Source organism: Sitophilus oryzae, unplaced genomic scaffold (assembly GCF_002938485.1).
Source record: "Sitophilus oryzae breed Bouriz unplaced genomic scaffold, Soryzae_2.0 scaffold_186_pilon_pilon, whole genome shotgun sequence".
In the NCBI taxonomy this organism is placed as follows: domain Eukaryota; kingdom Metazoa; phylum Arthropoda; class Insecta; order Coleoptera; family Curculionidae; genus Sitophilus; species Sitophilus oryzae.
This window is the reverse complement of record NW_022146579.1, coordinates 494,008-740,067: the sequence shown is the minus strand read 5'-3', so window position 1 is coordinate 740,067 and position 246,060 is coordinate 494,008. Positions and strand designations below refer to the sequence as shown.

The following is a 246,060-nucleotide window of genomic DNA, read 5'->3' as shown; positions in this document are numbered from 1 at the left end:
CAAACTCTATAAGCTTGTTTTTAAATTTGTAAATAAGGATGTAGCTTTGGTAATTTTATTAAAAAAAACACGATAATTATAAAATTCATAAGTCATATTTCATCGTGCGTTATCATCTTTCTTCATATTTTATAAATAAAGAAAAATAAACATCTGGTTATCTGTATGACACTTTTAAACATATACAAACATAATATTTTTGGACTGAATATCTATATCTGTCTACGTACTAACCTACCTTAATATAACATACAGTATTTATTATCTACTTGTCTGGATTATTCAATTCAATTGATTATCATTTTATTCGCAATCTAAAAAAATGTTTAAATTTATGAATCACAATTATTATTAGGGTTTTCTAAGCAAAAATCTTTTTTTTTTTAATTTTTTTTTAGAAATTATAAATTTTAAGGTCGCTGTAAAAGACTACTAGAGCTATAATTTAAATAAATTATTTTTAAAATGTATAGACACAAATGATGAGTACTCTCATTGTACTAAATGATGATGTTTTTAGTCCCACGTTTATGAAAAAAAAATCTTATAAATAATAATAATGTTGGAGCTGTGTTCCATCTAAGCAAATAATAAGTTATAGTATGAAAACGGTGTAAGTATTAAATAAATTCCTGTGACAAAAAAGAATTGAAATAACATTAGAACATGATTCCTACAATACAAGCCTAATATAAGATAAAAATGTTTTTCTTTAATGAAAAAGAAACATTAATGTTATATTTAATTAAAAAAAAACTTAAGATACTATAAATTTACTTTAGGACAACAAAATGCATAGATCGTAACTACTCTGATTCAGGAGAATCACTGCTGGCAGAATCTTCAAATTTATAGTATAAATCACAGGTAGATGAAGTATCCTCACATATAAGATATTTCTGTACATCATTTTCTAATATGTTACTTTTTCGCGTTGTTACTGTTCATTTTGTCGGTATGAGGGGTTCGGATGTTAATAGTTACCTCTTTAATAGACCATATGCATATATTATTTTTTCCTTTTCTTGGGTATGAGATTTTATAATAAACTGAAGATGGACACTTTTTTTATGCGACGTTTCGCTCCAACATAGTGGACTTTTTCAGGCACAAGTGGTGTCTCATTTGACTAGAAGGTTCATCAATATCTAATAAGCACATATTTTGTGAAATACAAATAATTTTGAGTTCTTGTCCTTATGATCAAGCCAAGTATTAGCCAGATCGGTATTGCTTATCAATTTTACTCCATCTGAAAAGTATTATAAAATAAAGTTCGTCGCAAGCAGACGCAGGTGAACTATACAAAAATTAAAAGTGTATGAATATGACAACAAAAATATTCAATAAATACGATATGTTTTGATATGTTTTTTTTAAATGCTTTTTTGAAGGTTGAAAACGTCAAATTTTTATACCCATTTAAGAATCATCTTAAAAAATAAATAAAAACTAAACAATCACGAACTTGTTTAGAAATAAATTTAAAGTACATACCTTGTTTAACAATATCCATAGTGGCTTTCAATTAAGTACGTACCCGTTTAACTCCATAATATACAGAACTACTATATGAATGTTATTCGTTTCACTGATGAGATAATGATCGCAAAATTTATTTTTAGTGAAAATATTTGCTAACAAAAACGCTGTTTATGAAAAATAATATACAGGATGGTTGAACATTGCTATAAGTATAAAATTATATATTCAGATATTAGTAAATTTTAACTTATTTTTTGATTTTTGTCCATGGGACGAAGCACTGTGCACCGCCGTCATGTTGATCGCATTAAAATTAAAATGAAATCGTGGTTTTGTCATAATATTTTTTGTCATAGTCATAGTATTTTAGTTTTTTGCTAGTGCAGTTATTGAGACTATAAAACAGTCAGGTACGAAGTTTGTGTGATGTAACGTTGTTTCGGGAAGTAAAAAATAAGTAAAAAAGAATTTGAACTATGCGTCGTGTTGTGTTATGATAATTTCAAATGTTAATAAAATTGCCGAAAAAATGCTAATGCGTAAAGGAGAGCGTAATTAGGTTGTAAGGTGTAGGTTGCAATAACATTCAATAACTCAACTCTCCCAGATATTCAACTCTTTCGAAACAACATTTTATAGGTTCATAGTTTCTCACACCGATTTGATCAACAGCAAAAATAAATTCAAGATTCAAGTAGTTCGACGAAACAAGTGAGTAAACAAAGTGCTCGTTACATAATCAAAAAATTAAATAGACATATACTATAAGAGGATAAAATATAATTTGCAATATGGTATACTTTTTTTAATCGACTAGATTAAATATTTTATGAACATCTTCTAAAATTATAATTATGTAGGTACTTTTAAAAAATTTCGTTATAACCAAAATAGCCCCAATTATACCCCACTAGCAAAACCGGTGATTAAAACTATGATCGGCACCGTAGTTGAACTCGTCTAAAAAGTGTTTTTAACTGGAATAATAAATTATAATACAAGTTAGACCTTCTGCAGATATCAAAACATTTACTTTTTTATTTTTTAAAAGAATAGGACTAGAGATCAGAAGAAGGCCACAATAAATCTGAAAAGGTCGTAGTGGAACAGGCCGATATCCACCTCAAGAAATCTAATCTAAGTTTCAAAAAATTCAATGCAAAAAGAAGATATATTTATGTTAATGTCAGAGACATTTATGTTAATATCAAAATTTAATAAAAAAATTAACATATACAGGGTTGTTCACCACATACGACACGGAGTATTGTAGCTAAACGATAAGACTTTTACAAATTGTAAGTTTTGGGTTCGATGAAGGACTATTAGAGGTACAATTTAAAAATAATTTTACAAGATACAGAGTGTCCCAAATAAGTAAAAAATATCAAAGTTGTATTTTTTTAAATGGAACACCCTGTATATTATTACATTTTAGTTTCTACGATTAAAATAAAGGTAAATTTGATTAAGGTTTATTATACTTAAACCTTACCGTTTTTGAAATATTTTCAATTTTGTGAAATTGCAGTAAAAATTTTAAGGCTTCATTTCTCCAAGGGTATCAAAGTTTTAAATACTAAATATTTACTGAAGTTTATTTACTGATCAGTTATTGTGTTGCAATAATAAAAATAATACTATAGTCTGTCCAACGAGAAGATCCTTGACAGTGATAGATGTGTCTGTCATTTTAATTTCAAAGTAGTTCATTTCATTTTATAAAGAAATAAGTTGGTACAACTGGAACGCATAGCAGGAAATATTTAAAATTTGATTGACAAGATGACAAGTGATTACTTCAAAATATTGTGAATAAAACTGAAAAAATGTAATTTGAGTTATTTTATTTAATAAAAACGGTATGTGTTAATACAAAACAAACAAGAACAAGACACTACATACCAAAAATATAAAAAAGAACTATTATTTACTTTCAAGCTTTGTAAATTACCCGCATTTATGATTATATTTATCAATATTACTTATGTACAAATACAAATTTGTAATATTCCACAGGAATAAATAAAACAACATAGGTAAATAAAACAAACTATTTTATTAATAATAACTCCTACCAAATTTTATACCTTAAAGGTTGATTAATTAACTTTAATCTTAATTTTTTTAAACCAGTACCTTTTGACATTATTTTCTGCTTGTAACTAAAATCCATTATTTACCTATCGTGTGATGTTGATATTTTACTATTTAGTTTGATCCTTCTACCATATACGAGATGCACTTATCTACGACGAAATGGTATACAGACTTTATCGATGGCAACTTCATTTGGTGTATAAGACTTTCTGCCTGGGCAGCGAGTATTAACCATAAACTGTGCTCTGGGTCTACAGTTAATTTTCCTCTGATTTTCCCTCCACTTAACTTCAAAAGACACAAAACACACGTAATAATTCGCATCAAATCTTCCAAAACGCAGGGTATTTAACAAAGTTGACACAAAATTATAACCTATAATTTGGCAAGACTTTGACAAGCGTCAAAAATGACAAAAATCTAAAGGTGAGTTCATACGCATCGGCGTCCATTGTTTGTCGCTAATCGTTCCCGTCAAACCAATAAAATTGAAATACGATCTGTCATTTTAAATAAACCAATAAAACTGGTTAAAAACAACAAGACACGACACATGACGGTTTATTATACCTAAACCTTACCGTTTTGAAATATTTTCAATTTTGTGAAATTGCAGTAAAAATTTTAAGGCTTCATTTCTCCAAGGATATCAAAGTTTTAATACTAAATATTTACTGGAGTTTGTTTACTGATCAGTTATTGTGTTGCAATAATAAAATACTACTACCTTATACAGAGTGTCTAAAAATTTATTTTAAATAATTATTAGCTTCAAACGGCAATAACTTGTTTAATTTAAATGGAACACCCTGTATATTTTACGATAATCAGATGCACAATTTAATTGTCTATCAAATTATATTATACCATTTTTTACCTATCTCTTTAAGTTTCCGTAGAAAATGCATTTTCTTGTAATTTAGAACTTATTTATCAATATACCCATGGACTATTGACATTTCAGATTATTTTTAAAGATGTACCAAATTTTTAAAGAGTACAGATACTAATATTGTCGATATAATTCGTTTATTTCATTAAAAAATAAAAAAAACTGTTTAAATATTTGTTAAAGAGGATCAATTAATATGATTCCAGCTGTGATTCCAGTATTCAAACTACATTAACTGACTGTTTGCGTTGATTAATAATAATTGCTCCAAATACTAAAAAACTGGATTTTGTATGGGCATTAGACAGTGTGATAAAAAGTAACACCTTAAAAATGATATTTCATTTTTTAATAAATGCTTATTTATAACAACAGAGACTTTAATTTGATAAGTTATTATTATATTGATTTCTGACTCAAATCCACATTTATTTATAATAATTTATTAACGAACACAATTAAGTATGTAATTAATTAGTATATGGGCGGAAATAATGGTGTTATATTTAATTAATGGTATACTCTTTTATAAAGATTTAAATAGTTTTCTTTTTGCATACAAATGGGCTAGTAATATTATCGTTTTGCTAAAACGATAATATTACTAGTCTATACATTGTACATTTGTTGCTTTAAAACAATCTAAAATGTCAATATTCCATGGATATATTGATAAATGAGGTCTAAATTATAAGAAAATGCATTTTCTACGAAAACTTGAAGGGAAGGAAATTTAAAATGGGGAAACTTGGGGATAGAAATTTAATTGTGCATCTGATTCTCCTAAAATATACAGGGCATTCCATTTAAATTAAAGAAGTTATTGCCGTTTGACGATAATAATTATTTAAAATAATTTTTTAGACACTCTGTATAAGGTAGTATTATTTTTATTATTGCAACACAATAACTGATCAATAAATAAACTTCATTAAATATTTAGTATTAAAAACATTGATACTCTTGGAGAAATGAAGCTTTAAAATTTTTACTGCAATTTCACAAAATTGAAAGTATTTCAAAAACGGTAAGGTTTAAGTATAATAAACCTTAATCAAATTTACCTTTATTTTAATCGTAGAATCTAAAAATGTAATAATATACAGGGTGTTCCATTTAAAAAAATACAACTTTGATATTTTTTATTTATTTGGGACACTCTGTATCTTGTAAAAATATTTTTAAATTATAGCTCTAATAGTCCTTCAACGAACCCCAAACTTACAATTTGTAAAAATCTCATCGTTTAGCTACAATACTCCGTGTCGTATGTGGTGAACAACCCTGTATAGTCTGGAGATGCTGAAAGACAACAAAATATTTTATTTTTGAACTCGTTTATTAAGGAAAATATTGACCAAGTACATAATAGTATCAAATATTTTATTTTCTTATCAACTTATAATCTAAAAACTGCTTTAGCCACTTTTCCCAATTTAAGGGCCTCCAATGCTTTCGGATAGTCCTTCAAATCGAAGACTTCAATTCCCAATCTCCCGTAATCCAAATATCTGGATCCCAAGGATGTAAGGAATCCAATTGATTTGACGAAGCTGAAGGGATTCACTTTTACCGCAAATATGGTAATTTCTTTATCGTATAAGTCGAATGGGGCCACACTGGAAGAAATAGAAATATTAGTTTAGGATATATTATGTAATAACGTTAAATATAAATATTATTAAGTATTCAGAAAGTAGTGATAAGCGGGACTTGACTCGGTCTTGAGGTCTTGACCAACCCTTCGTTGGGAATCCTCCAACGGTCTAAGACACTAGAACAAGTTTTTCAGGACCGAGAAAAATCAAAGACTTTCCTAGATTTAAGTATAAGGACAATCTTCGGAGTGTCGCAACCTCAGTAGTTTGAAACTAAGAAACAACGGCGAATGCAGATTCTGTGGGAAAATACATTTTGATACGACTGATTTCGGAGATGGAGAAGTAACCACTGTAAAACCGTCTCAGATACTGGTTTTTGTCAAAGTCCTGAGAGAGTATGATGAGTTCTAACTCAAGAACGAAGAACACTAAAAGAGTTTGGGACTTCCATTGTATTTATTTATTTTGCTTATACTATACAATAAAGACAATGGAAGTCCGAAGCTCTTTTAGTTTTAATACTGAATCATTGTCTACCACATTCAAAGTAACGTAAGAAGAACACAATAGATCTATAAGGTCGCGGTGATTAACTTCCTCCCTGGCATATAATTTCCGTCTAACCTGTAGTGCAGTAAAACTCTGGATCAAAGGAAAAGCAGAATATCCACTGGCCAAAAGACCTTCATCCAAGGACCTAGAAGCACAATAGCAGAAATAAAGTGCAGATTACAACAGATCTCTTAATAGGGCATATGGCTGTAAAGTGCCACCCGAACAAGCTCAACCTGTATCAAGCAAGTCCTTGGTGCAGACTCTGCAATAGAGATCCTGAAACATCAGAGCACATAATATATCACTGCGAGGCTCTGAATCGCAAGCGACCTTTTCCATTTGGGAAAGCAAGGCTAGAACCGGACGAACTATGTCCCAATCCTATCAAGGAGCTGCATCAGTTGTTGCAGGATACAGAGATAGGAAAGGGGAGAACTCAATAGGCCTCGAATGTTTCCGGCAAATGAATCATAAAACCTTATAGGATCATTATTAAAAGGATTCTGACATAATACATTTCTATAAACGATTTGAATTGTTTAATATGTCTTCAGAAATATTCTGTATCAGTTCTTCATTTATAGTCAGATATTTACCTAATCTTGGCACCAGGTGGTGGTACACCAAAACAACAAAGCTTACCACCCTTGTCCAATAAACCTAGTCCTTGTTCTATGGCGGGACAGTAACCACTGCAATCAACAACGATGTCAAATTTATAATTAGGGTCTTCACTACTTTTAGTTAGGGTGTTCGGTGTCACCAGATCATATCCAGTATCTGAAAAAGTCATCAATAATTAGAGTGTGCAAGTGTAAGAAAAATTGAGTTCCATGTCAAAGAAGATGAATTAATTAATATCATAAAAGTACCATTTAAAATAACGCCAAAGAATTTCTGCACCAATTTTTTCATCACAGTTTATTTATATATCATGGTATGACTTTGCATATAAGCATTTTAGGTTAAAAAAGAAAATATACATATAATATACAGGGTGCTACAAATTCGAGGTACGAGCATTGGTATCTAGGAAACCGTAAGAGATACGAAGATGGTTAAATTGGGGCAAAGTTGCGCTTTAGGATGTTCACCAAGATGCCATCAAAAAAGTTTTAAAAATTTCAAGGATTGCTGAGTTTTTTGGAAAAAACGGATTTTTTTGAAAATCAATTTTATTTTTTCCTGGCGTTACTTTTTAGAAAATCAAAAAATTAATTATACGTTCTCATGGCTAGTTTATTAGGGCTACCTGATGGTATTTTTAGATTTTAAAATTAGCTGATAATTTGTGAGATACAGAGGACAACTTAATTTTTTTTAAATACGGACCTGCATTTTTTATTTGAAGTTTTGAAAGAACTTGGTCTCCTCAGTACAATGATGTGCCACACTTGATACTTTTTTTTGTTTTGGTTACCTTAACAATAGCAAAACTATTTAATTATTATTTAAAATAATTTCAAGTCCCACTCTGGTTTTTTAAATTATTTAATCTGATTATATTCATCGCAACAATATGGATCAGCGCTAATTAACATTGAATCGAGCCAATTGAAAGATTCAAACAAATAATACCCAGGTCAGCAATTTAAAAATATTATTTATAACTTTTTTTATTGTGATTTTAAAATCTCAGTGTACGATCTAATAATATGCAGAATATTAATTGTAGTTATTATAAATAAATCAACTTCTACAAACTAGTTTTTCTAAAACTAGTAATGCTCTACATGTTCGAAAGGGTTACCACCGTCCCTAATGCACAAATTAATGTATTTTTCGTTTAATCTTATTTATAGCTCTTTGAACATATCTTCTTTTTATACTTCCAAATGCATTCTGTACTCTTTATTGTAATGTTGAAATGTATTCTCACTTTTAAAAATGACGTCAAGTAATGCCTAAGATCTAAGAGTAATGCCCAATAATTTTATATTATTTTTTATTATTTACAGTACATCTGCTGGATTTGTGTCTATGAAAGGAATGCGGGCAAAAAACATTTAAATAAACAGCAATATATTTTATACGTCGATTTGACGAGTGCGTCACCGCAAATCGCTCCGCCCACTCACTTTATTGGCTACTTGCAAATTTGTCGAATTTTTATTGATGGGACGCGTCGTCTAATTTTTTACGAAAAACATCGAGAAAATATCGTTTCCCCTCTCACGGATACCCCGGAGCTACAGAACGGACAGACGTACAGTAATTGCATTTGATTATCCGTATTCAATATTTTACTCCACGTCATTGTTAAATTTGAAAGCTTACCAATATTGTAACGATGAATAGATTAAATATTTAAAAAAACAGAGCCGGGCTTAACATTAGTTTAATCAAATGTTCGAAACAAAAAAAAATGTTAAGTGTGGCATATCATTGTACTCAGGAGACCGAGTTCTTTCAAAATCTGAAATAAAAAATGCAGGTCCGTATTTAGAAAAATTTAAAAAATGCAGGTCCGTATTTAGAAAAATTAAGTTGTCCTCTGTATCTCACAAATTAATCAGCTAATTTGAAAATCTAAAAATACTATTAGATAGCCCTAATAAAGTAGCCATGAGAATGTGCAATTAGTTTTTTGATTTTCTAAAAAGTAACGCCAGGAAAAATTAAAATTGATTTTCAAAAAAATCCGTTTTTTCCAAAAAACTCAGCAATCCTTGAAATTTTCAAAACTTTTTTGATGGTATCTTGGTGAACATCCTAAAGCGCAACTTTGCCCCAATTTAACCATCTTCGTATCTCTTACGGTTTCCGAGATACCAATGCTCGTACCTCGAATTTGTAGCACCCTGTATAGAAAAATGTCATTTTTCTATATTTTTGTCATAACTTAAAAATGCATGATTCACTTTTCTAACTTTATATTATAAGGGCCGATTTGTAATATTGTAGTAGTTGGCAATACATTGTTAGAGCATTTTAGAATTAGTTATTGGTATTGATAGTTAAAACAAATTATCGATATAAACATTTTAGTACATTTTAGTAAATTATGTCAATTCATTGACGTACATTTTTTTACTTTTCTTTTTGTTGGTGTTATATTCTATAGTATTCAACATGGAAAAGAAATACTTAAAAACTCTGCTGATGATACTAATATGGTTAGAGAAACGCGCGTCCAGTGTTAAAACTAAAGCGTTTTGGTGTATTGTTAGTCCAAGAAAATAGGTCTTCCAATACGAAGTTTTGGTAGAAACATTTAGAGATTTTGGTATAAATAATTTAGAATTTTTGATATAAGTTACTTTGAAAGATTTAAAAATGAATTGTGAATGGGTTTTTTAAATTCACCCCCGAGTAGGGGTGAAATAAATAAAATGATTTTTTTTTTAAATTTCGGAGACACGATAAGGACTAGAAAAAAAATTTCAAATAAAAGTTGTGGAGCGTCCAATTTTACATAAAAATGGTGTCTATGCTTTTTTGGTCAAATCAAAATTAACCGAGATAGGGTGGATAGAAGCTAGGGGACAGCTTTTATTGAAGACTCAAAATCCTTACCGTTTCTCTGAAATTTGGAAAAAAACATTTTATTTATATTTTTCATCCCTTCTGAAGGTGAAAAATAATCTTAATTGAAATTTATAATTTTCCAAACGAATCGAATAAAAATGTTAAATATATGAATTTTTCAGCAACTAATTTTTTTTAAATTTCTTCTATCATCCCTTAGCTTCTAGCCACCCTATCTCGGTTAATTTTGATCTCTGCAAAAAAAATAGAGATCATTTCTTTGTAAAATTTGACACTCCACAACTTTTATTTGAACTTTTTTTTCTAGTTCTTACCGATCCTCAGAAACGTTGAAAAAATAATTTTATTTATTTATTTCACCCCTTCTCTGGGGTGAATTTAAAAAATCTTTCACAATTCGTTTTTAGATCTTTCAAAGTAACTTATACCAAAAATTCAAGTTTTTACGAAAACTTATTATTTAAAGGTCTATTTTCTTGGACTATGTGTTGAATCTAGAGCATTGAATTCCGGGATCCCGGACATTTTTTCAGTCCCGAAATCCCGGGATTGTCTTTTATTTAATCCCTGGATTTTCGGAATTCATCATTACATTTTTTCTTAATTTAAATCGTACACAAGTCTTTCATGATAGTCCAATATGCGCTTATAAACCTTTTCTAGGCAGTAGAAAAGTGTTTCAGCAATTGAAAAGGACCTTTTCTATTGCTGGAATGTTGTGCAGGAAAATCAGATCTAGTTTGAGTGATAATACTCTTGATCAGCTTGTTTTTTAAGATTTTTTTTGAAAAAACAAGTTTAGATTTTAGATCCTCATCTTTGTTACTGCATAAGTGGTTATTTTAGTATCTTAGTATTTTTAGTATCTTACATAATCCTGTGTTATGCTGTGTTTGTTCGTTTGGTTATGCAAATTAAATAAAAAATGTTTATTTTAGTTCCTTTTAATGTTTTTTTTTGTTTAATAAACTTGTATGTTTTGTTGTTTTGTAATGGGGATGACGTTTAATTTATGTTAATGTTTTTTTTGTTCAATAAAATTTTGTTAAGAAAGAAAATATAATATAATTTCAACGTAATTAATTTTTTCTTGAATCCCGGGACCAATCCCGGGATCGAAAAATTATAATCCCGAAATCCCGGGATTGAAGATTTCTTTCGGGATTGAATGCCCTAGTTGAATGTTGAATTAGTATTTTACTTTACTCTATTAAGTTGAATTAATATAAAGATTATACCTAATTTCTTTAAAATGTTTAATCTATTTGTATTCGGTTCTGAAACAGTAACTCTTCTATGTCCCTGCAAATGTAGTATACAAGCCCACAGACTACCGATGATTCCTGCTCCTATTACTAAAATTCTGGAACCGACTGGAACAGGAGATAATAGATCCCAACCGTGTGAAAGACATGAAATTGGTTCTGCCAAAGCACCTAAATATATATAAAAGAAAAATTATAATAATCCTAATATAATAAAAACAGAAATCCTCTCTTAATATTTGCAATGTTTGAAGAAAAAGACTGAAGTCACGACATCCAGATGATTATAGACGGTACGAACTTAGCCTGGTTAGCTAGAATCTAAATAAATGTTAAGTTAACGTAAGAACATACCTTGTTCTAGGGATATATTTTCTGGCAATTTTTGTACTAAATTAGTTGGTACTAAGGCATAAGTACCCCAACCTCCATTTCTGTGAACACCTAGGTTAGTCTGTCCTCCTATTTTACAAAAATGAGGGTTACCTGAGTGGCAGAAATCGCAACATCTACATCCACTAAAAAACAGTAAGAAAACAAGTTTTAAAATATGATGAAGATTATAAAATTATAATTATTTACTCATTTGGATCTACAACTACTCTGTCTCCTTTTTTAACATTCTGTACTGCAGATCCCACTTCAACAACAGTTCCAGAAAACTCATGTCCTAAGGTAAATGTGTCTTGGGAGCATGGAAAGTCACCCTAATTAATTATAATAATAATTAGTATTGCGTATCGCTACAGTTTAACATATTTAGTAGTTTTTCTCATATGTATTCATGGTACTTCAAATTTGGCTTTCACTATTTTCTAATAGTGAGGAAGATCCTCTCGGACAGGGTACAGATACAGTGTTTTTTAAATTGGGCACTGATAATCTGTTTAATAATTGAATTAATCTTTGTTGTTTCCAAGATACCAATGGTGAGAGCCAAAATTAAAACTGTACAACAGATTTAAAACACAATGTAATGAATATATTATGGTATTTTTTAAAGAAAATTTCATGGAAAATCCTATCTAATAAAAATATGTGTTAAAGCAATAATAATATAAGAATAATAAAATAAATAAGTTAAAATGTTAGAAGAAGAGCCAGGGACAGGAGAAGAGCAAGAGGTTTGGATATCTATTAAGAACGCCGGAAGATTGATGGCCAAAACGTCTGTTTCAGTGGAGTCCTCTACAAAAAAGAAAGCGAGGTAGAACCGAGAAGGTCGTGGAACAACACAATCAGGCAAGCGATGGCATCCAGAGTCCAGAGAGCTGGAAGAACTGGCTGCATTTGATAGAGAGATTTGTCGAAGGCGAACTGGAAAGCAGCTGTAGCTGTATTCTTGATTAACAGACAATCAATTTCTAATCAAATCCTCCCAGTATATATACAGGGCGAGTCTTAAATAAGTGCAAATATTTTCAGGGCTGGTAGGTCTCAGCTAAAGAAACATATTTTCTCTTGAAAATTTAAAAAAATTATGAATTTTCGCTGAAATTTTGAGAACCACTCTGTTTTTTGGCTTTTCTTTCTTGTAAATTTAATCTGTTATCTATGTTGCCATATTATGGAGATATGTTTTTAAGTAAAAATTAAAAAAAAATCCAATTTTTTTGGCGAAAAAACCTCATAAATGTGTTTCTGGGGTCGAAATATACCACCCCTAAAAATATTTGCGCTTATTTAAGATTCACACTGTATATATTTAAATTGTTCTCTATAATCGTACCAGAATTTTGTACAAAAAACAAAGTTAATCTTGAATGCAACTTAATACATACATATAATGGAGAATTATTTGAACAGCGGATCATCGTGTAATGGATGTAATAATATGAATACGAAAATTTTGTTATTTTCATGATAAGATAATTTTTGTTTACTTGATTTTAATTACTGGTTATATAAACTACATTTTAAAATAATAATAAAACAAGTAGAGAAATAGAATAATACTTACGATTACAAAACGGCTTTATGTTATAATTGTTTTACAGAAAATTATAATTGCTTGAGTAAAAAAATGATTTGAGTGTAGGGTTGTGAACATTGCAAAACAAAACATCGATACATTAAATACAAATATTGATTATATAGAAAACATGTTTTTCGTGGTTTAATAAACAGGTTTTAGCTACTTCGGTTGGTGGAAATCGGCAGATTATGTCATTGCCGTGATTCTTGAATGATTTCCTTCAAAATATATAAAAAAAGGACTTGAGCTCCCTTACCATATATATCGTTTCGAACTTTCCTCGAAGTGGACAGAGAACTTAAAAGGGATAAACATAAAATATATTGCTCTACTTTTTTGCAAACATCGTCGATAGAAAAATATCAATGATATCGATGTTTTCCAATAGTAGAACATCGATATTTCGTAAACATCAATGTATCGTTTGCATCCCTACTGCTTGAATGTGACAACTTCCCATGAACTTCCGAACTCCCTCTACTTCATATAATTTAAATTCATGTGGAACAACATAATAAAAATCTAGTAAATGGTTTAAATCTTTTTCAAATAAATACATTTATTAAGTTCTTCTTTTTTTAACACAATACAAATTAATTCTTAACATACACGATTGACACGTAATACTGTTAGTATATTTAAACAGACTTACGCTAATGATATGCAGATCTGTGCCACACACTCCAGAAAATGCCACTTTTATCAAAACCTGGTTGGGTTCGCTGATTTTGGGTACCGGTATTTGAACGTATTCCAGTTTTTTGGTACTCCCTGTAAACCGTAGCGCTTCCATGCTATCTCGTAAATTCCACAATATTGACTGAGAGCAACTGAGAGCAAAGACAGAGCAAAAACGCTACGCTAAAATGAATATGCGTAGAGGGAAAAATAAAATATATTATGTATTTGCAATGATTGTTTATCATTATATTATTATTATTAGACAACTGATAATACATAAACGTTCGTCATGTTATATAATGTTTTACCTAAGACGAATGAAAAACGTTTGTTCTATAAATAGATTCAATCGATGGTGTATACGAGGGGTGTTCTACAGTATGTCCCTGGATTGTGGATTGTGTTTACCAGAAAAAAAACCTTTTTATTATTGACATTTTCAAAAAAATGCATTCTTCATAAAAATTTTTGCTTATTCTAAAATGTTTAATCCCGTTTATACTTTTTCAAATTTCCATACCGTTTTAGAGAAAATTAAAAGAAAAACATGAAGACATGATTGAATTTAAGTTGAAGATCTAAAAATCAAAAGGCGTTTCTATTATGAAATAATTTAAGAAAAAATACAACTATAGTTTAATTTTTTTTTCAATTTTCTCTAAGACGGTAAACATTTTTATAAAGAATGCATTTTTCTCAAAATGTTAATAACAAAAAATATTTTCTCGTGTTCTAACAAACATGAACAATGAAACATATGAAAATAGGAGATCTGTGATAGGAGGATTATTTTCTTTGCCTAATTTGTTCATCTTCACTAGATATTCTTTGACCAACTTCGAATTGATGGTTGCTGAGTTTACCGCTCTTGGGCAGGGTATCGGATAATATTGCTATTTCTTGTTTCCGATAATTCCTATTTAAGATAAGTTGTACCCTGTACTACTATACCGGGTGCGTCTCAAATGTAGTTTACCTCTATAACTTTTTTATTTTTTCAGATAAAAAATGGAGATTTGGTATGTTAGTAATATGACATAAATTCGGATCGGTTGACGTATTCAATTGTTTTCGCTCACTTCCTACTGTCTCACAAGAAATGTCTACATCTTTTGATTTTTAAATGGTACTTTATTCGATAGAAAATGACACTCTGAATAGAATGACATATCATATGTCAACTTTTGACATTTTCGAATAAGTGATATATGAAATAATTTTAACATGCGATTCATAACGACAATTTGACTCGAAATACCAAGTATTTGGTACCAAATTATTCGTAAAGAAATACTTTTTCTAAATATGCTAATGAGCCACCCTCATTCCATTTGAAAAAATTGAGATATATGTAATTAAAAATAGGATTTGAGCATCTTTTATCCAGTCAGGACAAGACACTAAAAATATATTAGACGATCAAATCTATTTTTCCAAGGCTCCGTGATTAAAAATTAGTGTTTTTAACACAGCCATGGCACTCTAGACTGAAATTTAAAATACAATTTTGATTTAAGCGAAAATGTAAAAAATTGACATATATGATGTATCATTCTTTTCAGAGTGTCATTTTCTATCGAATAAAGTAAAAACATACCGAGGGTTCCATTTAAAAATCGAAAGTTGTAGTCATTTCTGTTGCAACAAGAAGGTGGTCGAAAAAAATTGAATAGGTCAATCAATCCTAATTTATGTCATATATTGACATACCAAATCTCGTTTTCTTATCAAAAAAATAAAATAAAAAAGTTATAGAGGTGAGCCACTTTTGAGACGCACCCGGTATACTGATGTATACGTTGTATCTTTCGAAAGTGTAGATTTCTTCCTGAAGGATGCTGGGATAGGGTAATTAATAAAGAATATTAATTAAAAGTTAATTTAGAGAACCCTGAAAATTTTCCTTTTGTGATAATAATAAAATTGTTGATTTTACACAGTATTATTTTTAATTTTCACTTCTTTCTCGTATGTATATTTTTGTTTTATTTTCTAATCACGTCCTCTGCTGAATTATTCCTATTTCCACCGTCTGGTAACCTTTTCGCCCCTATGCTATTAGGGGTCGACGCAAATGAAAGGCAGCACAGCCCAGACAGAATGCGTTCGCATTGTTAAAAAGCGAATCCCCTTGAAATCCGATTTTTAATATTCGTCGCAATGGCGTAGAGACAGACGCAGTGTTGTAAAATGGTCGCGAGAAAAATGAAAATTTTAGGAACATTTAAAAAAAGAAGAAAAAAATTGATGAAAAAGTAAAGTATTTTAAGTTAACATCTGCTGCTAAGGCAACTTCGAACATATTTTCCTCGGTATACTGAATCAGTAGTGTTTAGGCGTCGGTTGTATTCGAATTTATATTTAAATTTGTCCGTACAAATTTTAGGAAAACAAGTATCTGATTAATAATAAATATAATAAAAAATCCTCGCAGTGTTGTAAAATGGTCGCGAGAAAAATGATTTTAGGAACATTTAAAACAAAAAGAAGAAAAAAATTGATGAAAAAGTAAAGTATTTTAAGTTAACATCCCCTTTCTGCTGCTAAGGCAACTTCGAACATATTTTCCTCGGTATACTGAATCAGTAGTGTTTAGGCGTCAGTTGTATTCGAATTTATAAATTTATATTTAAATTTGTCCGTACAAATTTTAGGAAAACAAGTATCTGATTAATAATAAATATAATAAAAAATCCTCTATGGGTATTTCGCCACTGCAAGAAAATCTACAAACTAAAATAGTTATTTTTTGTAAACACTTCTGCGTTAATCCCAAACGGAAATTACTTGTCAGAAGTTAGGTTTACAGTTATACAAATTTGCCTAACGAACGAAAAAATCCTTAACGTTTCGGAAAGTTTATCTCTTTCCGTCGTCAGAAGCAAAAAAATACAAAGAATAAAGAAAAAAACTATTTAAAATATTTAAATTCAACTATTCAAGAACACTTTAGTTTTTAAAAAAATAAAATATTTGAGTTTAAATTATCTATATGCTCTATTGTAATACGGCACGATATTTTAACTAAAATTAATGTTAGCAAAATAAAACACTAAATCACCACCATACACCAAAAAACTTTTACTTTTACACTGGACGCGCGTTTCGTTAACCATATTAGCATCATCAGCATATGATCAAGATTGAAGTTGAATATAGAGTCTTGATCATCTGCTGATAATGCTAACATGGTTAGCGAAACGCGCGTCCAGTGTAAAATTAAAAGTGTTTTGGTGTATTGTGGTGATTTAGTGTTTTATTATGCTGTGTAACACCAAAGGTTTCAACCCCCAACTGTAAAATTAATGTTTTAGCAAAATTCTTCAGTCATTAAAACTTGACATAAAATCTTCATTAGATGCACTCAATAATATTATTTCAAAACCACACGTTCTGATGAACATTTTCAATTTTTTTAAACGAATCGAGGGAGATAGCTACAAATGACATTCAAGAAGCATTCCCCAGCTTATCTACCCAGCGGATAAGAAGAAGAAAAAGCATTTTAAGTATGAAGGAACTGATGAACCCATATTTTCACCTGAATTGTCATTTAAAGTAAATTTTTACTTTAAAATTGTGGATACTGCCTATAATGGATAATGGCAAATGAAAGACGGTTCCAATTACTACAATAACACAGTTATTTTCAATGTAATATATAGGATAAATAAATAATTAAAAACGATGACGGAACTAAAATCAATTGTAAGAAAAACCATCAAGCCTTTAGAGACACAAACAGCTCGGAGAGTGAAATCAGTCAAACCTTCGAGGAAATTAAAGTTATTCAACTATATTTTAACATAGAAAAATATCCTAGTGATATACTAGGCTACTAGTATATGTACGAAAATAATCTACATTCAACATTTCCAAATTTAACCCTAATTATACCTATATTCCTAACACTACCGGTTGCTGTAGGACCTGTAGGTACGGGTGCTATCGCTCACCTGTACCGTACCGTTCTCAAGACTTAAAATTATTCAAAACTATTTATTATCTTCGATGACGCAAGGAAGACTTTCTGCTTTAGCTTCGTTATCTATCAAACATGAGGTATGTATGTGCGACATTGGATATTAAAGATATCGTCAAAAAAATTCGGAAACGAAAGCCCGAAAAGTTCGATTTTAATAACTTTTTATTTTGTTTAGTTATAAGTGTTTTATTTTACTCGACATCTATTTTTTTTAATTTGGAGACAAGACTTGACTCTGCGGGATTATAACTTTAATTATTTGAGTAAGTACTTTAAGTACGGGTATTAATTATACCATACATGTCTCGGGGAGTATAGACATAATATTATATATAGGTATGTCAAAAAAATCTATGCAATTTTATACATTTTGTTTAATATAAGGGGGCGGCAAATATTGAGTTGCACACGGGCGGCTAACACCTTAGCGGCGGCCCTGCCCTGTGGCATTTCCATAAAATCTTTAGGGAAAATAGGAGAACTATAATATGAACCTTTTTTTCGAACATACAAAGATATAGACAAACTGATACTAAAAGGTTTTATAAACAAAAGTACTTTGGATGATGACAATGAGCGATTTAATGGTAAATTACATTAGAATTATTAAGATCTATTTAGACATGTCAGTTACGACTTTAGGTCGTTTAATTTAAAAATAATGATACAGAAAGTTTGGGGCTTTTTGGTTTTACCATATTAAGTAATTGTAATTGTTATCAGGTAGTAATTGTTAATTTTGAAGTTTAACTCATAGATAAATGAAACAAGTTTAGATTGGAAAGTGCCCATAAGGACAATGTAAACACTATTTGGCGCTATTCTTGCAACGGTCGCGACCCAAAACTTTTGAAAATTTCGGAGCGGTTCGGCTTTTTCCGGAATTATATCGCCAAATATTGTTTATTCAAATTTATTGTTATTTTCGTTTAATTTTATAAATAAAATACAGTGTGTTGCATACAAGAAACTTTATTTTATATAAGGACGCATGTATGAAATACCTATGAAACATTGAAAACCGACGTTATGCCACGATCCACGATGGTTTTTGCAGTTCACAGTTCACAGCACAGCGTTTTAAGTTTGTAATGCCACTTTTTCACAATTATCACCGGTTGGAGTAAATAAAATTTGAATTAAACTCACAAGATAGCAATAATTACTTTGAAAATGGACGCTATAAACACTTTCAAACAATTTCTTTAATGAGAGCGGTTTAGTTGGTTTAGATTTTGAAAGATTATTATGATTTTTGAAGATTCTGACTTTGACAAGAGAAAATTATTTCTGTTTTTGTTTGTCGTTGTTCTTAGCGACCGCTATAGCAGCGCCAGATCGCGTATAACGGTCGCGACCCAAAATAATTTCGCGATCCAAAATTTTTACGGGCTTTCCAATCTAAACTTGTTGCATTTATCTATGGTTTAACTTGATATAATGTCATTTTAACAGAACGTCAACGGTTTCTTGTAGACGTATCTGTTTTAAAAAAGTAAAGTGTTTTCGAATAGTGGAATTTAAATATTTTAAATAGTTTTTTTTTCTTTATTCTTTGTATTTTTTTTGCTTCCGACGACGGAAAGAGATAAACTTTCCGAAACGTTAAGCATTTTTTTCTTTGTTAGGCACATTTGTATAACTGTAAACATAACTTCTGACAAGCAGTGTCCGTTTAGGTTTAACGCAGAAGTGTTTACAAAAAATAACAATTTTATGTTGTAGATTTTTTTGCAGTGCAGTGGCGAAATACCCATAAAGGATTTTTTTGTTTTACATCGTTTGTCGAACCGTCTCAGTCTCATTCAGTCAACATCTGTGACTATATCACTCTTTTTGTAGAAAAATCTTTAGAGGAAAAATAGAGATGAACATTGAATTATACCAATTTATTTTAATTAATAACAACAATAATAAATAAAACAATTTGATCGTTATTTTATTACGTTTATTAAGGCCATTGCAATATGTTAAAATAATGACATAAAACTTCCAACTTATCTATTGGAATTCGCATGACTTACATCGGAAATAAATTACAAAATCAGTAAAAAAGACTACAAGCTATAACGAAATGACATTTTGTTGACAAACCAAATCAATGTGATTTTACTTAGGCTTATATTTTAATATAAAAATACTACATTTCGATTTTTTGTACTATATATGATCAAACGAAAACATGATTTTCAAATCAGTCTCTATACTGGTGAAGAAATACTATGATAAAAATTATACCATGAGAAATTATGTTCAGATGTATTGTTAAAGAAATTAAAATTAAATATATATTGACCTGAAATGCGAATATACCTGTATTATTAAAAAAAATGAGGAATACCAACAAAATTTTTGACTTTTGACAAACACTCACAATGGTTTTAACAAATGGAACATTTCATAGATGATATATAGAGACATTAATGTAGCTATCGTATACAAAACATACTGAATTTTAGGTCCTCTATAACTTAGCTTAAAAATAAATTATATTATAATTAGTCTAGCCTATACAAGGATAAATAAGATCAGTCATTTTTTAAATTAAAATTAAAATGTTAACGACGGTTCTAAAATATAAACTTTTATATCTTACAAAACTGCATTTTGGATGAATTAAGGTAAGGTTTATTGATACTCAGTTAGTTTTTAACTATCAGTTAAATATTTCTAAAAATATTTTTTTAATTTAAATTTAACCGTTAGCCAAAATTAATTGGAGTAATAAAAAACCTTGTTTGATATAAAAAATATTGACATTGGTAGTTTTTTGTTACAATCACAATTAACTGTTCAGATAAATAGATATAAATAAATATTTTTCAGGTATAAGGTCATAATTTGACTTTGGCACGATAAAATTCCACTTATACTATATTATTTGGTTTGGTAATAACATTGGCTCCCTTGTTGATTTTACAGCAAAATTGCAAAGAGATTTTTTTAAATGTCTGCATATGCTGAACACTCATGCCAAGTTTGAACAATTTTACGCAAGCCAATTTTAACTAATTTAAGAAAAACTGCATCTATTTTTAAATTGAAACTGAACAGACAACAATGCAAAACCAGTCAAATTCCAACATACATACCTTAAGTTTTCAACCTATGATTTTGTTAAATAAAATTTTGTGAATAAATAGTATTTTCTATATGGTAAGCTTTTGTCTAATTCCAACAAGTTTTTAGTTACAAAATGTATTTCGGGGATACTAAGCGTAGGTACCACAGCCCGACTCTACTTAACAAGCCGTGAACAAGGAAATCTGACAACCTTGGTTTCAGATCGATCGATACACGTTTAGCCATGATTGACGTTCATTAACCTGTTGCTCTGTTATGTTTTTGTAAATAAATCCGTTTTTTTGAAAGAAAATATTGTTTAGTTAAAGACTAAAGTTGTGAAAAGTCTTACTGTGTGAGATTTGTAAATTACCGGGACAATTTTTTTCCGTAGACATTGCGTAAAAACAAATATCGGTGGGTAAAAAATTCGCCGGGTTATAAGCGAGGTTAAGTGCTTTCTTCAAAGAATATCGGCAAATTCGGTGGCGATTGAACAGTTTGTGGTGCTTTTTAAAACAATTTATTGAAAGTTAGTTGTTGCTGTAATCAAAAATTACCATGCCAAGTCCTTGTTGTGTGTAGGGTTCCCAACTTGAGCATCGGCGACTCAAAAGGAGACATTAAATATTAGAAAATAAAATATATTATGTGTGTAGTACACATTTTTTTAGTTTCGAGGTCCCGGCCAAGGCAAAACTTTCGCCGGGACAAACTTTCTGATTCCTGGTTAATCCCGGCCAAACCGGGATGGTTGGGAACCCTAGTTGTGTGCATGGGTGCAAATCCAATTATAAAACTTGTCTTGATGCAGGAGAACCAACGGTATCTGTTTCTACCTTTCCAAAGAATGAAAACCTTAAAGCCCAATGGCTTAGGAATATTCCTAGGGAGGCATGGTCACCCTCAAACTATTCTGTGGTTTGTGCTAAGCATTTTGTAGAAAATTACATTGTTAGGGAGGAGGATTATCGCTTGCCAGATGGATCAATGCAAAAGGTACCTACTAAAACTAGACTAAAGTTTAATACAGTACCTATTAGTATTTTTCCAAATTTGCCACATTACTTGTCAAAAACGGTCCCTGCGTTCCCCGAAAAAGTCCTGCTGAAAGAAACAAAGAAATGCAAGATCGAAGTGAGCAATTAATAGAGATTTTGAACGTTCTGATCTAATTATAAACTTTGACGATTTGACTTGAAATTTAATTATTTGAATAAATAATTATTTTAAGACATCCTTAATCGCGCCTTAAATTAATTTAAAAATACGCGCCTCGAGAGCTGGTAAAATGGCTCGTCGCGCATTCGCGCTCGCTAGAAACCGATCTGAATCTCTTGCCGGTTGCGGCGTTGCCAAATGGTTGTTCACAGCTTGTTAAGTAGAGTCGGGTTGTGGTAGGTACTATAACGTAGTAGTAGTGTAGAGAGCACAACAAATTCTTGTCAAAACAAAACTTAAAAGGAATGTTGTAATTTGCCTGATTTTGCATTGTTATCTGTTCAGTTTTAATTTAAAAATAGATGCAGTTTTTCTTAAATTAGTCAAAATCGGCTTGTCCAAAATTGTTCAAATTTGGCACGTGTATTCGCAGACCATTAATAAGCCTATTTACGACTTCGCTGTAAAATTAATAGGAGAGCCAATAATATTTGGATAGTTCAAAATTTGCATGGGATTTCCTGTTTCTAACGACAATGCACCACCCGGTATATACTTGAATTATACCTATCTTGGTTAGAAAATATCACTATAACCAGAGAAAAAAACTAAAACAGCTAATAAGTAGAGTAGCCGATTTATATGTTCTATAAAATGGAAAAGCTTGGAAATGAACATAGATGACATTCTCCATATAATTTTACATATAAAATGACAGCGATCTCCATTGCCATCGCTGACGCAGTTTTTTTTATGGTACCTTCAATCCAATACAGATTCTCTCGAATAAAAATAAATAAATGTCAATAATTGTCAATGCAGTTTGCGTATTTTCTTAATCTACAGCCTAGCGTTAACAAAATATTTGAAGAGTATCACAAAACAATTTGTAGGATCTAACTAAAATTCCAAAAATTGGATTTTTATTTATCACAATTCATTCTAGAGATGTTTTTTTTGGAACTGTTATTTTAGTTTAATGGAACTTGTAACCATATAAGTAACAATCCTATTCCACATCCGTAGCGTAATTTTCTGCGTTACCCCAAGTAGCATTTTTAGACACAAAATCCAAACAAAATCTCTACTAAAAAAATACGACGTTAATTAAAATTCTACCAACAACATCTACTCGTATCAAAGAATGAAAACGAAATTATATTACCATAGAAACACGTTTTAATTTTTAAGACTTTAACCATATTTTCATGTTTTTTTTCTAATTTTCTCTAAAACTCTATGGAAATTTGGAAAAATATAAATGGGATTAACCGTTTTAGAACAAGCAAAATTTTTTATGGATGATGCATTTTTCTCAAAATGTCAATAATAAAAAAACTTTTCCTCTTGTAAAGACAATCCGGGGACATACTGTATAGAAAGAGCATTAAAAATATGAAAGTACATTATTAAATTAAGCAACGAATTTGCTTTTGTCAAACATTTTTTGGACGAGAAAACCTAAAAACACATATTGTTTGTCGACATCGCTGATGTGGTTGTTTTCATTTTAAAATCCACACACAGACATATACTATTTTAGTATGGTATTTTGTTTCTTAACATTTAGAAACAGTGGCTGCTGAAAACGGGAACATCTTGGACACAAATTGCAGAAAATGTTTCGAAACATTTCCTTTAAAAGTTTTGATTCCACATCGAAACATTTCAAGAAATGGCTGAGTTGTGTCACCACATTGGAAACACATGTAATAAAGCTATGTAAAATATATAGGTTTCGAAATTTCCATTTTCTGTCAAAAACAGAGACGAGTTTTAGAAACATTACCTAAAATGTGTCCAAAAATGCTCCTTGGGACGTATAAATTTTGAGCCGTACTCAACTGTACATAACAGTTACAGTAACAGTTACGTAAAAATAACAGTTCTCCCCACCTCTAACTCATTCTACTCGTCGTTCGAGACTTGGGTGCTGGCACTCGAAAACGAGCCCCTAGCATCGCTCAGACAACTATCGGGCACTGTTATAAAGTTACATTTCTTGTAACTCGTCCAGGTCGACCCTACCCGCTTCAAAATACTCTTCCTCTCATTTTCAGGCTTATTAGTTACTACTACTTCCGGTATGGTGATGCCACCGTCCTCCAGCAGAGGCTCCACGTTCTCGTTCATTGTTTCGTGAATACCCTCGAAACTCCTGTTTCTGGATAGATTATTTTGCGGCTTATAACTGTTATCGATAAAAGAGAAATTTTGAGAAGACGGAACTAAGCCTAGCATGTTTCCTATTTCCCTCTTTACTCGTTTGTTCCTGTAACCGAACAAAAACGGTGACATAACGTTGGAAATAACTAATAATACTAACGAAAGATAGTTGAAAATTTGACCAGGATTGATCCGGATACATCCGGAAGTTAATACTAAAGTTAAACCGTACGGTACATAACAGATCAGTACCATAAAGATGACCAGGACGCTTATTTTAGCTGCTCGGGTCTCCTCCCTGTACCTGAACAACGAAGCGTTTGATATCTTGTGTTTTAAATTAGTTATAAAATTATTTCTATCACTAATTGTTCGCTTTACGCGAGGAATTTTAACTTCCTCGATCGCTAGGTGCACTCTACCGTTTTCTAGAGACGAAAAATTCGGTGCTGAATGTACTTTCGGTAAAGTACGTTCACCTCTGTCTCTCGGACGATCAGCTGACTCCGCTTGGTTCGAGTCTAAAGGTGATGAAGCGGACGTGCTTTTGCGCATACGTTCGCTGTTCTGATGCGCCGCAGTATAAATGCAAACGTATATGATGCAAATTGCTACGAACGGTGCTAAAATCACCACCAAAAAGTATCCGAAAGCGTAAGTAGTATTTATCGCTTTCTCTGTATTATTTTGGCTGTACTTCCTTGAACAAAAATGCCAAAGACTACTGTCCGAGTACGTTACAGTACTCAAAACCGCGCAGACAAAAGCCGCCAGCCAACTGCTCAATATAAAAATCGACGCTCTGAATTTGTTGATATAAAAATGGTATCTCAGCGAGTGAATTACTCCGAAGTACTGATTGATTCCGATGATAAGTATACTGAAAATCGACGCTGTGCAGACGAAGCTGGTGCTGGCCTGAGCAAAGTAGCAGAGAGTCTCTTGGTGGTTTGGAGTTGCTGCGTTTTCCAGGATTTTTTCTTGGAGGAATTTCTGGCTGGTTTCGATGATTTTGACGTTGTGGTTAGAGCTGATGATTTCTTCTTTGATGAGGACGCCTTCCTCGATACGTTCGATGGTTCGGTTGTGGTCCGTGATGATGTTTTGGGATGAGGGGAAGGCATCTTGGTCCACCAGGAGTAGAGGGATGAGAAGAAGGCTGGAGAGAAGGTTGGTTACTAGCAGGTTTATTACAAATCTGAAATAAAAACAAAACATCAATTAACCCACTGAAATTTAACAAAAAAAAAATTATTACATTTTTTTTTCTTTATTATTGATGTTTAAAACATCTTTAAACTCAAATATCTTGAAAACGCTTTGCACTTTTGTTACGTAAAAATGTCCTAGCTTTTTATGTCATTTGTCGAAATTATTGCATATACACGAATGTATACCGGGTGTTTCTCAAAAGTGGCGAGATTTGGTACCTTAGTATCTACATATATGACATAAATCAGGATTGATTGACGATTGATGTTTTCGGCCACTTTCTGTTTTACCGGAAATGACTACAACTTTTGATTTTTAAATGACACCCTCGGTATTTTTTAATTTATTTGATAGAAAATAACACTCTGAATAGAATGACATATCAGATGTCAACTTTTGACATTTTTACATATGGTTTATTTGAAATTGTTACATGCGGTTCATAACAACAATTTGACACGAAATACCAAGTCTGTGGAACAAAATTATTCGTAAGAAAATGCTTTTTTCAAATATGCTAATGAACCACCCTCGTTCCATTTGAAAAAAAATGAGATATGATTTAAAATACGATTTGGGCATCTTTTAACTTTTAACTGGCCAGGACAAGACACGAAAAACATTAGACGATCAAATCTATTTTCCAAGGATTATAAATGAGTGTTTTTAAATCAGCCACGGCACTCTAGATTGAAATTTAAAATGCGTTTTTTTTAGGCAAAAATTTTAAAAGTTGACATATGATATCTCATTCTATTCAGAGTGCCATTTTCTATCCAATAAAGTAAAAAAAAAATACCGAAAATGTCATTTTAAAAACAAAAGTTGTACCTAGTAATTTCCAGTGAGACAGGAAGTGACCGAAAACAATTGAAGTAGTCATTAGACCACTTGAGTTAGACAGCCACTTCCGGTCCAGATACTGATGGAGTGTGATGTAAATCAGGTAAGAACAGTTAAAATACTCTAATAAATAAGAATAAACAGGTTTAAACCGCTTTTGAACTGCTTTAAACCGCTTTTTAGCTTAAAACAACAGACCTGTTCATTTTCATGCTTACTTCCGTCTATCCGTCTGTCCAAATCCTTAGTCCCACCCTGATGAAGATGTAAACCAAATGCCGTATCCAACTTTGTAGGGTGGGGTTAGGTTAGGTTATATAAGACCTGTTCATTTTTTGTTTAAACTTGTTTATTTCTATTTTAAAGCGGTTCAAAGTGGTTTAAACCTGTTTATCCTTGTTTATTAGCGTATTTTAACCGTTCTTACCTGATTTACATCACACTCCATCAGTATCTGGACCGGAAGTGGCTGTCTAGCTCAAGTGGCCTAATGACTACTAATTGAATACGTCAATCAATCCTAATTTATGTCATATGCTAGCATACCCAATCTCGTTTTTTATCTGAAAAAATATAAAGTCATACGGGTGAGCCACTTTTGAGAAAGACTCGGTATATAATAATATACATCCATGATCTATAAGGGTAAAAAAATATCACTAGTAGTACCCTCTACTCTAATGGAAAGTAATATTTTGAGACACTATCGCCATTCGCTTTGGCATTAAAATGTGTGTAAGAGTACCAAATTTCAAGAAAAACAGTTTACAAATGTTTTTAAAAATAAACAAAATATAACCTATTATTTTTAATTACCCTTTGGAGGGCTCTATCTGCCTTGGGAAGCCCATTTAAGGGAATATGTTCATAAGAATTTCTTGTTCTATTTGAGTGTGAAATTACCCACCAAAGTTGTTAGATAAACTAGTGTTCTGACATTCTGTACATATATACAGAGTGTTTCAAAACAAATGCGAAAAACTTCAGGGGGTGATTCCTTGTTCAAAATAAAGGGTAGTTTGCTTTATAAACGTTGGGTCAAAAGTCAACCATTAGGGAGATATCGCGGTACAAAGATGGCGGAAAAATAATGTTTTTATTTTTTATCTTGAAAACGAAAAACGATAGACTAATGAAATTTTATGGAAACATTACTGTTATGAAAACATACTTTCTGGTAATTTTCTCACTTTTTTAAAATGAGTGGAAGGGGTTGAAATAAACTACCTTTATAATTCTTGTTAACGAAATTTAAAAAAAATCTTATCAAACACATGCACAAAAATTAATTTGGATAGCTTGGTTTATTTAGAAACTTTTTTATCTCTTGTGTTCTTTGATAAAACTCGCCGATTTGAAATTAAAAAATAAAATGTAAAGCATTACATGTCAGGATAAAAACATTTTTAGATAAAGAATCTAGTGATAATAGCGATAATAATAAGAATCTAGATAATAATGTATTGCAGTAGAGTAATGTCAATAAAATAATATTAGAAACATCCTAAAAAGTGACAGCGGCCGACTAGATTTTTTCTTAAAAAAATTAGAGCAGCCCACTAGATTCTTTATCTAAAAATGTCTTTTGTCCTGACATGTAATGCTTTACATTTTATTTTTTAATTTCAAATCGGTGAGTTTTATCAAAAAAACACGGGAGATAAAAAAGTTTCTAAACAAACCAAGCTATCCAAATTAATTTTTTTTGCATGTGTTTGATAAGATTTTTCTTTAAATTTCGTTAACAAGAATGATAGGGGTAGTTTATTTCAACCCCTTCCACTCATTTTAAAAAAGTGAAAAAATTACTAGAAAGTGTGTTTTCATAACAGAAATGCTCCCATAAAATTCCATTAGTCTATCTCTTTTCGTTTTCAAGGTAAAAAATAAAAACATTATTTTTCCGCCATCTTTGTACCGCGATATCTCCCTAATGGTTGACTTTTGACCCAACGTTTATGAAGCAAACTACCCTTTATTTTGAACAAGAAATCGCCTGCTGAAGTTTTTCGCATTTGTTTTGAAACACCCGGTATAATTTTTTAGATAGCATAGACGCTAAAACATATCTATTGACATTAATTGAAGTATTAACAGAATTAAAATATAAAGTACGCTATTAAATACAATGTAATTCGAAATAATTATGGTAATTAGTTTCTTCATAAATCGTAATTAATGGGTAATTTGTACGAATAAATCTAGAGTTTTTCTTGAAACGAGTATTTTAACGCGACATCAATTAGATTGTCCAATGATAATGAATTTTGCAAATAAAAAAAGGCGTGAAATAGCTTAGATAGTTAAAATTCAATTTCGATGTTAGTTTTCTGAAAAGTGGGCGTTAATTAATTGGATTTTAAGAAAACAGGCATTGTGAAATCTTTACTTTGCTCTTAGGAATGTTGTCGTTTGTGGTTTCATTTAAATGACTTAAATAAACATATAAATTAGTAAAATAACACAGTGATGAGCGAGACTAGTCTTGGTCTTGCATAAAAACAAGATCAAGACAAAGAATAGTGTTTGATTTGCAAGACCAAGATCAGGCGTGCAAGACTCTTGTGGTTTCGAATTTTTTTCACCGAATTTGTATATGTGATACAAGAAATTAATTATTAATTCCAAATTATTGTTTTCATTTATTACAAATAGTGATTTTCCGACTATTGCAAGGAATTTTAAAGAAAGACATGCTAATACAGTATAATACAGGTTTGTCCGAAATGTATTCCGGAAACTTCGGCAGTATATTCCGCAGATAAAAATAAGTGAAAAAGTTCGTATAAATGTATGTCCTAAAATGGCTTAGTTTCAGAGATACAGGGCGTAAAAGTTTCATTTTTATTTGGTTTTTTTCCAAATAATTTATGAAGTAACGTTAATATTTGGATGAAAATTGGAGTCTGGGAGTTTTTTGACATAAAAAATTTGATTTTGAAGTCAATGACTCCTACTTGTAGAGAGTGCAACCTACGTATTTTTAACTGGTTTAAAGAGTAATAACTTTTCGTACCTACCTGTATAAAACTACTAAGTAAAAAATATACATTTACGGCTTTTTTTACGTAAAAAAGGTTTCTTGGAAAAATTCCTACGAGTAATGGTTCTCGAGATATTTGAGATCAAATTTATCAATACCTGTCATCATTGACATAAATTATTAAACATGTTGACTGAATAGTTATTAGATTGAAATCATAAATTTGAAATGTTTTTGTGCCAAAAGTTCAACAGAAACTGTTTTATCATAATTTTTTCGCAGAAAAATTAATGATTAACTATTAAAAAAATATATGTCTAATATTCTTCAAATGTATTAATTCAGTCAACTATTTTTTTGTCAATAATGACATGTACTGACTATTTCAAAATCAAATCAAAACCATTCTAAGTATCTTGAGAACGGTTGCTCGTAGCAATTTTTACCAAGTTTACGTAAAAAGTCAGGGAAACGTATATTTTTTCACTCAGTAGTTTTATACAGGTACGGATGAAAAGTTAGTACTCTTCAAAATAGTTAAAGCACATGTCCCCCCTACAAGTAGCAGTTATATTGACATCAAAATCAAATTTCTAATGTCAAAAAACTTCCAGACACGAATTTTCATCCAAATATTGACGTTCCTTCGTAAATTATTTGGGAAAAATCGAAATAAAAATGAAACTTCCACATTGATGTGTATCTCCAAAACTAAGCATTTTAGAACATACATTTATACTTACTTTTTTACTTATTTTTATCTGCAGAATATCCTGCCGAAGTTTCCGGAATACAGTTCGAACCACCGTGTATATTGAACAATAAAAATTTTCGTCAGACAATACGTCTAAATATCTTTTTTTAAAGTTTTATTTGCATTAAATTACTGAAAATACTATTTATAAAGCCAAGGCTAAGCTTTTCTATGTAGAAAGTACCTCTAGTAAAAATCTAGTAAAAAATACAAGACTTGCAAGTCTTGCACTAAGACCAAGACTGGGTCTTACAAGACCAAGACTACTTATTAACTGGAAGACTTTGTATTTGCCCATCATAGTAAAAATACACAGGTAGTACAGAATATTAAACTCAAATGACATAGTTTCTATTTACCTATTAGGTACCGTACGTAAGCTGCGTCTTCTTGCGAAGACGAGTAGAAGGAATGCGTTAGCTGTGACAGCTATGACAGATGACGTGACGAGTCCGACTGTAACTAGCCAGTGATAGTGCGACTCCATTTACGTCCTGAAACAAAACAAAAATGTCAAATAATATAAATTTGAATAATATTGCATACACATATTATCCACGGAGGTTATAGGATACAAAATAAAATTAATATGTGGTGAACTGGTGAATGTTATCGATAGTCATTTCCAAGCCAACATGACGTTGTTTTTTATTCGACCAGACCTATTTAAATTATTCTGTTTGGTATATTTTCTTTTTATGAAAATAGTATAGTACTAGCTGACCAGGACTAAATTCGTAGCGCTTAACAGTGAAGTGAAATTATGTTTCAAGACTATTTTGTCAATCTTGGTGGTACGAATGACTGACTGACAGAATGATCTGGAATGATTGATATAAATCGATTTGACGGTTGACAGTTATTGACATTTGCTCTCTACCTTTTTGTTATTATTTCTATTCAATCATTTTCTGGGGAAATGACGATCGATGACATATATACATTTACTAATAAAATGACAGCGATCTTCATTTCATAGCCATTGGTGACACCGTTTTTTTTCGATCGCTTTTTGTTAAATTTCTATTCTATAATGTCTAGTATGTGAGTGATTTGCAGTGGACATCAATTACTACAAATAAGCGTACGTGATGTGAGCTGTCAGTTGTGTAAGATGGCGGAGTTTCAAACCCAATTTATTAAAAAAAAATATTTTTTGTAGGTATATTTTTTTTCCGTGAATTTTTTCGATGTTTTAATAGTATTTATATTACATATTAACGCCTTATTATTAATTCGCCGAATTCACTGTTTTGTTTTATTGATCTAATTTTCAGTTACCACTACCTTTACTTAACTTACACAATTCTAAAATTAGGTGACTATTGACAATTCGTAGTAAGTTTAACGATATTTACTTTACACACATTACACATTTATAGCAAAACTGGAGCAATAATCTATTTTTTCTCCATTTATGTAGAATAATTAAATTAAGTTATATTTCATTGAACAGTCTAATCGGGTACAAATAGATATTTAATAGGCACTCTAAAATGGACTATATACTAGGTTAACAAGTTCTGAATATAGGTATTTAGCTATGATAAACGTATTAAAAAAAATTGTGTGTGCACTATGTGCGCATTTTTGAAGTGAACTTCCATCTATCTGTCTGTCCGTCTCAGCACTCCATTCGGGCACCTCTATCTACGTGCCGAGTTTGGTTCCAATCGACCCATATTTAAGAAAAATCCTGATGATTTCGTCCATTTAGAGGCATCGGTTCGAAACGTCGAGGGCGTCATTCTGTACTCCGTCTCCAATTATCACTATTCTGTAGCCCGTCCAAATCAAATCCTTAGTCCCACCCTGATGAAGATGTAAACGAAATGCCGTATTCAACTTAACAGGATGTGGCCATGTGCTCTGTCGTCGCTTACACAGCCTACCCGCCAAATTTGGTTAAGTTAGTTGATTCAACTAACTGTCACAGTGACCAGCCCCGGATCTACAATTTTTTTGAACCGGGGCAAAAAATCGATAGTAGCGCCCCCTCTCTCCAGCGTTTGCAATAAATTAATTTAAAAAAAAAACTTACAAATATCTAGATATAAGTAGGCATTTTTCGTAAACGGGACAGAATGAGCCCTTAAGCTTCATTCAGAATCTCCGAATTAGTGGAATAAATTAATGGTTTCAATTAGCGTAGAAGTTTGTTCCTTTAATTTCATTGTAAGCATTCAGTAGGTACGTCTAAATTAGTGGTAGTCATTTTCAAGCTTCATTCAGACCATCGCAATTAGTGAAATAAATTAGTGGTTTCAATTACACTTTATACTTTTTAGTTTACGATCATTCACAATTAAAATTAATAAAATATCCTAGCAACAGCTAGCGGTAGTCTGTTGTATCCGAGGTTGTATCCATAGAGAAAGCATAATATTTAGATTATAAAACAATAAACTTTTGATTTCTAACCAAAATTTTTCTTGACAGATGATAATCAAAGGCCTAAATGACATTCCTTGCAAATTTTGAAGTATAATTATTGGAAAAGTCAAAAGTTTGTTAACTTTTTCGACTAATTGAAAATTACTACCACTAATTATGACGTTCTGAATGCTTACATTACAAATAGGTGAACAAACTTCTACGCTAATTGAAACAACTAATTTATTCCACTAATTGCGAGGTTCTGAATGAAGCTTTAGGTAATTAGTAGAAAAAGTAAACAAAGTTTTGACTTTTCCACTAATTATACTTCAAATTTTGCAGAAAATGTCATTTTGTCCATTGATTAGCATCTGTCAAGAGAAATCGTGGTTAGAAATCAAAAGTTTATTGTTTTATAAGCTAAATATTTGGCTTTCTTTATGGATACAACTGACTACCGCAAGCTGTTGCTAGGATATTTTATTAATTTTAATTGTGTTTTTTAAACATTGTGAATGATCGTAAACTAAAAAGTGTAATTAATTGAAACCGCTAATTTATTCCACTAATTGCGAGGTTCTGAATGAAACTTTAGAATGTGTTCAAAAACTAACTGGGCGTTTTAAAATAAAATGAATACTTGATAGAAGAGCGTAAGGTGCATATACTAGGCGCTTTGTGGAGCAATTTTTTGATTTTCAACCATATTATATTATGATTTTGGCGCCCCCTGACACTGGCGCTCGGGGCAGGTGCCCCGGTTTGCCCCTCCCCCCCATTTAGATCCGGGGCTGACAGTGACACATGTCGTCGTACACGGTCAAATTGGCCGTGCTCCAATCTATCGACATACCAAATTTCATTTAAATCGGACGATTTTTTCGCCATTGATGATGGGGTTTCATAGGGCACGAAACGTTGCCAAAATATCATGAAAAGATGTCTCTTCGAGCCTACATTCTGAATTTCAGCCCGCTAGCTCACATAGGGCCTGAGTTACGACTCACCAAAAACCTCAACTTCCTCATTGGCTTACCACTTTTTCGACCGTTACCACTTGTCGTGAAGCTAGCTCTTGTGTCATGGCCTTGAATTTTTGCTCCCGTTTCACTTCAATAAGAACATCTACTCCTTCACCTTCGCTCTGATTTAGCTACTCTAAGACGTTGTTACTTGGATATACGAGTAGAAGTTTGGTAGCGCGTCTGGTGAAATTTAAACTGCGAGAAATAATTTTGCAACCAATAAGAAATTGGGAACCACATTTTCCATATATCTATACTAAATCTATTCATGTCCTTTATTATACAGAAGAATTGTATCAGATTTCGACATATTTTAGTCTAGAAACATGTTCTGCTTTAAATTAATCTTATTTTCTCACATTTTACACTATTTTTTGCCCGAAATTACGTAATATTTGTGGAAACCCCATCTCCCCCCCACGTGAGATTCCGTTCGACCCCTTCACCCCTTGATTCCCTGACGTAATTTAAAGTATAACAGAATAATAATTTTAAACAGCGGGGCGGGGGTTAAAATATCGACGTTGCGCCACTGATGCATGGATAAATCATCAGACGATAAATTAATTACCATGTTAATGAGCTTATACAAAAACTATATCGCACGACGACGCGTTAATTGCCAAAGGTCTAAAGATTAGGTCAGCGGCTTGCGAAAGTTAATTTTAATTTGATGCCCAGACATTTTTCTAATGGCGAATACGTGACAGTTGATTCAACAGAAGCGATTTTATTTATAAAATACGTTAATTTGGACATGTTACTTGATATAACCAATCGATTGATCGAAGAGCTCATATTCACAATGATGTATGCATTAACAATTAAAAAAAGAAGTAGCAAATAAAGCACTAAAACCAAGACGTTATAATAACTAAATTTACTGAGACTATGTTAGATATTTTTAAGTCTGTGTGACGGATCAAGGTCACAGTAATGCAACTGACTTGAGAGCATATTTCGTGCTTTCGTGACATTTGATGTCAAAAAGCTTTTCTGCTAGTTGCTTCCAAGTGGTGGCACTGTGAAAGGCTGTACTTGAAACTGCAAAAATGTTAGCAATGAAATTGAAAGTTTATTGCTTAAAGAACTGGAAGCGTTGATTGAAAGTTCTTTCAGTCAACGCTAGAAGATAAAAAATATGGCCCAGAAAAAGAGGTAGCCGCAGAAGAACTTATAGTGCTTCTAATAATTTAGAGAAGCTGAATAAATTAGGCAATAAAAAGAAAATAAAGTCCTTCTACTCTGGTTGCCATCCCATCAAGGGATAGAAGGCAATAAAAAAACAAACGATTCAGCTAAAAAAGGAGTGAACACTCCATTAACTGGATCAGAACCGTTCTGCTTCCCAAGTGAAAGCCAAGGACTTGGATGATTCCTGATGCTGATGAGAAGTTGAATAAATTAGGTAAAGAAAATAAAGTCCTCCTACCTTACTAACTTATATTTTACTTTATTACTAACTCATCAAGAGATAGAAGGTAATGAAAAAGCAAACGATCTAACTAGAAAAGAAGCGAATACTCCATTAACTGGATCAGAACTGTTCTGCTTCCCAAGTGGAAACCAAGGACTTGGATGATTTCATCCGTCACCTGGAATGGCAATCCTCCAACGGTCTAAGACCGCCGAAAGAATTTCTCAGAACTTACGACCGAGAAAATCAAAGATTTTCCTTGATTTAAGTAAGGACAATCTTCAGATTGTCACGGGGTTTTAACAAGAAAGTGTTTCCACAATAAACACCTCAGTAGACTGAAGCTTAAAAACAACGACAATTGCAGAATCTGCGGAGAATATGGGCTGTGATATGGGGAACCACCAGAACATCTCATCACTGAGTGCGTCGAGAGGACTATTCGTGCCATAAACTTTGATACGACTGATATTGAAGATGTAGAACTAACCTCTGTAAACCGTCTCAAATATTGGTAGAGGTGGGTTGTGAAATCGCAGTCCGCTACTTTGTCACAGCTCCACCAACGTCGCAGTATGTGACTGCTCCAGTTCCAAGAAAATCGCAGTGACATTTCGGAGCAGTTTACAAGTTTAGGACATCTGCGCTCGTGAGTAGCAATAGGAGCAATAGCAGGCAATAGTGTAAATTCTGTACAGGGTGGGTCAAATTCGACGCTTTTAAATGGAAACACCCTTTTCTATAGGAGATAGACAAAAACTAATATCGGTGTCTGGAGCTCAATTTTTGTCAAAAATATGATGGTGAAAACCGCATATCGATATCTGTTACCGTTTCGGAGTTACGGGGTGTTCTTCAAAAATGTGCATTTTAAACAAATCGCTGTAACTTTTTTGCTATGGAAAATTTTGTATTTTTATGAAAACATTTCCGAAACATCCTTTTACGTAGAGTTTAATGGTTTAAGTATAATTTTTTTAAAATTAATAATTTAAGAATTATCAACAGAAAATTTTATTTTTTATATGGGACACCCTGTATATTTTTAATTTATTGAAAAGAATTTAAAATTACCTTTCCAAAAATAAAATACACTTCATATTTTGCTCGATTCCTCTTCGAGATATAGAGTATATAAAAATTCGCCCGCTTTAAATAAGTAGGCTTTGAACGGCACCGGCTGTAATGCAAAAAAATCCTGTGAGCATCAATTAAAACGAAAATAATATTTGCTATGAGAGATGCAGAATTTTATAACAATTTAAAATATATTTAACCAACATCAACACATTTAAACTATATCTAATAACAATAAAAATAAATAGCAAACCAAGACATGAGATTTTGCTACAGGTGTTCGATTTGGTTTGGTTTCGACCGTCTTCTGTTATGGACAGACGGGGCAGTTTTTGAACATTTCTCGCGGAATTCATTAACTCAGTGGGGGTGAAAGATAACCTCACATAACTGCTAAGTATTTTTTAATTCTTGTCTAGATTATACGGAAGAATAAAGAATCTTTATTCTTCCGCAAATATATCCATAGGATTAGATCCATGGGCACTAAGTCAGGCGGCCTCGACGGCCAACGGCTGGGATCTTGGTTAGCTATCCAATTATTCTTGAAATTGGCTGCAAAAATTTGCTCATAACTTCAGCGTTCAGAGGCGGTGCGTCGTCTTGCTGGAAAAATATGTTTTCGAGTTCCATTAAGGGCATATCATCAATAAGGGTCTCCTCAATCTAAGCCTACTAGTTAAAAGTGGCGAACTTTTAAAAATTCAGTATTTCGAAGGGCATTATTACAAAATATCAAGTGTGCTATATTTTCGGAAAGGTAATTTTAAATCCTTTTTAGTTAATTAAAAATATAGGGGGTGTCCCAAATAAAAAATCAATTTTTCTGTTGATAACTCTTAAATTATTAATTTTAAAAAAATTATAGTTAAACTATTAAATTCTACGTAAAAGGTGCTTTGGAAATGTTTTCATAGAAATACAACATTTTCCATAGTAAAAAAGTTACAGCGATTTGTTAAAAATGCACATTTTTTAAAAACACCCGGTAACTCCGAAACGGTAACAGATATTGATGTGCGGTTTTCACCATCATGTTTTTGATGAAAATTGAGCTCCAGACACCGATATTAGTTTTCGTCTATCTCCTATAGAAAAGGGTGTTTCCATTTAAAAGCATCGAATTTGACCCACCCTGTACTTATAATATATAAACTGTATAATGTCTGTCCATCATTCATAAGGTTAAAAAAAAACTTGGCAGTTTCGTCACTGGGAAAGAATGCTTTTTACGTTGGTTTCCAGGAAAATATACGATTTTCAAAAATATAACTTTATAAACAGAACGAGCTTGTCCATCACGATTTCATTTCCATTTTATCTAATTGTAACGTACTAAATATATGAGGTGATATACTATTTTCAACAAAATTCGGATATCATGCCAATATGTCTGTCCAATATTCTAGATTCTTATTAAAATATATTTTTAATACACTTATATTAGCAATAAAAAATAAAATTATTTTCTTTTTCAAACGTCATAAAAGTATTAATTTTTGCGACGTAGTTGACAATATAAAAAAGTCATTTTAACGCTTAGGTACTTTGCTTAGGTATAAAAGTAAGCACAGTAAGCAGTTTTATGCCTAAGCATAAAAGTACGAAAATATATTATTAAACTGACATAAAGTGTCAAATTCTACGAGCCCGTAATCATAGTTTCTCGATATATAATTACTTAACAAAAAATCAAAACAAATGCAGTTAATATATTTCACAATTTTCAATTAAATTGTGATTCTGTGTCAAGTTCATCGCAATCTTCTCATAAAATGGAATTAAGATTTGTCGTTTTATCTTAAATAAACATACAGAGATTTATATACAAAATGCGGTAAGTCTGGAATTGGCGATGGTGTTAACTATGCTGATGTTAATTATACAGCGGATAAATTATTAATTATCCATGTACTTGTGAAAGTGTCATCAGTTTTTCACAAGTATACCTATATTTTATCTATGTATCCGAGCACCAATTCTATTTAATGTAGACCAGTTCTCTCCTATAGCAATTTGACTGATTCAATAAGATTCACTGAAGCAGTTTGGCTGATTTAACAAAACTGAACGACCAATGAATTTCAGTACGCGCTGTCAGTGAAACCGATCAGTATCTAAATACTTTCAGCGAAACAGAAAGGTAGTTCTCCTTTTGTCCATTTTGACTGAACAAATGAGGCATCAAGTTGCAAAACCCGTCTTATCCCAAAAACGTTGTTTCGAGAAAATACGCAAATACTGTTTTAACAAATAATATTATAATATTTGAAGCGTTATTTTACAAACAACGTGTCTATTGAGTGGAATCATTGTTATGGTATCTCGTTTTTCTAGAAATAAAAATTAATATTTAAATTTTAAAGAGAAATAACACAAAAATAATTCGGATAAGGCCGGTTTTGTTGCAGTATGATGTTTACTGTGGGTTTTGTTACAGCAAGATATTTGCATCCTAACTTGGGATTTATTAGATATCCTATTTTATTAAAATTAGGTAAGGATTTGAAGTGGATAAGACGGCAGTAGTAATATTACATTTGTGCAAAAAGCCTATGAAAAATGCGGGATTTGCAACAATAATGACAATAAAAAGCAAATATAAGTGTATAAGACGGATTTTGCTGCAGTTTGGGACTATGTTTATGTATATATTTTAGGGTTTAATTGATTAAAAATGGATAAGGCGGGTCAGGGGCGGATACAGAAATTTATTTTAGGGGGGGGCCCAAATAAAAAATAATGCCAAATATGCCTTTTATGCACGCCATTTTTAACCCAAAAGCCTAATATTTAACCCAATTTACAGATTTTAGGGGGGGCCCGGGCCCCATGGGCCCCCCTCTATATCCGCCACTGAGGCGGGTTTTGCAACTTGACGCCTCGAATTAGGGTTTCCGGAACCGGAGACGTTTGTTGGAACCGGGAATTTTGGTACCACGCCTCTAAGGAACCGGGATTTCCCGTTTTTTTCGGTACCTACTTCCGGTACTGGCTAATTTTTTGTTAAATGATGGCACATTTCGTCAATCAGCAAGCAAGGGATGGTTTTCAAAAATAAAATCGATAGAAATATGTGTTTTTAATGAAGATAATTATTAAACAATCAGTCAAAAAAATGCAAATTCTTAATTAATAAAAACAATAGCAAATAATTAATAAAAACAACATAAAATATAATTAATATATTGAACAACGCTATTTATTTAGAAGAGTTTGATTTCGACCGCTAGAAAGTATCAATGGACTTTCGCATGTAACAAAAATTAATTTTAAGCCGACCATACCGACAGGCTATTAAGATCGGCAAAAAAAAGTTTTTTTAATTTCACTCAAAATGAGTTATTTGGGTCATAAATGACCTAAATACAAAATATTTTCATGGTGTCTGTCTGTCTGTATGTCTGTCCGTCTGTCTGCCCGTCTGTAACAGGATAACTCAAAAACCGCTAAACCGATTTTAACCAAATTTGTCAAAAAAATACTGTGGCACCAGAAAATCTGGCCATTAGTTTTTGGTGGTGGTGGGAGGTTGGTAAGGGGGTATGAGAGGGGGTTAAAAATTTAAAAAAATCGTAACTCCAAAATTACAGAAGCTAGCGAAACGCGGTTTTCAATTTAAGATTAGGAATAATATTTGCAACAAAATTTGTAATAACATCAAAATCAGTCAGTCTCAGTTTTTGAGATAAAAAAAATATCAAGTATTATCTGACAAACGAATCTAAAACAGAGGAAGGAATTCGGGCAAAAAATGTCGATGTTGTCACGTTTAATTATAGAAAAGCAAAGTTGCTCGATATTACCTATAAATTGAATATATTTTAGTTCATTTCAGCATACATAATTATATATATGCTAATATGTTGACGTTGTTCTTATTGTATTAATGTGTATTTATTTAATTAACTGATCTCCCTCATTCTGCCTATTATAAAAGGTAAAGTATTTCCTAAAAATAACGTCCGCTTAGGGAAAGCTGGCAACGCTGACAAAATTCATCATGGCATCGCGGATTCAACCAGTCTGATTGGTCGAGATTCTCGCACGTCTTGTCGCCATTACCTCCAACTTTATGCCCCTCTCTAGGAATAGTAGAAACAGTCACTACTATTGAAAAATCCAGTGGCGGTGTTATTGTATTGTGTTTCATATCTTTAACTTGATTTGTGTTTATTGTAATTAGTACACGCGTTTTAACAAATATTACTATATTTGGTAAATGACTAAACAAAATGTAGGTACATTTAAAGTAAAATAATATTATAAATTCTACTGGAAAATATTATAAAAATTCCTGATATATTTTTATGAAACACCGCACGCTCGTGGATATTTTATGAATGAAATCGGTCATGATTTTAGAAAATTGCGATCCCCTTGCCGTTGCCCCGTTTTTTCAGATCCGTTTGTCAGACTGTATGGGCGGCTATACGTGCCTCCCGGCGCCAATTATTAACTAGTAAAAAAAATTCGGTACCGAAAGTACTGAAAGAACCGGGATTTTATTTTTAGTCCCAGTTCTTTGATGTCTCAAAAGAATTCCCGGTACTTTCGGTATTTCCCGGTTCTGAACCCTACCTCGAATAATCTAAACTGAAGTGTGAGAATGTTTTTTTTGCCTCAGTTTTTCAATTTTTAAAGAAATATTGACAGAATTGACTTCCAAAACTGATTTTTTCATTACAAAAGTGGTTGTAATTTTCTAGACAGTTTATGTATACGAAATTAACGAAAGATGTCTAGACACAAGCGCTATTCTCCATCTCTCAGTTACATTGAATCAGTCATCATAGCTTCAGTGAAACTGACAGCTTTATAATACCCGCCTATCAATACTCTTCCTTAATAATTCAGGAGTCTCGTCCACTATTTCCATTTCTTACTTTTATCAGCTCCCTAAAATTCATAAAGTTATCATAAAAATGTGCTGACAAATATTACGTTGAGAGTGAGCTTATATTATAATTAAATAAGTAAATAATATCATCAGGTAATAGCAAATTTATTATAAACTTTGGAACATCAGCGATAAACAAACTGTTGTTATTGAATTTTAAGCGGTTAATATGCCTTGGAAAACTACCACGTTTCGACACGGTTAAAAACATAAATTTTGAAAAGGTAACAGTGTAACAGTTCAGTTGTGAAAGCTTCCGTCATTACAGAACCAGAAACGTTATATTTTACATAGTATCTAATAAAGAATTGTTACATAAAAATAATTATACAGAGGGTTCCCAATATATTATTTAGAAAATACTATGAAAAATCTGTTAATATACAGAAATACAATATTATAGGTTTTTCAGAATTTTTATTATTGATAAAAGTGTTTGTTATTTATATACCTTATGAGGAAAAAAACGGCGTTAAAAAGGGCTGGAAAATGACGATCGATGATAATTTTTGCGAGGTCAATCTCTAGACATCGTTTACTAAAAATTGACATAAAACTTGTCAAAAAATAACACTTATTATAGAAAAATTAAAAAAGGCTTTCAGAAAGGACGTTGCCAGACACACAAATTTATTTAAAAAAAAGTGGTTAGGTTAGGTAGTTTAACTGGCAGTAAGTGTCATTAAAAAATAAAGAGGAGTACAAGCCAAGGAATAGCGTCTAAGGTCACTGAATGCCATCAAACTCTAAATAAACTAGTCATCTTCTAAGTTACAGTATGATGAAAACCTTTTATGATTAAGCTTTAAACGATGGCAGATATATAAATTTTTCTTATGGGAATTTTTATTATAGATTGAAAGATTTTTAACTGTCAAAGTATAAAAGCCCACTTAAAACTCTTTGATCGTAAGATTTTATTTAAAATATTATAAACAAAACTTAGACGAGTTGCTTCAATTCCATCAAACTGTATATCACACACCAGAATTTATAAATAAATATATTTTACACAAAGAATGTTGTTAATGCTCCTTATTGATTTTTCATTCCTTTAAAATATTTTAACAATGTCGCTTTTTTCAAGCCCTAACAGTATATTAATTCTTCATCTAAATCTAGAATGTTTTTCTTTAATACAAAAACAAAATAACAAAGAAATGTGTTTTCCGACTACGTCAAAAATTTTGAAACAAATAAGTATTTTAAATGAAAAAATTAATTTGAATATTTTTTACCACAAACCCTGGATATTTTTCGCATAAATCCATTAATATGAATTATGCTAATTAAAAATTTTCAAAATAATATTAAAAAACAGTCAAAATAAAAAATATATATACAGTATGTCCCCGGATTGTTTTTACAAGAGGAACAACTTCTTCATTATTAAAATTTCGCTAAAATTCTTGCTTCTTCTAAATTTGTTAATCCCGTTTATATTTTTCCAAATTTCCATACCGTTTTAGAGAAAAATAAAATCAATATGAAAATAGGGTTGAATTTCTTCTAATTCTTAAAAATCAAAACGCCTTTCTGTGGTAATATATTTCGATAGATGGTTATTATTAATTTTGATTAACATCATATTTTTTGCTGTGTTAAAATGTTGAAGAAGCACAAAAGTTATTTAGTTCAATGCTACGGTTATTGTAATACTTTAACAACAGCAAAAAGTAAGACGTTAATTAAAATTAATAAGAACCATTTATCACTGAATGAAAACTAAATGATTATTTTTCTCTAACATTGAAACTTAAAAAGGTAAAAACGGAATTAGCCATTTTAGAACAAGCAAATTATTTTCATAAAAAATTATTTTTCTCTCAAAATGTCAATAATAAACCATAAAGTTTATCCTTATGTAAAGACGATTCGGGGGCATACTGTATAATTCAGATAAAAAGAGACTAAAGGTATTTAGAATAGCCGTCATTATTAAGTTAATGTCTAATAAAAATCTGAGAAAACTTACAAATGCTAAGTACTTCACAGGAATCCTTAAAACGTTCCTACGAACTAGGACACAGAATATATCTGTATGAAAATACAGAACCATTTTCATCTCAACGCACTTGTTATAAGAACACACACATTTTTCTATGATGTTTTTGTTAATATTTATTAACAATAATAAGGGGTAATCACGAGAATAAAAACAGAGTTATCAAAAAAACTTATTAGATCCACTCAGAGATATCACAAAACTAATAACCAACTGTTATGAAAATATAGAAAAAAACAAGTTTTATGAAATAATAATAATAGATTTCAGAACAAAATATCTGTTGTCTGTTGCCAAAGTATATCTAAACTTCTAAATAGTTTCGCTGCTAAAAAAATCATCGTGCTACATGTTTCCAAGTGTGTCAAATTACGACACAATTTCAAATAAATTAAGCGGGTCACATAAATTCTAACCTAATACTTCGGTTCGACCTAAGTGAAATGAATATATCAGTGGTGTATTGGGAAATAAATTGTTATGTATATATTGAAAAGCAAGGTTTCGTTTGAATTTAGACAATGAATGTGTGCCATCGATATTGGTCGAATGTTATACCCGATCTAGAGTTTCTAGGGTTTCCAAACCGGGATCTTGGAATTCCGGTAGGGTGGCCAACCGTCCTCTATTCCAGGACAGTCCTCTGTTTGATCTCACTGTCCTCTTTTCTCGCACGTATTGAAAAAGTTCTCTTTTTTACATGCCAAACTCAAAATCTAAGAAAGATTCGTCTATCGCCACAATGCTTTAAAAAATTGTTATTTTGTGTCTTTCGCTACTCCCACTCGTTTGTACAGAAAAGAAAATTAAATATTTATATACAAGAAATATTTGTGGAAGCGACACACACGGGGCACTATTTAAGTTTTCAGTCAAACCATTCTGAAGCAACTAAGAAAGGACTAGTTAAAACATTATGTCATCGAGAAAGACCATATTTGCTGCTTAATTAAGACTTATTTTTAAGACTTATAAGAATATTAAAACGGATTTGCTTCAGAATGGCGAAAAAAAAATGAAAATTTAGAATTTTTCGGAAAGAAATTGATTTTTTTTTAATTTTTAGTTAAAAAACATAATATCTTGATAATATTCCAACATATAGGTAGTATATTAAATTTACAAGAAAAAAAAACAAAAAGTGGTTCTCAAAATTTAACCAAAAATCATATTTTTTAAAATTTTCAAAGTAACTCGGTTATTTTGGAGTTATTTCAAAAACGGTAAAGAGAAAATATGTTTCTTTTATCAAGACCTACCAGCCCTGAAAATATTTGCACTTACTTAAGACTCACCCTGTATAGCTAAGTTATGAATTATGTTATTATGCATCTGTATTACTTTCAATGTGGTAGACAATAATTTAGTATTAAAACTAAAAGAATTTCGGATTCCGTTGTCTTAATTTATTCAGTGATACTGAATATACATATGGAATGGATCAATACCAATGCCATTAGTACTGCAATCGTCAAATCCAAAATCTGGCTTCGATATGTTGATGATACCTCTATAATCTGGAATGGAACCGATAGACAGTTGGATTCCTTTCTCAATCATCTTAATTCACGAAGTAACTCAATCAGATTCACGATTGAGAAAGAGAAAAACTTCTGTCTACCGTTTCTGGATGTTCTTGTCAGTAGATGCAATGGATCCATGAACCATTGAACCTCTCTCTCTCTATCTCTTGACGATTCCATATGTGAAAGGTACATCGGAGAAGACCAGGCGAATAGCTAAGGCCAGTATAAAATTAAAACTGTTTTTAAGTCTAGGATCACTCTAAGAAGTGTCCTAACAAAAACAAAACCGGAATCATCAAATCAAGAAAAAGAGTGCATCTACCAGGTACCTTGCGAGTGCGGTGAGTCGTATATTGGAGAGACAAAACGTCTACATGTACGACTTGACGAACACAGAAAACATACGCAAAGAGGCGAAACAATGGTCAGGTGAATGGATCAGGCATTGCAGATCATGTGTGGTCCAAGCACCACAACATGAAATGGTAGGAAACCCGGGTTGTCCATAAAGAATCCCACTGGAAAAAGCGCAAATTTAAAGAGGCCGTATTTAAAATTTCCACGAAATAGTAAAAATGTTTTGAAAACCTGTACACGCTCCGTCCATCATTAAAAGAGCACATCATATAACCTCTTTTTCATTTTAGCATCTAATTTTCACAATAAAATTGGTTACTTGACGCTCGAGCAGATCCCCATTTAGCCATCATGGGCTCCCCTACTATTGCTATGTCTTAAACATCGTAATGTTTACGATAGCTCGTCGAAATCGAAAGTCCTCCGATACTCTCGTAACCCAATTGTGGCCGTTTAAAAGTTGGCAAGTGCACCGACTGGCACACTTTTCACCGAATCAAGATTCCTCGGCTGATGCACTTAGGCATCTCGTAATCGACGATAAACCATAGTTATTAAGGTTAGAGGATGATTCGAGATCGTTTACATTGAAATCTAACCTAATTCCTTAATAGATTCGTTACTTTTACTCCGAACACTTATCTATTTTATTTGGTTAGGTTTTGTAACGTGTATATAGAAAATTGATTCATTTATATTGATTCGTTTTGAAACTAAAAGAATTTCGGACTTCTAAAACTAATGAGCTTTTATACTGTGCTGAGTGAAGTCAACCGTGAGGTTGACCACTTAGAATGCCTGCATTCGTGCGTTTTATCAGTGGTTGCCATAACGTAGATATTTCCGTACTAGGATTGTGCTAAAAATGTTATTATTGTTTGCAATAAAAACGGCTTCTTTAAATTTACGCTTTTCCCAATGAGGTTCCCTGTGGACAACCAGTGCTTCTGATCACTTTATATTGTGCTGTTTTGACCAAACATGGCCCGTAATATCTGGCTTCATAGTTTCATCTTTTTGTACATGTTTTTTGTGCTCGCTAAGTCTCCAATATATGACTCACCGCATTCACAAGATACCTGCTAGATGCACTTTTTCTCTTGTTTCAATGACTCCGGTCTTGTTTTTGTTAGAACGCTTCTTAGAGTCGATCCAGATTTGAAGACAGTTTTAATTTTATAATTTTTGGCTGTTCGCCTGATCTTTTCTGATGTTCCTTTTACATATTATAGAATAGTCAAGAGAGAGAGAACATCCTCCTTAGGTCGATAAACCAATGAGTCAGTTTTACAATTTGATATAATTTTGTCTACCATTACTGCTAATGGATCTATCGCTTCTACTGACAAGAACATCTAGAAACGGTAGACAGAAGTTTTTCTCTTTCTCAATTGTGCATCTGATTGAGTTACTTCGTGAATTGAGATGATTGAGAGAGGAATCCAACTGTCTATCGGTTCCGTGGTTCCATTCAAGATTATAAAGGTATCATCAACATATCGAAGCCAGATTTTGGGTTTGACGACTGCGGTACTAATGGCATTGGTCTTGAATCTTGAACCATTTAATACAGGGTGTCCCAGAAATAAGTGCAAGTATTTTAAGGGGTGGTAGATCTCGATAAAAGAAACATATTTTTTCTTTGACGTCTTTAAAATAAGTCCAAAATAACGGAGTTATTTTACTTTGAACATTTCCAAAAAAATATATTTTTTGCTACAATTTTGAGAACCACTGGATCTCTTCTGGATTTTCTTTCTTATAAAATCTAATACCTATGTTGTCATATTATCAAGAAATTATGGTTTTTAACTAAAAACCAAAAAAAAATCCTAAATTTTTTCAAAAAATTTCGAATTTTCAAAATTTTTTTTTCGCGAAAAAAACCTCATAGGCGTATTTCTGGGGTTGAACTATACTACCAGTTAAAATACTTGCACTTATTTCTGGGACACACTGTATATATTCACTATCACTGAATAAAGACAATGAAAGACCGAATTTTTTTTAGTTTTAATACTGAATCATTGTTTATCACATTGAAAGTAAGTAAATATAGATTCATAAAAACATAATTCATAACTTAGCTATACAGGGTGAGTCTTAAATAAGTGCAAATATTTTCAGGGCTGGTAGATCTTGATAAAAGAAACATATTTTCTCTTTACCGTTTTTGAAATAACTCCAAAATAACCGAGTTACCTACATTGAAAATTTTAAAAATATGATTTTTGGTTAAATTTTGAGAACCACTTGATCTTTTCTGGGTTTTCTTTCTTGTAAATTTAATCTACTACCTATGTTGCCATATTATCAAGATATTATGTTTTTTAACTGAAAATTTAAAAAAAATTAATTTTTTTCCCAAAAATTCCATATATTCAATTTTTTTTCGCGAAAAAAACCTTATTACGTTAGATTTCGGCTAAATTGTTGTCAAATTGAATTTAAAATTCAATTTGACAACATAGAATAAATGTATCCTGTTGTCTTAATAACTACATATGAATTTTGTATTTGACATCAACCTTAATTGGAAATATTCCTTTCAAAATCTCTATACTCGTAGTATATTTTTTCTATCAACTTATTCACAATATTTTCCTTCTCAGAACATGTTTACCAATAGCGAATGAAACAAATATGTATTTATTTCGAGATCCTCGATTTGAAGGAACACAATCTTTCAAGAGTTCACCACAAATTGGTTTGTTTGATCTTTTTTCCTTTGATATTATAGAATGCAATAGATATTCAAATCATTATTTTCAGTAACATGAAACCCTTATTATACAAAATAGCAAAATAATATTGATACTTTCTTTACACTATTGAAAGTGCGTATATAGCATACAGGGAGTTGAAAATTATGAAAAAAAAACAAGTTATATTTTCCAAAATTTGACATACGAGCCCTAACAACTAAATGTTCGGACAAACAAAAATTTATTAAAAACCTTTATTTTCATAAACTGAATTTTTTACATTTAAGAAATACATTAAAAATATATTAAAATCTAACATTTCTAATGAGTATTTAAATAGTTTAGTTTCTATAAACATTAAAATAAACTGTAGGCCAAGAAATAAACAAAAATATTGCACAATATCATGACAACTAAATGTTCGGACACTTTAAAAAATAACTGTTCTAATATGGCTTTACATCGGCATGAACTTTTGCAACCACTGCATGCCTGTTTGGCATTGTTTTTATTAATGATTGACATACGCCAGAGTAAAAATTTTGCCATAATTCACTTAATATCATCGTCAAATGGGCAACGGTTTCTTGGGGCTCGTGGCACAATTTTTGTTTTGTTTTATGCCACGTCTCGATAACATTAAGGTCCGGACTGTGCGAAAGCCATGAGGGGACCTTGATGTTCATGTCCCTAAACCATTTTTTAGTAGTTTTAGCCATATGGCATGTCCTCCATCCTGTTGAAATATAAAATTCATATCCTGGTAAAGGTCTCTCGCACTTGGCACAAAACTGTTTTTCAAAATTTCTTGATATTTTGACACATTAGTTGTGCCTTTCTACCACCTCATACCTTCCTAGACCCATTGCGGGCATAAACTCTAAAAGCATAATGTCTTTAAGAAATTACACTGTCCATCTTTCATAAAGATCATGCATGCGTGCAGATGTAATCCTTGAACTTGCAGTTTGCGATTAGAATTAACAGCGTCGGATTGGAACTTCTGATGTCAGAAACTACAAAAATGACATTAAGGTAAAAAATTTAATTATTTCCCAATCCGACGCTAATAATTCCAATCGCAAATGGCAACTGTACGGATTACATGTGCACATGAGCCACCTTAATATCGATATAATAAATATAATCGAACACCGCTAGAGTGTCTATTTGATAAAGATTGCCTCAAAAGGACAGTGAAATTTCCTAAAGGCATTATGATTTGAAGGTGTATGACCAAAATAGGCCCAGAAAAGTATGCGGTGGTAGAAGGCATAATTGATGCGTCAAAAAATCAAAAAATTTTGAAAAATATTCTTGTGTCAAGTGGGAAGGACAAAGGTCCTTGTAACCAATTGTTCTGGTAAAGACCAGGACAATAATTTTATAATTCAACAAGATGGCGGGGCATGCCAGACAGCTAAAACTACTAAAAATGGTTTAGGGACATAAACATCAAGGTTCCCTCATGGCTTTCGCACAGTCCGGATCTTAATGTTATCGAGACATGTGGCATAAAACAAAACAAAAATTGTGCTACGATCCTCAAGAAACCGTTGCCCATTTGACGATGATATTAAGTGAATTATGGCAAAATTTTTATTCTGGCGTATGTCAATCATTAATAAAAACAATGCCAAACAGGCTTGCAGTGGTTGCAAAAGTTCATGTCGATGTAACGCCATATCAGAACAGTTATTTTTTAAAGTGTCCGAACATTTAGTTGTCACGATTTTGTGCAATCTTTTTGTTTATTTATTGGCCTACAGTTTATTTTAATGTTTATAGAAACTAAACTATTTAAATACTCATTAGAAATGTTAGATTTTAATATATTTAAAAAGTATTTCTTAAATGTAAATAATTCAGTTAATGAAAATAAAAATTTTTAATAAACTTTTGTTTGTCCGGACATTTAGTTGTTAGGGCTCGTAAAATGGACAAAAGATGACGCATACCATACTTTAATTGGGCATAATAATTCAAAATCCAAAAAAAAAACAATCTATGTATTATAGACTATAGAAAATCAACCCGGCATATACTTTTAAGTAAGTATTTCGATTATATTTTTAACTTTGTATTTAAAAAATGCCATGTCACTCTAAAAATACCCTACTAGTTTACATACAATTACACTTGAGTTTTTATTTAATTTTGTTTCACCTGTGGCTCTGTGTATAGGTAAATTTTCCTTTACGCAAGTCATCGTATTGTACAAATATTTTCTTATGCCACTGAACATCGAAGAATACTGGAAATAGAAAATATAATTGTTTCTCGGAAATATCTGTTTACTTCGAATACATTTTTCAAAGTTATGTCAATTTGTGTCTTTCCTGCACTACTGGCAACTGACTATGTCTCCACCACTAAATACAACAGTATCCAAAACATACAGAAGCGGATTAAAAAATTCTGTTATTTAAAAACATAAGTTTTATTCAAACAGTATGAAATCAAACACTACGTTATTCGTCCGCAATTAATTTTGATAGTATCATGTATTGACTATTATAGAACATCCAAAATAATGTCAGTTCAAGAAGATATATAATTTTATGTCAAATTATGGTTTAATATCAGCTAATAACTAACTAATTTGCACAAAAATACTATTTATGCCATTGTTTTTTGGAAGCAAAATTTACAGAAATGTTTTTTTAATTCGTATTCTTATTCTAATTAATAATAATTTATAGGTCATTGCTTTTATTACAATTGTTTTTATTAATTTTGATTATACAGGGTGACTAAAAATAACGGAGAAAAACTTTAAGGGAATTCGCTCGAGTACTCGATTATTGAAATAACCGACATCGTTCGATTATGAACGAGCGATGCAAGTGACGAGTTATGAGCGACAAACGCAAGCGAAATAAATTGAAATCCAATTTTAATGTGACAAACTTGATAAAAAGCGTACATATATTGCAGATAGCCTTTGAATAAGAAGACTACAGAAGGAGCATAATGCTATCCATGTATTCATGCATGGTGGGCGGAAAAGCCACCATAAAAGCTCTCTAGGGTGGGGATCCTTGACAGTTCTGTTTGACGATTCATTTGACACATTTGAATTTGATTTGAAATTTTTTGGATTTGTCAGTCTTTACGGAGCTTATTTTATGTTATTTATTATTTATTCTACTACTGATAGTTGTATAAAGGTAGTAAATCTAGTTGAAATTGTGGCAGAACTTAAATTAACAGTGACACTATCGCGATTTATCGAAAAAAGACTCTAAAATAGTTGGTTGTGTAGCGTGCGGTAGATCTCGGCAAAAATTGAGTGAAATAATGGAACAACTTTTCGCTAGTAAGTGACTATATAATATACATACGTGTAGTAAACCGATCATTTATGAAATTCACTTAAATTAACTAAATTATATATTTTTCTTGCATTTTAGCTTTTATTTATTACTTGTCAAAGATTAGATGTCAAAGAATTTAGATACGTTAATTTGACTTACCTGCTTCAGTAGCGTATCGGATGTTTGTGTTAATAAATACTTATTATAACTTATCTATTTTTATTAGAATTATATATTTTATAACAATTTTAATAACTACCAACATTTATTCACAACGTAAAATAAAACAACAAATTATTGAGTCTACCCCACGTCTACCCTACATCATAGTTTTACATTTTTTAAATAAAATTAGAACGACACTGATAAACCGGAATTTAAGTCGGCCATATTTGAGGCCCATCGCGGTGTACCTAAGATTTTTGATATGCTCCTTCCTTAGTCTTCTTATTCAAAGCAGATAGCCAATTTATACGACGTTATCCGTTGCGTATCTGAGTGACAAAATTTTACGACCTACATCGACAATGCTTTAAAATAAACTACTAAATCCTAAATCAAGCGACCAAGCGAGTCTCTCGTCGCTTGCTATACTTACCATTCATCACCGAAAGAATATGTGCTCTGCGTACGCAGCTTACTGCTTGGAGTTACGAGTACAAGCGACGCGCGACGGGCGAAAAACCGTATTTTTAAATACGAGCGATCTCTCGATTATTGAAATCGCTTAAAACTCGAGTACTCGATTATTGAAATTAATCGGTTTTTCCCATCACTAGTAAAAATAAAGGGTAGTTTGTTATACAGGGTCGCTGATATGTATGGGAACGGTCGATTATTAGGTAAAATATACGAGGTACCGCAAAAAAGTTAAATATAAAAGTTATATAGGGTTTTTAAATGTCTATTGGCCAGTAATAAATTTAAGTATACAGGGTCGGTCATGAAGTCGTGGCACATCAAAGTTTCATTTTTTTAAATGGAACCCCCTATATTATTGCATATTTCAATCCTTCCTTCAATTCTAAGCAAAAATCGAACCATTCTACGAAACCTGTTATACAAAATTATAATATTCTTTGGTGATACTTAATAATATTTGACATTAGTTTTCAAGTTAGCATTTATAGACGTATAAAATGAGATTAAATCAAGTCTGGAAATTACAAAATTTTCGTTTAACATTCAAAATCGAAACATCATAATTCGGAAATGGTTGAATTTAGGTACATTATGTGTATTATGATTATGGCTTAAAATTGAAAGAGGAATTGAAATAGGCAATAATGCAATAATATACAGGGGGTTGCATTTTAAAAAAATAAATTTTGATCTCTCCAAAAAAATTCATTATAGGTATTTCGCCACTGCACTGCAAGAAAAATCTACAAAATAAAATAGTAATTTTTTGTAAACACTTCTGCGTTAAACCTAAACGGACGCTGCTTGTCAGAAGTTATGTTTACAGTTATAAAAATAGTAGGCTTTGGACCCCTTATTGATGATATGCCCTTTAATGGAACTCGAAAACATATTTATCCAGCAAGACGACGCACCGTCTCTGGACGCTGAAGTGGTCAGCAAATTTTTGCCGCCAATTTCAAGCATAATTGGATGGCTAACCAAGAGCACAGCCGTTGGCCGTCGAGGCCGCCTGACTTAGTGCCCATGGATCTAATCCTATGGATATATTTGCGGAAGAATAAAGGGTTCCTTATTCTTCCTTATAATCTAGACAAGAATTAAAAATACTTAGCAGTATTGAGAGGGTATCTTTCACCGCCACTGAGTTAATGAATTCCGCGAGAAATGTTCAAAAATTGCCCCGTCTGTCCATAACAGAAGACGGTCGATATGTCGAACACCTGTAGCAAAATCTCATGTCTTGGTTTGCTATTTATTTTTATTGTTATTAGATATAGTTTAAATGCGTTAATGTTGGTTAAATATATTTTAAATTGTTATAAAATTCTGCATTTCTCATAGCAAATATTATTTTCGTTTTAATTGATGCTCACAGCTAGAATTTTTTTGCATTACAGCCGGTGCCGTTCAAAGCCTACTTATTTAAAGCGGGCGAATTTTTATATACTCTATATCTCGAAGAGAAATCGAGCAAAATATCAAGTGTGTTATATTTTTGGAAAGGCAATTTTAAATTCTTTTCAATACATTAAATATATACAGGGTATCCCATAAAAAAATCAAGTTTTCTGTTGATAACTCTTAAATTAATAATTTTTAAAAAATTATACTTAAACCATTAAATTCTACGTAAAAAGGTGCTTAAGGCAATAATGCAATAATATACAGGGGGTTGCATTTAAAAAAAATAAATTTTGATCTCTCCAAAAAAAAATCATTATAGGTATTTCGCCACTGCACTGCAAAAAAAATCTACAAAATAAAATAGTAATTTTTTGTAAACACTTCTGCGTTAAACCTAAACGGACGCCGCTTGTCAGAAGTTATGTTTACAGTTATAAAAATTTGCCTAACAAAGAAAAAAATGCTTAACGTTTCGGAAAGTTTATCTCTTTCCGTCGTCGGAAGCACAAAAATACAAAGAATAAAGAAAAAAACTATTTAAAATATTTAAATTGAACTATTCGAGAACACTTGACTTTTTAAAACAGATACGTCTGCAAGAAACCGTTGACGTTCTGTTAAAATGACATTATATTTAATTAATATTTTTTTTGTCATAAATTTTGATGTGCCACAACCTTATGACCGACCTTGTATACTTAAATTTACTACCGGCTAATAGAAATTTAAAAACAAGATAACTTTTGTATTTAACTTTTTGCTGTACTTTGTATATTTTATCTAATAATCGACCGTTTATATATTAAAATGGCAGAAATATAAAATGTTTCTATTTTTTTATCATAAAAAAAGTATTTGAATAATGAAATTTTATATGTACTGTGAAAACGCACTACGTATATATTTTTTGACTTTTTGAAGATAAGCGGAAGGAGTATTTCAACCTCTTCCGCTATAATTACCCCTTCTTAGTAACCAAATTGGAAGAAAAACTAACCCAACGGCTTAAAAACATATTTGGATAGCCTGGTCTATTTCTAAAGTTATCTTTTCAATAAAGTTACCAACAAAATTAAGAAATAAGATGTAAATCATCACGTACTAATGTAAAAAAAGAACTATTTATACATCCAAAATATAATCAATTTGATATTATAAGAATTAGACGTATTATTATTATTTTAAAACATTTCAGAAAGGAAATAGGCATACATGCATCATTTGCGTTATATGCATCATTGCATGGTCTTAAAAATACTATAAAAATATCCCTTTCCTGATCATTTATCCTTTTGCTTACTTCTATTTTTAAGCCTTGAAAAACTTTTGATTTGTTTGCCATCGTTGGGCAAAACTCTATGATAATAAATACGCCCATAAAAATAAAAATTACATATACAAAATGTATGCCTATTTATGGTTTTAGTGTGTCAGACTTTAGGTAAACGATGTCATTGCTTTAAAATCTAGGTGCAACATCTAGGAAAGATAATTAATCTAAACAGTTTAGGTGTGAGACATAGATTATAAGTAATTTCTAATTGTGTAAGATCTATCTCATTTGTGTATCAGAAAAGTGATACGTTTTATATTAGTAGAGACTAGAATATATTATGGCAGTGTTATTCAGGGTAAGCGTTCTGTTTAGATATCTTTAAAAAATTACTTATGGTAAAATTCTGAAAATGTCGTTGTTTATCTAATAAGCGAATATGAGCTTATAAAACAACCAAAAAATGTTACTATTTTGGCGAAAATTTGAAATACACTGTGGAATTGGGTTATTAACAAAGTAAATAACTGTCATTGAATAAAGTCATATTCCAAAGCCTTTCTCAAAAGCAAATATCTCAAAAAAAACTATTGAGATGATTCAAAAAACAAACTATTGAGAACAGATGCACCTTCATGATAAAGTGGTTTTTAAATTATTTACTTTGTTAAACGATTACACAGGGTGTTTCAAACTCTCGCTAAAATAGGAAAATTTTGTATTTCCTTGTATTATATACAGATGACTTTAATTGTTGCTTAAAAAAATCGGGCCACTAGAACAATATATTGGGTGAGTCTTAAATAAGTGCAAATATTTTCAGGGCTGGTAGATCTCGATAAAAGAAACATTTTTTTTCGAGTAAAAAATCTCATAATCGTGTTTCTAGGGTCGAAATATACTACCCCTAAAAATATTTGCACTTATTTAAGACTCACCCTATATAAATGTGAGCTTTAGCTCTATGTCATACAGAGAATGACCCTAGATATTTGGCCTAGAATCTAGTCAATTGAGAATGTCGGGTCGCTCTTATATAATCCTGAGTACTACGAAGAAATAGAGGAGTTATCCAGTATTTTAATTGGAAAATATGTAATATGTTCTGACATCAGAAGTGGGATAAACCTACTAAAAGTACCAGAAAAGTTTTAAAAAGTACCAATATGCCATGTTGTGTGTGAATTTATTGAATCAAGGGCTGAAAAATAAGATAAAACCATAAAACCAGCAGTGGTAGTGAATAAAAATGATGATTGTACCTACAGGAAACTATGAAATTGGCTATTAGGTAAAATTTCTTTGGAAAAATAACACACTCACTTCAAAAATGGTACAGGATTGTTACGATGTGCAAGCTGCAAACTACAAGTCATATTTGCTAAGATCGGTCTTTTGACCATGTTGATCTAAAAACCAAAGCAGTGAGCAAGTAAAACTTCGGAGGCTATATCTGAATAAGATAAATACTCACATATCAATTAAGTTACGAATATCAAAGTTTTAAAATTTAAAGAAGGCGGTATTGATTTTAAAGGCATAATTATAATAATATTCCAGTAAATCTACATATTTAATGTAAAAAAATCAAATAGAAATAAAAGGCTCATCATTTTTTTTTCTTCGATTATCAATGATATCATTATTGGACAGCCTGTTTAATGATAAAAAAGGTTAAACTAAATTTAAATACAAGGATCTTTTGCATAATACCCTGCTAAATTTCATTCAAATTCTCAAAGTCTAAATTATCTAAGTGAATTATAATATAGAACTAAATCACACATATATATTTAAGTTTCTTTCACATTAAGAATAGACAAATCTGACTTGCCATACTAATGCGCCAGTTTAAAGAATTATATAATTGTATAATTCTTTAAACTATGCTAATGTGAAAAAAATTATCGAATCTAAATTTAACCATTGATTTTTGCTGACTTGTTCACAACTATCAAGCGCCAACTAAATATGCATAATTGTCGTTATTGCATTCCCTTTTATTATGTCTGTAGATATTCAAGTTTGATAGGCATTTGCAGTTTTGTAATAATAAAATAATTTCCATTAATATTCGATGAATCAGAGCAAACAATCGTTCGAAAAGAATTTTTGTAATTAATTTTTGAAATTATGAAAAAAACCGGGAGATTAATATCCTACCGTTATTAGAAATACGTGGGCGCATGCACTATTAATCTATACTAATATACAGGGTGAGTTTCCTACGATGTTCTCTATGGGTATCTCGGAAACTACTGGAGATAGAGAGTCGGTTAAATGGGGAAAGAATTGCAGTTTTGTGGGGTCATAAATATGCGCCTTTCAGATTTTTGAAAAAGTTCAGGGCTTACTAGATATTTCGAAAAAAACAAATTTCGGCTATTTTAAAAACTGTCCCTAACTCCATTATAAGCTATTTTAAACAAAAAATTTTCAAATAAAAGTTGTAGATAATTACATCCTTTATGAGACTGTGCCCTCCGTTTTCTTCTAAAGCCTGTAATTTTCGACATATGACACAAACATATGTTTTTTTTAAATGGAAACCATAGTTATGTTTTATATGACTTCATAAAAAGCGCTATTTTTAAAGCTTTTCAGCGATATAAGCTATAATATGTTTTCTTCGAAAAATTACAGAGTTATAGCCAATTCTTTTCATTTTTAAACAATTTCACTTAGTTAGCCATGGAAACAAGTTTAATCGTCTTTGCTCTCGGAAATGTGAAGCTGTCACATTCCAAATTTTGTAAATTAAAATAAACAAAAATTGTAAATATGAATTTTTCAAATGAAGAAAAGCGTGTAGATACTCCGCTTTTGATCAATAGAGTGGTTCCAACATGACTTTTATTACGACTCCCCCCCTCATAATGAAAGAAATGTTAAAAATTATTTACATCATAATTATGCAAACTCAGGAATAGAAAGAGGTGGACCAATTGCATGGGCCTTCTCGATCACCTGACCTATCCATTTTAGATTTTTTTTTAAAGAATTTATCAAGCGCCAACTAGATATGCATAATTGTCGCTATTGTATTCCCTTTTTGTTATGTCTGTAGATATTCAAGTTTGATAGGCATTTGCAGTTTTGTAATAATAATAAAATAATTTCCATTAATATTCGATGAATCAGAGCAAACAATCGTTCGAAAAGAATTTTTGTAATTAATTTTTGAAATTATGAAAAAAAACGGAGATTAATATTCTACCGTTATTAGAAATACGTGGGCGCATGCACTATTAATCTATACTAATATACAGGGTGAGTTTCCTACGATGTTCTCTATGGGTATCTCGGAAACTACTGGAGATAGAGAGTCGGTTAAATGGGGAAAGAATTGCAGTTTTGTGGGGTCATAAATATGCGCCTTTCAGATTTTGAAAAAGTTCAGGGCTTACTAGATATTTCGAAAAAAACAAATTTTCGGCTATTTTAAAAACTGTCCCTAACTCCATTATAAGCTATTTTAAACAAAAAGTTTTCATTTAAAAGTTGTAGATAATCACATCCCCTAATGAGACACTGCCCTCCGTTTTCTTCTAAAGCCTGTCATTTTTGACATATGACACAACTGATTAATCACGATCCTGCTCAAACCACTCAACGTAAGAAGCTCAGTTTTGGCATACAGGTTGATTCTAGGGTGTAGAGGTTCGATAAGAAGGGATTTTTCGAAATTCCAGTTCCAAGAGGGTGAAACCATTCCTTATATATTACAATATTTTTTAATTTAAAAACGGTCAAGTCTCCGAACAAACGCTTAAACATTAAACACGTATATTTTATTTTGTTTTTTTACATATTTTAAGATTTTTTAAAAATGTATACAGGGTGTTTCGAAAAATCTGGTCATTGATTAATCACGATCCTTCTTAAAGCGCTTGACGTAAAAAGCTGATTTTTGGAAAACAGATTGACTTTAGGGTGTAGAGGTTCGATAAGAAGGGATTTTTCGAAACTCGAATTCTAAGGGGGTGAAACTATCCCTCAAATATTAAAATCTTTTTTATTTAAAAACCGGTGAGTTTTTCGGAAAAACTCTTAAACACGTATATTTTATTTTGTTGTTTTACATATTTTAAGATTTTTTATAAATTTATACAGGGTGTTTCATAAAATATGACCATTGTGTAATCACGATTCTGCTTAAACTGCTTGACGTTTAAAGCTGATTTTTGGTAAACGGATTGACTGTGGGGTGTAGAGGTTCGATACGGAGGGATTTCTCAAATATTACAATATTTGTTATTTAAAAAACGGTTAGTCTTTCGGGAAAACGCTTGGACAAGCATAATTTATTTGCTTTTTTTACATATTTTGAAATTTTAAAAAAAAATCATACAGGGTGTTGGGTAATTGATTAACTGCCAAAATATAATAATATTGCCATATTGTTTTTTCTCATGCTGACATAAACGTGAGAAATTTTTTTCCAGTTTGTATGTTAATGGAAATTCTTGCTTTGCTTCATCATCACCATTACAAATGATTAATTCAACGCGAACGAAGTCGTGGGTACACGCTAGTTTACTATAATTAACTTCTCTAGATCAGGATTATTAAGAATATTACAAGCGAAGCCATAAATGTTCTCAAAATATGCAGAAGACCTAACATTTTGCGCTGGATGTATACCATGATAGTAAAATCCATGATTACCTATAGAGCAGCTGCTTGGCACACAAAACTAGAGCAACGTTCAGCAAGGCAAAACTTGTGCAGAGATGCTTAGTACAGAGATGCCTAGTACAAGAATGCGTAGAAAAGCTAAAAAAAATAGTCACAGAAAATGAAGTCCTCCTACTCTGGGTCTCTAGGGGTGGGATCCAGCATCTTCGGCTCCCCTACTAAAATGCTTGTAAGGTAAAAATAAAATAAATAACTAATAAAACAAATAAATGTAAAGAAAGAAATATGTAAAATTTGTCGCATGGCTTTTTCTGACGTCTATTTTTTTGTTTAATCACAAGCAATTTGTTACGAGTTATTTTTTTTATTCCAAACAAGATACAGGTACGTGTTTTCTAATATAGACAGCTAAAAATGTGTGCAATGCATTTATCACTGGCGGTGGTGGTTTATTTTCCGCAATGCTTCGGAAAAATCTATACAGCGACCGGCCATGACAACAACGACTTCCTTAATGCTATTGAAATGATGCCAACGTTTAATGTGTTCATATACGTTTCCGCCAGTTTCGAATAGATAATCGTTCAAACTTTGGTCGATTCATCGAAGTAAGAAGTCATGCAAAGGTGGCATGTTTACATAAAGTTTCCGCTAAATCGGGTAATAGATAGTCTAAATATGGTTTAATTTTTAAAGAAATACTCTTTTAATACAACAAAGATTAACGGAATAATTACGGTCAGGTTTTTTTGTTAAATAGTAACCCTAATATATTATCTAATAAATCAACATTGTATCCCATATAGATGCAACAGATATCAAAGCCACCGAATATTAAGTATAGCTTTAACAAGAAATTTAACAAGACCCATCAATGCCATCCATAGACCTAGAACTCTTCTGTTATGCTGCAAAAGCAACAGAAAGGCCACAAAACACTGGATGGCCAACAAATTTCTAGAATGGTGAAGAAAATCACCCAGGCAGAGACAAAAAGTACCTAGTAAACATTTGCCAAAATTTACTGTTTCTATAAACAAAGAAAGAAAATCTGCCAAAGCTGTAGTGGGTATACTAACTGCTGGGCATTCTAAGCCGAATAATATCATCATCATCATCATCATCATTTTCAGCTTATTCAACCATTTCTAATTATGGTGTAGCCACCCTCATATACTCTATTTGTAGTTGAGTTCATTGTTGTCTATTGGTGGCTATGCGGACCCAAGTTATCCCTGCTAATTTCCTAATATCATGGTCCCATCTCAGAGTCTAGGTCTTCCCCTAGGTCTCTTAATTCCTCGTGGGTACCATGCGGTAATTTTTGTGGTCCATCTGTTGTCTGTTCTTGCCAGGTGTCCTGCCCATTGGTATTTGAGGGATTTGACTCTGTGGATGACATCTATTACCTGCGTCTTTTGTCGTATCCACTCTACTCTTTTACGGTCTTTCTTAGTCATTCCCAGCATATTTCGTCCAGCCCAGCATATATATTTGTGTATACAGGTTGTTAACTCGACAGTTACTTATAGGGGAACAGAATGGCAACACTGCCTATTGAGAACGCGTGCATTTATAGGGTTTTCTGCAGATTCGTCCTGTCGCGTCGTCTATCGACGAGCGGGTCGAGGTTGCCATATTTCAACCATAAACAAATTAACAACCTGTATAATGGCTACATGTATATTTTGGGTTCTGTGCTAATAGGCACCTAAAGTTGATGGGATTGACGGACGCAGCCGTGTGCAAATTTTGTCAATCTGAACTAAAGAAGAAACGACATTTTAAATCAGTGCGACAGCCTGGCAAATATGGGATCCTTTGTATTAGGCAATGATAGCTCATCGATAAACAGCTATAATATGGAGGGTTCACTTTTCAAGTTATTAGAATTTACTTTTTAGAAAGGGTAGAACTGGATAATGTAATGTTACGTTTTTCGTCGGTTCCGTGTGGATAGAAAGTCACAATTTATTTAAACACTATTTATTTAACACTAATGAACAAAAATAATAACGATAAAAGACTTATAGAACTATTTACAAACGATTTATAACTAAGAATTTATTTTGAATTTTAGCGCGTCAACTGTATATTTATAACTGCAAATAAACTTTTAGTCACGTGATTAAGCTTGACCGGCACAGTGTGGCCCACTTAAAGAAGAAACGACAGAACACATTTTAAATCAGTGCGACAGCCTGGCAAATGTGGGATCCAAAGATCGTTAGGCGCATAGAGAAGGTTTTCGAATGTTCTCGTATGTACTAGTCCATTCTAGTGGGTCTCGATTCTTCTCGAACGAATGAATCATTGCGGTGTCTATGCGATGTTAAGGTCATCCGAGGGCGGGCCATATTGTGAGGTTAGGTCGAGTCCACACCGGCTCGCAACAGTAACTTACTGGAATGGACCACAATAGGTCTGAAAAGGTCGCAGTGTCTCTGATCTGAAAAGGTTGCTCGTCATACTAGAATGTATACATATAATGAAAAAATGTAGAAGAGATACAAATACAAATACAACAATACATGTAGATCATACCTAATAAACTTTAAGTCACGTGATTAAGCTTGACCGGCACAGCGTGGCCCACTTTTACATATTTACTTCTAATCAAAATATTTTAGGAAACAAACATAAATTAATTAGAAATATATAAACAGTTATTATTCGGATCAAGAAAATTTACCTGCTTAACAGCACTTTAGGGACATAAAGTGCCACTACTGCCGCTTTCCCGTTCAAAATATTCTAATAAGGTGCGATGAGTTTTATTCAACGGCTATTAAGCTATCTGCTTGTACACTTCGCACTAAAAGAGGTTCTCTATTCTAAAAAGAATAATGTTCGACTGCAAGGTCTGGGGTCAATTCATTTAAACCAAAAACTCCTAATACAAAACTAAAGTGTCAAAACGAATGACAATGTCAGGAAATAAATAAATAAATGTGGCAACTTGACATTTTTTAGAGCAGAGCTACCACCTGAATTCCCAGCGGGAAAGTTAAATTCGAATTAGTCAGCCCGGCGCCGAATATTTCCATGGATGGCAACAATGAATTTAAAAATCGCGCCCTTGATTACGTAACTGAAAGTTTAATTGGTATTGAATATATTTCACATTCCCAACACTACTTTTTTGCTTTTCAAATTGATTTTTAATCTAACGTTTCGTTTCTTAGCAACCATCATCAACTTAATTTTTTTTAATAAAGATCTGAATTTTCTTTTAAAACCTGATGAAATAGTATAATATAAAAAAATCCAGGCCCGTATTTAAAAAATAACATTGTTGACAGATTGAAAATGTAATAACATCAACTTATGCAGCAGAAAATGTAGTAATAGGAACGTGGAGTTTGTATTGTCATATTTTTTCAGTGAGAGCCAGAAAAAAAATAAATGCAAAATCGGCAACATTCCGTTTTTCTGAAAAATTTTTCACTTCTTCGGAATAATCTATTTTTTCTAAGTTAGGTTTTAACCAGGTGCAACTTTTTTCTAATATTCTTTTTTAAATAAAAAGTTTTTATTGAAAACAAATGCGCATCAAACGTATCAATCGAAATGTCTTTTCTTTACTTTAAACTGATAATTAAAATTCCAAGTAACGTTCTGTAGGAAGACAGTTTATAACAAACGTTTTTCAAGAACAAACTTATTCAATTATCAATCATCAATAGGTCGTTAAAATCTAATTGGATATTAAAAAAAGAACGTGAACTCAATCGAATGGAAAAATATTTCTTTTATAAACACATGCGATTTTCTAAAAATATTCTTGGACATAAAAGACCAAGATTGAGATCAAAACTCATAATAGAAAGGGACTATTTTTAGTGGATATTCTTGGAAGTGTTTTTATTAGATTAAGATTTAGTCAGACGACATCCAAAATCCAAAGAATAGCGGAAAATACAATGTCTCTGTGAATTATAATGACAGAACTGTTACTGTCATATATATCTCTGTTGGTTATGTCATTATAATTCACAGGTAAATTGTATCTCTCTAATTTCTTTTCTGATTCGTTGTACAAACTTTACATTATTATCTACATTCATAATTGCTATACTATATCTATATTCATCTTATATTAGGTATTTTGTAATTTTTGAAATAAAATCGTTAAAAGCGTGAATTATTTTCTTAACTACGGCTACTAATGTGAGGTTTTTTCATAGAAAAATATCAATTTATGTTCTAGTTTTAAGCCTTATTAACTATTAATTTTAGAAAGGTATCTTTATGGTAGATTCGTCATTTTTTGGTTTTTCCAAAAACCAACGTATATTTCTTTACCATTTGAAATTAAAAGATTTTTTTAAACAGAGTATAACGTTTATTTATAAAGCGTAATGTATTCACACTTCTTAAAATAAATTCAAAGATCTCTATCGAGTTTTAGTCCTAGTAAAATAATTGCCTTTAGACTATGTAAATAATTGAAGGATCTAGGGGAAAAAACTTGATAAGCGCCAATTTCTTAATTTTAGGATTTTACAATATTATAGTAGGTCTAACTGGTAAATGGTCTCTACAAAATGTATAAACTCTGCAGGGCACTAAGTTAATAAGGGCTATGATATAGAGGGTGTCCCAGGCTGAGCGTGCATTAAGTTTCTAGAGAACTACGAACAATATCTAGATCGGAGATTTTTTGTAAATCATTGTTTCACGAGATCTATCGATTAAAAATATTTTCAATATGGCGGCACTTCCGAAAATACCGAATATTTTAAATTTGTGCCCCCATTTTTTATTGCATAATTAAATTCTCTGTAAAATTTTATGAATTTTGACTCTATACCTAACATTAACCATTTTTGAGAAAAAAATATTTAAAATGTTTGGATGAAAAAACTGCCTGTCAAAAATATGTGTATAGCCTAAACGTCAAATTTAGTTATTACCACAGCCACTGTTCACTGTGCCATAAAGAGAGGACATGTGGCTATCTACTTCAAAAATGAAATTGTTCGAATGTCATATAATAATGATAGCAGCTGTCATGGAATTGAGCCATTAAAAAATTATCATAAATAATTTTTTTTAAATGGATACCCACTTTTTTATTTCACTAATGAAAAGGCTTTCCAATTCGTTACTTTTTGACTATACATGTTCCTATACCTAAAATGAATTGTTTTTGAGTTATTTAAGATTTAGTTTTAAAGCGTATATTTTTCTTGATTTTAACCAGTAGCCTATGGCTTTAAACGTCAACTGGTGTAAAACAATAGTTCTGGCTATGTCATATTGTGACACCTTGTTCAAAATGCAGTATGTTATCGATCATCATATCCAGGCCAACTTTGCGCTGTTTTTTTTTCGGGCATACGGTTTATTATTAATAATATTAACAATTAGATATCACTAAAGAGCAAAAATACGAGATATATTTTTATAAATACACTTTTTAAACTCTTAAAAAGACAGTATTTATCATATACGAAATTCAAATAATTTGTTTTAATAATAGTCGTTTCTGAGAGATGGAAATAAATTGTCTGACTGTTAATAAATTGTCTGACTGTGACACTTAATATTAAAGGAAGCTAGACAAAACGAAGAAAAATATACGTTTTCAAACTAAATCTTAAATAACTTATTTATTTTAGGTATAGGAACACGTATACAAAAAGTAACGAATTGGAAAACCTTTTCACTAGTGAAATAAAAAAAAATTGGGTTTCCATTTGAAAAAAAGTATTTATGATAATTTTTTAATCGCTCAATTCCATGACAGCTACCGTCATTATTATATGACATTTGAACAATTTAATTTTTGAAACAGATAGCCACATGTCTTCTCTTTATGTAACAGTGGCTGTGGTAATCACTAAATTTGACTTTTAGACTATATACATTTTTATGACAGGTAGTTTATTTCGTCCAAAAATTTTTAATATTTTGTAGACAAAAATGTTTAAAGATGCTTCATGAAAATGAACAGACTTTATAAAAATAATGGTTTGGAAATGAATTTATTAACATTATACGTTGATGATACGTTTGACGATATTTATTACCAAGATAAAGCCTGACGTAATTTTATTTATGGTTAAGATATGTTTCACATGCCTAACTTCAGATGGTAGTGGTACGACTTCGGCAACAGGTTTCCTTAACCGTACCATTTGCAAGACTTTCAAAAAATTGATAGTTCTGTTGAAATAATATTAATAATTAACATTTTATATAATTCATGTGGTACATAGATAATAATTTTATTTCTTAATAAATTTAGTATATTTGGTCCCATTCTACAACGACACCTTTAACGACACAAATGTTGCATTTATTAATCTTCCGGTATATTTGTATTTACGCTCCTGGTAGGAACTTTGTTTGTTGTCAGACTATACTATTGTATTAAATGACCTGTTTATAAGTTGATGGTTGCTGTCAATCGAGTTCAGTTTTTTGTTAAAAAACGTCTTTCGTAGGAATTCGGCACACGTTCGAGTACGTTTCCATTAAAATGGAGGAAATATTAAAAAAAAAAGCTAAAGAAGCACGACAAGCGTTACTTCCACTTAAAAGTGAATCCATTTACCAAAAGGAATATAAAAAATAGCTTCGGTGGCTGGGAAGAAAAATATTATAGCAGGGGGATGTCGATGAAACTGTTCTCTTGTAAATTTATTATATGTGACATTAATGATGTAAATAAATTATTAGAGTAGTTAGATGAGTGTCGAGTGTCCATTTTTATTTTATATTATTACTCAAAATATCTATTGCATTTGATGGTTGTTACCCATAAAATGTGGAGAGAATTATGGCATTTTACTTTCCGTTAATAATGTCTCAATGGAGTTATGACTCTGTTTAATGGTTAGCGTAACCAAGACGATATAAGCTTATATTAATTCAGTAAGAAATTAATAAAACACCAAATTGGCTAAACACTATACTGGGTGAGTCTTAAATAAGTCCAAATATTTTCAGGGTATAAAAGAAACATATTTTCTCTTTACCATTTTTCAAATAAATTCAAAATAACCGAGTTATTTTACTTATTTTGCTAAAATTTTGAGAACCACTGAATCTTTTCTGGATTTTCTTCTTGTAAATTTAATCTACTACCTATGTTGATATATTATTAACAAATTATGTTTTTTAACTAAAAACTAAAAAAATTCCCAGAATTTTTTTTAAAAAAATCCAAATTTTCAAAAGAAAGTTTTCACGAAAAAAAACTCATTTTAAATATACTACCACTAAAAATATTTGCACTTATTTAAAACTCACCCTGTACGTACAGGCAGTTGAAATTTATTTTGATAGTTGAAATGTAATACCGTAAATTCGTTCTCCGAAAACTTTTGCAAGGAGGATCATCCTCGCAATTTTTACTTTCATGTCGATTTCAAATGCTGAAAAGATTCAGAATAAAAGCTTTGATTTTACATCAGTGAGTCGACTCTAAAAAAAGAATTCTAATGGTATTAAATGGACAGATCCATTCATGGACAACTAAAAGGGCTTTTATAAAATACCCTGAACAAAATCCTCGGTTTTATTTTTACGCTGCACGGAATTTCAGCGACACGGAACATTTTCGAGACCCCACAACCCCTATTTAACTCTATTAAATACAGCGAAATACAAAACTAGAAACACCCAAATCTATTTTTAGCGTTTGGATTCATTCTGGTTTGCGAGCGATAAGTAATTGGAGAATAAATCCGGGAAATATATATTGGAAAATCTAAAAATACACAATAATAAACAAAAAGCAAAACAGAACAAAAATCGATTACATTAAAACTTATGACATGTTTGTGATATTTCACCGACAACTTGAGTTTTCAGTTTACTAACTTTTTTTTCTTCCGATTTCAAACATATATTGTTTATATTATACCGGGTGGTTTGGTTTGGTTATGTATGGTCGCAATTGTAATTGAGAAATATTTTGCAGATAAAAATAACTAAAAAAGTTCGTATAAATTTATGTCCTAAAATACTTCGTTTCGCATATACAGGGTGTAGAAGTTGATTTCTATTTTTTTTCCAAATAATTTCTGAACTAACATCGATATTTTGATGAGAATTGGTGTCTGGGTGTTTTATGACATGATAAATTCGATAATTTGACCAGAAATACTAAGTGTGTGGTACCAAATTATTCGTAAAAAATGCTTTTTCCAAATATGCTAATGAGCCACTCTTGCTTCATTTGAAAAAATTGAGATATGATTAAAAATACGATATAGGCATCTTTTAACCCACCAGGACAAGACACGAAAAACATTAGACGATCAAGTCTATTTTTTCAAAGGCTCCTTGATTAAAAATTACTGTTGTAAGGTTCTCTCCCTTTTTAACTTAATTTAATTTAACAATCGTAACACTAATGAAGTCATTACAATAATATTTTGATAATTAACAATCATTAATAAAATATATTAACAGTCATTATAGAAGAAAAAAAAATAAAGTCGCTTTATTCTTCTATAATATTAATTAACTCAATATACATGATATCCCAGGAATAAGTGCAGAAATTTTTATGAGCTTAATTACACTGTTTTTAATATAGCCATGGCACTCTAGATTGAAATTTAAAATACGATTATTTTTTAAGAGAAAGTGTGAAAAGTTTACATATGATATGTCATTCTATTCAAAGTGTCATTTTTCTATCGAATAAAGTAGAAATATACCGAAGGTCTCATTTAAAAATCGAAAGTTGTAGTCATTTCCGGTGAAATAGGAACTGACCAAAAACGTGAATACGTCAATCAATCCTAATTTATGACATATACTAACATACCAAATCTTGTTGTTTTATTTGAAAAAAATAAAAAACTTATAGGGGTGAGCCAATGGGCACCTACCCCAGTATCCTTCAGGCAGAAATTTACGCTATCGAAAGATGCGTACAATTCATCTTAGATAGGAACTATCGAAAACAGGAAATTGCCATTCTATCCGATAGTCAAGAGCACTTAACGCGATCAACTCAGTAACCATCAATTCAAAGTTGGTCAAAGAATGCCTAGAGAAGCTCAACAAATTAGGCAAAGAAAATAAAGTCCTGCTACTCTGGGTATCTGCTCACCAAGGGATAGAAGGCAATGAAAAAGCAAATGATCTAGCTAGAAAAGGAGCGAACACTCCACTAACTGGACCAGAACCGTTCTGTTTTCCAAACGGGAACCAACTGAAAGCGGAACTGAAGAATCTGGAAGACTCCATCCGTAACTTGGAATGGGTGTCCTCTAACGGTCTAAGACACTCGAAAAAGTTCCTCAGAACTTACGACCGAGAAAAATCAAAGGTTTTCCTTGATTTAAGTAAAAACAATCTTCGGATTGTCACGGGGTTTCTAACAGGACACTGTCTCCTCAACGAACACCTCAGTAGGCTGAAACTGAGAAACAACGGCGAATGCAGATTTTGTGGGGAAAATGGGGAAACACCTTATCACTGAGTGCGCCGAGACGACGACCATTCGTGCCATGAACTTTGGTACGTCTGATGTCGAGGATGGAGAGCTGGCATCTGTGGAGCCGTCTCAGATACAGGCTTTTGTTAAAGACCTGAGACTGTATGATGAGTTATAACTCGTTATAACTCAAGAAAGGGGAACACACAATAGATCTGTAAGGTCGCGGTGATTAAGTCCCCTCCTAAACATTCTACATAGGGGTGAGCCACTTTTGAGACGCACCCGGTATATCATCATCATCACCAATTTTATCTTATTCAACCATTTCCTATTATGGTGTAGCCTCTCTCACATATTTAGATACTCTCTTTGTTGCCCAACCCATTGTTGTCTATTGTTTGCTATGCGGGCCTAAGTTATCCCTGCTAATTTCCTTATATCTTAGTCCCATCTCAAGTTCGGTCTTCTTCTAGGTCTCTTAATTCCTCGTGGGTACTATCCTGTAATTTTTGAGGTCTATCTGTGGTCCGTCCTTCTTGCCAGAAGTCCTACAGTTTGCCACTTGAGGGATTTGACTTAGTTGATGACATCTATTACCTGGGTCTTTTGTCGTATGCACTAAGTGTCGCTGGACACCCTGTACATTTCTAATTTGTAAAATTATCTGCGACACTTTACAAAAGTAAGCTGTAAAGATACATTAAGTTATGACCCATTTCCTTCTGTAACTGGTCGTAAATTCCCATGTTTCTAGGATAATGATCTTTATATATATTTCCGGGATTTCAGAACATTATTTCGACACTTTAAATTTATATTTTTTTACAGGTTGGTACATCAAAAGTGTAATTTACGTAATTTATTGTTATAATTATTTTAAATCGCTAAAAATTAAAAAAAATATATTCAAATATTACGATATAGTTTGAGAATATAATATGTTACCTAGTTTAAAATAATAGGCTTGGAATAGCTACAAATTTAGAAAAAAAGATCACACGTGCATGTAATTTCTTGGCAATTTTGTACTGTTTTAAAATATTTATGAATTAAATGACGTGTGTAAGTATATTTTAAGCAGGTTACAATACTATTTATTTTGAGAAAAAAAAACGGACAAGTGCAAAAACATGAAGACTATATTTTTATACTTTTTATGATTTAATTACAAATATATAATTTTCAGATTTTCAGATACTTGCCAAATTCCATAGTTCCCGGTCAACGGAAAATACCCTATAAATTTTGATCTTTTTTTATCTTAACTTAGAAGTTTGATTTTTTCACAGCTAGATCTGAGTTCATGGTATTGATTTCAACTTCGTCGATAAAGCTATCCAGGCGTGTAGTCGCTACCGGTAACTACCTAAAAATTGAAATGTTTTGTTCATCAAAATTTTGAAAAAAATCTACTTTTCTGTGTTTTTTAAATGCCTAATTCCTGGCATTTATGATCGACCCTGTAGGCTATTTTAAAATACAAATACACTAAAATATTTAGGATTTCACTTAATGCGTATCTGTTAATGTTCTAAGTTATGATGTCGGAATGTTCAATTCTATTTTAAAACATATGTAAATATGTTAATACAAGTCGTATTTTAATCCAAAATGCCAGAAATATTATAACAGTTGTATTTATGACATCTTTAGTAGATGTAAAATTATTTTAATACGCAAAACTAGGACAAAATCGTAAGAAAAGTAGACAATAATCTCACTGTCAAATCCTGACGCAATGTTATCCCCGATTTACGCACCATTGCATAAAACTAAATTATAAAATAAACAAAGGAAATTGCTTAAAATACATATAGATAAAAAACATAAATGGCGTATTATATATACATGAAACTTGCAAAAAATTAAATTTGGGACTAACTGTCAATAGACATATAATAAATAAATCATTGAACTAGTTGGCAATACATTCCATTAGATTAAAACAAATGAAAAAAATCCAAATATCATTTTTTTTTTTGGTTTTATTAACTTTAAAATAAGTTTAACCACTGTTAATTGTGAAATCGACATATATGTATATTAAAACTTACTATTTTTCAATATAGCTATAGTGTTCAACATGGAAAAGGAATAATGACCCCTTTACCATGTTGAACATGTTATTATTGTCCAGGCATTCAAACCAAGGTTATAAATTGAACGTAATCGGCGAAGTAACTTTTAGTCAATACAGAGTCGCATTTTTGGACGCAGTTTAATTATTTATTAAATATCAAAAATGTACCTAGTACCTACAATTGGATGATTTCGAAATAGTTTTAACTGATGGAAAAATAGTGTTAAGTAGTGGACAGGGGCGCATGTACGGGAGAGGTAATGGGGGTAATTACCCTTCTGAGGCAGAAATTTATGAATAAGATAAAATGTGTTAGAAGTTAATAATACCAATCAACATAGAAAATCCAAATCAATCAAAGTATATTTCTTTCCAAAGTCACAATAATTTTCAGCAAAAATATAATTTAAATTTAGTCTTTTATTTAAATATTGCCACTATCTCTCCCATCAGACCCACTCTCTAGATGCGCCACTTGTAGTGGTAATAAATTTGGTAGTGGCTTTTAAATTTATCCAAATACTATGTAGAAATTTTTACTACTAATTCTAAATGTATTATATTGTATACCGGGTGCGTCGCAAAAGTGGCTCACCCCCTATAACTTTTTTATTTTTTCAGATAAATAAACGAGATTTGGTATGTTAGTATATGACTTAAATTAGGATTGATTGGTATATCCAATTGTTTTTGGTCACTTCCTGTTTAACCGGAAATGACTACAACTTTTGATTTTTAAATGGCACCATCGGTATTTTTTTACTTTAGACGATAGAAAATGACATTCTGAATAGAACGACATATCATGTGTCAACTTTTGACATTCTCACTTAATAAAAAATTGTATTTTAAAATTCAATCTAGAGTGCCATGGCTATGTTAAAAACGCCAATTCTTCATCAAAGAGCCTTGGAAAAATAGATTTGATCGTCTAATGTTTTTAGTGTCTTGTCCTGGCCTGCAGCCACCCTAAATCGTATTTTTAAGAACATCTCAATTTTTTCAAATGGAACGAGGGTGGCTTACTAGCATATTTGGAAAAAGCATTTTTTTACGAATAATTTGATACCACACACTTGGTATTTCAAGTCAAATTTTCGTTACGAACCGCAAGTTATAATTTCAAATTTCAATCACATATGATATGTCATTCTATTCAGAGTGACATTCTCTATCGAATAAAGTAAAAAAATACCGGGGTGCCATTTAAAAATAAAAAATTGTAGTCATTTCCGGTGAAACCGGAAGTGACCGAAAACAATTGAATCATCAATCAATCCTAATTTATGTTATATACTAACATACCAAATCTCGTTTTTTAACTAAAAAAATAAAAAAGTTATAGGGGTGAGCCACTTTTGAGACGCACCCGGTATAGCATCTAACCTAACTTATATTTATTATTTATTTTGTTATTTAATAATTAAATTAGAAAATCTTAAGATTAAAATCCATTTATTTCTCGTCTAAATTTTATTAGTCTCATTATTATGGAAAACTAATTTAGATAGATACCACACAAAGTATATATATATATATATAATCAATCAAATACATATTTACTTTTTAGTTTGTTTTGACGCTAGTAAATAGCTAATAAATATTAGAATAATTTCATTGCTAACCAAATGAGAAAAATCAGTATAAGAAACAAATTTCATCATTTTGAATAATTTTGTACGTTTTTCATTGTTTTCACATCAACAGATTTTACACCTAAAAGTCTAAAAATATAAATAAACTTAAACACATTTAATTCATGCTTGCTTCATCTACGTTACCGTAGATGGAGCTGAAGGCTTTTCATTTAATACATTTATGAATACTCTCTCAGAGACTACAAAATAAACTAGCCTAACGCACTCATTCTAGAGCAGTAGCATTCATATAATTTAGGCAAAAAGGCCTAAGCCCAGACAAAAGCATAATTTTTTTATATCATTACATTTTAACTCATTGCTAATCCAACAAATATTCGCAATAAGCATATTTTATCTTTATCTCTCTATACTAGTATCTAATACTACTATACTAATAATTCCATATAATATTTCCGATAAAAGCGTTCTATATTATTTACGTGACTTTATATTGTATCTAATGGGATATTTGTACATAGCTATTCGGTCAAATGGTACCACCATGTTTCACACGTAACGGTCCTTGAAAAAGCGGACAACTACTGAAAAGGATATTTTCCATGAAGACTTAAAGAGGATAAGCATACATAATTAGTAGGAGGAAACAGCGTACAATAAAACGCAATGGAGAAGAATTGTAAACTCAGTAACAACGACAACCAACAAGAGAAGAGGCAACAAAGTAATGAGATTTTTGAATGTCCGGAGTGCGGAAGAGAGTGCGTATTGGGCTTCTGAGTCACAGAAAAGCCAAGAAAGAAAACGCCTTGCGTAACCATCTCCTGATGCGTGTCAAATACCCGTCGGCGTACTCGTCATTACTATGTATTTTTTGTGTTTTTGTGTTTTTATGTATATCAATTAAAAATAAAGAAAGAATTAAATTTTTTTATTTTTTTAAACTTCCCGCCATACGTGACAATCTAGTCCGTAGTTCCTACAAGCGATATTGGGGGCGCTAGTAGCAGTAGACTTGTCAACAATGTCAAATTTAATTTAATTTAAACGTCAATTTCACTTTCCAATATTTAGCAAGGCGTTAGCACTTCTTCTTGTGCGTATGTGTTTTGTGATGGCAGTAGCAGAGTAAGTAGACCGCCGAGTAGCGACAGAAACCGTCGGCTCTTTTGATGTGGTGGGACCAAATTTTCTTTCTGTCTCTTTTTAACGTGTTTGACAGCTCAACTTATGAAGTGGTCCTATAAACATGGTGATCATAATTTGAAGTGGAATTAATTATAAAGTTTTATACATATTTTTTTTGTTTTGTTTTATCCTTATTTTTAGATTTGAATGTATAAAATATCTTACAGCTAATAAATAATTAAAAAAATGATTCGTTGCACGAGGCATACTTGAAATAAAGTATATAGAGATATTTGATAAATGGCAACAGTGGCAACTTCTCTTCTTCATATGACAGATAGACTATTTATTTCGTGCAGCCGGCCGCAAAGAAAATTGAAAACATGACTGTCGCTACTCATCGGTTTACTTACTCTGGCAGTAGCACAGGGCAGTAGTAAGTAGCTGTGCCCGAGTTTTAATTTCGTCTACAGCCTGTCCTGCACAGTGATGCCAAATATGAACATTTTCCCCCCAATTTAGAGTATTCTATTAGAGTATTATTTAGAGTATCCTATTCTTATTTCATTATTGTGCCAATTTTTGTCTACCCTGCTTTGATTTGAACTGTACGCCGCTGTTCTAGAGTCACCATTTCAAAATTAGACCGTCCAGTTAAGTATGGCAACTACAAAGGAATTATATATAGAATTCTGATATAGCATATATATATACGTATATACACACGGGCTTACTGCTTGTCTCGGTTTATTCAATACACTTTGCGCTAACACAATAAACAATACATGCCACTAAATCAATTCTCGTCAGTTACTGATAATGTATTCCACCTATATTATGTTGATTTAATAAAGCAGAACGTGTACCATCATATAAGGAATTTCTTGTTCAAATATTTATTACTAATAGAAATCACATTCCTCTTATGTAGAGAATAAGATGTATCCCATCAAAAACATAGAATGTATAAAAATACCAAGTCTCGTAACGCAATTCTTCACTACAAATAGCTATGAGATCTCATGTAACACCGAGTCAATTATTTTATTTAGTTTCTACCCAAGTAGCATTTTTATACACAAAATCGAAAGAAAATCTCTGCTGAGAAACTTTGCGAAACAATTTCGACACATTTTTGATACCTACATATTTGTTTCGTAACATAAATCCCTTTTTGTTTGGAAACATTTTACCAAAATATGGTTATGGCTACATAAGCTATATAACAATATAGATCTTAGTGTCACAAATTTTTCGAAACTTTTAAAAAACAGATGTGGCTCACATTTACAAAGATTTCGTATCCGTTTTGTGCCGGAAGAGTTTTCATAATTTAGTTGATATTCTGTGTCCAATATAAGAAATTCCGTGTCCAATATGAAAAATTCTGTGTCCAATATGAGAACCTAACCTTACTTTATTGTTTGGATATTGTTCTGCAGTTTTTGCATTTTAGTATTCTTCAAGTTTTTATAGTACTATCGTTGATTGAAGGAAATACAGTTCTTTCAATCAACGGTACTATAATTAATAATATAAAGTAGCCGGCCGTAGCTCCAGCGGTAGTGTGTCGATCTGCGGAGCGGAAGGAACTGGGTTCGATCCCCAGCCAGTACGGTCGCTTTGGTCGCTTTGTTTATTTAAATAAAAATAATTATTTATCTAAATAGAGCGACCAACGAGCCGCCACCTCAAGGAAGGCAATGGCAAACCACCTTGAGTATATTTGCCTCGTACACCTCTCAAATAGTGCCGTTCGAATTCGGCGATAAACTGTAGGTCCCGTGTACTTGTGAAACACTGATGACACACATCACAAGTACACGCGAGAGGTAGCCGACGCTCTACCTATATAGAGTATGGCACTGTAAGAAGAAGAGCTGTTTATTGCAAACCACCGATTGTAAATCGTTACTTCAAAATTTTGAAAAGCTCTTTTTAAAAGAGAAAAGAAAAGCAGAAAAGTACTTTGCCAGAATGGCAGCCTAGGCAACGCAACTCTCTCCTGAAAAGGAGAGTTTGAGAAGAAAGAAGAAGAAGATCAAAATGGTTAAAAATAAAGCCTAAACTATCATTTGACATTAAACGGGGAGTTCTAAATAATGTTGCCTATTCTAAACAATAGTATATTGTTTTATTAGGAGTAAAAATGTTTAAAACATTACAGGTGAGGCACAAAAAGTAATTTTTACTCCTACTTAAAATATTTTTTATAAACAATTTCAAACTTTACAAATAATATAAAAAGATTTAAAAGTAATACCCTGTAAGTAATTATATATCGAGAAATTATGGTTCCACTCTTTGAATTTGACACTTTATGTCAGTTTAATAATATAATAAAAGGACAATTTGTTATAAAAAAGGACTGTCCTTTTCAAAAAAGGATAAGTGGCAACCGTAGTACAAATATAGATATTTTTTCTTATGAGATTTTATAATAATTTATATTATATGCCTTACAGAGATGATTTGTTTGAGGAATAAATGTAATAACTAGTGATGGGAAAAAAAGATTAATTTCAATAATCGAGTACTCGAGTTTCAAGCGATTGCAATAACCGAGTGATCGCTCGAGCGAAATATCACTCGTATTTAAAAATACGTATATATAATATGTACATAGTTTTAAATGGGAGCGCGCTCACTTGGCGGAAGCGCAGCGGTCGGCAGCGAAACTATTTAAAACTATGTATTATAAAAACTCCTTTTCGCCGCGCGACTGAGCGCAAGGCAGCGCGGCGAAAAGGAATTTTTATAATACATAGTCACCATAGTTTTAAATGGGAGCGCGCTCACTTGGCGGAAACGCAGCGGTCGGCAGCGAAACGATTTAAAACTATGTATTATAAAAATTCCTTTTCGCCGCGCGACGGAGCGCAAGGCAGCGCGGCGAAAAGGAATTTTTATAATACATAGTCACCATAGTTTTAAATGGGAGCGCGCTCACTTGGCGGAAACGCAGCGGTCGGCAGCGAAACTATTTAAAACTATGTATTATAAAAACTCCTTTTCGCCGCGCGACGGAGCGCAAGGCAGCGCGGCGAAAAGGAATTTTTATAATACATAGTCACCATAGTTTTAAATGGGAGCGCGCTCACTTGGCGGAAACGCAGCGGTCGGCAGCGAAACGATTTAAAACTATGTATTATAAAAATTCCTTTTCGCCGCGCTACCGTGCGCTCCGGCGCGCTTACGGCTAGTGAGCGTCAGCCTTTAAGGTAATATTTTATAAGTTACATAGTACAATTTAACAAGTATAGCAAGAGACGTGAGAAATATAAAATAACACGCGACCGGTGCTATCCCCAAGTCTCTTCCTATATTTGTTCAACTGTACTAATATATTGGATAATAATTAATCTAATAAAGGCGACTTTATAAAAGTGCATTTATCTTTATCACCATTGCAATTTCGTCGTATCTATTAATCAATTAACTATTCTAATTGCGTGTCATTTCAAGGGAATTAATTGTAAAATCCTTTATACTATTGCGAAACTACTCCTCAAAACGAAACCTCAATTTCCAAATGGGAAACGGAAAGTTTTTTGTCGCTTTGAAAAAAAGTCACACGCGTAATTCGTTTTGGCAGACATGAATGGTTTAAAAAGTTCCATTCAATAGAGTGACGGCACAATAATTGAGCCGTTTTTTTCATCCAGTAATTGATGAGCAAGTATTACGGGGGACATATTTAAAATGAAAAATAACAAACTAAAAAGAAAAATTGTAATTGATCTGAATTTTTTATTTTAATTGGGGATTGATTATCGGTTATTAATTGTCCCATTTTTAAGTTTTTTGATCGAATATTTGTTAGGAAATGTTTTTCAATAATACAATTAGCAGGTACAGCATCATATTTCGTTAAAAAACAACAAAATAAATCAATTACAATTTAATTACCAAATTCGGTGTATTTGTGTAATTTTCATACTAGTGTACATGTAATGTTATGGAAAAACAATAGAAATAGAAAAATATAACTATGACATGATAATTACTCTATTAAGTATAATTTAATATAATTCCATACTACTAAAAATGTTTTAAGAACTTGTAAAATACGATTTAATCATGTAAATGGAACAAAAATAAATAAATTAATATAATATACAAAATTGCAAATATATAGGTACGTCATATTCTTATTATTCCTACTATATTAAGTGACAATAACAGAATATGAATAATTATGGTAAAAACAGATTTTAAATTTAAAAATAAAAAAATTATTTATGAATTTTCATGTTACTATAAATATACATACATATGTACCTATATTGTAATGGCAAAACATTTTCCGATGCACGTTATCAATCATATCGACATTGACACTAAAGTCAATAAACCTGACTAAATCAAATTTTGGCAAAAATGTTTAAATTTGTTGTATGTATAATTTAAGATACCGAGCAGCTCATCGTTTTACTTTATAGAGTAAATGATTGTAACAGATATTTTATTTAGATTAAAGCTGCAAAAATTAGTTTAAACCGAATTTTATTATCGCTATGTTAGTCACATTGCGCCTTTTTTAGCAAGGTTGTCGTTCATTATTTGACAATTATCCCAATGTCAGTCATTATTTTGTATAATATCGTGTTGTTGTTGAATCTTTGTGAGTAATTCTCGTTTTTTTTGTCTATTTTCATAGTCTTTTTTAAAAATTGTACTTTTAAACACAAACAGTTCTTTTAAGAACTAAATTTTCGAGTATTGCATTTCTTGAATTTGTGTGTTGAAAATATGCCGAAGCATTTAAACACTCGAAGCAAAGAGCTTGTAGCTTCCCTGATAAACTATTTTGAACGAGAACGTGACAATAAAGGTCCTTTATTACCCTTAACTGCAGTTAGAGAAGTAAGTTTGTTTGATAAGCACATTAGACCACTTTCAAAGTTATTTCTACGTTAGATTTTATTAAATTTTGTGATTATTTGTTTGTGCATTAATAGCATCCTCTTACTTGTTATTACCACTTATGGCGTTGTAAAATGTACATCAATAAATAAATAACCCATAATAACGCTTAGAATCATCTACATAATGGACTAGTTTTTGCCAATATGTAATAAGTAAAATAATCTATAAAACAAATACATCAATTAATTACTAAAATATTAATTATTAACTTAAAAAAAACGTAAAGATCTTTAAAAAATTATATAATTTATTGTTTGTCAATTTTAAATTAAGATTCATCTCATAAATCCATCACAATCTGGCAGCGCTGTCGCCATCGCTTGTCACTCAAAGTTGATCACGTGCATCGGAAATTGTTTTGCGATTACCATATTTTAACCAATTTTATAGATTTTAGAATTTTGTTATTAATTTTTTATAAAAAATATAATTCTACTTACAAACTCTTTTGTCTTCTGACAGCAACATTAGAAATATTTTTTAGTGCAAACATGTCACACTAGTCCACTTCAGGTTTCCTGTCAGCAATATGGCAGGTGTTTTCATGATATGACAACAGATCAGTTGGATTGATCTAGAACAAACAAAGTAAGAATGTCAAAAACACAATCTATGAACATAATTATAGAAAGAAAAAAAATTAAATATGAGTTCATTTCTTATATATAGTTTAAAAGGGAAATTACAAAACACGATATCTACTAAATAATTTTATGTATAAAATTTTATATCATGTGATCGAAAAAAAACGGCGTTAAGGACGGCTGGGGAATGACAATATGTGATAATTTTTTACTTATATTTTAATTGCGCTTATTGCCAGTTGGCCTTAAGGAGGTCGAAATTATTTTTATTTTGAGTAAAAATTATTTTTAAATGGTGTAGTATATATATATATATAGGCTTATATATATATATATATATATATATATATATATATATATATATATATATATATATATATATATATATATATATATATATATATATATATATAAAATACCAGAAAAAAATAATTTTATAGATTATGAATTTTTTGCCATCTTTGTCCGTCTTTGAAGCCGTTTTTTAGATCATACTGTAGTAAAACTATACTCTGGCATTAAGAATTATTTTTATTAGATTTGCTTTGTTTTAAGTCATTCGTTCGAAAAATATTATAGTATAAAAGTCTAAATATAATATATATAAATCTAGTAATGTATAAAGACCTTCTATTCTAAGATAAGACTAAAGAGAAGTTTAAAAATAGACGCTTTTCAAAATAGATCGGTAAATATTTTAGGTTATCTAAATAATCCTGAAATAATAAAAAATATTTCAGGGTAACAGATGAGTGTGTTAATATAATGACAGTCCCAATCATAAACTTAAAAATGGTTAAATTCTATGGTTCCAATATAATATTGGTCATTTGTTGATCAGTTTTCTACAATGTTAAACAAAATTTCTCGTTAATTGTTATAATATTTGGTATTACACAGAAAAATTAATTGCAATAAACCCCACAATTGTAGAAAACACTGCTGCATTTTACGTTCAAAATGGTTACAGTTGGGGGGTTGGAACCTTTGATGCTACAACAGCAAATTAAAACACTAAATCACCACAATTCACATGTTTACTTCTACACTGGACGCGCGTTTCGCTAACCATGCATCAGCAGATGATTAAAACTAAACTAATATCTACAAAATAGAGCGTTTGTATACTCGCTCAGTTGGCTCTGAGTGGGCGTGGCAAGATTTATCCGGTCTACCAATTTTATCTGAGCTATATGTTCTTTAAATCTAGTTAATATTGATCTTCTAGTTTGCCCAACAAGATTGTAATCAGAAATATGTTGAGTTGGTGTGTGGGTAACTCCCACAATTTTGTGTCAGAGAATATTTAGATTATGTTTAAATTTAAATGAAAATCATTATTATGAATTGCAGCACTACTAACTATATTATTTTGACACAATTTACTGTTACTTGGGATTGTTGTAAACTGAGTTAGTGAAGAATAATAACTTAGCTAATAAGAGTACAACAATAATTGTGTAGCATATGTTTATAAAATCACTCACAATCAAAGTACAATGTAGTTTTTTATTTTTGTATTTTATTGATGAACCGCAACTAAATGAATAATGTCTACTGGCTTATGGCTTATTTTAATATCTCACAAGGGATATTAATCTTGTCAAAATATAGTTTTATCAATTTTTTTCAGAATATTTTAATATAAATCACATTAAATTTTAAGATATAATGTATAAATCAAAATGACGCATCTTAACAATAAAACTTTCTATATTCGAAAGTATGGATTTTGATTTATGAAGTTGTATTTATCATGTTATTGACCCAAATAAAAAAACAACCAAATGCTTTATATCCTCGGATGTAGGTATTATATCCTCGGCTGTCAAATGTATGCGAAAAAAATCTTACTAGACTTACGACACTGGACAACAATACAAAATCTGTCATATATCTTCCTACGGTATTGCCATTATGGCAAAAGAAATACAAGCTGCGTTCCCAATTTTTGTGATTTAGTAAGAAATTTGTAGAAATATGAATATCATCAGAGATACATACCGGGTGTTGCATCGTCGTTGGGAACATAGGAAATCCCATGCAAAATTTGAACTGTCCAGATATTGGCTCCCCTATGGATTTTATAGCGAAGTCGTAAATAGACTTTTTAAAGGTCTACATTTGGTAAACACACATGCCAAATTTGAACAATTTTGGACAAGCCGATTTTAGGTAATTTGAGAAAAACTTAATCGATTTTTATATTAAAACCGAACAGCTAACAATCAAACACCAGTCAAAAACTGACATACCTTAGGTTTACAAACTATGATTTTGTCATTGTCAAAAGTAATTTTAGTAAAATTTTAATATTTAGGGAAAATTAACCGAAACATGTCAGATACACTGTCTAATCTATTTCCCGCGTATTTTATCATGTTCACTTTTCTTTATGTGTATAACAATAAATTATTACTAGTACTGAATATTACAATTTTATTAAAATTAAGTTACGTTTGAAAATGACGCTGACAACTTAAGGAATGTCGGTTTTTGACTGGTGTTTGATTGTTACCTATTCAGGTTTAATTTAAAAATCGATTAAGTTTTTCTCAAATTACCTAAAATTGGCTTGTCCAAAATTGTTCAAATTTGGCATGTGTGTTTACCAAATGTAGACCTTTAAAAAGTCTATTTACGACTTCGCTATAAAATCGATAGGGGAGCCAATATCTGAACAGTTCAAATTTTGCATGGGATTTCCTATGTTCCCAACGACGATGCAACACCCGGTATGGTTATAACGCTGTATAACAATTGTTTGCAAATTATATATTTATCGAGAATAGCGATGCGAGACTGGTCTTGGTTTTGCACAAAAAGCAAGACTAAGCATGCAAGACTCAGAAACTATCGGAAACAAGAAATAGCCATTTTATCCGATAGTCAAGCAGCCTTAAGAGCGATCAACTCAGTAACCATCAATTTGAAGTTGGTCAAAGAGTGCCTAGAGAAGCCGAACAAATTAAGCAAAGAAACTAAAGTCCTCCTACTCTGGATAGGAGGTAATAAAAAAGCAAACGATTTGGCTAGAAAAACGCACCAACAAGTAGAAACCAACTTAAACCGGAACTCAAGAACCTGGAACACTCCTTCCGTAACCTTGAATGGGAATCGCCCAACGGTATAAGAAACTCGAAGAAATTTCTCAGGGCTTGAGACCGAGAAAAAGATTTTCCTTGATTTATTGTAATAACAATATTCAGATTGTTACGGGGTTTTTAACAGGAGGATCTCCTCAATGAACACCTCAGTAGATTGAAGCTAAGAAACAACGGTGAATGCAGATTCAGTGGAGAAAATGGGGAAACACCAGAACACCTTATCACTGAGTGCTCCGAGACAACGACCGTTCGTGCCATGAACTTTTGTACGGCTGATGTCGAGGATGGAGAGCCGGCCTTTGTGGAGCCGTTTCAGATACTGGCTCTTGTTAAAGCCCTGAGACTGTATGATGCGTTATAATTCGTTATAACTGAAGAAAGGGTAGCACACAATAGATATGAAAGGTCGCGGTGATCAACCCTCCTCCTAAACATTCTGCATACATACATACTGCACTATTAATATCTCAAACGCCCATGTATTTGAGATAACATATCCTGACATTCTACAACCTCTATAAAACCATCTCAGATACTAGCTTTTGTCAAAACCCCGAGACTGTATGATGAGTTATAACTCAAGAAAGGGGAACAGAATAGATTTATACAATCTACAATCCACCAGACTAAAATCTTCGGGAACTCTGATATAATTGGACGTAGCCATGACATGGTAGTTTTTCAAATTATGGAAAGCGCGATATTATACGGCGGCTTTTTTCGAAATTAACATCAATAAATATAAGTTTTTCCGTCACATTAGCCGGTAAATTATTACGCGTGCCGTATTTAAACGCGTGAATTTCCCAAACCAGTTTCACATGAGTCACCTAGGTCGAACAACTCTGTATTATGTCTGTGTGTGAGTGTTTTGTCTTTTTGCATCGCCGATTTTGTTTAATGTTATTTAACATAGTATGTACATTGTTTTACTCCGACTGAAAAAAAAACGATTCTATTTTTGTTCCATTGTTTTCAGCAAAGAATAACAAAAAAAAATCACTACAATAGAGTTTTTTTTTAAGTTTATAAACCGACTGATTTATCGGAGTACTTAAAAATATTGCGTAATCGAAAAAAAAAACGACGTCATAGTAGGCAGAGAAATACTTTTTGATCGAGCTTTAGAAGGTTTATAGTTGAAGGCAGGGTGCAAAGATTTAAATCAACTTGATTGAAATCATGATCTAAATCGTGATTTAAATCAAAGGATTTCTTTTTCTATTTTAATGATGGATTTAAATAAAAAAAATCAACTTGTTTAAAAACTTATAATCAACTGGAAAATAACTGTAAAAGTAACTACTTAAATCATTTATTAAAATGTTGGACCGATTTTTGAAGTAATGTCGTGTGATTCTAATAGACTTCTAAACTGCAGAGATATGTTTTGAAATAATGGAGTGACAGAAATCCGGTTAGGGTTAAAAAATCTGGTAGGTTATTCTTTCCAAATTTCTACCGCATAATTTCTACCGACATTTTAATCTGCAGTAAGTATTTTGCAGTTTGAATATTAGATGGTGCAAATTTCATTCTCGGCTTAAGAAAGTCATGACCATTTCTAAACCAAATCCCTTTGATCTAAACGGGCGACTTTTTTACGGAAATAGCGGTATCGGGAAAGTAAACAAAAAAAAAACACTAAAAAGGCATTTAGACATTCATCTACATTTTACAGAAAGAGATCGAGGCTTTTGCAAAATAATAGTAGTAGTGATATCTTGCCTTCACCCACGAATGTTTTTTATTCGGAAGAGATGCTGTATTACACTGGTGCATCTTAATTTCATTTTTAAGCTTAGGAAACCAGCAGACTCCATCCTCCTCCCACATGTGAGGTACTGGTTCCAATTCTTTTAAATTTTGTATATATACTATCTTAAAAATGTGGCTGTCCATTTTTTAAGGAGAAAACAAAAACTAAAATATAGTTGCACAAATCCACAAATCACTGATACGCAAAGTGAGGTTACGTGGCGTACGTTGGAATTATATACGTCATCAGTGTTGGGAAAATTCGAATTAAACAATACGACTAATTCGATAGTAAATTAAAACTAACTAATTCGAATTATCTTTTTCGATATATCGAGATAAAAATTAGTAGTATTTTATATTATATCTGTGGTAAGCGAATTACAAATGAACATAAAACATAACCTCTTATGGACAAATACGAATATTAGTAATTAGTATAGTACTATTAGTAGTATTCTTTCGTTCTGAACGAACTGAAAATTTTCACTTAAACTGATTTATAAAGGGAATCGGCAAAGAAAGGAACGATCCGATATAGAAAAATCCAGAAATCATTGTTATTTCCTATACCACGTAGGAATAAATCAGTTTAAGTGAAAATTTTCATTTCGTTCAGAACGAAAGAATACTACTATTATTTGGTTCATTTCCATCTCACCCAAATTTCACCGAACACTAAAATTAATTTTCTTCTTTTATATAAATAATTATTGATTGCAACTGATAACATAAAAAGAAATACGAACCGCACGTAAACAAGGACATACTTATATCGTTTTAGAAGAAGCTTTTATTTTAGATATGAGCTTTTCAATAGGAATTGAAACAATCATAAACTCGGCACTTTTAAATTTAAAACTTTAAATTATGGTTTAATTTATTAAACGGCTTCGGCACAGTTAATAGAATACATTGAATAAACAATATTTTTTTTTAATTTTTTATTCAGTGATAGAATATAGGTATGGCAATGGTTCAGAATTTGTTTAAAATAGCCCCTAGACGAGCACTAGCTGGGACGAATTTATTTTTAGTTTAAATTTATAATACTACTAAATAATTCGAATTATTAATTCGATTGTGAAATATGAATTATTACTAATTATTCGATGGTGAAAATAATTCGATTATTCCCATCACTATACGTCATAATACGATTGCCACGATTGCCGGTAGTCTGGTTTGATGACTTCGGTCGTGTGAGACGACTTATGTTGGAGACCCGGTCGGAATTGGTATATTGGTAGTTCATATTAAGTCGGACACAGAAATCCGCCATTCTTAACAAGTATCCGATTGTCAGCCATTTTAAAATCGTTTTTTGTTTTTAAAATTTATATTCACATTCCGATTTCTAGTAGAATAATATTGATAAGGTTGATTTTGGGGGGAACCACAGTACAATTTTATGATTAAACCAGCTAGAAAAAAAAATATTTTGCGAGTTACTTTTTTATAGAAATATTTTTATTTCATAAATCTACCTAATTTTGAAGGCGCTCGTTGTTTTCCGGAGTATTTTAATCAGATATATCAAAAAAGTGACTTCCGTTGACAAAAATGATGTCTGGATTAATGATTCAGAATTATTATAATATGAAATTAGGTAGGCACTTATTATAGTAGCACTTAGTTATATTCGAGAAGTTATTATGAATCCATTTGTAATTAGGTAGTTTGGTTAGGTTTTTATGTATTCTTGGTAGCGAATATGAAACCAAAAGTAACGTAAGTGCTTAGCGACGAATTTTAAGTGACTAAAATCTAACGTAATATGACGTTGGTAATTGGTAGAATTACATTCCCTATTAGGTCAGATACCGACGTCGAGGCGACCCGAATCTGTATTCCCCATTTAGGTGCAAATACGGGTCGTCAGGCGGTCGAACCGACGTTGGTACCCGACGCCGGGTTTATTGAACGCGACGTATACCCGACGTTAGATAACGTCCAAATGCTACTTGGGTATTTTCTATGTAATTTGACAAATAAATAAAGCTGTCTCTGTGGTTGTCAGTTTTGAGTCAATACTTTTTAATTCTCTTTCTTGTCGATTGCTGATTGAATTGGGGCCAGAAATGGCTCAAAACGAAATAAGTAAATTACCAAGAGATATTCAGGCTGAGACGACAAACGCCATATCCAAACTACTTCCATTTAAATCCCGAATAACTTATGAAAAGGAATAGATACAAAAATTTTCAAAAATGGAAGCAATTAAAAAACGTGCGAGAAGAAATAAAGTTTTTAACCTATCCTCGCTGTTAAAGTATCATTTAATCTACCCTTGCGGTTAAAGTACTATTTTATCTACTATTTTTGATAGATATAAGGCAATTTTAACAGTTGCTATGGAAAAATACCATTCTTTTCTCGAAGCAACTCACGGCACTTTACCTCCCTGTAACTTCGTTGTGGATATTGTGGATAAAGCAAGAATCTCAATCTTTTGTGATCAAGTTAACACATGTAAGGGATCTCTCAAGATCTCTTTGTTTTATGACTCAGATTCCGTTGAAAATAAGTAGTGTATCGGTCACGCAAAAAAAAATTATACATGGAAACTAAAAGCACCTCGAAAAGCACATACCACCATTCAAAGAAAATTATACATGTCTCAGGATATAATAATATGCAAAACAACTAAATTAATGGAAATTATATTTAAAAAATAAATATTTTACAATCCCAAATCATCATAAATTCAAAGCAAACCGAGAAACCTGTCATGTCGGGTGACAACGGGTGTCAATCAAACGCTTTGTGTGGGCTACGTTAACGTGTCTCATATTGCTTCATGTTTCTGTGGTTGACAGCATCAATTTCAAAAATAATTTTTCCCAAAATATTCTAAGATTCAGAATATTTCCTACACCAAGTGAATCATTTGTATCTAAGCAACATAAGAGAAAAGTAAGTATTTTTATTTATGTAAGTATAATAAATTATATGAAATAATGTCTATTAATACTTTTGGGATACTGCCTGAAAGACAACACAACTCAGATATATTTTATCTACCAGGTGACAAATAATATGACAATATACTTAATATACCGGATTATGCATCGGCTCGGAACATAAAATAGGGAATCCCATGTAAATTTTAAGGGTGTCGTTTATTGGCATTGGCGTAACTACAGGGGGTGCCGAAAAAAAAAATCTTAAACATTAACTCTTTGAATAAGAAGACTAAGGAAGGAGCATATCAAAAATCTTAGGTCCACCGCGATAGGACTCAAATATGGCCGACTTAAATTCCGGTTTATCAGTGCCGTTCTAATTTTATTTAAAAAATGTAAAACTATGATGACTATGTAGACGTGGGGTAGACTCAATATTTTTTTTTTATTTTACGTTGTGAATAAATGTTGGTAGTTATTAAAATTGTTATAAAAACATATTATTATAATAAAAATAGATAAGTTTTAATAATTATTTATTAACACAAACATCCGATACGCTACTGAAGCAGGTAAGTCAAATTGACGTATCTAAATTCTTTGACATTTAATCTTTGACAAGTAGTAAATAAAAGCAAAAATGCAAGAAAAAATATATAATTAGTTAATTTAAGTGAATTTCATAAATGATCGGTGTACTACACGTATGTATATTATACAGACCGGACCACCGTAGTAGTAACATAGGCAGAACCGGACGAATTAGCGTATACCCGTCCGCCGGACAAAAATCAGGCCAAAAAATGCGATAAAATAAAAATAGGTAGATATGTGATAAGAATGTTTCAGAATTTGTATTTAATCGTGTTTATTAAAATTTATTTTTTAAGTAAAATAATGGATGTATACGAAGTTCGTAAAATGGTATTTCCAAAATATTTTTAATTATTCCACAAACTTTTGTAAACTGGCCAATTCCATCTTTACCTACTATATCAAGAGTTATTAATAATTTTGAAGCACATGGGTACGTGTCCCCACAAAAAGCCTGATGTGTTGATTAATGAAGAACAAGAGTTAAAGCAAGTGTTCATTTGTGCTACCGCGGATCAAAATCCCACGTTTTCAAGTAATCAAATTGCTGAGGTGATTGCCCTGCCCACAATGCCCGTATTGTTCAAGAATATTTGAACAATACTTTTCTCAACCGTTTAATTAGTGGATATGGAACTATTTTGTGGCCCGCTAGATCACCAGATCTTTCTCCCAATGATTTCTTTTTGTGGGGTTATGTAAAGTCCAAAGTATATGGTCCATAATAGGGCTAATAATCTGGATGAGCTTCAAGTAAAAATACGAGAGGCTTTCCAAACTATTAGCCCTAAGATGTTAGCCAATGTCAGACGGGGATTTTACAACCGCCTAGGCTTCTGTCTAGCACAAGAAGGTGGTCTTTTTGGACACTTGTTATAACTTTTTTTTTATTTAGAGTAATATTTTATTTTTTTTTGGGTTTAGAGAATTTATTTATTTTTAGTTTTTGGCTTGTAAACACATTCAAATAATACATATTTAAGTATTTTTATTTTAAATGTTACCTTAAGTGAAGGTAAACACTTAAAATGAAAATAATAAATACTCGGCACTCCTCGCGTCGTATTCCTAGTCTGTCACGACCGACCCGTCCAAGCACAACTGCAACTGCGTACTGCGTACTGCCTGACCAGCCGACTAGCCGGCAGTGAATCTCGAGTACGAACGCAAATCGGGTAAATGTAAATTCGTCCGGCAACTTGCTATGTTACTAGTAGCCTGGTCTTCTCTGTATAGTCACTTACTAGCGAAAAGTTGTTCCATTATTTCACTAGATTTTTGCCGAGATCTACCGCACGCGACCGCACGCTACACAACCAACTGTTTTAGAGTCATTTTCGATAAATCGCGATAGTGTCACTGTTAATTTAAGTTCTGCCACACAATTTCCATCTAGATTTACTACCTTTATACAACTATCAGTAGTAGAATAAATAATAAATAACATGAAATAAGCTCCGTAAAGACTGACAATTCCACAAAATTTCAAATCAAATTCAAATGTGTCAAATGAATCGTCAAACAGAACTGTCAAGGATCCCCACCCTAGAGTCCTTTTTCCGCCCACCATGCATGAATACATGGATAGCATTATGCTCCTTCGTTAGTCTTCTTATTCAAAGCATTGACTAAATTATGACTCTTGACTAGATATTAATTTTTATTTGCTTGTGGTGTAGTAAAAATTACTTTTTCTAGTTTTATTTAGTTAATATTATTTTCTTTTGTTCAAAAAATGTTTGTTAGTTTTAATTTTTTTATAAAATTTATAGGTACTATTAAGTAAAGTGCGGCAAGTGGGGTTGGTAACCAAGTCTGTCAAATTTATTAATAGAGAAATTCGTGTAAACATTTTATTCAATAAATGTGTTTATTTTTTAATATTATTATTCTTCATTTTTTTAGGGACTTTATTTTGCAAATTATTTAAAATCGGCCTAGCGAAAGGATCTTAAAGTTGATAGGTAGACTGATCTAATCGAGTACTTTAAAAAATTCCCTTGAAAGTTTCTTCTAAAATCAATAAAGGAGCCCTGAAGAAATTTACTTGGGATTTCCTATATGTCTTGAGCCGATGCATAACCCGGGATGTATGGTTCAAACATATTATAAATTAATTGAAAGATCATGTGAAAAACCTGTTTTATGTGTGTGGGTAATACAGAGGTTAAGTAATGATTTGGATCAATTAAAATTTTGGGTGTGAGGACAGCCAGTATTAGCAGACTGTCTAAAAATATTTTTTTTCTTTATAACGGTCGTATTCGTTGATCAAATTTACTCTACGCACCTAACGATCTATGGACAATTCTAGAGTTCTTTACCTGCCGGTATAAAAGCCGGCGGCCGTGGCCTACAGGGGGCAGTTATAAATATACAGTTGACGCGCTAAAATTCAAAATAAATTCTTAGTTATAAATCGTTTGTAAATAGTTCTATAAGTCTTTTATCGTTATTATAATTGTTAATTAGTGTTAAATAAATAGTGTTTAAATAAATTGTGACTTTCTATCCACACGGAACCGACGAAAAACGTAACAATATGTTATCTGTGGTAGAATGACATATCATATGTCAACTCTTGACATTTTCGCTTAAAAAATCGTATTTTAAATTTCAATCTAGAGAGCAATGACTGTGTTAAAAAAACATTAATGTTTAATCAAGGAGCCATGGAAAAATAGATTTGATCATCAGGCACGAATGTTTTTCGTGCCTTGTCCTGGTCGGTTAAAAGATGCCCATATCGTATTTTTAATAATATCTCTAATTTTTTCAAATGGAACGAGGGTGGCTCATTAGCATATTTGGAAAATGCATTTTTTATGATTAATTTGGGACCACACACTTGGTATTTAGGGTCAATTTCTATCGAATAGAGTAAAAAACTACCAAAGGTGTCATTTAAATATCAAAAGTTGTAGTAATTTCCGGTGAAAGAGGAAGTGACCGAAAACAAAATTAAATACATAATATATAAGTGGATATAAAACAATTGAATACAATCCTAATTTATGTCATATACTAACGTACCACGTACCAAATCTCGCTTTTTATGTGAAAAAAATAAAAAAGTTATAGGGGTGACCCGCTTTTGAGAAACATCTGGTAAGTAATATAATAATTACTAGGTGTTCTATTTAAAATACACCTTTAATTACTAAGTTTATTATACGTAATGAATAAAATAATAGACTTTAACATTTTTAAATTGTTAAACACATTTTTCCGCCGGCTGTCAAGGTAATTACATAAAATGAGTGTAAACGCTGAGAAATCATATAGTTCCTAGTTTACTTAAACGGGCATTTTTTTATATATCTATACATTTTCCATATACTTTCTTTCCATCGATTTCAAATGCGGTGAGAAACTGAGGTATACGACCTATCAATTTTATAAACTAACAACTTTCATTCGACTTAAAAGGTAGTTTTCATCGCCAGTTTCATTCAACCACATTTGTAAAGTATCTATCAAATACACGAAATAGAAAAAATAAATAAAAAAAACTTTGAACTATTTTTTTTTGGTACTAAATGTGAACAAAAAATTAAAATGAGGCAACGACAATGACTGGAAATAGTTGGCAATACTGTAAATACTGTGTTAGAGGATTTTAGGATTAGTGATTGGTGTACTGATGCGAAAATATTTTAGCAAATTATGTCAATTCATTGACGTCATTATTTTTGGCTTTTCTATCTTCTTGAAGATTTACAAGCTTTGACTTCATTATTTGTAAAAACGATATATTTTTTAATGTCATCATTATCGTCATTATTTTCAGCCATTCGACCATTTCCAGTTCTCTTTTTTCCAAACACTCTTTGTAGTTGGGCCCATTGTTGTCTATTGTTGGCTATTCGGGTCCAAATTATACCTGTTTTTTGCCACTTAGAAGAAAACATTCGACCAATGTGTACTACCAGTCATGACCTATGCATGCGAAACCTGGACACTTAAAACGGACATTATAAGGAAACTGTATCTCGCACAACTCTCAATGAAATGAAATATGCTGGAAATAACCAAGTAAGACTGTAAAAGAATAGAGTGGATACGACAAAAGACCCAGGTAATAGATGTCATCCACAGAATCAAATCACAATTTAATAATAATATAATCTCATCTCTCAAGTGGCAAAGGGCAGGACACGTGAAGATAAAACCTGAGATGGGATCATAATATTAGGAAATTAGCAGGGATAACTTGGGCCCGCATAGCCAACATTAGACACCACAATGGGCCCAACTACTACATCTAAATATGTGAGGGAGGCTACACCATAATTGGAAATGGTTGAATAAGCGGAAAATGATGATGATATATTTTACCTTAAAAAAGACACTTCCTGTATAATCTAATTTTCTATTTTGATATAGCAAGCTCGAAATAATTAAAGCAAATAAGATTAAAATGCCGCAAATGAACAAACGCAAAATATTTATAACGTTTATATACCTAATTATTTTAGTAGTAAAAATACGCATTGTTATTGTTATTCATTCTATACATATACCTACAGTTAATAGTTAATCTTTGTTTGACCGAATTTGAGACACAAAAGTTCATTTAAGTAAAATAGTAAATATTTATTAAACCTGAATTATACAAATTAAACAATGCGGAAGTTAGACTTCAGACAGAACATGCTTCGTCTAAAATAGGTCGGGAACCTGAATATTTATATAAATATTTGACATTTATTTTAGATCCAATAACAGCTGTTTAAATCACAAAATGGTTCAAATGGTATAGACCATAGATTTTTATAAAATCTAGAAAATATGTTTCACAAACCTTATTGTTAATCCAAAAAAGTGAAAAGAGAATTTTCAAGGACCTTATAATTATGTGTAGTTCCTATTTTACCATATTAATTATTAAAAAATTCAAATTTTATTTGTTACGTACCCGTATCAAAAAATAATGTATGTCCATAAATCTACATTTTCCACAATTGCAGAAGGTTACGCGAGTATATTGGGGCTTGATAAAAAATAAATTAACTAAATTAACTGAATTAGAACATTTTTAAGGTAATTTTGTCCTTTGTTTCTATACAACCACACAATGTTAAGATGTTTTAATGTAACAAAAAAAAACAAATACTTAATGCTCGAAATTATATAACATTATTATTGTATCGTTAACCTTTAATGTGACCATAAAAAACGAATTATTATATTAATTCAAGGGCGTGGTTTAAATAATTCATATTCATGTAGGAGAGTTACAGATGGGAACTTTTTTTGTTGAATATTTTAAGATATTTATTTGCATTTATTTAATATAGAATACCAAGAAAGACCATAAAAGAATAGGGAGGGGATACGACAAAAGACCCAGGTAATGGATGTCATCCACAGACTCAAATCCCATAAGTGATAATGGGCAGGACACCTGGCAAGGAGGACGGACAACAGATGGACCACAAAAATTACAGCATGGCACCTACTTTGGAGTACACCTGTTCGGTGTTGAGATTTGAACACCGGTGTTAGGTGTTGATGACAACCGGTGTTTCAGTCGGTGTACCGGTGTCAACACCAACACCGGTGTTTATCGCAACACCGATGTTCATTTCAACACCGGTGTTTATCTTGACACCGGTGTTTATCACAACACCGGTGTTTACCTCGACATCGGTGTTTATCTCAACACCGGTATCACGATGAACACCGGTGTCGATCGTCGATGTTGATGGTACCGTTTGTTTGTTTTTTTAGTTTTTTAATGTAGTATTTTTTAGTTTATTTTACAGCTACGAATTTTTGTTTATGTTTTGTTTTGTTTTCTATTTGTTTTTGATTAAACAATTTTTTACTTTATAGTTGTTTATCTGACGCTTCTACTTTATTTTAGTGATTAGTCTGACAGAAAAATTATATTTAAATTTGAAAGCTTTAAGTTAAAGTCGGTGCTCCTTAATAAACTATAAAAATAAGCACCGATACGACATTATTATTATCAGGTTTATTTTGAACTTATTAATTATCATTATTTCTTGTTTAACCCGTTTACAAAACACCGGTGTCAATATCAAAACCGGTATCAAGATGAACACCGGTGTTGTAGATGAACACCGGTATCGAAATGAACACCGGTGTCGGTGTCAACACCGGTGTCGGTGTCAACACCGGTGTCGGTGCCAACACCGGTGTCGGTGTCGACACCGGAACACCGGATAGTCTATATTTGGCCACCGGTGTCAGCCCAACACCGGTGTTAAAAGGGTGTTCCGATGTTTGGAACAGGCCTACTTTGGAGGAATTAAGAGACCTAGAGAAAGACCAAACCTGAGATGAGACCATGATATTAGGAAATTAACAGGGATAACTTGGGCCCGCATAGCCAACAATAGACAAAAATGGGCCCAACTACAAAGAGAGTATCTAAACATGTGAGGGAGGCTACACCATAATTGGAAATAGTTGAATAAGCTGTGAAAGATGATGATAATTTATGGAATTGGAATCCTCCAACGGTCTAAGGCACCCGAAGAAAATTTTCAGAACTTACGCGACAGAGAAAAACCAAAGATTTTCCTTGAATTAAGTAAGAACAATCTTCAGATTGTCACGGGGTTTTTAACAATACACTGTCTCCTCAAAGAAGACCTCGGTAGATTTAGGCTAAGAAACAACGGATAATGCAGATTCTGTGGAGAAAATGGAGAAACATCAGAACACCTCATCACTGAGTGTGTCGAGAAGACAACTATTCGTACCATAAACATTGGTACGACTGATATCGGAGACGGAGAATAGAAAGACAGAAATCCAGTCCAATATTCAACACAATATTGGGTCGCGTTTTAACTATTTTTAACATTAACAAACTTAGCATAACTACATCATTAAAAAGATATAGAAACTGAATCCAAGTCTACGAAAAAACTAAAATTGAATTTTTAAATAACATCGTAATCTTCACTCACAGCTGTCGATATTGAAGGTCGTTGATATTTTCATTCATAAGTTATTTCTGTAGCGGTACATCAACGTACAGAAACATGAAATAGTAAATAACGTAATAGATACACATCTGCTTAATTATTCGCAATGGCTGTTAGATTAGTGGTTAATAAATTCAGCAAGGCGCGTAATCCAACCTACAGCACCGCGAAATAACAGGATGTTGTGCAAAAAATGTCAGAATAGCATTGATTTTCACATCGAGGAAGACAAGATGACGTGATATTTATTATCTGATACTCTTTTTACTTTAATTGATAGATTTATGCTGTGAATTCCTACAAAAAATCATAATGAGTTTCCAAAAAATCAAATTAATAAAAAATATTACTTTATTACTACTCAATACAAGTAGTGACTTAACACATCTATTACTATGCTGAGTAGTACTGTACTAGTACTGAGTAGTCATTTAAACATTAATAACATACTTTTGGAACAAGTACATACACCATATACCTAGATCGGTATTAGAAGGGATAATCAGACACACGAAATTTTACGAAGAAGGTTTGTCGTGTGCGGCATTCGGTCAACTAGTGTTGGGGCTGGTCAATTGACTGTCAATTGACCACTTCTTATTTGACCAGTCAAATTCGGTCAAAATGTCTTAAATAACATCTTACAATAATTGTAGAATGTTATCTATCATTATTTAATAATAATATGGCATTTTATAATTATTATGGGTTTGTGATGTCCAATTTACTTAGCGATTCGGAGAATCTCAATAAAAATATCGAAAAAAATAACAACTGCATCAGTAACAAGAAGAATTGGTATGGTCTATACCGACACGCACAATGCAGCATGTTCGTTCGATCCTAGATATAAAGGAGAAAATCTAGCTCCAGAAGACCACTAACGCGCGACTACGTTGATCGTACAACTTGGTATCAATGAATCTGAAATTGAAATACTTGGAGAGATATAAAATTTTAGAACAGCATAAAATGCATTCAATAATCGAATAATATGAACAGCCGTAAAAAGTATCAAATCAGTATGTAAAACATCGTTAGATATAGATAAATCGGTATTTCACAATGTTTCAACAAAATTGCTAAGAATGCTCAGCTCCTCAGCTTCTTGTGAACGAAACTTGTCAACTTGGGGAGAATTGTTTATAATAAATTAAGAAACAGGTTGACCACTACAAGATTTGGTAAACTTGTTTATGTTAAACATAATTTAAATATAATAGGCTAGGATAACAGATGGACGGTGGACAAAGAGACTTGTGGAATGGAGACCAAGACACGAGGCCTATAGAAACATAGGACGACCTTCTAGTTGATGGACAGACGATATTAAGAGAGTTGCTGGATACTGGATTTAAGTGGCACAAAATCGAAAGAAATTGCTAGAGTTAAGGAAGGCTTCAGCAATGGACGGAATAAGCTAAATGACGATGATGGTTATTTTTACTTTATTTACAACACACTTGTAAAAAGAATAATTACATGCAGTAGCGAATTATCGCTACTCAAAACAAGGAGTTAAAACCCTTTAAAGTCGACCGAGATGGAATATTGGAGAACGGCTGTAGGGAAGTCAAAAATGGAAAGGATCTCCAACGATAGATCCGGAAAATCATGGGAGTGACACATAAACTAACTCATATAAAACCAGCAAAGATGATTTGGACATCTACAAAGAATACTGGACATAAGACTCCCAAAGGAAGTATGGAAATGGATACCACCAATAGGTTAGTTTTTACATGGAATTATCAAAATTAAATGCAAAAAACAAAAAAGATATTGTTATTATTTATATATTACTGTAGTATGCCAATATAATTATGTAGTAACTTTTTACAATATCCCTGCCAAATAACAAGTCAAAGAAATTTATATTTCAGTTCCTGGAAATGTAAAAGCGAGCTTTGATATTCCGCCAAACATTTAGTGTGTTAAACTACGTGTTTAGACTTTTGATATGCATGCACATTCATTTATTCACTATAAATACAATCGAAAAATTTTCGTCTGCCAACCAACCAAACCAAACTAAACCATTCTGTTCGGTATACTATTCTATAAATTTTCATTTTTTATCGAATGATATAATTACAGAAATCAGTTTACGACATCGTGGTTGTTTTCAATATATAGCACTGAAATTTTTGTAAAGGCCGCAAAAAGTCAGAAAGCGTTTCTTTTGATTTAGACATTTTCTTGCTTAATTTAGATGTAATAAATCGAACTAATCATGAGAATCGCACGGTTTAAGTTAATTTTGTTATAAACATTTTAACGTCAGCCAATAATAGTCACCTTTAAATTTAAATTTTTAGTTTAAAAACAACGCTACCTGTATAAGCTAGGTAGTTATTTTCGAAAAACTGTAAACTCAAACTCATCAAGAGACAAACACCAAGACCAAGGGAGTCTTGGCATTTGATTATGACTAATTGGATCAAATGAGATTTAATGTTAAAAATAAATATTCGGCAGACTTTCTATAATGCGTATTTAATAATAATAATTATTATAGTTAACGTTAATTACCTGAATAATATAAATAAAAATTATTGTTATTTATACTATGCATACAACGGTTAATCTATGTTTGACCGAATTTGAGACACAAAAGCTCGGTTAAGTAAAAAAGTAAAACATTTGTTTAAACCTGAATTATACTATAATTTAAACAATACCAAAGATGATACGGAAGTTATACTTCAGACAGACGCATGGTTGATTAGAAGTAGATCAGTAGTAGTGTCTAAGCAAATATTTATTTATATAAATATCTGGTATTTATTTTAGTCACAAGAATAGTTGTTTAATGCATTATTATTATATGTTAACTTTGTTAATGTTAAAAATAGTTACACATATTATATTACATACAATATTAAACACATATTGTAGTTGAATATTGAATTGAATTAAGTATTATTGAAATAGTCGTGTGTCCAACGAGTCAAGGAAGATTTCGACAGACAACATCCAAAAATGAAAAAAAAATATATAATTATTTACCTGTCAGTTGACAGCAAATATCACTGTCATTGGTATTCTCTCGTTGACCAGACTGTATAGATTAATTATAAATTATAAAGATGCAGAATTTAAAGAGATATGAATAATAGCAATTAAAATATTCTTATTATACATTTTGAGTTTGAAATTATATGTGTATCTACATAGGTACCTGTACATAGGTATAGGAGATTATGAACGCTTTCACCGTGAATATGTAACGTGTGTTTTAACTTCCTGTCATTATAATAATACTATATGATTTGGGAAAATCTAATTACTATATTCTTCTTAGTAAAAATGCAAAGAAACTTCAAATACTTCTTGATTATTATCATCTTGAATATTATGTCTAGCTCTTAATATGTGATTCTGTAGTTACTTATCATTTTCTTTATCTTTCTTTATACTTAAACCTTGAAAAAAATATTTACTTGGGTACCTACTTTGAAATAAAATTAAGATAATTAATAGTATTTTTAAAGATAATTCCTCCACAAAAAAAATCAAAAAATGACTTTGAACCAGCAAAAAGCAAGAAAGTTTATAATATAGCACATAATATTAAATATCTTTATAAATTTTAATTTTTGAAATGTAAAATTACTGTCCAGTAATGATTAATAAAACAAGCGGTTTTATAAAAATAGTGGGTACTATTTACAATTGCCAAAAAATGGAAATAAATTAATGGTTTCCTGTTCTCCGAGAATACCAACTTCCTTTCCAAAAAATGGATAATTTAGAAAAAATTGTTGTTCGTGTTCGACATATTGCACTTAAATATCATTATTTTTCCGAAAAAAATGCCGACAAATTTTATAGTAAAATTACACATACCAACCACAATACACCCATGCATTTATTTAAGTCCTAGGCACATATTTTGCTAACCAGGTTAGCATCATCAGTAGGTAATTTTTAACTATACTTTTTCTACCAAAGCGATCAATTTATACCGGGTGTTTCTCAAAAGTGGCTCACCCCTATAACTTTTTTTATTTATTCTGATAAAAACAACGTTATTTGGTTAGTATATGACATAAATTAGGATTGATTGAGAGGTATCAATTATTTTCGGCCACTTTCTGTTTCACCGGAAATGACTACAAATTTTGATTTTTAAATGACTCCCTCGGTATCTTTTACCCCATTTGATAGAAAATAACATTTTGAATAAAATGACATATCATATGTCAACTTTTGACATTTTCAATTAAAAACATAGGATTTTAAATTCCAATTTAGAGTGCTATGATTGAATTCGAAATACCAAGTGTGTGTACCAAATTATTCGTAGTTTTTTTTTTGAAATATCATAATGAGCCATCCTCGTTCCATTTGAAAAAAATCAGTTATGATTAAAAATACGATTTGGGCATTTTTTAACCGACCAGGACCAGATACATTACACAATCAGATCTATTTTTCCGAGGCTTCTAGATTAAAAATTACTATTTTTAACACAGTCATGGTACTCAGATTGATATTTAAAATACAAAGCGGGAATGTCAAAGTTGACGTATGATAGGGGAGATTAACCTAAGATGGGACGATTTTCTTAAAAAATTAATATCTTAATAGATAATCAAAATAAAACAAGTTTTTGTAAATGAAGGAAACTTATACTCCATAGCCAACAAACTTTGGTCAAAAAATTACGTAAAGAAAAAACAAAATACATGTAATTCCCTTATTTATAAAAAGAGTTTTTGTCTCATCTTAGGAAGCTTGTCTCCTAAGACTGGTCAGGAGGTTGCCTAAGAAGGGATATTATTTTTCACAATGGGCACATGTGAAATACAAATCATCCATGATTCCGCAAGACTTATGAGCCCACTGTGAACATTTATGGTGATTATACCAGACTTCTCCACTCTCCATATAATTATCTCCACAGACGGTACATGCTGTGTCATCTTCATCAGTAACATTCTTTACGTTGCAGTCAATTTTATTCTGTCTGTAGCTCTGTTTTCTTAGACCTTGGGCACGTAGATCTTCGTTGAAAAGTATATTTTTAACACTGTTTATTCTTTTATTTACTGTTGGCGTCTGCTGGGCTTCCAATTGGTTTTTGTGGAGACTCTGTCAAAATAGTAGACTTCGATGATCTCCTAGCTGTTTGTTTTTTGGTATTGGTAAAGGACTGTAATAATTGCTATTGGTAAAGGACTGTCAATAATTTTTACTTATAAATACGATTTGTCGGAGGTATCTGAAATGAAAAAAAAACGTTGGAAGAACAGATTTTTATCTAAAAATAGACAGTTTCCCAAGTTGGGACATCCCAACTTAAGGAATTTGAAGTGTCCTATCTTGAGAAATATGCTCTGATTCATAAACAATATAACCTATTTTATAAACACCAACCTGTTGCAAAAGTTTATATCTGAAAATATTATTACAGTAAACCACACTCACTATACTTAAAAGGCTATACTTTATACCGTCAAGTCAGTATACGAAGTTGTCTTACTAGCAAAAATTTTTAAAAATCGTCCAAATATTAAAAACCGGCTGTCCACTCTACACAAGTCTACACAAGTATGACTAGACAAGCAATCTTTTATCTGAAAGATGGTCGTACTATTAACTTTCCACTAACACAAATAGATGCCGCCGCAAGTGTACTATGTCTTAAAAAAATTACTGTCTCTGCTTAGGAGACCGTCCCATCTTAGGTAACTCTCCCCTATGTCATTCTATTCAGAATGTCATGTTTTATCAAATAAAGTAAAAAAATACCGAGGGTGTCATTTAAAAAACAAAAGTTGTAATCATTTCTGGTCAAACAGGAAAAAATAAAAACGTTATAGTGGTGAGCCACTTTTGAAAAGAACCCGGTATATTACAGATAGATAACCAAATGAATAACCAAAGCTTTATTCTATTTTCTATTCCAGATAAATAAAATAATTGTATTAAATAACCCTGCTAGATTTTTCCCTTTTCAAGTTTATTCATTATCCTGAGACTCAATTTTGTAATATGAGTTAAAACAAATTTATGTTTTATTCAGATCTTGTACTCGGGCGCTATATTTAACTAGGCTAAATATAAAATGAGTTCAACAGAACACGACAGACTGAAGTTTAGGCCTATAGGCCGATGAGGATTTTAATATGTTTTTTTCTTCTGGAGCTCTTGTTTGTTTGCCAGTCTGTAATAAAAAATGTCAAAAAAAGTAATGAAATTCACATTGAAGAAGAGAAATACTAAAAATAAAATCACTCCAGACCAACACAATTTTGATAGAAATGTGGTAAAAAACCCACTGACAGAAATAACTCATTTAGAATCGCTCCAAAAAAATAAAAAAGTTTGTTTTGGTTTTGTAAATATTCATTCAGAACCTCGAAATTAATGGAATAAATTAGTGATTTCAATTTACGTAGAAGTTTGTTCCTCTAATTTCGATGGTCATCATTCAGAACGTCAAAATTAGTGGTAGTAATTTTCAGTTAGTAGAAAAAGTTAAGCTTCACAACCTCGCAATTAATCGAATAAATTAGTGGTTTCAATACATTTATACTCTTTATTTTAGGATCATTCACAATGTCTAAAAATACAAATAAAATTAATAGAATATCCTAGCAACAGCTCCCGGTAATCAGTTGTATCCATAGAGAAAGAGTTAAGCTTCATTCAGAACCCGCAATTGGTGGAATAAATTAGTGGTTTGAATTACACTCTATACTTTTAAGTTTGCGATCATTCACAATGTTTAAAAAACACAATTAAAATTAATAGAAGATCCTAGCAACAGCTTACTTTAGTCAGTTATATCCTAAATATAGTATTTAGCTTATAAAGCAATCAACTTTTGATTTTTAACCACAATTTCTCTTGGCGGAAGATAACGAGAGGCCAAATTGACATTTGTCGCAAATTTAGAAGTTTAATTAGTGGAAAAGTTAAAAGTTTGATAACTTTTTCTACTAACTGAAAATGTCTACCACTAATTCTCACGTTCTGAATGCTTACATTGAAATTAAAGGAACAAACATCTACGCTAATTGAAACCACTAATTTATTCCACTAATTGCAAGGCTCTGAATGAATCTTAACAAACTTAACTTTTTCCACTAATTATGCTTCAAAATTTGCGAGTAGTGTCTCCTATGTTGGCCTTTGAATTATCATCAGTCAAAAGAAATTGTGGTCAGAAATAAAAAGTTTATATACAGGGTGTCCCAGAAATAAGTGCAAGTATTTAACGGGTAGTATAGTTCAACCCCAGAAACACGCCTATGAGGTTTTTTTCGCGAAAAAAAAAATAAAGATTCGAAATTTTTTGAATTTTTTTTTTAAAAAACATAATTTCTTTATAATATGGCAACATAGATATTATATTAAATTTACAAGAAAGAAAATCCAGAAAAGATCCAGTGGTTCTTAAAATTTTAGCAAAAAATCATTTTTTGGAAATTTTCAAAGTAAAATAACTCCGTTATTTTGGACTTATTTGAAAAACGATAAGGAGAAAATATGTTTCTTTTATCGAGATCTACCACCCCTTAAAATACTTGGACTTATTTCTGGGACACCCTCTATATGCATATAATTAGATATATACCGGGTGCGTCTCAAAAGTGGCTCGCCCCTATAATTTTTTTATTTTTTCAGATAAAAAAACGAGATTTGGCATGTTAGTATAAGACATAAATTAGGATTGATTTTTTTACGAATAATTTGATACCACACACTTGGTATTTCGAGTAAAATTTTCGCTGCGAACCGGAAGTTATAATTTCAAATAAACCATATACGAAAATATCAAAAGTTGACATATGATATGTCATTCTATTCAGAGTGTTATTTTCTATCGAATAAAGTAAAAAAATACCAAGGGTGTCATTTAAAAACCAAAAGTTGTAGTCATTTCCGGTGGAAACAGGAAGTGGCCACAAACAATTGAATATGTCAATCAATCCTAATTTATGTCATATACTAACATACCAAATCTCGTTTTTTTTAACTGAAAAAATAAAAAAGTTATAGGGGTGAGCCACTTTTGAGACGCACCCGGTATAATTTGAGACTTGTTTAATTAATTTTAAATTATTAGCATCAACAATAATCTTTGTGTACAATATGTTGAACAACATTGTGAATGAGCGTAAAATTAAAAGTATAAAATGTAATTGAAACTACTAATTTGGAGGTTCCGAATGAGACTTCCAAATATGTACAGGGTGGGTTAAATTCGACGCTTTTAAATGGAAACACCCTTTTCTATAGGAGATAGACGAAAACTAATATCGGTGTCTGGAGCTCAATTTTCATCAAAAACATGATGGTGAAAACCGCACATCGATATCTGTTACCGTTTCGGAGTTACGGGGTGTTTTTCAAAAATGTGCATTATTAACAAATCGCTGTAACTTTTTTGTTATGGAAAATTTTGTATTTCTATGAAAACATTTCCAAAGCACCTTTTTACGTAGAATTTAATGGTTTAAGTATAATTTGTTTAACATTAATGATTTAAGAGTTATCAACAAAAAAATTGATTTTTTATTTGGGACACCCTCTATATTTTTAATTAACTGAAAAGAATTTAAAATTACCTTTCCAAAAATATAACACACTTGATATTTTGTTATAATCTCCTTCGAAATACAGAATTCTTAAAAGTTCGCCACTTTTAATTAGTAGGCTTTGGACCCCTTATTGATGATATGCCCTTAATGGAACTCGAAAACATATTTTTCCAGCAAGACGCACCACCTCTAAACGCTAAAGTTATTAGCAAATTTTTGCAGCCAATTTCAAGAATAATTGGATAGCTAACCAAGATCCCAGCCGTTGGCCGTCGAGGCCGCCTGACTTAGAGCCCATGGATCTAATCCTATGGATATATTTGCGAATAAAGGTTCCTTATTCTTCCGTATAATCTAGACAAGAATTAAAAATACTTAGCAGTTATGAAAGGGTATCTTTCACCCCCACTGAGTTAATGAATTCCGCGAGAAATGTTCAAAAACTGCCCCGTCTGTCCATAACAGATATAAGGTCGATTTGTCGAACACCTGTAGCAAAATCTCATGTCTTGGTTTGCTATTTATTTTTATTGTTATTAGATATAGTTTAAATGTGTTGATGTTGGTTATATATATATATTTTAAATTGTTATAAAATTCTGCATCTCCCATAGCAAATATTATTTTCACTTATAATATCACAAGAGCTTAAATTATTTTCTGAAATTTTTTTGAGGGCACGAATATTTTGAAAATTATCCCGAGTCGAAGACGAGGGATAATTTTCCTAAAATATTCGTGCCCAAAAGAAAATTTCCAGGAATAATTTAAGCTTGCGTGGTATTCGGTAAGAAAATTTCACACCTAAATTTGAAAAAAAAATATTAATCCAACATGACATTTTAAAATAATTTCAATTTGTTAAGTTGGCCAAGGTATTGATGTTTTTGACATATTATGTATTTTGTCATTTTTGTTTGCGATTCTGTCATTAAGCTATTACTAGTTTTAAAACGTCTGTACGTAGAGTAAGAAGTGTATAGCGAAATGTCGCGATTTGGAAAAGTAAACCAACAAGTCATTAAAGAAGAAATTGAAAATATAAAACCAGATAACACCCGAAAAATACCAGCTTTAGTTAAATAAAGGCGGCAGAACTATATTTTTTAGAACATGGCAATTTCGAAGAAATTCATATGTAGGTATATCTAACATATTTCCTTAAATAAAAAAATTTACCAACCTTAGTTACATCAAATGCTAAAACTCAAATGGGTAATATTTCAATATATAGACATTGTAGTTCATTCACATTATGATTGTAGATCTTATGTTTACCTTTTCAACTGTCAAAAAATTTCCACTAAAGTTTCGTGGCGCCTCGAAAAAATTTCCGGAAATTTTTTCAGTTGCCATGGTAACTAGTCAACATTAAAGCATGTTATTGGTTGAAAAGTAGAGGTGTGAAATTTTCGTTTTAATTGATGCTCACAGCTAGAATTTTTTTGCATTACAACCGGTGCCGTTCAAAGTCTACTTATTTAAAGCTGGCGAATTTTTATATACTCTATATTTCGAAGAGGAATCGAGCAAAATATGAAGTGTAATATATTTTTGGAAAGGTAATTTTAAATCCTTTTCAATAAATTAAAAATATACAGGGTGTCCCATATAAAAAATAAAATTTTCTGTTGATAATTCTTAAATTATTAATTTTAAAAAAATTATACTTAAACCATTAAATTCTACCTAAAAAGGTGCTTTGGAAATGTTTTCATAAAAATACAAAATTTTCCATAGCAAAAAAGTTACAGTGATTTGTTAAAAATGCATTTTTTGAAAAACGTAAGTAACTCCGAAACGGTAACAGATATCGGTTTCATATTAATGTAGTATGCGATTTTCACCACCATGTTTTTGACAAAAATTGAGCTCCAGACACCGATATTAGTATTCGTCTATCTCCTATAGAAAAGGGTGTTTCCATTTAAAAGCGTCGAATTTGGCCCACCCTGTACGTAGGCCTTAAAATAAAAATATATTTTAAAATTTAATTTTTTATGTGTTATTACTAACAAAAATCATTGTTCTTGATAAGATGTGACAAATTTTCGCCTAACTACCAAAATATACTCGTATACCTTTTTTGTAATAGTTTACAAATAAACATTTGCTGTTCATTTTCATATTTTGCTCATATCTATTCCCAGGAAAAAATAAAAATGGCTAAAAATATATTGTTAAAGACCTTATTACAGATAAATCGCTATTTATACAGGATGTTTAACTAGTGGTTTTTGATATATTTTCGATTTTATGTCAATAACAATATTTGAAGTGTATGTTAACTGTGAACTTTTAGCTTAATACATTATGCCATTATTCTATTCTGCTATGATAATTTTTAAAGTGGAACAGTACATGCATTGGATTTGAATGATTATAGTCTGCAATCAACAATGCTCCGTTACAAAAAAGAAAATAATTTTTTGTTTATAATTTATTTTCTTTAACTAAAAACACTTCTTGCTCAAAAAATTGCCAAAAATCCTAATTTTGGATAAAAAACTTCATGAATTCTCTTTCATGTCTATTATTTTATAAATTTTTTTTGTGAAAAATCTGTTTGGCCTGGTTTTGTGAAAAAAAACTGTATAAAGGGTTGGTTTGGTTATGGCACAAACAACAGGGAGTGAATTATGTATTAACGCCACAGTTAAAATAAATGTACTGTACAACACTAAATTTTCATAATAAAATACCATACGATCGAAAAAATCGGCGTCATAGACCGTTGATAATGTATTAAATTTTTATATTGAGTAAAACTAATTTTTAAATGGTGTAGTTTAGATTTTGAGAAAAAATATTTTTTCTAAATAAATTTGTGTGTCAGGAAACGTTCTATCCTTTCTAAATCTTTCTATAATTAGCGTTAATTTTTGTCAAGTTTTATGTCAATTTTTAGTAAATGACGTCTCCAAAATTATCGTCGATTCTCGTTTCTCGTTTTTTAAAGTACCTAAACCCAGTTCAGTCATACTGTATATTTATCTTTTAATATTTAACAAACAGACACACATTCTATCGATTAGATTTTTGGTATTCGACAGATGTCACGCTCTGGAATTTTGTTATAACAATTTGTTTATTAACTTAACGCTAAAATAGGGACGTGGGAAATTTTGATCAAATAACGTTTTATCACTTACAGGAATCGGTGCCATAATACATGATGTTAAAAATAAATCTTATGATAATAATAATACTATATAAAGTTTCTTATATGTATAAAATTTCTGGTTGGAAGTCTTAAGCATGGTCTACACAAAACATTTCATCTGTCAGGTATGACGGATTAAAAACTAACATAGAGATTGTAGGTTGTATGGGGAAAGTTAATCACCGCGATCTTATAGATCTATTGTGCCCACCTTTGTTCAGTTATAACTCATCATTCAGTCTCAGGAATTTGACGAAAATCAGTATCTGAGACGGTTTTAAGTTTATAGCACGAAGGGTGTCGTCTCGGCGCACTAAGTGATGAAGTGTTCTGGTGTTTCCCCATTTTTCCCACAGAATCTGTATTCGCCGTTGATTTTTAGCTTCAATCTACTGAGGTGTTTCTCATTGTGGAGAGTGTCTTGTTAAAAATCCCTTGACGATCCGAAGATTATTCTTACTTAATTCAAGGAAACTTCGTAATCTCCTTCGTAAGTCCTGAGAAATTTCTTCGAGTGTCTTTCACTGTTGGAGGATTCCCATTCCAGGTTACCGATGGAATATTCCAGGTTCTTTCCACCTAGGAATCAGAACGGTTCTGATCCAGTTAGTGGAGTGTTCTATCCTTTTCTATCCCTTGGTGTGCTGGCATCCAGTTTAGAAGGATTTAATTTTCTTTGCCTAAAATCTAGCGTATACATTGGAAGTTTTATTTGCGGATTTATCAAATTACTAGCGTGTACCCGCGACTTCGTTTGTGTCGAATTAATCATTTGTAATGGTGATGATAAAGCAAAGCAAGAATTTCCATTAACATACAAACTGGATAAAATTTTTTCACATTTATGTCAGCATGAGAACAAACAATATGGCGATATTATTATATAACTTTGTAATATTTGAGGGGTAGTTTCATCTCGTTGGAATTTGACTTTCGAAAAATCCGTTGGCCAAAAATAAGGTTTTTACGTCAAGCAGTTTAAGCAGAATTGTGGTTCGAACACCCTGTAGGATTTTTTAAAAAATTTCAAAATATGTAAAAAAACAAAGTAAATTATGCGTGTCTAAGCGTTTTCCCGAAAGACAAACCGTTTTTTAAATAACAAATATTGTAATATTTCAGGGGCGTTTTCACCCTCTTGGAATTTGAGATTCGAGAATCCCCTCCTTATCAGTCAATCCGTTTGCCAAAAATCAGCTTTTAACGTCAAACTGTTTAAGCAGAATCGTGCCTCAATGGTCATATTTTATGAAACACCCTGTATATATTTTTAAAAAATCTTAAAATATGTAAAACAACAAAATAAAATATACGTTTTTAAGAGTTTTCCCGAAAAACTCACCGGTTTTTAAATAAAAAATATTCTAATATTTGAGGGGTGGTTTCACCCCCTTAGAATTCGAGTTTCGAAAAATCCGTTCTTATCGAATCTCTACACCATAAAGTCAATCCGTCTTCCAAAAATCAGCTTTTTACGTCAAGCGCTTTAAGCAGGATCGTGATTAATCAATGACCAGATTTTTCGAAACACCCTGTATACATTTTTAAAAAATCTTAAAATATGTAAAAAAACGAAATAAAATATACGTGTTTAAGCGTTTTTTCGGAAACTTGACCGTTTTTTAAATAAAAAATATTGTAATATTTTAGGGGTGGTTTCACCCCTTTGGAACTGAAAAATCCCTTCTTATCGAATTGTGATTAATCAGTGAGTCAGTCACTTTAGGATTTTATATATTAGTATAGATAACATTATGTTTAAATGAAGTTGGAAAAAAAAAACATGAAATTTTACTACAAAATTGCATATTTTGGTTTAAATTTCATTTGTAAGTACAAGGTGGTACAAGGCTAATAGAAGGCTGATAGTGAATATCGTATATCGTATTGTGTCATCCTATTTTTTTGTATACCCCTGTAGGTATACACGTTTAGTTTTATTGAATATATTTATATCTCAATTCAATAATAAAATAATTTTTAATAGTTTGCTAACTGTTTAAAATGCTAATATTCAATCATTCGTATTTGATTAGACTTATTCGAGATGAGATGACTAATTTAATAGTGAAAATTTTCCATACAACTAATGTTTGTTTTGTTTATTGAAGATAATGTTGCAAATAATGGAACTAGCTCTTGTAATAATAAAACATCTTGCACGAGGTAATTTTTTTCTTTGGCAGAAAATATACAGAAGATTTAACTGTTTTTTAATAGGTGTAAATTAAACAAAATTATATTTTATGTGTAAATAGGTTAATAGCTATAGGGCTACAGGTAATAAGGTATCCTCAGTAGTTTACTTGATGATTATATATGTTGTAAAATAGTAATAATAATATAACCACAGAAGAAGAAAACTAAAAAAATTATATCAGTGACAGTTCATGAGTTTTACATCAAAAGTAAGACAGACTTAAATGCCCCACTCAAAAACAATGATATAATATTAAACAACCCCAGAAATCCCAGCTGGCGAAGGAGTACGACAGGGAGAACACTAGAAGAAATCTTCCGTCAACTCGACTAGACCAACAAAGGATTCAAAATAGATGGAGAATATTTTAACCGTCTAAGATTCGCTGACGACTTAGTCCTAATTACCAATAGTCCTAAAGAACTACAGGCACACATCAACGAACTAAATACAACCAGCAACAAAGTAGGTCTCAAAATGAATTTAGTAAAAACTAAAGCAATTAACTAGTAGACAGAAAAGATATTCTAATAAATAACACAACACTGGAAATAGTAGAAGAACAGATATATAGTTCATACCAAATAAGCTTTTAGTCACGTGAGTGAGCTTAATCGGCACAGCGGTGCCCACTTTTACAATTTTCTTTTAATCAAAATATTTTAGAAAACAAAAATAAATTCAACAAAACACACTACCGCTTTACCGTTCAGTATACTACCGCTTTACCGTTCAATATATTTTAATAAAGTTGCGATGAGTTTTTTACGGCTATTAATCTATCTATAATATTTATATATTATATGATATTGGATTCACGGCAACCAACAAAAAGCAGGAATGGATGACGCAGGAAACACTAGACCTCATGGATGACAGACGGAAGCACAGTGCAAACCCGATAGAATACAAACGTTTAAATGGGATCATTAGGAAAAAGTGAAAGAAAGTGAAGAGAAATAGATCTGGATGTCAACAAAATGTCAAGAAATAGAGCAACTACAAGCAAAGTATGACACCTTCAATGTTCATAAAAAAGTGAAAGAATTTACAAACAGACAAAGAAAACACCAAGAAACAATCCTAAGAGACGATAACAACGAGATAATTCTAGGAGTAAAGGCTAAGCTTGCGAGATGGAAAGAATATATCGAAACACTTTTTAATGATGACAGACCTTGTTCCCCATCACCGATAGATCACATACTAAATGAAAAGGCTCCAGCAATAACCAAAGACGAAGTTGTTCATGCAATAAAAGCGCAGAAAAGCGGAAAAGCTACCGGCCCCGATAAAATAAACGTTGAAATACCATATGATCGAGAAAAAACGGCGTCAGCGATGGCTATGAAATGAAGATCGCTGTCATTTTATATGTAAATTTATATGAGAAATATCATCGATTGTCATTTCCCAGCCAACTGGACGCCGTTTATTTTCGATCATAAGGTACTTAAACTCATTGCAGATAACGAAAGCAGAAGTCTAGATTTGCTAACAGCATTATTTAACAAATTATATAGCTCAAGCAAAATACAGTCAGATTGGCTTAAATCAACATTCGTAACCCTGCCAAAGAAACCCAACGCCTCACAATGTGATGACTATCGGATGATAAGCCTTATGTCCCATGTCATCAAAACCTTTCTTAGAATCATCCACACGCGAATCTACAAGAAGTGCGAAAATCAGATGGACAACACCCAGTTTAGCTTCAGAAACGGACTCGGAACGCGTGAAGCACTCTTCTCCCTAAATGTAATGACACAGTGGTGTAGAGACATGAATGTGAATGTATTTGCATGCTTCATAGACTATCGTAAGGCGTTCGACTGTGTTAATCATCAGAAGATGATCAAAATTCTAAGAATATCCGGAGTTGACGAACAAGACCTACGTTTCATATCAGAACTTTATTGGCATCAAACGGCTGTAGTTGAGATGAAGCAGTCAACATATATACAATAGACTAGAATAGGAAGATATAGAAATCAGACGGGGTGTTCGACAGGGTTGCGTCTTGTCTCCGCTCCTGTTTAACCTGTACTGGGAGACTATATTTAGAGAAGCACTGGATCGAATCCAGGGCGGAATCAAGTTCAATGGAATCCCAATAAACTATCTCAAATATGCCGATAATACGGTTATAATAGCCAACGACATATAAGAACTGCAAAGCATTATAGATTCCGTAGTCCACTGTAGTGAGATGTTTGGATTGCATCTCAATGTCTCCAAGACCAAACTATTGGTCTTTTCTAAGACTCCAATAAATGCACACCTGCGTGTCAAGAGACAAACAATCGAACAAGTGACCTCAATAAAGTATTTAGGAGCTAACATCAATAGTCAGTGCGACCCGAAAAGAGAAATATTTTCAAGAATTGAGCAAGCGAGAAAAATGTTCGTGAGAATGAAATCATTGTTTACAAGAGGAGACCTCAGTGCGGAACTCACAACTCGAATGGCCAGATGCTACGTCTTCTCTGTGTTACTCTATGGATGTGAGAGCTGGACACTCGGTTCACAGACCGAAAAGAGAATAAAAGCCTTCGAAATGTATGTATACAGACGGATGCTGCGAATCTCATGGGTACAAAGGATCACCAACGAAGAAGTACTCCAGCGCATGCAGAAAAAAAAGAGATACTGAACACCATCAAGGAAAGAAAAACGCAATACCTGGGTCATGTGATGAGAGGTGGTAGATACGAAATACTGCGCCTCATAATAGAGGACAAAGTGCAAGGAAAAAGATCAGTAGGAAGACGCCAGAACTCATGGCTAAAAGATTTGAGGAGATGGTTTGAACGCTTGTCTGCGGAAATCTTCCAGGCTGCAGTTTCCAGAGCCACAATTGCCATTTGAATCGCTAACCTTCGGCAGGAGAGGGCGTGATAAGAAGAATTAATCTATCTTGTACACTTCGCACTAAAAGAGGTTCTAAAATGAACAATGCTCGACTGCAAGGTCTGCTAGTAAAAATTTATAAGTTTAAAGTATCACAACACTATTTATTTAAACCAAAAACTCGCAATGCAAAACTAAATTGGCAAAACGAATGACAATGTCAGAAAATAAATAAATAAATATGGCAAGTTGACATTTTTTACCGCAGAGCTACCACCTGAATCTCCAGCGAGAAATTTAAATTCCCGTTAGTCAGATCGGCGCCGAATATGTCCATGGTTTGCAACAATGAAATGGCGTCGTCGATTACGTAACTAAAAGTTTAATTGGTATCAAATATATATTTAAATTTAAGTTATATTTATATTGTTGTTCAAGTTCATTGACAAAAACAAGTTCATTGATGTCTAAACTAAAATAAAATTGGCAATAATTCTAGATAAGATTGTACAAAAATATAATTTAAGTTTACAACAACGTTAAGATAAAGGTAGGTAGGTTTCAAATCCGCTTTGTTTAAGACTAACTTAATGGTATCATAAAGATACCATTAAGATAAAATAAAATTGTTATTGAATGTCGGTATTTTGAAGATATCCGGATGTTTCTCATAGTCCAAAGATCATTTTTTTGGTGTAATTTATATTATATGTTAATTTCTGGTTACGGGGGTTTATACTATCAGATAAAAATCAATTCGAGACGTACTACAACCGACTGACTACGAAACTGGATTCATATCAACCAATAGACCAAGCAAACGTATCAACAGAAAGAATATAATTATTCATCTAATATAATTTTCTATATTACATGAATTAAATACTTTAATATCAAACCATGAATTTAATTAAAATATACCATAAATTCTTTTATCACTATAGTATATTTATCTCGTGATAATTAATTAATTCTCTTATATCAAAAATAAAATGGTTTATTTTTCTTAAAATGTGAACTGATTAACCAAACATTTAGACGTTTGAACTGATGGGAGTCAAAAAATTTATCATCAATATTTCCCGGAGTTCAAGTGTGACTTTGACCCCCACGACTTACCAGACATTTTCCATAACATTTATTTTATTAGAGAGCATTAGAGATGTTCATTTTGAGAAATAATCGATATAATAAGCAAAACTATATACATAGTTTGTTTTTTTATTTCTTACTGAATTATTATAAACTTATATAATGGTTTTGAGAGTCTTTTTTCTTTCTAATTTAATGTGTAGAAATTGAATTACAACTTTCTGAGATTTGTTTTCATGGATTTAATTCTTTATAGTTGTTTTTAAATAAAATCAAACGGTCTTTTTGTTACTAACTATAAACTCTCCTTTAGCCAAGCGTTTTTTTTATAAGACAAACATGTGGTAATACTACAAAGACCGTTTTACGAATAAAAATCTGTCGTCTCTGAAGTTGCAAAAGATTTCTGTTAGAATTTATGTAGAGATGAGGGTAGTTTTCACCCTTCTCGTACCCTTTTTATTTTTTGTGAAGGCAAATGTTAAAGCATATTTTAGCAAAACATAGGCACCCTTTTCATTCAAATCGGAATAACGGTCTTAAAGTAAACATTTAAAGTAAAAGTATCTTAAAATATGTGTTTATTAAACGAAGCATTTTTGTATAGGTGTAACTTCTGTTCAATTTGCTTATTTTGATTCGAAAAATATGCAGCAGTTCTATGTTTACAGAAATATCCTGTATATTTTTAATTATCAAAAGGTAAGATATACATACTTCAGCTTATCGATATATCGAAAATAAAAAAATACAGGCGATGTGTATCGACATTTTCTACATTATCGATATTTTTGAGCGTCTCTAGCGAGGACTCGTGCGAAAATCTGACCCCAGCCAAATATTATTGTATTGTTTTTATTTTTCTGAAAATTCATTTCCTACACATGTTCGGTTTTTTTTCTTATAGAAGCGTTTAATGATTACAGTTGTTGTGTTAAAATTTACATTTACAAATATATTTTTAAATGTTATCATCCGTATATTATTAAGATTTCTACGGCGTATCTTTTAGTATTTTTTTTAATTTTTCTGAAAATTCATTTCCTACACATGTTCGGTTTTTTTCTTATAGAAGCGTTTAATGATTACAGTTGTGTTAAAATTTACATTTACAAATATATTTTTAAATGTTATCATCCGTATATTATTAAGATTTCTACGGCGTATCTTTTAGTTTAATTAGGTATTCATGTCAAAGAATTTTGTTTCTGTAAAACCTTTTACCTGTAAGGTAAGATAGATAAAAGACTAGAGAATGCGTGCATACACCATACACTAGAAGTTTTACCTGCGATCTCGTCATTTTTAGATCAGTTTTTTGTAATTACCATGGAGGAAGTACTGTTGTTAATGTGGAAATAATATTCGTTTGGAAATAATGAATAAATATCTCTAAACAATTTTATAAAATTATATTATTTTGTAAAACTATGTGAAAATATTAGGTTTTTAAAAGTCTCTTATTAAGGATGCTATACTATATCCTTATTATTTTTTTTGTAGCTGTAGTGTGCAGTGTAGGCAAAACGACAGTTTTATTGTAAAACTGAATGATTTCTTCAATTGTAGACGGTCCTTCGTCTTAATAAGTTAAAACGGATCGTGTTGTTCGCCCACACACGATTTTACTTGATACGTTTTGACTGAACAGGCAAGACTGACAGGTAAAACGTTATGTGTATACAGGGCTTTACAGCTAAAAATACAAAAATGACATATGCATAGTTAAGTCAGCGATTGATTAGCTATAGTCATCCATTACGATTAAGTGTGACTGAGAAAGATAATTTTTATATATTTTTTGTCTAGTTTTTATTATCTCTGATAACCTGGACCCCCGTGAAACGTGATAATATATTTTTTGTGGTATCTATGTATTAGGAAATTAATATTTATATAAGTATTAGTATATTAATCCCTTAATCCCAATGACAAGTGGCAATAGACATCTCCTATCTAAATGAAAAATGGATCACAATACCGTTTGATCGAAAAAAAACGGCGTCAAATAGGGCTAAAAAATGAAAATCGATAATAATTTTAGCGAGGTCAATTTCTAGACGTCATTTACTATAAATTGACATAAAACTTGTCAAAAAGCAACATTAGTTATAGAAATATTAAAAAAGATAGAACCCCCCACCCCGTTTGCAGATGTACAAATCTATTTCTAAAAAATTATTTTTTCTCGAATTAGTACGCCATTTAAAACTGAGTTTTACTCGATATAAAAATAAGACGAAGAATACGGGCTAAGTAAATGACGTCTAGGGCTTGACCTCGCCAAAATTGCCACCGATTGTCATACCCCAGCTGTTTTTGACACCGTTTTTGTTTTTCGATCATAATGGTATAAGTAATCAAATAAATTTACACAATCAGAATAGAGTGGTTTCCATACCATTTGGGCTGATTTTTTCCTTAAAAATCTGCGTTTAATGCCTATATCTCATTTGTTTTTCAGAAAAGAACTAACAATAAAGGAGAAAAAACTCTAACCCAAATTCAATACATAGTTAGCAGCAATAAAAATAATAAGAAAGAAAATGTTCCTGGTAAATGATTCGACTTCTTCTAGTCCCTCTCATTTGAAGAAATTTTCCACATATTAAAATAAAATTTAAGCCTTAAATATCTCATAAATGACTATCATTTAAAAAACGACAACAAACTTAATTAGAACAATCATGATTAAAAAAAGCTCGAGCTTCAATCAGCTACCTAAAGAGCTTTTTTTATTTTGTATATTAATTATCAAAAAAAGTTATTTTTACAATATATTTTTGAACGTTCTATTTCGAAAATGGTTTACATAATTAACGAATTTGAATTCTTTAAGTTTTACTACTTGTTAAAAGGACAATTTTACAAATATACAGGGTATACAAAAAAAGTGCGGCCAAAATTCCGGATGTGATTCCTCATCAAAAAATATGAAAAAAATGGTCCTATAAACATATGTCCGGAAATACATAATTTTAAATATACAGTTTGGTTAAAATATTTAAAAAAGACTTTTTTGCAATTTTCGTAAATAACATAATTTTTTTTAATATGCTCTAGGTAGCAGGGTAGCACTAAATATCAATGTTATAAAATATCATTTATTAAAAAATTTGATATTTTATGTTTTTTTTGGGGGTTTGGGTTCGTTTCTAGTAGCACTTTTGTTTTTCTTCCTATTAAACTATAATAATTATTATTATATTATACAGGGTTAGGCAATAGTGCGCCGGCTATCTGTAGCTCCTGGAATAAAAAACTTGTGAATTTTGTTTAAGTCCAAACCTGTACGAGGATGTATTTCACGAAAATATTTTAAGTTCTATAGGGTGGCTCAAAAAAGTGTGAGTGGATCGGGATGATTTTTTTAAATGGAACACCCTGTGTATTACTGCATTTTTGTCTTCCTTTCTGATCACTTTACATAATCCTAAGATATGAGTAAATATATTTTGATAGTTTTAGAGATATTAATAAATAAATAAAAAATATACATTTTTAAACCTTCCTTAAAAAAATATGATAAATATAAGAACTGCCCTGAAATCAAAACTATATTAGGTATTGATATTAGATGGTCTGTACTTACTTTGCTGTAAATATCGTAATCTTAAATCATACCGGGTGTTCAAAATTCTACGCGCTAACTTATATAAAATATAAAATAATTTTTCTTCGTTTTATTTAATGGAATATTAATTTACACGCAGTATTGTTTCATATGGCTCTTTCAACGGTAATATACGAGAAAAAACCATTGGGTGACTTTGATAAAAATTTACTGTAGAGAATGCTATGTGAAATATAAAACCGCGAATATCTGCGAAACTGTTAAAAATTATGAAATAATAAAAAATCTAAATACAAAAAATGTTCATTTTTTAATTCCCCATCTATTGGAAAAATAATATATTAAAAAACAAAGAAAAATTATTTTATATTTTAGAAAGTTTGGCGTAGAATTTTGAACATCCTGTATGATTTACAATTGCCATATTTATAGCAAAGTAAGTATAGACCATCTAAAGTAAATACCTAATATAGTTTTCATTTCAGGGCAGTTCTTGTATTTTTAATATTTTTTTTAAGAAAGGCTGAAAAAGTAATTTTTTTTTAATATCTCTGAAACTATCGAAATATATTTACTCATACCTTAGGATTATGTAAAGTGATCTGAAGGGAAGCCAAAAATGCAATAATATAGAGTGTTTCATTTAAAAAACGGTCCTTTTTGAAAACCCTTCCTTGTAAATTTAACCTAGAGAGATATTATATTAAAAAAATCCAAAAAGCCAAAAAACACGTCTATGAGGTTTTTTCAGGGGTCGAAATATACCACCCTTAAAAATATTTGCACTTATATAAAACTCACCCTGCATAAATAAACATTATAACAAAGTTACCTAAAATTTTATAAAATTCAATGGGTGTTTTAATTCGCGACATGATTTTTTAAAATTCACTAAATCCATCAAGTTTCAGCTTTAGAAACACAAAATTTTACTTATAATTAAAAAAATCCTACCTTTTTCAATTCAAGACATAATTTTCCATAATCCTAATAAATTCTTTGAAAACTCCAGGAATCACCATTCAAAACCACACATATTCCGCAAAAACAAACAAAAAAATCGCCCAAAAATGATCGGAGAAAAGCACACCGCGATCAATCCGCTTCAGCCAGCTTCACAGAGCTGCTATCGCAACGACTGGCGCGTCAAAACTGCCGCTTGCCACAGATCACCGCCAGCCTGCCAAACGAACGACAGGACAGACGCCGACTGCGATAGAGAAAGACTTCGTAACAACCGCAGCAGGAGCAGCAGCAGCAAGCCGCGGCCTGCCTAGACCGTCTGCTGGGATCGTGCCAGGTCGATGGTAAAGCGATTTATCTAATTGATGGGTCGGTTCGGTGACTAACGGTCGGCATCATCACTGGGACCGATGGAAACTGAATAGGACGCAAACTGGTTTAGAAGATGAAGGTCTACGGCCTCAAAAGCCTATATAGGAGGGTAGAATGTTATAAGATAATAATATATAAGGGGGTACCACAATATACCGCAACCAAACAAGCTATTAACGTATTTTATTTGTTCTAATACTAACCTGTAGAGATGAGCAAAACTGTGATTCTCCAGTCGCCATGGAAACTGCGATTGCGATTGTTAAGTAGCGGCGACTATACCTGCAATTGCGACTGTAATATTTACCAAACCAAATTATTCTTAAAAAATGCTTTTTCTAAATATGCCAATGAGCCATCCTCGTTCCATTTGAAAAATTTGAGATATGATTAAAAATACGATTTGGGCATCTTTAACCGACCAGGACAAAACACGAAAAACAATAGACGATCAAATCTATTTTTCCAAGGTATATTGATTAAAAATTAGTGTTTTTAACACGGCCATGATATTCTAGATTGAAATTTAAAAAACGATTTTTTTTAGCGAAAATGCCAAAAGTTGCCATATGATATGCCATTCTATTCAGAGTGTCATTTTCTATCGAATAAGATAAAAAAATATCGAGGGGGCCGTTTAAAAATCGAAAGTTGTAGTCATTTCCGGTGAAACAGGAAGTAGCCAAAAAGAATTGAATACGTCAATCAATCCTAATTTATGTCATATACTAAGATACCAAAAGTATTTTTATCAGAAGAAATAAAAAAGTTATAGAGGTGAACCACTCTTGTGAAACACCCGGTATATTATTGATTGTTGCCCTAGAAAATCAACCAAACCAATACCTTCTCTATAAATAATATCACAGAGAAAATTCAATCGCAGTTTACTATAAAATGCTTCAATAGACCACAAAATTACATTTGCAACAATATCGCAAATCGCAACTCTTAAAAATTCAAACTCGCAAATAGAAATCACAGTCCCGGTTTAAAAAAATCACAGTCGCAGCAAAATCGCCAATCGCAGTAAAATCACAAATCGCAACAAAGTCGCAAATCGCAGCTATAGTAATACTGGCTGCCTAAATTGAAACTCGCAAGTAGGAGAAATCGCAATCGCAGTTTCCTATGAGAGCCAATCGCAGGTTACAATTGCAATTTTAAAATCGCTGCGATTGAATCGCAGTTTGCGATTTTTTGCTACCATCTTTTTGGAAACACTTCGAGAATGGATGACTTTCGTCAGTTATGGATTATCTCGGAACATCCGCACAGCCGACTGACACTAACAATACTGTGTATATTTTTTTGTTTCCTGCGTTAAACCGATGTAAAGTTTTTTGACACCACTGCTTTGACTCTTACTGCTTTCTGTCCTTCCGTCAACAGGTGCGGTCTCTAACGAGAATAGTATATTACCGAGGAGGGAAATGTTTCATTATACTGTCGAGAGATTGATATTGTTGAAACTAAATCTCGAGACAATAATGAAAACTTTCCTCCGAGGTTTGTATACTATTTTATTTACAACCTGTTCGAATTCAATTCAAACGCATTTGTTTTTTTACTATTTTGATGAACACCTAGTATTAGTTTTGTAAATATGTTAAAATTATCCTACTACCTAATGTATACAAAATAGAAAGTTGATCACGAAGGGATGCTTTCACACGCTTCGCTAAATTGACCTGCAAAACACTTAAAATACAACCCTTGACGGCCATGTGTTTTTTTGTCTTGTTCGAATGGCAGATCTTAACTTTCTATTTTGTCACGAGGAGACGCCCGTGAACCCTCTCAGGCAGCATCACGCCTATTAATTTAGTCTCTGAATTGTACATTTTTCGCTAATTCTCGCAATATTACTCTCGCCTCAGTTAGATAATGTTATTTCTCTCTCTCACCTATTTATTGTAGGTATTTTATATATCAAGTTTACCTTTAAGTTAATGGGAAGCTGCAGTGAATTTGTTTAATTTCAGTTTGATTTACCGTTTTTAAAGTTTTATCATTTGCCAATATACGTGTTGTTGTTGACCCTAGTAGTTTTTTTTGCGACGTGTACTGGATCCACTTTGAAATTAATTACACATTCGAGAGTAATTTGAATATTACTCTCAATTTTGGATTTGGTGCTCTCAAGCAGTAGTACCGATACACAACCATTAATTAAAAAATTGGGACAGTATTTTATTTTGACAAAAAATAAATATGCGAAAATTTGTCATTTTCTGTTTAGGCATTTCCGTATCTATAGTTACCGGTACCAGTGGTTGTTATGGCGCAAACCTTCAAAAGCAAAACAAACAACTAAGTGGCAGTTTTGAATTTCTCGATCGCTTTTTCGAATTTATATAACATAGAAAGCCAGAATGTTGTCGGAAAGTTCTGATAATGGAGACTACTTTAATATTGGTACTCCAACTTACAGAAGCTGCAAAAAGAGCCGAAGTCAGTTTACTTCCAGAGAAAAGTAGGGGGCGATATAAAATAGCATTGAAAGTATACGAAAAATGGTGTGACGAAAGAAATTCTAAGAATATTGCTTAGGAGACACTCTTGATGACATATTTTAGCGACATGGCAAGGCAGAATGCTTGGCCATCTGCTCTTTGGGCTACGTACAGCATGATACGGACAATGCTAGAATTAAGGGAAAAGACTGACATATCAAAATATCACAAACTCGTCGCTTTTTTAAAACGCCAGAATGTAGGTTTTAAGCCAAAGAAGTCTAGCATTTTTACCTTCAACAAATAAATGTATTAAAATCTTCATTTATTATTGTTAATCTTCTGGTTTATTTTTGTTAATGTTAGATAACTATTTAATAAAGATATTACAAGAATATTTTGCTTAATTAAATGAGGCGAGAAATAACAAAAATCGATTGAGGGAAATAGGTAAGGGAAATGGATGAGGGAAACGGGTGAGGGAAACGGGTGAGGGAAACGGGTGAGGGAAACGGGTGAGGGAAACGGGTGAGGAAAATGGAAAAGGGAAGAAATGTAGATAATTTGACACTTTCAAATTTTTTAAGTCAGTAATGTCGTAAATAAAATATTTTTTTACAGATAATTTTTCATTTAAATTTATTTTTTTAATTGAGGTCTTTGAAATGCCCAATGATGCTTTAATTTCACGATATGTGACACGTCGACTTTCTTGGATGAGCTTAAGATTCTCCATACTAACGAGAAATTGTCGACTGATGCTTCATATGCTTTTTGAGCCTAATTATAAAAGATCTTCTATCTGGCCAGCATGTTTCTGATCCCATAATCTTTACATATTTCATAGACCTATATTTCCAGTGGAGATATTTTAACTTTAGTATTGCGAATAGTTGTTGTAATTCATCTATTATAACTGTACCACACACAATTATAATCAGGAAACTAGAATGCTCCAAATGTAAACAAAACAGAAATCGCTTGCGTTCTTTTGGTAAATATTTCTGTGGCTTGCACCCACCTGATTATAGTGTTGCCAAATTGAATTCTTAAAATAAAAAAAACTGACGAACATGATTTTTATAAATAGTTTTCTGATTATTAGTTTATGAGAGTGTTCGGTATATTTGAACATACAGGGTGGCGCAGCTCATTCGCCTCGGTTGATTATACGAAAACGGAAAGATGTAGAAACAAAATATTTTATGGGTACATGTGGGAAGGCAATGTGCATAATTTAAAATTATTTTGAAATATACAGGGTGTGTCAGAACTGAGATCCATACCAAAGTTATGTTTTTTCTTATGGAACGCCCAGTATTTTATTTCATTTTTGGATTCTTGGACATAAAATAAGGCATTTATTATAAGGGTTTAATATGTTTAAAAGCTTTGATTTTTGAGCTATTTAAAGATATTTAATTATGCATGCTATAATAAAAAAGTTTGTCAGCACCTCGTACATTAATTTTCAGAATTAATTCTTGTGCTGTCTTTCAAGCCAGAGAAATAAACTTTACTAAAAAACTTGATTGCTTCCTTAAATGTATACAGGGGTATTAAAAATTGCTGGTCTATTTTAAATATTTATTTTACATAAAAACTTCGATATTTCAAATACAACACCCTGTATTTTTTTAAATAAGTCAAAGCAGATTAAAATGCTCCTTCAAACTATATTAGGGTCCTATACCTATTTGGCTCAGATTTTGAATAAAAAGCGATTTTTCAATAAATGGCAATTTTCTAGTGACACTTAGTAGCTATTTTCAAAATCGACATTAGTTTATGGACTTTATTTTAATTTATAACAGGCTATTTTTATTTAATTTATCTACAATAAGGTTAATAAGTAAGTATTTATTATTTTATCAAGAAAAGTAAAGCAGTATCTGCCGAAGGAATGGATATGTTACTAGTGGTTTTATTTTGTGAGGACAATTGCTTGGGGGTTAGCCTGAAGAGTTTATGCTCAAAGATATCCAAATATGAATTTTCTTATCAAGCGTTCCTTTGAAAAACTTTTCCTATTTCGCAGAACTGATAGTGTGGTATATGAAAAACCTATTAGGCAGAAACCTGTCGTTGGAAGTGAAGAAAATGAATTTGCCTTAATTGGTTCTTTTCTAGAAAATCCAATATTTCTACAAGTCATCGTAATATAAAAAAACTACTTCTTTGTTTTTCTTGATAATAATAAATACTTACTTATTAAACTATTGTAGGTAAATTAAATAAAAGTAAACTGTTATAAATTTAAATAAAGTCATAAACTAATGTGGATTTTGAAAACATCTACTGTCACTAGCAAATTGCCATGGCGACACTAGCCATCTTGATTGCCATTCTATTGAAAAATCGATTTTTAATCAAAATCTGAGCTAGATAGGTATAGGAAACCCCAATACAGTTTGAAAGAGCATTTAAATCTGCTTCGATTTATTTAAAAAAATACAGGGTGTTATATTTGAAATAACAAACTTCGTTATTTCAAATAAATATTTAAAATAGACCAGCAATTTTTGATACCCCTGTATCCCCTGTATACATTTACGGAAGCAATAAATTTTTTTAGTAAATTTTATTTCCCTGGCTTCAAAGTCAGCACTACAATTAACTCTGAAAAGTAATGTACAGGGTGTTGATAAACTTTTTTATTATAGCATGCATAATTTAATATCTTTAAATATCTCAAAAACCAAAGCATTTAAACATATTAAACCCTTATAATAAATGCCTTATTTTATGCCAAAGAATCCAAAAATTAAATAAAATACCGGGTGTTCCATAAGAAAAAATATAAGTTTGGTATAGATCTTAGTTCTGCCACACCCTGTACATTTGAAAATAATTTTAAATTATGTACATTGCCTTTCTACATATACCCATAAAAATTATGTTTCTACTATCTTTCCGTTTTCGTATAATCAACCGAGGCGAATGAGGTGCGCCACCCTGTATACACATGAAAAAATATATTTCAGATTTCTAGGTATACTCTTAATAAAAAGTAACACAATCTAAAATTACATTTTGCTGGCATAATTCTATTGATATCACTTTATGCACTGATGTGTAGTCGTATATCAATTACAATTCTCAATACGTTTGACTGAATCCGTAATTGCTAAACAAGCTATAAAGCTACATGGCATGGCTGTGCTTTATCTGCAAATAATAAAGCTCTGGCAAAATGCGTAGGGGTAAACAAACAGAGAAAGCATTAGGGTGGCATTAGATAATTTTTTTTGTAGGGGTGAAATACACACACAGGATTTGTTTGGAGAGATGAATCCGCGACATAGGTATAGACATTTTTTATAAAAAATGTATTCGAACGTAAAATTTGCAGTCGGCAAATTAAATTACACAGTCTGCATGAACTTTGTAGAAAGAAATATATTTTTAAAAGCTACAGGATGTGCTATTATTTCAAAAAAGTTCTATATAAAGGTTTATCTTTGAAAGGCGTAGCTATACAGAATACATATTGTCTTAATATTGCGTGGACATAGACTACCTACTGCGTATTTTTAGAATCAAAATAAGTTTATTGGACACAATTTACCTCTCTATAAAAGTACTTCGTTTATCCGTTAGAGGGAATCAAACTTTTAAAAAAATAACTACATTTTTTGAGATATTTTAAGAACTGTTATTCCGATTTGAATAAGATTTGGAGTGCCTATGTTTTGCTAAGTACCATAACATTTGACTTTCACAAAAATCATGAAAAAGTACGAGAAGGGTAAAAAAACTACCAACACCCCTACATAAATTTTAGTATTTATATAAATATTTTCCACCATATAAAACTCCACCGACGCCCGATTTTTTTTTCTTAAAATGATCTATGTAAATTATACCATATAATTATGAATAAAAACGGCGTCAGCGATGGCTATGAAATGACGATCGATGACACATTTCCTATATAATTTAACATATAAAATGACAGCGATCTTCATTTCATAACCATCGCTGACGCCATTTTTATTCGCTCATACGGTATATTGTCTTTTGTTTAAAAGCGCCACCGACTTTTTGAGGAAAGAAAATATTTGCCCGAATCTGACCCATCAAGCTAAGTAGGCGCATAAAATCTATTGTGCGCTAATAATCTAGTTATATAGGAAAATATGAAATTTTATGTTAGTATCACAAATGGTATTTGAAAATAAGCTTCATAAATTTTTAATTAACTAACGTTTGGGTTTATTTTTTATTGATGCCCTCTGACGGACAAACGAAGCACTTTTGTATAGAGATAAATTGTGTCCAATGAATTTATTTTGATCTCAAAAATACGCAGTAGTTCTATGTCCACGGAATATTGGGACACTCTGTATAGTACTACTATCTACAAGACATGTACAGGGTGTCCCATTAAGAATAGCTCTCGGCTGTATCTCGGAAAGTATTAGCCGTAGCGGCTGCGGAAAAAAAGATTTATAACTAAAGATGCTATGGGAAATTGCTGGAAATTATTTTCAAGTTTGTAGAATGACCGCTAGGGGGCGCAACTGCAACAAAAAATAAGAAAATGGAGTTTTTAGACAATTTTTCCTAGATAAGGTGTACTATAAGTAACAGCTTCATAATCTTCAGTAAATTTTGAATATTTTTTGTTAGAGCCATTTTCCCCTATTTACCAAAATAAAGTGGTGGGGGAAGGTCAGATCTGCTTTTATTTGAATATTAATAACTCTGGACTGGATGATCGGAATTCAACAAGCGAGGGCTCGTTTAAAAGAGTGTTTCTTACTCTATATTGTACCGTATAAACAATAATAATAAGCTTTTGAACGTAGACGCTAGGGGGCGTTGTCTTACAATTTAACAAACATTGCGCGTTTTTTCAAAAAAATTAAATGCAATAGTATATGTAATTTTAGCTGATAGTAAAGAGTAGTAAAAGCTTAAAAAGTCAGCGAAAACCGCATCTTGATATCTTCTTTCAAACCGAAGATATTAGCAAAATTATAATATATACCAAAAAATAAGCCCTTAATTATCTTATTTTTACAACACGGTATTAGTAGCCCTCTTGATTATGCCCATTCTAACCTAAAAATAAGATAGAAACAGTTAGTTTATTTTAAAATCGACGAAATACCAGAATACCATAATACCAGATGTATTAATAGATATATAATAATTAAGATAAAAAGTGAACAAGAAACGATGATTCAGTGAAGTCATGGTAGGCTTTGGAAAAAAGTTGCTTTTGACGTAGTAGTATAAACGTGAAATTGTTATTAGATAAACATTCTGATAGTCTTAGCAGCGTTTTTTTTTATCTTTTGATTGCTTTTTCAAAACGCCAACAACTTCAACTACTTCAAATAATAAAGGCATTTTGAAAAAGCATTTAAAAGATAAAAAAAAACGCTGCCAAGACTATCAAAATGTTGATCTAATAACAATTTAACGTTTATACTATTACGCCAAAAACAACTTTTTTCCAAAGCATACCATGACTTCACTGAATCATCGTTTCTTGTTCACTATTATTAATATCTTAATTATAAATATTAACACATCTGGTATTATGGTATTCTGGTATTTCGTCGATTTTAAAATAAACTAACTGTTTCTATTTTATTTTTTTGTTAGAATGGGCCTAATCAAGAGGGCTACTGATACTGTATAGCAAAAATAAAGTAATAATTAAGTATTTATTATAATTTTGCTAATATCTTCGGTTTGAAAGAAGATATCAAGATGCAGTTTTCGCTGACTTTTTAAGCTTTTACTACTCTTTACTATCAGCTGAAATAACACATACTATCGTATTTATTTTTTTTTGAAAAAACGCGCTATGTTTGTTAAATTGTAAGAAAGCGCCCCCTAGTGTCTACGCTCAAAACCTTATTATTATTATTTTTATGGTGTAATATAGAGTAAAGAAACGTTCTTTTAAACGAGTCCTCGTTTGTTGGATTGTGATCATCCAATCGGGAGTTATTAACATTTAAATAAAGATAGATCTAACCTTCCCCCACCACTTTATTTTAGCAGATAGGGGAAAATGGTTCTAACAAAAAAATCCAAAATTTACTGAAGATTATGAAGCTATTATTTATAGTACCCATTATCTAGACAAAATTCTGTAAAAATCTATTTTCTTATTTTCCATACCAGTTGCGCCACCTAGCGGCCGTTTTACAAACTTGAAAATAATTTCCAGTAATTTCTCATAGCCCCTTTAGTTATAAATATTTTTTTCCGTAAGCCCTACGGCTAATACTTTCCGAAATACAGCCTAGAGCTATTCTTAGTGGGACACCCGGTATATAGTTTTAAAAAATATATATTTAAATTATGAATGTGAACCTTAAATTTAGCTGTGCAGAATTTAGAACATCCTGTATGAAGTAGTCGAAGTCTGTTGAAACAAATACAGTACATACACTGAGATAATGGTATAAGCCTAGTATGTAAATTATGCACAAATAAAGAAATAAACTTAAATAACAACGGAGTGTATATGGAAATATTGACAGTTAAAAGTTTGTAAAAGGAAAGTCAAGGATTAGGTGCAACGCCACTGACCATAAAATTTTAATAAGGATGCAGTGGAAAAATCCGCTTTAGACAATGCTGAATACCAAATGCTTTAAACTAGCAATATGGAAACAAAATATCAAATTGTTGTAGATTGTATGTGAGGGGGGAAGTCCATCACCGAGACCTTATAGGTCGATTTTCCCCCCTTTTTTTTAGTTATAACTCATCATACAGTTTCAGGGCTTTGACAAAAGACAGAATCTGGGATGGTTTTACAAAAGTTAATGTCTCCATCTGCGGTATCAGTTGTACCAAAGTCTGTGGCACGAATGGTTGTCGTCTCGACGCACTGAATGATCAGGTGTTCTAGTGTTTCCCCACTGCTGCATTTGCCGTCGTTTAGCTTCAATCTACTGAGGTATTTATTGAAAACCGCGTTTCACTAGCTAATGTAATTTTGGAGTTAAGATTTTTTTAAATTTTTAACCCCCTCCCATACCCCCTTACCAACCCCCCACCCCCACCAAAAACTAATGGCCAGATTCTCGGGTGCCACAGTTTTTTATTGGCAAATTTGGTTAAAATCGGTTTAGCGGTTTTTGAGTTATCGTGTTACAGACGGACAGACAGACGGACAGACAGACGGACAGAGAGACGGACAGACAGACGGACAGACAGACGGACAGACAGACAGACGGACAGACAGACGGACAGACAGACAGACGGACAGACAGACGGACAGTCAGACGGACGGACAGACAGACGGACAGACAGGCGGACAGACAGGCGGACAGACAGACGGACAGACAGACGGAGAGACAGACGGACAGACAGACGGACAGGCAGACGGACAGACAGACGGACAGACAGGCGGACAGACAGACGGACAGACAGACAGATAAACACCATGAAAATATTTTGTATTTAGGTCATTTATGATCCAAATAACTCATTTTGAGTTAAATTAAAAAAAAACGTTTTTTGTCGATCTTAATAGCCTACCATACTACATAATAAAAGAAGTAATTTAAAATGTTCACTTATATAAAAAGGAAATCCTTTCTGATACATTCAACTAATATTAATTATAAAAATATTTTAGTAACTATTCGGTCCTGTTGGTATTTATCTTATATGAACGATCACGGTCATTTTGGCCATAAACGCTACACAGAAAATACATAAAGTATCAAAAAATATGGGAAATTCATTGAAATAACCTTAATATCGATTATACAAATTGAGATATGAAATAACCATTACGTCATATTAGGCGAATTAAGGCTACGTTCATTTGTTTCGCTGTCTGGTCTGAATTTATTATTTCTTTATTGAATAAATAATAAAATATAATAAAACACTCTTAGGATGAAAATAATTTAGTAATATACGAAAAACTGGTAAAGAGAAAAGACATTCTAATAAATAGCACAACGCTGGAAATATTAGAGGAATATGTTATTTGGGACAACTAATACACCAACTCTGGCTCTCTACTACCAGAAATCAACAGAAGTATTAAGTTACTATGGACAGTGGCGGATTTAGAGTAAAATACGTCGTGGGTAAAGACAAAATTTGGCGCCCCCACAATTCAAAAAATGTGTAGACCCCCCCCCTGCGAAGATCACGAAAATACCTGCTTACTACAAAATATTGCACGAAATTGCGCTTAAGATTTCACTTTTCTAGCCTTATAGAAGCCATTTCATCTATCACTTTATTAATGTTAATTATATTCCGCCTCGTCTTGTAATTAAGATAACATGTAGTACTCCCTCAGACGTACATACCACACGCTGCGCGGTTCCAAAAATCCAAAATCTTCAACCCTGGAACTACCCGCTGTTTGCCCTATATCCTCATTCTTTCGCAGTCTCTCCTGTGTTATAATTGAACTCCTAAAATCTTTAATTAATTTAAGTTTACTAAACGACCGCTCACATGACACAGAACTGACTGGCATGGTCAGAAATATTCGCAGCGCTGTCTGCAAGTTCGAATAATTCGGAATTAAGCAATATTTTTCTAGCATATTAAGAATATCTAAACCAAGTTTCCAAGTTTGGAAGCAACAAGTTTGCGTGATTCTTGAAATTTTCCAGTTCAAGATACAGCTCTGTTGCATCCAAGTCGTTAGCATATTTAATTGCTAAATCTGCAGCATGTTTTTTTTATTTCTTCTAGTGGTAATGATACCAGTGACTTTACAGAAAGGAAATAAAAATCTTCGACAGCACCTTCCATAGATGGAAAGCGTTGGCCTCTGCAAAGCAGTGTTTATATTTTCGATGTTCCTTAAAAATGCCTGCCGCATGCTCTAGGTAGCGTTTTCTATCTAAATTTTACTATTTTATTGTATGATGTTTGCATGGTGATAAGAGTTTTTACTACTGGTTTCGGACATACTTATATTTTGCCGCCCCTGTGCAGAAATTTTACTTGTAGGTATGATGTTTGCAGAAACTACTAACATACCTTATGTGTGCATGCGGTGCGTGATTAGAGTTTTTACCTATTGATTTCGGACATATTTTGGCGTCTCTGCGGCTAGATCCGCCACTGCTATGGACATGGACTACATATGGAAAGAACTGAATCATATTCAAATCAAAAAAGTGCCACTTTATCTAAAGGAGAAAACATTCGATCAATGAATGAAGATAAAAACCTGGATAATTTATTTCAGATAGAAGAAAATAAGTATATTAATATAAGAAATATTGTAGAAAATGTAAAAAACATTATATTTAGTTTAGTTACAGGACTAAGAACTCTAAAGAAACATAAATATCGTACGTTTAAATATCAAAATTACCCTTAACGATATTTTAATATTTTTTTATCTTCCATTGATCTGTTACATTGTTGTACGATGTACGATTCAGTTAAAACTCAATGAGCGTATAATAATATGTATGCCATGTCATTAGGCATTCATTTATCATAGTCATTTGCTAAATTTAGATCCCATTCTATTCTCTGGCTGAAAACGCGTTTATTGATTTTGGCAGCCGTACTTTAGGAAGTAATTCCTATGTTTTCTTTTTCGGCAGAGTTTCTAGAAAATGACTGATAAATGAATTGTTCTCTGACAATTTTCGGATATACACGGGTGGGTCAAATATAACTTAAAAATCAGTAGGTATATAGGTTGTTAACTGGACAGTTACTTATAGGGGAACAGAATGGCAACATAGCCTATTGAGAACGCATGCACTTATAGGGTTTTCTGCCGACTCGTCCCGTCGCGTCGTCTATCGACGAGCGGGCCGAGGTTGCCATATTTCAACCATAAAGCTCTTGCCGCGAGTAATAAACAAATTAACAACCTGTATATCTTTTACTAAAGTGACCAGACAAAGCGACAGAAATAAGAAATAACCATCTTCTCGGATAGACAAGCAGCTTTAAGAGTGATCAACTTAGTAAATATCAATACAGAGTTGGTTTGGGTTATATAAAGTCTGGGTGCCTATGATACAGTGCCAATAATAAAGTTATGGGAAGTATTGCACCAACTGAATTGTATCCAAAATTAACGCAGCTGTGATAAAAGCTGTACAAAATCTTTACCATTGAGGAAAATCGCAAATAAAAACGGTCAACGGTCTCAGAGGAAGTTGCTACCACTAAAGGGCCCCGAGAGGGTTGCTGTAAATCCTCAATATTATTTAAAATTTATATTGCCAAGGCCTTACATCTATGGAAAAGAAAATGTAAACGAATTTATGGAAAAGAAAACCTAACGGAAACATGGCGACTCACTGAAAGGAATAAAAGGAAATTAGAGACAACAGAAATGGAGGCGATTAGAAGAGCAATGAGAATTTCACGCAAGGATAAAATCAGAAATGAAGACATTAGACGACAGACGGGAATAGAGGGAACAATAGTCAAAGATATAGATAAAAAATAATTAATATGGTACGGCCACGTTCAGAGAATGCACAATGAAAGAATTCCAAAACAAGTATTTCATTGGATACCACCTGGTTTAAGAAAAAGAAGACTTCCCTAGAAAACATGGATGGAAGGAATAAGAAGATCGATGGGAAAATCGCACAGGGTGGAAGTTAGGCATCGGACAACGTCGTAGCACGTTTTGACTCGAATTTATATACAGGGTGGTCCGAACTGTATTCCGGAAACTTTAGCAGCATATTCTGCAGGTAAAAATACGTAAAAAAGTTCGTATAAATGTATGCCCTAAAATGCTTAGTTTTATAGATACAGGGTGTTGAAGTTTCATTTTTATTTTGATTTTTTTCAAATAGTTTATGAAGTAACGTCAATATTTGCATGAAAATTGGTGTCTGGCAGTTTTTTGATATGAGAAATTTGATTTTGATATCAATATGTCTCCTACTTGTAGAGGACGCCACTAACTTTTCGTCCGTACCTGTATAAAACTAGTGAGTTAAAAAATATACATTTACGGCGTTTTTTACGTAAAAAAGGTCTCTTGGTAAAAATCGCTACGACTAATGGTTCTCGAGATATTTGGAATCGAAATTACCTATACCTGTCATCATTGACATAAATTAAACATGTTGACTAAATAGTTATTAGACTGAAATCATAAATTTGAAATGTTTTTGTGCCAAAAATTCGAAAGAAACTGTTTTATCATTATTTTTTAAAAGAAAAATTTATGATTAGCTTAAAAAAATAAAAAGTTCCCAAATTTCTCATTTCAGTCAAATATCTATCTGCTCAACATATGTTTATTTTTAGTCAATAATGACATGTATTGACTATTTCCATTCTAAATATCTTGAGAACGGTTGCTCGTAGCTATTTTTACCAAGAGACATTTTTTACGTAGAAAATCACGGAAATGTGTTTTTTTACTCAGTAGTTTTATACAGGTATGGACAAAAAAAGTTATTACTCTTCAAAACAGTTAAAACACACGTAAGTGGCGCCCCCCACAAATAGGAGTCATATTAACATCAAAATCCCAAAATCCCATATTGACGTCAAAAACTTCCAGACACCAATTTTCATCCAAATATTGACGTTACTTCAGAAATTATTTTGAAAAAATAAAAATAAAACTTCTACACCCTGTATCTCTGAAACTAAACATTTTAGGACCCAGCAGGTGAAGAAGAAAGGGAAAGTTTGGACTCATAAGATTAACAAAAAAAGAAAGAAGTTTTTGAAAGAAGTGGAGAATTTTACCATCTTTTTCCTGATTTAATAAAAGACAAGAGCATTTTTTTTCAGTATTATAAAATATAAAGGAAACATTTTACTAATTCCTCAATTGAGGGTTTTAGAAGCGAAACACCGGGTATCTCTACTCATCATATTTTTTCAGAAGAGACAAATTACTAATAATGCAATAATGAATCGCTTATAGCTGACGACTTTTAAAAATTCTTATTTATTCTGATGTGTATATTAGTTACCTATGTGATGAAAAAACCCTAATCTTTTTGTTTATATATTTAGGTAATTAGAATTTAAAAATTGGAGATTGTCACTTTTGTCAAAAAGTGGAGATTGCCGGTTTTGCTTCTACACCCCTCAATTATATTAAATCTTTGATAGAAAAACATTTCATCCATCTGTCTCTAGTAAGGAAAGACTGAATAAAATATCATATTTCTTTATGAAAATCTGTTTGCCTAATTTACCTTTAAAAAGACAATTCTACCATTGATACGTATCACTAGTTCCTAGTCAAAAATCCAACTGAAGAGACTCGAGATGCAAAATTATTTCCGTTGTGAGTACGCACACTGCCACGCGCCGAAAGGCGGGAGACGGAAAAAAGTTGCTAGGGAAGTCTTCCGACTTCTTGACGGAAATTCCGTGGCGCGCTTCGGCGCTGCGCGGTCTAATGTGCGTCAGTCCATTTAAATACATGGCAAGCAGACAAAAGACATTTCCACATGGCGCCGCGCCGCGTCGCGCCGCTGTCTAGTGGGCGACAACCTTAAGACACTGGAAGAAATTTCCCTTACGACAGAGAAAAATGAAAGATTTTCCTTGGATTAACTAAGAACAATTTTCAGATTGTCACGGGGTTTTAAACAGGACAATGAACACTTCAGTAGATTGAAGCTAAGAAACAACGGCAAATGCAGATTATGTGGGAAAAATGAGGAAACACAAGAACACCTCATCACTGAGTACGCCGAGACGACGAACCATTCGTGCCATAAATTTTGTACCTACGACTGCGACTAATATTAGAGATGGAGAACTAGCCTCTGTAAAACCGTCTTAGATACTGGCTTTTGTAAATGCTCTGGGACTGTATGATGTGTTATAATTCAAAAGGGGGACACAAGAGATCTATAAGGTCGCGGTGATTAAATTCCCCCATCCCATCTACAATCGATATTGTTAAATATACTAAAATGCGAGTTACGCCGATACGTGAGATAGGGGACTATATTTATGATACAGATACATTTGCTATTGCTGCAGCTGCATATTTAATATTCAACTAACAAATTATCAAAACTGTCTGTCATTATTATTAAAATTGACACTCTTTGGAGGCGTATTATTAATTAAAATGCACATAATTATGCCAAAACAAAATATTCACAATCGGAACAATGAAGCACGAGGCTCGATCGTGTTCAGGTCTAAATAAAATGTGGCGCCTATTTTTGTACTGGTGATGCCCCTACTTGAATTTCACCAACAACAATAGGCTTGATACAAAGTGGTACCATAAGCAAAACTCGATTAAAGATTAAAACAATGATAATGGTACGCGACACTGCAGTGCAATAGATTTTTATGCTTCAATTTATAGAGGGTGTAAAAAATTAAAAAATATTGTACGAAACTTAGTTACAGTAGTATCAAGATAGTATCAGATAAAAATAAAAAAAGTTCCTATAAACTTACACTGTGTAATATAGAAATTGCAACACGTAGAAAATGTAAATGTATTTTATTAATATTTTAGGAAGTAGTTGGCATAAATATGAATAATAATTGATAGCATATTTAAACAAGTTTAAGGAACTACAGCGATTCGGATGATCAGTGGCGGATGTAGGTATTGGGGGCTTAAGCCCCCCTTGAACAGAGTGTTCAGGTAAAATTGATCCATTCTGGTACCTCTATCCACGTGCTGAGTTTGGTCCCAATCGACCCATAATTAAGAAAAATCTTGATGATTTCGTCCATTTAGAGGGCATCGGTTCAAAACGTCGAGGGCGTCATCCTGTAGCCCGTCCCCAATTATGCCGAAATCGACCCACATTTTTCTTCAATATCAAATCGTTAGGCCCACTCTGATGAAGATGTAAACGAAACGTCGAGTCAAACTTTGCAGGGTGGGACCGTGTGCACCGTCGCACACATAGCCTATACCCATCAAATTTGGTCGCGATCGGACGACACCAACTTTTGACGTTTCTTACGTCAAAACTAACTGTCATAGCAGGGGTGGATGGGGAACTGGAAAACGGCCCGGGAATAACAAACAACCAGCCTAAATTCACAAAATCAAAATGACCATAACGAAGAAATATATTTTATTTATTAATATATAAGTAAGGGTGATTTTTGCTCGGGTAAAAAAAAACTCTTTTGCCTTCTTGTTTTTTAAAAAAATTGAAATTGTCTTGATCAAAATTTTATCAAAGATCAATATCAAAGGGCCGGTCATCTGAATTTTAACTACAAAATGGCTCAGTTTCACAGGGTTCTACTGTTTTATTTCCATTATCGATAACGGTAATTTGATCTTGAATAGGCTACGATTTTGATAAACTTTAAGACTTCCTGGTTCATTCAGTCCAGCTGGCCCAATCCTCTGTAAAATACATTATTTTTAGTTCTCAACGCGTAACTTTTTCTCGTTTCTACATTTGGCATCTTATGATAATACCATGACTCAAACGAAGAAAACCTAGGCAGTGGATATAAATATAAATGTGTTCTGAGGTAGATGCTATGTTATGGTCCGGCAATAAGCGTATTTGGATTTTCGAGACATATTAATATTTTATTATCTAATCTCGTTTAAATCTTATTTAGCTCTTCTCTCCTGTCTCAGTAATTTTTAGTAAATTTATTTTAGCATCATTTAAAACAACAATTTAGACTTGACTTTTAGTTCTCAGATTTGGCTTTTAGTCCGTCCCCAATTCAAACCAAGTCAACCGCAGAATTCGCGTCAAATTCGCCTATACCTTTTTACTCAAATGAACTCGAAAAGTATTGCACCGAGGCTCCCAATTGTCAAGCTACGCTACCGTATTCTTAGGGCGCAAACATAGTGAGGCATCTCGATGCGATGCTCGCCAAGATGCTGGCCGCGCTGCTCGCCAGGATGCTAGCCGCGATTCATCCTACGTGCACTGTTTTAAAACGGCGAGTAAGTGCGCGTAGGATGCATCGCGACTATCGTACAAACATAGTGCGGGGCATTTCATCTCGAAGCGATTCACATCCGGCGATGTTGAATCAAACATGGACAAATTTATGCGTCAAAACATACTGAAGCCTCGCACCTCGCCACGCACCTAGATGTTCAGAGCGATGCTTCCTAGGAAACAAAATTTTTGTTTTTTGCGAGAAGCGGACGCGGATGCCTGAAACTTTACATTTGATTGGTCGGTTTAGGATCACAATTCGTCGCTTCAGTATGCCTACGCGCACCTATTCGCCGTTTTAAAATAGTGCGTGTAGGATGCATCGCAGCTACCATCCTGGCGAGCAGCGCGGCCAGCATCTTGGCGAACATCGCATCGAGATGCCTCACTATGTTTGTGCCCTTAGATCGAGACTATTTAGGTTTACCTAATGATATTTACTCTTTTTTTTTGTTGTACGCCCGAGTTTATTAGTTATTAATAAAAGAATAGTGGTAAAACTATACAGGGTCAGTCTTAAAAAAGTGCAAATATTTTCAGGGGTGGTATATTTCGATCGCAGGAACACGTCTATGAAGTTTTTTGGCCAAAAAAGATGTTGAAAATCGTGCATTTTCTTTTAAATTTTCTTGTATTTTTTAGAAAACTTTTTAGAAGTTCTTGTTCACCGCAAATTTTCCCACGGTATAATTTCTTAATCTTTGATATTACGAGACTAAAAGAAATGCAAATACAAAAAAAATTCGGTAGCTCTCAATTTTTTTTTAAAATAAATCATTTTTTTTAAGTTTCCAAACTTAAATAACTCGGTTATTTTGGACTTTTTGAAACACAGTAAAGAAAATATATTATGTTTCTTTTATTCAGATCTACCAGCCCTGAAAATATTTGCACAAAGCAGCACAAAAATAAGGTGCACTTATAGACTCACCTTGTATAATAAAACAATTGAAACCGGACTACAAATAACAGATGTTTATTAAAATTATAAGTGTCTCAGAGAAAGACATGTAACAATAGTTATTTTACAAATTGGTGTTTATGTTTAAAAGCAACTGACAATACTGATGAAAATTGATTAGTTAGTTAGGCAGTCACTAAGCATCTAACATAACTTTAGTTAGAAGATTAGCCATGTAATTTTTTCTAAGCCAATCTTTTTTTCAGTTCTGATCGGGACCGGCCCATCTTGCCACCGACCCACCGGGAATTTTCCCGTTTTGCGATATGGCCCATCCACCCTTGTGTTACAGTAACACGTGTCGTACACGGTCAAGTTGGCTTTGGTCCAATCTATATTATATCGGACGATTTTTTGATTTTATTCATTGATGATTAAGTTTCGTAGCACACGAAACGTCGTCAAAATATAAAGAAAAGATTAGTGATGAGTGAAATATCGGTAACTGTGACTTTGTCACTGATATTCTATAATCACAGTCACGGTCTGTGACTGATTTGAAAATAAACGGTGACTTGCTAAAGCGTGACGATTACAGTTAATTGTGATTTCTCTGGTAACGAGAAAATACTTCACAGAGCGAAACGTCGCGCGTCGCAAACGCAGCTGCCGATGGCGCCGGTCGTGACTCAGTTCACAGTCACGAGTCACGACGTACGTCTCATAGGATAGATATCTGACAAAGTGATCTAGAGACAGCATATACGTATTATTTACAAATATACTCAGGGTTCCCTATTTAACCCCGTGTGCAATTTCTGTGCCGTAAGAAAAAGACAACATAACCCAGCTTCATATTAAAACTGCATAAGTCTATTTCACCCGGATATGGATTGAACTGCAATTGCGCCAAATTCCGATTGATTGTTGTTTTAGTTCTGTTTGGATTACTTTTTATTTGTGCGCGTAAAAGAGTGATTTTGTTTAGTTTATTGTTTCCAACTATTTTCTGATATTTTTCCAACTCCATGATAATGTGTTATAAATAATAAAAATATAAATAAAATTGAAGGTTAGGTGAAATGTCAGTCAACCACTTTCCTTTAAAAACATCGACCAATGAAAACTTCTTCAGGTGAGGCATGCGCAGTTAAATGAATATCCGGGTGAAATAGACTTATGCAGAATTCCATATTGTTCTTTCACTGTTTGGGCTTCACTTTTTGGAGATTAGGCTGAGTATATTTGTAAATAATATGTATATGAAAGACAGTGACTGTTAGAAGTGATTTAATTTTTTATGTATTTTATATTTTATTACTATTTTTTATCACTACGAATCGGTTTGGTTCCTTTTTAGTTTAGCAGGTTTTTTTAAAGCCAAACATCAAGTTTTACCTTTATACTGTTTATTTTTTTAGAAACTTCATTTTTATATATTTCGTTTATTTTAATACAAAGGAAAATATTTGTTGTTTAATGTATTACTTATCTCGTGTTGTTAAGTTTCGTTCGTTATGGTTATGAGCATATTGCATATTTTATTCTTTTCCCGTTGGTTTCTTTAAATAAAAAAATTGTTTTATTTTTATTTTTTAATATACCTTTTACCCACTGTTTAGTGTTTTCTATTTCAGCGGCCTTGGATAAAGGACAAATAAAAATTAGTATAACAGCAACAGAATCGTATCATTCGTATCGTATCTTATATTTTAGCCGTGATTGTGCTTTCGGATTCATAATCATAAAGTCGCAGTCACAGTTAAGAGTCACAGATAATACAAAGTCGCTGTCACAGGTAAGCCTGTGAACAGAAAATCACGGTTTGGTTCATCACTAGAAAAGATGGGACCCGAGTTACGACACTCGATTCTGCGATACCTGCGATCGTTACCACTTTTCTTGGCGCGTCTCGTGTGTCACGGCCTTGAACTTTTACTTCCATCGCGCGTAAAGAAGTTTTACTTCAATAATAATAAAATAAAGTTTTTTTGGATTTTGACATTAATTAAAGTTGTAAACAGACAGGGGATGAAAATGTTATCATTTACTACACTTCATACAGGAAATCAACAGACAAAACATTGTAAAAAAAATTGTATTTATTAAGAAAATCTGAAAAAAATTGCAATCTAACATAATTTAAGGGTAGATAAAAGACTAAAATTTAAAGAAGTTAGTAATGTGTCAACATTCTATAACGGCTGTAAATATAAATTAAATTATATTTAGAATGAGGTCGATAATGATCAATATTTATACTATAAACATACATCTTTTAACATTCAAACTCAATCTTCGAACGGTATTGATTACTCGATAAAATATACTATTCGTTATTTTAATGGTTTAATTAAGTTTTTCTAGAAGTAAAAATTGGCATAGTTTAAATTTTATAGTTTTATGACTCTAAGTCGGAAATTGATGTAGAACTCTATAATAAAATCTATTTTCTTTTGCTTTTTACACCTGATATTTTAATGAAGTTTATAAAATAATTTATATAATTTATTTAATTCAGTTCTTTTATTTATTGTTCAGATAGACTTTACGGTCATAATGAAACTTGTGGTTTGTCAAACTTTAATTATCGGAATTTCTCCAAAAAATTTAACAATTAATTATTGGAATTTGTACGATCATTGTGTATCAAATTCAAGAGTTTTAATTTAATCTTTATGAGAAAAACTGAATACAAAATAAATACTTTACAAAAAAGATGGATATATTTGGCTTTTGAAAAAGCCGATTGGAAAAAGTCGAATAAAGAAATAAAGATCTTAAATAACCAGAACTAGTAAAATAGTCATAATAATATGTAAATATGGTGTCATGTTTGTATTTTTCACAAGAAAATTCAGAATTAAATTGAAAAACAGGACAAGTTCGAGTCGGACTCGCCCACCATGAGAGAGTTAACTCAATTCAAAATTGGATAAAGATATAAAGCTTATTTTTTTTTGTTTTAATTAAAAATATGCGTCTTTCAGATTTTTCTCCACTCTACAAATTAGCAAGAGTTTAAAAAATCTACGAAAATATTTGGTCACCCATACAATCCCCGCGCATACCGTTGCTTAACCTCGATGATTGGTTACTTACTTAAAAACCAGTGGCGGACTAAGGAAGGGGGCCGGAAGGGGCGGTCCGCCCCGGGCCCCGTCTTTTAAGGGGCCTTCAAATCCCAATAAGTAATTTTTTATTCAACTGGCAAACAAGACCAATATGTGTTCAGTAGTTATGAAGCAATTTGTAGGTGGAGTATGCAAACCATACGTATACGCAAACTATAAACAGTATAAATAGAAGCAGATATTTACTTAATTATCAATTATCAGGCCCCAGTAATAATTATCAATGGTATTTTTTATTTAGGAGATTAAAGCAAGGGGTAATTTTCTTTGACTAAAATCTCAAATAATTATTATTTTTTATTATTTTAAAGATTACAATAATTAATTATGAATATAAACTTGAATTTATTTATTTTAGCTTTAAAGTGATATTTCAATGGTTTCATTATTTACTTTTATTGAATAAACATTTTAAATTACCATTGCATAGCATAACTTCTATTCTAGCTTTCTAACCGATCGATGGTGAGTACTGCCGTCTTTAGTATAACGGGAGCCACGAGTCTGGAACAGCGAAGGGGCCCCTCGAATCTTGGAGGACTTACAAAATCGCGATATTTCTCTGGAACGGTCGCGAAAGTAACGCGGCTCATTTGTGGAACCGGTATTTCCATCACTTTGTCATCATAAGTTGCCATTAAATACAAGCGAACATTCGGGGATTTCCCGATCTAATACTGCAGGGCCCGTGAATAGAAATATGTGGCTCGTTAGAAAAAATTATGTTCAATAATTTAATCCCTCTAATTTATTACAGTTGGGGTGGGAACCTTTGGTGTTACAACAGCAAAATGAAACACTAATTCACCACAATACACCAAAACACTTTATTTTTGCACTAGACGCGCCTTTCGCTAACCATGTTGATATCATCAGCAGATGATTAAATCTTTAGAGTTTTGTGTATTGAGGTGAATTATTATTTTAATTTTGCGACCTCTAATTTAGTTGACTATTACTTGTTTTATTACATCAATTGCGTTTTTCGATTTAAAAATATTATTATAAGCTTTAAAAAATTGATGTTATTGTTTTGGGGTTTTGAGTTATCATTGTTTTAAAACAAGATTTATCGATTAAAAATATTTACAATATGACGGCACTTCCGGAAGTACCGGAAGTTGACAGCAACTTTCTTATTTTAAATGGGTGCCCCCCATTTTTATTACATACTTATATTCTCTGTAAAATTCTATGGATATTGACTTTACACTCTGTACCTAACATTAACCATTTTTGAGAAAAAAAAATGTTTAAAAATTTTGGACGAAAAAAACTACCTGCAAAAAAAAATTGTATAGCCTAAAAGTCAAATTTAGCGATTATTGTGACATAAAGAAAAGACATGTGGCTATCTATTTCAAAAATTAAATTGTTCAAATGTCATATAATGTGATGGCGGTAGCTGAATTGCTAACATTACATAATTCATTTTTTTTTCGTTTTTAATCGATAGATCTCGTTGTGAAACAATGATGTGCAAAGAATCTCTGATCTAGATATTGTAGTTCTATATAAACTACTAATGCACGCTCAGCCTGGGACATTCTGTATAAATAGTACCTGAATTTTGTCAACCATTATACATACGTCATTCCATCTTTACAAAATGTGCATTAGAAGTATATCATTATCCGAACAGACCGGGGGCCACATTTGGCTTCGCCGCCCCGGGCCCCCGACATCAGGCTTAGTCCGCCACTGATAAAAACTATATTTTTTATGATTTAATTATTACAGATTTGTAGTTTTCAGATGTTTCCCTATACTTGTAGTACAAGACAGTATTACTTGCCAAATTTCATAGTTCTAGGTCAACGAAAAATATCCTATTAATTTTGATTCCCTTGAGAGTGTCGAAATATACGTTTGTGCGGCATAAACGGCCGTATCTTTTTTTTACGTTAACTTAGAAGTTTGAGTTTTTTCACATCTTCAAGAGATTGTAGATGAAGGGCCGAATTCTGTAACTTTACCGCTAAGCGCTACTTTACCCATTGCGCTAAGCGATTCGAAAACGGCTATCTACCTTAACCAAAGACCTTAACCCTCCACTGGCGTGGTGGGGTCCCGCGGACCCCAAGCGCTATATTAACCTCTTTAAAATGTTTACGTTTAAGAATTAGGCTCCGCCGCGCCATTTACCTTTAAGTTAGAGTACCAATATGCAACTGTTAAAGGCGCACTTGATTTTATCAAGTATTGTTCCTACCAGCGGGGGATACAGTTTCATTGGGGTCTGTGTGGCACCACCGCGCCAAGAATGTTTCATTATTAGGATGGCGGGTAGTCTAAAAAGTGTGCCTCACTGGGACGATAATTTTGAGGAAGCACTAATTGAGTGATCTGATGAACTTAAAGAGGCTTAAGTGAAATGAAGACCATCGAGACATTGATTTTTCTCCGAAGAGTAACCATAGCTCCGATTCTGAATCTCTTACTTATAGAAGAGAGAAAACTGAATAATCAATACCAGAAAAGAAAGAGATGTGGTATATGGCAACTATATGTCAATGAAGAAATGACAAAAAACAAAAATCTCATGAATGCAATGTGCACGATCCAAAGGCGGCAAATGCAAATCCTTTATTAGCATAAACTGTATTTGAAAAAATTATGTCCATTCAAGGTTTGCAGTTTTGTTGAAAATAATTTATGTTTATTACTTTAGCTTCAAATTTCAGTTGTTTGTACTTTTAATAATACGGTAAAATCATAAAATATATATGTTTTTAATTTCTATGGGTTTTTTAGCCAAGTTATATTTCTGTTGTCAAAAATTACTAAAAAATGCGTTTAACTTTATTTTTGTGTCCGTTCTTATTAATTTGTTGAAACTGATGAAACTATTTGTTCCCAAGTTTGAATATATTGTAAACAGTGTTAAAATAACAAGCTTTTTCTAAAAGCTCTTCATCATGTATTTTTAACTGAAAAAAATAAATTGGGGTCCGTGGGACCCCAGCACGCCATAAGCGTTACAAAAATTCACCACGCCAGTTGAGAGTTAAAGGATCATTTTGCTTGTCGAACTGTGAGTAAAAAAAAACTCTGATTTTGTGCGTTCTTTTGCTCTTTAGTGAAATCTGCTTCTTCTTCTATAAATTCCTCAATAAGTAATTGATAATTTACGACTTGGCAGCTATAATTATTGTTCAAGACATCGAAAATGCTGAGAAGCGTTTTAAACATTCACCATAATAATAATAATGATATATCCATAGAAAAATAGGTTGACATAACTCAACAATAGATTATAAAATTCACGTAACATTGGCATTTTTTATTGTTTTATCCACATTTGACTATTAGATACCTGAGAAATTGCGATGCTGCCAATATGTGCTCAACGCGTATCTAGAAAACGATTCGCACGACAACGAGAATACTAAAATCGATTACTTGACGTTAGAAGTATCTAGCCCTAGCAGTCAACTATTAAGCTTGACCAATCAGGTTGTGATTATTTGGAGGTCAGTCGTGGTTATTTGGAGGGAGGTCAGGTCAATCGTGGTTATTTGGAGGGTGTTAATTCATTTGTGTTTGTCAAAAACTCTAGCGTGATTGGTCGGGCTTAATAGTTGTCTGCTAGGGCTAGACACAAGTCTTGGCGTTCCGCGAATCGAGTACTTTTTTACGTCGAAGTTCCAGAATTCAGGCCCTGCTAAGTATATGGTTAAAATTCAACGCATTCCCAAGATAAAAGGTCTTACTACTAAACTACTACTATTACTGCGATTACTCGTTGACGAGTATTTGATACGCATCATAAGCTGGTTACGCATGGCGTCTTCTTTCATGAGCTTTTCTGTGACTGAAAAGGCCGATACGTGATGTTATCTCTCTTCCGCACTCCGGACATTCAAAAATCGCATTGCTCTGTTGCCTCTTTACTTTTTAGATGTCGCTGTTAACTGAGTTTACAGTGCTTCTCCATTGCGTTCTATAGTGCGCTGCTTCCTCCCACTGATTCTGCATGCTTATCCCCTTTAAGATTTCATGAAAAATATTCTTGTACCTTTTTAATTGTCCATCCGGTTTCCTCTTACCGTCTACAAGCTCACCGTAAAGAAGAAATTTTGGTAGGTGGTTTTCATGCATCCTGCATACGTGACCAAGTAACCAGCCCATCTTAAGCGGGTTTTAATAGTCATGACTTCAGTGCTCTCCCAGCTAGTTTTTTTCAAGGACGGATACGTTTGAGGCATGGTTGTACCATTTAATTCTTAACAGTTTTCTAAGGTGCCTCTCTCTGTTGCAACTTGTTTAATGCGTTCATGTGCCGGCGGTACGGCACCCAGGTTTCACTCTCATATAACATAGTGGGGATTATTATCGTTCGGTACACTGCAAGTTTCGTTTTTCTGTCCAAGTCATGATTGCAGAAAAAATAGAATTAGTAGCACCTCAAGGGCATTGTGGAAATAAGAAAGGGTTTTCTAGAAAGGGTCTTGACAGACAGACGGACGGACAACAAAATGATCCTATAAGGGTTCCGTTTTTTCCTTTTAAGTTACGGAACCCTAAAAACCAGAAAAATCAGAACCAAATTTAGAAAAATAACTGATTGATTTTACCACCATTTTTATTTTTGCTAATTATAACCCGTAAATTTTTTACTCCAGCCCGTCAACGGAAAAAGATCTTACGATAACGTGACGATAACGGACGTTTTGACACTTTTTTGACAAATTTAATATAACCTTAATAAAAATATAATAGTACAAGGGCTAGCAACGTCAGGAAAACGAGCATTTCAAGAACGCTATATAGGTAGTTCTTTAATATATCTTTTGCTATGCTGGCTATGCTCTCCTGACCAAAGTGCGGGCCGGTAGACTACTGCGCATCACATATGTACAGGGTATCTCATTTTCGTGTGTTTTACGGGATTTCTCGTTTATAAGTAGAGATACAATAATGCGATTTTCACATTATTTTGCTACTTTTTTATGAAACTAAATATGCTACACATATGTTTGTCATAGCCTCCTTAGTTCCTGAAATACAGGGCAAATTTGTGATACGCAGTAGTGAATAGATGTTGAATACAGATATGGGATGCGCATTAGTGAACGCAACGTCTACCGGCAGCCAGACGGTCCACACTCTGTTCAGGAGAGCATAGCAAAAGATATATTAAAGAAACAGCTTTCTTAAAATTCTCGTTGCTAGTGCTTAGCTTATAAGTAAAACAGCGTAATCGTTATGAAAATGAAAATATAAAATGACCCCAATCACAAGCAAATCGTACATCAGATGAACGGAGGCATGAAAATGCAATAAATTTACAAACTGCGTTATTTTCTAACCAATCGAAGTCTTTAAATTCAACCAATAAAATTAATATGGTATCATCGTATCGTTGGATAACGGATGCATGAAAATCAAGCATTTTAAATCTTTAATCGCAACACATCTCTACTAAAAACTAATCAGTTCTTAGCAGCGACAGTAATTAGTTGTGGTAGATAAATAATTACGCGATTGAAGTAGGTCAGACATCTAATTCATTTTTATGTAGATTCCTTCAATTCAATTTGCTACTTTACGATTTGTAATAATCAGTATCTCGACCTAATTCTACCTTCGCAATGCGTTTATTTTCCCAACTTATGTCACGCTTAACCTATTTCGCTCTTGAAACCTGTTAGAATTGCACTAATTAAACAAATTATTTGAAATATTTGTAGCAATAAATATCTCAAAAAAAATCTGTAGGTCAACTTTAATGGCGATCTATTTTCTCAATGGATTTTTTTTTCGTTTTTTTTATTATTTTATTTCTTCCATAATTTGCATTTATTCTGTATAACAGTAATTATTTCATAACGAAAAAATCTCCTTGAAAAACAAGTAGTAATAATTAAGAAATATGCTGGGTTTGTTAAGAAGTTCTTTGTTATAATGAGAATCGCCTATTTGAAAAATAGCAAAGGCTCTGTCAAGAACAAAAATTTTATTCTTCTTCTTACACTGCTATACTCTACAGGCTTGGTGCATTCTCCACCGGTACTGCCACCATCGGGGGTCAAATAGCGAGCATACGAAAAAAGTTTATACAGGTTATTAATTTGTGTATTACTCGCGGCAAGAACTTTATGGTTGAAATATGACAACCTTGGTCCGCTCGTCGAGATACGCCGCGACGCGAAGCGACGAGACGAGTCGGCAGCTTAGGGTAAAAACATAGTAGAGCGACGAGGCTAGAGGCACAGGGACGAGGTAAGCGTCGCGACTTGAATTTGATCGTGTATTGTAATGGAGGCAAACATAGTAAAGAGATTGCCGAAGCGTCAAGCGACGAGACAAGAGAGGAGATGCGCGTCGAGATCAAAATATGATTTCTCGTCGCGTTGACGCTGGAATGCGTGTGGCCTTTTTTAAGTTGATTGGTATCATCAAAGTAAGTAAACCGCCGAGTAGCGACAGTCCCGTTTTCAATTTTCTTTACGGCTGCGCGAAATAAGTAGTCTATCTGTCATATGAAGAAGCGAAGTTGCCATTTATCAAATATCTCTATATACTTTATTTCAAGTATGCCTCAGGCAACGAATAATTTTTTTAATTATTTATTAGCTATAAGATATTTTATACATTCAAATTTAGAAATAAGGATAAAACAAAACAAAAAAAATATGTATAAAACTTTATTATTAATTCCACTTCAAATTATGGGCAGTGTATACCATGTTTATAGGACCACTTCATAAGTTGAGCAGTTAAATACGTAGTCTATCTGTCAAACACGTCAAAAGAGAGAGAAAGAAAATTTGGTCCCACCACATCAAAAGAGCCGACGGTTTCTGTCGCTACTCGGCGATCTACTTACTCTGGTATCATTAAGTAGGAGTACTGCTGGTATTTACTATTAAAAAGTATAGTTACCATTAGTAGTAAGTATATATATTAAGTATAGTTATCATTAAGTAGGAGTACTGCTACAACATTTATCATTAGCAATGGCTGAGAATAATATAATGTTTGTGTGTAATGTTGTGTGTAATATAATGTCCAAACTGTTTGCGTGCTTGATTAATGGGATGTACAGAGTAGTTTCTGTCCAATTCTCTCCCTGCTATAAGTCCGCGAAGCGCCACATTATCGAATAAAATCTCATCTTCACTGTCGGAGAACATTGTACAATTGTACATACTGGTTTGAATTTGGAAAGTCGCGCAATAAATCGCAAGTTTTGTCTCCTTACTATGTACGTGTCTCCTGTCGCGTCGCTTATCTTGTCTCTTACCTCGTCACTGTGCCTTTAGCCGCGTCGCTCCACTATGTTTTTACCCTTAGCTTAGTACTCGTTAGGAATGTAGACAGTGTTGCCATTCTCTTCCCCAATAAGTAACTGTCCAGTTAACAATCTGTATAATAATTATTCTAAAAGTGTTGGGAAGTATAATTTGTGAAAATTAAAAAAAAATTAAAAAAGTCAATATTTTGATATCTTCAGAAGGTTTAACTTGTATTAAGCCGGTCGAATGTGCGAACATTCGAATTATGTACTGCGTCTTGATTTTCAGTGCTGTTGCAGTTCAAAATGGACAGTGAAGAAGAGCAACCATGGTTTGATATGCGAACCGCGTAGGTTTGTAGACTTCATCCCTACCAGCACCCGACTTCAAACTAGCTTTCACTTTATTAAACAACTGGCGGAACATTGCCATCAAAGACTCTTTTTTTTAATTCTAACTTCTAAACTTTGATTTAATATTATTCCAGGCATCAGCCATTTTGTTCCTGTTATTATGATCTGGAATCTGTGGATTCCAAATCACTGGTTCACTCTCGAATAATTGCAAAACCTGCAAAATTGCAAAAACAAAGTTAACTCGCTTGTCCATTCCATTTTGGAGTAAGAAAATGGAAATCAACCCGCCACCAATGCAATACACAAGTGAACTGAGGGGAGCGCGCCGCTACAGCAAAAAAACACGTAAACAAATAGCCGTAGCGTCTGGGAGTAATTCCGAAGTTGACTACGCCGCACTACGAGCTCCTTTGATTCGTGCTAGTTTACCGACAACCGAACCGCAAAAATGACGAAGTACGAATCTTCGTCGAAGGTAACCTCCCACACGCTACGCGAATAAGCTCGAGTACCGAATATTCGCCAAATGTACGTAGTGTCTGGGACCGGCTTTATAATTTATTATTTAAACTAAAAAAACCTTTTAGATTAGTTCAACTACGGTAGCGAGTATAGTTTTAATCACCAGTTTTGTTAGTAAGGTCATAATTGGGGCTATTTCAACTATAACGAAATTTTTTAAAGGTACATAATTATAATTTTAGAAGATATTCATAAAACATTTATCACTAGTCGATTAAAAAAAGTATACTGTAATCGGGAGATTAATATATTTAACAGAAATTGATATTTAAAATATAATTCTAACTAGCTTGACAAACAATGTCTTCTCTCTGGGCCGAAATCAACAAACTCCGACATTCAACTGTTTCCAAAGCCTACTACTCCGCTACTCGCAAAGATCAGCGGACACGGGGTGCAGGCACGGCGTGAAAACGACTGCCTATCATAAGGATCATAGGCGTCGATAACATTCGGCCATTCCTGACTTTTGAGTGTCCTCACTCCTCTGAATCACACTAAAAGGACATAAATAATCAGAACCTTTTAAATGGCATTTTTAAATGCTGAAATAAAAATATTTATTAGTACATTTGGAATTGTCACAACACAACACGACACCTAGTTCAAATTCTTTTTCACTTATTTTTTACTACCCGAACAGCATTATATTACACAAACCGCGTACCTGAGTGTTTTATAGTCTCAATAATTGCACTAGCAAAAAACTAAAATACTTCTTACGATTTCAAAATTATTTTAATGGGTGGCGGCGTAAAATATATACTTATAATTTCTGATTTCTGCCGTTGAAGCGCTGCGGTCGGAATTTGTTGCGGTTGAATTTGTAAATTCAATTTAAAATCAAAATATTAAAGGCAATCAGATACGCATTAATTAAAGAGAAAATGAAAAAAAAAAAAAGAATGAAACCAAAACAATCAAAGTACGCAGTATATTTATTTTTCAGATTTCTCTTTCATTGGCGAGATTTTGTTCAAAAACTTCAAGATCAGAAAGTTAATCCTCATATTCGACTTTTTAAACATTACGAAATTAGATTTATGTCAAAGACTTTTCTATGATTCATCATACATACATGTTATTTCTGGCACTTAGCTGTACCTGATGACCCGTTTTGCCTTATGGGACTTCCATTCTAGATCTAACTTAATAATTTAGAAACGGTTTGGTATTTTTGGTTTGTGCGTGACTAACAATCTCGACCTGTTACGATACATGTGGGTGCAAGAGAACATTAACAATTAGTTTTGCATAATTATTCGGGCGGTCTATCTGTGAGTCGTTGGCGAAGGTCGACATTGAAATTACAAGTGGCGAGATGACCTTTTCGCTATTAGAAAATGGAAAGTGACACTTTGCTCTACTGATCCTGAACTATATACAGCAGAGTATGAGAATGAATTAGGGATGCCAACGATATCGATTGATGTTTACCGTCGATGTTCTTTTATTACAAACTATCTTTTCAGATGTTTTTCCAACGATGTTTTGTATATTGACATTATTTAAAGTTCCTAGCAGAGGCAAGGTTTCCATTGATACGGGTGGGTAGTTCAATTTCAATTATTTAATGTGTGTATTCGTCGAGCTTTATAGATAACGCTAAGACCTACCTCTAAACGTTAAAAATAAAAATATCTAGACAGCTCGATGATGCGACTGTCCTCGTTACATCTTGAAAGCCGCCGAACGCGAGCCGGGGTCAGCGAACTTTCCGGCCGCGATTACGTTCTCAGCCGTCTCCCATTCGCTGTTCAGTCGGTGGGTGATGCGGATTTTTAAACACATCTTGTTCGCGGTATAAAATAAAAAATATAGTCGCGCGTCGCGATGACCGATTCTGAGTGCGGCTGTAAAATAGAAATAATTTTGCAATCATCCTTCACAGTTCTAGGGTTTATTCTGGAAAAAATATAAACTATTGATATATCGGGTGCGTCTCAGGCCCCCTACGTGGCTCACTACTGCCTGGTGGCTCACTACTATATAACTTTTTTATTTTTTCAGATAGAAAAACGAGATTTGGTATGTTACCATCGGTATTTTTTTACTATATTCGATAGAAAATGTCACTCTGAATAGAATGACATATCATATGTCAACTTTTGACATTTTCGGATATGGTTTATTTGAAATTATAACATGCGGTTCACAGTGGTGAAGCTATGGGGTGTTGGGGGGAGGGGATGGTGGGGGATGCACCCCCCAATGTATAATTGAGTTTGGAAATTAGTCATGACAACGCGACGTTTAAATCCCAAATTAAAAATATTAAGGATGGTACGATTTTATTTAAATTTTAGAGTTGTCATAACTATAATTATTTATGCATGTTATAATGTTCAATAATGTTAAATTTAAGTTTTAAATTAATAAAACAATTTTTTTAAAACTAGGGTTTTTATTCCTATCACGATACATTATTACATGTATTATGGCCTCTAAAAAATAGTAGGAAGTTGGGAAAATTGCTTACACTAAAATGGAAGTTGGGAAAATTGCTTACACAAAAAATGCACGACACTAAAAACATTAGACAATCAAATCTATTTTTACAGGGTCCCTTGATTAAAAATTAGTGTTTTAACATAGCCATAGCACTCAAATTTAAAATACGATTTTTATTAAGCGAACATATCAAATTTCAAACAAAGTAAAAAAAATACCGAGGGTGCCATTTAAAAATCAAAATTTGCAGTCATTTACGATGAAACAAGAGGTGACCAAAAACAATTGAATACGTCAATCAATCCTAATTTAGGTCATATACTACCATACCAAGTCTCGTTTCTTTATCTGAAAAAATAAAAAAAAGTTATAGGTTATAGGGGTGAGCCACTTTTGAGACGCACCCGGTATAACCTCCAAAGCTAATATTTTGAATATTAATACTAAATTACAACGTGTATTCGTCATTTTAGTGAAAATGTTTATAAAAGTGAATACTGGGTAGCTATGTGGTTGTAAGGCACTCAGTAAACTTTTCCTTGGCCTTGTCTACTATTTACTATTTTATCTACAGATACGCTCACAGCTTTTTTTCACCTAAATTTAGTTCTTTTTTTAAATTGGTATGATTATTTTTTTAAATTGGTGTGATTATTTTTTTAACCTGTTATTTATTTTTTTACCTTCAAAATTAGAGACTTTGTTAAGTGAAACTTCTTCACGCGCAATGGAAGTAAAAATTGAAGGCCGTGATACACGAGCTAGCGTTACGACAGGCATCACGAAAAGTGGTAACGATCGAAAAAGTGGTAAGCCAATGAGGAAGTTGAGATGGGACTTTGGAGTGTCGTAACTCTGGCCATATGTGAGCTAGGGGGTTGAAACTCGTAATATAGATGGGGATCGAAGAGCCCCATCATTTCATGATATTTTAACGACGTTTCGTGCATTATGAAAACCCCATCATCAATGGCGAAAAAATCGGCCGATTTAAATGAAATTTGGTATGTTCATAGATTGGACCAAGGCCAACTTGACCGTCTTGACTTGTACAACACGTGTCACTGTGACAGTTAGTTTTAACGTAAGAAACGTCAAAACTTGATGTCGTCCGATCGCGACCAACTTGGTGAGTAGGCTATGTGAGCAACGGTGCACACGGTCCCACCCTGCAAAATTGGTTACGACGTTTCGTTTACATCCTCATAAGGGTGGGACTAAGGATTTGATATTGAAGAAAAGTGTGGGTCGATTTCGACATAATTCAGAATGGGCTACAGGATGAATAGGCCAGCTCCAGCCAAAGACACTCTGCATATTTCACGTATTATTTACACATATTTGGTGTTAAATGAAGAACCAAAAATCGTCATTTATCACCAGAGTTCTTGTTTTCTTTACCTTAAAACTCATTAACTAAATGATATTTAATTTTTGTTATTTTCCAACAATTTGTAAATTCAGCTGGCATTAAATAATGTTTGTTGTTATTATTTATTTCGATAGGTCTGGGAATTATTTCGGGAAAACCAAGCCTTTCAATTTAATTCGACCACTTCATTTGCCAATTATTTAAATTACTTTTACACGATCGCACTTTTGTTATGGGGAATGGCCAAAATGTCGGTCGCTCTTTAAATTGTCGCTAACACGCAATGAAATTGTTAATGGTTTACGACTACACACATATGTATGCTTGACATTTTAAACAAATTTTATGAATCCGACGTAATTACACTTGTAAGAAGGCTCGATTGATGTAACAAAAAGACCGATTTGGAATTTATTACATGAATGGTGCTTGTTGAAAACTGTAAATAATTTTTGGTTACTTACACCGTATACGATCGAAAAAAAACCACGACAGCGATGGCTATGGAATGAAGATATAGTCATTTTGTATGTAAAATTATATTGGGAATGTCATCGATCGTGATTTACAAGCTAACTGGACGCCTTTTTTTATCATACGGTATACCGGGTGCGTCTCAAAAGTGGCTCACCCCCTATAACTTTTTTATTTTTTCAGATAAAAAAACGAGATTTGGTATGTTAGTATATGACATAAATTAGGATTGACTGACGTATTCAATTGTTTTCCGTCACTTCCTGTTTCACCGGAAATGACTACAACTTTGGATTTTTAAATGGCGCCCTCGGTATTTTTTTACTTTACTGGATAAAAAATAACATTCTGAATAGAATGACACATCATATGTCAACTTTTGACATTTTCGCATATGGTTTTTTTGACATTATGACTTGCGGTTCGTAACGGAAATTTGACTCGGAATACCAAGTGTGTGGTATCAAATTATTCGTAAAAAAATGCTTTTTCCAAATATGCTAATGAGCCACCCTCGTTCCCTTTGAAAAAATTGAGATGTGATTAAAAATACGATTTGAGCATTTTCTAACTGGCCAGGACAAGACACTAAAAATATTAGACGATCAAATCTATTTTTCCAAGGCTCCCTGATTAAGAATTAGTGTTTTTAACATAGCCATGGCACTCTAGATTGAATTTTAAAATACGATTTTTTATTAAGCGAGAATGTCAAAAGTTGACATATGATATGTCATTCTATTCAGAATGTCATTTTCTATTAAATAAAATAAAAAAAATACCGAGGGTGCCATTTAAAAATCGAAAGTTGTAGTCATTTCCGGTAAAACAGAAAGTGACCAAAAAAAATTTGAATACGTCAATCAATCCTAATTTATGTCATATACTAACATACCAAATCTCGTTTTTTTATCTGAAAAAATAAAAAAGTTATAGGGGTAAGCCACTTTTGAGACGCACCCGGTATACAAAATGATAAACTGAAGAATTTCTGGGGAATACCATAGAAAAAAAAATCCAGAAGAACCAACAGATATTTAAATGCCGTATTACGGTGTTGCTAAGTGTGGACTCAAGAAGGGCGAGGGTATAGAGCGGAAGGATCTAGACTTCGCAGAGAAACCAGAACCAGCCCTTCAAGATCGCCGATTAAGAATTTTGGCTCTCAGAGATCGCGAACACTCACACCATTGCAGATCAGTGGCCTCGCTCGAAGAACATATATATACCCCAAGAGGACATCGACGCATTGCAAAAATCAATGCATTTGCAAAAATCTACCTTCAAATTAGTAAAATTGATAATACAGGCCCATAGAAAGCTACAATCATGCTACAATTAAAATACTAGCAAAAATGTGATTGTGTCATTGTCAAATTCGGTGTCACATTTTCTTCTTCTTCTTTCTTCTCAAACTCTCCTTTTCAGGAGAGAGTTGCGTCGCCTAGGCTGCTAGGGCCATTCTGGCAAAGTACTTTTCTGCTTTTCTTTTTTATGAGTGGTCACGTTTTATGGACTTTCACTGATTTATCCTTCCTTCTTAACGACTAACAGTTATTGAGGCAGGCTATTAAACAGGTTGCTTTAAGCTCTGCGACTATTCAGTTATGCATGCGTTCTACGAGATTCACATTTTATTTACAAAAATTTGAAGGTACCAAACAGAGTAATTTTGTATAAAATAATTATAAATTTTGCTAAACCAAACCAAACTTCTAAAAAAGTTACGATGATTAAACGGCATGTTGTTGGAAATAGTATTCCTGCTGTGTTAGATATGTTCGCAGCTCAGTCTCTGGAAATCCTATACCTAATAAGTCAACAGTTTAAAGAATAAACCAGAGATTTGAAATTAAATTAAAGGCACAAAGGTATTATGCACATGGAAGTGAGAAGGCAAATATAATTGAACAGGAAGAAAATAACAATGACTTCAATATTATATTCATGTTGAAGAAAAGAAAAACATTTACTCTCTTGTATTGGAGATACAGTAGGAAAAGACCACAGGATCTTTCGCCGAACGACTTCTTCCTGTGGAGAACACTCAAAACCTGTCTTTGTTGGCATATTAAATACAGAAATTTAGGTGGACTGAAAACGACACCTCTGTAGAATGCTAAAGATTCTCCCCTTAACAGTTTCGTATTGTGAGGCGTGAATTTCACAATCATTTGGAGTATTGTTTGGCTGTGAATGGGGAATTATGCAAACCTTTTATTAATTAGTATAGTTTAATAAAGTTCCTTGTGTTACAAATATTTCGATTATCCCTTTCGATATTGTGGATGTAACACACAGTCATGCACCGCGAATACGATTATCAGTTCAACTAATTCTTTTGTAGATGTTCATTCAAATTCAGAAAAAAATAACCACCTTTTTCAAAAGATTCCACAGAAATTTTTGTAAACAAAAAAAAATGTGACATCGAATTTTACATAACAAAATCATATTTTTGCTGGTATTTTTATTATAGCTTTCTCTGGACCGTATTATAAATTTTTAGTAATTTCAAGGTAGATTTTGGTTTGGCAAATAACTTTTAAATGCCTATTCCAAATAAAACGAAATTCTAGACGACAGTACAACTTTAACGCCTATTCAAAAAAGTCTAATACAATTTTTGCATAAAATAATCTGGGGAGTTAGGAGAATATTTGACCTTTTTAAAATTTACATGGGGTTTCCTATGTCCCACGTTCCGATGCACTACATGGTATATATATATATATATATAAAATTTACATAGGGTATATATATATATATATATATATATATATATATATAGGTGTACTCCTTTTTTTGTCACAGAGTATATTATCTTAAAATATCCTAAAACATAAAAGACTTGAAGCTATGCCAAACGTGCCAAAATGTCAAATATCGTTTTATATGTCGTATGGATTGAAATACATTGAACACCTGATGTTTCTTTCACCTTGATCCAACAGCTGATACATAATACTGTTCAATAATAAACAGAGTTTAAAAATATCTGTATTATTGTCCCAGTCAATACGATAACAAGTTATATAAATATCTATATATTGTGGCTAACAAGGACTATTTTTTATATTGCTAATTATTAATCCTAATAAATGTTTAATCCCAATATATTATAACTTGTTTTAGTATTTTTTATACATCTGTTTTACACAAAAACATTTGTAAATTAATAAAATTTATACTGTACAATCAAAAAAGCTTTATGGTCAAGCGAGATTTGATTTTTACTGTTAAAATAATATCAATTTCCAATGCAAATTCTTCTTTCAATAAAAATATTAGGAGAGAGTATTACTAATTTTCTGACAATCATTGGTTTACAATAGAAAAAAGATCCCTCGATTAAACATATTTTCACTATGGTGGAACCGGAAGTACCGGAATCTGACAGCAACTTTTTTATTTTTCAATTTTAACGGATATCCCCATTTTTCCAGATAGTTATAGAGTTAGATATCTTATAGAGTTAAACTTTCTGTAAAATATAATGAATTTTGATATAAAACACTCTATATGCAAAATTAGCCGTTTTTGAGACAGAAAATATTTAAAATTTTTAGATCAATCTCTCAAAGAAAAGTTGTATAGCTCAACCGTTGATTAAAGAAATAACAAGATGCGCAACCTTATGGGCGATTTCGTGGCACAAAACATGACCGAGATGTAGCTGGCGTTGCCGTCAGCCTGTCCTGTTTTAGTTTACATCGTCTAAAGTTCGATCTAAATCGATCTGCGCAGCTGCGCGCTGATAGTACTTTACAGCGCAGCGGATAAATAATACTGTACCGTAGTTCTGTTTTTCGTTGACAAAGTGTTTGTTGCCAATTTAATAACAATTTAATATAATATTATATGATTAAACAAAGAACGGCATCAGAGTTAGCTTGGAAATGAAGATCGCTGTTATTTCAACTGTAAAATATTATCGTAAATGTCAATAATCGCCATTTCCAAGCCAACTAAATAACTTTTTTCGATAATACGTTTTGTTGTTTATTCTCTGTTTAACACGAATAAATTTTCAATACACAAACGCGGATTTTTCATTGAAAGATATTTTCGTCAAACGTATTACAGATATAGTCTGTCCAACGACAAGATCCTTAACAGTGATAGACGTTTTAATTTCAAAGTAGTTTATTTTATTTTACAAAGAAATAAGTTGGTAGAACTGGAACGCATAGCAGGAAATTAATATATTTAAAATTTGACTGACAAGTGATTATTTCAAAATATTGTGAAAAAACTGTATAAAACTAAAAAAATGTAATCGAGTTATTTTATTTAACAAAAAACGGTATGTGGTAAGACGAAACAGACAAGAACAAGACACCACATCCACATACCAAAAAAATATAAAAAGAACTATTTCTTACTTTCAAGCTTCATGAAACTTCCCGCATTTATGATTATATTTATCAATATAACCAGGGGCGTATACAGAAATTTATTTTAGGGGGGGCCCAAATAAAAAATAATGCAAAATATGCCTTTTAAGGCGCCATTTTTACCAAAAAAACTAATATTTAACCCAATTTACAGATTTTAGGGGGGGCCCGGGCCCCATGGGCCCCCCCTCTGTATCCGCCACTGAATATAACTTATGTACATAATATTTGACAGGAATAAATAAAACAACATAAATAAAACAAACTATTTTATTAATAATAACACTTACCAAATTTTATACCTTAAAGGTTGATTAAATAATGTTAATCTTAATTTTTTTAAACCAGTACCTTTTGACATTATGTTTCTGCAGTACTAAAATCCATTATTTACCTATCGTGTGATGTCGATATTTTACAGCTACTCCAGTTTTTAGTATGTGTTTAGTATGATCCTTCTACCATATACGAGATGCACTTATCTACGACGAGACGGTATACAAACTTTATCGATGGTAACTTCACTGGTGTATAGACTTTCTGCCTGGGCAGCGAGTATTAACCATAAACTGTGCTCTGGGTCTACAGTTAATTTTCACTCGATTTTTCCTCCACTTGACTTCAAAAGACACAAAACACACGTAATAATACGAATCAAAATGCATCATCTTCCAAAACGCAGGGTATTTGACAAAAGTTGACACAAAATTATAATCCATAATTTGGCAAGACTTTGACAAGCGTCAAAAATGACAAAAATCTAAAGGCGAGTTCATACGCATCGGCGTCCGTTTGTCGTTCATCGTTCCGTCAAACCAATAAAATTGTTAAATAAAAAGTACGATCTGTCATTTTTTAAATAAACCAATAAAACTGGTTAAAAACAACAAGACACGACGCATGACGGATTTATATTTAAACCCATCCATAATTAACTTAAAAATTATTAGAAACTTTTTTAGTAAAATAAATAGATTGGTATGGGACGTCATCTGCTTTTCTTCTGTCATCGTCTGTCGAAATCTTACTTGAGAAAAAAAACAGAGTATATTACACATTTCAATATGGCAACACTGTCGCTTTCAATTCCACACCGTCTGTCCGAAATGCCTTCGCTGGCCGAATTAGAGAAAATAAGTGTTTAATGCGTTGGCCGCAGAACAATTGGTGGTTCCACCGTACAGCATTTGAGACGTAAGGGGAAATCAAATCAGCCTTGTCACGAATTCGCCCATTAGGTTGCGTATCTTCCCAATTCTTTCAATTAACGGCTCAATCGTCTAAATTAGTGATAGTTACAAACACTGTACCTTAAAGAGAAGGCATGTGGCTATTATTTCAAAAACAAAATTTCCAAAAAGTCTTACGTCATTGGCTGTAGCTGACAGCAATATAACACAAAATATCACAATTAATTCATGAAAAAGTTATCACAACTCTTTTTATTCAAATGGAATGCACTTTTTTATTTCATCAGCCAATACTTATTTATTCCCTATTAATTTATATCATGTTCCTATATATCAAGTAACACTGTTTTCAAGTTATATAGAATTTAATTTTAAAACATCTTTTTTCTTAATTTTCAAATGCAAGCTCTGCCATCGACACCCTGTATAAGAAATCCGGTCAATGGGATTCAAGGAAAATATTGTCTAAGAAACGATGGCATCTAAGCAGGCCAGGGCTAATCAAAATATGGGAGATCTTCCAAGTTTAAGGTTGATCTGTGGGCGTGCAACAAAACAATGTCGAATTTTGTCGGTTTGTTCAAGTTCAGGGAATTTTCCTTCGGTTAACTTGGGTCAATGTTATGCTTTTTAATTGAATACATCTTTTTTCTTAATCAAAGTCTACAGGGTGGTCCGAACTGTATTCCGGAAACTTCGGTAGCATATTGTGCAGATAAAAATAAGTAAAAAAGTCCTAAAATGCTTACTTTCGGAGATACAGAGTGTAGAAGTTTCATTTTTACTTCGATTTTTTCCAAATAATTTATGAAGTAATGTAAATATTTTGATGAAAATTGGTGCCTGCGAGTTTTTTGACAAGAGAATTTTAATTTAATTTTTTCATATCGACATCAAAATCAAATTTCTCATGTCAAAAAACTTACAGACACCAATTTGCATCCAAATATTGACGTTACTTCAGAAATTATTTGCAAAAAATCAAAATAAAAATGAAACTTCTACATCCTGTATCTCCGAAACTAAGCATTTTAGAGCATATATTTATACGAAGTTTTTTACTTATTTTTATCTGCAGAATATGTTGCCGAAGTTTCCGGAATACAGTTCGAACCACCCTGTGTTATAAAATAAAGACGGAGAATAAAATAAGATCTAAATAGATTATACAAACTATTTATAACTGGATTGGACCGATTTAAATGATCTCTGATTTGTTGGATTCTTCTCCACCCCGAATAGCAGAATAGCTATTAAAATATCGGAAAAATTAACGGAACAAAAAGTTATACAGAAGATTACTTAATTTTTAAATAAATTGAAACGCAACGTAATAATAAAATATAAGTTTAATATACGTTACTGAGATTGTGTTGTTCGCCTGAAGAGTATTATAGGCTTGGTGCATTCTCTGACGGTACTGCCACCATCGGAGAATATCGTAAACAACTAGTATAAACAACCCATAGACCATATTTTATCAGCCTGTGGGATATTAGCAAGAACAAAGTATTTAAAAAGGCATAATCAAGTGGCAGGTATTATTCATCAGAGCTTACTGATTCAAACAGGAATTAACGCTGATTCGTGGTACACCGTGACGAGCCGGGGCCGTGCGACGGTGAAGGCACGGCCAAACATTGTCAAATGTTATTTAAGGTTGATTCATGGTACACCGTGACGGGCCGGGGCCGTGCGACGGTGAAGGCACGGCCAAACATTGTCAAATGTTATTTATACTTATGCATTCATGCTAAGCCGAGCACGGGCCGAGCTGCGCCGGAACGCGTCCGTGCCCCGTCCGAGAAATGTCGGTGTACATTTTTCCTCGGATCCGCTACGGTCCGGCCCCGTTGCGGCAAACATAAATGAGTCGCCCGGGCTAAATACTTCGTTCGTCTACGGGCCTATAGCACAGAATAGATATCAACCAGAAACCTAACTGGAGCTGAAATCCGTGACGTTTCACGAATTGGGCCGCCATTTAATAGCGGTAGAACACAGAGACGTACTTAATAAATTTCCGTTGAATGTATACAGAGTCGTATTTATTTTTTTGTTGTAAATTGAAAAGTATAGAATTAATTAATATCATTCGGCAGTTAATAAAACTACTGCTTAAAACTTTAATAGGTGAGTTTGTTAAAGTTAAAAGTAAAGGCTAATTTGTTTAAGATGCTGTAATATTGGTTTAGTACAAATGTCCCAACATATTTTATGGAGTAATATTTTTAATGTAAAACTTATTGCCAGCGATAAAAAACACTGCATTAGTAAACCATTAGAGATATCGCGGTATAAAAATAGTTTATATTTTTAAACGATTTTATTTAACTTTACCATACCTTTGTTTGTTGCAAATCTGGCAGCAGCTTTATTGATCACTTCTATTATCCCAATTTTTCCGAAATGTTGCACACGTATTGAGTTCCGGTGACACTTTTATAATATTTTTGAAGAAAAAAAATCAAATTAGCGGATCCAATATGGCGGATTTTTTAATATAAGAAGAGATTTGGTTGAAATTTAAAACTTTGGGTTCTTTATAAGGACGCTTGAGATACTTACCTTCAATTGGCCCGTTTTAAAACATCCTGTAAAGATAGGGTAGGTGTTCATTTAAGTTTCAAACGAAATAAATAAACAAGCTAACATCAGCGGTGGGATTCTGTAAGCTCCAGTAGCAAGAAATTTCCTGTCTAGCCTATGCTATTTGTATACGATTGATGAGTCACTAGACAGAAAATATGTTTACAGAATCGCTAGCCAGAATACTTAGGTATTTATTCATGCCTCCATATAATTAGTTTTGTTTTTATTGGCTGTTTTAAAATTAAGGTTTATCTTTTTTAATGTATAATACAATTTCATAAAAGCAGATATAATTTAGTTACATATTTTAGGGAAAACTAGTACATGGATGTTTGAAATTAATTTATTTGCATATTATATATATTTCTTTAATAAAATGTCTTGTCCCATATTCTTCATAATATTTACTAAAAACAGGTTCTAATGAAGAAACATAAGATACAAAATTGTCTGTGACATCTGAAGATTGCCAAAAATATCTAAATTATTATTTTCACTCTTTATTATTTTCATAGGCACGTAAATGGCAAAACAACGATGTATCATCTAACTCACTGTGTGCCTTTGCATATTTGGTACATATATCACATGAATGTATACTCAAACATTTTTTTATTAAATATTCACAAACGTATCGTAAAACATTTTGCGTCCTGGCGAAACATAACTCCGGCTTTTGCACATTCTTGAGGCACAAACTGAACCAGTAGTCTTTGAAGTTATTATAAATAATGTACCTAGCACAACAAATATTTAATAACTATTCCAGACTATTCGCTCCGTTCAGTTATAAAACAACACAAACTACAATATTCAATATTTACGAAAGACGAACAGCTACTGCTCTCAGCAAAACGCAAAACATAAGTGAACTGCGAACGCCAGTGCGTTGACAGGTTCTACCGCTATTTTTAGGTTAGGCGATGTTTCCCGCGCAAACTATAAGTTAGGCTTCTGGTTGATATCTATTCTTGTGCCTATAGCGACTGTTTTCTAGCAGTGTTGCCGCACCCAACTTTTAGCGCGTACCACATTATAAAGTAAAAATGTACCACTTTGGTACAATTTTTTAAAGCACAACAAAATACATCTGCAAATGACTTTAACCGGTTTGGTCGCTGTGAATTTCTTCATAAATTTCTACATAAAAAAACTTCCTGGAGAAAGACACAAATCGAGACGAAAAACATGAAATAGAAATTCAGAAAACCCAATTATAAGTATGTATAGGTTGAAGAATTCTAAGTAATTCTAATACTACACACAATACTTGGAAAACTTAAATTTTATTTAAAAAAAACGCAAATATAGAAGCATGTTAGAAACAGTAAATTTTCAAGTTTTTTCTTCGGGTTATTTAATATAGGCAACGCTATAGACATTACAACGTTTATAATACGTCGTTAATTAATGCGGATTTTCTCCGAATGGTATCGGTAAGCGCGTTTAATGCAATATCAACGACAATAATTATTAAATATCTATTCAATTTCGGTGCGCGTGGGAAATAATTATTGTACCAAATCATCCTGGATTTGAAAATGTAGTACTACTGTACCAAATAGAATTAAAAGTATCAAATTTGGTACAAATGTACCACTGCGGCAACACTGTTTTCTAGAATATAATCGGCACGGACATGATCCCCGTTGTCCACTCGGTGTAGCATATATTGAAGGCCCTGACGTGGCTCGGTGTCTACTTTACGGAACGTGCCCGGCTCGGGTACGGCCCGGTGTACCATGAATCAGCCTTTAAGGAAGATACACCATATTATCAATACGACCCGGCCGAGTGCATTGGCGTAACTACAGGAGAGCCCGGGGGTGCCGCCCCCAGTTACTGCTGGGCACCCCCCAGAGAAATCCTGAATTATGACTCTTGGCTACGTATTAATTTTTATTTGCTTGTGATGCAGTAAAAATGACGTTTTTTAGTTTTGTTTAGTTAATATTATTTTGTTGTGTTCAAAAAATGTGTTAATTTTTATTTTTTTAGAAAATTTGTAGGTGTTTAAGTAATCTACGGGAACACGGTTTGATAACCAAGTCTATGAAATTTATTGATAGAGAATTCATGTAAACAGTTTATTCAAAAAATGTGTTTTTTTAAATTATTTTTCATTTTTTAAAAAACAAAAGCCCTAGGCCCCCCCAGGCCCACCTCAGGATAAATTGCTAGTTACGCTAATGGGCCAGTGTTGAGGATGATTCGAGATATAAAGTATACTGGCATAGGACTATACTTACCGACCAAATAGTGAGTCATAATAGGCCTGACATTACTCTGGTAGATAAAGAGAAAAAAATTACTTACCTGATTGAAATGTCAATTCCTGCAAATAATAATATACATCAGAAATATCAAGAAAAAATAGAGAAATACAGTAAACTTCGAGAAGAAGTGCAAAAAATATGAGATATGATAAAGGTAATTGTGGTCCCAATAATTATGTCGTCGACGGGCTTAGTACCAAGTCATCTAAAGAATAGTTTAAAAATAATAAATTTGTCTGAAGATATTATCTCAACAATGCAGAAAGCTACTATACTTCAATCTACATCAATGGTCCGATCTTTCTTGGCCAACTAAAAGTGAGAGTTCTTGCTAACCATTCCTCAACACACTACCCAATAAGAAGAAAAAAAATGAGATAAATCTATTATTGAAAAAGATATTAGCATAGTTTAAAAAACATGCTACAAAATTATGTTTGGAACTATTACTATTCATGTTATTTACGTAATCCGTTATACAAAATCTGCATGCACTAAATCTATTTTATCTACAATTAAATGATTTTCTTGTCAGACTAATGGTAATAAGCAACACTTTATTATATTAGCTAAGTTGCGTGTCGGATGCAAATCTATCATCAGTTGGCCAGTCCGTAACCTATATACTAATTAACCATAACGAAGCTTATAGTATATTTTAGTAGAAAGGCCACGATTTTGGGAGCACTGTAATTATATACTCTAAAAATATAATTTAATAATTTACAAAAAATGTTATTAGTAGATAGGTATGTAATAAATCTATACCAATATATAAAATCCTTAAGTGACTGACATACTGATTAATCACGTTCCTGCTCAAACCACTCAACGTAAGAAGCTCAATTTTGGCATACAGGTTGATTCTAGGGTGTAGAGGTTCGATAAGAAGGGATTTTTCGAAATTCCAGTTCCAAGAGGGTGAAACCACCCCTCAAATATTACAATATTTTTTATTTAAAAAACGGTCAAGTTTCCGAAAAAATGCTTAAACACGTATACTTTATTTTGTTTTTTTACATATTTTAAGATTTTTTAAAAATGTATACAGGGTGTTCCGAAAAATCTGGTCATTGATTAATCATGATCCTGTTTAAAGCGCTCGACGTAAAAAGCGGGTTTTTGGAAAACAGATTGACTTTAGGGTGTAGAGGTTCGATAAGAAGGGATTTTTCGAAACTCGAATTCTAAGGGGGTGAAACTATCCCTCAAATATTAAAATATTTTTTATTTAAAAACCGGTGAGTTTTTCGGAAAAACTCTTAAACACGTATATTTTATTTTGTTGTTTTACATATTTTAAGATTTTTTATAAATTTATACAGGGTGTTTCATAAAATATGACCACTGAGTAATCACGATTCTGCTTAAATTGCTTGACGTTTAAAGCTGATTTTTGGCAAACGGATTGACTGTGGGGTGTAGAGGTTCGATAAGGAGGGGTTTCTCGAATCTCAAATTCCAAGAGGGTGAAAATGGCCCTCCAATATTACAATATTTGTTATTTAAAAAACGGTTAATCTTTCGGGAAAACGCTTGTGCAAGCATAATTTATTTGGTTTTTTTACATATTTTGAAATTTTTTAAAAAATCATACAGGGTGTTCCAAAAAGTTGGGTAATTTCTTAACCACGATTCTGCTTAAATTGCTTGACGTAAAAAACTTATTTTTGGCAAACGGATTTTTCGAAGTCAAATTCCAACGAGATGAAACTACCCCTCAAATATTACCAAGTTATATAATAATATCGCCATATTGTTTTTTCTCATGCTGACATAAATGTGAGAAAATTTTATCCAGTTTGTATGTTATCGGAAATTCTTGCTTTGCTTTATCATCACCATTACAAATGATTAATTCGACGCGAACGAAGTCGCTGGTACACGCTAGTTCTATATATATATAGAACTATATATAGTTATAGTTCTATAGTTATATATAGTTATAATTCTATAGCTATATATAGTTATAGAACTATATATAGTTATAGTTCGAATAGTTCTATATATATATAGAAATATAGTAGTATATTTAATTTAATGAAATAAAATATCTTCTTCTTCTTCTGACAGTGTCTTTAATTTTAAAGTTTTGCCATATTACATTGAGCGTTATAGTTGTCGTGCAATTGTCCAAGTCATTATAATTATCTTAGAAATAAAGATGACTATACTTGATATGATCATTGCTAATAGGTAATTGATTACCTAACATTATTGATTGTGGAATAGGTACTTCCATTGACACTAACTAAAGTAACTGACTTGGTTTTATTTGAGATCTTAGCTTTTTACAGTGCTAGACTTGCAATTTTTTTTTTTTAGGGGGTCAAAATACTAATAACCAGAAAACATCATAAACATTAACGTTTCTTTTCTTAAATTCGAATGAGTGGCAACCTCTAATCAGTTATACAGGAGCATTTTTTAGCATTTCAGCAAGACGGTGGCTCCACCTCATTATTTTCTTTACAATTCACAACCTAAATGAGAGATTTCCGGGTACATAGATTGGCAGAAGGGGACCAATTGAATAGCCTCCAAGATCACCGGATTTAACACCCTTAGATTTCTTTCTTTGGGGACATCTTAAATCCATTGTTTATAGAACACAGCCTACTGATATTGATGATCTTAAAAGGCGAATTACAGCAGAATGCCGGTCAATTCCCGGTGAAGTTTTCCGAAATGTTAGAGAGGAGTTTGAAAACACAGTTTATTATTGTTAACAGGAAAATGGACAACATTCTGAACAACTTATAAGATAGGGTGTAAGTGGTGAAATGTGATCTACTAATCTTTTGTGCTCTAAGGAAATCCATTGCAATAATTTTTGTGTAAACACTAGACTGAAAACCAAAATCTCAATGCAGGCATGTTTAATTGTTTCTGCAACTTTTAAACGTGATTATTCGGAAACCACTCGACAAAAAGCAACAAAGTAGGATACCACTGAAAAGATAATTAAACGCCCTTTAAAACGATGTGCCACTTGACCCCCATTTCCATTTAGGATTGTAAAGGTGACATCTCCCCTTTCTAGGGGGTTAAAAGAAAAAGGCTAACAATATTAATTTAAAGTGTCCTCCTTACAAATAAAATTGACGTGTATTTCTGATTTTTCATATTTTTAACTGCAATAAAGATATTAAGGGTGGGAAGTTTTAAAATTGACACACTGTATATATTATTAATTATATCATATAACTTGTACAATTATCTGATTTTATCAGATATTATAGATTTATTACATCTAGAAGTTAATAAATCAAAAGCTGTAGCCGTTATTACCACTAAAAAAGTGTTAAGGAATGTAATATTTTCTGAATGAATTCATTTCAATTAATATTAATTGAAGGCCATCCTGTAAAAACCCACAAAACAAAATAGTATAAAACGGTACGGAAGAAAGCAAGCTAATAACAAAATTGTATTTTTTATTTAATTGACAATTTTCATTGTGTAATTATTAAAAAAATACCTGCCTATAATTTCAAATATAACAGTTACCTATGTTATTTCTGGTTGTTTTAAGATTTAAACAGAGATTTGGAGGTAAGGAGAATGAGCTTCGACGAGTGCGTATCCAAAAATGCTCTTACGCCATGGTGTACAGGGTGGGTCAAATTCGACGCTTTTAAATGGAAACACCCTTTTCTATAGGAGATAGACAAAAACTAATATCGGTGTCTGGAGCTCAATTTCTGTCAAAAACATGATGGTGAAAACCGCATATCGATATCTGCTACCGTTTCGGAGTTATGGGGTGTTTTTCAAAAATATGCATTTTTAACAAATCTCTGTAACTTTTTTGCTAAGGAAAATTTTGTATTTTTATGAAAACATTTCTAAAAAACCTTTTTACGTAGAATTTAATAGTTTAAGTATAATTTTTTTAAAATTAATATTTTAAGTATTATCAACAAAAAATTTGATTTTTATATGGGACACCCTGTATATTTTTAATTTATTGAAAAGAATTTAAAATTACCTTTCCAAAAATATAACACACTTGATATTTTGCTCGATTCCTCTTCGAGATATAGAGTATATAAAAATTCGCCGGCTTTAAATAAGTAGGATTTGAACGGCACCGGCTAGGTAAAAATTCTAGCTGTGAGCATCAATTAAAACGAAAATAATATTTGCTACGGGTGAGGCAGAATTTTATAACAATTTAAAATATATTTAACCAACATCAACACATTTAAACTACATATATCTAATAACCATAAAAATAAATAGCAAACCAAGACATGATATTTTGCTACAGGTGTTCGACATATCGACCGTCTTCTGTTATGGACAGACGGGGCAGTTTTTGAACATTTCTCGCGGAATTCATTAACTCAGTGGGGGTGAAAGATACCCTCTCATAACTGCTAAGTATTTCTAATTCTTGTCTAGATTATACGGAAGAATAAAGAACCTTTATTCTTCCGCAAATATATCCATAGGATTAGATCCATGGGCACTAAGTCAGGCGGCCTCGACGGCCAACGGCTGGGATCTTGGTCAGCTATTCAATTATTATACTTGAAATTGGCTGCAAACATTTGCTGATAACTTCAGCGTTCAGAGGCGGTGCGTCGTCTTGCTGGAAAAATATGTTTTCGAGTTCCATTAAGGGCATATCATCAATAAGGGTCCAAAGCCTACTAGTTAAAAGCTTAGATTAACAATGTTAAAAGTGGCGAACTTTTAAAAATTCTGTATTTCGGAGGGGATTATAACAAAATATCAAGTGTGCTATATTTTTGGAAAGGTAATTTTAAATTCTTTTCAGTTAATTAAAAATATAGAGGGTGTCCCTAATAAAAAATCAATTTTTCTGTTGTTAACTCTTTAATTATTAATTTTAAAAAAATTATACTTAAACCATTAAATTCTCCGTCAAAAGGTGCTTTGGAAATGTTTTCATAGAAATACAACCTAATCTACCCGGCGTGCGGCGGCTTTTTTGACTCGCACCCAGGGAATCCATTTGGTGTCGAATCAAAATAATTCTCCTAAATTTTTAGCTCTTTAACTCGTTTTAACGTTTTTTCAATTTTATTTTTATAGTAAAATTCAAAATTAATTAATGATGTTTTTTTTTCTAATTGTTAGAAGTCTTGAAAAAATAATTTCATGATTCTTAAACGAAACTCCTATTTCTAGCGGAGGAAAGAAAATTAAAATCTTCATTTTTTTAGCCTTTGTGAAATATGTCACTCACTAAAAATCGTTAGAAAATGTTTTTTATAGTCCTTTACACTCAAACATTTTTTAGAATTTTTTGAAGTGGTGGAACAATATGAAAAAAAAAAACTCATTTTTTTCTAAAATCTTTTTTTTTTCTAAAATCTTCTCGGACTCATTTTTTATAATAATCTTTTTGTTTATTTCTGGCAAGGATGTATTTTTAATGAGAAAATATTTAGTTAAAACAGAAGATTATAAAAAAATGAATTTTTAATTTCTTTCATATTGTTCCACCACTTCAAAAAATTCTAAAAAATCCTGAGTGTAAAGAAGTATAAAAAACATTTTCTGATGATTTTTAGTGAGTGATATATTTCACAAAGGTTAAAAAAATGAAGATTTTAATTTTCTTTCCTCCGCTAAAAATCGGCTTTTCGTTGAAGAATCATGATCATATTATTTTTTCATGTCTTAGAATTTACTTCTAAGAATTAGAAAAAAAATCATCATTAATTAATTTTGAATTTTATTATAAAAATAAAAATAAAATTTAAAAACAGGTTTTTTTTTGAAAATCTCGAAAACCGTTTGAGTTAAAGAGCTAAAAATTTAGGTGAATTATTTAGATTCGACATCAAATCGATCCTTTAAGTGCGATTCAAAAAATCTGCTGCGGCAGATTTTCCATATTAATCCGGCTATACCCGTTACATATAAAATGACAGCGATCTTCATTTCGTAGCCATCGCTAACACCGTTTTTTTTATCATACGGTATTACTAGTCTTAATAAAAATAATGAAGAAGATTGCGTTTTTAATAAATATAACGCATTTATACTCAATATACAAATTTTGAAAGATCTCCCCATGTGAGATTACGGGGACCTCACTAGTGGTGGAGGGGGGTCAATATTAATTAAAGTCTATAAACACTAATATTTTATGATCTCTTCCTATAGGCCTAAAGGTAGAACATGTCAGCCAACATTATTAGAATTTCTGCGCACCTCATCCATATTTCTGGTTGATATATTCCTTCCCCTAGATTATTAATGTATGCTAACCTAGAAACGCCACCTATGCCTGCCATTTCCGAACTATCGAAGACCAGCAAGAATGGAATTTTTAACTCTTTCAACGTTATAATTGGAATTGAGTGAAAAATTGTTCGGTGGAAGGTTCAAAAATTATCGCAAAATGTACCGTAAAGCGGAAATTAAATTAAACAAAGAAAATTATTTATGAGATGTCTTGTACAGACAATATAATTGCAGGAGCAGGAAGTGACTTTATGTTAATGACATTAAATTATTATTGTACTAAAACAGTTCTGTATATTTTAAAGACGTTTTAGTACAATCAAAATCTCTAGTAAAGTAAAGTAAAGTAAAGTATTTTTAAGTTAACGTTTCTTTTTTGCTGCTAGGGCTAATCTGGACGGAGCCTACTTTATTTGCGCGGAATCTGAATTGCGGTTCTCGGCTATATCATTGTTAATAGCCTACCGACTTGGAGGGTGTCAATATCGACTCTTACTCACGATATATCTTATCTCATCCGGCCTAGAACCGGCGCGGCGCGGCTTGATGAAGTAGTGTGTGTCAATAGATTCTGCACTCTTGCCATGGAACAACAACACGATAGAGTTTCCAGACGGTTACTCATCCATCCACACGCATCGTCTAACGTCGCTTAACCTTTTATAGGGCAACACTAATTATTTTCTAGTTTGATCAAATTAACTTCAAAAATATATAAAGTAGCACAAAGGGGGCATATATTCTTAATAACATTTTTCAAAAAGTTAACAAATAAGGGTGTGGGGTGGTGGTGGTCCATTTTTCAACCCGAGACTGTTAAAGCAAATGGATAATTATAATGATCATTTTTTATGTATATAACAGAAGTATGTATATAATGTATTAACTGTATGTGTATCATTATCACCCAATGTAAGAAAAAAGAGTAAATTTAATTTGATTATCTCTGTTAGCTCTCTGCTCATACATATGCCCATATCAAGTAAATCAAATTTTGTTTTTTAAGAAACTCGCATCCTAAGAGAAATTATTGAAAATATACAGGATATGTTAACGATTTTAGAAAACATTATCCGAGCCGTAAATTAGGTGCACAAAATAAAAAGAAATAAACGCCACAGATACATTTGTTTCCATATTTTTAAACTTTTATCACACGAAATATTACCTACATATATGACACACAGCGAATTCAGTGTTACCAATAATCACTGGTCGAATATTCAACCGCTTACGTTAACTTTTCGCGCCAATTCGGCCAACGTATAGATATGGTTGATTAAATGACCAGAACACGCATAGAAATAAGCATAGCAAACAAACTGGGGATAATACACTTCCACGCGACTGATTCGTTGGTTAAATTAAAGTGATCGATTTAGCTACCATCAGCCTATAAAGGGTTTATTTCGGTGATCTATCGGGAAGTGGTGTTTCAACGTAGCTGGGCCATCGCCCAAAATCTCAACAATACATCTGGTAGATAAGTAAGCATCGTCTATTCCAACCTACAGATATACGGGGTATCCCAGAAATAAGTGCAAGTTTTTTAAGGGGTGGTAGATCTCGATAAAAGAGACATATTTTCTCTTTATCGTTTTTCACATAAGTCCAAAATAACGAAGTTATTTTACTTTGAAAATTTCAGAAAAAAATTATTTTTTGCTAAAATTTTGAGAACCACTGGATCTTTTCTGAATTTTCTTTCTTGTAAATTTAATCTACTTCCTATATTGCGATATTATCAAGCCAATTATTTTTTTAAATAAAAACTAAGAAAAATTCCCAAAAAAAATTTTTTGTCAAAAAAAAATTAATACGCGTGTTTCTGGGGTTGAACTACACTACCAGTTAAAATACTTGCACTTATTTCTGGGACACCCTGTATAATATTAGACAGTTGCATCTCTCATTTTAATTCAGAGGTAAATCGTATTTACTGTCATTTTTTGGACGTCAATCTGTAGAAATCTTCCCTGACTCCATCCAAAACGTTCTTATGCCATTGTGGCCACCATTGTCTAGCTCAGGTCTACAGGGAAAAATAATCCAACTAGATAGAATAGAAATACCGCCATCGCAGGAAGTCAAATATCCGGGAAAAACCCTGAGCAGTTGTTCTATGGAACATGAATATTAAGAATATTTCCAGCAAAGCCACAAAGGTTGTCATGATATGCAGAAGACTGGCGTGAAATAGATGGTGCGGCGCCCCTAACATTTGGGGCATGCTTATACAGGGTGTCTCAGAAATAAGTGCAAGTATTTTAACTGGTAGTATAGTTCAACGATTCAACCCCAGAAACACACCTATGAGTTTTTTTTCGCGAATTTTTTTTTTAAATTCGGAATTTTTTGAAAAATTTTGCGAAATTTTTTTATTTTTTAGTCAAAAAACATAATTTTTTGATAATATGGCAACATAGGTAATAGATTAAATTTACAAGAAAGAAAATCCAAAAAAGATCCAGTGGTTCTCAAAATTTTAGCAAAAAATATTTTGTTTTTGGAAATTTTCAAAGTAAAATAACTCCGTTATTTTGGACTTATTTGAAAAATGATAAAGAGAAAATATGTTTCTTTTATCGAGATCTACCACTCCTTAAAATACTTGCACTTATTTCTGGGACACCCTGTATACAAAAATGTACTCCGTCCTTAATCTTTTTATTCAAAGATCTGGTTTAATAGACGCTATATCAAATTAGTTTTATATTTTTATTGCAATATTGAGTAAAAAATAAAAGTAGTAAAATAAAAAAAAATGTATCTTTAATGAACTGTCGTGTATTCCATATTAAAAAAAGCATAATCTACAGGCTAAAGAATACTGAGACTCACGAAAATCGATATGCTTCCGACTTACCGTTGAATTTTAAATAAAACCAAGCTGATATCGCCAAGGTTTTCCAAACGTCTGGACCATTACAAATTCTAAATAAAAACCGGTTAAAAGCAAGCACATTATTTATGTGCCATTCCAGTTCCATTGAATGTATCTTCTTTTAAGTGGAAATATTGGATTATTTCCAGATTATTTTAAAATTTATCTCTAGGCAATTTCTAGTAAGTACCTAAATCGTAAATTCATTTTATTATGAATGTTCTCTTATATTTATTATGAAGTTTTATACCATTATTTTTATAATGTCCTTGTTTATAAATTAAGCAACCCTTGTTAGTTTGGTTTGGTTAGGTTGTAGCGAAAAGTGCTTCCAGTAACTAATAAGCCAGTTTCCGTTTGGATCCCATGGTGTTCACAAAAATTAACTTTTTTTTTCAAACGCCACCAAAGTATTACGAGTAATTCCTACACGTTTTTCTTCATTTGAAAAATGCGTATTTAAAATTTTTGTTTATTTTAATTTACAAAGTTTGGATGTGACAGTTTTACATTTCTGAGTGCAATAACCAATGATGATTGAACTTGTTTCCATGGCTAACTAAGTGAAATTAGTCAAGAAAGATAAAAATTCGCTATAACTCTAAAATTTTGTGAAAAACATATTATAGCTTATATCGCTAAAAATCTTAAAAAATGGCGCTTTTTATGAAGTCATGGCCAACTATGGTTTCCATTTAAAAAAATATATGTTTGTGTCTTGTGTCATATGTCAAAAATGACAGGCTTTAGAAAAAATCGGAGAACACAAACTCATTAGGGATGTGATTATCTACAACTGTTATCTGACAACTTTTTGGTTAAAATAGATTATAATGGATATCGAGACAATTTTTAAAATAGCAAAAATTTGTTTTTTTTCGAAATATCTAGTAAGCCATGAACTTTTTCAAAATTCTGAAAGGCGCATATTTCTGACCCCACAAAACTGCAATTCTTTCCCCATTTAACTGACTCTCTATCTCCAGTAGTTTCCGAGATACCCATAGAGAACATCAGTGGCGTAACTATCGCATGCTATCGCGAATCAAGCCGAATCTGGCGATCCCGAACTAAGTTCTTATCTATCACATGTCTTCTTAACTACTTAACTAGCACACGCTATCGCGAAAATAACTTATTGTTCTTGTGCAATTTTAGAGCTGTGTTTTCCTTTATATTTTGCAGAATAAAAATAACTGGAAATATGTGATTTTTCATTAGGGCATTAAATTTGACAAAAAGGAAATTTGCTGTATTGTCACTGTATTTCTGTACCATCGAATAGAAATAGAACTAAGCTAGTTATAGCATCAAAAACAGCACGGCCAAATTATACTGGCCAAACTAGTTAACTCAAAATCACAAAAACTCTAGTTATCTAATGGTTGTATTAAGGGGACGATAAAGCAGCTGAGTTACGAGAGGTGTCCGAAACTGCCACTTTTTTAAAATCACCCTGTAGCTCAGTAACTAAGAGGGCCATGATAAATCCTATTAGGGCATCTCTCATTTTGTCAAAAAGTAGCCGACTATTGGAAAACCTATTCATAAGGGCAACTAAACACATGAAAATGGGATACCCTGTAGGTTCAAGGTATTCCATTCGTAAAAAAATATCTTATTATCGCACCCTGCATACGAAGGGCATAAAAAATTGCTATAGCACTTAAATTCAATTTGTCCTTGCTTCAAATAATATCGCGATTACCTGTGCTGGTTATGACGGCAATTCCCAATACTTCTTTCTTAACATGTTCATGTTCCTATTTACATTGTTTATTTTAATTTAGTTAGTTTTGTTGTTGTTTTTTGTTTTGTTTTTATTTACTTTTTTATTTATTTGATATTTTATATGCTTTGGGTTACATATTCTGTGTTGCAGTAATAAATAATACTATATAAAAATTAATTTGATAATGTTATTTCTAACCTAAAATATGAGTGCATATTATTCAGATTAGTATATAAGTATTGAAATATGTAGGTGTAATAGGGGGCCCGGTAAAATTTTTGCACACAGGCCCGTGAGTCTGTTGTTACGCCACTGGAGAACATCGTAGGAAACTCACCCTGTATATCTACTATATTTTTCAAACGTCACAAAAGTATTAAATTTTTGCGACGACTCTATAAATAAAATTAAAACACTAGATCTATATTTCTATTGGGACATATGTAATGAAAGATCTATTCAATTTATGTATGCATATGTAGAGATAAGTTGGAGTAGGTTTAATTAACAAAACAAAAAAATTCTACAAAGTAGTTTATGTTTTAAAATCCAGGCACACGACATTAATTAAACCTCTGTAATATAATCTAAGAATTAATCGATATAATTCTCAATGTCATATTATAATTGTGAAATCGAATTCTTATTTATAGTAATGAGATACCTACTAAAAATATACAGGGCGGTCCGACAAGAAACATCTACCGGGTGCATCTCAAAACTGGCTCATCCCTATAACTTTTTTATATTTTCACATAAAAAAACGAAATTTTGTATGTTAGTATATGGCATAAAAGAGGATTGATTGACGTATTCAAGTGCTTCTAGTCACTTCCTGTTTCGCCCGAAATGACTACAACTTTTGATTTTTAAATGGCACCCTCGGTATTTTTTTACTTTAATCGATAGAAAATGACATTCTGAATAGAATTACATATCATATGTCAACTTTTGACATTTTCGCTTAAAAAAATCGAATTTTAAATTTCAATCTAGAGTTCCATGGCTGTGTGAAAAATGGATTTGATCGTCTAATGTTTTTCGTGTCTTGTCCTGGTCGGTTTAAAGATGCCCAAATTGTATTTTTAATCATATCTCATTTTTTTCAAACGGAACGAGGGTGGCTCGTTAGCATATTTGGAAAAAACATTTTTTTACGAAAAATTTGGTACCACACATTTGGTATTTCGAGTCAAATTGTCGTTATGAACAGCATGTTACAATTTTAAACAAACCATATGAGAAAATGTCAAAAGTTCACATATAATATGTCATTCTACTCCGAGTGTCATTTTCTATCGAAAAAAGTAAACAAAAAAACGAGGGTGCCATTTAAAACTCAAAAGTTGTAGTCATTTCCGGTGAAACATGAAGTGACCAAAAACAATTGAATACGTCTATAAAGTCAATCAGCCCTATATTACGTCATATATTAACATACCAAATCTCAAAAATTATAAGCGTGAGCCACTTTTGAGACGCACCCGGTATAGGACAGGTTTATAGAAGATATTTTTTTGTATTAGGACTTTTTTAAAAATTCTTCAAAAATATAGAAATAAATAATTTCTAACTAATATTTGCTAATATAAAAGAAATAAGATAAAGTCGAGTTTATAGTTATACAATTTATAACAGAAGATTTTAATGATTTATAGGATTCATCTCCGTCCCGAACAGCAGAATAATATATTAAAATATTTGAGAAATTCACGGGAAATAAAATTATACAGAAAATAGATTTTTAAATAAATTAGGTTTGGAACTCCACCATTTACCGCAATTGACAGCCCACGTCACAAACGCTTATATTTTATTTGCAAAGTTATTTGTAATAATTGATGATCTGACTTTTTAAAACCAGTATCTTTTGACCATATCTACAGTATTTTTTTTCACAACAAGGGGCCGTCCTCTGCCGGAAACACTGTGACCTGTGAGGCCTATTGTGTTTGTCCCCTATCTACAGTATTAAAAGCTATTATTATTTAAAGCTACTTCAGTTTTTAGTACCATACTTATACGAGATAGTAGATGGTATACAAACTTTATTGGTAGCTAATACAACTCTCTGAGTCTATACCTCCTAAGTTTCCTCCACTGAACTTTTAAAAACACAATAAACACATAATAACACAATTTTATTCAAAATGCAAAAGCACATATTTATCATTTTTCAGAACGCTGGTTATTTGACTTAATTTGACAAAAGTTTCATAAGTTTCAAAAATCTTAAGTCGAGTTCATTGTTCCGTCAGTCTAATCATATTGAAATAAACCCATAGATAAAAGAAAATAATCTACCATTAATAAACCATCATTTTTTAAAACGTCATTTTTTAAATAAACCAATAAGACTGGTTAAAAACGCATGACGAATTACAAAACGACGCATGACGAATTTATACATAAATCCAGGGCCGTTCCTGGCGAGCGTGCAGTGCTAGCACGCACGTAGGCACAACATTTTGGGGGCGCAAAATCGAAGGGTCAATCGGTACTTTGTAACAAAAAACCGATACGCTTTCTTGCCAATAAACAAATACTTAAACATAGGATAAAGTTTGATTAGCGTCTTTTTGGCGTTGGCCGCACCGAATAAACAAGTCTAGGGCAATCTGTCGGCAACATATTGATCTCATCTATTTATTTTTCATTTTATGGAAAGCATTGTTCATTAAAATGTTATATCCTATGTTATAGGGCTTGTTTCTCTCTACAATTTCCTGTCTCACAATGTACCGTTTGTGTCGGGGAAGGGATCATAGTTTCATAGTTGTCGATTTTCGAAAGAAATCAGTACATGTATATTATTTCGTATATTTTTCATTTTATTGATTATATGGAAAGCACTGTTCATTAAAATGTTGTATCCTATGTTATAGGGCTTGTTTCTCTCTACAATTTTCTGTCTTACAATATACCACTTGTGTCGGGGAAGGGATCATAGTTTCATAGTTGTCGATTTTCGAAAGAAGTACATGTATATTATTTCGTATATTATTCATTTTATTGATTTTATGGAAAGCACTGTTCATTAAAATGTTGTATCCTATGTTATAGGACTTGTTTCTCTCTACAATTTCCTGTCTCACAAATTACTGTTTGTGTCGGGGAAGGGATCATAGTTTCATAGTTGTCGATTTTCGAAAGAAATCAGTACATGTATATTATTTCGTATATTTTTCATTTTATTGATGTTATGGAAAGTACTGTTCATTAAAATGTTGTATCCTATGTTATAGGGCTTGTTTCTCTCTACAGTTTTCTGTCTCACAAAATACTGTCTGTGTCGGGGAAGGGATCATAGTTTCATAGTTGTCGATTTTCGAAAGAAATCAGTACATGTATATTATTTCGTATATTTTTCATTTTATTCATTTTATGGAAAGCACTGTTCATTAAAATGTTATATCCTATCTTATAGGGCTTTTTTCTCTCTACAATTTTCTGTCTTACAATATACCGCTTGTGTCGGGGAAGGGATCATAGTTTCATAGTTGTCGATTTTCGAAAGAAATCAGTACATGTATATTATTTCATATATTATTCATTTTATTGATTTTATGGAAAGCACTGTTCATTAAAATGTTGTATTCTATGTTATAGGGCTTGTTTCTCTCTACAGTTTTCTGTCTCACAAAATACTGTTTGTGTCGGGGAAGGAATCATAGTTTCATAGTTGTCATTTTCGAAAGAAATCAGTACATGTATAGTATTTCGTATATTTTTCATTTTATTCATTTTATGGAAAGCACTGTTCATTAAAATGTTGTATCCTATGTTATAGGGCTTATTTCTCTCTACAATTTTCTGTCTCACAAATTACTGTTTGTGTCGGGGAAGGAATAATAGTTTCATAGTTGTCGATTTTCGAAAGAAGTACATGTATAGTATTTCGTATATTTTTCATTTTATGGAAAGCACTGTTGCACGTAAGCGCCAGATACCCCAGGAACGGGCCTGCATAAATCCATCCATAGTTAACTGAAAAAATATTAGAAAATTTTTTAGTGTGAAACAAATTGATTGGTATGTAAGTCATCTGCCTTTTTTCTGTCATCCTCTGTTTAAATATCCCCCTTCATATAACAGAGTTTAGTAGCGCTTACTGGCGACTAAATTTTAATTCAATCACATTGTATATATTTAAATCAGTCTTTTAGAACATATTCGTTATGTTTGTTATTATTGTGCAGTGTCTGGTATTGTATGACATAATAGTGTTAAATAATATGTCACCTAGAAACGGTATACCTTGTGAAATTAATTCACTTTCACTGACGAACTATATATTCCATGAGCTTCATTGTGCGTTACTTAATTTTTTCAACTTTCGTTCCGCAAAAAAATTGTAATAAAAACTTTTTGGAACATATGTTATTCTTCTTCTGAATATGTATTTTTAAATTTCTATTATCAAAACAAGTGTTGCTCATATACATTATCGAAGGGCATACTTCTTGTGAAAATAATAAAACGAAATTTTCATTTCTTATTTCATTCAAAAGATTATGATCGATTATAGTTGCCCAGCCGTCTTTGACGCCCTTTTTTCAATCAAACGATATTTTTAATATAGATCATTATATGGTGTATACCGGGTGTTGCATCGTCGTTGGGAATATAGGAAATCCCATGGAAAATTTGAACTGTCCAGATATTCCCAAGCAGCATTTGGACGTCGCCGGGACAACGTTATGTCACGCGACCAAACGTCGGGGCGCAACGTCGGTACAACCACGTGCCAACCCTAGTCTGCACTAGTTTGGAGAATAATTTTTGGGTCGAAACGACGTTGGATACCGACGTTGGCTAGAAGCCTAATTTAGTACAAACTGCAACGTTGTTTAAAATCCTAATTTACAGAAATACAAAACTAATATGGCGTCGTAAGTCGCGTTTTATCCTAACTTGGGATAATTATAGTAAAATTATTATTTTTATGATTTAGTTAGAGACATATGTCAGATGACAGTGAAGGAAAACAAAACAAAAGTATTTAAGTGTGGAGGATGTTTGAAGATCATAATTATTGAAACACCTTAACCGACTCTGTAACTCGTTACCCAAGGCAAAAAAGTTAAACGCAAACAACTTTATTGATAAATGTATTGTTTCTACTTTGAAAAATACTAATGGGCCTTAAAATTAAAAGTTTTAAAAAATTTTCTTGAATTTTTTTTTTTTAGTAAAATGAGAATAATTTATTCGCAGTCGAAAAAATTGTTTCCGCGTGATTTTTAGGGTCAAATATTTCAAGTTAATGTATTCAAAAAGCAAGAATTGCTATTTTAGGAACGAAACATTTTCTTATTTAACAACATGGCGGCTTTCACTTTGTTGTTTTGGGAGATTAAGATGGAGTAGTTCGAGTAGTCGCATACTGGACTAATAAAGTCGCAGTTCAGCCTTAACAGGTAGTATACTAGTCGCAAGATTGCCTAATTTAGTCATCCTAGAGTCTAGCTTGTGCCGCCCTCTATAATCTAAATAAACGAGGGAGTGGATAAACTATCGGTAATATATGCCGATGTATATTTAAATTTAGTTTTATATGTACCTTTCTTATGTCCCATTTTAAATAAGTTTTTTTTATAAAAACAAAAACAGCACTGAACTGTCTGACTGAACAGAACAATGAAGTGAAAATTTAAGATTTAAGGTTATGGTTCAATACAGTTGCAAAAAGGTAGTGCCTCGACGTCCTACCAACGTAAGAATAAGGAAATCTAAACAACGTTGGAATAAGTAAAACAGACGACGTTTGCATAACGTTGGAATAGGTCCTGAAACTGACGTCGGAAAACTCTATATTATCCAACGTTGTAACTACGTTGTCCGAATCACCTAAAGATCACTTAAGCAAAAAGGTTACAAGACAACGTTTATTCGACGTCGCAGAAGCTTCTACTTTGCTGTAGTACTAGTCCAACGTCGGCACAACGTTATAAAAACGTTTAAATTTATTTTAATACCAAAGGTAGGGAGCTAACTATTTTTTGTAACTAATCCAACGTTGTGTTTAGTAAACATGTGGTCGCAAGTCGTGAAAATGCTACTTGGGTTGGCTCCCCTATGGATTTTATAGCGAAGTCGTAAATAGACTTTTTAACGGTCTACATTTGGTAAACACACATGCCAAGTTTGAACAATTTTGGACAAGCCAATTTTGAGTAATTTGAGAAAAACTTGATCGATTTTTATATTAAAACCGAACAGGTAACAATCAAACACCAGTCAAAATATTTTTGACAGCCAGTTTTTTTCGTCCAAAATGTTTAAATATTTTTTTTTCTTAAAAACGGTTAATGTTAGGTATAGAGAGTATTTAATATCAAAATTCATAAAATTTTACAGAGAATTTAAGTATGTAATAAAAAATAGGGACATCCATTTAAAATAAGAAAGTTGCTGACAACTTTCTTATTTTAAAAATGTCTGCTATTTGCGGAAGTGCCGCTGTATTGAAAATATTTTTAATCTTCGATCCAGATATTGTAGTTCTTCAGAAACTTCAAATGCACGCTTAACTTAGGACACCCTGTATTCCTTCCCTTAGATTATTAATGTACACTAACCTAGAAACACCACGCCACCTATGTTTGCCATTTCCGAACTATCGAAAGCAGGGCAATAATAAGACGTTATAATCGGAATTGTTCGGTGGAAGGTTCAAAAATTATCGCAAAATGTACCATAAAACTAAATTCAAATTACAGGCAGTTAGATTACAATATAGAAGACACAATTTGTCTGTGAATTAAAATGCCGTACACAACTGCCACTGCCATGTATCATCTCGCAGGCCATAAATCTCAAAGAAGCACTCTGCTTAGTATATAGTCTCTAAATATAGATACATATACATTTAATATTAAAAATGATATCCATATATGGTGTCCTTTAAATAACAATAAATGTAGTGTGATACAAATACCGGAAGTTATAAATATAGGATTGAAGTCTGCCATTCCCTGAATAAAAATGAAAAAAAAAAAAGTTATTTTACACATGTGGATGACACAATGGTAAGATGGTAGCATATAAATGGCTAATTAAACTATATTAGCAATTATTACAAACGTTAATAATAATTTACTGCAAAGGAGAAAAGAAAAGAGAAGAAATATATAGCTGTGGCAGCTGATTCTAAGGGTATAAGGGTTCATGCACACCGTTTAAAACGTGCTGAGAATTATAAAGCCGAGATTTTAATGAATGTATAGGGCCAATGCACCGGTAAAGGTCATTTTAAAAGTTCGTTATTTTTAGATCAATTCTAGCTGTTAAAATATTATTTCTATAAGTCAAAAAAAGTTATGTTGAATAAATTAAGCATACTCAAAACTAAATATAATTATTTTGACATATTTATTATAATAAACGTAATGTCTATACAGTTGGTTCACTTGATTAGGTTATTAGGATAAACGTAATGTCTATACGGTTGGTTCATTTGTTGAAAAATGACTGGATATTTCCTATTAATACAATAAATCTAAGAAGAAAAAGAGGACTATGATACGCGATTGCGTAGGATCCAAACGGAGACTAGCTTGTTAGTAGATTTTTTGTAACTTCAGGCATATTACAGCTACCTAGATTTTATCAAATAATCTGACAAGATCTACTGACACGAAATCTCCATTCTCCATTTAATATCGGAATAATATATTGGGTGTTCTATTTAAAATAAAAGAGTAATCTGCTTTTAAGTGTGACCAATGTTCAATATCAATTTTCTCCCAACCCGTATAACTTTTTTGGTCAAGTTTCAATTCGACTTAAAAAAGTACAATGATTATTTTAACTACATATTAAACTATAACCGGTAAATTCCAATTTAGGTACTTTTTACTGAAATTTATAATTTGTTCTTTATTTTTAGAATATATTAAATAATTAAGTCAAAAACATTTTAGTCAGCTTGGTCAGCTTATGAGCTTTCTAACTCATCTTTATTTTTCTCCTAGAATCCGAAAATAAATTAACATAAATAGTGTTCTATTACAAAAAAAAAACACAACTTTGATGTGTAACTATTTTTGCGGATACCATGTAGAAATCTGTATTTTTAAAAAAAAAATGCCCTAAAGTAACCCTACATAATACGTGCTCACAAAATTTATTTTCAATACAAACTGTCATTCCCCTGGGAGCCTACGCGTCGTAGGCGCCACCCTGTATACCGGGTGCGTCTCAAAAGTGGCTCACCCCTTTAACTTTTTTATTTTTTCAGATAAAATAACGAGATTTGGTATATTAGTATATGATATAAATTAGGATTGATTGACGTATTCAATTGTTTTTGTTCACTTCTTGTTTCACCGGAAATGACTACAACGTTTGATTTTTAAATGGCATCCTCGGTATTTTTTTACTTTATTCGATAGAAAATGACATTCTGAGTAGAATGACATATCACATGTCAACTTTTGACATTCTCGCTTAATAAAAAATTGTATTTTAAAATTCAATCTAGAGTGCCATGACTATGTTAAAAACACTAATTCTTAATCAATGAGCCTTGGAAAAATAGATTTAATGGTTTAATGTTTTTAGTATCTTGTCCTGGTCAGTTAGAAAATGCTCAAATCGTATTTTTAATCATATTTCAATTTTTTCAAATGGAACGAGGGTGGCTCATTAGCATATTTAGAAAAAGCATTTTTTTACGAATAATTTGATACCACACACTTGGTATTTCGAGTCAAATTTTCGTTACGAACCGCAAATTATAATGTCAAATAAACCATATGCGAAAATGTCAAAAGTTGACATATGACATGTCTTTCTATTCAGAGTGTTATTTTCTATCAAATAAAGTAAAAAAATTACGAGAGTGCCATTTAAAAATCAAAAGTTGTAGTCATTTCCGGTGAAACAGGAAGCGACCGAAAATACTTAAATACGTCAATCAATCCTAATTTATGTCATATACTAACATACTAAATCTCGTTTTTTTAACTGAAAAAATAAAAAAGTTATAGGGGTGAGCCACTTTTGAGACGCACCCGGTATAAATCGATTAATTTCTTAAATAAATTATACTAACTTTTATATTATTGAATTAAATAAATATGTGTAGCTATCACAAAGAAATAATTAATATATTAATGTATATGTTATCTATAACGTAAATTCTTTGTTTAACACAAAAATTTAAATACCTTATTAGGTAATTGGAATTGAAATCACGATTGTTTTCGGTGACCACTTGATTTTTGGTGACCCTAAAATTAAATGTTTGTTACTGTCCTAAATAAAGTCATTATCATTAATTGTACATGATGTAAATAAAGAAAACTAATACAGCATAAAGCCCAGTCTAGACATAATGTTTTACCTTGCGTCATTGATACTTACGTTATTGATACTTACGTCAGATGAAAAAACGGACTTTTTACTTGAACTGAATTAAGACAGTAGATAGTGTTCTTTCGTTTTAACTGAAATACATGATGGTTCAAAAATCAAAGCAGGAACAGGGATAGAAGTATTTGGGCTGAGTAATGGGCACCTACCCAAGCATCGTTCGGGCAGAAATCTACGCTATCGAAAGATGCGTAGATTTCTTAGATCTTAGAGAGGAACTATCGAAAACAGTAAATAGCGTGTTATCCGATAGTCAAGCAACATTAAAAGCGATCAACTCAGTAACCATCAATTCGAAGTTGGTCAAAGAATGCATATAGGAGCCGAACACATTAATCAAAGAAAATAAAGTCATCCTACTCTGGGTATCAGCCCACCAAGGTAATGAAAAAGCAAACGATCTAGTTTAGAAAAGGAGTCAACACTCCCACTAAATGGACCAGAACCGTTCTGCTTTCCAAGTGGAAGCTAACTTAAAGCGGAACTGAATTGGAAGACTCCATCCATAATCTGGAATGGAAATCCTCCAACGGTCTAAGACACTCGAATAATTTTCTCAGAACTTACGACCGAGAAAAATCAAAGATTTTCCTTGATTTAAGTAAGAACAATCTTCAGATTGTTACGGGGTTTTTAACACTGTCTACTCTCAATGAACACCTCAGTAGATTGAAGCTAAGAAAATAGGGAAACATCAGAACACTGGAGAATAGATCACATCAGAACACACATCAGAACAAATGGAGAACCAACTTCTCTAAAAACCGTTCAGATTCGGGCTTGCCGCAGCCCTCTGAGACTGATGATGAGTTATAACTCAAAAAAGGGGGACACAATAGATCCATCAGGCTGCAGAGATTAACTTCCCACTCGGATACAACCTATACGTCTACATCTACAAAGTATAGTTGTCCAACGAGTTAGGGAAGATTTTGAAAGACGACATCCATAAAATCAGACACAACTATCAGTGTCCCCAATGATCCTCTCGTAAGAAATACTTAATGTTACGTTTTTTCGTCGGTTCCTTGTAAATAGAAAGTCACAATTTATTTAAACACAATTTATTTAACACTAATTAACAAAAACAATAACGATTAAAAGACTTAAAGAACTATATACAAACTATTTATAACTATTTATCTAGAAAGAATTTATTTTGAATTTAGCGCGACAACTACTGTACTCGTCTATTTATTTCTGTCCTCTTCAGACCCCAGCCGCAGGCTTTTATACCCACAGCTAAAAATTTCTCGAATAGTCTAGACTAGGTCTTTCTAGATCATTAGGTGCATAGAGAAGTTTTGGAATGGTCTCGTATGTACTACTCCATTCCAGTGGAACTCGATTCTTCTCGAATGTTCGAATGAATCATTACGGTGTCTATTCTTTAATGCGATGTTAAGGTCATCTGGGCGCGGGACATATAGTTGGGTTAGGCCACACGGGTCCGCAACATTATATTTTTTATAGACCTATCATCTGGACTTGAATAAAAACCAATAATATATGTATAATAAAAGACAGCTTTCTATAGTCTAATCTTTCTAGTATATTCATAAATTACAATTAAATCACCTTCATTAACAAATTATATTAAGTACCCCATTATTTATTAATTACATTTATTTATAATATATAACAAATATATACGCTAAATAGTCCATGTTTTATTATTATAGAAATAAATCTAACGACAAAACTAGAGGACTTCTAAATAATTAAAGATACTATCAGTTAATTAATGTTGTTTTTATTTTAAAGTCTGTATATTAACCATGTCTTGTCTCGTACTGTTAACACCAAGGACAAAATTCTATAGATGTTTTATTTATAATGTATAATATGTGTACATAAAGATTATAAAGATGGTACTCACGTTTAGAATAAAAGGGGAATCCTTTATACCCAAAGAGATACTGAGGACGCGATTATAAGGCATACCGTGTCATGGAATCCTATATAAGGAGTTTATATGTTTTCTTAGTAGAATTTTGTTGAACTAGTATAGTTAATGTATCTAATAGTAAAGCAGAACTGGGCTTTTTTGGAATTCTTTACATAGGCAAAAATAAGTTGTAATAATATAAAATATCCTAGAAATGTTATTTTGTTTTGCATTGATTTTCAGAAAATATTTCAATATATTCACACGTTTCTTGTAAAATTCCAGCAAAAAATTTGTGTTAATGAATAATTTTCTATGCTATCTTATTGATAGTATTTTTCAGATAAGTTCCTACATGGGTATAGATCTACTGTATAGATTATTGTAGCTAAGAAATAATACCAGCAAGATAAGTTACTTTAGTTTTTTCGTCTACATCTCTACATATGGTTTGTAACCTATTACATTCATTTAACAATAAAATTTTAGATTCTTTCCCTTCACTAATCACTAATATGTACGATAATTCAGTGTATTTGTATAATCCAATGTTACTGAATATGCGAATAACCGATAAATAAATATTTGTATTGCCATTATCATATTATTTTACGTTCTGTAACAAAATATATTTTAACAAAACTTAAAATAAATCTTAAAACCCTAATACCCGACAGGGGTGCGATCAATGCCTAAAAATATCCCTATTATTCTCGGCAAACGCACATAAGGTGTCCATCTACAAATGATATATATATAACTTGTATATATTTAATATATATATATATATATATATATATATATATATATATATATATATATATATATATATATATATATATATATATATATATATATATATATATATATATATATTTTGTCTGTTTGGTCTCGACCAGAGAGAACACTAATAACTAAAGTGAGAGAGACCGATCAACGTTAATTTTTGAAGACTGTTACTAACCCGAACTATAAGCGCATTATCGATATAAAAGGTTGCAGTAGTGGAGCCCATACTCCTTGTCATTCTCCAACTCAAGGCTGCAATCTTCAATGTCTTTTTTATCTAACTTAGTTGGGAGTGAACAGGGAAGCACGGTTGGGAGCTCGCACAGAGTATCAGTAGGTATCCCGTAGGTATTCAATGTTTTTGATAGTCTTTATTCTATAACAAGAACCTATCAGTTGAAGAAAATAATTTGTATTACTGGTAATAATACCAGGTATAATACCTAGTCGTTCCATATGTATCAGAAAGGAATGTGATGTTTTACTTTTACAATCGGATTTATCCTATAGGTTATGCTTATGTAAATTAGCAATGTACGATTATTAAGTGCACTCACTATTACTATTAGGTATGTTAAAATAATTACCGAGATAAAACTTACCTTTAAAGGAAACGTTTTGTCTGGATCTCAACCACAAAACAAAAATTACAGAAATGCCGAATAATCGTGGAATCTGAAATAATCAATAATGACAATAATCTTCTCTTCTCACAAGCTAAAAGAACAGGGCACATTCAGTCAAGAACAATTTATTACCCCGATTATCAACAGATTTTAGTTATCTCCTTCTAAAGCTAAGAAATAGAAAAAGCTACTGACAATCAAATTAATCCAGACAAATGTTTAACTTGCAAAGTTGAAAACTTCCTTCTTGACGGCCTAAACACTATGCGCGTCTGGGAAGCGCGGTGACGCAAGCCCTCTCACTTTAGTTATTAGATTCTCTCTGGTCTGGACCCGGCATAAGAAATACACAAAATTTCAAATCAAATTCAAAAGTGACAGTTGAAACGTCAAACAAAACAGTCAAAAATGGGCTTGCATATGATCATGATATTGATTCTGAATCTTAATCTTTTTATTCAAAGCTTGGAAGAATCCAATCAGAGAGAATCAATCGCTTTAAATTTCGGATAAGAAATTCATGAAATATATGCAGTAACTTCTATCATAAGTATATGGTCTACTCTGACTAGACTATCTCTCCATATGCATTTATTTACAAATCGGCAGTACGTATTGGGTACAACGGTATATAACACACTTTCCTTTCCATACGCGACCTATAAGAATAGATTTCAAGTCGATTGCCAAAACCAGTGAAACGGCTCGCGGAGTCCGACCTTGAGAGTATGACGGAAGCTAAATTTCCAAGCAGAAATAATTACTTGGATTTAAATTGTGTCGGTTTGACGGCGTTAGATTGTCTTAACTTAAGCAGTGCATTAAAAAGTATATACCAAGTTTTCTGGTTAAGTTAGAATTTGTCGATATAGTAATTTTATTGAAAAAGTTGATAATGAAGGAAGTAAACCAAGTGCAACCGAAACCTGTATTGAGGAAGTCTTTGCTGCAAACTCTGAGATGAATATTAATAAATCATTACAGACCATTGCCCGTTGGAAGATTTCCATTCCAAGTTACGGATGGAGTCCTCCAGGTTCTTGAGTTCCGCTATAAATTGGTTTCCACTTGGGAAGCAAAATGGTTCTGGTCCAGTTAGTGAAGTGTTCACTCCTTTTCTAGCTGGGCATCTTTTGACCAACTTTGAATTGATAGTTACTAAGCTGATCGCTTTTAATGCTGCTTGACTATCGAATAAGATGATTATTTCTTGTTTCCGATAGTTCTAATCTAAGTTGTACGCATCTTTCAATATCGTAGATGTCTGCCTGAAGGATGCTGGAGTAGGTGCCCATTAGTTCGGAATATTTAGTTTTCTGTATAAATCTCCTATGCCTGTCCCTGCTTTGGTTTTCTAAGCACTAGTATACCACGTTATGGTAAGGTCTTTTACTTGCCGAACAAGCATTTCTCTCTTCCAATCCTTGTTATTGCTCAATACTACAGTGAGGTGTTTCTCAAAGCTGTACATTCACTGAGAGTTGGAGGAGTGAATTTTTTTTTGAAAATGTTCCAAGCCCCTGGTCTGGCAATTCTTCCAGTACTGCTTCCGTCAATGACCATTCTAATCATTGTCGCATTGCCATATCTAGCGACGACAATGTGCAGTAGTGTTAGGTCTACAATGACCTCCATTGCTGCTGTTGGGTATGTTCACATGGCACCTGTGATGCAGATGCATGCCAGTCTCTGTACTTTGCACAGGTTTTGTCTTGCTGTACGTTGCTCTAGTTTTATGTACCAAGCAACTGCTCAATAGGTAATCTTGGGTCTTACTATAGGTATAAATCTAGCGCAAAATGTTACTGGCGCAGCCGCATCTATTTCCCGCCAGTCTTCTGCATATCATGAGAAACTTTGTGGCTTTGCTGGTAATGTTCTTAATATGCGTGTTCCATAGAAGTTCACCACTGTTCAGGGTTATTGCCAGATATTCGACTTCCTGCGATGGCAGTATTTCTTTTCCATCTAGATGGATTCTTTGCAAGTGTTTCAGACTTCGCTTTCTGGTGAATGGCACTACCGCAGTTTTGTCTGAGTTAACGCTCAGCCCGACATCGATAGTCCTGCACCATCTCTCAGTGATACGGAGTCCTCTTTGGATAATATCATACAGGGTGCCTTTATGTTTCCCCGGGGTGATTATGACAATGTCATCGCATACCCAATGCAGTGTATTTCCGCTATAGTTAATTTATCGAGTAGTTCATCCACTATCAAGCTCCACAGTAGGGGAGATAGTGGTAAACCAATATATTTTCAAACTATACTAAAAAATAGATGACTCTCCATAGATGTTGCATTTTGAATGTTCATAGTTTTCCGAGGTATTTTAGTTTCTTAAACACTGGGTATATAATCTGTCAGTGATATAATTGAATAACAATTACAAACCGGGTTTATCTATCAAACTTGTTCGAAATTTTTAAAACAATAATAACTATTTATAACTACTCTAAGTGATTTATTACAGCACTAGGCCGACTATTAAAAGTAACTAAAAGAATGGACCTTTCTAGTAAAATATGATAATAATATGTATGAGATCGGAAACTTACTTAAAGGTCATGTATTTGCTTTTTTTTTTAAATATATAGAGTAAAATTTATTTATATCAAACTGGTTTGTAGTAGGACTAGTGGAGAATGGCGCAATTGTGGTCAGTTGGTAATTAAGACCACTTTACATGCTTGACTAGTTTTAATTCTATAGTACATTGATAATTTTTTAAATAATATAATCTGTCACAGGTAAGAATTTTATCTAGATAATTATCTTGAAAGAGTATTTATTATAAGTTGTATATTTAAAAAAAAACATGTTGTGTTTATGTGGTATCTGTCATAGAATATCAGACTAAATTGGAGGATAAATATTTTCTTTTGAGGTGCACAACCTTCGAAAAAAGATTGTCAAGCTACCACGCCTATATCGAGGCCTATATAAAAGGCTGCAAATTTAGAGGATCTTATTAAAACACTAAAAACCGATATTATATTTTTTGAACTGGCGACACTGGTTTAGTCCATATAATAATTGAATGTCACAAAGTAAAAAATATGCATAGGTAATAATTAGTAAAAGTATTTTAGCAAACTAAGTATTTATAAAATACTAAGATATTAAAAAATGTATCTAAATACAAGATACAAGATGAAATTAAAAAAAATAAATATAAGATAAAAATACGTATTTTGTATCTTACCTATATCTGTGTTTCAAAAATTTGTATCTGAAATAAGTCTATAAGACATATCTGAAAGTCTATGACAAAATCGCTTTTCGAGTATTTAAATCGAATCAATAAAAGAATTATAAAATTTAAATTACTTGTTTTCCCAAAGAGTATGCCTCTTCTTGGGACCCAATTTGGGGCCTTACGTGCACATGTGCACGTATTGAGAAACAGCCGCTTTTATTTTTTATCTATGACGGCAACTGGAGTTCTCAGAATCGAAACAATCACAAACCTTTTAACTTACAAACCCCAAAAAATGTAGCTATTCGAGAGTTATTTAAAACAACTTCTGACCTTTCTCAAAAGTTCTAAATAACGTTAAATTCAGTAGCAATGAAGAGCATAACTAAAGTAAATAACATTATTAGTTATTTTATTATATCTAATAAATCTGAAATTTGTTATATGTACTTAGAATAGCCTACAATAGAAATACATCATTATTTAATAATTATGTAATAAATGTATTACTTTGTAAAACATTTGTAACATAACAAGGCAGAACCTTACTGAAAATATTTCAATTGCCTGTTACTGTAACAGTATCCTAGGTCCTCTAACATATCCTTTATCTAATAAAACAACAACTGTAGGAAAGACAAACCCGGATAAATTATTTCACAGAAACCAAACTATCGCAAACCTAATTTAATCAACAAAGAATAAAAAAAATGTATTGGAATTTAGAATGTTCGGCATATCAGTGGCAGATCCTATTTGACTTTTAGCTATTGGAATTTTTATACGAATTAAATATAAAAACAAAGGAATCTGTCGACACATTTAGTCTGTCTTACTGACTTCACAGAATCGAAACAATCAGAAACCTTTTAACTGACAAACCCTAAAAAGATTCAGCCATTTAGTAGTTATTTTAAGCAACTTCTGACCTTTCTCAACCAGAGAGTTGCAAATAACGGTAAATTCAGTAGCAATGGCAATGTGCATAATTTAAAATTATTTTCAAATGTACAGGGTGTGTCAGAACTAAGATCTATACCAAAGTTATATTTTTTCTTACGGAACACCCGGTATTTTATTTCATTTTTGGATTCTTGGGCATAAAATAAGGCATTTATTATAATTCCAACCAGAGAGTTGTAAATAACGATAAATTCAGTAGCAATGAAGAGCATAACTAAAGTAAATAACATTATTAGTTACCGTAAAATGGGGTGAATAGAAACAGTTTCGTAGGCTATTAGCGATATACCGGTTGATAAAAATGTGGTATTATTTTCCCGAATATTTTAAAACATGGGTCTTTGTTTGTTCTTTGCGTATACTTATAATTTGATTTTTGAAAAATATGCATATAAATATTAAATAAAAATAACATTTGTGTTTCTATTCTCCTGCTATTCGGGAGAATAGAAACACACATTGATGTTAAGGTTTTTATCTATTATATTTCCAACAAGGTGATTAGAAACAGTAAATTATTACATATTTAAGTAGGTTTAACAATGATTAACAATACATATAATATAACAACTTACATGTACCAGCTTATGTATTACTTTAAAAATAAATATTTTATTTATAAAGTTTTCGGCCATACAAAATAGGTGATAAATCGATCTCACATTTATTGATCAGCTGATGACAGAAACAGTGCTGCCACAGATAAAAATATAATTTTTACATTTTATTGTGTATTACCAATGATAGAAAAATTAGATATGTCGACTCTTTTTACTTTGAGTATTTTTAATCGTGATTTGATTTTTTTTCAGAAATTTTGTTTCTATTCACCACTATGTTTCTATTCCCCCCATTTTACGGTATTATATATCTAATAAATCTGAAATTTGTGTATTATATCCTTGAAACAAGGATTATATGTAGGTACTTAGAATAACCTACAGTAGAAATACAACGCTCTTTAAGTATGTAACAAAATCTAAAAAGATTTAGCCATTTAATAGTTATTTTAAGCAACTTCTAACGAAAAGTTGTAAATAACGCTAAATTCAGTAGTAATGAAGAGCATAACTAAAGTAAATAACATTATTGGTTATTATATATCTCATAAATCTGAAATTTTTGTATTATTTATGTAGGTACTTAGAATAACCTACAGTAGAAATACAACGGTCTTTAATTATGTAACAATTCAATTACTTTATAGAATGTTTGTAATCTAACAACGCATAATGTTTCTGAAAATATTTCATTTGCCTGTTACTCTAATAGTATCCTAGGTCCTCTAACATATACTTTATCTAAAAAAACAACAACTGTTTGAAAGAAAAAACAGACAGCCAGACCCGGATAACTGAATTCACAGAAACAACACAATCACAAACCTAATTTAACCAACAAAGAATAAAAAAATGTTTTGGAATGTTCGGCAAATCAGTCGCGGATTCTATTTGACTTTTAGCTATTGGAATTTTTATATGGATTAAAAATAAAAACAAAGAAATATGTCGACATATTAAGTCTTGTCTTAAGCTTGATTTTCATGCATCTGTTGTCCGACGATACGATGATACGATATTAATTTTATTGGTTGAATTTAAAGGCTTCGATTGGTTAACCGTTTCTAACCAATCAGTCTTTAAATTCAATCAATAAAATTAATATCGTATCAACGTATCGTCGGAAAACGGATGCATGAAAGTCAAGCTTTACTCACTTCACAGAACAGAAAGAATCAGAAATCTTTTTACTGACAAAACTTAAAAAGATTAAGTCATTTAAAAATTATTGTAAGTAACTTCCGACCTTTCTCAACAGAGAGTTCGAAATAACGCTAAATCCAGTAGCAATGAAGAACTAACTAAAGTAAATAAAATAACATTATTAGTTATTATATTATGTTTAATAAACCTAAAATTTGTTATATGTACTTAGAATAATCGACAATAGAAATACAACGTTTTTTGATTATGCAACAAATTAATTACTTTATAGAATGTTTGTAATGTTAATATAACAAGCCATAATGTTACTCAAAATATTTCAATTACCTGTTACTCTAACATTATCCTAGGTCCTCTAATATATCCTTTATTAAAACAACAAGTCTTTGAGAGAAAAAAACAGTCAGCAGACCCGGATAACTTAATTCTCAGAAACATAACAATCACAAACCTAATTTAACCAAACCAAAGATAAAAAAATGTTTTGGAATGTTTGGCACATCAGTCGCGGATCCTATTTGACTTTTAGCTATGGGAATTTTTATATGGATTAAAAATAAAAACAAAGAAATCTGTTGACATATTATTAAGTCTGTCACTGATTTCACAGAACCGAAACAATCAGAAACCTTTTAACTGATAAATCCTAATAAGATTCAGCCATTTAATAGTTAGTTATTTTAAGCAACTTCTGACCTTTCTCAACAGAGAGTTCTAAATAACGGTAAATTCAGTAGCAAGGAAGAGCATAAGTAAAGTAAATAACATTATTAGTTATTATATTATATCTAATAAACCTGAAATTTGTTATACAATGTAGGTACTTAGAATAGCCTACAATAGAAATATAACGTTCTTTGATTATGCAACAAATTAATTACTTTATAGAATGTTTGTAATATAACAAGGCATAATGTTACTGAAAATAATTAATTTACCTGTTAATTTAACAATATCCTAGGTCCTTTAACATATCCTTTATCTAATAAAACAACAATTGTTTGAAAGAAAATACAGTCAGTAGACCCGGATAACTTAATTCACAGAAACCAAACTATCACAAACATCTTTTAAGTAACAAAGAACCAAAAAAAAGTATCGGAATGTTCGGCATATCAGTCACGGCGATTGCTCGCGGGTCCTCTTTGATTTTTCGCTATCAGAATTTCTATATACGTATGAAAAAAAGCAAAGGAATCTGTCGACAAATTTAGTCTGATCGAAGTACCATTATTCCAACAGGTAGGTACCCCGACACTACTAAACTTTAACTGAAAGGCCTGGCGTTGCCTCCAACTGTATATAGTACGGTACGGCCTCAGTTCGAGACATTCGCTAGAGAAAGACAGAAGAACTGAACGAAGAGGAAGAAGGTGGTACTGCAATATCTTGTAACGTTGTGGTAGTACCCAGGTGCTCGAACTTTTCACTTTAATTTGGTCCTCCACTATGCCAAGATTTCAGTACTTACACAATATAGATAGAGAATACCGAACGAAAATAACTTTGGATGAAAAATCGGCGTTTATGTATTGGAAATTTATTCGTGTCAAACATAGAACAAACAACAAAAATAAAAATTCTTTTATAGATACTGAATATTATGTCGTATGATCGAGAAAATTCGTTTAGTTGGCTTGTAAATGACGATTATTGACATTTACCATAATATTTTACATATGAAATAACAGCGATCTTCATTTCCAAGCCAACTCTGACGCCGTTCTTTGTTTAATCATATAATATTATATTACATTGTTTCATGATAGAAAATCCGTATTATTAACGTACTATACCCAAAATCCATAAATCTACGGATTAATTAGTATAGTTCTGGCAACACTGTCTCCGGCAACCACTCACCCTGTCGACTGAAAGCAGAACTACGGTACGCAGCGGCGCAGAGCTAAACTAAATCTCGGAATTCTCGGACAGGCTGACAGTAACGCCAGCTACATCTGGGACAGGTTTTGTGTTACGAAATCGCCCATAAGGTTGCGTATCTTCTTATTTCTTCAAACAATGATATTATCGGCTTCGATGAAGTTTACAAATTCAAACATATCGTGACATAGTGTTTAATAAAATTTTTGGGTCGCAATTACATACGACAATTTTTTCGCTAATAACAAGAATGTTAATTGTGTCGTTCCTGTTAATGTAAAATTTCTTAAAGGGTTATAAGTTCGTTCCCATAAATATAACATCGGCTGTTTTGGAATTTTCTCATACTTGGGTAAGTTCTTTTGGAGTAGAAAACAACTTAAAGATTAGAGATGAGATAACTCATTCTTTGACGCATCTTGTATATTATATTAATAACAAGGATTAGGTACTAGGTAGAGACAACATAAAAACAGGGAACTCCAAAATCAATTTCTTATTGCCTGAAACTATATCTAGAAAGTATCCGAAAAAAAGAAATTAAAATTACAATTATCGATATATATTTTTAGGATTTGAGTTAAAAAAAGTTTAACAAATTATTAATTTTATTTACTTATACTACCTCCATTTAACTCCGAACACTTAACTAAACGTCCAGATACACCCGAAACTAGGTCCATACCATAATGACCAGTGGCGGTGGTTCAGGCCTGTAAAACTGAGCGAATTAAATCTTGTTTATTTCGTGGAGCTGCCCGTTCCACTTCAATCTTCATTACTGCCCATATGTTTTCAATAGGACTAGGTTCTGGTGAAGCTGCTGGCTATGGAATTGTTGCCAAATGGTGTTCTTGCATCCAACCTTGAGTATAAGCAGACGTATGGCATCTTGCATTATCCTGCTGAAAACGCCACCCCTCTGAATATAAAACATGAGCCGTTTCAAGAAGAAAACCATTTAAAATAGAGTAAAGCGGGGAAATATGGCAACATAAATTTCATAGGATCACATTCTAACACAACCAAGCGACTCAGCCGCAATATGAAAGTGACACCTAAGACCGTGCCTTTATAGCTAGTCACTGTAAATATCTCGTTGCCGTATTTCCACTGATAAAAATGTTACACGTAGAAATTTTGAATGATACTTCATTGCCATATTACCCGTGGGTACGGGTAATATGGCATATAGCTTGGGGTAATAGGGCAACATTAATTCATAATTAGAATTTATAGTTTTAACAAAAGTAGGCATATTTACAAAAAATAGCTTTTATTTTCCAAAAAATAAAGAATATTATGTATTTTTAATCAACAAGAAACAACAAATCATTTCAAATCTCGAATAACGGGATGCAGTCGTCGCAGAATCTATCAGATGGAGTGCAGATTTCATGGACCCATTTCGAACAACTTCCACATTGAATCCAATCACACTTGGAACCTTTTTTGCCCATATAATATCCTTTACAGCTTGCACAAAAATCTGATTCATCAAATTCGAGTTCTGAATCATCGCTTTCCTTTAATTCTACCTCTGTCTCGGTGTCTGATGAACTCTAGAGCTGTAATTCATTCCCTTTGAAACAGTTTTCTTTCTCGGAACTTTTGCGCTTTTTCCAGATTTTTTCTTTGCAAGTGTTAGCCTAGTATTTAATTTCTTACTTTCCACTTTATTTTTAGACTTTGTCGCTCTTTCTTCTTTCTGTTTTAATTTCTTTATTTTTTCTTCTTTCTTTGCTCTTTTTATGGTAATTGTTTCCGGTGATGTTAGCACTTCAGCATGTTGCTTTCGGTGACCTCTGTTGTTACTTGGTCGTGGTTCTATGCGAGGAATTGGGAGAATTTCTTCGAATGGATTTTTGTCTTTACGATCATTATTCCTTGCAATGACATCTGGAAAGTTATTATTTTCATTATGCCCTTCGCCCTCAATGATATTTTCTCCTGGATTAGGATTTTCTTGACTTTGTCCTATTTGGTTAAGAACAAATGCATAATCGGGAATCCGTTCGGGATTAAACGGAAAAATCACACAAATAGTTGCTGCTTTACACCAGGCGACATTAAAAAGTGAGGCGAACTGCAATCGACCTAGTTTTCTACCCGGATTATTGTGAATCCAATTTTCGAAAGTTTGGGACCAATAGGTTTTCAGGGGCTTAAAGAAAGACCGGTCAAGCGGTTGTAGCCAATGAGTACTGTGACTAGGCAAACAAAACAGGATCACATCGTTCGGTACAGCATAATCTAACAATTCAACATTGGAACAGTGCGAAGAGGGTCCATCCATAATCATTAAAACCTTACCGTGTCCTTTTCTCGGGACAAGAATTCACGAAACCATTGGAAAAAGATATCCGATGTAACATACGCCGACTTTTCACCCATGACAACTTTACCACCGGGTGGCAAACCATCCTCGAATTCTATTTTTTTATTCTTTCCCTTGAAAATACAACAAGGTGGTAGAAAACTGCCCTCCGCGTTTACACATGTTATAACAGAAATTCCCCCTTTTCAGCACACGTAATACAATTTACCATCTTTACACCTTTATTTGTCACGACTTTTTCGGGATTATTGTTCAACTGCAATCCAGTTTCATCGAGGTTAAAGATTTTCTGTGGAACATTCAACAAATTATTTTCTCTTAAAATGTCTCCTAGTAATTCAAAATATTTAACACATTCTTCTTGTGTCATTCCTTTACCTCTGGCGATGGACAGTCCTTGAGCTTTACGTTCTGCCAACTCAGGATATCATAAATGACAAAAACCAGTCTTGCCCTGCTTTTTTTGCCTCATTATTAAAAGTATGGGGAATGTTTTTTTGAACAGCAAAAGAAAACGTAAGTTTTCTGATATCATGGGCAGAAAGTGCAAAGCCGTGTGATGCCATGTTTTGTATGTATTTGTATTTTTTTTTCAGTATTAAGGCAGCTTTTGCGACCTAGAGGAATTTTATTCAGATTTCCTGATTCCTTCCGCCTCATTATGGTTCTAACAGGAACTTTATAAATTCGACTTATCTCCCGAACTGAGCCTCTACCAGCAATGATATCCCCAATGGCATTCTGAAGATCTTCTTCTGACCACTGCCCTCTTAGATTTTTTCGGACGTAAGAACGTAGCATTATTGTTATCTAAAGAATAAAAAAAAGATTTTATTTAATAGATACGTTATGAAAATGTTTCGGATAATATGCCGCACTACCATTTTAGTGGTGCATATTACCCCAGAATACAAAATATATGTTTTAACTAAGAATCGCAAACTCCAGTGTAAACCTGGTAAACGCTACATACGAAAAATGTTGGTTAAAACCCTACTTTACCAGTAATATAATGTTTAAATCGGATTATTAATACCTGGTTCGACAAACTTTTGCGAAATATGTTGTAAAAATTTTTTTGAGATGTACTTACCGGTTTTTTAGCACCAATCGTTTAAGTTTAATCACAACAATCAACCAAGCATGCGCTCAGCGCTACCTTTTTAAACAAAACAGGTGTCCACTGCTGGAATGTTGCCAACTTTCTTGTACGACCTAAAAATAGACTGCGGCATATTACCCGATGCGGCATATTTCCCCGCTTTACTCTATCACAATATTTTGCACTATTAACAGTTCCATCAACTAGCTATACACAGAGATGTAGCACCACGCTGAGATATTGCTCCCCAAACCATTATTTTAGTGGGGAATTTTGAAACTTGAACGGTAACATTTTCTTTTGATAGGATTTTTAGGTGGTTTTCACCAAGCTGGAAACAACTTTCGTCAGAAATAAAAACATTATTAAAATTATCTTCTTGAAAACGTTGACAAAAATCCATTCTTCGCTGCCTTTGTAGAGGTGTTATTGCAGGGACTTTTTTTGGCTTCCTTGATATGTAGCCTTGTCTTTTCAATGACATGCGGACGGTTTCTGGACACACTTTTAATTTTCGCTAACTTCCAAATCTGTTAAGCGCGGATTCTGTCGTCCTTATGCCACTAAAGCGTTTAAATTGTTTTCGCGAATCTTACGCGGTCTTCCTGAAACTGGTCCATGCTTCATATCTGTGCCATTTTTATCCTCTTTATTGTCTCATATACTGCACTTTTTTCGAGTTCAGTCAACTGCACTAATTTTTTAACGTTTCGAACATCTTTTCTATACAAATATTCCACCATTTCTCTTTTTTTACTTGCGACATTATTTCTGAAACCTTAAGCCGGTTTACAATCAACAATATTTGACAGATGGTGTTGCCATGAGATTTTGGTCATAGCCTACTATCGGCACAACCTACGTGATGGATTACTGTTGTCTTAGAGTGTTACAGAAAAAAATACATTAAAATTAGGAAAAATAATAAAATTCCGGATACTTTCTTGACGGACTATATTTCTTTACCTACTAATAAAATAAATGCTAAAGATTCAAAGAAGATAAGTATTTCATTTTCTATATTGGTTTGGCAATTATTTAAAAATTAATGTTGAACTCTAACAATCAATTTTCTCTAAGTATTTTGATATACATATATATTAGTAACAGTTCCGCAGACATTAGACAAGAATAAAAAGATTATTCTTTCTGTTAAAAAGTACAATTTTGTGTTAGGATCAATTCTAAAACTATCTGGTTTGAAGCCTATATATAATAATGAACCATTATACACAGCGTTCATTTATGTGTTAGTTTTACTCGAAACTATAGAGTCAATAGTTTATTTTCATGGGGAATGTGTAAGAATTTCACGCGGACTCTATCTGATTGATCTGCTCTTTAACATTCCACAGCTTGCAACCGCATTAACGGATATCTATTACAAAATTTGTATTGTTTGGCTAAAGAAGAATACCTTTACTGAATTGAAAACTTCAATTTGCGATATAAAACAAGCAATGGAGAGACGTTTTCATGAAAAGTTGGAATATCATTTTTTGTTTCCGATGATAGTGATTTTCGGCTATAAAATTTTGCTGATATCCTGTCATTTACTATTTTTATGCGCATATTCAAACATGTCGATGCTATTCGTATTATATCTGTACCATATGAATTCAACCATGAATTCTTTTTGCATTCAGTACTTCGATGAAGTTTACAAATTCAAACACATCGTGGCGCGGTGTAACGCACGTTTCAAAAAAGCTATTCCAAGAATTGTAATGGTACAAGGAAAGACAGCAAAAGGATTTTTGAAAATGGGAATGTGATATTTTTTAGAAAGATGTACGAAGATATTTTCGATGGGTTTGAAATGTTTAATACAGCTTTTGGGTCGCAATTACATACGACAATTTTTTCGTTAACAACAAGAATGTTAATTGTGTCGTTCATGTTAATGCAGAATTTCTTAAAAGGATATAAGTTCGTTCACATAGTTATAATACCGGCTGTTTGTGAATTTTCTCATACTTGGGTAAGTTCTTTTGGGGTAAAAAACAACTCTTTATGGCTAATATTAGGCACCCTGACGGTGTAGGGTATATACCCATTGAGTAAAAAAAAATTATAGAGATAAAAAACTGTGATTTAATATGTTAATATATGACAAATTTGGATTGACGGACGAATTCAATTGTTTGGATCACCGAAAATGACGACAACTTTTGATTTTTAAATGGCACCCTCGGTATTTTTTACTTTATTCAATTGAAAATGACACTCTGAATAGAGTGACATATCATATGTCAACGTTTGACATTTTCGCTCTAAAAAATCGTATTTCAAATTTCAATCTAGAGTGCCAAGGCTATGCTAAAAACACTAATGTTTAATCAAGTAGTCTTGGAAAAGTGGTTTTGCTCGTCTAATGTTTTTCGTGTGTTGTCCTGGCCGGTTAAAAGATGGCCAAATCGTATTTTTAATCATATCTCATTTTTTTCAAACGGAACAAGGGTGGCTTATTAGCATATTTGGAAAAAGCATTTTTTTACGAATAATTTGGTACCACACACTTGATATTTCGAGTCAAATTGTCGTTATGAACCGCATGTTACAATTTCAAATAAACCATATGCGAAAATGTCAAAAGTTGACATATGAAATATCAATCTATTCAGTGTCATTTTCTATCGAATAAAGTAGAAATATACCGAGGGTGTTATTAAAAAATCAAAAGTTGTAGTCATTTCCGGGGAAACAGGAAGTGACCAGAAACAATTGAATACGTCAATCAATCCTATTTTATGTCATATACTTACATACCAAATCTCGTTTTTTATCTGAAAAAATAAAAAAGTTATAGGGGGTGAGCCAATTTTGAGACGCACCCGGTATTTCTGCTAGAATACCGGGTATTTACTATGCGGTCGTCGGGGAATCCCCTTATGATATTGGAGCGTATACATTCTAAATGTACAGGTATACATAGAATGCCTAGAATTTATTTGTATCTACTCTGGACATTTACCCACCGCCCATCACTGAGTAACAACAAAGTTTAACCTAAGTTTGACCGTTCGATAAAATATCGATAGGTCATTATACCAGATTTACGTATTTATCCGTAATATACAGGGTGGCCCAGGCTGAGCGTGCATTAGAAGCAGGGTTCGGAAAACTACAGTTACTTTTAAAAACTACATAAACTACATTACATGTAGTTAATGTAGTTTATGTAGAGGATGTAGTTTACGTAACCTATGTATGTAACTTTCAAATGTCAAAGGTTTGAGGTGAGGTTATAATAAGTTGAAGCTTTAAAAACACATAATGTATTTAAGAAAACAGAAGAAATATGGCTTTAAATATAATATTTACATCATATTATCTCTATTACACCTCATACAAAGGAAAATTATTCATAATATCAATACATAGTTTATTAACGTAGTTTTCATGTAGTTAATAAACGGGAAAAGACGTAGTTTTTGAAGAAAAACTACACGTAGTTAATCAGGTAAATTACGTCTTAGTTAACTACTTCCGAACCCTGATTAGAAGTTTCTAGAGAACTACAATATCTAGATTGGAGATTTTATGCACATTATGATTTCACCAGGAGATGTATCGATTAAAAAATATTTTCAATATGGCGGCACTTCCGGAAATAGCGAGTTGACAGCAACTTTCTTATGTTAAATAGGTATCCCTATTTTTTATTACATACTTAAATTTTCTGTAAAATTTCATGAATAATTTTGAAAATACAGAATAGCAAAATAATACTGCATAGTGCTTCAAACAAAAATAGTACCTATATACAGGATGTTTCAGAAAATATGTGCTATCTCTCGTGGGGAAATTCCTCACGTAAAAATAAGATTTATTTTTCATATCAACATAGGTCCGATTCTGCTTTGTTTTGTAGCTACAGGGTGTTAAAGTCTTAATATTTTTTCGATTTATTATAATTTTCTTCCAAGTACTTTTAGCGTTTCGAATGAAATTTTGTGGGTAAAAGTTACTATGAATGCGACATATTTTAAAGCTAAAAAAGTGTCGACATATTCATCAGGGACGTGCATATGGGTTATCACTGGAATATTTTTCTAAAAAAAAGCGTGTACGCCACTGACCTTTCTTCCCTTGTTAGCGAAGTAGTGTAAGCAGTTTAATGCCAATTAAAAGTTGTCTCTTGATATTTTGTCGATTTCGGCCTCTTTGATGAGATCAACGCAATTTTACTAATTTGCGCCTTGATCCAAGTCTAATAGCAACAGCAACATTTAAAAATGTCTAATATCATTAAACATTATTCGGTATTTCGTCGATTTTAAAATAAACTAACTGTTTCTATCTTATTTTTTTGTTAGAATGGGCATAATTAAGAGGGCTACTGATACCGTGTTGTCAAAATAAGGAAATTAAGAGCTTATTTTTTGGTATTTATTATAATTTTGTTAATATCCTCGGTTTGAAAGAAGATATCAAGATGCGGTTTTCGCTGACTTTTTAAGCTTTTACTACTCTTTACTATCAGCTAAAATTACATATATTATTGCATTTAATTTTTTTGAAAAAACGCGCAATGTTTGTTAAATTGGAAGACAACGCCCCCTAGCGTCTCGGTTCAAAAGCTTATTATTATTGTTCATGTTACAATATAGAGTAAGAAACGCTCTTTTAAACGAGCCCTCGCTTGTTGGATTCCGATCATCCAGTCCAGAGTTATTAATATTTAAATAAAAACAGATCTTACCTTCCCCCACCACTTTATTTTGGTAGATAGGGGAAAATGGCTCTAACAAAAAATATTCAAAATTTATTGAAGATTATGAAGCTATTACTTATAGTACACGTTATCTAGGCAAAATTGTGTAAAAACTCCATTTTCATATTTTTTGTTGCAGTTGCGCCCCCTTGCGGTCGTTCTACAAACTTGAAAATAATTTCCAGCAATTTCTCATAGCCCCTTTAGTTATAAATATTTTTTTCCGTAAACCCTACGACTAATACTTTCCGACATACAGCCGAGAGCTATTCTTAGTTGGACACCCGGTACTCACACTGGGTTGGAGAACGTTTAGATATATAATTTATTAATTGTATTTTTATTTTATTAATTGTGATTAATAAAATTGCGTTTATCTCATCAAGGAGGCCGAATTGGACAAAATATCAAGAGATAACTTTTATAATTGGCATTAAACGGCCTACACGATTTGATATGAAAAGAGAAAAAGTCAGTTGCGCACATGTTTTTTTTTAAATATTCCAGTGATAACCCATATGCACGTCCCTGATGAATTTATCGATACTTTTTTAGTATTAAAATATGTGTAGCACTTATAGTAACTTTTACCCTTAAAATTTCATTTGAATCACTAAAAGTATTAAGACTTTGTACAGGGTGTCCTGTAGCTATGAAACAAAGCAGAATCGGACCTATGTTGATATGAAATATAAAATTCATTTTTACGTGAGGAATCTCCCCACGAGAGATGACACATGTTTTTTGAAATACCCTGCATATGCGTAATTTTATACTGAATCCAATTATTGAGACACCCTGTATACAACAAAATATTTTTTAAGGTATGTCCCTTTATAAAACCATGCAACATCTGTATAAAACTTTCTTTCATATTTTCGATAACGACGACGATATTAGACTTACCTCTAGACCTCGCACTAATGAGCTACCCTATTTGTTTTAGCTGTCTTTATTTCTACTTATACTCCCTTGCAAGATGATAATGGATGAACTGGACGACGCCTCGTTAATTTGCTACAAATTGATCGAAAACATTCCACGATCTTCTAGAGTACCCGAAGCATGGATTCAAAGACAAATACTGATGACTTTAGCTAAAAGGATGAACACCAAGAGACCAAGATTCGTGGCTGGAAATTTGTTTTATTTGGATTTTACCCTCCTATATTTTGTGATGGGATTCTGGATGACACATCTAATTATTATGTTGCAGTACAATTCAAAGTTAATTAATAAAAAATAAAGTAATAAAAAAATTGCGTGTGCACTATGTGCGCATATTTGAAGTGAAACTTCTTACCAACAGCTATTAAGGCTGCCCTTCCCTAGACAAACTATAACACCTGCGGGGAATCCGAAGAGACGAGGTAGCTTTTAAACTAACAGAAGGCTGTGCATCGACTACTTGCACTTACGAATCTCTCGATATATCCAGGGTCAACAGTGCCCAAAATCCCAACGGTGGACCATATTTTATGGAAAAATTATTTTGCTCGTTGATATTATTCAATATGTGTTAAAATTACAAAGTCAATACAAAATATGAAAAAATGAACAATTATTAGTGCATAGGAAATGGTTTATACAGGGTGTTACAATATTAACCTACATAAAAAATCATATTTTCGCAGATTCAGGTCAAAGTCACACCTTAACTAGTTTCCAAAAGAGAAATCTTCTTTCAAACCGAAGATATTAGCAATATTATAATAAATACCAAAAAATAAACCCTTAATTACCTTATTTTTACAACACGGTATCAGTAGCCCTCTTGATTATGCCCATTCTAACCTCAAAATAAGATAGAAATAGTTAGTTTATTTTAAAATCGACGATATACCAGAATTTCATAATATCAGATGTATTAATATCTAATAATTAAAATATTAATAATATTGAACAAGAAACGATGATTCAGTGAAGTCATGGTAGGCTTTGGAAAAAAGATGCTTTTGACGTAATGGTATAAACGTCAAATTGTTATTAGATCAACATTTTGATAATCTTAGCAGCGTTTTTTATCTTTTGATTGCTTTTTCAAAATGCCCCAACAACTTCAACTACTTCAAATAATAAAGGCATTTTGATAAACCATTTAAAAGATAAAAAAAAACGCTGCTAAGACTATCAAAATGTTGATCTAATAACCATTTGACGTTTATACTATTACGCGAAAAGCAAGTTTTTTCCAAAGCCTACCATGATATCACTGAATCATCGTTTCTTGTTCACTATTATTAATATCATAATTATTAGATATTAACACAGCTGGTATTATGGTATTCTGGTATTTCGTCGATTTTAAAATAAACTAACTGTTTTTATCTTATATATTTGTTAGAATGGGCCTAATCAAGAGAGCTACTGATACTGTATTGTAAAAATAATGTAATTAAGGGCTTATTTTTTGGTATTTATTATAATTTTGCTAATATCTTCGGTTTGAAAGAAGATATCAAAATGCGGTTTTCGCTGACTTTTTAAGCTTTTTCTACTCTTTACTATTAGCTAAAATCACACATACTATCGTATTTAATTTTTTTGAAAAAACGCGCTGTTTGTTAAATTGTAAGAAAGCGCCCCCTAGCGTCTACGTTCAAAACCTTATTATTATTATTATTATGGCATAATATAGAGTAAGAAACGCTCTTTTAAACGAGCCCTCGTTTGTTGAATTCTGATCATCCAGTCCGGAGTTATTAACATTTAAATAAAGATAGATCTAACCTTCCCCCACCACTTTATTTTAGCAGATAGGGGAAAATGGTTCTAACAAAAAAAATCCAAAATTTACTGAAGATTATGAAACTATTATTTATGGTATCCATTATCTAGGCAAAATTCTGTAAAAAATCTATTTTCTTGTTTTCCATAGCAGTTGCGCCACCTAACGGCCGTTTTACAAACTTGAAGATAATTTCCAGCAATTTCTCATAGCCCCTTTAGTTATAAATATTTTTTTCCGCAGGCTTTACGGCTAATACTTTCCGAGATACAGCCGTGAGCTATTCTTAGTGGGACACCCGGTACATATAATCAGGTATATCAGAGAACGGAAATGATATATAAATAAAACAGTTTAATTTACTACTTAAATATACTTTATTAAAAAAAAATAGATAAACATAAATGCTAAAGAAAAATAATTAAATAAAAATATCATTGAAAAAAAAATCATGCAAACAAATTCATATGTATAGTTAGATATATAAATAAATAAAAAAATATTTCAAATATCTGTACATATGTTTAAAATATTCAGTTGCAAAACTAGGGGTAGGTCATGATCTTTTCAAATGTTTATTTCAAAAAATAATTTTGCTTAAAAATGTGGCATCATGTTTCGAGAATCAGTTACTTCCCATCATCAGGCCCAAAAAAGCTAAAATAATAGAAATCACAGTCAAAATAGATAAACCATTCGAGAGAGTCATACAAAAAAGTCAAGTTATAAAATACATTTACAAAAAAAATTAAAAAAGGTTAAAAAAATTATTAAAATTATTACAATTATTCGATCACAGATATGCTATGATAAGCCGAGTTGAGCATTAAAATTACTTATTACATTATTTTTTAATAATTTTTTTAACCTTTTTTAACTTTGTAAATGTATTTTATAACTTGACTTTTTGTATGGCTCTCTCGAAATGTTTATCTATTTTGACTGTATTTTAGCTTTTTGGGTCTGATGATGTGAAGTAATTGATTCCCAAAACATGTTGCCACATTTTTAAACAAAATTATTTTTTTGAAATAAACATTTGAAAAGATTGTGAGGTTTTGAGTCCCCTACCCCTTGTTAGAGGTTTTGCAATTGATTTTTTCACATTGGGTTGGAGAACGTTTAGTAAAATATTCAGGTTTATTGTTTCTTATATAAAAAATCTTTGTGATAGTGACTTTCTTGAATTGTATTAACAATGAAAAACCTTATATTATACAATAAATATATCAAGAATACCCCCAAAAAATTCTGTAGAATAAAGTTCTAGTAAGGTGTGAAAAGTAAAGTCGCATAAAATCAGCCCAAAACTGAAAAAAAATTACATAAAATAACATGACTGTTATGCATGCATTTTATAGTTGGACAGACTATACATGCCAAACCAAAAAAATATATTCTTACAAACGCATCACTCAACTATGACTAAGAAGCACAGAACGGGCAAAACTGTTTTAGTCAAAAACGTTTTTGTCCCTTAAAAAAGCATTATATTTCGACAAGAAGCAAAATGCACAGCAGCAGATACAGAACGCGTAGTGACTAAATATGTCTTATCTGCCAGACTGTGGCTAAACGAACCTGTCTTAGTCTTAACCCTCGCGACTGATCAGTGTGCGTTAGCCCATCTAATTTGCATTGAAGTATGACAAGAATACACATTTAGTCAAAAACGCTTTTAACTAAAACTGTTTTGCACTTTCTAGTTTAATAGTTTAATACAGGGTTGTCACCACATACGACACGGAGTACTGTAGCAAATGATTAGATTTTTACAAATTGTAAGTTTTGGGTTCGTTGAAGGACTATTAGACCTACAATTTAAAAATATTACAGAGTGTCCCAAATAAATAAAAAATATCAAAGTTGTATTTTTTTTAAATGGAACACCCTGTATATTATTACATTTTTAGTTTCTACGATTAAAATAACGGTAAATTTGATTAAGGTTTATTACACTTAAACCTTACCGTTTTTGAAATATTTTCAATTTTGTGAAATTGCAGTAAAAATTTTAACGCTTCATTTCTCCAGGAGTATCAAAGTTTTTAATATTAAATATTTGCTGAAGTCTATTTATTGATCAGTTATTGAGTTGCAATAATAAAAATAATACTACCTCATACAGAGTGTTTAAAAAATTATTTTAAATTATTTCTAGCTTTAAACGGCATTAACTTGTTTAATTTAAATGGAACGCCCTGTATAATTTAGGAGAATCAGATGCACAATTTAATTGTCTATCAAATTGTATTATACCACTTTTTACCTATCCCTTCAAGTTTTCATAGAAAATGCATTTTCTTATAATTTAGACCTCTTTGATCAATATACCTATTGACATTTTAGATCGTTTTTAAAGCAACAAATGTACAAAATGTACAGGCTAGTAATATTATCGTTTTTAGCAAAATGATAATATTACTAGCCCATTTGTATGCAAAAAGAAAACTATTTAAATTTGTATAAAAGAGTATACCATTAATTAAATATACCACCATTATTTCCGCCCAAATACTAATTAATTACATACTTTATTATGTTCGTTAATAAATTATTCTAAATAAATGTGGATTTGAATCAGAAATCAATATAATAATAAGTTGTGAAAATGTTGTTATAAATAAGCATTTGTCAAAAAATGAAATATCATTTTTAAGGTCTAATACACATACAAAATTCAGTTTTTTAGTATTTGTAGCAATTATTATTAATCAACGCAAATAGTCCTTTTAACAAATATTTAAACAGTTTTTTATTTTTTAATGAAATAAACAAACTATATCGACAATATTAGTAGATATCAATACTCTAAAAATTTGGTATATCTTATATATAATATCTTATATAATATATATATATATATATATATATATATATATATATATATATATATATAAAATAATCTAAAATATATATATATATATATATATATATATATATATATATATATATATATATATAAATAATCTAAAATGTCAGTATTCCATGGGTATATTCATAAGTGAGTTCTAAATGGCCAGAAAATGCATTTTCTACAGAAACTTGGAGATAGGTAAAAAATGATATAATACAATTTGAAAGACAATTAAATTGTGCATCTGATACTCATAAAATATACAGGATGTTCCATTTAAATTAAACAAGTTATTGCCGTTTAAAGCTAGTAATTATTTTCTGTATAAGGTAGTATAATTTTTATTATTGCAACACAATAAATGATCAATAAATAAACTTCAGTAAATATTTAGTATTAAAAACTTTGATACCCTTGGAGAAATGAAGCCTTAAAAAGTGTAGTAAACCTTTATCAAGTTGACCCTTATTTTAATCGTAGAAACTAAAAATGTAATAATATACAGGGTGTTCCATTTAAAAATACAACTTTGATATTTTTTATTTATTTGGGACATTCTTGTAAAAATATTTTTAAATTGTAGCTCTAATAGTCCTTCAACGAATCCAAAACTTACAATTTGTAAAAATCTAATCGTTTAGCTACAATATTCCATGTCGTATGTGGTGAACAACCCTGTATATTTTGTTCTAGTAAGCCGATTTTGATAATTTTTTAAGAAATTTGTAGCTAAACTTTGACCTTTTAGTATCTCTTCCTAAATCAAAATTGAAAGTTTCCATCTGTCAATTATACGAGGTAAAACAGAATGTTGGTATTTTGGCGAAAGCTTGGAACACCCTGTGGAATATGTTAACAAAGCAAGGAATTTAGAAGTAATTTTATCATCTAGATATAATAGCTGTATTTTTATTGGAGATACTCACTTTTGAATAAGACAGTAACGATTTACAGCAATTTTAACATTGATTTTGAGTTGTCATCAACACGCTTATAGAATAGTGTTTATTGTTTTTGTAACGTCACTATAATTGAAAAGTCATATTATTATTGTTTAATGACGTTTGCCCCGGCAGAGATGCATACAGAGATGGTCTTAAGTTCTGAAGTTCCGGCTATTGTTTCTTTAATTGATCATGGTAGAGATCAAAACTTTTGGACTTAAAACCATATCTGCTAAAGTAACTGCCCAATAGACAATAATAATATGATTTTTCAAAGACAGTGACATTAAATAAATCATAAACACTATTTTTGGTCCTAGTCTATTGACTAGGACCAAAACCAAAAGCATGGTTTTAATGTAAAACATACGATAAAATGTTAGCGTCTTCTTCAATAAAAAGCGAATATCTCCAAAAAAATAAAGCTATTGAGATGAATCAAAAAACAAACTACTAAGAAAAGATACACCTTGATGATAAAATAATTTTTAAATCCCTTGCTTTCTTAACGTACTCCACAGTGTGTTTCAAACTTTCACCAAAATATCATCATTTTGTTTTCCCTCGTATAGTTTACAGATGGCAACTTTCATTTTTAATTTAGAAAGAGGTACTAAAAAGATAAATAATTTAGCTACAAAATGTTTAAAAATCATCAAAATCGGTCGGCTAGAACACAACATATAAAACTTTAAAATACATGTTAAAATACATTTAAAGTGCCCGTTTTTCGTGCCGGTGAGTGTATGTGCGTCCAGACTAATGGCATGGCTCAAATTTATACATATAAATAAATGTTGTTACAATTTTTTCAATATTAAGAAAAATAAAACAACTGAATAAAAACCAATAAGAAAAAAATTCAAAATGTAGTTAAAAAAAATAAAAATTTATATTCATGTATTACGCACCTATTCAGTCAAACCCTATCAAGTAAAACATTGAATGTAAACAAAAATACGAACGTTATATTTAAAATGAATTAAGACAGTTTTACAACTAAGTTTTACAAATAAACTGCCGTTTTGCCTACACTAAAATAAATACAATTAAATTTACATAAAATAATACGAGGATTGTGTTTTATAGATTTGCATATCGAAACATAGTAGGCGCCCGTCAACATATATCAAATGTCAGACTTAACTGTCTTCTTTAGTTAACTTAATTGCACAGTTTTAGACCGCTTCTTTTAAATCTGTACGTAAACTGGATGTTTTAAGTTGATGAGTCCGTCGAAAAATGGAATTAAACTGAGAAAATGTTCGCGAAATAACTTTTGACAATTCTCGAAGACAGAGTTGTCTCAACGAGAATGCCTTGCTGAGTTGGTTTCCGTTTTCGACAATAATTGAAGTACATTCGCATTTTCGACAATGAAGCATCACATCAGGCGACAATTTCTCTGTGGTATGAAGAATTTAAACGTGGACGGATTAGTCTAAGCGGCGATCCAAGAACAGGTTCACCAACAACGGCAGTCACACAGGAAAACGTCGATGCTGTACGTCCAAGCGGATCCACGAAGATCGAAATATCACATGTCGTGAATGTGAAGCATCATTGCACATTGCAAAGACCTCAATTCAAATAATTTTACATGCAGAATTATCTGTAAAAGATTAGATTCTCGTTGGATACCGCATCTGTTGACGGAAGAACAGAAAGCAATTAGAGTCAATTGCTGTCAAAAAACTCTACACTGATTTAAAGCTGGAAAATCAAAAACTATATACAGTATTGCCAGTGGTGATGAATCCTGGATTTACTCTTAAGAACCTGAAAATACACGTCAATTGGCTGTTTGGGTGTTCCTAGATGAACCAAAACCGACAATATTTATCCGTTCTCGAAGTGTTTCCAAAAAGATGGTGGCAACATTTGTCTCAAAAGCGGATCAGATAGCAACAATTCTTCTGCAAGATTAAAGAACTGTTATTGCTAATTGGTACATTTCTATTTGTTTGTCAGAAGTAAATGTTGAGTTTCGAAAAACTAACCCTCAACGACGAATGAACCTCCACCACGACAATGCAAGTTCCCACACAACTCCAAAAACAATCAAGTTTTTAAAGCAAGAAAGCATTGAATTATTGGACCATTCTCCATACAATCCCGACTCCCGACCTAAGTCGTAACGACTTTTTTAATTTTCCAAAAATTAAGAATGAACTGCGGGATCAAAGGTTGTAAAGGTTAAAAGTTGTAAGCAATTTTAAAAGTACTAACAAGCTTTCAGAATTGGTTCCAATGGATGCAAAAATGCATTTCTCTTCGTACAGAATACTTCTAAAAACAATAGTGTTTAAAAGTTATCTACTAATTTTTTCTACCTCTACAGGGTGGTCCGAATTGTAATCCGAAAACTTCGGCAGCATATTACGCAGATAAAAATAAGTAAAAAAGTTAGTATAAATGTGTGTCCTAAATTGCTTAATTCCGCAGATACAGGGTGTAGAAGTTTCATTTTTATTTTGATTTTTTTGCAAATAATTTCCGAAGTAACGTCAATATTTGGATGAAAATTGGTGTCTGGAAGTTTTTTGACATGAGAAATTTGATTTTGATATCAATATGACTCCTATTTGTAGGGAGCGCCACCTACATGTGTTTTAACTGGTTTGAAGAGTAATAACTTTTCATCCGTACCTGTATAAATCTACTGAGTGAAAAAATGTGTGTTTTCGTGATTTTCTACGTAAAAAATGTCTCTTGATAAAAATCGCTACGAGCAACCGTTCTCAAGATATTTAGAATAGAAATAGTCAATACATGTCATTATTAAAAAAAAATAAACACGTTAAGTAGATAATTATTTGACTGAAATAATAAATTTGAGAAATTTTAATTTTTTTAAATTAATCATTAATTTTTCTGTGAAAAAATGATGATAAAACAGTTTCTGTTGAATTTTTGACACAAAAACATGTCAAATTTATGATTTCAGTCTGACAGCTATTTAGTCAACATGTTTAATTTATGTCAATGATGACAGGTATTGATAATTTCGATTCCAAATATCTCGAAACCATTACTTGTAGCGATTTTTAGCAAGAGATTTACGTAAAAAACGTCGTGAATGTATATTTTTTTACTCGGTAGCTTTATACAGGTACGGACGAAAAGTTATTAGTCTTTAAACCAGTTAAAAAATATGTAGGTGGCGCCCTCTACAAGTAGGAGCCATATTGACATTAAAATCAAATTTCTCATAACAAAAAACTTCCAGATACCAATTTTCATCCAAATATTGACGTTACTTCAGAAATTATTTCGAAAAAATCGAAGTAAAAATGAAACTTCTACACCCTGTATCTCCAAAACTAAGCATTTTAGGACATACATTTATACCAACTCGAAGTTTCCGAAGTCGAAGTTTCCGGAATACAGTTTGGACCACACTGTATATGTAAAATATAAAAAACAACCCTCGTATGGATACCACCTTTTTAATATTATCACAAAATAATGTCACAAACATTTTGTTCCCTAGATTATAGATGATCTTCCATTTATAACAGTTTTAATTGGCAGACAAAACGTTATGTATAGACGAGGCTTTAAAGATGAAAAAAAGGGGCGTCAAAGTAACCATTTTGAAACCTTTATTTTTATTTTGAAAATTTTTATTTCGACTTTTTTCTTTTTACAAATTAAAATTTTTGGGTTTGTTGTGCTTTACTGTTATAATTTTGTATTGGTTTTATCTATTTTAAAAGTTATTCTATGAAGAGTCTATAAACCTGGAAGGACATTAGAAAACTTAGAGATTTCAAAATAGTTTAATTTTTGTTAATATTTTTTTTCACCATTTATTATCTAAACTTAAGCACTACCATACATAATTACTTCTCAAAATAACGGAAACTTTGCAAATAAAAGGCATAAACTAATTAATATATCACACTTTGAGTGGACTAACAATACTGCTCAAAACCCGGAATGACCAACAATACTGCTCCGATTTTCACAAATATCACTTTTAAACCATCATAAATAAATAAGTATAGAGTAATTGACAAAAAGTTCCATGTTTTTATTATTGTGTTACCGAAAAAGTCTTTGTGGAATCAATTCAACATGCCCAATATTAAAAAGTAATAACTTTGCATTATTTTTAGTAACACTCTCTGTCATGTATCTGAGCATAAGCATGAAATGTTTAAGCTTTATGCCACCATACCCTGTAATAGATCGCATTACGTACTTTTAACGTGGCAGATCAGAAAATGCTTCCTAACCACTTGCCATTTGATTGGAAAGTGCCCATAAGGGCAATGTAAATACTATTTGGCGCTATTCTTGCAACGGTCGCGACCCAAAGCTTTTGATAATTTCGGAGCGGTTCGACTTTTTCCGGCATTGTGTCGCCAAATATATTGTTTATTAAAATTTATTATTATTTTATTTTAATTTTATAAATAAAACACAGTGTGTTGCATATAAGAAACTTTATTTCATATAAGGGCATGTATGAAATACCTATGGAACATTGGAAGCCGACGTTATGGCACGATGGTTTTTGCAGTTTACAGCTCACACAGCTTAAGTTTTTTTAATGCCACTTTATCACAATTATCAGGGGTTTGGGTAAATAAAATTTAAATTAAACTCACAAGACAGCAATATTTACTTTGAAAATGGACGCTTTAAACACTTTTCGGTATTTTTTCAATGCGGGCGGTTTAAATTTTTAAAGATTTTATAATTTTTGAAGATTCTGACTTTAACAAGAGAAAATTCTTTCTGTTCTTGTTTGCGGTTGTTCTTAGCAACCGCGATAGCAGCGCCAGATCCCGTACAACGTATGCGACCCAAAACAATTATAGTTTTAGCGGGAAGCCGAGCATTCCAATCTAAATTTATTTCCTTTATCTATGCCGCTTGCTTAATTTTCGACGTATGAAAGCAAGGGTGACATGAATAATTTGACGTTTTAGACGATGACATTTCTTCGAGAAAGCCTATCATTATGTTGCTTCCTATTCATGTTGCATCTTTATATTATGCCACCTTAACGGGTTATGAATTGACCTATAACTACATTTGGTACATTAATAAATGTTTGTTATATTTTTGCTAGTTGCTGTCATGACAGTAGAAACATGTTCCTGTTTTTTTTGTTATTGTTATTCAGCATGTCAAAATGATTTTCGTTAAATATTTTTCGAAAACTAAATAAAAATGATACCAACTTTTTGACTGTCACTATTATAAAACAAATAACATACAAGTGAAAAAAAGACGTCAGATTTAGCTTCAAAAAGAAGACCAACTCAATTTTATTCGTTAAATTTATACGGGGTGTCCCAGAAATAAGTGCAAGTATTTTAAGGGGTGGTAGATCTCGATAAAAGAAACATATTTTCTCTTTATCGTTTTTCAAATAAGTCCAAAATAACGGAGTTATTTTACTTTGAAAATTAAAAAAAAAAGATTTTTTGCTAACATTTTGAGAACCACTGGATCTTTTCTGGATTTTCTTTCTTGTAAATTTAATCTACTACTATAAAAACTAAAAAAAAAATTCAAAAAATTCCGAATTTTCAAAAAAAAATTTCGGCGAAAAAAACGTCATATGCGTGTTTCTGGGGTTGAACTATACTACCAGTTAAAATACTTGCACTTATTTCTGGGACACCCTGTATAGGGAATGTCATGGATCGTCATTTCGACACCAACTTGACGCCGTTTTTTTGGATCTTATGGTACTTTTACCTAAGCAAAAAACAAAACGCATATTCAGCTGAGGTAGATTAGTTCTCAAAAAACTACCATTTTTTAGTAACACTCTCTGTCATGTACAGGGTGGGTCAAACTGGACGCACCCTTTTCTATAGGAGAACGGAAAAAACGAAAAAAAAAGGGAAACACCCTTTTCTATAGCAGATAGACAAAAAGTAATATCGGTGTCTGGAGCTCAATTTTTATCAAGAATATGATGGTGAAAACCGCACATCGATATCTGTTAAGGTACATTCAGGTTGAGAGCGTCAAGCGTCGCGCCCGCGACGACACGAAATGGAATCAATTCCCTTAATTTGAATTAGACCGTTCAGGCAGAAACAGGGTTGTTAACTAGTTTATGAAGCAAAAAACTACGCCAAAAACTACGCGTAGTTTTTTGTATTAACTACGTTTTAAAATTTTAAAAACTACCTGCAAAAACTGCACAAAAACTACGTTAAAAACTACCTACAAAAATGTAGTAAAACATAAACAATTTAGACAAAAATCAAGCCAAATTCTTATCATGGAAGATGGAAGTATGAAGTTATATTATATTTGTATAACTTAAACATCAGAAAAAAAGACAATTTTTTTTTCAACAAAAGTGTATTTTCTATGAAATACAAAGTAACATTGAACACAAAATAAACTATAAATTCTTATGGAGAAATTCTCCATAGATATTCTCTAGGAGAATATATGATTTTTTACATCTAAAGGCACAACTTCATAATTCTCTTCCCAGAAGGTATGGAGCAAGGTATGGAGACATCGACGTCTTCCAACCATTTTTAACTACCAAGTATCAAAAATATCAGATAATAAGGAACAAATTCACAAAATATAGATTTTTTATTTCTTTAAATTGATCAACAAACAAAGTTTTTAGGTTATGTTTTCACTGTTATTTAAAAAAACTACATTAGTTACATAAACTACACATTTACTACTCGACATTTAAAAAACTACTTGTGACATGTAGTAAATGTAGTTTATTAATTACTACGTGTAGTTTAACAACTCTGGGCAGAAAACATCGCGTTCGGCGTTGAGCTAGCGTCCGCTGACAAAAAAGTTACACCGATTTGTTAAAAGTGCACATTTTTGAAAAACACCCCGTAACTCCGAAACAGTAACCGATATCGATGTGCGGTTTTCACCATCACGTTTTTGATAAAAATTGAGCTCCAGACACCGGTATTAGTTTTCGTCTATCTCCTATAGAAAAGAGTGTTTCAGTTTAAAAACGTCCAATTTGACCCACCTTGTGTGTCCTAACCTGATCGTAAACATGAATACTTAGGCTTTGTGTCACCATACCGCCACACCCTGTAATAGGTCGCATTACGTGCTTTTGACGTGGCAGGCCAGAAAATGTTTCTTAACCGCTTGCTTACTTTTCGACGTATAAAAGCAAAGGTGACATGGAAACTTTGACGTTTTAGACGTTGCCACTTCTTCTTCTAGAAAGCCTTTATGCTTCCTATCCATGTGCTTTTTCAATTTTATTCTCATATCGGTCTTAAAATCGCACAAGCTACACTTAAAAGCCGTCTTAGTTTTCGATCCTTTTTTCACCTTAACATTGTAAGTTGTGTTTTTGTATACTTTAAGTTGATTGATATTCAAGTGAACCACTTTGTGATCATGTAACATTTCTTTGATGTCTGTTTGAAAACGACAAAATTCGCATCTGTACTTTACTTGATCTGTCTTTGAATCAGATGAAAAGTTCTCGTGGCTCTTTTTATGGTCAATCAATAGTTGCTTGTCATGGATAGTGTAATCACACAATTCACAGACATAGAGTTGTTTAATTTTAGTGTCTTCTTTATCTTTTTCTTGATTCTTATCATTACGATGCTTTTTAATATGCCACCTTAACGGTTCACGAGTTGATTTATAACTACATTCGGTACATTTATAAATAGGTTTGTTATAAACAGTGTGCATAGAGATGTGCAGCCTTAACCTCCCGAATCTGTCACACGTATACGAACAAAATTGACATTTGAATAATGACTCTTCTGACTTTTCAGTTGAATTCTCTTTAAGACTAGCGTTATCTTCCAAACGTATTAACTTTACAACTAACTTTGGATATTCCTCAACCATACTGTTTTTTGTCGATATATTTTTGGCAAGATCATCGACTGGACGATCATGTACCTCACTCATATGAACTTTAAGCGCATCGAAAGTTGCTTTAAAGTCGCAATTGATGCATTGTAGAACTAGAGATTTGTCAAATGCCACTCCATGATTAGATTTTAGATGATAAATGGTCGATTCTTTAGTTGATTTGAACTCGCACTGGCCACATCTGTAAAGAGGACGATTTCTAATATGAACAATTTTGTGCCTTTTAAGCTTAGTTATATCACGAGCGACATATGAACAATCCGGACAGGAGAGTTTTTCACAGTTAATTGTAGATTTAACAGATTTTATAATGTCCCCATGTACTGTCTTCATATGGACATCAAGCCTGCTTGATGTCCCTTTGAATTCGCAGCCTGCGCATCGCAAAATTGGCGATTTTTCAAATATTAATCCATGATCGGATTTAAAATGAGGTATCAAAGTGACTTTAACTGATATAAACTTACAATGACTACATCTGTAAATGGGCTTTTCCTTAGTATGAAACCCAGCATGCCTTTCAAGATGACATGAATTATCAGTGACATATGAACAATCTTTGCAAGAATACTTGTTCTTTGTAACAACCATTTTTCTAACCTCTGTACTGGAAGGATGTACGGTCTTGATATGAACGTCAATATTGTGCAATGTTGACTTAAAATCGCAAAGAGTGCACCGTAAAATTGAAGAGTTTTTAAATACTACTTTGTGAGATTTTAGATGATGAATCAGAACACCTTTAGTTGATTTGAACTCGCATCGACTACATCTATAAAGAGGATATTCTTTTCTATGATCTTGTTCGTGTTTTGTAAGGTTATAGGCACTTTCGGCCACAAAGGAACAATTAAAGCAAGCGAATTTTTTCTTGTCTTCATCAGTAGTTTTGTTATCGTGGACCGTCATAATATGAGCTGTCAGCATGTCCAATGTCGACTTGAAATCACAATTGCTACACTGTAACACTAAAGAGTTGTCCGATACCACTCCGTGGCTAGATTTTAAATGAAAACTTAGAGCGACTTTTGTCGATTTGAACTCACACTCGCTACAACTGTAAAGAGAGCCGTTTTTAAGGTGAGCACGTGTATGCTTTTCAAGGAGCAATGAACTACCAGTGACATAGGAACAATTATCACAAGCATATTTTGTTTTTTCTCTCCAATTTGTGTTGTTTATGTCTATATTGTGGTTATGTGCTCTCTTCATATGCATCGTTAGTTCGTCCATTTTTGACTTGAAATCGCAATCGGTGCATCGTAAAATTGTAGTTTTTTCAGAACTTTCTAACCCGTGAGATTTTAAATGACTTATCATTGGCTGTTTAACCAATCTGAACTCACACTGAGTACATCTGTAAACGGGACTTTTATGAATATGGATATTTTTATGTCTTTGAAAATGACTTTTATTTAAAGTGACGTACGAACAATCTTTGCAAGAAAGTTTTTTAATTTTGCCGTGTACTGTCTTCACATGAATAGTTAGTTCATCGAGTTTCGACTTAAAATCACAAGTGGTGCATTGTAAAAATGCTTTTTCAAATTCTAATCCATGAGATGATTTTAAATGGGGAACCATACCGACTTTAGTTGATTTGAACTCGCACTCACCACATCGGTAAACTGGATTTCTAACATCCACGCATTTATGACTCTTAAGTTGTAACATAGAATCAGAGACATATGAACAATTTTTACAAGAAAAACTTTTACTCTCTTGACGATCGGTTATTGTATTATTAAATTCTATATCGTGGTTATGTACTGTCTTCATATGAAACGTTACTTCTCCCACTTTCGACTTGAAGTCGCAATCTGTGCAGCGTACATCTAAAGGATTTTTAACTATTCCATGAGATTTGAAATGCCAAATCATTGCATCGCGAGCTGATTTGAACTCACACTCGGTACATCTGTAAATGGAACTTTTGTTAATATGAACTGCTGAATGCCTTTGAAGATTAGTAAGAAAATCAGTGACATATGAACAATCTTCACAAGAAAAAATAGTTTCTGTCAAATTGCTAAATTCTATATCGTGACCATGTACTGTCTTCATATGGATGTTTAGTTTATCTAAGATTGACTTGAAATCGCAATCGACGCATTGCAAAATCGAGGATTTTTTGAAGACTAATCCATGAGATTTTAAATGCTTCGACATAATAAGTTTAGTTGATTTGAATTCGCACCGACTACATCTGTAAAGTGGGCTCTTGTTAGTATGAACGTGTCTGTGCCTGTCAACATCGTGTTTATATTTACTGGTATACGAACAAACGTCACAGCAAAATCCATTATTTTTACCTCTAATCTTTACCCTTGAATTAACTAGGTTATTTTTGATTTTAACTTTACCAATCTTCATATTTAATCGAAATTCGTGCGACATCATATGAGAAGTAAACAATAGTTTCTTCTGAGTTTCAAACTTACATTTTGAGCAACAGAATACTTGATTATTGGTCAGTGGAGTTTTTTTAGCAGTGTCCGATTTGTTATGAACAAGAAGCAGATGCCTTTTCAATGCAAATCGAATCCTAGATTTAAAAGAACAATGACAACAATTAAACATAGCATCTGAATGTGTAGACATGTGCCTCTTTAGAGCGAACCTAGTTTTACTAAAAAAATCACAAATCTGGCATTTAAATATCACTTCTTCAGATTTTTTCTCTAATAAGGAATTATTGTCTACTGTAGCCTGTGAAATGCTACAGTCTCCTGATGTTGATTCGGCCGAAAAAATGATTGGTGAAATATTGGCTTTTGAATCAATATTTCCAAGATCATTTTCCAATATATCAGTAGTTGGTTCTATTTTGTCGATACAAAAATTCGTTTCCTGTTTTATAGTCTCCATGTCAATTAACAAGTTTAAACCTGCAGAACAGAAAAAAAGGGAATAGAAAAATGCTAATGCTGATAAGGCGGCGTCCATTAATTACGTGAGGGAATTAAGGGGAGAGCAAAATTGATAAAATAAGAATAGCATAGGTAATAAGTTAAGTAATGGGAGTAAAAATTCAAGGTCGCGAACGCGGTCTTCAATGGCCGAAGCATCACGCAAAGGTCGCCAGGCGTCACAAAAATAGGAAACTGTAAAATACGTGACCAACCGTCCAGTCAGATCAAATATTTCAGTCATTATCCAAGACCAAAGTCCGGAAGTTTTGCAACTTTGCAGGTTTATAGGTTTTGGGGTCCCTAAAAAAACTAATATCTATAAAATGCTCATTTCCAGACTTGCCTCCATCTTGCCAAGATGGCGCCCAAAATTGGTATTTTGTGAATATCTCGAAAACTATGCGTTTTTCGTGAAAATTTGAGGAGAGCAAAATTAAAGAGAATAAAATTTTCTATAAAAAAGGTTTTATGAAAATTTTCGCTAAAGTCAGCCGTTTAGGCACAAAATCCCTGGAAATTTTACAATTTTGCGTAAAATATGATATATTATGTATAGTCGATTTTCCGAAATCAAATGTCGAGTAGGGTTCACTAAAACTAGTTTTAGTTTAGTTTCTTCAATTTTGTCATAAAACAGTGGCGTATCATTAATTCACTCATTAATTTATGAATAATTAATTTTAATTATTGAAAATGTGTACTTGTTTGCACACCACCCAAGAGGTAAAGTATATGGCGCGTTTATTTTAACCTGGTCTCCCCGGAGGCCTACTCCACTAGATAAATTAAAAACTTTAACTTATCTGCACAAGCTCGACGGATCTGGCTCATTGATGTCAAAGTCGATCGTGTCTGCTGTGCTGGGCTCATCGGGGTGGTCTCTCAATACGTCCAACTCTTCATCTTCAGCCGCCAGAGGTATATCTACAGGCAAGTCCAACTCCTCTTCATCGGATATGTCGAGTGACACTTCAGTGACGTTGTCACAGGATTTCCCATTGCAGTATGCACAAATCATTGAACATTTTAATCCTGCTTTTCTGCATCCGCAGGCTATACCAAAGTTGTTGGTTTTGCATTTACAGGATAAAAATGCCAATAGGGGGCTCCAATTTTGGAGCTGGATCTTTCAAGGTTGGGACTGGAGTAATGCCTGATTCTTCAGCATCTTTGGTACAACCAGACCAATGCTGAACCTGGTGGTAAGTTCGCAATGAATGCTGTCCAGCACGACAATTAATTATTCATAAATTAATGACGAATTAATGATACACCACTGTTTTATGACAAAATTGAAGAAACTAAACTAAAACTAGTTTTAGTGAACCCTAATCTACATTTGATTTCGGAAAATCGACTATACATAATATATCATATTTTACGCAAAATCGTAAAATTTCCTGGGATTTTGTGCCTAAATGGTTGACTTTAGCGAAAATTTTCATAAAAACTTTTTTATAGGAAAGTTTATTCTCTTTAATTTTGCTCTTCTCAAATTTTCGCGAAAAACGCATAGTTTTCGAGATATTCACAAAATACCGATTTTGGGCGCCATCTTGGCAAGATGGCGGCGCCGGCGGCAAGTCTGGAAATGTGCATTTTATGGATTTTAGTTAGGGACCCCAAAATCTATAAACCTGCAAAGTTTCAAAACTTCCGGACTTTTTTCCAAGCAGGCCCCTTTTTTGATCCCCAATGACTGAACTAAAAGAAGTAATCGGAGTCGACGTAGATCATGCGGTATCGATGATGTTCAGTATCAGGAGAAAATTGACACGATATATGGTTGAGAACTGTTTTTTATTTCAGACTTTTTGGGTCGTTTAATTTAATAATTACTAAAACCAGCAGTTCCAAAAATATATTTAAAAATAAAAGATAAAATTCCAAAATACTAATTATCTATTAACATGGATTTGGACGATAATATGTAAGAATACTAAATTGATTTCTATATTCGATATAAAACTGTTTATTAGGTTTTTAGTTTGCGATGTTTGTGGTAAATCATTTTCATGTTCATCGTCTTTGAATGGACATGAGGATCCAAGTTACTAATATGAAAATAAGCCACCATATTGTCATGGAAAAGTATGCCAATGGAGATTAATTGTAATAGAAGTAATTCTAAGGGTAAAGTTTATTATAATTAGTGACCTGTGCTACTTTTTATATGTAGATAACTGGCTTTAAAAAACTCCATTAAACTGTTAAAAGTGTAATTTATTTATATAAATTGAGGATTTTTTTTAGATTTGGCATCACTGCACAGAACAGCAGTCGACGCTCGACCATATACGTATTATTTACAAATATACTCAGGGTTCCCTTGTTCCCTATTTAACCCCGTGTGCAATTTCTGTGCCGTAAGAAAAAGACAACATAACCCAGCTCCATATTAACACTGCATAAGTCTATTTCACCCGGATATGGATTGAACTGCGATTGCGCCAAACTCCGATTGATTGTTGTTTTAGTTCTGTTTGGATTACTTTTTATTTGTGCGGGTAAAAGAGTGATTTTGTTTAGTTTACTGTTTCCAACTATTTTTTGATATTTTTCCAACTCCCATGATAATGTGTTATAAATAATAAAAGTATAAATAAAATAGAAGGTTAGGTGAAATGTCAGTCAACCACTTCCCTTTAAAAACATCGACCAATGAAAACTTCTTCAGGTGAGGCATGCGCAGTTAAATGAATATCCGGGTGAAATAGACTTATGCAGAATTCCATATTTCTCTTTCACTGTTTGGGCTTCACTTTTTGGAGATTAGGCTGAGTATATTTGTAAAAAGTAATACGTATATGCGCTCGACGCCAACAAAATTAAACCACGCGTTACTTCCTTATTCTTCCTCTTTTTTATACACTTCCAGTTGTTTCGGTTGGTTTCGGTCTGTAGAGTTGTCGAGTACGTGGAAGATTCGTAAAGGTGCAACTTTTGATTAGAGACATAATATAAGTCAGTGTTGCCAGAATTGAAGGATTTTACACTTAAATTTCATCGATTGAAGGGCTGAAGGATTTTTATCCAAAAAGAAGATAACATGAAGGATTATGGCAGTTTTGTATAATAAAAATTGTTACATCGCTACATCTACTAAATCGATCTTTTCACTTCAACGGTGTTTAATTAAAGATGCTTCAGTTTAAAGCAATATTGCTGTCAAAAAGTCCGCAATTCGAAAGATTTTAATATTTAACAAAAAATTAATAGATACATTTTATCTTTCAACAAGTCTTATTACACACATACCATAACTAAACCAAAGTTCTTGATGATGAAAAGAAATAAATAGGTAAACGGACAACATATCTAATAAGTCAACTGATTATGGCGTCTTGCACGATTAATTATTCTCGGTTCAAGCAGTCATTGTAAGCAATGAATTTTTTGAAACATACTTTATAATAATGCTGTTGAGTATCTATCACAGCATTTTTGATCTTGTTTTTTTTTGAAGAAGAAAGTTTTCTTTTTATGAACTGAAACTTCTTTAGGCGGGATGGGAGTAAAAATTCAATGCTGTGACACACGAGCTAGCGTTACGCCAAGCGTCACGTCAAGGTCGCCAGGCGTCAAAAAAAAGGTATCGATCTTGTGCGATGTGTCGATGTGCACTATGAAACCCCATCATCAGTGAATCAAATCAAAAAATCGTCCGATTTAAATGAAATTTGGTATGTTGACAGATTGGACCAAGGTCAGCTTGACCGTGTACGACACGTGTCACTGTGACAGTTAGTTTTGAAGTAAGAAACGTCAAAAGTTGATGTGGGATCGCGACCAAATTTGAAGGATAGGCAATTACTGTCCTCCATTCACGCAGTTGTGCAGCTCTGATGAACTGTCCAAGAACGCGATACCCTCCCTCCATTCAATTGAGTCATAAAGTTCAGAACTATTCCGCGCCGAGATTGCCTTTCCCCTCGAGCACCTTCCTATAAATTGGTGCTCGGAGTTCCCAGCTATTTAAGTCAGGTGAAGAATAATGATTGACGGTTGACCACTTTTTTGGTTCCCAATTTAAAAATCATTGAGATATGGAGAAACCAATACCCACTTTATCCATCTTAAAACATCCTTTGGAATTATTCGTGAATGGAGGACAGTAAACGTGAGCGACGGCACACACGGTCTAACCCTGCAAAGTTGGATACGACGTTTCGTTTAAATTTTCATCAAGGTGGGACTAACAGTTCGATATTGAAGAAAAATGTGGTACAATTTCAGCATAATTGGGAACGGGCTACAGGATGACGCCCTCGACGTTTCTAATCGATGCCTCTAAATAGACGAAATCATCAGGATTTGGTTTGGTTAGATTAGTATTGGATGGATTTTTTTTAATTATAGGTCGATTGGTACCAAACTCGGCACGTGGATCGTGGATAGAGGTACCTGAAGGGGGTCCTCAGACAGACAGATGAAAATGAGAAATTTCACTTAAAATATGCACACATAGGGCGCACCCAATTTATTTAAATAAAAATTTTATTTAAATACAACAGTGTCCAAAAATTTCCAGAAATATGTTTTTAAAAATTTTCTCCTAACTATAAAATAGGTAAAATATACGAACTTTGTTTAGGTTAGGCGTTTTTGTGAAGTTGAAAGAATATGAAGGTTTTTTAAGACTCCTTTAAGAAATTCGCTTGAAAAATTCTGGCAACACTGATATAAGTAAATCAAACTGCCTTCGCGTAAGTCATATGGAGCGCATTTATGGTTAATTTTATATGAAAATTGCGCGTTAACTCAGTAGTCAAAAATTATTTTAATAATACATACGTATATATCTTAGATAATCTCTGGAATAAAAATAAGATAAAAAATGCTTAATGCAAATATTTGTTGGATTAGTAGTAAGTTATAATGTAATGATATAAATAAAAGATTTTATATTGCTGGGGTAGGCAACGCCTTTTTGCCTACATTATATGCACGCCACTGGGAGGGGATCAAGTCGAATCTCCTAGAAGGGCGAGAGGGGAGAGGGGGTTTCGGCAAATATTACATAATTTTTTAGAGCAGAAAAGTGTAGTGTTTAAATGTGAGTAAATCAGATTACTTTTCAGTAAAAACTACTACTGAACTTCTGTATTATTTTTTGTTAAAGGAGCAGATGATTTTACTGAAACTCACTGGTTCTGTTGGTACCAACACTCACTTTTGAGACTGTGGACTTAATTAGAATGAATTTTAAGCATTATTTATTGTTATCACTGTGATTTTAAATTACAATCTAAACAATCTCAAATAAAGCAATTGAGTTTTTAAGTAAATCCAACACTTTTATACGAAAATACCGTATGATCGAAAAAAAACGGCGTCCAGTTGGCTGGGAAATGACGATCGATGACATTTCCCATAAATTTTACATATAAAATGACAGCAATCTTCACTTCATAGCCATCGTTGACGCCGTTTTTTCTCGATCATACGGTACAAATTTTGAAAAATTTTCACGAGGTTAGGGAAAGATGGAGAGGATCGAGGCAAATCTCGTTGTCTCGACAGTGGAAGAGAGGGAGGCAAAAAATCCTCAAAAACGCCTCACATAGTTAACAGACACCCATGGTTAACTTACCCTCATGCAAAGTACTTCTATCATTAGGTGGTTCCTCAATGTCCTGATAAGAATTAAAAACTACAAGCTCAGACTTTATTGCATTAAATTCTTCCTCGGCTGATATCATATTTCAGGCTAAAATTATATAACAATAAATGAAATAAGCGAATACAGAACCAATCAGGTGTTCAAATAATAGGAAACCATCGTCTATTAAGAGACTAGGTAAAATACTTACTGCAATTTTTCTATAATATATGTTATTTATATTTCTACAATTTGTATTCTATCTCATCATTTTGTTTAGCCAGGGCTGAATAAAGATAGACTTTTATATAAAAAAAGTGTGACTGCATTATCATTTTGTGCTGCAAGACTATATGATTGCCGTTAACTTTTTTCACATTTGAAATTAATGGCCAGGTCTTGCATTACCTTAAATAAGTTTAAAAATTTCAAATAGATCTGCCTCCAATAACTCCAAATAAACACAGATAACATATAAAGGATAAACACCAATATGAAAATGGGTAAGAAGCACGTTAAATTAAAAGTTAAAACACTTTTTCTGTTTCCTGGCAATTTAAATTTGGGAATTTAATATATTTTAGAAAAACAAAAACAGTCTCCATAGAATAAATGAATAAATAGGGGTGCAGTAAGAAGTTAGAAGATAGCAGTTAATAAGCTGTGGAATGTCTGCCTGTAAAATTGGAGTCTTTAAAGTTCTTTTATATATGATATTTCAAACCATAGATTAAGTTATTCATTTGTACTGACAACTGGGTAAAGTTAGGTTAGAAATTTTAAGTTTTTTAAATTTTTCAAAATTTTTGTAAACAAAATAAAATAGGATCATAGAATAGGGTAATGTGTAAATATTTATTAGCATCAAAAATAACTGAACTAATTTGCATTACAGTTTTATATATTTAAAATAAACAAATAGTTGTTTCTCTAAAAAGGTTTTTCTAATAATGTCTTTTCTAATCGTTGCGAGACAAATTAAAAATATCTTAAGAAGTCAGCCTGAAGCTAAGTACCATACAATTATAAATAAATATAAATTAAGGAATATACCCTATAATTTGTTAATTAAATATGCATCTCAAGGGTATAACCAGAAAGTTTGCTGGAAATGTGGAATAGAAAGGAAGAATTTTAGTGATATCTTTTGTAGTCAGTGTAATGTTATTCAGATGCCCTCCGAGAGGGATAACTATTTTAAATTGTTTGATATAGACGAGCAGTTTGATATAGATTCGAAGATACTAAAAGACAAATACAAAAACCTACAAAACAATTTACATCCAGATAGATTTATAAACAGGTAGGTATTTTTTCTCTTTTTTTTAACGTTCTTGTGATTGATATTTTCTAGGACAGAGGAAGAGAAGAAGATATCAGAAAACTATTCGTCTTTAGTTAATAAAGCTTACAAATGTTTAGCAACGCCTTTAAAAAGAGCAGAACATTTGCTGAAACTAAGTGGTAGTAGTATTGAAGAAAAACAATCTTCTGTTGATCCAGGCTTTTTAATGGAGATGATGGAATTGAACGAAGAAGTATGTTATATTTGTTCAATTACTTTACCTTCCTGATAATATACCATTCATTCTTAACTTTTAAGTTAGATAATAACGTCGAACCAGAACAGCTGAGACAGCTTAACATAAAAAATAAAAATGAATTGGAGAGATTGGCTCAGAGCATCGATGAATGTTTTAAACATCAGAATTTAGATGAGGCAAAACAATTTGTGATCAAAATGCAGTATTATACTAGTTTGGGAAACAGAATTAATGCAAAATTGAGGGAATTAGGCGTAGTTGATTAGTTTAATTTGAAATAAAACTATATATTATTATCATTTAATAATTATTTCTTATTGATTTAGACTAATAAACAAAAATAAAATATTCTAACAATAAAGCAATTTTTTATTGCTACTTTGAATTACATATTTCTTACAACCACAAGGGATATATTTACAAAAAAAATATATGAAACATAATAATAAACAAAAAATATGCCATTTATTTTTAATAAATAGAATTTAATAAGGAATTATACTGTAGAATCTAAATGAACAATGTTCTTAACAACTTTCTACCAAATTTATTATGTTAAAATAATACAGATATTATATACCATTTAGATATTGTCATTGACTTTTTTACCTTAAGACAAGGGTAACATTTTTTTTAAATCAAAATCAGTAAACATTTTGAAACACATCTTATGAAGATATTTAGGTGTTTGAAAATGTTAACTTTTGTTAGAATTGCCTATTTATACATATATATTCACACATGCACATGTAATAAATAATATATCTATGTGAAATAATTGAGGGATATTAAATATTTTCAAAAATATATAAAAAATCTTAATTAGGAAATAAATTTCTTTCAAATATTCCTTAATTTTTCCAAAATAAACTCATATAGAGCAGCTTACCTAATCAGAATACAATCTAATACATTTTTTTTCATTGCTCATCACCAGTAACTTTTGAAGATAATAATACTTTTAAGAAAAAAGTAATAATACTATAATAAATTGCATTTTGTCCAAATAAATATGTAAATATTTAAAGCCTAATAATATAGTCCTAGTTATCACATAACTTAAAGTTTCCTGCGAGATTTTCTGCTAATAGAGAAAATAAAAGCGAAAAATTATCCCCCATTCGATGTAGTGATTATTGTTTCATGTATGGATAGGTGACTTCAGTTAGAGGAACGAAAGTTTCTTTAATTGCTTGGGGGTTTCCCCATCTTAGGACGTAGTGTGGACCTCCAGCTTTATCATTAGTACCTGAAAAGGAGCAAAAAAAAACATTATTCTGAATTTTTCGTTTTTCTTAATATTCTGGAGAACAATGAGAACATTTAGAACAAAAAGAAGGAAACAAGTAAAAATAAAAAAAAACGTAAAAAAACGGAAAGAATATCGCGAGAAAGCCAATCTACAATATTTTTATTTTTTTAGATCATTACCTGATAACCTCGCACCGCCAAAAGGCTGTTGGCCAACCACACTGCCAGTCGATTTATCATTAACATAGAAATTACCAGCGGTCATCTTCAATTCCTCAAGAGCAGATTTCAAAAATTGCCTAAAACAAATTATTGTTGTATCACTCATTCATGAAGCCAGTTTTTAATGGATTTTCATACTCGTCTTGTGAAAACACGGCGCCTGTTAAAGCAAATGAAGTTGAATTGCCAACCAGATTCAGAGTTTCTTTCAATTTACTGTCTGGGTAAACGTATATTGTTAAAACAGGTCCAAAGATTTCTTCTACCATAATTTTGTCTTTGGGGTCCTTGGTCTGGACAATGGTTGGTTCGATGAAGTATCCAGTACTAAAAGAAAATTGAATAATACCGTAAGTACCGAAAAAAAAACGACGTCAAAGACAGTTGGGGAATGACAATCGATGATAATTTTGACGAGGTCAATCTCTAGCCGTCATTTACTAAAAATTGACTTAAAACTTGTCAAAATTAACACTATTATAGAAAGATTAAAAAAGAATAGAACATTTCCAGTCACACAAATCTATTATAAAAAAAAATATTTTTTTTTCTCAAAATTTTAAACTACACCATTTAAAATCATTTTTATAAATATAAAAATAAATTACAACCTTCTTAACTGGCAGTAAGCACCGTTAAAAACTATTGAAGAGTGCTGAGTAAATAAGAAGGACTACTGAAGGTCTAAGTAAATAATAATAATAATAATAAATGACGTCTAGGGCTCGACCTCGCCAAAATTATTATCGATTGTCATTCCTCGGTCGCCTTTGACGCTGTTTTTTCGGTATTACCTGTCATCATATTTTCCACCACCAATAATTTCTAGATTTGACGATTTTTTAGCATGGTCAATATAACCGGAAATTCTCTTGAAGGCCTTGTCATCAATGACAGCTGACGTAAACGATTCATAATCAGTGGGATCCCCAATCTTTAATTGAGACCTTTTTTCCAACAATCTTTCCTTAATCTACAAATAACATATTTGAATTGTACTAAAAAAAGTACAAAATATTTTAAAAAAACACTTGTAAAAAAGTATATTATTTTACGAGGGTAGTCTCAAAAGTAACCAGTAAAACTGACACCAGCCACTGGATACGTGTAATTCGGACTTTGTATACAGGGCGTTTCAAAAAACATGTACCATCATCTCTCATGGGGAGACATAAAAATAAGATATATATTTTAAGCGGCGGCTACACGGAAGCGACTTGCCTGGTATAGTTTGCGCAAAATAGAAGGAACACTGATGGTGTCCACACGATGCAAGTAAGATAGTACATTTATCATTATTTTTATCCAGAATTTGTGGTTCCATTCGTTGAAATGTCAAGTAACGAATTATTGTTTAACACAAAACCCACAAAAGTCACAAAACTGTAGCTTGAACTCGCTGATATCCTCTACACGTATGATATCACCGCACAAACTGGTTTGCGCAAACTAAAATCTTTAGCAACGCGACGTTTACGCAAGCCTCGCTTGTTGGTTTGTGCGTGCTACCGTTTTACCGTCTACACACAGCGAGTTCCTGATACAAACTGGTTTGTGCAGGTAAGCTTGTGGTAAAGCTTGTACATGTAGCCGGCCCTTTACAACAACATAGGTCGTATTCTGATTTGTTTCATAGCTACGGGGGGTTAAAATCTTATTTTTTTTTTCGATTTATTTTAATTTTCTTCCAAGTTTGAATGAAACTTTGAGGGTAAAAATTACTATAAGTATTTTAAAGCTAAAACAGCGTCGGATGTCATCATCATGGTTTCCTTTAGTTCCTAAGTGGAGCATAGGGCTTCAGTAAAAACCTTCCATCTTGTTTTGTTTTCCGCAATTTTCTTAGCTTCTGGCCATGATGTTCCTGACATCGCTAGTTCTTCCATTACGGTTCTGCGCCATGCTTGTTTTGGGCGTCCTCTTTTCCGTCTTCCCTGTCAAGGGTGTTGGTCCCAGTCAAAGGCATTTCTTGTGATGTTTTCATTGGGTTGTCTTAAAGTATACCCATTTAAATCCGTCCCCATTTTCGTGATAGTGAAAATAAATTATACCTTTACGTGAGGAATCTCCACACGAGAGATATTACCCCACATATTTTTTGAAACACCCCGTATAGTGGTCCAAAAGTAATGGTGTGAAATTTTCAGAAAAAAGAAACGTTGGAAACTTTTTAGGATACCCTCGTATTAAGACGAAAACCACAAAGAAATAGTACCTTAGGCCACAAAGATTCCGGCACGTACATCCTACTGCAAGCGCTGCATTTTTGTCCGCAAAATTCAAACGCGCTCCTAATCGTACCGTTGACTACTGTGTCAATGTCCGCACTAGGATGGACGAAATGATAATTTTTACCGCCGCATTCTCCGATTAGGCGAGGGAAATTCTTGTATTTACTAATGTTCTCTCCCACTTGTTTCCATAGACGCGTAAATGTACTAAAATAATTATGAATGAAAAAAAAAATATATAGAAAAATCAATAAAAGCTGGCGAGCACGTCATCAAAGACGTCGAAACTATTACCAAATTAAATTTCTAATAAATAATAATTCGTTTCAAACTTATAGCGCACTTTTTTCTTGTAATCTTTATATCTTGGTTAAAAAAAGACCACACGCTGTTGCATCAAGTAAACGAACTAGCCGCTAAAAAAGGCTTTATGTTGGTAGTCATGTCAAATGTTGCCGGTTGTCATGAGATTTTTTCTTTGCAAATGTAATATTTGTTATTTTCAATTTTGTTCGGAGTTTTCTTTGACAACTTTGAAATTAGATCTGCGTTTTGTTTAATTAAAACTACGATTTTTAGTACAATAAAATGCTAAAACTACTAAATAGTCGGAATCAGCAACTTATCTCGTATCTACTGAATTATTTTGAACAGGAAAGAGATCTTGGTGAGCCTCTTTTGACGTTAAATTGCTTTAGAAAGGTAAAAATTTACACAATGTGAGTAGAATCAATCTCACAAAGAGTGAAGACTAATGTCAACCAGTCAGCTTTCATTTAGAAAACTTGCTAATAAATTCATTTAATTTGATTCTTTTTGCGTAATAATCACAGACAAAGTAATAATGTAGAAGAAAATGTTTATATGTATTAAGTGAAAAATCGGTGATAAAATTACCAATTTTATTTAACACTAGTCAATGTAAAAAAGTAGCCGTGGCAACATTGCGATACGTGCTTTCGTCAAATATTTTGATGACATTCCTGCCAACTTTTATTTATTTTTGTGTTAATTAGGTCGTCTTACGGAACGCTTCCTGTGAAATTGATTCCTGCTAAATTAGGTGAGGCAGTAATAGTGTCACCAAAAACTGGACCATCAGATGGAACAAAGTTTACTACGCCTGGAGGAACTCCCGCTTCCAGGCAGATCTTGAAATTCACCCAATTGGCTAAAATGGCGGTGTCGCTGGGTTTCCATAAAACCGCATTTCCCTGAAAAAATGGACGTACAGTAGGCATGAAAGTAAAGTGAAATAGTTTAAGTTAACGTCTCCTTTTTGCTGCTATGGATAATCTTATACTTTCCTTAAGCGGAATTCGAACCGCGGCCCTCGGCTATACCGGGTGCGTCTCAAAAGTGGCTCACCCCTATAACTTTTTTATTTTTTCAGATAAAAAAACGAGATTTGGTATGTTAGTATAAGACATAAATTAGGATTAATTGACGTATTCAATTATTTTCGGACACTTCCTGTTTTACCGGAAATTACTACAGCTTTTGATTTTTAAATCGCACCCTCGGTATTTTTTTATTATACTCGATAGAAAATCACACTCTGAATTGAATGACATATCATATGTCAACTTTTGATATTTTCGCTTAAAATTGTATTTTAAATTTCAATCTATAGTGCTACAGCTGTGTTAAAAACACTAATTTTTAATCAAGGAGGCTTGGAAAAATAGATTTGATCGTTTTTAGTGTCTTGTCCTGGCTGGTTAAAAGATGCACAAATTGTACATTGACAATGATATGATCGAGGACCGCGGTTCGGATTCAGTCTAAACAAAGTAGGCCTCATCCAAATTAGCCTTAGCAGTAAAAAGGAGACGTTATCTTAAAATATGTTACTTATTTGATTACATTGTGTAATAAATGTAATAAAACTGTGGGACCTTGGAAGTTTGTGAGGTAGAAAAAATGGGGTGGACTAGTTGTAGCTCATCTCTCTGCAATAAAAAAGATAACTTACCATTAATGCAGGTGTATAGGCGAGATTTCCACCAATGGCAGTGAAGTTAAATGGAGAAACAGCCGCAATGAAACCATCAATGCCTCTGTATCTCATGGAATTTTTGGTCACCTGTGGGTTTTCTGATATGGGCTGATATTTTGTGGCTTCTTTGAGGAAATACACGTTTAGTCTAAAATAACAATTAATATCTCCATTTCCCTTTACTTGGTATACATATATTCGGAAAATACAACCTAAAGAAATCAATTAATTCAGCGGCAGCATCGATTTCAGCTTGTATGACAGTTTTCGCTTGTCCTAACATGGTTGCCGCGTTTAATTTCGCTCGGTACTTTCCGGCCATTAAATCGGCAGCTTTTTCCCAAATTCTTAATCTGGAATTTAAAATAGAGACAGTGTTCTTGTTCAATAGGAATTCAATATGTAAAATTCTCAAAATGGCTCAAATTCTGGAAAAATTGGACAAAAAACTTTTTTTTTATTTATAAAATGTCACTGGGTTAATAATAATCCATAGGTAAATTTGTATAAAAAGCATGAAGAACAACGCCTCACTATTGACGATTTAAAAAAAATAGTGTACCGGGTGCTTTTCAAAAGTGGCTCACTTCTATAACTTTTTTATTTTTTCAGATAAAAAAATGAGATTTGGTATGTTAGTATAGCACTTAAATTAGGATTAATTGACGTTTTCAATTACCTTCGATTACATGGATCACATCCTGTTTCACCGGAAATTACTACAACTTAGATAAAAGACTTACATTGACTACAACTTTTTTTATAATGAAAGAAGTGATAGCCTCTAAAAGAAAAATAAAAGAGGATTTTTTAATAAAATCTAATAAAAATAAATGTATTGATCATGCATCTGTAGATGTTAGTAATGTACGGCATTCGCTTCTTTGATTTTAAAGAACATAACATACGTAAAAATTAAAAACAAATTAAAAATAATCATACAAAAAGTTTGAAGCTTATTTTTTTCTCTGAAAAAAATAAAAAAGGTACAGGAGTGAACCGCTATTGAATAACATCCGGTATAGAGTGTATAATTAAAAAAATATATTTTTTTTTATTTAAAATAGTGGTAATGCATGAATTAATATCCCATACTTGTGTCCATAATAAAAAATAGAGATAATTTTTAAAAGTATGAGTACCTCTCGGGAATAGGAGTTTTGTCCCATTTCTTCTGTGTTTCGGTAGCGACATCTATCGCTTGATTTATAAGTTTCGCATCAGCATAGTAGAATTTGGCGACTTTCTTCTTGTGATTATGTGGCATCACCTAGGAATATTCAAAACCAAAATATTATATAGGTATTTAGTATTTTATTCATATACAGGGTGGCCCGAATTGTAATTGGGAAACTTCGGCAACATATTCTGCAGATAAAAATAAGTAAAAAAGTGCGTATAAATTTATGTCCTAAGGTGGCTTCGTTTCAAAGATACAGGTTGTAGAAGTTTCATTTTTACATCGTCTTTTTTTTCCAAATAATTTCTGAACTAACTTCGATATTTGAATGAAAATTGGTGTCTGGGTGTTTTTTTACATGAGGAATTCATCAGCGTCATCTATATATTTTTAACTGATTTGAAGAGCAATAACTTTTCGTCTGTGTCTATATTACACTACTCATTACTGAGAGAAAAAATACATTTCCGCCGGTTTTAAGCAAAAAAGGTTTCTTTGTAAAAATCGCTACGAGCACCCATTTTCTAGGTATTTTGATTCGAAATATTCAATATCTGCCATTATTGACAAAAAATAAACACGTTGGCTAGTAATTATTAGACTGAAATAATAGATTTAGAAATGTTTTTGTGCCAAATGTTTTACTGGAACCGTTTTATCATACATTTTTCTAAAAAAAATTATGATTAATTTAATAAAATAAAACGTTTCCAAACTTATTATTTCAGTCAAATAATTGTATCTCAACATGTTTATTTTATGTCAATGATGACATGTATTGATTCCTTCGAGAATAACATGAAAATGGTTGCCCGTAGCGATTTTTACCAAGGGACATTTTTTCCTAAAAAATGGCGGAAATGTATATTTTTCTTATGAAGTGTAGAGATGAGGAAAAATAAAATATCTCTCATGGGAGTTTATTTGAAAAATTGGTCACAAAAATGGGAAGAATAAGGATTCACCAAATAACCACAGTGGCGCTAATAACGCATAAATCTAAAAAATGAAAAGTAACCATAGATAAGAGAATAAAAGTAACATAACCAAACATTACTAAAAAATGCTTGGTTTTTATTTTTTAGAATATAAAACAATTATTTTTATGCATTAGAGGCCCAGTCTATTGCTGCTGAATAAAAATCGATAATTTATTTCATGCCATGAAAATACAATTTGTATTTTTTTGAAACCCGTGCCTTCACGTCAAATATTTATCTCTTTTGAATAATTTCCTGTTCTAAAAATTTTCGGCGCATATTTTAAATTTTAGGTTTTTGCTACAGCAGTGTCATCTAAGTCTTCCCTTTTTTATGACCATTTTTAATGCACGAAGATATTTCTCTTTACCTTTACACTCCATAATTTTTCTCTCGGTAGCTAGGTGATATGAAAATCGAATATTTTCATATCAAAAAACATCAATCTTCATCCAAATATCGAAGTTAGTTCAGAAATTATTAAAAAAAAACCGAAATAAAAATGAAACTTCCACATCATGTATCTCCGAAACGAAGCATTTTAGGACACACACCTATACGAACTTTTTTACTTCATTTTATCTGCAGAATATGTGACCGAAGTTTCCCAATTACAATTTGGACTATCCTGTATAATAATTAACGTATTATACCTGATATCTAACATCATCAGTTTTAAACTCTTTATCGCCAATAACAATCGGTATTTCCTCAGTCTTATTTGCGGTTTCATTGAGGGCTTTTTCTATTTCTGCTCGTTCGGGTGAACCCTTCAGATAGCTCAGGACCGGTTCATTTTTCGCACCGAAATCATCCAGTTTAGTTTGCGGTACAACAGAAACTAAACATCGTATCGAATTTCTAAAAAAAATATAATGCTAAACAACTAACACAACTGTAGCCAAGAAATAAAATTATTTTAATAGTCAGTAAGTAATTTAAGCCTCCCATACATTTCGGTTATTTTGCCCAGTTTTAACCGAACGGACTAAACAAATAATATATTATAAACGTCCCGGAAAAATTCAGAATTCATCTCGGAAAAGGCAGAAAGTTTTATGTGTAAATAATCAAAGCGACATAGGCGAAACCGGATTTATGAGTATTTGCAATATGAGAAAAACGGTTGTCAAATTAAAAAATGCCATTATCTGTAACGGATGTTGCTCGTATTGTGGATTTAATTGGGGATGGCCAAAGTCAACGTTATGTCTCCGAAACCCTGGGTATATTTTGAACAACAGTCCAGGATGCCTGGAATCGGTATATGGAAACAGGAAATTTCACCAGGCCAGTGGACACTAGATATGAGTCCCTTAAAATTTCTTTACCTTTTTTTTAATTTTCATGTTTTAGTTAGTTTACATCTAAGTTCTGATGTTTGATTTGATTTTAAAGCTTTTTTCGAGGCGTTTGTTTTAAAGCAGCGTATCTCCAATACAAACAGAGATAATGTCGTGATTAAAAAAACAAAATGCTCACAAAAGATGAGGCTACAATGTGATTTGATTTAGCAATAGCTACTACAGCTGCTGCACCCTACAGAGTGTTACAAAGTTTGGTCAAAAAACTTCGTCTTATTGTTGTGCCCTGTACATGCTCAAAATAAATTCGGAATAAAAATTGCTGACGTAGCATCCGTTAAGAAGGAATTAATTTACAATTTAAAAAAAAATCATCAAAATCTAATGAGTGGTTCGCGAGAAACCCAACTTTGAAATTGGGACTAGTTTTTAGTGGGCGGTTTTTTTTGCCGGTGAGTGTATAATAGAAATGTTCACTTTTGTAAACATTTCTATTATATAATATATTATTTGTTTAGTAGGCACGTTTTAATTTTTTTAAATTAAAACGTGCCTACTTCTCATAAAATCATTCATTATGACATTAAAACGCAGTATGCAAAGTTTCATAACATTCCGTAAAAGGCTTATGCCTCAAAAATCCGTGCGAAATTATCGTAATCGTTTGAATCCGCTAAACGCTCACCTATTGGCCTGACGTCACTGCTTCGATCGGTATTTCCGCGCGAGTAAACGGTGCTGTCTGCACGCTGTGGAATTTCTAACAGAACAAGCTAGAATACGACATATCGCGTTGTGCTCGGATGTAGTTTGTATATTAAATTTGTGATTAATATTTGGAGTTTATTACTAGTTTAAAAACAAAGCTACTTCACTAAGTAGCCATCCTCCATCTCACTAGATGGAGGACGGGTTTACTTGAAAGCGATAACAAACAACACTTGGTTTTTAACAATACAAAATTATTGAGTTTTTGAGCTGTCAGAGGCCCGTATTTAGGAGGAGCCAAATTTAAATTATCATATTAAACTGAAAATTTGCATGCGTATATAGAAGCTAAGACAATGTAAAATTATCGTATTGTTGACCTGATACAGGGCCGTATTAAGGAGAAGGAGCCAAATCTTAAATTTTAATTGTATTGACCCTTTGGTGCATTTTCTAAACACCACCATATTTTCTTTATTATTGGAGCTAAGGTCATCAAAATTTTAACATAGGGGTAAGGCAATATGGAAATTTTAAAAATTATGTCCAAAAAAGTCTAAGCGTACTACGTTGCGCACGGCTTCGGCCATGTTGCCTTGCCCATATATTGAAACTTTGATTACCTTAGCTCCAATAATAAAGAAAATATGGTGGTTTTTCGAAAATGTTCGTTTTTTCTTTTTCACCTTGTATCTACGTAACGATATGGATTTAAAATAAAATAGACATAGATTATTTTTGGGCACACAAATACTCAATGTACGCATGCTTCCATTTAACCGATTTTGTATCTCCAACGGTTTCCAAGATCCCCATGTACCTCATTTTAAATTGGACACCCTATAGGATAGCGAAAAATTTACAAGTGAAAAAATTGATAAAAAAAAACTTTTTAAAAACAAGCTTAAAATTAAATGCACTTAAAAGTAGAAAATAAGAATTAAAACCAAGGAGCGCAAAGTAACGATTTAAACTTCTGTGGATTTTTTTTGAAGTATTAATACACCCAGGGACAAAACACCACTTATGTGAACTCATTTTACTTCTTCAAAACATCAAAACAATGAAAATAAACAATACACCTTCGCGAACGTCTGCAAAAACAATGCGGCAAGTGCACGATCGTACGGACCTGTGGTACGGACGCCATCGATCGATTAAAGCAGTGACGTCAAAAACAGGTAGTATCGAGCCCGGTACGTTTTCTAGCCTTGCTGCATTTCTCAATTTTGTTTTGCGTTTATGCGAGAAAATTATAGTTTTTTAGAAAAATTTTGAGTGCCATGTTTTTTTACTCATAAGTAGCTATCGAAATTCATTGAAATTAGAAATTAGTGAACATGTCTATTGTTCTAAAACTTTTAGGAAGTATAATTTGTAAAAATTCTAAAAATAAAAAAGGAAATATTTTGATATCGTCAGAAGGTCTAACTTGTATTATAATTTATTGTTCAAGCTGATAAAACTTTTTAGATGAGTTCAGCTACGGTAGCTACTGGGGACATACATAACTGGGAGGATTTCGGCTATAAAGAAATTTTTTAAAGGAGCATCCATTTTTGCTTTTGATCAAATCGGTGTGAGAAGCTGAGAAGCTATAAAATGTTGCTTCGGGAGAGATGAATATCCGGGAGAGTTGTGAGTTATTGAATGTTATTATATGCTGGGTCCATACCAAGGTGACAAAAAGTAAACACGATTTTGAGACAAAAACAAGACAAACTTGCGACAAAAAATGGGGAATTCTGACAAGACAAACTTGAGACAAATTGTTGTTTAGCATGTTCAGCATGTGTGTCAAAAGTTTAACACCATGTGTGATTTCATTGGTCTCCTACTATTGGCAGCACACGCCATCCACATTGCGCCGACGACTTGTTGTAAAATATACGAACAAAACATAGACACTTTGATCTTTACCGACTCGAGACGGGACATTGAAAAGTCTCCGAATTTTGAAACAAAACAAAAATGAGACAAAAATGTGGCAGAAATGTATTGGATTTGTCGCAATTTTGTCGTAAAACATAAATGTTTCTGTCTTGTAGTTGTTTTGTCTGCTTGGTCTGGACACGGCAATCCCGGCATTACACCCAACAACTACGTAATTACGTCCTCCTTTACTTGTATTTTTTTTGGCAATTCTATTAACATGTGAAATTGTCACAACACAACGCGACGCCCAGTCGGGGTTCCTTTTCACTTAATTTTCACTACCCGAAACAGCGTTACATCACAACACCTCCTACCTGAGTGTTTTATAGTTTCAAAAACCGCACTAGTAAAAACTAAAATATTTAAATATTATGACAAAGCCACAATTTTAATACAATTTCAATGCGATCGACAAGCTTTGGATCGACATGAACGGTAACGCGACTGCGTAAAATACTTCAGTCTGGCACTTCTAATTTCTACCGTATCGAGCGCTGCGATCGGAATTTTTAAAATCAATTGAAATGCACCAAGCCTGTAGCCAACTTTTTCAACATTTTTTCTATTCCATTTTTGGGTTTCATTTTTTGCAGCAATTAGTGCCGCTACTGCTAACAGGTTCTTTCTCGAATCCATCGTTCGTGGATAAAATAAACTGGGCAAAATGAGCCCCGTCTGTTCTACCCCCGCGTTTTTAACTCCACGGTTAAATCCCAGCAAAATAACTGAAGTGTATGGGGACCTTTAACATCTCCAACCGATTTATAAATAGGTCACAGAATAGGTTTTAATAACAAGTCGCGACCTTGACCGCAAGTACTATTAATAAACAATATTCGATTTAAATCAGTTTGAAAGTACTTCCCTACTATATTTTAAATTCGATAAATGGATAAAACGTAAAATAAAAATGTGATTACAGTTAACTAATCTTTTAATGAGGTAATATCTAACAATAAAATTGCATCTGGATGCTAAGTTGCGTAAACATCTTAAAAATAAATTAAACTTTAAACCTTTGGACAAGAGACAAAATTTGCTGCAAAAACGTCCGAACCAACTCAAATATTATCTAAGGAAAAAAGTAAAATATAAAAATGTTTAATTAATAAAAATTAAGATAATATCATTTGAAGCCCACAAAAACAAGTGTCAAAATCAGCTGAGACCATAATATAATAAATAGAAAAAGGTTTCATAAACGTTTACTTAAGAATAAAAAGGAAATAAAAAAGAGATAAATTACATTTTTATTATTTAAGCCCCCTCATTTATATCTCAATTTAAATATTTATTGAAAATAATAATGAATCTCTTTCAAAAAATTCGGTATTGATTTTAAGAAATGGAATTTTCCGTACACCTTTCCTTAACGTAAATTTCAATTTCCTTCATTAAATTTATCAGACTTTCCTTTTAAACAATAACAAATGACTAGACAAATATTACGGCACTCGAATTATAAAACATATTTTATTTATTTATTCTTCTGAAGAGGTTTGATAACATATCACAATGTCAAGGAATACTGACCTTTGGAGAGTCTGTGAAATGGTCTGTTTACAAACTGATAACATTTTCGAGATGTATTTCTTCAGGCTAGTTTCAATAAAATTTCGAGAGGGATAGGGTATCCAAAAATCCAAAAACTTTTTCAGACTACTATTTCAGTCCAGTTGACACTTCACCTGATTATTTGTGACGTAACTGGATTGGATTTGAATGCTTGTCATGCTTGTGCAATTGCAATTTTTTGATAGAAATGCGCAAAAATATGAATATGTAAGGAAGTTATTCAGAAGTATAATTTGCCGTTTTCCCCTAATTTTAGTTTAAAAAAAAACAATTAAATCATAATTTGTTAATTCTTTTATTCCATCTTGTAAGAAATAAAAAATTCTATCCTTGTTTTCTTTCCTTGAAATTACACCTATATAAGCATAAATTAATTTGACAGGACTCAAAACAAGTATTGCATCTTTGTATATTTGATTAATTTTTGAAAAAATGCTTATAATTCCTAAAAGTATTTAAATTCGGTCATGTTAAGAAATATGAGATATTTTAATTTTACCGCCATAGAAATTATATATGATATTTTTGACCACAGAAAACTAATATGACAGGTAGGTTGCCAGACCTGCGAATCCCACGTGACAGTTTTCCAAATATTCCCCAAATGTTGTTGTCAAATTTTCATTTGCGAAATGGCTGCCGTTTCAGACTTTTTCTCAATAGGAAGTATAGTTTGGTGTAAAACATGTTACAATGCAGAAATTGAAGGAGAAGTATTAGCATTCGAGCCGCAAAACAAAATACTCATTTTAAGTATCCTTTTTAAAACCCTCCTTTTTTAATAGCCGGGTTCTTATAGAAACATGGTTGGCTGTGCAAGGGACTAGTCTTGTTTATTTTATTACTCGTATCTTTTGAAACTAATATTAAAGCAATTTAACTTGGTGTTAATATCAATATGATTGCATTACTTTGACCTACTATAACAGGAGGTGTTGTATTCATAGTTTTTAATGTTTCCTTAATTAACAAATAGAATGTGGTTCCACAAATGGAGATCCTAAATTAAACGATGTCCAGTTTGTAAATTTATCTTATGTTAGCGAATTGCAAGTTAAGAAAGAGGGGAATTTTATAACTGAACTACCACAGAGTTTAAATCTTCAAAGGGTAAGTTTAAGTGTTTAGAGATATAATATTGAATATTTATTCTATTTGTTGTAACTATTTCAGTTATTGCTACATACCTGGTTATGCATCAGCTCAGGACATATAGGAAGTCCATGTATATTTTAAGGGTGCCGTTTAGTGGTGCAGAAGAATCTTTTAATGGAACTTTTTAAAGTACTGGATTATATCAGTGAACTAGAACTTTAAAACTGTTCTGCTAAGCTGTTTCTAAATGATTTGCAAAATTATATTCCTAAAAAAAGTAACTTGTAAATGGTAAAACAGTCCGGTCACCAGTAATTTATTAAATTTTATGACATTTTGGTACATTTTTGTGGCATTGAAGTATAAAACATTTTTTCATGAAATATTCAATTTAAGAGAATGTCACTATAATTAAATGATAATATTGCAGAATAAGCTACCAAGAAATATTTTGTAAAAAAATTCTATCCTAATTACATCCTTTTACAACAAAAACAACATTCCTCATTCAATGTCATAAATTTTAATAGATTATACTGGTGGCCAGAGTGTTTTACCTTAGTGTCAGCAGAAGAGTTTCAAAGTTGATAGCCTGATCTAATACAGTATTTTAAAAAGCTTCATTAAAAGTTTCTTCTAAAATCAATATGGGAGTCAATAAATGACATCCTTAAAATTTACATGGAATTCCTATGTCTTGAGCCAATGCTTAATCTAGTATATGTTTGTTGCATGTGAAGGATCCAGGGGAAAACATGATAAGCGCCAATTTTATATTATAGGGTTTTACAATATTATAGTAGGTCTAATTAGTAAATTAATGTATAAACACTGCAGGGCAATAAGCTGTTAAATCCTATGATATATGCCTAATAAAGATATAGAATACAGGGAAGGAAGCTGATAACGACCAGCCGTCCAGGGCTCTCTTGTAAAACTAGTAAATTGGTGCTTATCATGTTTGCCCCTAGACCCATCATTTGTTAATAATATTAATATTTACAGCTTAACACGAGAATGAGGAATCAGGTAGATGAAAAAAGACGATTATTACAAGCAATATCTGCAAACGTTTCTACTGAAGGACAGAGTTTATTTATAGCAATATCAAAACAGTTTAGTGAAGAAGTGAGGTGGAGAAACACAGATATTATTGTGTTGGATGAGGTACGTAAGGGTGTATTTGTGTACCAACCTGATAAACCAAGTGATATATTTTCAAAAAATGAACTGCTGATTGATATTTTGTTAACATTATGTATGTATGTAAAAAGTATAGTCTGTTCCTGTGGGATATTTTAATCCGGCTCATAACATGAGGCCCGGGTCTATTAGCAAATCACTGCTAAATAGGCTAAGAGGCTCATATGAGCTACAAAAAAAATAACTGTTAATGCTGCATTTTTTTACCTCATTTTTTTCTGCGGACCACACTGTATATGGAACAGTGATCTACCATGGATATAACTGTGGCTCATAGGCGACCTGTTTGGTAGCGACTTGTTATTTACGCTAAATTCATTCCAAATGTCTTAAAACTGTCATATTTCAATTCAAGCATTTGATAATTTAGAGAAAATTTGTATTTTTTATACTTTTAGGTTATAATAAGTCCACCTTATCAATTGGAAAATGTAGGTGGCAATAAAAGTAGTAAGACCTATGAATATATATTTAAATTGGTAAGTAATACAATTATTTGCTTGAAAAAGATAAATATATACAGGGTGAGTCTTAAATAAGTGCAAATATTTTTAGTGGTAGTATATTTCAACCTCAGAAACATTATTAGAAAGATTATAAGTTTTTTTCGCGAAAAATTTGAAAATTTGGAATTTATTGAAAAAAATTTTTGATTTTTTTTTAGTTTTTAGTTAAAAAAATAATTTCTTGATAATAATATGGCAAGATTAAATTTACAAGAATGGAAACCCAGAAAAGATCCAGTGGTTTTGAAAATTTACACAAAAAAATCTTTCAATCAAAAAAATTCTTTTTTTTTGTTAAAATTTTCAAAGTAAAATAATTCGGTAATTTTGGACTTATATTTGAAAAACGGTAAAGAGAAAATATGTTTCTTTTATCGAGATCTACCAGCCCTGAAAATATTTGCACTTATTTAAGACTCACCTGGTATATATCGATTTGATCATTTTAGAAGTGTGGTTAATAATATAAATGACCTATTGATAGGGAGACAAAATCGAAAGCGGCATACAGTATTGTCGGTTTTTAAGTTTGTAGGAAAATTTGTGTAGAAAAAAAATAAATTATTTTAAAAACTTTCATATACAGGGTGGTCCGAACTGTATTCCGGAAACTTCGACGGCATATTCTGCAGATAAAAATAAGTAAAAAAGTTCGTATAAATGTATGTCCTAAAATGCTTAGTTTTGGGGATACAGGGTGTAGAAGTTTCATTTTTATTTCGATTTTTCCCAAATTGTTTCTGAAGTAACGTCAATATTTGGATGAAAATTGGTATCTGGGATTTTTTTGACATGAGGAGATATTTGATTTTAATCTCAATATGACTCCTAATAGTAGAGGGCGCCACCTACATGTGTTTTAACTGTTTTGAAGGGTAAGAACTTTTCGTTCGTACCTGTATAAAACTGCCGAGTGAAAAAATATACATTTCCTTGATTTTTTACGTGAAAAATATCTATTGGTAAAAATCGCTACGAGCAACCGTTCTCAAGATATTTAGAATGTAAATAGTCAATACATGTTATTATTGACACAAAACAAACACCTTGAGTATGTAGATAGTTATTTGACTGAAATAATGAAATTGGTAAATTATTATTTTTTTAAATTAATCATAAATTTTCCGCGAAAAAATGATAAAACAGTTTCTGTTAAAGTTTTGACACAAGAACATTTCAAATTTATGATTTGAGTCTAATAACTAGTCAACATGTTTAATTTATATCAACGATGACAGGTATTGATCATTTCGATTCCAAATATCTCGAGAACCATTACTCGTAGCGATTTTTATCAAGAGATCTTTTTTACGTAAAAAACATCGTAAATGTTTGTTTTTGTACTCGGTAGTTTTATACAGGTACGGACCAAAAGTTGGGTTAGGTTAGGTTGGGTTTACTCTTCAAACCAGTTAAAAGATATGCAGGTGGCGCCCTCTCCAAGTAGGAGTCATATTGACATCAAAATCAAATTTCTCATGCCAAAGAACTCCCAGACACCAATTTTCATCTAAATATTGACGTTACTTCAGAAATTATTTGGAAAGAATCGAAATAAAAATCCAATTTCTACACTCTGCATCTCCGAAACTAAGCATTTTAGAACATACATTTAGACGAACTTTTTTACTTATTTTTATCTGCAGAATATGCTGCCCAAGTTTCCTGAATACAGTTTGGACCCCCCAGTATACTACTGAAATGAAGATAATATATCTAAGCTAAATCTAATACATCTGCAGTAACTAATTGTGAAAAATCAGGTTCCAACCCTAGATGCAACATTTTCCATAAACGCCTGCTTGTGCGGTGTGAACTTTTGATTCAAAATCCGGCAATACCGCATAAAAGAAATGTATCAACCCAACTTTTATCTCTTTTTAATACATTTCATTTTACTACATCACTGTCTTACACGTTAATTTTTTTTCCGCGATATTCCCGGAAATGACAAAGATAAGTTCAACTACTACATGGATTATCATTGGACTCAGTAACAGGCAACTTTGTCCCACTTTAAGCCACTCTCTGTATCTCTTATCGTTTCCGAGATTCCAATGGTGGAACCGAATTTCAAACACCCTGTATATGTATTTTTAGGTGGAAAAGCATCTAAATAACTTATCCTTGAATACCCAGAGCCCGACAGTTTGTTACAACACCCGGTCGCCACAATAGAAACAAGAAACATAATAAATTCATAAATTTTATCTATCTGTTATTTACCTCTACAGATTCTGAACTAAAACTGATACTGAGTTTCGGAGAATCAATCGATAAGCTTCAGCATATCGGTTATCCAAATTGTAATTTCAGTTTTAGTTCATAATCGAACTTTTTAATTTTTTTGTTGGTAATTTAATTTAGTATTACCATGATCTATTTATTTTATAAATAAAAACATTATAAATATTACGTGTTTGATTTTTGCATAAAGCATTTCCTTTCATACATTCATACTTCTGATCTTAACCCTAAAGCTTCATTCAGAACCTCGCAATTAGTGTAATAAATTAGGGATTTCAATTAGCGCAGAAGTTTGTTCCTTTAATTTCAATGTAAGCATTCAGAACGTCAAAATTAGTGGTAGTCTTTTTCAATTAGTAGAAAAACTTGACAAACTCTTGAAGCTTCATTCAGAACCTCGCAATTAGTGGAATATATTAGTGGTTTCAATTACACTTTATACTTTTTAGTTTACGATCATTCACTAAAGCTTTTTTCGTTTTCTTGTTATTACCGATTCTGAACCGTCCTAGAATTGTGATGCGTATGCGCAGAAGGAAATATGTAGACATTATTTCATTTGCGCATGCGCTGGAGAGTTCTAGGACGATTCAGAATTGATAAGAACAGGAAAACGAACAGACCTAATGTTTAAAAAACACAATTAAAATTAATAGAATATCCTAGCAACAGCTTGTGTTGTATCCATAGAGAAAGTCCATAGATAAATGAAACAAGTTTAGATTGGAAAGTGCCCATAAGGACGATGTAAACACTATTTGGCGCTATTCTTGCAACGGTCGCGACCCAAAACTTTTGAAAATTTCGGAGCGGTTCGGCTTTTTCCGGAATTATATCGCAAAATATTGTTTATTCAAATTTATTATTATTTGCTTTTAATTTTATAAATAAAATACAGTGTGTTGCATACAAGAAACTTTATTTTATATAAGGATATGTATGAAATACCTACGAAACATTGGAAACCGACGTTATGCCACGACCCACGATGGTTTTTGCAGTTCACAGTTCACAGCACAGCTTTTTAAGTTTTTAATGCCACTTTTTCACAATTATCACCAGTTGGAGTAAATAAAACTTGAATTAAACTCACAAGATAGCAATAATTACTTTGAAAATGAACGCTATAAACACTTTTCGGAATTTCTTTAATGAGAGCGGTTTAGATTTTGAAAATTATTATGATTTTTGAAGATTCTGACTTTGACAAGAGAAAATTATTTCTGTTTTTGTTTGCCGTTGTTATTAGCGACCGCTATAGCAGCGCCAGATCGCGTATAACGGTCGCGACCCAAAATAATTTCGCGACCTAAAATTTTTACGGGCTTTCCAATCTAAACTTGTTACATTTATCTATGAGAAAGTCTAATATTTAGCTTATTAAACAATCAACTTTTGATTTTTAACCACAATTTCTCCTGACTGAAAATAATCACAGGCCAAAATGACATTTCTCGCAAATTTTGAAGTATAATTGCGTTGGTTAGTCTCGGGCATGGGAGAACCATAAACTCTCGAAAGCCCAAGTTATCGAAAACCCGAACGCAAGCGAACGGTAAACCGAATGGTCCCGATTAGAAGTTATCGAATCTCGGCTCCTCCCCTCGTTATTTGTATTTTAAATTGTAAACAAAAGTCAACGCAATTTGTTTTTGGTGGAAATATACACTTAAAATATTTTAAAATGTAAAGTTATCTTGCAAAATCAGAACCTGAAAGCCTAGAAATGCGGAATCGGTACAAACCAAAAATTTAACTCGTGAATAACATAGAAAATAGAAGCCCTTAGTTTTGATATTTATTTTAAATGCTAGCCCAGACTGCCCAGTGGAGTTTTCAAAGATATAAGAAACACGGAAATTATTAGTAGTGTTCACCATGAATTGTTACAAATTTCCAGAAATTAAAAGGAAATAGGAGGCGTGTGTTCAAATATTTTAAAGCAAGATTTTGTCAGTGATTATGGAAGCCTAAAGTTGCAGGCCATATCCTTATCAAAACAAAAAGTAAGGCTTATGATAAACACTTTTCCCCATAGTTTTTCTATATTTAGTGATTCTTTTAGGTCAAAAATCTACAGCGTATGAATAGTATGTAAACCTGAAGCCTGAAGCTGTGAGATTGTGTTAGAAAGGAATTCAACATCAAACTATACTGAACTCTAACCCTGAAAATGTTAATACAAATCCAAAGCAATTACCAGCATGGCAGGAAAATTAAAAGCAAAAGTTTCATTCAAATAATATTGTTTATAAATCAGGATCAAAATTACATTACTTCACTTTGAAAATAGGACCGGGTGAAGAATATTCATAATGCGGAGCTTAACCAGTTGATATAGTTAGTGTAGTTATTGTGATAGTCAATGTGTTGAATTGAAATACTTATTTCTGCAGAAAAACGTGAGCCTAGCTTAAAGGATACTGTATAAATTTCTAATGTTTTTTTTATAACTGATGTTTACCTACTTTTTGTGTTACATCATGTGGCGTTAAAATATTTTTTTTGGAATACTTATATTAAATTCTTTTAAAAATCGGTTTTGCCTTTTATTTTTTCCCTCTAAGGTTTTGTTTTAATATTTTAAATACTTCTTAGCTGATTTCGTTGAAGGTGATACAATTCCTGCAATTCTATCATAAATCGACCAAATCAATTATAAAATGGTCAGCGTGTGTTCGGCTAAAATTTAGATGTCTTTGTTATTACACTGGTGTAGGACCAGTATTTTGTTATTGAAATAAAACAGAAATGTAGAAAACAACGTTTATTTTAATAAATTCAGTACCACTTA

At 32.2% G+C, this 246,060-nt stretch overlaps 6 protein-coding genes and 1 long non-coding RNA gene across 13 annotated transcripts; 3 read left to right on the top strand and 4 right to left on the bottom strand.

Moving 5' to 3' along the window:
* Positions 1-5,797: 5,797 nt before the first annotated feature.
* LOC115883331 (D-arabinitol dehydrogenase 1-like) lies at positions 5,798-14,251 on the bottom strand. Of its 2 annotated transcripts, none has more exons than XM_030901682.1 (6): positions 14,015-14,251; positions 11,970-12,094; positions 11,742-11,905; positions 11,361-11,558; positions 7,230-7,413; positions 5,798-6,096 (listed from the first exon to the last, which is right to left on the bottom strand). In XM_030901682.1, exons 1-6 carry the CDS (start codon positions 14,153-14,155, stop codon positions 5,877-5,879), a joined length of 1,032 nt encoding a protein of 343 aa, XP_030757542.1. In that variant the 5' UTR covers positions 14,156-14,251; the 3' UTR covers positions 5,798-5,876. The 2 variants fall into 2 exon arrangements, with proteins under 2 accessions (XP_030757542.1, XP_030757543.1); XM_030901683.1 differs by lacking the exon at positions 14,015-14,251 and adding an exon at positions 13,169-13,216.
* Positions 14,252-23,559: 9,308 nt separating this feature from the next.
* On the bottom strand, positions 23,560-191,578 carry LOC115883323. Of its 5 annotated transcripts, XM_030901670.1 has the most exons (5): positions 191,269-191,578; positions 160,963-160,981; positions 78,457-78,590; positions 30,570-30,704; positions 23,560-25,616 (listed from the first exon to the last, which is right to left on the bottom strand). In XM_030901670.1, the coding sequence occupies exons 4-5, from the start codon at positions 30,695-30,697 to the stop codon at positions 24,161-24,163; spliced, it is 1,584 nt and encodes a 527-aa protein (XP_030757530.1). In that variant the 5' UTR covers positions 30,698-30,704; positions 78,457-78,590; positions 160,963-160,981; positions 191,269-191,578; the 3' UTR covers positions 23,560-24,160. The 5 variants fall into 5 exon arrangements, with proteins under 5 accessions (XP_030757530.1, XP_030757529.1, XP_030757527.1 ...); XM_030901669.1 differs by lacking the exon at positions 160,963-160,981; XM_030901667.1 differs by lacking the exons at positions 160,963-160,981; positions 191,269-191,578 and adding an exon at positions 116,316-116,647.
* A 21,651-nt stretch (positions 191,579-213,229) lies between these two features.
* LOC115883347 (zinc finger protein 99-like) lies at positions 213,230-224,002 on the bottom strand. The gene is made up of 4 exons (XM_030901700.1): positions 223,695-224,002; positions 223,498-223,635; positions 223,278-223,394; positions 213,230-217,660 (listed from the first exon to the last, which is right to left on the bottom strand). The coding sequence occupies exons 3-4, from the start codon at positions 223,384-223,386 to the stop codon at positions 213,975-213,977; spliced, it is 3,795 nt and encodes a 1,264-aa protein (XP_030757560.1). The 5' UTR covers positions 223,387-223,394; positions 223,498-223,635; positions 223,695-224,002; the 3' UTR covers positions 213,230-213,974.
* A 41-nt stretch (positions 224,003-224,043) lies between these two features.
* Positions 224,044-225,191, top strand: LOC115883349 (iron-sulfur cluster co-chaperone protein HscB). 2 transcript variants are annotated; one of them, XM_030901703.1, is made up of 4 exons: positions 224,103-224,126; positions 224,182-224,589; positions 224,641-224,824; positions 224,890-225,191. In XM_030901703.1, the coding sequence occupies exons 2-4, from the start codon at positions 224,237-224,239 to the stop codon at positions 225,094-225,096; spliced, it is 744 nt and encodes a 247-aa protein (XP_030757563.1). In that variant the 5' UTR covers positions 224,103-224,126; positions 224,182-224,236; the 3' UTR covers positions 225,097-225,191. The 2 variants fall into 2 exon arrangements, with proteins under 2 accessions (XP_030757562.1, XP_030757563.1); XM_030901702.1 differs by having other exon boundaries at positions 224,044-224,589.
* Positions 225,192-225,362: 171 nt separating this feature from the next.
* LOC115883348 (delta-1-pyrroline-5-carboxylate dehydrogenase, mitochondrial) lies at positions 225,363-238,365 on the bottom strand. The gene is made up of 11 exons (XM_030901701.1): positions 238,174-238,365; positions 233,347-233,554; positions 231,676-231,803; positions 230,746-230,886; positions 230,510-230,681; positions 229,561-229,748; positions 228,519-228,741; positions 227,098-227,276; positions 226,442-226,630; positions 226,262-226,380; positions 225,363-226,079 (listed from the first exon to the last, which is right to left on the bottom strand). The coding sequence occupies exons 1-11, from the start codon at positions 238,215-238,217 to the stop codon at positions 225,964-225,966; spliced, it is 1,707 nt and encodes a 568-aa protein (XP_030757561.1). The 5' UTR covers positions 238,218-238,365; the 3' UTR covers positions 225,363-225,963.
* Positions 238,366-238,806: 441 nt separating this feature from the next.
* On the top strand, positions 238,807-243,424 carry LOC115883350 (LSM12 homolog A-like). Its single transcript, XM_030901704.1, has 5 exons — positions 238,807-238,968; positions 239,192-239,325; positions 240,316-240,477; positions 240,912-240,992; positions 243,120-243,424. The coding sequence occupies exons 1-5, from the start codon at positions 238,848-238,850 to the stop codon at positions 243,195-243,197; spliced, it is 576 nt and encodes a 191-aa protein (XP_030757564.1). The 5' UTR covers positions 238,807-238,847; the 3' UTR covers positions 243,198-243,424.
* A 1,344-nt stretch (positions 243,425-244,768) lies between these two features.
* Positions 244,769-245,805, top strand: LOC115883328. The gene is made up of 2 exons (XR_004050365.1): positions 244,769-245,272; positions 245,332-245,805. It is a non-coding gene; the product is annotated as an uncharacterized LOC115883328 (long non-coding RNA).
* Positions 245,806-246,060: the final 255 nt, after the last annotated feature.

Bases quoted from the DNA above. Each gene is read 5' to 3' on its own strand.
- LOC115883323 (XM_030901670.1), bottom strand. From the start codon at position 30,697: ATGGAGTCGCACTATCACTGGCTAGTTACAGTCGGACTCGTCACGTCA. The intron at 25,617-30,569 runs GTAAATAGAAAC...TTTTTATTTCAG, and splicing joins TTACGTACGGTACCTAATAG to ATTTGTAATAAACCTGCTAG.
- LOC115883348 (XM_030901701.1), bottom strand. From the start codon at position 238,217: ATGTTATCAGTTTGTAAACAGACCATTTCACAGACTCTCCAAAG. The intron at 230,887-231,675 runs GTACTCATACTT...TTTAAATTCCAG, and splicing joins AAAACTCCTATTCCCGAGAG to ATTAAGAATTTGGGAAAAAG. The intron at 226,080-226,261 runs GTAATGATCTAA...GCTCCTTTTCAG, and splicing joins TGGCGGTGCGAGGTTATCAG to GTACTAATGATAAAGCTGGA.
- LOC115883349 (XM_030901702.1), top strand. From the start codon at position 224,237: ATGTCTTTTCTAATCGTTGCGAGACAAATTAAAAATATCTTAAGAAGT. The intron at 224,590-224,640 runs GTAGGTATTTTT...GATATTTTCTAG, and splicing joins CCAGATAGATTTATAAACAG to GACAGAGGAAGAGAAGAAGA. The intron at 224,825-224,889 runs GTATGTTATATT...TTAACTTTTAAG, and splicing joins TGATGGAATTGAACGAAGAA to TTAGATAATAACGTCGAACC.
- LOC115883350 (XM_030901704.1), top strand. From the start codon at position 238,848: ATGGCTGCCGTTTCAGACTTTTTCTCAATAGGAAGTATAGTTTGGTGT. The intron at 239,326-240,315 runs GTAAGTTTAAGT...TAATATTTACAG, and splicing joins AGAGTTTAAATCTTCAAAGG to CTTAACACGAGAATGAGGAA. The intron at 240,478-240,911 runs GTACGTAAGGGT...TTATACTTTTAG, and splicing joins ATATTATTGTGTTGGATGAG to GTTATAATAAGTCCACCTTA.
- LOC115883347 (XM_030901700.1), bottom strand. From the start codon at position 223,386: ATGATATCAGCCGAGGAAGAATTTAATGCAATAAAGTCTGAGCTTGTA. The intron at 217,661-223,277 runs GTAAGTTAACCA...TCTGTTCTGCAG, and splicing joins TAGAAGTACTTTGCATGAGG to GTTTAAACTTGTTAATTGAC.
- LOC115883331 (XM_030901682.1), bottom strand. From the start codon at position 14,155: ATGGAAGCGCTACGGTTTACAGGGAGTACCAAAAAACTGGAATACGTT. The intron at 11,906-11,969 runs GTAAATAATTAT...ACTGTTTTTTAG, and splicing joins GTAGTTGTAGATCCAAATGA to TGGATGTAGATGTTGCGATT. The intron at 11,559-11,741 runs GTATGTTCTTAC...ATATATATTTAG, and splicing joins AAATATATCCCTAGAACAAG to GTGCTTTGGCAGAACCAATT.